Source organism: Mauremys mutica, chromosome 16 (assembly GCF_020497125.1).
Source record: "Mauremys mutica isolate MM-2020 ecotype Southern chromosome 16, ASM2049712v1, whole genome shotgun sequence".
Taxonomy (NCBI): domain Eukaryota; kingdom Metazoa; phylum Chordata; order Testudines; family Geoemydidae; genus Mauremys; species Mauremys mutica.
The window spans coordinates 26,025,994-26,294,141 of NC_059087.1; the positions used below are offsets into that span (position 1 = coordinate 26,025,994).

The 268,148-nt window shown below is 45.8% G+C and overlaps 3 long non-coding RNA genes across 3 annotated transcripts; 2 read left to right on the forward strand and 1 right to left on the reverse strand.

Annotated features, from left to right (window-relative positions):
• Positions 1-9,465: 9,465 nt before the first annotated feature.
• LOC123351275 lies at positions 9,466-39,611 on the reverse strand. The gene is made up of 3 exons (XR_006573981.1): positions 39,402-39,611; positions 36,134-36,251; positions 9,466-10,360 (listed from the first exon to the last, which is right to left on the reverse strand). It is a non-coding gene; the product is annotated as an uncharacterized LOC123351275 (long non-coding RNA).
• Positions 39,612-39,725: 114 nt separating this feature from the next.
• On the forward strand, positions 39,726-163,750 carry LOC123351274. The gene is made up of 7 exons (XR_006573980.1): positions 39,726-39,944; positions 97,225-97,308; positions 98,436-98,530; positions 98,847-99,027; positions 99,387-99,538; positions 131,856-132,123; positions 163,669-163,750. It is a non-coding gene; the product is annotated as an uncharacterized LOC123351274 (long non-coding RNA).
• A 1,017-nt stretch (positions 163,751-164,767) lies between these two features.
• LOC123351276 lies at positions 164,768-222,866 on the forward strand. The gene is made up of 3 exons (XR_006573982.1): positions 164,768-165,073; positions 208,585-208,668; positions 218,993-222,866. It is a non-coding gene; the product is annotated as an uncharacterized LOC123351276 (long non-coding RNA).
• Positions 222,867-268,148: the final 45,282 nt, after the last annotated feature.

The window sequence follows — 268,148 nt, forward strand, 5'->3', positions numbered from 1 at the left end:
TTCTTTTCTTATCTGGTTCTGCCAGAGTCTCTTCCCTCACCGCTTGGAAGCTAGTTCTGCTGGGAGGGTTTGAAAGTGGGTTTTCAACTAACGCATCTTCTTGGTTATTCCTTCTCTCGGTCTTACACACAGAATTTCCCCCCCTTCCTGTTAGGGAGATGTTAGACTGCCATGGCTGGCAGGAGCTACAAACCAGATTAGATGTTAAATCAATCTGGACCTCCCAGTGGGAGAGACAGACAGGTTCAAGATGAATAATGATTTGTCTGAAGCAGTAAAATGGATTATTTTATCAAAAAAAAGGGGGGGGGGAAATCATCTTCTTTTTCCTGTATATTTTTGTGTTAAACTGGGGGAGGGGGATCAGGAAGTCAGCCAGGGAGGGCATGCTATTTAAAAAGAAATCCTTCCTTCCCTTGTTGCTAAACACAAGAAGGATTATCAGTCCCCCTTCACTTTGCACTTTGCTCTCACAGTTTAAATCACCCCTTGTCTTATGTGTGCATCATGGACTTGAGACCACAACGCCTCATATTTCCTAATGACACTATTAAGGAATATTGGCTTATTCTTCTTTCTTCCATTTCTTTTTTGTTTGCAAAGGCAAATCCCACCAGTAATTTTTCTGAGTAAGAATTGAATAAAGATCCTCAAGATCTGGCCCACGATTTGTTACTGAAGCCAGTGGACTTTCTCAGAGTACTTTTCCGTCTGTCCCTCAGTCTGAAACTTGACATCGACTGCCAGAGCTAAAAATAGCATTTAGTTTAACAAGGTCCCTGTTGAAATCCAACAGATGGAGATCTCATTTCGGATTCACCTGCTGCTAATCCTGGCGAGTGTGTTAATCTAAGCAGGAATGAGTACTGCGGTGCCAGAGAGAGGGAAGATCCCCTGTCAGACTCTCCATGCCTCTGAATGAAGCTGCATCTGCTGGTGTATATCTTAGCCGAGTGGCTGGTGGAATAAAAGTAGCATTCTTTCCCCCTGCTTCCCTACTTAACAGTTCCCATGTGAAGACAAGCAAACTGGGACTAGGGGGAACGAATGTTGAGTCCCCAGAAGAAGCCTCCATCCTGGCAATAAAGGATGTTCTTGTGGTTTAAGGCACAGCGCTGCCAACTCTCTCCATTTTACCTTGAGTCTCATGATATGTGGTGCTTTTTATTTCTTAAAGCCCCAGCTTCTGGAGTCATGAATGTGATTTATGTGAGAATCTCAGTTTTGGTTTCTTTAAAGTAAGTTTCTAGCTCTACTATTTGCAGTAACAAGCTGAAAACGTGACCTGGTTGCAGCGTTCAATCCAAAATATATTGTTTTAATCTCATGATTTTTGGGGGGCCCAGCTCACTACTTTTGAACATCTGGAGTCAGCAATACTAAAAATGCAGGGGATCTGGCTTAAGTCCTGGCTCTGCTTCAAACTGCCTGTATGAGTTTGGGCCAGTCACTTAACCCGTGCCTCAGTTTCCCCATCTGTAAAATGAGGAGCCTAGTACTGCCTGCTTCATGTATCGCATGCTGAGTAATAACATGAGGACTCCATCCCGATTTAAACTAGCTCTTTATTAAACCAACTATTGACTGACAGCTGCTCCAACTGCAGCTTAGCATTCATTGCCATGTGCACCCTGACTGACTTGCCAATGTCACCTCCAAACTCTTCCCTCCTGCAGCCTATGTCTTTCCTTCCAAGTTCCATGCAGGTTGCTACAGGGGTGCGGTGAGGATAAAATCATTGCTTATGAGATGCTCAGGTAGGAGCCATATAAGTACGGAGTTAGAAATCAGGGCTCGAGGCCTTGTAAGAAGGTGAAAGCATAAGGAACCTGTCTTCTACAAGACGTCAGACCCAAATGCAGTCTTTGTGCTCCCCTGGGTTGCTAGCCAAAGGGTCAGGGAGGCATTTTGACCCTGGGACATGATTGTGCTCACTACTGCTACTCTCCTAATTGGCGTACTGGCTAGTGCATTCCCCCTAGGGGTTATGGACTTCATGCAGCTCCTAATATGAGCCTATTCTTTAATGACACAATCTGGCCCCCAGAGAGCAACTTCCTTATAGAAATGCACTACAGTGTGCTACAAATCAGGGTCCAAAACACCCTGGGTGGAGATAGTGTTGTTACAGGGTGCCGCAGAAGAATGCAGGCTGATGACAGAAGGGCCCCCTTTGTCTCTTGGCCCTTGACTCACACGCAGCCCAGGGGTTAGGGAGACCAAAGAAACCCATACAGAACAAAGGGCAGGTGTTTGTACAGTGTCTGGCCCAATAGGGCCCCATTCTTGGTCAGTCCCTAGGCATTGCTTTAATCACAATACATAATTCTGATGTCACCAAACTGTGGCCTAAGAAAACTGAGAGTAGGTGAAAAACTATGGATCTGATTCTTCCCCTCTTTGTGTCCCTCCCTCCCTGTGCTTGTTTCTCTTTTCCCCTCACCCTGCCCTTCTCTGGACAGATCCTTGAATCCTGGCCATTCCCCCAGCTTCTGGGGTTCCCATTATGCACGCTTGATATTTAACAGCTTTGGCGTCTTCCATCGCTGGGAGTGAAAAGAAGAAAAACAGCTCGGAAACGTAATGGAGCAAAATCTGCATACAGAGCCCTGGTTCCACGTCCCTTTATGCTGTTTACTTGGATCTTAAAAGCTACGAGCTGTGGCATCTACTCAGACTTCATCAGCCCATCCAGCCCTTGATGCCGGCCTCAGACACTGCCAGCTGCAAGCTTCCTTCTTCAGCCACCTCATTAGACCAGGAGGATATTCTGTTTCTTGTGGTCGTCTTATTTTCTCTCCCCCCCCCATTTCTCCCCATAGCTAGGTTTACTGCCAAATCGTCACTAATTTGCATGTGGAAGCAGCAGGAGATAATGCTGCCTCTGTGTGACAAATATATATCGTGGTTTGTTTTTTTTTCCCAGTTGGAAAATCCTGATTATGGCTTAAAGATGGATTTATCCCACCTGGGACTAGCCCTATATTTGATTGGCACCATAAGCGATGCCATGCCATTGATCATCATTAGTATGATTTGTTTATTTGCCTTGTATTAGGACCTAGGAGCCCAGTAATAGATGAGTACCCGGGTCATTGTGTTAGGCACTGTACAAACACATAACAGAGAGGGTCACGGCCCCTCAGGAGCTTGCTGTCTGGCTGCCTGTCTGTGCATCTGTGTGTAGATTTTTATGTGTATTTGTATGTAGAAAAGAAGGATTGTCTTATGAATCGCTGGGACAATGCAGCACATGACTAGAGCTGTACAAATAACTGATCTTCTTCAGTTCCGTAACTGAAGCAAAAAAATTGTGGAAAAAAAAGTAGTTTGGGATCAAACAAAATGTTTCATTTTCTAGGTGTAGGGCTTTTTTTGTTTTTTGTTTTTGATTTTTTTTAAAGTTCATTAAAATTGAGAGAAATTTCAAAACCAAAGCTCTTTCTGAAGTGACAAGTTGAAATGTTGGAACAGTTTAACATTTCCCATCTTTCTTTCATTCTTTTGACCCAAAAAAATTCACTGAAATTGACCCAAATTTACAAATTGAACTGAATCCACATTTTTCAGTCAAAAATGTATTCACACACAAAATGTCACCCAGCTTCGCATATGACCAATCCTACAGGAGGGATACCATAAATGTTCTTTTATTTGTGTCCCTGTGGCTATAACTTCTTGCGGCATGCATGACAAACCTTGAACTACACATCTCATGATCCCCAGGGGACAGGAATGAAGTACTGGTGCAAGGCACAGGAAATTGGAGTGGTAGATGCTACAGAGAATGTGTGCTGCTATTGTGTAAGGAAGCCACTATAAATGTCAATCACTGAATAGACATGATTAGGCAGATGAGAGGTATGCTCTGGAATTCGGGCCGAGTGAATATGTAGTAGTGAAAGACCTATTCTCCCTATTTAACCTGTTTGCTTGCTTACTTACTATTCTCTAGGGGATGTTTCTAGGCAGATTGCAATTTTATCATAGAATCATAGAATCTCAGGGTTGGAAGGGACCTCAGGAGGTATCTAGTCCAACCCCCTGCTCAAAGCAGGACCAAACCCAACTAAATCATCCCAGCCAGGGCTTTGTCAAGCCTGACCTTAAAAACCTCTAAGGAAGGAGATTCCACTACCTCCCTAGGTAACCCATTCCAGTTCTTCACCACCCTACTAGTGAAAAAGTTTTTCCTAATATCCAACCTAAACCTCCCCCTCTGCAACTTGAGACCATTACTCCTTGTTCTGTCTTGTTCTGGTGTTCAGAACTTGAATTTGGCTTATTCTGTGGCATGCTATTCAAACCGTGTTGCCTGGTTGTGACTGGTCACACATCCATTTTTTCATGTTCTCTGGTGTGTGTGTGTGTGTGTGTGTGTGTGTGTGTGTGTGTGTCCCTACCGTATTTTCCACTTCATGCATCCGATGAGGTGGGTTTTAGCCCACAAAAGCTTATGCCCAAATAAATTTTAGTCTCTAAGGTGCCACAAGTACTCCTCGTTCTTTTTACAAGTTACATGGTATAGCTTCTGTTCCCCAGCTGTGTGAGTGTAACTCTTATCAGATTTCTGGTGCATATTTAAAATTTTGCTTGGCACAGATATTTGGTATCTTCATTGTTTGTTGTTTGAAATTCACCTATAGGCCAAAGACCAGCGCAGAGTTTGTTCCGCAGGGAAGTCCCACTTAGACCCTGTTTTGGAGGCTGAAGATGTATATAGGCCTTGGGGTTGGTCTGAGGGTGGTGGTTAGAGGGGGTCTGAATTTCACCATCCACAAGTATTTATGCTTCTGTATTCAATTGCACTAATGCTCTTGGACATTGAGTATGTTTGTGCCCCCTTTTGTACTTAAAGTGAATTCATTAACACATATGAGCAAATAGCTACTGCAAAAGGTTTTCTGCATTAGCCTAGCTGTCTTGGATGTGATGTGGGTGCATATGGTGATGAATGGGGTGGAGGAGGTAACTCAGGCACTCTTGCTTAATGCAAGAGCAAGGCGACTCAATAAAAATGAAGGCAATAAGGAAGTACTTTTTGATACAGGGCATTATTTAGCCAGTGGAAAACTTTGCTATACATTAGTATTGAGGCCAACTGCTTAGTAGGATTGGAATTCTGTATGGGTAATGAGAACATCCACAGTTACGCTAAACAGGATAAACATGTGTAAGGGATATGCATCTTCATGCTTCAAGGCATGACGCACAGTGGAGGCTTGGAAGAAACTTCCCCTGTGGATAGGTTTATCCATAATTGTCCATTACAGTGTTTCTTGCACCATCCTCTAAAATACTGGCCACTGTCAGAGACAGGCTGGACCTGGAGTCTCCTCCAATATGACAATTCCTATATTCTTGTCTGCGCTTCTTCTATTTGAGTTTCGCATCACCTCCAATCCTGTGGCAGATAAATGTTTTATTGCCTCCAATGTAATATTCTCTTATTACAGACTTTTCAGAGAATGTCACAAATGTTTTCCTGTGATTTTTCTTTTCTCTCTGGAACTGTCCCAGACCCCAATAGCCAGAAACAGGGGATTTATTGCCTGAAAGCAAACCATTTCACTCTCCAAAACTGCTGCCCTTGGGCCTCACTGTCTGTAACTGAGTGCTCCAGCCTCATCTCCTTGAATCATAGAATCATAGAATCTCAGGGTTGGAAGGGACCTCAGGAGGTATCTAGTCCAACCCCCTGCTCAAAGCAGGACCAAACCCAACTAAATTATCCCAGCCAGGGCTTTGTCAAGCCTGACCTTAAAAACCTCTAAGGAAGGAGATTCCACTACCTCCCTAGGTAACCCATTCCAGTGCTTCACAACCCTCCTAGAGAAAAAGTTTTTCCTAATGTCCAACCTAAACCTCCCCCTCTGCAACTTGAGACCATTACTCCTTGTTCTGTCATCTTCTACCACTGAGAACAGTCTAGATCCATCCTCTTTGGAACCCCCTTTCAGGTAGTTGAAAGCAGCTATCAAATCCCCTCTCATTCTTCTCTTCTGCAGACTAAACAATCCCAGTTCCCTCAGCCTCTCCTCATAAGTCATGTGTTCCAGCCCCCTAATCATTTTTGTTGCCCTCCGCTGGACTCTCTCCAATTTGTCCACATCCTTCTTGTAGTGTGGGGCCCAAAACTGGACACAGTACTCCAAATGAGGCCTCACCAGTGCTGAGTAGAGGGGAATGATCACATCCCTCGATCTGCTGGAAATGCCCCTACTTATACAACCCAAAATGCCATTAGCCTTCTTGGCAACAAGGGCACACTGTTGACTCATATTCAGCTTTTCGTCCACCGTAACCCCTAGGTCCTTTTCTGCAGAACTGCTGCCCAGCCATTCGGTCCCTAGTCTGTAGCAGTGCATGGGATTCTTCCGTCCTAAGTGCAGGACTCTGCACTTGTCCTTGTTGAACCTCATCATATTTCTTTTGGCCCAATCCTCTAATTTGTCTAGGTCCCTCTGTATCCTATCCCTACCCTCCAGCGTATCAACCACTCCTCCCAGTTTAGTGTCATCTGCAAACTTGCTAAGGGTGCAGTCCACACCATCCTCCAGATTGTTAATGAAGATATTGAATAAAACCGGCCCCAGCACCGACCCTTGGGGCACTCCACTTGATACCGGCTGCCAACTAGACATGGAACCATTGATCACTACCCGTTGAGCCCGACCATCTAGCCAGTTTTCTATCCACCTTACCGTCCATTCATCCAGCCCATACTTCTTTAACTTGCTGGCAAGAATACTGTGGGAGACTGTATCAAAAGCTTTGCTAAAGTCAAGAAATAGCACATCCACTGCTTTCCCCTCATCCACAGAGCCGGTTATCTCATCATAGAAGGCAATTAGGTTAGTCAGGCATGACTTGCCCTTGGTGAATCCATGCTGACTGTTCCTGATCACTTTCCCCTCCTTTAAGTGGTTCATGATTGATTCCTTGAGGACCTGTTCCATGATTTTTCCAGGGACTGAGGTGAGACTGACTGGCCTGTAGTTCCCTGGATCTTCCTTCTTCCCTTTTTTAAAGATGGGAAGAATCCTTGGATTCGGTCCTGCAGTCTGTGCCCTGCAGCCATTGCTCCAAGTTGGAATTGTCTGCATCACCTGGGGGCTCATCTCCCTTGAAATGCTCCGTGAAACTGTTATCCTAGAACAAGTCTGTCTAGGATGGAAGGCCAGCCTCTGAAGCTAACCCTTTCCCCTATCAGAAAGACCCTGTCTGGATAGCAGACCATTACATGACTGAGGACTAATCTCCTTGAATTACAGAGATCAGAACCTCCTGTTTGAAGACCTCACTGGGTAAGGCACAAGAACTATCAGCAGTTGCCTGTCCAAGCTCTTTTCCTCAGATCTAATTTTTTTTTCTATTGATACTGGGGTAACCCCATCAACTGAAGGGGAATTACTACCAATGTACAGTGGTGTGAGATGAGAATCAGGCCCAGTGAGTTAACCCTCTTCACCCTCTTCTGCCTTTCTGTTTGGCCGATGTTCATATATTTATAACAATATATACTCGCTGATCAGCATATTCTTCAAGGGGTGTTATCTCACTGCTCCCTACAGCAGTAGGTACACAGTAAGGAGTTGCATCAAGGAAATGCATTAAGATGAATCAGCAAGAGAGAAGGGTACCTCTGGGCCAGCTCCCTGCTTCTCAATTATTTACATCTCATAATTTCCAGCAAATCACTGGCTGTTTATTGGCGCTCATCTATAATTGAAGCGTTTCCTAGATCACTGGCCAGCTCTTCTCAAGAGGTAGCTGGCTGTGCATTTGAAAGCTTTAAGAAAACCCCACAGGGGAAGGCAGGGTCTCAGGAGTGGCTGGCCATCCACTGAGGATACTACCTTTTAATTTTTGGCTTTTGTGGGCACCCAGGATTGGTAGATTTCCAGCATGCGGTTTACCATCTGTAATTGACCACGCAGCGTCATACAGGGATGGTAGGTTACATTGGCAAGATGACCTCAATCCAGAAATGCTTCAAAGATTTCACATTTTAAAAATGACACATATCTAGTACATTGCTTAAACTGACCAGAAGACAATAATGTTCATATAGGCCTTGAAGAATACATCAGTAAAGCAGCCATTCTTAAAAAAAAAATGAAAAAAAATAAAAATAAAAAGCTACTTTCTGTTAGCAGGTTTGGAGCTGGAATTTCCTATAATATTTTTTAGTATCTGTCTTCCTGTCTCTCTAATATTGCAGTAAAATATCTAGGCTCCTTATACATAATTCAGGATAACTTCAATTTCTCTGAACAAGAAGTCAGTTCTCTACCCTTATGTCATTTTAAGGTCTTGGTGGATGCCTTCCAGGAAAAAGCTGGTGGGCTCTCCTGGGGGAAGGCTTGACATGGCTCTCTCCAATATTGCTCTAGGTGTGTCCACCTGCGGGTCCATTTTGACCTTTCTGATGCATCTAGAAGATAACTCTAGAGAGTCAGAGGACAATATGATCTTCTGTGGCATTAGCAGGATGGATAATTGTATAAAGCTGCTTTTGTTAGTAACAGGTTCAAAGGCAAAGGGAAACAAGATGCACCTTCTAAGCAAATTCCCTGATTCTTTCTTGCAATTTCTACTCCTACCCAGGACTCGTTGCTTCCATTCAAGCTCCTATGGAGTAACACCTTCCTTTGAAAACAGGACCATTCTGAGTAAGATACTACCCAACGTGAACAGGGATGGCAGAAATGGACTCCCTATCCCCAGCACAGAGCAATGTTTAACCATGTTATGCTCAGAAGCCAGTGAATGACCAGTTGAGTCAGTCAGCATATTCTGTCTCAACTTCTGGCTCCTAAAACACAAACAGTCAAGAATTTGGGCCCTGGCTAACAGAAACAGGAGAGAATTGCATGGGAAATGATTTTCCTCGTTCAGGGAGAATTTTGAGTTCTAAAAATTCCCCAGATCAGCATTTTCCTGGGAGGAGGAAAACATTTTGTTGAAAAATTCCTGACCAGCTCCAGCCATAGCTTCCTTTCACTGCTCCCCAATACTGATCTATTGGAGTCAAGTTTGCATAATCATTGTCCTAGCCCCTTCGGACAGGGGTGAGTAGCAACCAGGAAGATGAAGGGGTGATGGTGGAAAGCAAATTAGGCATGAATTAGCAATACAATATGGAAGAAGGAGAAGAAAAGTAATTTGGGATTGCATAAATAGAGGTATCACATCTTATATTTCCTTCCTTTATGGCTTTGGGGGAATTATATCTGCAATACTGCATTCAGTTTTGGGCATGATGTTACCAAAAATTTGAAATTCAGAAAAGAGCAACACGATGACTAGGGAGCAGCACTGATTTATGAGGAAAGATTAAACATTAAATAAATACAGTTTGGATAAGACATGGAGTGTAGTGATGGGTAGTGGGAACATACGGTGGCAGTATTTGAAGGGTGTAAACACAGAGAGAGGGAATGGTAGGAGCAATGGGCTGGGATTAAGAAACGGAAAATTCAATTTGAGTATCATGGAAAAACCTCCCAACAGTCAATTTACTGTGAAATAGTCTCCCAAGGGAAGTAACAGAAGCCTCATCAGCTGTGACTTTTACAATTAGACTGCATAAAGTACCAGACAATGTATTATGCACAGGAACAGGGTCACACAGCTTGGGACCCATCATCTAATGAGTCTTCATCTCTAGCCCTTATGATTTGGTGAAACATTGTGGAGCTTTCAAAGCAGTGTAAAGATCAGACTGTAGGAAATGACACCCCATGTAGTGTTGTTCGTATAGGGTCTGATCTTGTGCACATGGAAGTCAGTGGAATGACACACCCCTTCCCCACCGCTAACACCACCATTGCCTTCAATGAGTCTTGGATCAGGCCTAGAGTCACCAATCCTTTTCCTTTATCACAAGTCAATCTTGTTGCTGGTTGGATACTTAGACCTATATACAGCCACTCAACCAATGAGTCTTGGGGGGTTGTCTATATGGAGATACTCAGGGAAGATGAGATGAATTAACTAAAGATGTGATGTTAAAGCACGTTAATTTCCTGAGTGGATGCCCTCATTCAGAAGTAAAGTGGCCTTAGTTCTCTGTAGCTTAATTCTCCTTCTAGGCCTTATAACTGTAGAATGTTGATCATACTTGGCGTGCAAATGTCACGCACTAAGCAGGATATTTTGTCACAGTTCAGGGCACCTGCATTTCCCGCCCTCCGTGGTCCAGCAAGAGCATCCCCGCTAGGTCCAGGCTCTTCGGCTGTCATGTTGCCATTCCTGAGCCATCCAGTGGCGCTGCCTATGCCAGGGTTGGGGGAGCATTTAACACCACTGTGGGTAGGGGACTGACAACTGACACCTCCTTGATTATTGAAGTGATCTGCAAAAGGAAAGGAAATAAATAAATAAGAACCAAAAATGCACCCTCCCAAGGTAGTTTTTATGTAGCTAGAAAAGCGAGGTGGTTTCCTGCTCTAAATATTTAACATGATGTTTATGATATTTCCTCTGGGGGAGAGATGCTTGAAAGCTAATGTTTATGAAGCAGGTCTGGAGGGATGGAAAGGAGAGGGAGGGCACGCTAACCCAAAAGGGGGGAGAAAAAAGAACCTCGGGAGATGTCCTGATTTATGGCTTTACTTGTAAGAGAAAAATCTCTCCGTTTTGTTAAAAAGGCTGTGACTGATGGAAAGCAACTTCACCTCGGCTCCTTTTGAAACCAGAAACCTGCTCCTTGAATGTAGTGTGCCAGACAGGTTCTGGCTCCGAGCCAGCAGGAGCCTTTTATTGGCTGCTGCCTACATCCTTTTGAACCCCATAGAAGTGGTATATGTATAGGCCTTGTGAGGTCTGGAAGGATGGTTTTGAAGTTAAGGTACTGGTCTGGGATGCTGAAGGGAGAGGTGGGTTCAATTCCTAGCTCTGCCAATGGCTTCTATAGCGATTGTGGGTGTTTAATTTCTGGAAACTAAGGCACAGAATCTGTAAAATGAGCATAATAACGCTTTCCTACAGGGAGATCATGAGAATGAGTCATTGGTGCCTAGGTCTCTGGGTATGGCTCTGGGTAATGAGGTCTCTGGGTATGGCTACACTGCACACTAAGGGTATTCTACACAGCCCCGTGTCTCAGTCTGGCTCAATTGGCTCAGGTTACAGTGTATACATTTTGGGCTTGGGTTGGAGCCTGGGCTCTGAGACCCTCTCCCGTCACTGGGTTTCAGAGCCTGTGCTCAGCCCAAGTCCGAATGTCTACACGGCAATTTTTAGCCCTGCAGCCCAAGTCCTGCAAGACCAAGTCAGCCATGGCCATGCTGTGGGTCTTTTATTTGCAGTGCAGACGTACCTAAAGCCCAGGCCCTGACTCAGGTTTGAGCCCAAGTCTCCCTTCCAGCTATGCACAAATCAGTCTGACTTGGGTCAGCAAGTGCTCAGAACCCAGGTCCTAAAACCCCGCTGAGACTTGGGTCCAAGCCCTGTCACTTTGCAATGTGGACACAGCACAAGGTCTGTGTAGTGCAGTATGGACGTCTTAGCACGGCTGTGAGATCCAGATTTACAATTCAGAGTGGACTCTCAAGCGTGGGCTTGGAAACACTAGGTCCACAGACCTGGGTTTACAATGTAGACATAGCCAATATGTACTGCGAGAGAGAGACTCCTAATCCTCTCTAATCAAGGGGCAGTGTCCAGCGAGAGCATTGAGCGTGTTTGTAGCTTGGAGGAAAGTCCCTAGAAGGGAGAGAGAAATCTCTCTCTATGTTGGGGAGAGAGTGAAAAGGGGATGAGAAAAATCACCCAACTCCCTGGAAAGAGCAAGAGGCCAGACATCAGTAGTCTTAATTGTTTCTCCCTTAGATAGGTGTCTCCAGCAGTTGTATATTTTTATTCAGGCAAGTTCTTGCCACTCTATTTACTGACTGTGCCTGCGAATGTTTTTTGTAAATAAGCAGGCTGCAGTCAGAGGAAGCGGTTTGTTAGTGCAGAGTATTTTATCATTCAGCAGCATCATCCACTGGGTTCCCAATAAATATCTGTCTGGATCTTTGATCCTCCTCAGTGAACTAGTGACTGGGTGATAGAGGGGTTAGAAGATGGGGAGCTTGCTGCAGCTGAAGACAAGCTTGAAGGCCGTGGCCAAACACTTCAAACCCGGGTAAATCCACATTTGGGCACCTAAAGCTGGGAGTTTTGAAAGAGCCAAAGGGAGTTTGGCCCCTAACTCCCTTTGGTTCCTTAGAAACTTCCATTCCTAAACAACTGCCCTGGCTTTCAATGGTGCATTGGGGTCATTGCTGCTGGGTGCTCAGCACCTCTGAGAATCAGGCCACATTTTTAGGTGTCTGGAGATGGATTTAAGGGTTTGAAAATTTGGGCCAGCACCTGGTGCCCTGGCTTTTAGAATTTTTTGTAGTAGGACCAGAGAGCAGTTTAGGGCCCTGGTTGCTCCCTGCACTGGACCATGTTTGGCTGTAGTCAGTTCATATGAGTGGGTATGTGTCCATCTCCACATTGGTGAGCATGCCATTCTCTACTCTTTCCCCTTTACCTTCATGCCCTTGGCCTCCCACAAGGGTGTAACCACCACTCGGTTGCTTTTTTCCCAGGATCCTCTTGTTTTGCACAGAGCAATCCTGTATCCAGCAAGTCTCTTTTGCAGACTATGAATGGGTCCCTAAATAATTTTGGGGGCAAATGAATCATTGCACCATGACAGTGCATCACCATGTAATGATATTTCAGTGCTGCGAGGTAACATCTGGATGGAGCGCTCTCACATCTCCTTGTGATGGGCCAACAAGTGTGCATTTGTCCAGGGCCCCATTCTTGGCTGGTCCTTTGGCACGACCGTAATAAATATGATAAAAATAACTCACATTTGTATAGTATCCCACTCCTAGTAGCTGGACCGTCAGAGGACACCAGCTTGCTTCTGTTACCAGCAAATAATGTTACTTCTTTCAAAAGAGAAGTCTGTTCTGTGATCCTGAGGGGCATTTGTTCAAACCCTGCTGATAACTCATTACCATTTATCATTATAACCAATGATGATACCCGAAGACAGATTTGAACTCTGGTGGACTTCAGATAGTTGGGGTGAACTTTATCTAGGGAACATGTGTAACATGCGGGTACAGTGTGTGTCGTGTCCCCCTCCAGTGTCCTACCCACATAAAAAGAGACGTTTACTACTGTTACTAACTGATGGAGCTGCTCCTCCAGCTCAAGTGGGACAGGCTCATGCTTTCAGTGCCAAAGGTCCCAACTTGAAACCCTGTTGATGTCCCACAGAGGAGGTCATTGCACATATGGGGCAACCTTTTCACCCCCTAAAAAGTTGTGAATTTCTTTAAACTTCAGACGCTGGGAATCATGAAGCATAAAACACACACATACCTGAGTGTCTGGATCAGAGGGTAGAGGGGAAGGCATTTTTGCAATGTTTTTTTAAGCACCCCCCCGCCCCCAACTGACAAACCCCCTGAGACCTGCCCATAGGGAGAAACCCAGCAATAACTATTTACATCACCAACCTGGAGTGATTTGTGGATGCACGGAAGAATTATTTATGGTTTGGTGCAGGAAAAACTTTCAGCTCCTTATTTGCCCTCGTAAGTTATGAGTAGCCTTGAAGGGTCAAAGGTGAGATTTTGGTTTTAATGCCCGCTTCCCTTAAAAAAAAATAATGAAGCAATCTATGTGAAAAGAAGAAGGGCAGCGGCGCGGGGCGGGGAGGGGAGGATAGTCTGAGAAGGCTGCTACTCCTTCCTGCTTTGATGTTTCAGATCTGGAAGGGATCATAAATTTGCTGGTGTGAGATAGAGTGATAATAAATGTTGCTTTTAACTGCCGGATTTTTAGCTCACACAGCATCCATTATCACTGGCAACTGCAAAAGGGAATGTATTTTTTTTTGGCTCTTTAGAAAGATAAATATTCACACCATTATCTGCTGACATCCCAAAAGCTCAAATGCTGCCTCCCTTTGTGATCATCCCCCATTCCCAGTCTAAACAATCCTGTATTATTCCGAGGAGCCTGCAGCCACCAACTCACCATTGCAATGTTCTCCAGTTCAGCTATTTACTTGATGGCCCTTGATGATTATTATTATGTCACTGTGTTTGAGGTGTGGTGGACAGACGAATGGTAAAGGGGGATACTTTGAAGCAGAAAACACCCCATGTGGGATGGAATTAAGGCGTGACATTTTCAGAGGAGCCTAAGGGATTTAGGCATGGAATTGCCATTCGGTTTTAATGGGATTTGGCACCTAATTTCCATAGTAAATCCTCTAGGGTGGGAATTTCAAAGGAGTCTATTTGTTTCTTTCAGAACAAATGGATACTAACAATTGTGCCCATGCACAAAGGCTCCTGTGTGCTCAATCAATATGTTCAGATGCCACTCTCAGGGCAAGGCACTACTTCAAAATTTCTGAAACACTGTCAGATGCTCAATGCCGGTACAGATTGGTGAATCCACCGACAATGCAGCTGGCTCAGTCACATCATCATCATTTTAAATCCACAGTGTTGTTGATAAATGTCTTTAACTACTCAGATGCCTGTTAATGTCTGTCTGCCCAATGCCAGCAATGTCATATGCCAACAATTTCCGTGAGGATTTATTGACCAGAGATATGTTTGGAATGTGTTTTGCCGAATCAGTTATCATCCTCATAAATCTTTCTATCCATTTTTACATTGCAGAGTGGGCATTTCAACTATTGCTTTTATTTTATCTGGATCAGCAATTAAGCCAACTTTACTCAATTTATGTCCATTATAGATTACCTCTGTTAGAAGCAATTTATTTTATTTTTAGTTCAGGTATAGGGCTATTTCTCTTGGCCTCTCAAAACTTTCCTAAGATTTTTTTATATATTTATTTTTAGGTCCCCAGCCCAAATAAGAAAAACCTCCTATTACAAATATCATTTTGTAATCCCTCAAAGCTTTATTCAACTGCTTTTTAAAAATACACTGGGAAGAGAACTAATACCAAAGAGTATTTGCATGAAAGTATAACATCCAAGAAGTGTATTAAAAGACACTAGGTTGCCTTGTCTACTTCTGCTTACCAAATATTCCTCCAAATATTCCTATTTTTGAGAATTTAGTTTCCATTTCAGGTTTTGTTGAAGGTTCCCTTTTATGGCTTTATTTATACCATGTAAATCAGTACAGATCTGTACTTTATCTGGCTTTTCAATTACAGCCATAGAATTAACCCAGTTTCCATAGGTTCACAGAGTTTAAGGCCAAAAGGAGCTATTAAATCATCTCGTCTGACCCCCTGTGTCTCACAGGCTCACTTCTCATTTCACTCAGTTACTTCTGTATTGAGCTCAATGACTCGTGTTTGGCTGACATGTCTTCCAGAAAGGCATCCAGTCTTGATTTGAAAACATCAAGAGATCCACCACTTCCCTTGGTATTTGTTCCATGGTCAATCACCTTTGCTGGTTTTATTTTAATGCCTATTTTCTCATTTGAATATATCTAGCATTAACTTCCAGCCAAACCCACTCTCTAGGTTGTTCTACTTTTTTAATTATACTCAGCCTTTCCAAATGACCAAGTCCTTTTTTTTTCCTTTTTCTGTCTGGGCAGACTGGATTTCTCTTACTGGATGTAATATGTGAGTTACTGATTTGTTTCACTTTAATATTCTTCTGTTGGACCTCAAAGAGATCTGAGAATTCTTCCAGCATGCTGCCTGTGGTCCGCCAGTGTATTCAAGAGTTAAAGGAATAACTCAAAGGTGGAGGATTGAAGTTGGGCCACAGTTTGTGACTCAGTCGGAGATCTTTGAGCTGGCAATGTTTATGTACCTTGACTGTGAAATTGCACGACTTCTACAGCCCCTGGAATTGTCCTAAGGGAAGGGATGGCTCTAATTTCCTCATTTTGGGGGGGAAAGTTCAGCCCTTCAAATAGACCCTTCTTACCAGGGCAATCTAGGCACTTTTGTCTCTATGCATTATTAACTGTCCACTTGGACCAGCCCATCCACATATTTTCCATGGTGAGAAATATTTGATAATGGCATGTAGACTGTCAGACAAAGGAAAGACTCATTCTTTGAATGTCCTTCCAACAAAGAGGGCAACAACCTAAATTGGATTCCAGTTACCATCTGTAATGGACTCTGGGTACAGTCCCTTTGCGAGAGAAAAAAACATCTCTTACCTGGATTGGATCCCATACATGCTCCTTGGAATAGGATAGCTATTTATATGGAAATGACTCTGGAACACAGCTGCTTTCTACCTAATGATCCTAAAGGTATTCATACCCTCTAACTCCTTCACCTCAGAAGTAATTTTTTACTCTTCATGTTGGGACACATTTTGTTTCATGCATACTTTTCTGGTTTTAGGGGGTTTCTGCCCACTCAACATTAGGGGTGAGGGTTCTCTGGAGACTATAGACTTTATGAAAGGTGGACAACACATTACCTACAAAATATATTGCACTGATGCTATTCAATATCTAGCTATAAATTGGTTTTATGCTGCCACCCATTGTCTTAGGATCTGAGCACCTTGCTCGTAAAATGAATAGTAACAACAAAGTCCCTAGTGGACTTCATGGACTCTCTGGCACTCCTCTATTTTCAGAAGGGATTCTTGGGGATAAAAGAGGGTGTTTGTATTATGCACGTCACTTATGGTGGAACAGCTTTTTCAGAGGATGGTTTTGCAACGTTTCTTTAAAGGTGGTCAGACTCTTACATCCTGTGTGTAACGTTCACCCCCAATGGTCAATTTCTAGTGTTATCTATCATGTTGCCAGCTCCATCCCACAGCTGAAGCTGTTAAGTCTGTGTCAGCTCTTACTGAAGCCAATGGGAGTCACTTGGGCTCCTAATATTAGGTATTGGCAGAATGCATATTTTGCATGAAGGAAAGCTCCAAGCCAAGGTATATCTGTATGTGTTATAAGTGAACTTATAAAGTCTGCATGAATGTCCCTTATCAAGAATTCCCAGAGCCTGCTCATTAATTAAGAGGATCAATGTGTTAGCCAATTGTTGAGGCAAACCTCATAGGAAAACCTCACGGTAGGTTTCTGCTGCCCCTTGTCCTCTGGGTCAAGTGGAACAGATAGATGCAGTGGGAAGATAATGTACCAACTGGAACAAATGTTGTGTAGTTACAATCTCCAGACCAGCACAGTAATGAGCTGTACATTATGCCACAAGTCCAGTTATCAGGCCGCCCACGGAGAGCAACCAGCTTAAATATTGTGAGCTGGCAACGGTGAATGGGCTGATGATGGCTGGATGCAACTGAATGGTCTTGACCAAGCAGTAGGCTGCAAAGAGCTGGGAATGGATATCCTGATGTAATGGGCTGGCGGAAAGCTGCATATTGAAGTGCATGGGATTCATAGCAGCTATGTGTTGGAATGCAATCTGCCATGAGCAAATTGCAAATCTAAATGCAGTGTGGTCATTAGCAATCGCATGTTGGAATTGCTGTGGGCTACCCAAAATTGAATGCAGTTGGCTAAGCAGAAGTTGGATGTTGGAATATAGTGGGCTAGCATTGGCTTGCCATTAGAATGCAATGACTTATCTAATGTGCTGTATGCACTATTCCTAGCCTTAATCTGTGACTAATACTTTGCTTTTGTGAACAATAAATTCATCACATTTTTTTAAAGGGGAAAAACAAAATCCCTAAATCAAAAGTAGTCGTAAGTGATTGGCTAGCTGGGTAGCAGGGATGTACTTTATACATGTACGGAGAATTCACCCTAGGGTCTATAGTCTAATCCTCACTGAGATGCTATTTGATCACAGCAACAAGAGAGAAAAAGACAGTTAGCTGGTCAGGATTGCACCCGGCTAATGGACAGGGTTTTCCCCCCCCCCCTTCCCTACCATCCTGGTCGATTCAAATTGATCCTAGTTCTGCTGAGCAAGAGCAGTCCTTCAAAGTTTATTCTGGTGTCAATTTTTATAGTTTCCCTCACCGATCAATAGAGCGCATAATCATTAAGGCAAACTTTGTGAAAGCTAATCCTTCAATATGAGTTTTATGAATGGCTCCGAGCCCTGGCTCTAACCATTTGGATGTAAGTGGAACCTTTAATCAGGTGAGTGACAGGAGACAGGCAATAGGACTTGCTGAGATTGGCGTCCATGTCTCTATGAAATGATGCAGAGCTAGCAGGAGCAGAAGGAAGGGGGGTGGGCAGAGGAATATACAGCCTCTAAAACCAAAGTTTCCCTTCTTTTATTATTTATAAAATGTTTCCATTATTTTCTCATAATACTTTGCACTTGTATATAGCATCTTTCAGCTGAAGCCCTCAAAGCACTTTGCAGACACTCATTAATTAAGCCTCAAAACACCCCTGTCGGGTGAGCAGGTTAATATTAATTACTACCACTTGCACTGCCTTCTGTTCAAGACTCTCCAAACACCTCAGGGTTGTAATTGGCTATGCCCATTGAAAGAAAGGGGGGAAATGAAACCCAGAGGGGGTAAGTGAAATGCCAAAATATCACAGGGCGAATCAGCTGCAGAGTCAAGAAGGGACCCCAGGAGTCCTAACTCTCAGGGCTAGATTCCCAAAGAAACGTAGGCATGGCAATACTTCGCATCGCCATGCTTAACTTCTAGGCCCCTAGAAAATTACTGGGATTCACAAAACCTGAATGTGGTGCCTTAGGGTCCTTATACAATGAGTAGTGGGAGAGAGGTGCCTCAAAATGTGATTCACAAAAGCCAGCATGCTAGGGGGCTCCTTGCCAATGGGAGATACCAAGCCAATGGGTGTGTTAAGCCCCATCTTTGTCTCTGAGATAGGCGCCGAAGTCCAGGCTTCAGGGAGGTGCCTCTCTCTGCCTGGGATTCTTGTCTGCAAAACCTCTCTTGGCATTAAGTGCCTATGCTGTTTTAATGGAGGAGGGGGAACCTGATCATCTGGGCACTCACTTGGAGGTGGGGAGGTTTAGGTTGGATATTAGGAAAAACTTTTTCACTAGGAGGGCGGTGAAGCACTGGAATGGGTTACCTAGGGAGGTGGTGGAATCTCCTTCCTTAGAGGTTTTTAAGGCCTGGCTTGACAAAGCCCTGGCTGGGATGATTTAGTTGGGGATTGGTCCTGCTTTGAGCAGGGGTTGGACTAGATGACCTCCTGAGGTCCCTTCCAACCCTGATATTCTATGATTCTATGGTAAGTCATGAGGGGGAGAAGGGATTGGATCAGGGCTCTGCCACCTCTCAGGCGAGTGCTGTAACCATTGGATGAAGTGAGAGTCTGATGTGGGGCTCCTTCACTCTCTCTCCTATTGAAGCTGCTGCACTGTGGGTAAGTTAAAGTCAGTGGAGCAGGGGGACAGGATTCTGGGTTTTCCACCTCCCAGGTATGAGGGGAACCTGAATGGGGCATCTCCCATTACTCAGGTGAGGCTCCAACCTCTGGGCTAACAGTTCTGAGGGAGGTTCTCCTTCCTTCCTTCCTCTCTCCGTGACTTTTTTGTGTTTACTCACGAAGAGGGGCCTGATCTTACTGGAACAGGTCCCACAGGCAAGTGAGGTGGGAGAAATGCCGGTGTCACCCCAGTTTGTGCTGCACTCTGGCGTGAGCTGCAGCACGCATGCTCTGAGGTGGAAATGGAGGTGCCTAGGGAACATCTGCTGCAAAAATGTAGGTCCCGAACGAGTTTTGGCACCTACAGAGTTTGGCATCAGTTGAGTGGGAGTTTTGTGAATCCCGGTGGGGTGTGATTCTGGGAGTTAGGTGCCTAAGTCCTTTTGTGTCTCTAACCTGTAGTGTCTTGTTTTGACCACTAGACACAGTGTCTTCCTTCTTTTCAGTATATACCTATCTTTTTAAGGGGTGTGTGTGTGGGGGGGGGGGGATCATTCTACCTGCTTACAGTTGAAGGTGGAAAAGTAAGTTTAACTATCCAAAATAGGGGAAATGTGGGAGAGAGAAGGGGGTTCTCATGTTTCTTGATCTATGGGAGATCAACTCCTGAGAGCCAAAAGTCACCTGCATTTTAGAATGGAGGGCAAGCCGATAAGTGACCACCTTGGCAAAGAGTTCTTCAGCACTTGGAGATATTTTTGGCTGGCAGGAGAACTCAGCAGAGGAAGCTGCGGTGTGAAGAAAAAGGCCAGAAGGCTGCCCTGGAGGAATTTTTCCTGAAAATATTGTGCTGGGAAGATTTAGAGGCAGAGCTGAATAGTAATAGAAATGCTTCCATGGCAGCGGAACATTCAGTGAATGGAAACATTCCCTTGCTGTGTTTGCAGCCCAGATCCTTACCCATTTAGGCAAATGCATGAGAACAGGAAAGTGAAACTGATGAAAAGCAAAAGTGAAAGTGGCTCAGCCATCTTTACTCTCCAAGAAACATGAAATAACATAAGTAAACCAGTAACATGAATGGTGAAAAGTAAATTCTTGCCACTGACTCATCTAGAGGGCTTGTGGTAAACTCTGCAAGGGATTTTTTAGAAATTTAAACATAAGGGCCCAGATCTCCTGCTGATGTAAACTTTTACACCTCTCTAATCAGTCGATTTGCACCAGCTGGCCCATAGATAGATATTTATTTCAATTACTAAAAGGGACTTAAGTTAAAAATCTTGGCCAGATCCCCAGCTGCTGCAAAGCAACTGACTGAAGAGCTGTAAAAGCTGACAATGTCCCTTTCTAATAATTGAAAGTAATATCTACGGGCCAGATCCCTAGGTGGTGTAAAGAGCATAGCTCTATTTAATGGAGCCCTGCTGACTTACACCAGTTTAAGATCTGGTCCTAGATCTAGAAATAAATGTAATTGATCCTGATATGGGAAAGCCCATAACAGGCAGGAAGTCAGCGCGAGCAAACACAACTTACCTGTGTTCTCTACTGCTCTATGGCAGGATGTTGGTAAATGTCACTTTTTTCCACACCTGAATTCGTCCTTTCTTTGGCACCCCATAGCTTTCACAGCACCCAGATGTGACAGCCATAGGGGTAGAAAGCAGCAGGAACAGATTGATGCTTAAGGGGAAAGAGAAACCACCTTAATGCCAATGTCTTTAGAAATACAGGAAGAGGGAAGGAAAATGCAGGAAATAGAAGGCTGTGGATGCACAGCTGATTAAGAGATGTTCCTGAAACAGATCATTACTAGCTAAACTCTAGGACTTGGGGTGGCGGGGGGAGATTGAGATCTGGATCCAGTTCTATACATCAGGATGAATAAACCAGTCAGATTTTAGGTTGTTTTACAGCCAGATCTGGAGCTGAACTCTGTGTTTCGGACCCATCACTAGACAGAATGTTGCTCAGAGTTTCCTATGAAGCATCAGCAAACCTATAACCCTGTGTGTCTCAAGGGAGCTGAGCACAGGGACTTGGGGGTGGCTACTAACTTGGAAATGATTAGTTGCTGAGAAGTATTTCAAAAGCCTTTGGTCTGACAAGAGCTGACCTTTAATCTGCTAAATGGGAACTTTACCCTATGGGGGCAAAGGCAGGGCTGGGGGAGAGGCTGTGGGGGAAGGGAAACCGCCTGACTTGGGAAAGATCAACAGGAGCTAAGGGCTGGGTCAGGGTAGAGTGGAGAGTATGTGATCCTTGCCCACCTCCCTGGGCCTCGGGGAAATCTCAGTGGATGAACTTGTGAACTGAGAGTGTTAGCATCTATTTCCTTCTCATTACATGCGCTTCTTCCCTCTGCATGCCTAGTTCCAGGGGGATTCTTGTTCTTGGGGCTCAGGTAGTGGTGAGCGGAGAGTCTAACTTAGTAGCGGTCAATTGAATTCCCAATGGTGCTGCTGAGTGCATCTACTACCTATGGGAAGCCAGGTAGGAAGTTGCTTAACTTCTCAGAGCAGTCGTTGGCTTTGTCATGGGAACTCTGTCTGCCGGGATCCCAGCTGGCCCTGAAATGGCTCTGCTGGAAGGAAGCTCACACCTGACCCTACTGAGGTGGGTGCCAGGCTGCTGGAGCTCCAGATGCTGTTGCGGAGGACGCAGAGCTGAAGAAGGGGACAACAGTGAGTTCAGGTGGTGATGCTCAACCCATGTGTCTAGAGCCATGGGCGGATCCTTCAGAGTCCATGGGCATGATTGGCGTTCCGCTGGCTGTGACGGCTCTCATAGAAGTGCCAGATGAATGGACAGGAGCTGGCGGGCTCCTGTCCTATCACTCTAGGCAGCCGGGAAGTGGGAGATGGAGAAAGAGAAGAGAGAAACCTAGGAGAGACAGAAGACAATTAAGGGGATTTGAGCCCTGTGATCAAAAGGGGCCATGTACAATTCTGGTGTAAGCAGGTGAAATGCCATTGGCTTTAATGGCATTATGCTTGCTTGCCCCTGGGCTGTATTTACCCCGTTGTCCCTGCCTCCAAGGGATAACTATCTAATATCCCCATCCTGCTAACTCCTACACGTGGGCTGAACTTGACACGCTGTGAGTTGTACCGTGGAGCGCAGAACCGCCAGCTAGTGGGACAGCTCTGGGCGTGTAAAGTTAAGCCTGGGTGCAAGTGTTTGCAGGATCGGAGCCTAAGAGTTTGATTCTACAAACCCTAGTTAGCGGGTGCAATGCTTCCACCCTGAGTAGGCGCCGTGAAGTCTCTGGGCCTCCCCATCAGAGTAAGCATGACGCATGCTTGCAAGGCTGGCCCCTAAGTTAAGATGTGACATTGTGATTTCTTAGCTGGTCTGGACTGAACACTGCTGTGAGGGAAGCTCACACTGCCAGATTCCTGTCTAGGGCCAGAATGGCTGAGCTGAGGAAGCTCTTGCCCCTCAGGTTGCCATGGCACCAGCTTCCTTTATGCCCCAGCAATGCCTCTACTCCTGGATCTTGGTACCCAGGGAGAGAGGTCAGGAGAGGATGGGGAGACGGACCAATGATAAACAGGATAGCACTGACATCCCTTCAGCTGTGACTGCCTCTGTTCTGGGTGGGCCCCGTGTATTGAAGCCACCACGTCAGAGCTAAACACCCTTTTTTAACCAAAGCGGTTCACAAGCTCATTTTCCCCACCCTGCACGACTGCATTGCAGAATCCTGCTCCTTTCCCAACACTATCCAGGTCCCAAGGACATTCTTAGCCTCTCCCCAGCCTCAGCAGAAGTGATGATTTGATGATATTCCAGGTCCATTTGGCACCATTCACCCCACTCCCTCCTAAGAATGCTGCAGGGGCATCCCTTGGTCTTCCTCTTCCTTCCCTTTGCTACTTTCCTCCTTCTGAACAACTTCACACTGCTGGGCTTGTTTTTATTCTGCGTGGTTTATTTCCTGATGGCCCCATCCACAACTTGACTGTGTTTATTTAAAAACACCACTCCAGTTCCTCTCCTTGACTGCTTCCCCTTCCCCCGCCTGCCACGGTGGTAAATATTTTAGTACTTGTTGAGATCAATTGAGCCTCATCAATAGGAAATAGAGTGTAAATCTTTGAGACGTCACATTCACCCCAGAAATCAATTTTCACACATTAGGGCTATTAGCTTATTGAGAGGCGCTTGATAGATGGCTGCGGGCAATGGTGTAGCCACACCTGACAACCTACCTTTTGGTAGCTCCTGCATCAATCCCGGACAAGCTGGGAGTGAGGAAGAACCAAGGGAGGGTGGATCATGGGTGGGAGGAGAGGGGTAGGACAGGAGACATGGGGACGGTACAGCCAGGCCGATCAATAATATCTACAAAGCACTAACTCATCCTAGCTGGGACTGAAGGCAGCAAGAGGCTCCAAGCCAACATTGTTAGACAGCTAATTTTTTTTCTATCCTTGAGAAACTAACTTAATTTGGGGGTGGAGGGGACGTAGATTCCGAATGGTTAATAAAACTAATGCAGTAATTTAAAAGAGAGCCTAGGAATGAGCACATGTCTGGCTATACCCTGAGGATTATTGGGAGCAGACAACCGCTACACCAACTCCCCCGTGTGCGCACTGCACCTCTCTGGATCAACAAGATGCCAATTTTTTCCCCACCCGATCAGATAAAGTTGGAGTTTGGCTCTGTCTCCCCCTAATACTCTACTTTCCCCAAATTCGGATGACCACAGCCAGCGCTGTTAGTGCGGAGTCAATGCATGGATGTGGTCTGGCTGGCTGGTAGCTGAAGCATCCAGTGTGGTTGAGTGTTTAAGGACAGGGGGACTTGAATTCTATTCCTGTACTGGTGGTTCTGGCTCTGAGCTGCTATCACAACTGGCAAGCTACCTGCTGCTGCCATAGTCTCCTTATCTGTAGGATGAGGGTAACCCACATTTGCAAATTACTGCTACCTTCCTGCCTAATTGTAACAGATGTCCAGGGACTTGGGGGTTGGTTTCCCCAGTGGAAGAGAAATCAGTGATGCAGAGTCTGAATATATGCTAAGTGTCACTTGTCGTAGTTACACATATGCACAGTCCTGGAATAGAAGTGGTCAAATAGCATGCAGGGCAATCCATCCTTCCAGGAATCTCAGCCCAAGAGCAGTGCTTGGTTCCCAGGGAGAAACTCTGCCTCAAGAATTAACTCCAACCAGAGCCCAAGGCAGAGAGCAAATTCTCCTGCTGCTCTCACACCTCCCTCCATCTTAAACTCTGCATAACAAAACTAACATCAACTGACATCCAGTCTTCCCAAGACTGGACGTTTGCTTACACGCTAAGAAAAAGAACTGAGAATAATAGTATTTTTTAGACCATCAGATAATAATGCAATATAAAGACACAGTGGAAGTATTGCAATGAACTGACTACTGTCTATATGTACCAGAGCCCTCCACTAGACAAAAGTTACGAGGTGGCGTGGTAGACCTTATGTTGCTAAAACTTAAGAGATTCTCCTTCACGTTAAGCAGTATGGGCCTCTGCTTTGGGAACAGCAGCATCTAGTCTCTTTTTTTGTCACCGTGAAGATCTGAGAGCAGCTTGGTACCAGCCATGATATCCCTGGTGGCTACTGAGGTACTATATGTCACTATTACAACTGGTCAAGAAAAGGGACACTTTTGTTTTTTTTTGGAAAAAATAAATGTCATGAAAACATTGTCTCTTTTTTGACCAACATTTGACATTTTCTTTTGTTGGAAATTGGGACCCTGTTTTCTTTTTGAAACTTGAATTTTGAAATTTTTCAATCAGCTCTCGTCATCGTGAAGAGGACAGGAAAGTGAGTGGAGCGTGCTGCAGTAATATGATGTGTCCTTTTTCTGGTTTGAGGAGATGATCACTCTTCTCATGACATTCTGCAGTTAAAGAACTAGAGATTGTTCTTTAGTTAGGGACTCAGGGGTAACTCCAGTGGATATTTGTATTCTAAGAACCTGCATCATTTAATGTGCACAGGCTGAGAAGTGTCAGGAAAATTAGGACGATCCTGCTGAACATGAAATAGCTACGTGCAGTTTTGCTGAGATGGTTTTGATGTTGAATCATGTTCATATCAAATTATGAAGCTAGCTCACATGATCTGAGATGATGTAAGAGATGTTACCTTTCCCAGCAACTAAGACCGAGCCTCATCCATATTTATAGCGGGTGAAATTAATTTACCCCTGTGCAGAGTGTCTGCACAAGGTCTGTGCACCACTTATGGCCCACTGAAGGCCTATTTTGAAAGCTGACGTGGGACTTAAGTAGTGCATAGGCATAGGTGCTGGAACTAGGGGTGCTGCTGCACCCCCTGGCTTGAAGTGGTTTCCATGATATACAATGGTTAGAGTTTGGTTCAATGGCTCTCAGCACCCCTACTATACAAATTGTTCCAGCACCCCTGTGCACTGGTCTTGTGCTGGCACATGGATGAATATCACTGAGTCGCTAGTTCTCTTGGCTGCTTTGAAATAGGAACCACCTTTATTATCGGGAAGAAAATATACATTTATGAAAATTCCTTTTTTAATGAACTGCTATAGTGAACTGAATTCTCCCAAATTATTTTTTTCTTGCATATGAAATAGTATCCTTTAAATTTGCTTGAGAGGGATCTGCTTCTTCCATCCACACCAAGTTCATCAAGGGCTTGTTCATCCTTTTCCATGTGAAATTCTGTTTTACTAACATGCATCCTCCTTCCAAGAAATAGTTCTTTCCATAAGCCTTTATAATGCCAATAACTAATTAAACTGTGCATTCTGATGGCACCTTCTGTGCAAGAAGCTCAAAGCCCTTCATGAACCATGAAGGTGAAATTTTTCTCTGTGCAGAGGGGGACACCCCAAGGCTTATGCTTCACTTAAATCTCTGGTATAGGGACTTGGCCTTTGGTCTGGTCTGCTGCATAGGTGTGAACTGCGCCTACTAATGAAACTGGCCTCCCAGCATCCCTATGGCCTGGAGTAAGGCAGTAGTATTAGCCCTATTTTACAGATGAGGAAATGGAGGCCCAGAGTGGTGAAGTGACTTGCCCAAGGTCATCCAGCGGGTGAGTGGCAAAGCTGGGAATTATCAGTCATGCTGATGACTATTCCTCAGCTTTCACTACATCACTTTCAAAGAAACTTCCCTTGCTTCTGGAGAAACACTTGCTCCCAAAATATTTCCTTTAGGGATCCGGAAGGAAGCTAGTGAGCTTCATACTCTAATCTGGCTAATTTGGCACTGAAATTTGGATACTGCTGTAATGCAGAAAACTTTCCTGCTTCAGCTACCCCAAAGACTTGATCCTGCTCTTGTCAACGTCAATGGGAATTTTCCCAGTGATGTTAGTGGCAGCAGGGTAACCGCCTAGAGATTCCAATTCACCCAGCATGGCAGAGGCAGCAGAGAGACCCAGCACACCCAGAAAACAATGGCAAGCTCCAATCAAGAGCCTGGTTACCACCACACAGCTTTGCAGGTGCCTTTGGCCTGCCACCTTGGGTTCACCAGGTGAAATTGTTGAGAGGTTGGTTATCTATCACTCCCCTTTCCCCACCCCAGTTTGTACAGGTCTCCCTAGTTTATGCCTTCAGCAGGGGGACTGGAAATCATGCCTGCCCAATAGACTTTCTTCTGGCGATACTTTGGGTCCCGTTGTAAACAGGAAGTTCTGGACATTTCACTAGAAAGCCTGTTCCTGGGGTGGTTGTGCAGACCCAGCAGGCTCAGGTAGCTGGGTAAAAAACATCCCAAGTTGTCAGTGCTTGGGCCAGCTGAACGGAACCCTTTGAGGTTGCTCCAGCCACAGTTTTGTCACAGCTCCTTCTTGCCCAGCCTCTCGCCCACGGTTTGTGTTGTGCTCAGTCCTGTTGATTAACTTGCCCCTGATATATGGAGTTACAGATGAGTCTAGTGGTCAGGGCTGGGTTACTTCTCTGACAGTCCTGGGCTGTCACCCGTAGCTAATTACTTTGATCCTTTGCACTTTGTAAAAAGCCTTACAATGCAAACTAAGTCCCCCCTGGTTTTAACCTTGCAAACCTAGTTAGCCCTTGTAAAAGGCTGGGGAAAGCGTGCGCGCACACACACACACACACACACACACACACACACACACACACACACACACACACACACACACACACACACACACACACACACACACACACACACACACACACCCCTGTTCCTTTAATAGTTTCCTCCCAGCACTCCTACAAAAAAACAAATAAAACCTCTTTTACAAGATAGCAGGGCTGCATGTACGATCAGCTTCATCAACAACAAGTTCTTTCTTCAGTTCATTTGTTTTTAATGTACTTTTTCCTCCAGATTTCCCTCCTTTCAACTACCTTCCTCTCTTTTCCCCTTCCCTCTGGAGGCTTCCCTGATTGCCTGTCTCCCCTTCCTGGCTGCCAACAGCTTAATGAATAAAACAAATGACTTCTCCTTTTTGGAACCACAGGTCATGGGCAATTGTGTGTGTGTGTGTCCACCACGTTTGGATGTGAAACTCGGTTTTCATGAGTAAGGAATGTTTCTTCTTGAGACATGGGAGATAGGTAATGGTACCCTTAGGAGAAAAAGGTACCATAGAAAACTTCAGGAGAGACTAGATGTAGCGACGCAGTTTCAGAAGGTTTGGTTTGAATAAGAAACCTCTTTACTCTGGAAGCTGGCCTGGAAATTACATGTGAATGATCTTTCTCATGAGAGATCCAGCACTTTCTGTGCTCAGCCAGACATGAAATAGTATGAGAAGCAATGATAAATCAAGGCTGGTCTCTTGGAATTTAAGCCCGGGGGATGCAGCACACCAGTGAATCAATAAGAGACTATGGGTCTACCCATCAGAGCTGGGCGGGGAAGATCTAGGAAGCCAACAGAAGCAAGCAGTGGGGGATAAGGAGAGACAGGCTATTCAGGGGATAGGAAAATAATAGAGTATGAGGGGGAAAGTGTTTCATGGAACAGTGGGATGGGACTGGTATTTTGGGGGCAGCTGAATGTTCTGGTGAAGGCAGACTTGTTAGTTAGTTCTCCAGTGGGAGAATAATCTATTTTATGGTATTCCTGCTACTGATCTCTGGTGGTGCATGAAATGATGGGGAAAAAAGGAAAACAAAGCTGGCTGACTGCTGTTGAATTTGAAAAAAAAAATCATGGGGTTTAGTTTGGCACAAAAGCGTGGGCATGTACTGATTTTATGCAAACCAGTTCCCCGGTCCCAACTAAGCTGCACAATACATTAAGTGTTACCCTAACTAGGGAAGGAAGAACAAGTTCAGAAGAAAATAAAAAATGTCACCCCAAAACACACACCTAGGACCTTCTCCCATTGCTTGACTTAACCGAAACTAAATTCGTTCAAGGCTCTGAAATATTTGCTTACCTCCGGTCTGCTCCCTATTATTTTCTATTTCTAAATACCTTTATGCACCAGACTTCTTCTTTGAACTAGAACTAGTGGGGGAGTACTAGTGGGACAAAGACTGTTCTTACTCTGTACTTCAAAGAAATTACCATATTTCTACATTGGCAAAATTAGAAGGAAATCTGTATGCTCAGATAACCCTGAAGCTGTTTTTTTCACAATCTTCTCAAATTTTCCCTAAGAGAGGAGGTTAGAAATAGTGCAACATCTGATCAGATCAATAATATCAAAAGATGGATTCTTTTGCAGCATGGGCCTAACAGCCATCCGTGTCAGAGAGGTGCTATCCTGCTCTTCCACTAGAAGGTGTTAACAATCATGGCCAACAATGGACCACTCCAGTTTATTTCGCCGGTGATCACAGTCCAACTCTCAAGTCACTGTGGGAGAAGTTTTCAAACGAGACCTATTAGTTCAGTGAGCATGAGGGGCTGATACTCGGGCAGAGAGGCTGTTGAATTTGTCCCCTGAAGACACAGAATGGGTACTAGGTAGGTGGACATTCTGGTCCAAATTAACTTAAAAACTCTCCTAGGCAGAAGAATTTGACTTTCTGAGCAGCCTGGATTTGCCAAGCTGTTGATATTGTGAAACAGCCCTCTGGCTGGGACCTGGTGGGTCCTCTAGCAGGAGAGAAATGAAATGAAGTCTCTTTGCTTTTCCCACAGCCAAGTCAAAAGACAGTGTGCTGAAATCAATCCGACTTGGAATGATTTTTCCACTATTGACTTGAGCCCCATAGGCTTTATGGTACAGATTCAGAAAGGTATTTAGGCCCTTAATTCCCACTTAAATCAATAGGAGTTAGGCACCTTTTAAAATCAGAGCCTATGCATCACAGGCCACATATGTACCAAAGAGACCAGTGGGGATGAGGTGTTGGGAGAAGATACTGAGGAGGCAAACTATGAATATTTGAGAAGAGGAAGCCTTAATACTCTGAACAGTTACTCACAGAGAAGGCCAAGGACTTTACGGTATACTCCTTTGGCTGAAGGTGAACTCTGGCCAGACCCATCAAGCTTTGTGTGAGGCTCAGTGACTTAGGTTCTCTGCCCTGACAAGAGCAAAGGATGGTTCTGGCCTCTGACTGGAGTGAGGATAATGGTTTTACCATGACAGAGGTGGATCCTTCTTCCTTCAGTCATCACAGAACTGCAGCCTGTGCCATCATGAGTTCCTGAGCCAGCCCACAGGGTTATCCTACTCATGGGCATTGGAGTCACCCACTCAGCCTGAGCAACTCCAGTGCCAAGTGGGATAATGGGGGAGGACGGAGATTCTGAAGTGCAGTATGGTAGCTTCTACGGTCCCATAAGGTGAGCACCCTTTCACCACGTATAAAGCATCACTTAGTCCTGAGGTCCTTGGGCTCCCAGAAAGTGCAGAGTCAACCGCAACACCTGTTGCATGGGCTGCTGCTTTCCTGAATTCCCCGTGGCCAGCACACTCCGCTTGGCAGCCTGGCCTAGGGCTGCTTACCCTTTGGAGTGGTAGTGCCAGCAAAAATAGCCTTGTGCCAAGGAATTTTCCTTGCAGCCACTCTGGCTTTTCACCCACGCAGTGCCAGACACAATCTAGCCATAAGGTCACCTGTGGCTCTAGAGAGACAAAGTGGGTGAGTTAATATCTTTATTGGACTAACTTCTGTTGGTGTGAGAGACAAGTTTTTGAGCTTACTGAGCTCTTCTTCAGGTCTGTGTAAGCTTGAAAACTCATCTCTCTCACCAACAGAGTTTGGTCCAATACAAGATGTTACTTCACCCACCTTGTGTCTCTCTAATATCCTGGGACCAACATGGCTACCCCAACGCTACATACGGAGTTTGGCTCTAGGTAATCAGATCCATCTGTTGACATAACTAGGATTTTCACACGTTTACACCATGACTGGATTTTGGCCATTGCTTGTAAAAATGCTGTGGGCTGCTAACAGGAGTCAGCTATCTCAAAACAATAAAGAATAAAGGGAAAGTCTCTCTGGGACCCGCTTCCTCTTCTCTCACGTACTCCTACCCAACCTAGACTGTGAGCTTTCTAGGGCAGAGGCCATCTTCTGTGTTTCTTGCCTGGCAAGTGCATAGCACAATGGGGTTCTGATCCTTGGCTGGGAGTCCTAGGGGCCAGCATAATTAAAATAATAAATAAGGATGAGCTCCAAAGGTGGGGAGGTGGTATAACCTAGTGGATAGGGCACTGGACTTGGACTCAGAAGACCTGGGCTCTATTTCCAACTCTGCTACTGGCCTGCTACCTGAACTTTGGGCAAGTGACTTCCCGCCCCGTGCCTCAGTTTCCCCATCTATAAAATAGATATTGACTTTGGTTGTAAGCTAGGTAATGTTGTTGTTGTTAACCAACCCTGATGAGAATGCCTTTAAGGCTGATCTCCTTCCCTTCCTTTAAGCTTTTGGAGATTAAGTGCCTCCCATGCCATGTGACACTTGAATTTCCAAGTGCTTCCTATTTTTGTCTGGGTCAACTTACCACATGTGGCAAGTCTGCTTGGAAGAGTTTCAAGGCTCAGTCTCGTAGGACACTGATCATGCCAAGACCCTGATGGAGTCCAACCCCAGCAGCCGGCTCACTGACAACCTCTTTCTCCTAAGCCTCCTGCTTGCACTGAAGTACTGGGACTGCTCTTCAAAATGCTCAAGGAACAAAGCATGCAAGGCAGTAAAATGAGGCAATTAAACCTATAAAACCAGGCTTTACAAGGGAATTTATAGTGTCAGAGCTTTTTTATAGCTTTTTTAGATTAGTTTAAATAAAAATAAATGGAGAGAGAGGACCTAAAACTTGAGCAGACTTAAAAGTTCAGAGAGGGGCTTTTAGGAAGCACAGAGGGGTAATAATTAGAGGCACATTTTTTTCATTTCACTGTCTTTGTGAACAGCATTTTTTAAAAAAATACACCAAACAATCAGCGGGTATATCCCCAGTCCCCACTCTCCTCCCCTGCACCTTTGCACACAGATGAGAAGAAATTGGATTTTGTTTTCTCTCTCATGCTAGTGCTTCCTTGGTGGTAGGGCCTGCCAAGTACTCTGCAACAGTACAGGCTTCTGCTCCAGAGGGGAAATGGCACCAGTGGCTGATTAAGGCAGGAGGGGTCAGATCAGACAATCTGGGCCCCATGTCTCAAAGGGAGAGCCCAACCTCCCACCACTCTCCGCCCAAAAGAAAAAAGCCAGCTCCAGGTCTTCTTGCATTTGGTTGATCCAACCAACCAGACAGGAGGGAGAAAATTAGCCTCAGTCCAGCCCCAGACCGGAGGGGACTCAGTACATTTCAGTCCTTTAAAATCTTTTTTCCTTTTTCATGGGATCATGGGAATGCCTTTGTCACCTTCATCAGAACTCACTCTGCCTATAAAAGGGCATCTCTCTTCCACCCCCTTGTGGCCATCTCGAGTACAGCTTTAGACATACAATGCTCATCCGAATTTCTCTGTCATGTCGATGGGATGTTAATGGAAAGCCTGCAGCACAGAAGTTGTGAGAAAGAGGAGGAGAGGGCTCTAAAAAGGAACATGGTTGGTATAACTCAGAGGTTTGGTAATGCGGTGCAGAGCCTTTCATCTCTAGCTCATTGGTTCGACTCCAACCCATGTCAGTAGTGACTGAAAGCCATTACTATCAGAGGGCTGCTCAGAGGCCTATGGCAAATATATTGGTGGGTGTCACTCTGTTTCCTACTCATTACTGGTCTTAGTCAGGGGAATGCAATGCTGCAGCTGTGAGTGAAAGATCCCTTTTGCACACAGGTTAGGGTACAGTCATAACCACTGTTACAAAGCTTTCCTAATTTTTTTTATTACCACTTCCTAATAAGGTACCTGCAAAATAAATAAATAAATAAAATCTTGTTCTGATATTTTATTTAGTGAGGGTTTCTTTGTCCTGGTCTTTATTTATGGGGAAAGAATGGAAATGTTTAGAGTTTCTAAAAATGACTTCTTTTTTTTTAAAATCTGTATTTCGTTTCTTTAGAAATTGTTTCTCAGCCATGCCTTCTGTAATGGTGTAGACTGTAGACAGTGGTGTGGCTTCATTGATGCTATGGCTTTGTCTCAGCTACAGACTTCATCTCATGATGATCAATGCGCACGGAGAAAAGCTTTCTGACAAATCTGTTTAATCACCACCTTATCTGCCTTCAAAACCCTCCTTAAAACTCAGCTCTCCCATGATGCCTACAAGACAGTGCTAGCTGACAATGGCTAGGGCTAGGGAGGTAGTGAGCCATGACTGTGCCATATATGTCACGTGTCTATTACTTCATTCTCCACCTCTCACTCTGATCCCCCTCCTTTTGTTGGTTCTGTCCACCTCTTGTAGCCGTGATTGTAAATGTTTTGGGGCAGGGATAGTCTTTGGAATCAGTGTATGTACAGTACTTTGAACAGTGGGTCTTAGGTCCCAGATAGGCGCTACCATAGTGCAAATGAATAAATAATAATACCCTAAACTTTCAGCTAGGGCGACCAGACAGCAAGTGTGAAATATCAGGACAGGAGATGGCGAGTTGAGAGTTGCCTATATAAGACAAAACCCCAAATATCAGGACTGTCCGTATAAAATTAGGACATCTGGTCACCTGACTTTCAACACTAGGTCAAGCAATTGAACCATTCTCTGCAACTGGGTAACTTCCTAGTACAAAAATTCTGACATAAACCTGTGCTGTGTTCTAGATCAGAACTTGATAAAGGATCCTACCTGTCAAAAATGGGAAACGTTGACAAACTGTGACCTACCCTTCAGGTCAGATCTAGACTCTTTTTTTCTATGGGTGTTCTAGCCATTCACGTTCCAAACTGTATCATAGTGAGAATAAGAGGTAATCAGCTGCCATTGGGTTCATTATACGGGATGAAAATTAGCCATAGTGTCATCTGGACAATCTCAGTAAACTAATTCACTTTGCTCTGAATATCTGTATACAAAGGCTGGTAGAAATAGTCAAACTATTCATTATCAATAATATTCATTATGAATTCAGTCCCATTTTGGCTATCTATTTGTCTGTGCGCTGATCTTGATTTCCAAAAAATGGATGTGTTATGCATGAGTATTAGTCGAATAGATTGGACAGATAACTTTCACATGATTCTCCAAATGTTATCTTCAGCTATCGACAATTCCTATTGTGTGGTTGGTCATCTAAATCACATGGTACTGTTTCTGCTTCCTGATTGGGTGACTGAAGTGTTTGTAACTGAAGAGTAGAATAGTGGAGAGACCGCTTTCCTGTAGGTACTTTCAGACTGTTTGTGATAAAATAGTGAAATATTGGGGGTTGGTTGACCAGACAGCAAGTGTGAAAAATTGGGACATGGGGTGGAGGGTAATAGACGCCTATATAAGACAAAGCCCCAAATATCGGGACTGTCCCTATAAAATCGGGGTATCTGGTCACCCTAATTGGGGGATTCATAGTATCTTTACAGATACTCAGAGATTGCCTAATGAAGATAGTGGAAAAACAAAAAGGAAAAACGTCTTGTGGAAAACTCTATTGAAAATGTTCATTTTTCATTGAAATGTCAATATTGTTGACATTTTCCAGATAGCTGTGTCTCTAACAATGGGCTTGCAATATTGAGCAGCTACTTACACGATCAGTCTCAATGGGATTACTCAAGTGAGTAATTGCTTACAAATGACAGTAAAGGGTTAACAGTCTGCCCCCACCCCCGTTATGTCAAGAGGACATGGCAGTTTTATTTGTGAAAATATTAGTGAATCGGTTTTATTTTGCTATTCAGCCAGCACTAGTGACTAGTCTAGGTTGTTTATACTGATAAACTATTTCAGACTATAGCTGATAGAGGGATCATTCTGGCATGGGTACTCTCCAGGCTTTTTTATATGTTAATATTTTAAAATTCTCAACGCTTTTGGGTGGGGGGGAGGAACCTTGTTAAATGTCGAGGGAATTCCTTGCCATTCACAAATGAGAGGTGATTTTGGTCTACAAAACATCCTGGTTTATTTCAGTTTGGTGTGTCCAAAGCCTGAATTGTTCTAATGTGATAATTTCTCCCAAATGGCAGAGCCTTCCAAAATGTACTCAGCTTCATAATAGAGACAGATGAAAGCTCCATAAAAAAGAGCCAGGAGTCTAGTAGCTCTTAGGGTACGTCTCCACTGCAATAAAACACCTGTGGCTGGCCTGGGTCAGCTGACATGCGCTCGCCGGGTTCAGGCTGTGAGGGCTATAAAATTGAAATGTAGACGTCCAGGCTTGGGCTGGAGCCTTGGCTCTGGGACCCTGAGTGTAGACATACCCTAAGAGAACATGTGCACTCATTTGCTTTGCTATAACAGGTTTCTACAAAGAGCCTATGTTTTAATTTGGAAATCATGATGAATGCTCTTGGTCTCAGCCCAACCTTCAGTGCAAAGCAAAAGGTGTCTGGGCCTGAGCTCAAAATGAGTAGGCAGAAGAACTGAATTGCTTCTTGGAAGGAGTTACTGACATATGGGGGCAGAGGTCTATTGGGTGGAGCCCAGGGAAGAAATCCATGGTAGAAAGGAAATAGTGGATGAGTTTTGTTCTGTCATTCTAGGTGATGTGGTTTCTTCATTTTAAAATCAGCGAGGACAGGCCTAATATTGAAGGTGTAGATAATATACATAATATTTAGATAATATACATGCCTTTTGGAGAAGACTTAAAACCAAGGCCGTGATCGTTTGTGGTCATTTAAATGTTGCTGCACTTTTTGCCGAGGAAAGGGGATTAACTGTAGTATGTTGGCTAAATTCCAATTTAGGTAATTTAATTCTTCTTACTTAAATTGCCCCAGGAGGTCCAATAAGATAACTTATTCTTCCCTTTCCTTCTTTAAAGGCTTAAGTAACCCTTTCCATGCACAGATCTCAAAGTGCTGCAATGGATTGTCACAACTTTGACTAAATGAACCTGGCGATTGAATCCCCTTTTCACCCCAACTGTCCATCCAGACTGTGGTTGAGATCTGGCAGTGGAAACCTAGTACTGAGTGAATATAGAGATTGAACTGTGCTGAATCCCTATCTAGAACTTGTCCATGATAGCTTCTGAATGAAAAGAAAGAGCCAGGGAATTGTGCCCCGTTGTGAGGCAAGCAGAGAAATCCCATTCTTTTCATGCAATGGAATAAAGAGAGTATCCAACAATGGATGTTGGTGCCCTCTTGGAATGGATTCCATCTAGTGTCCTGATTCTAGTACTCTCTGTGGACCTAATTCTGCTCCTCTGGAAGTCTTTGGCAGTCCTCTCTTACACTTTAAGTGCAGTTGGATCAGGGCTTCTGTCACCCAGGATAAGACTATAAGGAGCAATTAGCTCTCAGAAGGTGGGCTGTTCAGATTCCTGACGTTTCCAGCATACCTGAGATGTCATCTCTCGTTGAGCTGTGAGATGCAAGAACAATCCCGGGGAGGTGAATCTGGAACAACACGACCCCGTTTTCAGCTACCAGACAGAGACACACATGGGATGGGCTGACCTAAGGGAGGAGAGGAAGATGAAGAGTTTAGAAGCAGCGGATCAGTGGCAGGAAGTGTAAATTGCGTTCATGTAACCCAAATATGCATGCAGCTGAAACTAGGTTTCTGCTTAGGGTGACCAGATGTCCCGTTTTTAAAGGGACTGTCCCATTTTTTGGTACTTTTTCTTATAAAGGTGCCTATTGCCCCCCACCCCGTCCCGTTTTTTCACAATTGCTATCTGGTAACCCTATTTCTGCTTGACCATCAGAAATGTGACAAGAGGCGAAAGGACCCCCTGGAAGCACTTTGTATGCCTGGATTGCTGTCCTGGATTCTCTGCCACACAGACCAAAGGGATATTTCCCTTTCTTGATTGCCTCTATTTATTTTTCTTCTTCTTTTCAGGCCATTTTACTTGGGGCATGTGCTCAGCAAGTGAAATCTGATGAGAAATAAAACTTCAAACCTTGCTCCTCATCCTGCCAACCTCTTGTAGAGAGGAAATAGCTTAATTTAATAAGTCTGGATTTGGAAACCTCTTTGCTTTACTCTTCTGTGTGGAAACAGTGACACTAAGAGAGAGGTTTCGGGGTTTGTTGTTTTGTTTTCAGTGTCTTTTATTTATTTGGTTTATTTCAAGTGAAGCTCTAACAGAAGTAAAATGAATCCACAAAAAGTCAGTTTCAGGCTTTTTTCCTCCTTCTTTTTCAGGAGGGGGTGGAGGGACAAAGGGGACTATATCATGCAGGGTTTTCCCAAATCAAGTCAAGTGAATCTCACATGTGAGCTCCTCTCAAATGGAAAGCAGGTACGCTTGTTTTTCCGACCCCTGAGAAAGCGCTGGGCTATGCTTGTGATGGGTGGAACTTTCCCCCGCCGTCACATTAGAGGAGGCAATGTTTTGGGTCGATGGTTAGGAGGGCAAATGAATGTGACAAAGAAGCTGAGTTTTTTTTCCCACCCTCAGTGCACTGGGAATGGAGGAACTGGCAGATTCATTTGAAATGATCGTGAGTCTTTGGGTCATTGGTGAAATGAATTCTGTTGTCCCAGTTATTATTTATATTGCAATACCATCTAGAGGCTCAGATCCGGGCCCCACTGCGCTAGACACTGTACGAACGGTGAGTGAGAGACAGTCCCTGCTCTAAAGAACCTACACTTTGGACAAGACAAAGGGCTCTAAGGGCAACAGAGATCAAATGACTTGCTCAGAGTCATAGAGCAAGTCAGTGCCAGAGCCGCATGTAGACCCCAGACCAGCATCACAATCCTTTCCGCTAAACAACACTGCCTCTTGTTCGTAGCATAGCTGCAGTGGAGTATTGCAAGGATGATTGATTTCCCAGGGCAGATGCAGGAACTGGAATTGCAAAGTGGGTCAGGAGTATTATCTCCCCCACCCAGATAAAGCACCCGATGAAAATTGCAACTGTCTAAGAAATACTAAGACAAACATAAGCCATGATCGTGAAAAGGAGGAGAAATGGTGGAAATCCATACAGCATGGACAACAGTCAAAATATGGTGGGTGGGTAGCGGGAACCCTTATAAGCTGGAAGATAGACACATAGGGACAAATTCAGACCTGATGCAAGCAAATATAGTTCCATTGGGTCAAGGGACTTTTAACAATGCTTAACCCTGCCACTTGTTTTCCAGTTACAAAAGACATGGGCATTTTCTGATTTCTTCATCCATATGACTCCTCTTCCTATCAAGAAGAGGCAAGATAAGGTGAATTGCGAGCAAAAACATAATGTACCATCTCGTTTACACCGGTGCAACTCTGAAGTAACTGACTTCATTCAGGTCATTCCAGATTTACACTGAGGTCAGAATCAAGCTCAATAGTTTGTTGGGGTTTTTTTAGACTCTGAAAAATGTTCTTTATTGTAGTCCTGTGACCCACTGCTCTAAAATCGATATAAAAAGCTATTAAAATGTGGTTTTGTTTCTGTGTCTAATAAAGTGCATTACAATGCACGTCTCGTTATACACTATATCAAAAAATATACGTGTGGGATTTTCAAAAATGCTCAATATTGGTCTAACAGTTCCCCATGGGAGCTTAATCATTTACTTCAATGGGATCAGAGTTAGGCCAATGCTGAATACTTTAAAAAATTACGCCCTGTATGTATATTTCACCTAGAAGAGGGTCAAACTAAGAACCTGGATCCATGAACTCAAGCTGTTACATGAGATATGGTGGCAGGGTGTAAGGGAACGAAAGAGATAAGGTAGGTGTTTACTTCACTTTTGGGAGGTCACCATATTGTTTGTCCAGTTCAAGGACAGTTTGGGCCTCTTTGCTGATTCTTGCAACCAGGGTGTTCATTATGGTGCTGGCTTTTGTGATGAGGACACCTGTCCTGTGGGGAATAAAACTCAGAACTACCAGCTCATTTCTACGGCTCACAGAACAACCACAGGGTGGTTACTCAGATGATCCTAAACCCAGAGAGGGACAGAAACACAGCTTCATTTTTGTTCTCTGCTAATGATACATTCTGGTGAATGTTAGATTTGATCTGGCAACCTTTAGAGGTGAAAGGTTCCATCTCCTATCGCCAGTCTTCTGCGTTACTCAGTCCTCTGATACATCAGCATGTTTAAATAACATTTAATGGGCCAAAATGTACAAAGCAATCAATGACTATCAACCACCATGGTCATTAATGGTAGGAATATATTACCCCAACTCCACAGGCATTGGGCCAGATCCTCAGCTCGTGTAAACTAATGCCACCAATTTACACTAGTAGAGAACCTGGCCCACTATCCCTCTTATGGAAGAGAAAACTTGCAGCCTGCACATATCATATATATAATAGCCTCAGTCTGTGCTATGGACCCCAACGGGACATGAAGTCTAGCATCATAAAGTTGCAACACTGGGTGGAAGGCAGCTTGCTGAACTTTGTGGCTCTAACCTGAACTCATAACTCTTGGGGTTCACCCCTCTCCAAAAAAGATGAATTCACTAAGGAAACAGAGCTCCTAATTCAGCTGCTATGCTTCCCCTGGTGCTTCATGGCTCCTGACACTCCTAGAACCCTTTGCTGGGAATCCAGATTACATGGGCTGGCTGCAAGGCTAAGAGCTCCCTGCAGTCCCACAGGGGAGATCAATCTTAGGTTTCACAACTGACTAAAGACATGTACCTGGCTGAGCCGAATGCCCGGCGGTCTGTCTCCAGTGCTCTGTGGCAGCTGCAGCTGTTACCACTCTCTGGCTGCAGACTCGTGGTGGCCAGGAGAGTGCGTGGTCGGCCTAGAGTCTGGCGGTCTGTCTCTGCCTCTCTTTCTCATTCTGTCAGATTTATATATTATATCAAATATCTTTAAAGAGCACAATTTGAATGCTAGGTCTTATAATTCCATCTCGGGAGTTCTGATGACTCAAGCTTGGTTCTTGTGGTTTATGATGTCACCAGAACCCGTCGATGGAATCGTAGCCCCATAATTCACAGTTACCCTGTTATTTATTCTGCACAATATATGGCTGCAGTTTAATCACCAGGGTAAATTGCTGAAGCATCTTTGTGGAAACTATAATGTTACTGTAGCAGTATCTAACGCAGCACTGATTCAGCTGTGATGGCTAATGCAGACAATACAATCCATAATCCTGTTAGCACTACTGCATCTACTAAGTAGGACAAACCTCAAAAACTTCAACTGTGATGGGCCAAATCCAGACCTAGCGTAAGTAGATGAAAATCCTTTGATTTCAGTGGACTTGTTCCCACTTAAACCGGATTTTAACTTAAGCCCTAGAAATTAGACGGTGGATCTAAACTTTCCAAACCTATGCAAAAATATGATGATAAATTTTGTGCAAACAAGTTTTCTGGTATCAGAGGGGTAGCTGTGTTAGTCTGGATCTGTAAAAGAAGCAAAGAGTCCTGTGGCACCTTATAGACTAACAGACATATTGGAGCATGAGCTTTTCGTGGGTGAATACCCACTTGCATCCGACAAAGTGGGTATTCACCCACGAAAGCTCATGCTCCAATACGTCTGTTAGTCTATAAGGTGCCACAGGACTCTTTGCACGTTTTCTGGTGAGATTCTTGCTACTTCTGGTTAAAATACTATGAGACGAACCTTTCCTTGTGGTATTTTTGTCTCTTCCAGTTCCAGTCCCTGAAATCAGTACTGAAGATTCTCAAACTGAATACTTCAGAACCTCAAATGTTTAAGGCTTGAATTTGTTTTTAAAAATGGGCAAAAATTTCAGGAGATTTCTTATTTTAGCTGAACTGCCTCCACTCTACCTATCTGATACTGCATAATCTCTCCATGCCTGGGGTGTGTTGTAAAATGTGGCATCTGAATGGTGCCATGTCACTGTGTTGCAATGGTTCATTTAAGAAAAAACAAAACAAAAAATGGTGGCAAAATATTTTTTGCTAAGCCTTGTTTTTATGTAATCTCCCAGGCTGAGATTTCCACAGCTGCCTAAGGTTTTTGGACATCCCGTTCCATCCAAATCTAGGGCTGATTGAAAATCTTCTGTCAAAACTGGTTTTTGACAGCCAATTGGGATATTGACTAAATTTTTTTTTGCATGCAAATTGTCTTCTTCCCACAGAAAATTTTAAGTTTATGTTAAAAACACCAGAATTCGAGGGTTTTTTAAATGAAAAGTGAAAATTTTCAATGGAAAAAAATTTCCACGGGAAAAAGAAATTCTGATCAGCTCTATCCAAATCCTTTAATGCAGCTTTGAAAATCTCAGCCCATTTTTTCTCTCTCTCCCCTCTCAACATTTGCAGAGCATTATCACTGTGCTATGCATCACAGTTCACCACGTCCAGCGGCTTATTAGTCTGCTGCTTATGGAGAATGTCATTTTACAATGTAACTTCTTTTTTTAAAGTAGTGGTTTATTATTTTCTACAAGGAATCATTGTTTTAACCTGAGCAACCAACATGTGTTTCATGAGATATCACCTTTTAAACACTTAGCAGTTGAGTTTCAGTCATCAGACTTTGCCGTCCCTGGATTCATACGGTTATACTGTTCTAGTAACTCGATACAGTGCAACAGAGGGAAAAAAGCCTTTAAATTTATGGTGGGGCTCCGCTCTAATCATGTTGTTGCTTAGACTTTGTCTTAGCTATCAATCATTTTTAATGACAGTTTCAGAGGAAAGAGCTGAAAAGCAAATCTTACCCGACTTTCTCATCACTGGTGGCATGTCGTAACTTAAATCAAACCTTTTTATGGCACAGCATTGCATTATGGAAGTTATGCAAACTAAGGGCTAAACCCTGCCCTGTCCTTAATGAGTGCAGGGAACCCCTCCCAGCACAGGAGCAGGGCAAAATATCCCCTAGAATGAAATCCTGGCTCCCCTCGAGTCAGCGACAAAACTCCCATTGACTTCAATGGAGGCAGGATTTCACTCCTTTCTTCCAAAGTGCTGCTTGTGTCTGTGTCCCAGAGGGAGAATGGTCAGCTGGCACAGGGAATTGCAATGGCCCTGTATTATACAGGAGGTCAGACTAGATAATCACAGTGGCTCCTTCTGGCCTTATAATCTACGACTCATAGGCGCTGACTTCATCTGCTCCAGGCCCGCCCCCTCTCCACCTCTTCCTCCAAGCCCCCAGCCCTGCCCCACCTCTTCCTGCTCCTGCTCCGCCCCCTCCCTGCCTCTTCCTGTCCCCTCCCCCAAGCGCACCCCATCCCTACTCCTCCCGCTCCCTCCCAGCACCTCCTGCATGCTGCTGAACAGCTGTTCCGTAGTGTGGGAGGAGTTGATCAACAGGGCCGCCGGCGGGCGGGAAGCACTGGGGGAAGGGGGAAGCTTGGCTGCTGATGGATGCTAAGCATCCGCTGAGCACCCACGGAGTTGGTGCCTATGTTATGAATCTATGAGGTTCTCAGGCCCACGCATCCTCTGTGTACATATGGTCAGCAGCAGGCATTTGGACGGGAAGTGCGGTGCTAGTCGTGCATCTTTCTAATGGCCCCATCCTGCTCCAACTGAAGTCAAAGACTCACGGAAGTCTCACTGAACTGGAGGTTTAGTGGATAGGGCACTGGAGTGGGTGTCACAGAACTAGAGCATCCAGAGTCTGGTCCACTGATCTCCATGGAGGTAAAGTACTGCTCCAAATAAATAGGAGTATCATAATCCGGCCCACTGACTTTGTAGCCCATGTTTACACAGTATTGCTTCGTGTCCCCCTATAGTGCCTGGACCATATAGATGTTTATGAGCCTGCTATGGCCTTTGAGCCATCAGAAGTGGCTCTTTTAGCTCAGACAGTAGAGGCTCATGGTTATCACAGGCCCTGAGTTCATTCCCCAGTGCCAGTGGACCCATCCGGGGGCATCTGGTTACAATGTCAGCGAGACTACTCGCAGAGTAAGGGGTCCAGCCCTAAATTAATACAGCATCTTTATGGATCCAGTCCTGTCCTTTCTTTTTCCAATCCCAAGGTCTGTGTCTATAAACTGAACCTGGACTTTGAGGTTCAAACTACCCTAGATTTGAGAAGGTTGAGCAAAGGGCACTATTTAAACCAATATTCATAAATGTCATTTGTTACTTGAGAACTGGAGTGAGGATTTGATTGGATTTTGAAAGATGTGATTCGTAGTTACACCAAGGGCTTGTCTACACTTGGAAAAGTTAATCTGGAATAAGGTAAATAGAGGGCGAATCTAACTGTTACTGATCAACTCCATACCTGGATGCTCTTATTCTGAAATCAGAGTACCTTGTTCCAAATTAGCCTGATCTACACAAGAAGCCAATCGGGAGTCATTAATCAGGAATAGCTATTCCAAACTAACTCCATGTGTAGATGAGCTCCAAGGGCATGTCTACAGGCAGCGGCAAAACATGCTAGAGTGGTTTGATTTCTAAAGCGCACCAATATGTTGCACGTTAACTGGCCTGTGTAGACCCCGCTGACACAGACTAAAAGTTCCCTAATGCACTTTAATTCAGTACTGTTTGGAACAGCACAATGTTCAAGTGCACTACGGAACTTTTTGTTTTTGCCAGCAGGGGCTACATGGGCCAGTTACAGTTTATGGCACAACATGTTGATGTGCTTTAGAAGTCACACCGCTTTACACTACTAGAGCACTGGAAAGGGCTCTTATTGAAAAGGAGAATCAGACCCTGGTTGGGCAGATTTTTACCCAGCGTTGGTTTCCTGGTGGGAATGAGAGAGAAAGGAACCTTCTGAATAAGTTTCCACCTTTTGGATAATGCAATGCAAGATGTTTGTTTATTGCAAGAAGTTTTAGTGGGGCCGACAGCCTCAGGGTATACACCACTCCACTTCAGGCTTTAGATGCTCCGAGATGCATTAGGAACATTTGCCTTGATCTTTTATTACTCTGGTAAATCATTTATTCTGGTCGCCTACTTATGCATTCCCCCTCATCCGCCTTATCAGATATAATGATCATGGTGTATAGCCCTCTCACCCATGTTCTGCAGATTTGCATACATAGCTCACTGATTATAAACTAACTAATGAACTATAACAGCTCAGCTCCTTTGAAGAACTCCCAGTCTTGTAATGGTAACTTGCCACCACCTTTTTCAGTAACAGACCAGGTTCAGGTCTGGATTTGGATTTGAACTCCCTTGGCATTCAGGGGGGCTTGAATCTGGCATATTGTATTGGATCTGTCTTTACTATGTTACTGAATCTTATTGATTCTAACTGGATCATACAGCATGTACACGGGTGAATGACTGAAAGCTCCTCTCCTCTTCTCTTCCATAGTATGTATTTTTAGTCGTTAGCAACGTGTTTCACGACTTCTTCTACAAAGGGCTATCAAGGTCCCCCCGGTTACTCAAACGTTTGGCTCCATGGCATTTGTACTGCTTTTAATTGGTATGTCCTGGTGCAGGAATTTGGAATGCCGGTGTGTACCATGCCTCTGGGTGTGCCCAGGATTGATGGCAGGTGTGTGGGTGTGGGTGTGTGTGTGTGAGGGCTGAATGGCAGGCTGTGCATGTTAAAAACTATGCAAGCTAGGAATACCATATTTAACATGCATTTGGGCTCAGCACTTTTATACTGTGCCACCTTCTGTTTGGGCCCTGCTCTGATCACCTTTTCCAGTCAGATCAAATCGTGTCTCCCCCAGTGACAATGGGGATTGCCGTGAGGAGGACAGCGATTCAGATTGTTCTAGTTCTACCTCTGAAATCCTTTCAGGGATGCTCGCTCTGTCTCTTCTCACCCCGTCGCTTCCACTGGGGCTGAGTCATTGCATTCAGCGTGCGTGCACGGACGCCTCGGAGAGACTCGGCCCGTTCCCTTGTCTCACTTCCACTCTCTTCCAGGGTGGACGCGCGCCCTGGAGGGATGTGGTTTGTCTCAAGACATAAGACGTCCTCCCTCGACGACTATGTTACTTCCACAAGCTACAAAGGGCTGGCAAGAGGGAGAGAGATGCTCCAGTGGTGCCGCTTCCCACTGAGATACGTGTTAACAAGCCCATGCAGCTGGAACGAGAAACGGGCACCTTTTAATCTCTTCTCAAAAAGGCCCAAGCCACTGGAAATGAACAACGATGCGCACGCACGCACACACACACACACGCACACAAACTAGCTGCAGAGAGGACTCAGCAAGGAGGGGAAGAGGGGAAATTATCCAATTAGGTGTGGGAGGAGAGAGAGCGAGCCAACAGGATGCACCTGTCAATCAGGGCAGACAGCTGCAGCTCCCCCTATTCTCCTGGCTATCGCTGTACTGACAGCAAAAAAGGTAAACAATACAAAAGAAAGCACAAGGCGGTGGCTTTGCTTCCAAGCAGGGTGAGCTGGGACATGATGGGACTCAGGTCTCAGCAAGTTCAGCGCGCTAAGCAGGGGATCAGACTAGATGATCATAATGGTCCCTTCTGCCTTAAAATCTGTGAGACTAGGCACATGTTACCTTCCCATCACTTTGGGGAACTGGCCTTCTGATCTATCCATCTGTCCTATCTCTCCATCTCTCCCCCACCCTTCAGGTTCTCATATTGGTGCCCATCACAACTTTCTCTGACCTCTGCCCTAGGACTTGGGCTCACCCCCAGGGCTGACACTGCAGAAGGATGTTGCTGTGTTATGAGGCCTGCCCTACGGATGAGGCGCTAACCTGTGAGATCCCTTCCACCTGATTGGTGGGTTTGCCCCTAGGAGACATGACTGACTCCATGGTGCTTTTGGGAAGGCGGAAGGGATAACACCAGTGTCCTGGCTATGGTCTCTCAGTAAAACAGCTTCTAATCAACCCTGACTTGACAGTTGCATTGATCTGGTTGCACTGGTTTGAAAGCCTGGTACAATCTGGGTGTGAACAATGCCAAATTCTGTTCTATAGAGGCTCCTACCCCTCTGGTATCTTGCACAAATTTGTAAGGTTTGTGGCTGAATGAGGAAAGGGAATTTTTCTTTCTCCTCCTTTCAGATCCCTGTTAGAAGAAGCCCCATGCTCCCTGCTGATATACTTTTCAACCTCAAGCAAAGAAAGGTCTTGAGAGCTCAAGTCAACTGTGAGATGGGACCAATGCACACGGCATGCCATGGGGCTTCCTTGATGTTTGCCTGTCAGAGTGCAAGATCCACTCATTCATGTGCGTGATAACTGTGATTAATGGCACGCACAGGGCATGTGAGCATTTGAGAGTGTACCTGTGGTTCGGGGGGGCCATGTGAGAGTGCATATGACAATGTGCATATGTGCGCAATGTGCATCTGGCTCTTTAGAGCTGTTTGAGGTTGAGCGTAAAGGGGGTTGGACTCTGGTCTCTATTACACCAGTGTCAATGCAAAATAGAGCTTAATGGAATTGCTTCAGATTTGCATGATGGTAGCTCAGAAGCAGAATTTGCTCCCTTATTCTGTGTGTTTGTGCACATTTGTGTGCAAGTGCTTAGAAACGGTCGTGTGTGCTGGGTCTTCAAATGTGCGTGTCTGCTTGGAAATGCATGAACGGGTATTCTTGTCTACATGTGTGTTCATGTATGTGCCCTAGCAGGTGCACGTGTTTTGAGGTGCATGTGGGCCTATTATAGGTGTGGGTGGGTGAGGTTCCGGGGCCTGCCATGTGCTGGTCAGACGAGACGATCACAATGGTCCCTTCTGGCTTTAAAAGTCTGAGTGACATTCATCTGTGTTCAAAATGGTTTTTTCCCCCCTTTTGTGTGTGCCTCCATGCCAGTTTATCTGGGTGGGAGTTCCTGCTGTATGCATATGTGCATGTATCATCGGTCCCTGTCTGCGTGCCTGATTAGTGGGTTTTGGTGGGTTCCATATATATGTGTTTTGGGGACTGATACGAGCTTATGATTCTATGATTCATAAGGGTTGGTGTGTCGTTGTGCCCACGTGGGCATTAATGTGGGTGTACACAAGCTTGTGTGTCTGGGTCAGCATTTTTGTTTGGGAAATACAGTACAGGAGAGTCATACAACTATAGAGCTGGAAGGGACCTAGAGAAACCATCAAGTCCAGCACTCTGCCCTGAGGCAGGCCCAAGTAAAACTAGACCATCCTTAACAGTTGTTTGTCCAACCTGTTCTTAAAAACCTCCACTGGTGGGGATTCCACACCCACCTTGGAATCTTATTACAGAGCTTAACTACCCTTCCAGTGAGAATGACTTTCCCAATATCTAACCTAAATCCCCATTGCTTCTTGTCCTACCTTCGGTGAACATGGAGAACAATCGATCACTGTCCTCTTCATAGCAGCCCTTAACATATTTGAAAACTGTTATCAGCTCACCGCTCAGTCTTCTTTTCTCAAGACTAAACATGCCCAGTTTTTTTAACCTTTCCTCATAGGTCAGGTTTTCTAAACCTTTGCTTGTCTTTGGTTGCTCTCCTCTGGAGTGTCTCCAATTTGCATCCGACGAAGTGGGTATTCACCCACGAAAGCTCATGCTCCAAAACGTCTGTTAGTCTATAAGGTGTCACAGGACTCTGCTGCTTTTACAGATCCAGACTAACACGGCTACCCCTCTGATACTTGACTCCAATTTGTCCACATCTTTCCTAAAGTGTGGTGTCCAGAATGAGACACAATACGCCAGCTGAGGCCTCACCAGTGCTGAGTATAGCGGAACAATTACCTCCCATGTCTTATATACCACACTCCTGTTAACACACCCCATAATATTAGCTTTCTGCATAGCTGCATCACGCTGTTGATTCATATTCAATTTGTGATCCACTATAACTCCCAGATCCTTTTCAGCAATGCAACCACCTAGCCAGTTATTCTCCATTTTGTAGTTGTGCATCTGATTTTTCCCTTCCTACTTTGCGCTTGTTTTTATTTATTGTTGAATTGTTGAATTCAGACCAGTTTTCAAATGTAAGACCATTTTGAATTCTAATCCTGTCCCCCAAAGTGTTTGCAACCCCTCCCAGCTTGGTGTCATCTGCAAATTGTATAAGCTCACTCTCCACTCTATTATCTGAGTCACTGGACTGACCCCTTTGGGATCCCACTAGTTATGCCCTCCCATTGATAACTACTCTTTTGAGTACAGTCTTTCAACCAGCTGTGCACCCACCTTGGAGTAATTTCATCTAGACCACATTTCCCTAGTTTGTTTATGAGGCTATCATGTGGGACTATGTCCAAAGCCTTATTAAAATCAATATATGTCACATCTGCTGCTCCCCACACATCCAGTAGGCCAGTAACCCTGTTAAAGAAGGAAATTAGGTTGGTTAGGCATGAATTGTGCTTGACAAATCCATGCTGGATATTCCTTATAACCCTATTATCCTCCAGACACTTACAAGCTGGTTGTTGAGAAGTTTGTTCCAGTATCTTTCCAAGTATCGAAGTCAGGCTGACTAGTTTATTATTCCCTGGGTCCTCTTTTTTCCCCTTTTAAAAGATAGGTACTAGGTTTGTGTTTCTCCAGTCTTCTGGGTCCTCACATGTCCTCTAGGAGTTCTCAAAAATAATTAGGGGTTCTGAGATTGCTTCAGTTAGTTTCTTAAGTACCCTCAGATGAATATCATCAGGGCCTGCCAACTTGAAAACATCCAACTTATTTGAATATTCTTTAACCTGATCTTTCCCTATTTTGGCTTGCATCTCTTCCCTCTTGTTGTTAATATTGTGTTGAGTATTTGGTCACCATTCACCTTATTAGTGAAGAGTGAAGCAAAATAAGCATTAAGCATCTCCGCTTTCTTGATGTTCTCAGTTATTAGCTCTCCTTCTCCACTAAGTAGAGGACCTACTCTTTCCTTTCTTTCTCTTGCTCCTAATGTATTTAAAGAACCTCTTCTTCTTACCTTTTATGTGCCTTGCTAGAAGAAGGATGGCACGGTGGCTAGGGGCACCAGCCTATGTTACAGGATACTTGGGTTCAATTTCCTGCTCCCTCAAAAACTTCCTGATGTTGGCGTGACAGAGATGGCAATTTCCTGGAGACTTGGGAAACCTTATTGAATTAAGTTTAAGTATCTTTAGGTTCCATTATATTAGATGAATCGTTTGTGTATTATTGTGGGCTGGGATTGTAAGTAGCCTCTCGAGGGAGGAGATGTGAGACATGGTGGTTGAAAGGGCCATAGTGAAAATGCCAGAGAAGAATGGACTTTGGGGACAATACATGTGAAGTGGCTTGCCTGGGGAGGGGAGAATACAAATTCCTCACCTCCGGTTACGCAAAACCCCAGCCTTTTGATGCTTTGCCCTGAAGAGAGGGTTTTTTGTCTGCTGATCACCAGTTACATGAGGCCAAGAGCAAAGGCCCAAGTTAGATAAGGGAAAGACTGAACTATTCCTGGTGATTCTGGTTCTGAATCTGAGACAGTTATAAACTTGTAATCATGGAGAAAACCCAATTGCGGGATTTGAAGGACTTACACCTACCAGAGCCCGAGGATGGAATTGGGGTAATCTCTGGCAAACTTTTAGCATGCCTGGAGGTTCTTTTATTATTTTAAATACGTTTTCTCTTTAATGCTTTCACCTTAAGAATAAATGTGCTTGCTGGCTGTGTGGTAACCTGTGACTGCTGGCAGCTATAGCTGTTCATAGCCTTCAAAGAGCTGGCTTCCTTAGACTGCCTGGTTTGCTGGGAATATCATGGTGCAGGCAGGGAGCTGAGCAGCTTGGAAAGGAGGGAGAGAGACCCAGGTCTGTACCTGAGAGAGCTGACTGCTGAGGAGCTGGGAGCCTGGAGTGAGTGCCCTTGAGGGGCCATCCACAGGGAATGCAGGTCCAGTTGCCCTGAACTGTGATGACTGGGGCAAGTCATTTAGCCTCCCTGTGCCTCAGTTCCCCTTCTGTAAAATGGGGATAATGGCACTTCCCTATTTCAGAAAAGTGTTGTGAAGGTAAATGCATCAAAGATTGTGAGGTGCTCTGATACTACTGTAATGGGTACCATAGCCGGTCATGCATTTTGAGTGCAGGGGCAAAGCCCTTCTTTTACTGCTGGCAGCTGGGAGGGAGGGGAAGCAACACAGTTCCAGCCTTACATATTGTCCTTGAGCATCTGCCCTGGTGTAGGGCAGGATAGCTCGTTTCAGGCCAGGAGAGATGCTCTGCTGGCCCATGTCACTGCTGCTCTGAAAAAGAGCAGTCTGTGTCCCTGACTAGCATGGGATGCCAACCACAGCATGTTTGAGAGCTGGCTGGAGGCCCAGTCTCTCTCAGCCAGCAGTCCACATGCTCTTGAGGCCGCTAGTTGTCAGTCAGTTTGGTGTAGGCAGGCTTCGCTCTTTGCCAATGTTTGAGCAGTCGGTAGAGAATTCTGCACTGCTGCTGTGTGAGTGAGCAAAAGGGTTAAGGCTCTCGATGCCATCCACCCCACCAATTACATCCATGCTACACAGGGGAGACGGTGGCCATAAGGGGGTCTGCAAATACACGTGTCTTTGTTTCAGCAAGTGTGTGTCGGTATGGTTGTGGTGTGCATGCCTGAGTTTATAATAAGTATGAACCGGTGCTTTCTTGCGAGTTGTGGGTGTGTTTAGGAATGCACACGTATATGTTGACTGTGTGTGCAGGGGTATGTGGGTGATCGTGCTGGAGCAGATGTGTTTGTGTTTATGGTATGGATACGTGGGTTTCTGTGTGTGTGTTGTTCACACATATCTGATAGCAGCAAATAATGTCACCTCCAGACCTGGAAGGTACCACGACGTTCTCCCATCCCTCCCAGGATTAAAAACAACAACAAACAGTGGAGATACAGGAGGAGCTGCTCCTATTCTCCTTTAAAGAGCAGTTAGCAAATTGGCAGCCCCCAGTGCATGCTGGATCCAAGTTCACTTTTGCACTGGGGTGCAGAGAAGAGAGAAGCAACGATTCGTTTGCCACTGCCCTCAAGCCAGGAAACCTAAGCTTGGCGGAGTTCCAAGGCCACGGCACATTCGTATCTAAAGAGAGTGTCAGGCAATCGCTCACACGCACAGACAGACCCACACCCCATCCTACCATTCCCTCTTTGTGTATTTTCGAAGCACCACAGCGGTTAAGATGCAGAGACAATCTCGAGTTTTCAGGCCATGGCTGTCAGGATGCTGTGCTATATTCATCACCCCTCACTCCGTGGTGATAAAAATTTACACAGCCAACGAAACGAAGATTAATTTCATGTGAAAAGCTGACAGAATGGCCCATGTCATTGCTTTATTTATGCCAGCACTCAGTAACTCCGTGCAAGTTCCATTGAGGTGGCAGACACCCCGTCCCCTTGAGCCATCTCTTCTCCTCTCTAATGATGCCACCGTTTTGACAAAACCGAGCAACACAGCCGGTATGTGCGAAGTTGGAATTAATTTTCTTCTGAAAGGTCAAGTATGTTAATGAGCTTTTGGCTGCCTGTGTTTGCTTTCTTGTCTGTATTTTTTTTTTAATAGGGAAGAAAAAAAAGAGGAGTGAAAAAAGGGGGGAAAGGCAGAAAGAAAGAAACTGCAGGCAGTATAAGCACCTGTTTTATTTTTCTCATCTGCTCTTCTCATCCCTGGGCTTGGGCTGTAGCAGGAAAAGGCAGTAAGGGGGCTAATGGTATCGGTGGACTTCTGCGAAGGCTGCTTGGAGGGTTGAGAGCGGCTGGGGAGGACACACGTGGTGGAGGTGGTGTAACCGGGCACCAGGGTTACAGTGCACTTGAGGAATTGGCGCCGGCAACATCTGCCTGCAGCCGGCCTGGCTTTCTCCTGTCACTGTTGCGAAGCAGCTGAGCCTCCCATCGCAGGGTTGTGTGTATGTTGCGGGGGCAGAGAGTGAAGGAAAGGGTAAGATTGTTGGAAAGGAAGAGGGCTGGCCAGCAAGAATGTAATGAGAGAAATGTCATGGGGGGGCCAGGCATACAGACAGGCTGGCATGTGTTGTTGTCAATGTGGGGGGCATAGGCAGATGAAATAGCAGTTGTCCCCACCTCTTATTATTTGCCATGGACTGTTAGACCTGTGTGGGCTGCCCCCCTTTATCCTCCAAATCCCTCCTGTGATTCCTAAGAGTTGATTCTGCCAGGTTCACACATTGGGTAGCACCTTGGGAGTCTTGTTGGTTTCAGTGGGACTTCTTGGTGGATCAGACGGTGATCAGCTGGGCTCTACGGGTATGTCTACCCAGCAAAGAGAAACCCGCAGCTGGTGCCAGCTGACTCGGGGTCACAGGGCTTGGGCTGCAGGGCGGTAGACATGGGACCCTCTCTCTGCAGGGTCCTAGAGTCCAGGCTCCAGCTCAAGCCCGGACGGCTACACAGCAGTGAACCAGCCCTGCAGTCTGAACCCTGCGAGCCTGAGTCGGCTGGGGCGGGCCAGCCATGGGTTTTTCTTTGCTGCGTTGACATACCCTAAATAGCCCACTCAAAGAGGGAGTGTGTTCTAGCAAATTGCAGCAAGCAAATGGGAATCATGAAGCCTCCGTTCTAATCCTGGCTGCTCCACTGACTTTTTGTGCAACCTTGGACTAGATACTTAGGCTCATATTTCCAACACCATGGTTCAGCCACACAGGCATTGGGAATTCACGAGTGCTCACGGACACTGTTTTTGCAAGAAGACCTGCTTTGTTGCTGTATTCTCCCCGCCCACGCCCCGCGTTGCACAGGCTGTTTCCCTGGTTCATCCGTTCCTGGGACTCCGGTTGTGATCTGATCACATCTCATAAGCTCTGCTGGGTTAGGCCTGACCAGCACTTGACTGAAACCTTGGGTGCTGCCCAAAGTGGAATTGTTGACCTTGGAGGTCATATACGTCAATGTGCTTGCGTAAGTGTAAGGATGAATGATGCAGAATGTAGAAACACAAGGGTCATGCAGGGAATATTTAGGATTGTCCTTATCTCAGAATGATCCTTGCTTTAAATTTGAAACAGCTGATTCTTACATACAAGTCCTCATCTATGTATGAACCATCAGTCCCCAACACACACACACATTTGCCCTCTGAGTCAGTACTGCCCAGGTCCTATTGACTTTCAATTGATTTACAGTGACACTTGTGTTCCTAAGTCACTTCGATCTTTTGAAAATCCTGTCTACAAGCCATTGTGCTGTGCTCGATCTCTCTCTCTCAATCTAATCTAAGGTCTCAGCAATTGGATATCTAAGTCTCTCTCTCTTCTGTAGAGTTACTGTGCCCTGTTTAACAGCTACTATGTTCCACTCTAGAGGTGGTTGCATTTAAATGGTGAGTGGGAGTGATTTGGGATAAGCCTCACTCCACAGCAATGGAATTATCTAACACATTTTGGGGACAAATGGTGTTTAGTCGTAGAAATGTAGGGCTGGAAGAGACTTTGAGAGGTCATCTGGTCCAGGCTCCTGCTCTGTGTCATGATCAAGTAAACCTAGACCATCCCTGACAGGTGTTTGTCTAACCTGTTCTTCAAAACCTCCAATGATGGGGATTCCACAGTCTCCCTTGGAAGCCTGCTCCAGAGCTTAAAAAACTTTATTGATCAATTCAAGCAAAGAAAAAAAAAGCTATACAAAGTGTCCAGTATTCAGAACTGTTCCCGCTATTCAGGAGAACTGGAGCAGGGGACAGTTAGTGATCTCTGTGCTGACACTGACTCTGCAAAATCACAAGTGCCAGATGTTCAAGACAGCTCAGGGCTGGATTGTCGAGGGCTCAACGCCCCACAGCTGGGGCCAGGTTTTCAAAGGAATTCAGCTCCCAGCAGCTCACATCATGCCTCTCGTGGCCAGATTTTCAAAGGGACTCAGCTTCCAACATGCTGAGCAATTCTGAAAATCCCACCTCTTATTTCAGGGCCTAAATGGGAGCTGAGCACTTTTGCAAATGTGACCCATACAGTACAGCAAGGCAATGGCTCTTCTTCCTTGTATACTCATGGTACCATTCCTCTCTGTTTTAGGGATCATTATCAACCTGCCTTAGCATAATGTCCCATGTGCTGCAGCTGATGGTTTGTTCCACATTCAGTCTGTCTCTTTCTTTCGTTCTGTTTTCTCTCCCGCCATGGGAGAGCAGTGGCTCCTGGAACAGAAAGGTCAGCACAGAGGTTTCCTAAGCCTCTCTAGGTCTTAAGGCTTCCTGCTTTGCTAAGAAGAGCTGCCAACATTTTCTCCACCGCAGAACCCAACATCTCTCTCTCCCAAGGCCTTAGTCTTCTCCTTGGTGGAAATCTGACCATGGCATGAAGCTGCAGAGGGGCTGTTTAGGGGCTTTAGTTAATAAAGCAATTCACTCCTTTGCCGATTAGTGTTTTAAAATTGAAGGTCTAGAAAATTAATCCTCTGAAAGGCAAAGACCCAAAGTAAGGTGGTGTTGGTGGTAAATGATAACGTCATTGTAGAAACAGTGCAGAGGGAGGAGCAGCTAGACAGCAGGAGGAATAGCAGGATCCAAGGGAAAAGGAACTGGATCAAGGGAAGCAACCTGAGAGTGGCAGCTGGATAGGGGAAGATGGCGTGAGAGCAGGATATGGAGAAAGATCTGAACCAGGGCCTGGATTTAGAGAAACAAAGCAAGAGCCAGACAGAGGGAGATGGCTCAGGGGTGAAAGTCAGAAAGGGACAGATGTGATGGGCTTAACTCCTTCTATTCATAGTCTCCCCTTAGAGACTTGCCATGAGACTCGCCTCTTATACAAGATTGGTAGGAACGTTGGGCCAGATCCTCTGCTCTATTTCCCTAGGCTAGATGGAGATTGCAGTAAACCACTGTCTGGGATGTATCTTACAGCACCATACATATTGCTTCGGGATTTGGCCCACTGTTTGCCAGTTATTTGTAGGGCTGCCAGTTCTGGTTGCATGTATTCCTGGAGGTTTCATGACATACTCTTTAATTAAAGATTAATCTTTAATTCCTGGAGACTCCAGGGCAATCCTGGAGGATTGGCAACTGTAGTTATTTGCTCTGGGCCAGAAAGGGAAGCTGAGCACATACCTCTTCTATTGTTGTAGCACCTTGCATGGAACGTGGAGGGAGGAGGAGAGGTTGCAGGAAGGAAGAGTTTGGAGGCAGCACCAGGAAGTCAGTCTGTGTGCACATGGCTGGAATGCTATCTGCAGTTGCCGCACCTCTATAAATAGTTTGCTTGATAAAGAAGACGTTTAGTTTTAGAAATATGAAGTCCTCTCCTGTTATTACCCAGCTTGCAGTACATGAAACAATTGTAGGTTCCATATCAACACTGTTTTTTATGTAGATGTGAGTTTATTTAAAGAAACCCCCAAATCCTCATATTCAAAGTCCAAAGGTCCTTTTTACTTGTGTTTACATGGTTGTTAGTTATGCCCTTGACAGCACTCCTTCAGTGGTGCCACTAGTTGAACAGAGGGCCAGACACTGAAAAGGAAAAGGAAATGAAAAAAGCATTGAGTGTTTCTCCTGGAGCCAGGAGGGTGAGAATTCTTTGTGTGGCTGATGTGCCGTGCTGTGTGGGGCCTGGGGCAGCACTGCTATCCCATGTTACCTGATCTGCCAGACTTCAAGGGCATCAGTTTCAGGGGATATGGCGCTCTAGGTAGGTGGCAAAGTGCATGGAAAGTGGGGCAAAGAGGAGAGGAGAGGGAGGGTGTGGAAGTGAACAAGGGGGAGCCCTAAATCTCTCACAGGTTGAAAATCAGATACGATGGTCTCCCCACTTCTGCTCACTTGCTAGGAGTGCAAAAGTCACAGGGGAGGGGAGGGTTGGGTGGGGCTTCAGCTAGATCGAATGAAATGTTTTGCTAGATGCAGCAAGAGAGCGCTTCCCAGCTATCAGCTGGTGCTTTCACTCACACGCATCTGTGATTGATGGGCAGAGAGTATAAACACCTCATTAGTGCTGTAATTCACTGGTTAGAGCTCAGAAGCTGCTGTGGGAGAGAGGGGGAAAGGGTTCAGAAACTTTAATAAAGAAAAAAATGAAGCCGGAGAAGAACGGATCTAAAGGCCACACAAATCATTGCGGGGAGTTATCCGACGCACTTTGAAAACTTTAATTGCTGATAATGGCCAACCTGTTGGGTGGTATTTTATTAACACTAATAGATTTTTACGGGATATTTCTCACGTTGCTCTCCCAGAGCCTGAGGAATACATTAAATATTTAAAGTTAATGCTCTTGGTTGCTGTTTCAAGGATGCCCTGCTGAAAACGAGCTTTCCCGCAAGTTAGGAGCCGGGAGAAAACATGAGCCACTCTTGCCGTTTACGTCCTCTGCAGTAATAATGAGGGGAATGCTTGGAGCTTAAGTGGCACCTTCCAACTGAGGATCTGAAGGCCATGTCCAAATGTTCATGAATGAAGCATCCAAGGTGTGATCCCTGGTTTACCGATGGATAAGGGAAGCACAAAGGTGCCCAAATCCCAATGAAAATCAAAGGACCTAACTCCCTGAGGCTCCTTGGAGGTTAAGTCACCCAAGCCAATTGCCGAGGCAGGAGCAGAACCTACCCGTTCTGTTTCATAGCCAGGCCCCCATGCACAATGTGAATGTACTGACACGCAGCAGTTGCATTTTGATAAAGATGTTGCATTTGCTCTTGCTGGTGACACATAAATGGCCAGGTATCTGGGGCAGAGGGAAAGGGGCCCAGCAGTAGTGGAAGAGGCCGTATGAAACGTGGGCACCTAGGCAAAGTTTTCAGATGTGCCATGTGCACCAGAGCACCTTCGGAAGGAAACTATCAGGCTATCCAGGCAGCTAAGGGAAAGGCATCCAGGCAGCAGCCAAAGAAGGGAAAGAAAACACTGGGAGCCCTGTGGGTAGGGTAGCTGGAGATAGAGTTTGGGTTCCTATGGGTAGAGCTCCCCACCCTAGGGTTAGGGTTCCTGTGGGGAGGGTACTTGGTGCTAGGGTTAGGGTTCCTATGGGGAGGGTACTTGGCGCTAGGGTTTGGGTTCCCATGGGTAGGGTACTTGGCGTTAGGGTTCCTATGGTTAGGGCTCCCTGCCCTAGGGTTTGGGTTCCTATGGGTAGGGTACTTGGCGCTAGGGTTAGGGTTCCCATGGGTAGGGTACTTGGCGCTAGGGTTAGGGTTCCCATGGGTAGGGTACTTGGCGCTAGGGTTAGGGTTCCCATGGGTAGGGTACTTGGCGCTAGGGTTAGGGTTCCCATGGATAGGGCTGCCTGTCCTAGGTTTGGGTTCCCTGGGGTACTGTATTTGCAGCTGGGATTAGGATTCCTGTTGGTAGGGGGTTTTGGAGCCAAACAGGCTGGAAGGTGGCTAAACTGAAGCAAGCAAGGCTAAATGGGTTGCCCACACCCACCGGGTGAGATAGTGGAAAAGCCAGGAATAGAACCCAGGAGTCCTTATTCGTTAACCTCATCAAAAATGGAACCTATAAATCATCTTTGGTGCCTGCTACTGCAGTTGTGGCAATGATGTGTTGGGATTTTGTGGTTCCCAATGAGTCTGATGCTGGATAGAATCAAGGGATTTTGATTCGATGCGATTCAATTCAACAAGGCTTTACTTAATATGTACAAAAGAAGAGCACCTGGTACAAAAAATCAGGCAGAGTCCCTCCAGCAAGGAGCCCCTCCCCGTGCTATTCTATAGCACATGGCACTTACATAACATGAACCTCTAACCAATCAGATGTAACCTTTCCATAAATGGGTTTGTTTATCACATGGTCATAGTTCTCCATTCCACATGCTGAGCTCCCCCCGCCCCCGGCCTTCTCTAGAATGTTCCTAGGCTGGTGAGCCACAGCATGCTTCCCTGTGCCTAAGCACCCTGCAAACCACATTTTATCCAAAATGAACATAAGCATCCCCTTCAGATGGAAGTAGTACTGTAGACAGGGCTCAGGCCTTTAAACCAAGACCCCTGCCTCAGCCCACCTGTCAATACTACATCTTCCACCAGTTATGCCACTGGTGCTGAACGATGGGTCCGAGTGGTTTTGCAGCCAGGTTCTTGTGCCATGATGACCTGAAATGAGCAGCAGCACCAATCCCCTCTTGACTAGAGACAGCACAGAGCGTTCAGCAATCATCCAGCCTTCCAGGCCCATCAGGCTGAAGGAGCAGCTTCTTCATGCCTGTTGGACAGGCTGCAGGCTGGATCTTAAATAGAGCTTGTCAAACTGGTAGCAACAAACAGCCCATTTTCCTGTTCATGAATGGGGTCTAAACAGTTTGATTTGTGATTGTTCTAGGAACGCTTTGGGCCTGGTCTGCCATTTCTTGGCACCTCTTGTCACCATTGATACCTGTGCACCGGGAGTGCAGAGCACTTCTCACTCTACTTGGGCAACATTTTCCACCCACTTTTGCGTTGGTTTGCTCCAGCGGCTTTGCACGGCTCTAGCTTAACCCAGCCAGTTAAGTTAGGTTCCCAACTGCTTTGGAGTGGTGCAAAGCAGCCAGAGACTAGCAGTGAATCTGTCCCCTGGAATCTGGATCTGAGAGCCCAGGGCCATCGTGAGCAGTGTGACTCTGTGGAGCAGCTGTCATCGCGTAAGAAAGCAGGGGCTGCCCGCAAAGACCAAAAGTTGTCCTCTGTTGTGGAAGGTGGATCTCGGGACTGCAGATGACAGAATGGAGTGCTGCAGGCTGCAGCTGCCAGCAGGCTCCGATTGCTGGTCAGATATAATGGAAGCATTAAACACGAGCTCTCCGTGCCTTAATGAAACGTACAGCACAGTGACACTGGGGTGGAGACAGGCAAAACTGGGCATGGTTTTGATTCTGAATAGCTTGTTGCTCGGGTCGGGGAGAGGTGGGGGGTTTGGAATGGGATCCCATGTTAGCCAGGGTTCCAGGGAGTATTTAGATAAATGGTTCTGAGCCCAGTTCTATCCAGGAGAAACTCCATCGCTTCACCCCCATGAACAGGGCTACATTAAGGCACAGGTACTCCAGGCCTTTTCCTAGGACCCCAGCTCCTGGAGTCATGAGAATTTCAGCTTTCACTTTAAAAAATGTAAGTTTCTAACCTTCACAGTTACAAAGAAAAACTTGAAAATGGGGCTTGAGTGGAACTAATGCAGTGACATCTGCTCCCAAGCGGTAGAGAGGGACCCTACGGCCAATCCTGGTGAGGGGCAGAAGATGGCCCCAGTGTGGGTTCCTGCCTCTCTGGAAGGGCAGGAGAAGAGGAGTCTCACTGGCACTCAAGACTGTGGCATGATGCCACGGAGCAGTGTGAGCCACAGGGCCGGAGCCCTGGGGGCAGGCACATCTAGGGCCCTGGATTGCCTTAATCTGCCCCAGACCAGGAGGCTTAGTGATGACCTGAGCTGTGGGTCTTCTCTCTGCTCTGAAGGAAGAAAGGCTCTGAGTCTGAGACGGTGCTTAGAGAATGAGGGGGAGCGAGTGAGAGGTGGTTTTGCAGACTCTTCCTTTCCAAAGGGTAGATCTATCGGCTCCGAAGTTCCGGGACTTGCCTTGGTGCTAGACTGCAGTTTAGCAATAAAACAGCCTTATTTACTTAACAGGAATCGACTGCTGTATTCACCCCCCGCCCCAGCCCTCAGCTTCTCCCAACCCTCCCTCCCATGCAATAACTACAGCTTTTCCTGATTGACCCCAGAGGCTTTTGAAAAACCTTTTTACTTAAACATATATTGACCTCAGCCTTGCTGCCTGGTGAATTATGTCACAGCTGGCAATCTAGAAATCATAAATTAGCCCTCAAACCTGTGGAACTGTCTGCTAATGACACAGATTCGAGCCTTTGTCGATGGGAGCTGTACCAGGTGCCTCCAAAGCTCTGCCGACCTAGACAGGTGCCCTTTTTATTCCTTCTCTACAAATCACTCGCTGGGACCTGTAATTTTTTTATTCTCTTCCCCCAGTCCCTTTTCTTCCTTAGCACTGTGCACAAAATGTTATGACCTGGTTTAGCCCACCCTCCAAAGGGAAAGGAAAGAGAGACATGGTTGTCTTGGGGACTGTTACTTTTACAGGGGGCTTCTTTCTTGCTTTTCTTTCTTGCTATGTTCTATTCTTTCTAGTGTTACTTCTTTATTTGTTTTTGTTTTTTTTTGTTTTTTCCCCTCCTGACTTGATTCTTGTGATCACTATGCTGGACAAATGAGAAATGTAATGACATCAGAAGCCTTCCTCCCTCACTTTTGTAATGACAGCATAATTCCTATGGAGTTCTGTTTGCGTTTGTCATTTCTTTCCTTGAACGAAGACCCGGGATATATTTGTTCATTGGCACTCTTGTTGATAAGGGATGGGGAAGATGTGGTGAAAGGTTAAGTAGCACCATAAGCTAAATCAGCCATAATGTCCCTGCTTCGCTTTCTAAATCACTGGCACTCTGTACTTAGGAGAAGTCTTGCTGTGCTTGCCCTAAGCACAGGCAATGCAAGTGCTTGTCTGAGGCTCCTCCTAAGGGGTGCATAAAAACTCAGATCTCTTGAGCTAGCTGGATCTTCACCTTCCATCGTATAGACAGGAGTGAGAGTCCACTTGCTGTCCAATCTCCCATGCTGGCAGCAGGGCCGGAATAGGAGATACTCATTCTCTTTCAATGGGACCAAGTGGGGATGCAGCTTTTTACCCTTTCCTGACCCACAGGACTGGAAAGGGAGGGCGCTGGCTGTCCAATCCGTCTGGCAGCATGGAACACCCTTCTTGCTGGCAGGCCCTGTCCTTGCATTCGAGCTTGCAAATGTTGGCTCTGGGACCACGGCACCTTTCATGATCAGGGAAGTCTGGAAAGCAGGATACCCTGGCGGTTGCTCTCTATGCCGGTTAGCCCCGGATCTTGACTTATTTTGGAAAATGCAAACGTTTGACAGTTAAGGGCAGTGTAATGTATGTTGCACATGCTGGGGCCTGATCTTGCAAACCCCTACTTGTCCAGTTAGTCTCATTGACTTCCATGATCTTGGCTACTCATTAACACCCTCCGCTCCCACTGAAAAGCTGAGGACCTTTCAGAAAGAGCTCAGTACCTTGCAGGATCAGGCCTTAAGATAACAAGGTGATAAGCCTTTCAGAAATATCACAGATAGAGAGATACTTGAGTGCATAAGGATTTGCTCCAGGCTGGGGCAGGGATGTGGGGAGCAGGGTGGGGTGGGGTGAGGGTTCTGGCTGTGGGTGCAGGCTATGGAGTGGGGCTGTGGATGAGGGGCTGGGGGGCCAGAAGGGTGCTCCAGGCTGGGATCGAGGGGTTTGGAGGGCAGGAGGGGGATCAGGGCTGGGGCAGGGGGTTAGGGTGCAGGGCTGGGGTGGCTCAGGGCTGCAGGTGGCACTTACCCGAAGAGGCTCCCAGAAGCAGTGGCATGTCCCTTCTCCAGCTCCTATCCTGAGGCACGGCCAGGTGGCTCTGCACGCTGCCCCATCCGCAGGCACTGCCCAATCTGCAGGCACCACCCCTTCAGCTCCCATTGGCTGCGGTTGACACCCAATGGGAGCTGCGGTTGACGCCCAATGGGAGCTGCGGGGGTGGCACTTGGGGCGGGGGCAGTGTGCAGAGTGGAGCCCCCGGCTGCTCCCATGCGTAGGAGCCAGAGCGGGGCCATGCCGCTGCTTCTGGGAGCTTCATGGAGCATCTCCCGACCCTGCTCTGTGGCTGGAGTGCTGGAGTGGGGCTAGCCCCAGACCCCACACCCCAGTGGGAGCTCGAGGGCCGGATTACAACAACTGGTGGGCCAGATCCAGCCCGCAGGCCGTAGTTTGCCCACCCCTGACCTATGGAGTACCTTGAATAATCATTATCAGCTGGCTTAGGCCCTGCATTTTTTTAAACAGCATTACAAAAAAACAGTAGTAAAATAAATGTTGGCAATTAAAAATAATCAAGCATCTTTTTGGTTGGATATAAACATTCCCCTGCAATGCAAAAGATTGCAAGGCCTCTGAGACCTGGAAAAATGAAACTGACTAGAAACAAGTAGGAAACTGACTAATCAGTTTTCATTATCAGACCGGCAATAGAGGCAAAGGACTTGAAAAGCATGTAAAAAAAAGTTATTAGTTTTTAAAATTCTTTCTCTTTTAATAATCTAAAAGGCAGATGCGGGTAATGACATTTGTGTTTTTAATACTCGATTTTTAAGCAGATAGCGTCCCTTTAAAGAAAATATGAGGTCATAAATACCGTGAGATTAGATGTCCCAAAGACCGGATATAGCAATGGTTCTGGGTTTATGGCATTCCTCAAGGCATTACAGTATAAGACATTCTGTGACTGGTTTTTATGAAGATCAAAGGGCTCAAAGCCCTTCAGAATAAGATTTCCAAATCATCCAGAGGGTGACACCAAATTGTCCAGGGGGAAGGGGGATCTTTAAAGTGTCAAGATAAGGACCTTTCTAATGCTCTGTCCTGTGCAACAGTTATTTCTGCCCAGGCCAGAGGAGCATGTGGTTTAATCAAAGTTCCTCTGCTGGGATTAGGTGGAGAGATGGACACGTTGAGTTGGGAGAGGTAAAGGGCTGGCTGGACTCTTCACCCAAAATGGGAACAGAACTTGACCCAAGTTTTTTGAAAGCTTTGGACAAGTTTTAAAAAATTAGCTATCTAGGGCTAGATTGTGAGTCAGACTCGGTGCCCATGCAGAGAGGTAACAATCTCAGTCAGACCCCTATGGGCACTATCCCGACATTGTCTCTGAGCAAATAGGAATTGGTGGGAGTGCTCGTTAAGGTCATGTGGGTGGGGAAAGGATGAAGAAAGGCCAAGTTATGGCTCTGGAACTCTGTTTTCTACTCAGAGCAGCTGAGCAACATGGGAGCAGGAGGAGCTAGTAATTTGCTGCTGGTATAGGCCAGGAATAAATGACTACCAGCTAGGAGCCAGGCGGTAACAGGGGGAGGATTGTGCCTCAGAGGGGTATTGCTGGGGCAGTACAACTCCCACACCACCCATTACACAGGCTGTATTTAAATTCCATCTAGCCCATGCACGGTTAGTTTGTTTTGACCCTCAGTTTCCTGCCTTCAGCCAGCACTAGGAGCAGGAATATAAAAATGTCCTGGACAAACACATCCGCAGTCTCTCTGGTGCGGCCGAAAGCAAGAAGCCCCAAAAATCTCCCCAGAAAGTTTGTTCCCGTACAGTGGTCAGAGCAATTTGTAGACTCAGAGAGGTTTAAATGGTTCAAATATGGGCCGGGTAAGCACCAATCTGTTACGTTGTCCTGGCACAGGTGTCAACTACTGATATGTTTTCTGTCCATAAAGAGCAACCGTTTATTTTCAGTCTGAATGACTTTTTTTAAGGAAAAACAGCAAGCCAAGAATGAACAAAATGCTCCATGACCGAGAGCTTTGCATGTGTGTCTCCTCTATAACCGGGTACATCTGAGCTGAGGATAAAAGACCATTGCTGCCAGCAGCCTTCAGGAAATTTCAAGATGAAAACAAAACAGTAAGAGTCACACACTCTGTGCCATGTCCAATCACAGTGCTCCTTCCCAATATTATAATATGGTACATTGGTTGTCCTAAAGATTACACAGTGACCCTAATATTTTCTAGGCATGGTCTTATTTAATACTAATATTAATAATACCCGGCTGTTATATAGCACTCCTCATTAGTAGACCTCAAAGCTCTTAACAACTGATACCAATGATCAGTATCCCCATTTTAAAGGTGGGGGAAACCAAGGCACAGAGAGGGGAAGTAACTTGCTCAGCATCACCCTGAAGGCCAGTAGCAGATCTAGGAATAGAACCCAGGATTTCAGAGGGAAAAAGGGGGGATAGAAATGATTCCCCCTTGTCAGAATAAAACACTTAGAGTTTCCTTTCAAAATGACATTTTATTTTGAATATTTATAATGTTTATATTATTTTACATTTTATAGAGTGTGTGTGTGTGTGTGTGTGTGTGTGTGTGTGTGTGTGTGTGTGTGTATATATATATATATATATATATAAATGCAATGTAGAATTTTTTAAAAAATTCAAATTTGAAATATTTTGATCAATTGAAACAAAAGTTTCTTTCAAGGAGAATGTCCAGATATTCAGATTTCATGCCAAATCGGAACAAAAAAGAAATTTTGAAATCTTCCGCAAACCAGAATTTCCCATCTCCTCCCAGTCCAGTCATGTTATTGTATGTGGAACGCAACCTGGTTAACAAGTGTCTTGCACCCTGTTTTAGTGACCCAGACAAAGCATTTAAGCAGCAGCTTCCAAGTTCTCCTTTTAGTAGGCCCTCCTTCTTGTTTACTCTTCACCAGCCAGGTCTCCTCCTTCCATCCCTCTTAAAGCAACAGTATCCCAAGCATCAGAACAGAGAGATCTATGTTGTCACTGTTACACTTGCCAGGGTACTGAATAATGTACTGGGCTAAATGGATGAGAGGTCGGCTCAAGCGTGGAAATTACTATGTTCCTATGCTCCTGTGTCCCTTTAACTGTTGGCTTTAAAATCAAAGTAGAGAGAGAGACACACAAATTATTACATTGTCATTCCATCTGGATTCAGTCCAGTGCGAACCCTGAAAATCTGGAACTGATCCAGTGGAAAGGCAGGAACAAGGCTGAGACTCCTAGTAAACACCATGTGATTTCTGGTATTTGCAGGGCATCTGTTTTCTCTGCCCTTGCAGTACCTTTGTCTGGCTCTATGGAGGATCCTGGGTGACTGGTCATTTTATTATGGCCTGGCACATCTGAGATCAAGCCACTCAGCTTGTCAACATGCTCCCAGCAGAAAAACTTCAGTTGAAACCCTTGCTCTGGGCTTTGAAATCTGAACGGTGTCCAACTCTGACAGAAGGGTGTGATGAGAGCCTCTCTCTGTGATGTTGCCGTCTGAACAATGGTACATTTGTGCGGTCTGAAAAGACGACAGGCAGCAAGCAGGACAAGTGTCTATCACAGACTGAACTGGAGCAGGGTGGGTATTAACAGAAAAGAAACCTCAGGTCTCAGCTTTTCTCTAGGTGCAGCAGTCTAACACCTACATTTAATAACCACAAAAAATGACACATGCACACTCCAACTTCCCCTTCTAAAGAGGAGTTGTATTTTGCAAACTCCCTTTTGCTGGAACATCTGGTCAGACTTGGCTCCTTCAAAAGCTGCACCTTATTAAATGTACCAGGAAACTCAAGAGGAAAACTCTCCAGAGGGGGGAAGAGAGGAGGATTTTGAAGAGATGTACTTTCCCTTAATACATTAATTGCTTAAAAAGCAGCCACGGCTTGAAACAACAACTGAGATTCTGTTGTTCATATTTTCTATGTCTCTATTTCTCAAGGGCCAGATTTTGCAACCCTGAGCGGTGCTGAACAGTGCTGACATTGTGCCATCTCGTTAAAATCAAAGGAACAATGGTGTAAGAGTTGCAGCATGTGGCCCTTAATTTTTATAGCCTTGGGGCAAACAGATTCCACATTATGATTTATTGTTTGTAGCTCCTAGAGAATCCCAGCTGAGATCAAGGGCCAACTATAGGCACTGAATGGACGGACACATGGCAAGAGACAGTCCCTTTCTGTGAAGAGCTTGCAATTTCAATAGATAGGGTAGACAAAGAGGAGGAGAAAGGGAGTATTATTATCCCCTTTTACAGATGGGGAACTGAGGCACGAAGACAGAACGATTTGCCCACAGTACAGCAGGGAGCTTGTGGCCAGGAACTGAACATAGATCTTCTGCTTTAAGCACAAGACTCCTCTTCCTTGTGCAGGTCTGTAGTTCCATTGTGAGAAATCCAACTGCTGGACCGCATGTGAGCTGGAAAGAGATCCTCCTAAGGATCAGCCCTAGTTGTAAAAGAAATATTTTGTGCCGTCTGTGCAACTTGCTGCCACAAGATGTAACGCTGAGTGTGAGAACGCAGTAGGGTTCAAAGAGAAGTGTAGACTTTTAGGCCAATGATTTCATGGACTCTGGAGGACTCAGTGTTTGGGAGCCCAGCTTAGTGCAAATGGATGCCCAGCTTAGCGAACCATCCGCTTAGCAAAAATGTAAGTCTACGGCCCCAGTTCTCCATTGCCATGTCACTTGCGCAGCCATTTACTGATGTGCAAAATCAGGAGCGTTTCAGGCTCTGAGAGGTGGGAGTTTCCAAAGCACTCTGTGTTGGCCTAACTCTGCTCTCAGTAAAATCAATGGTAAAATGCCCATTGACTTCAGTGGGAGCAGAGTCTAATCCTTTTTAGAACCCTACCCGTCTCTTGCCCTTATATGCTCACATTTGTTTCTTTATAAGGGTTATAAACCCTCAGGATTCAGGGTGTGATGAGGAATAGGAAGAAACTTGCTTTATGTTGTGATTATTCCACAATTGTCCACGAGGGATTGCTTCACAAGGAAGTGAAGCATCTGGAGAGAGAGAATATTGAACTAGATCCCCTGCTGCTCTGATTTGGTTAGGGTGACCAGATCTCCCGATTTTATAGGGACAGTCCCTATATTTGGGGCTGTGTCTTATATAGGCGCCTATTACCCCCCCCCCCCACACACACACCCTCTGTCACGATTTTTCACACTTCCTGTCTGGTCACCCTAGGTTTGGTTTGGCAATTGGGTGTAGCAGGGAACTGACTAGAAGATGGAAACAGGGAAAAATGCCCTCTTCCCCAAGATGGAATGTGTCCAAGTGGCTAGATCACAAGACTATGCACCAGGACACCTGGGTTCTCTTCCTCATTCCATTCTTTGACCTTTGGCACCACTTCACTTTACTAAGCCCCAATTCCCCTGCCAGTAGCATGGTGATATTAATACGATCTGTCCTGACTGGGCTGAATTAGTTAATATCTGTACAGCGCTTTGGTGCAGTAAAGAGCTATATAAGTGCTATTTACTATTAGAAGGTTGTATAAAAGAGCCAGTGATGCAAGTCTTGGCAATCTTACCACTGCCATACATCTTTCCAGGAGGCTATCCACACCCATGTCCCATGGGTTAGAAGTATTCTACCGTAAATCTCCATTTACTCGGTGAGATGGCTTTTTATTTCGCATACAAGCTACAGAAATCGTAGCATCTTCCTTTCCCTTCGTCCGGACCCAGAGCAGATGTTGGGAAAGGATCCAAATTGGTATATTGTTCCTATAAGAGATCACTTGCATAAATCACCCTTCTTTCTACTGCTGTATTATTAAGCCCCTTCGTTTTCAGTTTAAACCAATTTTTACTGAAAATGTCCCCAGTTTTACTAAAAGTATTATTCAGTTTTTTGTGTCTGATGTTCAACCTACTTTTGTATCCTTCCTATATAAAATATATAAAATAACTTGTTTTATTAGGAAAATACAATACATTGAAAGAGCCATATGTATTGCAATAATACATTAGTCTGTGTTGTGTGCAAAGCTGCCTGTTGAAGTAAGGCTAAACATTAGTCTAGAAGTTACACATCATAAACAGAGGCCTGCGTGCAGGTTCTGAAGTGTGTGCGCATCTGAACATTCTGATGAATCTCACACCCACCATGCAGACGTGTCAAGCCGTTAGCAGAGAACAGTTTAAAGATTTGATGCACTAAAATGGGAAACAAACCAAACAATTGTACCAGAATATGTTTCAGAACTCAAGGAAGTATTTGAAAGTTTTAAAAAACAAAAACAGGAGAAAAGGATTCATATGATTGTATGTGCTGCAAATGGTGTGGCCCAGTATTAAATGTAAATATGAGGTCATAGTTCCAAGTTGACAACAGTAAACTGTTTATTCAAATGCAAAGTTTTATTTGGGGGTTAGAGATGTGTTGTTAAACTCAGAGGTGGCGGCGTGTTTTGAGTTCTCTTTTAGTTCTGCAGCAACCCACACTGATGAACGGAATTCAAAGCATTAACCCACGGAAGACTTTTTTCCACCATCTTTCGGTCCACCAAAATAAACCCCAATATTTACCCAGAAAAATTATTAATAGTTTTTGCACTGATTTTTCACCTGTTTTTGTTGTTGTGGTAAGAAACACGGATACATTCCTGGGAAAAATTAAATAAAATAAAAATTAAAAGCAAAGGGCCCTATGTATTTTATATATAGTGTGCAGCTCTGGTTGCTGTATTATAGGAGAAAGATGCAGAGCACAGGGCAAAGCAGAGAGCAAACAGAATGAGGCAGGTGTTGTATCCTTGGGGCAGCCGGTGTAGGAAGCAATCACTTGAGGCCAGAGAGCAGGCAGCTAACCAAAACCTCCATTTTATTTACAGATATACAGAGAGCACACTCAGCTGGTTGAAACCGGCTGAGCTAACCCATAATAATCTAACTCAGTTGCCATGGCAACAAAAACCATGACAAGCAAATACACAACAGCAGGGTCTTCTGGGATTTCAAATTATTCAAAAAAGGCTGAAAGAATTACACGTGCAAAGCAAAATGGGGGGGCGGAGAGAAAACTACTTTAAGGTGTAACACTATTTGAAGGGGCTAGAGAAGTGAGAGGTTATACGGTTATTTGAGTTAGTGTCACGTGCAAGGATAAGAGATCCCTGATTTAGGCAAGGGAGGAGACAGCATGCAAGGAATTTAGGCAAGATTGCATCAGACAGCCTGTCGTTCATACGCGTAACAAGTTACCCAAGGTAGCAATTGTGTCAATAGGTTTTCAGAGGCTCTTTATAGGGATCTGGAAAAAAGAAAAGAGACAAATAATGTGGGCGATGGAAGGAGGAAGGGAGAGTTCAGTGGTTACCGAAAGAGGTTGAGTGTGATGGAAATTCTGGCCTCTCTCCAGTGCAAGATTTCCTATCAGATGGGTTATATTGCAACGGGTGCCGAGGCTTTCTGTGAGATGTACTTCGTGGATCAAAGATGCTACCCAAAAATAAATGGCAAACGTAAGAAGGCAGCGTGGGCTTTACGGGTTGTCCCCAAGACCTGCTGATGCCACACAGCTGTTTTGATAGCCCTGAGAGCCCTGCTCTTGTGCCTATCTGCTGCTCCCATGTGCAAATGGGCAGAAAGCAGATGGATTTGCCTTGTTGAGGATTGGCACACTGTCCTCTGGTGTGGGGCAGCCCCCCGATGGTGTACCACTGACATAGCTGGCTTCTATGCCACCCCACTTCTGCAGCCTCTGAGGTAGAGGGCATACCAAGGACATTCCTGAGGGTTGGAGCTATGCTATGCTCTAATGTGGCTTGGCTAGCGGATGGCTTTGGGTCATGGGGAGCATTCCTGAGAGGAAGATATGTGACCGGAGCATGTTGCTAGACATCTTACGAGAAAGGGCTTTCTTACAAGATTTCTACTGCCTGCTGTTTCTAACAATGCTAGAGATATGACGAGAATGCCCTTGCGTCTTAACTATATTAAGTGATTTATTTGAAACCTCCAATCTGTTTTACACAGTGCTCAAGCTTTGGGTGAAAGGTTCAAGGTGCTTTGCCTAAGAGATGGGCAAATCCAATCATAACCCTATGGCTTTGGGTCTGCATCAGATCCACGGTCCAAAAGAGCCTGTTTTCCAGAAGTGGTTTAGATACGGCCCAAGATTAAAGTGACCGTATGTCCTGGTTTTTCTGTCATGGTTCCAGTTTTTTATTTGATGTCCCTGAATCCTAGGAACTTCTTTCAGGACGCCTGAATTGTTCTGATTTCTCGTTACATCTGTCAAAACATTTATTATCTTGTAATGGCAAACTGCTTGTTGCTACAGCAAACAGAACTTGCTTGGTGTTTTCCAGGGACAAACAGGGCAGTAGCACAGGCGTTCAGTGCGATGAGGCGTGTTTGGAGTCAGGAGAACAATCAAATGAGTGCCGACCCCAACTGAATCTGTACATTTGCTCAGAGTCCATATTAATGACAAGTGCTCAGTGTTTCGGGATGAACTCATTCAGAACAGCTGATATACTGAGGAAAATATCATCCTGTCTGAGAAATGCACACGGGTTGTTGGGCTATCAAATGCTGGCAGTTGCAACTCTAGCACGCTGTGGTTAAAATAAAGTGTGGTCTGGGTGGCTCTTTAGTGACCCTAAAAGCATCCCAGTTTTTGGCTTAAAAGCATCCCAGTTTTTGGTTTGAGAATACAGTGACTGTACCCGAAATGGCAGAAATCTCGTGCGATCAGAAGTCCTCATGGGATTTCCACATTCAGAACGGCAGAAATCTCATGCTGTCGGGTTATTTTGTGGGATTTTAGTAGATGAAGCTGTCAGATGTCTTGGACAGCAGCTGGCATCACAAGAGTCCTGCCATCTGGGGCCAAAATCCATGAGAATGTTGTGCAAGATTTCAACAGACCTCAGACTCAAACCTTAGTCCTGGATTAGCATCAAACCCCAAACTCTAACCTAGACCTAATCCAGACCCAGATCTGAACCTTGCCTCCTAAATTTGTCAGGATCTTAACCACTAGGCCAAGTGGGGAATCTCTTTCCAGGCAGTATCTGCAGGGCTGTCTGCTCTGGCAGACCGTCATTCTAGTGCTCTTTATTGTATACCCCTCTTGAGTGGTGCCACTGTAGCAGGGTGATGCTGACCTGTCACTTCTCCAGGAGCTGCTGTAATGCCCCATGTGTTTCGCTTTTGCCTTTCCGGTGGGCAGCTCGCTAACAGCCGCTCTCAGCGGGAAGGTGACTGGAGTTAAGCGCTTCCCATTTTGACTGCTCCCTCAAAGGATAAAAGTGGTTTAACCATCTGCCTGCTGCCTGGCAAAGGCATGGGCCGCCGGGGAAGGCGACTCGCCAGCTTGGTAAGAGAGCGCCCTGGCAGGGAGGGGCAGCGACGGAGCTGTCGCAGTGCTGAATGGGAGTGAAGTAAAAGAGAAACCAAAGACTACAACCGGGAAAAAAAAGAGAGGTGCTGCCTAGGGATGGTCTCGTAGCTGAGGCTGGGCATCTGGAGTGCTGCATTCTAGCCTTGGCGCTGCCACAGATTCCTTCTATGACCCGGGACAAATCACTCCGCCTTTTTTGCCTCAGTTTCCCTCTCTGAAAAATGGGGGAAATACCAGTGTCTTACGTGACAGGGGGACCATGAGGCTTCGTTCCTTAATGGGTGAAATCCATCCCCATGCTAAGGGCCAGCCCAATTCCTGGGAAGCACTGACGCCCTCAAAATAGGGCTTATTTGGCACATAGGGCTTGTGCGGTCTCTCCTCATGAGGTGGCCTTGACTCTCTTTGACTCCAGTGCTTGGCTCCCCTTGGATGGAAAGTGCTATAGTGCAGTGTATTATTACATGAGCCAGTAAAACAATGTAAACAACCTGGGCCTGATTCTCAGTTACTCAGTTTCTCTGCTAGGAGTGGGAAGTCAGTGGGGTGGGGAGGAGAGAAAGATGGTTTTAAGACACCTTTTATCACCTTATTTTGGCGGGGTGGAGGTTTGCCCAGCCCCTGGTGCAAAATCCCTACCTACCCAGCACCTGGTGTAAGGTAGAGCAGCCTCAGGGCTGCTCTAACTTATACTCTGCTTACCATGCCCCCACCCATGGGCCCCGGGAAGCAGAAAAGAGGTGGAGAGAAGTATGCCCCCAGTCCGCCTCCTATGCCGGGGCATAGAGAAAATTAGCATATTGTCCTTACACTAGCTTCTGCCAGCTAATAGGGTCCTCTGTGCAGGAGGCGTTTGGAGGGGGAGCATTTTCAGCCTCTTTACACTGTCAGAGCAGCATCAAACAGCCTTAGTGTAACTGAGAATCAGGCCCCCTGCGATTTCCCTCCCACGCTCCCCAGGCCTGCGGTGTGTCGTGCAAACCACGGATCCCTTCTCCAATGTAGCCAATGCAGTGTTAAGCCCCCAAAAAGTGCATTGTGGGATTCTCTTGTCTTCCTCCCCCCCCCAGCCCTCTCCCCCCCTCTCTCTGGAGCTGGGTGTTTGAAATGATATCTATTTCTCTTTGTGACAGCGCACCCTGACTGCTGCCTTGACGTTCTCCCGAGCTGACATCCCGACCGGTATGACACTGATGCCGTTGGGCAGAAATCAGAGCCGGTTTGCTACATGCCTATGTGCAGCCACGGCGCCTGTAGCGCCGACGAGAGCCCCCAGTGCCCTGTTGGGGAAATGGAGCGAGCACGTGGGCCCGGGATGAACTCCGGGAGAGAGCAGGCAGCAGCCAGCACGATCTCGCGCTACCTATTTTCGGTTTTAAATGTTCCTATCGGTGTCTTTTTTCCTCCCCTTGCCCGTCCGAGGGTTTATTTCCTGTTTCTCCCCCTTGTCGCGGCGTCCTTGGGGAGCTGTGCTTTTGTGAGCTGGAAAAGGAGCGTGCGGGCATGTGATCAGCCCTTATTAGTGTCGGGAGAGAACCAATTGTTCCTGGCTTCTGGGACCATTACCTGTCATTTGCCTTTATTAAGTCCATGATGAGAAAGTTTAAAATTAAAGGCTTCGTAAATTGGATTCTGGCTCGAAAGGGAGGCAAGGACTTGGAGGTTAGCGCCGAGCCGGTGAAGGGGGCTTTGGAAACGGCACCAGATTTGGGTGTTTATCTTAGCATAGGAGGATCCTTTGCCAAAGGGTAGGGGCTGGAATGGCCTTGGGGTGGAGAGACCTCTCTGGCTGTGTTAACGCTGCAGTAGATTCGCTGCAGAGTGTTTGCAAGGCTAGAAGAATACCGTGCCATCGCAAGCCAGGTGATGGCCTGCTTGGAGAGGAAGAGTGATCTTGCGGTTGAGGGCGGCTGAAGATCTGTGTTTCAGATCCTGTCTGTGCTGCAGAGGGCTTGAGTGACGTCAGGAAATCAGCTAGCTCGCTGTGGTTCATTTCCCTAGCTACAGAAAGGGGACGTTGCTTTATTTTCTCTCACCCTTGTCAGTTTAGATTGCAAGCGTCTGGGCACTGCCTCTTTTCATGTTTGTACAGCTCCGAACACAATGAGATCCCTCTCTGCTAGGCCCGCTAAGCATGACTGCAAGATAAGTAATTCTAATAATCCCATGCCATAAAACAAGCAGGTCAAATCAGGTGAGCCGGCTGGCCGATGAGCAGGGCTTCTCTTCAAGGGTCTGCAGCATTAATTCACTGATTCTGAGGTTTGTCCCTGAATTCACTTGATAAACACGCTTTAGGATGAACTGTCTCAAGGGCGGGTAGCTCATTAGGGAAATATCTGGGGCCAGTCGAGACAAAGGGCTGCAGTCACGCTCGTTTCCTCAGCCGAATAAAAAGCTCACGTTGACATTACTCTGATTGGAAGCAGCATGGTCTAGTGGTTAGAGCACAGGACTGGGAGGCAGGACTCCTGGGTTTCATGCCCAGATCTGCCACTGATTTGCTGTGACATTGGGCAAGTCTCGCGGGGGGGGGGGGGGAGGCCGAATTTCAAAGCCCCCTTTTGTAATTGGTGCAAATTGTGCCCTTGCTTTTTTATAACCCAGATTCAATGCTGGCACCACGCTTGGTATTTAGATGGCTAAATACTTAACTGGAGGTGAAAGCAAAGTGCAGAGCTCCCAAATGGCAAGATTTGCCCCTGCAATTAATTGTGGTTACAAAAATGAGGGGGAGGCTTCTGCAGGCAAAATTTGCAATGCCCATACGGAGACCGCTGTATAAAAACCAGGCCCTGGACTGCTCTGTGCCTCAGTTTCCCCCTTGAAATTATTTGCTTTTCCTCTGCTCTGCCTTGTGCCTCTCACCCAACTCAACCTGGGACAGGTTCAGCAGTGAGCTACCCTTTTCCCTAGGGGAACCCAGGACTAGCGGTAGCGCAATGGAAAAGGCAAAGCAGGCTGAGCGTTCCCCTCAGGCCACTCCTTTCTCTAGTGGGCGGTGGTAGCAATCGATGGGGTAGGAGAATGCGCCCCCTTCCCTGCAAGAATCAGGCTCCTGCCTTGCTATGAATTTACAAGGCTGATTGTTGCTTTTTCAGTGGGGTGTCTTGGATTTTTCCATGGGAAAATCCATAGGAAAGGGATGGGAGGAAATGAGGAATTCTCATGGGAGAACCCACAGGAAGGAGTCAAGGTTGGTGGGAAACCTCATGGAATTCCCTCCAAGTTCTTCCATCCGTTGGGTGCAGGCAGGGTGGGGAAGCAGAGGGGACTGACCCCAAATACACAGCTCCCCTACGACTCCACACTGGCTGTGGGTTATCCTGTAGTGACATCAGCAGCACCCTGCCGTAAATAGCCCATTCAAGGGGGTTTGGTGGCAGAGATGAGAGATTGCAGGAGAGTTAATGCACCCTCTGGCTTCGTTACCAGATGGATCCCTCACTGTTTGCTAGGAGAGCACACCCCTCTGCTGTCCAGCCTTGACTTGCCTGCACGGCACCCTGGGCCCACAGGACACTCTCTGCAGGTCCAGGGGTGGGAATTGGGAGGCTGCTGAACCCCGTCACTCTTTATCAGTGGGGTGGGGAGATCAATGCCTGGAGGAAGGGTCCCCTCTACATGTGGATCCTGGTTGAGTGCCTCCTGGAAGGGTCTGAGGGTCCTCAGCTCTCACTGACTTCACTGAGAGTTCTGGGTGCTCAGTACTTCTCGGGAGCCCCTTTGCGGGATCAAGTCATTAGCAAAAGGGAAATGCTGCTGCTGCTGCTGCTCTCACTGCGCAGAGGTCTGTGCTTTAGGAGGTGGGGGGCGTTAGCTTTTCTCCCTGACGCTGTGTTCTGAGGTTAGCTGGCAGCCGGGGTGCCTGCATTATGTGGGTGCAGATCATTCATGTCTGCTTGTGTTAATACCTAACAAACCAGGAATTAATGAATATGCTTTAATTCCTGTCTTGCCGTGTCCGGGAGCTTAACTATAAGGAGATTTGTCACAGATACGTCGGAATTGCCAAACTACAACAAACCAGTGGTCCGTCTAGTTTCCGACCTGTGGACGTTTCAAAGGAAGTAATGGAAAATCCCTTATAGCGTACAAAGTTGTATGTTATTACTGCTTCTGTTACCGTAGCGATTGGGAAACCCGAACTGAGATAGGGGTCCCCCTGTGCTAGGTGCTGTCCGAACACAGAGCGAGAGGCAATCCCTGCCCCAAAGAACTTCCAATCTAAACAGACAAGAGGTGGGAAACTGAGGCACAGAGAGATGAAACAACTTGTCCAAAGTCACACACTGAGTCTGCAGCAGCACATTGAAGCCAAAGCCCTGGGGAAGATCGTGTCTTAACCCCAAGACTATCCTCCCTCTCTGCCACTCGGCATATGTTTTCCTACCCTCAGCTAGGGACTGTTAAGCATGGGGAGCAATACCTCTGACACTACTCTATCCTAGCCTTGTGACGTAGGCCATCTATCAGCTACTTAGAGCAACGCCCCTCTGCCATGTACATTGGCCAAACCGGACAGTCTCTGCACAAAAGAATAAATGGACACAAATCAGCCGTCAAGAATCATAACATTCAAAAACCAGTCGGAGACCACTTCAGCCTCCCTGAACACTCACTTACAGACCTAAAAGTGGCAATTCTTCAACAACAAAACTTCAGAAACAGACTCCAACAAGAAACTGCAGAACTGGAATTAATTTGCAAACTGGACACCATTGAATTAGGCTTGAATAAGGACTGGGAGTGGTTGCCTCATTACACAAACTAAAAACTATTTCCCCATGCTAATTTTCCCCCTACTGTTACCCTTCTTGTCGGCTGCTTGAAATGGGCCATCCTGATTATCACTACAAAAGTTTTTTTCCTTCTGCTGATAATAGCCCACCTTAATTGATTAGTCTCGTTATAGTTGGTATGGCAACACCCATTTTTTCATGTTCTCTGTGTGTGTATATAGCTTCCTACTGTATTTTCCACTCCATGCATCTGATGAAGTGGGCTTTAGCCCATGAAAGTTTATGCCCAAATAAATGTATTAGTCTCTAAGGTGCCACAAGTACTCCTCGTTCTTTTTCCTTAGAGATGACTCACATCATTCTCACATTTGCGACCATGGGAGCTGACCTCAGGTCTTTCAGAAAATAAGCCTGGGAGACTTCATCAGAAGTAAAAACCTTCCAGCAGGTACTGGAGGAGCAAATACACTAAGGCACAATTTTAAAATTCCTCTTTGTTGGCATGGTGGCCACACACCAGTCGCAAAGCAGCAGCAGCAGGGCTAGATCCTGTGTTGTGGGCAGCTGCTCTGTTCTGATCTGCCGGCTAAAAGGGGTCTCAAGCCTGGGGTCTGGCACAGGAAGATCACCGGGGAGTGTCATCTCACAGAGGTGGTGGGACAGCAGCCTTCCTCCACCAACCACCCTCCCCGCTGCTGTTCAAGGAGATGTGGCCAGGGGAAAGGGTGCATGTTCACAGCTTCCTTGTGCCTTGCTGTCTACCAGTCCCCTGGAGTCTTTGGTAACTGGTTTAACTGAAACTGCTTTCACTTCTGCGGGGGCACTGGCCCAGGACACAGCCAGGCCGGGATCAGAGGAGCACAAAGATGATCCTTAGAACCCCTGATGCTCCACCCCTCCACTGTGCATTCCTCAGCCTGTCTTGTGATATCTGGACACCCCATAAAAACCCCTTTGAGGTGTTCAGCAAATCCTGAGTCACATGGCTTCTTGGCATATTTATATCTATTCCAGGCTGGGATGAGACAATAACCATGCTTTCATGCCTGGAATTTCACAACACATTGGAATCCCCAAACAAATAGCGCTATTAATTATAAGACATTGCTTTGATGAATGACGCCCCAGAGACAACATCTCGTTTTCCCCAAGGGAGACAACTGGGGTGGTGGGGTTGTCTTGAGTGTTGTGTGATGCAGGGGAAGTCCTGGGTGTTGCATGATCAAGAGGGTGTTGTTCCTCTTTTCTAGTGTGCTGGACAGTTAATGTCAAGTCAAAGCCGCATCTGGGTTACGTCATCTGGTGATGGGGCTGTCTCGTTGCAGGTCAGTTTGTCTTACCAGAAACAAATTCAGCTCTTGATTTCCAAGGCTCTTTGACTATGTTATACTCATGTTATAGGTCATATGCTGTAAAGCCTTCAATGGCGAGGGATCTGCCTACCTTAGAGACCCCCTCTCCTCATGCCATACTGCCCCAGCTGCAGGCAGCGGAGGCACTTGAGCTGGGGGGAACCCCCTCATTATAAGAGAGAGGTGGGCTGCCAACAGGACATTCACAGGGAAGGCTTTGGGTCTCTAGAATCTCAGTTCAAAATAGGCCGAACATGATCATCTGCTGAAAAAGCCATTGACTTGTCTTCCCCCCCCCAACCCTGTCGTGTTCCTGGGATGGCTAAAATGGCTCTTTTCCAGCCTTGATTTCATTGGCTGATTTGTAGATAGCATGTCTTGCTGCTGGGTGATCACCGGTTGTGACTGTAAGTCTAAATACTAGAGCTTTTTGTACAGGTGTCATTTATTGCTATGCCAAGCTAATTAATTTAATCAGTTTGGGAAGATCTCCCCTTTCACGGAGGGGCTTTTGGATTATGGTAGACTCATAACGCTGCCCTAGAAAACAGCTTTCGTTTGTGACGTATGTGTCTAAGTGGAGGGGACAGTATGCAAGGAAGGTACATAGTTGGGAGGACAAAGGGGTCAGGAGCACAGGAGGAGAGGCTAGACACAGACAGAAGACAACATGCTTTCAGGATCAGTCACTAGGGAGGGGGAGAGGACAGGGCTGGGGATCAAGGAGGAGAGGTAGGATGTGGAAGGTCACGCTGGATTTTGTCAATTTCGCGTGTATGTGTGCACGCATGCGCGCATGGTGGGGGTTCTATGTGTTTGTACAAGATGTCTCCATGCATGTGACACGGACAGCGTGTCTGTGACTTGTCAGAATGTGACGTGTATGTGTCTCCATGTGTGCACAGCATGCTGGCAAGCATAAGACATGTGGACAGCATGTGGTTGGCATGTGCATGTGGCAGGTGTGATTCTGGATGTACAGTATTTCTACACACATGCAGCATTGGTGAAGTATATTTGCACATGTTGCAGGCCTGCTTTCGCAGGCTTGCCGTGGGCTTGTTCAGACAGCATCGCTCACTTTTGCTAATGCCTCCCAAACCCGAGGGAGCACTTCCCGCTGAAACATACAAAGCAGAACATGAACTGAAAAATGCATTTTCCAAACTGACTAGGAAGCAGAGAAAAACCCAAGGCTGACCCCACTCCCCCACCTCATTGTCTTTGCTGAGCTTGTTCATTCCTTATGTCAGCATAGACCCATTGAGACATCTGGATGGGTTCATGTGAGTCCATGGGTTTCAGATCACTTTGCGTGGAAAAGCCTACCGTGCTCTGCTCATCTCAGTGACAGGCAGCTCCTGCCTGCACATGGCAAAACGGGGGGATGTTCTGGTTCTGATCCAATAAGCAACATTCTTGCACCGAGTTTGATTGACTTAGCCCTCCAGCTCAGACGGCTTTTTGCTTTTGGTGCAAAAGAAAACAATATAGGCCCCTGAGGGTCAGTTATTCACTAGCACAAGACAAGACTTACATAAAATGAGTGTAGATGAGGGTAAGTTTCATTCCAGTGGGCCAGATCCTCAGGTAGTGTAAAATGACACAGCTGCATCGAAGCCAATTTACACCAGATGATATGTCCCAAAGTCTTCACCTGAGTTACTCCTATTTTACGCCAGTGCACAGGAGAAGACAGTCAGCCCCTAAATCCCTATTTTAGCAAAGAACTTCAGCACATATTTAGCTGAATCTGGGCCTCAGGGCTTGCCCATACTTAAAACACTGCAATGCAGCTGTAGTGCTTCAGTGAAGCCACCACCTGTGCCAGTGGGAAGGGTTCTCCATCCACATGGGTACTCCACCTCCCTGAGAGATGGCAGCTAGGTGGACATGAGAATTCTCCCATGGATAATGATGATCAAGCAAAGGTTATAAATAGACCTGGGCAAATAATTCATCACAAACGCTTTATTCAGTGCATTTCGCTTTCACTTTTTGTGTGAATTCCCTGTGAGCTGATCGCTATGTCTTAGTTTATTTATAATTATTCCTCGGGTGTTGCCAGCGATTAGTTGTTGCTCTGTAGAAAGTCAGTAGCTTTATCCAGAAATGAATTACAGGAATCCTCACCCCCTGTATGGATCAGCACTGTGCCCAAATCTCTCAGAAAGGTGAACAAAGGAAAAACTTAAAGGATTTTCCGGAGGGATTCATTTAGGGAGTTCATGCTCATATTCAGATTGCATGATCCTGGCTGCATTATAGGATATGTGCAGTACATTCTTCATACCATGAGAGTCTCTCATTTTATGCTGTACAGTGCCTGTCACAATGTGGCCCCGGTTCTAGGTTGGGGCCTCTAAAGACTACGTTAATGCAAATAAATAAATAAGTAAATACAGCTCTAGTCCCTGTGTAGTCTGTAGTTCTATGGCTGCAGAATTTGCTACAGAATCTAAGCTTTTAAAAAAGTATCTATATCTATCTATCTATCATCTGTGTAAACCAGTACAATGTTATCATCTTAGTCTGCTTAAACGATAACACTGAGAGGTGGGAATTGCCCTGTTCATCATAATGGGGATGTTAACTCTGAAACCTAAAGATGGCCATTTAGATTTAGGCATTAATTCTCACTTCTGATCATTTTAGCAGAAATGCCCAACTAACGTGCTTATCCCAAACTTCAAACCACCTCTCTCCAGTTTGTGCCAGGAAGTCATGCATTGCCAATGTAAAAACCTGCCTCAGATTGAAAAGTGAAAATGTGGGAGTGGCTTACAATAAGTGGAATTTAATGTCACTTGAAGTAACACAGAGGCTACTGCTCTGAGTATATTATTAACTTCCCTAGTTAATTCATTGTGAACTTCCACATTTTAATGTAAATGAAGCCACACCGAATTTCCAATCTGCCTCACCCGAGTGCCACACAATCCAGGAAATCTTGCCGCAGAATTTAAATCCTATTTGCTGTGAAGTACAAAAGGCTATCCACTAGCTGTACACCAGAGGAATCCATTGTAGGTGTCCGAGAGGAATATGATACACTGCCTGGTGAGAGAATAAATCAATTAAAAGAACAATCTTCCAGGGCACCACAGGGAGAAAAAAATGTCATGGAAAGTTAAGCTGTTCAAAAAAGTAATGGAGCTGTCAGATTAATACATTTGCTATGCACGTTTCTAAGAACAATGGAGCCCTCCTGAAGGAAGAGCTGGTAAAGGAGGCGTTTGTTTTTGTTTAATGGAGTATGGTGGTTTCTATGAGATTTGTATTTGTGAATTTCCACTGTACCTAAAAAAAAAAAAAAATTGCTGTCTCAAAAAGCTTATGAAAAATATCTAGCTAGCTAGCTATAGAAATAAATGCAAATATTTTGCAAATAGGCTTTGAAGTTGTGAATCTTAAGTGAATCTTAAGTTGCTGGGATGTAAATATATGTGTCTGAGTAATACCAGCGGATTCCATTAAAACTTCTTGAAAACTTAGATTAGCCCTTCCATTGACCTGTCCAATTAATGAAAATAACTTGGATACTGAAGTATGGACTTAGCCATTGAGTTCACCGACAAACTCAGATCTGGGCTGCGGCTCGATCTGGGCTGCATTCCTGCCAACAGCCGGCGTCTTTGTTTGACGAGCGGAGACCCTCCTCTTTCTCCCCACTCTCGTCATTTTCCCTTATGGCTTGGCAAAGAGAAAAGAAAAAGCTAAAAAGGAGGATTGCTGCTTTGATTTCTTTGCAGCGACATGCAGACCGAAGCAGCTCAGGGGAATCCTGCCACGCAGAGGTTAATGTGACCCACATATAATTGTGTGAAAAGATGCCACTCTGCGCCTTTGTCAAAGAGGCTGCTTGTTCCAGCCCTAGTTATCCAGTCCCCTAACCCCTTCAGCAAAGCACAGTTTTCTTGCATTAAATCACCACTGCCCTCTTGCCAGCTGCTTAGTGTTTGCACATTATACGGAGGAGCTGGATGATATATATTAATATATTTTGAAAAAGTGACAGATTGTCTCGCAACATATGTGGGATCGCCTTGAAATGAACTACACGCATGTGATGGCCAAACTAACAAACCTCCTGTGTGAGGGTGGTTTGTATTTTTCCTCCCTTCCGTTAGAAATTGGAGACACTGGGACGCTTGGGCTGCTCATGTCACTTCTCTCTGAAATATTCATGACGAGTCGACGGCCTTGTTTCTTTGATACCTGCCATTTGTTTATGTGCTGCTGACGATAACTGTGGCTAAGTACATATGTCAGTGACATGGCTGATAAGGAAATAGAGGGCAAGGGCAGGAGCTGGGGTGAAGGCGGAGATTATGGAATAAGATGAGTTTATAAACTCTGAGGGCATTTTAGGAGACTGCCATGCCTTCTCACTCACCCACTTGGTTTTTGTGAATAAAGTCTGTATTTGCAGATTCCCTTCCTGACTTGGAAATATGCTTGTTTGCTGCTGCTTTTCTTAAGGATAATCACTGGCTCACAATCTAATTAACTAATAATGAATTAGTCAGTAACCTTTGCATTTAGAAAAGAAGGAGCTGTGAACATAGGACGATCCACAAGGTTCCTCTTGGGTCAGGAACAGATGAGGAACCATCTGTTACCCGTCCTTGAAAGAGATTTAGACAAGTCAATTAGATGATGAGTGGGTTGCAGGTGGGCTGGGTTGGGGGTGGAATGAGGTGGTGATGATGATGAAGACAGAGCAGGAGGAAGATGTACCCTAGAGCAGGTGGGCAGGAAAGTGGGGGTGGTGTACTACACATTCAAAGCACACTGGAAAGTTAAGCACGCAAGTGTCGGTGATCTCAGGTGATTTCATTACTTGGAGAGACTCTAACTTGTGTAGTTCTAGGCACATTGTCACCCTAGGGTGGCGCACCATTACCTAGTAGCAGTTCAGAGATGGGTAGGGAAATCACAAAATATATGGGGGGAAATGTATCCCTAGTCTAAGCCCATTGAAGTTCATTGCAAACCTATTGTCACAGGGAAGCATGTGGCACACGAAATTAAATAGATACGCACAGAAATAGATAGAGAGATGCCAGTAGAGTAACACCAGGGGCCAGTTTGGTCCCTCTTGACTGTGAATCTCTCCATTGGCTTCCATGAGGTTTGGACCAGGTGCTATTTTAGTGGCATACAGAGAACACTTCCTATGTGTGATAGAGAGTGGTTTTGAAGGTTAAATGGTGATAATAGATTCCCCTCCCCCTTGTTTGGGATCCAGAGCAAGGAGTTTTGAGGGTTTAGTTTGTTGACGGAACCACCCGTCCCACCCTGTGTGGAAGGGAGGAAGGACTGAAGGTTTGGGGTATGGAAAACAACATCCCCTGTGGATTCTCCATCACTTGAAATCTTTTTAAGGGAGTTAAAGTTTAGTGTGGCCTTCCCTTCAGAGTGTGGTTTTTAGATAAAATTGCATCTTTCTGTCTGTCTGTCGTTCTGTCTGTGGTTCTGTCTTTCTGTCCTCCTTTCTATGGCTATTAGCCAGGATGGGCAGGGATGGTGTCCCTAGCCTCTGTTTGCCAGAAGCTGGGAATGAGCAACAGGGAAATGATCACTTAATGATTACCTGTTCATTCCCTCTGGGGCACCTGGCATTGGCCACTGTCGGAAGACAGGATACTGGGCTAGATGGAGCTTTGGTCTGACCCAGTATGGCCATTCTTATGTTCTTACGTAGCTTTGGTAGCTTTCCTTTGTGAAATCACACCTGAATCCCACGTGAGTAGCTGCATATGTTTCTCTGAAGATGGGCATTTCTCCCTGTAAGAAAAATGGGGAAAGAAAGAGGACAGGCTTAATATTGGAAAGGAGTAAGAGGCCTCTGCATGTGTTTCTTGAACTGCAGCCGTTCTGGAGAGATGGGAGCTAAGGTGGCTAGGAGAAGGGAGCTGAGTCCAGAGAGGAAGTTGTTTGAGATGAATATCAAACCTTGGGATTGTGAGTGGGAGTTTATTTTAAGGGAAGAACAGGATGTTGCCAAGAGGGAGGGCGACTGGCCAGCATGATTTACTGGAAGAGGTCACTTGCAGGAAGTCAGTGGAGATATGGGACATTATAAAACAGAGGCCAAGATCCCAGGGTGAAGGCAAAGGCTCATGCTCCTGGAGGTTCTGGTTCCTCAGAACAGGGCCAAATAAGGAGCTGGGTGGTCTAATTTTAAGGCCATCTTTGGTGGTCCCATGTGCTTGTACTCTGGTTTGTGTGTCACTTTCCTTTCGTAAGAACTCATCATTCTCTTGGTTCTGTTACATAGATTCACACCACAGGAAGACATACAAATTCTGCTGTGGGTCAACAGATTTGTCAAGGCAGTAATTTGGTGATTACACGCAGAATGGTGCACCTGAATGCTATCGACAGTGTAATTCTCCAGTGGTCCCGTTTCCCTTCTCCCATGATGGGAGATACTCCTGGAGAGGTTAGAAACTAGAAGATGGACAATATAAGAGGAGTCAAGGTCATGGATAACCTTTCAGGCCATAAACTAGATTTGAAAGTCCACAGGAATGTAAAGCTTTAACTAGCAATCAGCATAAAACTTACACTTCTCATGGAGGGGTAACGTAATGGTCCATACAGCTTGAGGAAGACGCCACATCGCAGGTGCCTGTGTCCCTGGATGCAGAAAGTGTATTGAACATTAGCCCCAGGAATTGCCTGTTTTGTTCACTTGTTCGTCTCCTGTTCACTTGTTTTACAGGCACTGCAGTCAGAGTGGGGCCCGATTGCGCTAGGCATTGTGCAGACACATGGTAAGGGGCAGCCCTACCACAAAGAACTTACCAGGTGAATAGACCAGACAGAAGGTGGGAGAGAGGAAGGATTATCATGCTCATTTTGCAGGTGGGAAACCGAGGCACAGGGAGATGAACGGCCTGATGCAAAGCCCTTTCCAGTCAATGAAAAGACTCCCATTGACTTCAGTAGGCTTTGGATCAGGCCTTAAATGACTTGTCCAAAAACTCTGTGGCATGGCTGCGGATGAAGCCCATGTCTCCTTAATACTGGGCCAGTGCCTGAATCATTAGCCCACCCTTCCCCTCTTTTCACTTCACTTCTTGACTCCTTTTCCCATTTACACAGGGTTGGAGGTGCCCACGATTGTTCACCACTTCTTCCGGTCCATGGCACCTCCCTGTTCAATTACAGCTTATTCCAAACCGAACTGCAGAATCTCTTCTTACTCCTTTGCTTAGGGAGTTGCTCTGGCTATCCCTTCCCATAACAGATGAGAATAGACTGACATAAGGCGAACATCTGAACTTTCAATATGAACTTTTAATTTAAAGTGCTCCACCCTGCAAGCCCCTCATCCCTATGTAATGCGGTATGTTCCCTCTTATGCTTTACACTTGGTATATGATTTATCACTTGCTATATCAGCAGTGTTCTGGGCAACATCCAGGGACAAGGCTTTCTCCCATCTGGTCCCAAGCTGGTGGGACACCTTTCCATACGCTCTTCACACCTGTGGTTCTCTTAGCACTTTCAAGGTCAGACTTCCTTTCCTTTCGTCCTTTTGGATTCATCACTGTGTGCGTTGCATTCAGCAGGGCGCTTTGATACACGGGACGGATGCTTTATAAATCAGTCAGATGAATGGATTAAAGCCTCAACAAGTGTGGAATGTGCTTGAGGGATATGTCTCAAATGGCAGAAGAAACCCTTACAATTGGGCCATCTCTGCCCTTGAGGAAGCAATCTCCAAATCCACAACACAAGGTGAATTCCCAGCGGCAGCGTTTGCAACCCTTCCGCTGTTCATGAGACAGCCCGTTCAACCATGCCCATGGGGCTCTGCCTCGCTCTGGAAGGCCCACAACGTGGAGTGAGTGCGAAAATCAGGCTTTCTGCCCATTCTGTCCTGGACTGTCTGATGCAAGTCCCATTTGTGACTGTGGGTTCACGATACGGGCAACTTTCCACTCACAGGAAACCTGGCCAAGGCCACAAACTCATCGTTTTAGATAGGTCGCCGGACGACCTTAATTTTTGGTCACTATGGACATGACACGGGGGCGATCAAGAGGGGAAGAGCTCTGTGTACTATTACCAGTCTCCTGAGATGACCAGTCCCCCCAACTCTCCTTTAAAAGAGCTCTTCTGATGGACTAGGCTGCCTCTGGATTCAATGATCTTTTGGGATTTCTTTTCTCGGTTGCCTGTGTTGATTTTATACCATTTGGCATGGTGACTCTCTTTTTATCTTATCGGCCCTTTTCTCCTCTTCTTTGCTCTCCATGCTGTTTGTTATTCCAGGGTAAACTTTCAGAGTGGCTGCATGTCCCCGAAGGCCAGTGCACCGTGTGTTACCTCCAGCGATTGTTCAAATATTTGTGCCTCACCAACCTCTGTCTCACTGGACGTGAGCAACACCACAAGGAGGTGCAGGTGAGGGTGGGCTCGAGAAGCAGAGGGTGTGAAGTGAGCACACAGCCATTGCTGCAATTGGCTTGACGGTCATAACAAGAGAGAGCTTCACTGAAGGGATTGTGGGGCATGGGGAGAAATGGGAATTCTCAATACTGAGCGGGGGAATGTGGGAGAGGTGTTTGAAGGTGTATGTGTACAGGTGTGATTATGTGTTGTCAAGCTTATGCATATGTATTTGTGTGATTATGCACCTATAAGATGTACGTCAGGGTCAACATATGTGCTTGTGTGATTATGTACGCATGCCTGTTTCTGTGTGCATGTGTGATCAACGTTGTTGGGTTTTTGTTTGTTTGTTTTTGCGGAGGAACAGCCCCATACAGCAAAATACCAGAAACTTCTAACCAGCCCCAAGGATGGTCCCCCAGTCCAAACATCATACTACACTCTAGCACCATCTTCAATTTAGTATGTATGTCTTGTGTACGTTTACGTGTGGGTGTACCCCTGTGTGGTTGTGCATGTATGTGATGAGCATCAGCACGTCTGTATGATGGTGTATGTGCAGTCTATAGGACTGTGTGTGCAACGTAGACATTCCCTCCTGAATTCTCTACATCAGGATCCTGGAACATACCTAGCCCTTCCCATAGGCTATGCCATGCTGGAGCTAGGAGAACCCAAATCTTATGGCGTTTCAGAATGAGTAGGGTAAGGGCTCCCGGCTAAGCTTACCCCAGTGGTTTGTCATTGGAGGCTTCGACTTTCCTCCATGGTATAAGAGGGCTAAGTTCGTTATGTGTCTCTTTCCTGTTGCTCCTGGAAAGCCCTTGTGTTCTAGCAGTTGTTTCCTCCTTAGGTTTTGTACATGGATACATGCTAGATCAATAGGCTTAGTTGTTTATCCCATTAAGGACACCTCCCCATAGTCTCACTTGTTGACTCCCTGTGGTGTGCACCAATCTCACCTTTGCTTAGTTTGTTTGATCTGGAGTGACAGTTACTTTTTTTTTTCCTGTTTGCTCACTGTAGCCTCTTCCCAGTTTGAAGTTTGCCGTCCCTTGGCTGCAGCACCAATGACCCTTCCACGAGCCGCCGGCCCTTGCACCCCACACTGGGCTTTTATCAGCCGGGCTGTTTCATTTGCATCTGATGCGTTTAGCCTGGAATGGATCCCATTGCTCTGGCAAGGCTGATTGATGGTCTTATTGACAATCGGGTTGACCCTTGTTCGAGGGGCTGACATGCTCTGTATTTCACAGGCAGGCGTTTGATGTGTATCAGAGAGGCGGTCAGGTCATCAGACCAGCCAATTAAAACAATAAAGGGGGGGGGAGAAGCAGGATTTTAACTCTTTACAGCCCATCACAAATATCATCGCTGGTCAGGGCCGGCTCCAGACCCCAGCGCGCCAAGCGCGCACTTGGGGCGGCATTTTGCCGGCAGGGCGGCAGGCGGCTCCGGCGGACCTTCTGCAGTCATGCCTGCGGGAGGTCCTCCGGAGCCGCGGGACCAGCGCACCCTCCGCAGGTACGTCTGAAAGAGGTCCCCCGGAGCTGCGGGACCGGCGACCGGCAGCAGCATGCTGCCGTGCTTGGGGCGGCCAAATTCCTAGAGCCGCCCCTGTCGCTGGTCATTGCAATTCTTCTGCTAGACATGGGAGTGTGTGGTTGAAGGGAGATAAAAATGAAGTCCCATTTCTGTTGAGTATGTCTGGGGTCCTCTAGAAAAATTAAAGATGTGAGGATCTGGAAGGAACCTCTTTTGGACCCCTACATCTTTTGGGATGTAGATGCTCAGGAATAATTTCTGAGAAATTTGCTGGCATCTCTATCTTCTGGATATTATAGCAGAAAGGAGGCTGTGGATATGTGTGTGTGTGTATACATGTATGTCACACTCAAAGACCTGTTTAGGGCACTGCAGTCTTGCTTCATCCTCACTAAGACTGTTGTTATCTGTGAGGTCTGAGGACTCCATCTTTCAAACGCCCATGAAGGCCCATGTCAGTTGAGGGCCTTTGGCACCTTGCAGGAGGTACTCAGCACCTCATGGGCTTAGCAGCTAATTTAATAGCAGCCTCTAAGTAATGATGTTTGACGACTACTCACTGTTCAAGGGATGGCAGAGCCTTACGTGCAGAAGTCCAACAGACGAATAGAACCATTGGAATTAGAGACCTGAAAAGGTCTATAGTCTATTAACTGATGGGGCATTTCTACACAGCACACTAAGCCTGGGTCTCTGTGAGCCTTGTCTGCAGACTTTTTGGGCTTCTGAGCCTGCCTTTGAGTGTCCACACTGCATTGGAAACCCTGGCTTCACAACCATACTGCTCTACACATGCCCAAGTCAGAACTTCAGCTTCTGTAGACCGCATGCTATCATATCCCAGGGTTTCTAGCGCCCTTGCCAGCTGCAGCTGCTCTGGGGCTTTTTTCTTAGTGGGTCATGGGAGAACTTGTCTGTCCATCCCATGGGAGTTGACCAGAAGTGTTTTGGGTGGTTTTAGCCTGCAAACACATGAAGACCATGCTAATGCAGGATTGTTCCTTAACACGTTTGCTCCGGTGCTGTCATACAAGATGCCACCATTTTTCTTGTGGTGTAAGCAATAAGGTCAGGTTCTAGAATGAGACTGTCAAACTTTTCACTTGCTTTGTCCTAAATCAGGCTTGAATACTAAGTCTCCAGAAGTCAAATTCAAAAGTGATTAGCCACTGGAACAGCTTCCCAGGGGCTGCGGTGGATTCTCCATCACTAGCAATTTTTAAATCAAAGTCGGATCTTTTACTAAAAGATATCTTCTGTTTCAAACAGGAAGCAATTCAGGAAAGTCCTATGGCCTGTTATACAGGAGGTCAGACTAGATTATCACAATGGTCCCTTCTGGCTTTATAATCTATGAATCTATGGCCTTGGGCAAGTCATTTACTCTACTCTGTGCCTCAGTTTCTCTTCTGTAAAATGGGAATAATAATTCCCTTCCTCTTAGGGGTGTTCTGAGGATCATGAAGGGCTAACATGTTGGGGGCCATATAGGTAGATGAGACTAAGGGTAGAAAAATCTACCCCTAAAATGGTACAGTATTTTAACACGGGGCAAGTATATAATCTTAATAGATCTCCTTTCACTTGCTTATGTTCCCTCCAGCTTTTTCTTTAATATCATAATCTCACTAATGCAAAGACCCAGAATGCATTTTCTGGCTGGTGGGGAAACTGGTGGTGAAGTGTCATGAGATTTATTTAATTGTCCAGCTATTTAAAAGGGGGGAAAGGCGAGATGGTCTGTTGAGTGAAAGCTTTTATGCTTTGAAATGAGGTGTTGCTGAGATTGAGTGCTGATTAGAGTTAAAACAGCAATAATTTCCTCAAAAATGCATTGGAAATAATAATGGCCTTGTTTGAATGCCCAAGTAACTGTACCATTCTCATTGCCAAGAAACTCATCTGAACCACTGATGATGATAAAAGCTATTTTTCCCCATTAAATACACTGCAGCTATAATATTCAGGGACAGAAACATCTTTATTAGACAGCATGGAAAATGAATGCATTGTTCACAGATCAGCCTCAAGAACAATGGACCAAAGAGACTTCAGGGGGTTTTAACAATGCTGTGTGTACCGTATATGAAAATGATTTCAACAGTTCCTTTGAAAATCCCAGAGTAAAGGTTGGGAAGCCTCAAATGACCTACCTTATTGCTTGGTCTACCTCAGTGGTAAGTTCACTATTTTATTCTTTAGTGAAAGTACCAGGATGACATACAAGGGCTAGCTCTGATCAGGCTAGTGCGATAAAAATAGTAGCATGGGTGATGGGCCAGGCAATCCATCCCAAGTACAATCCCACCGGAGACCCTAGATATGTTCTCAGAGCCCCTAGCCAGTGCCATTCTGCATGCAGCCAGGGGTACGCGACTATTTTTAGCACACTAGCTCGATCGGTGCTAGCTTGGAAATTACACCATGTCTCCAGTGCAGACATTCCCTAGGGCGGTAGCTTCACTCCTAGGATAACAGAGCGATAGTACAAGCCTAAGTTCTCGAGTTCAGACACATCCCACTCACCCTTTACTTCGACGTCTCAGATATTGACGAAACGCCCCAAAAATCCATGACAAAAAAAAATAATTTCTTCAAAAATGTTCATGGGACATGGAACCAATCCCCTGACCAGGTGTAGTTCCATAAACTCGTTCATATCAAGCAGGGCAGCGCTGAGTTACTCTGTGCAAACTGCACTTTATGGTACCATTCTTCCATAGGAGCGATAACGATGCTTATCCTGAGCCGAGCACGGGGACATTACACTTCTGGTTTCTCTGCACTGCCTTCTGCCTAGAAAATCTATGGCAAGAAGACTGGGAAGAGCCAGTCAGTCCCTTTGTCAACAAGAGAGCAAGTGAGAGCAGCAACATTTGAACAGGACTAAACCCCTTCTTCCCTCCCCCCCGCCCCCATCTGCCCCCCAGCAGGCCTAAGTGCCACTTAACATCCACCGTCCACTTGTCTCGGCTGGACACCGATTGCTCTGTCAGGGGAAAGCCATCCATCTTGGTTGGGAAGTGATGTCACCCAGCAGGGGGGCACCTCTGTCCAGCCAAAGCTATGGGAAGACACTGACAGGCTTGATGTATTTATCACCCTCTGGGTGGATAAACACCCACAGCGGAGACAATTGGGGAAGGGGTGGGGGCGTGCTACCATCCCTTTGGAATGGAGGATGGGGATGAGGGCTGATGGGGGCAGCAGGCAGCTGGTGACAATAAGGAGTGAGAGGAAGGAAGGGACAGAGGAAAGGGGGACTGTGACAGGGTATCCACCACACACCAGGCCTGGAGGGGTTAAGGTGGCCTGGTGGGCCAGTTAACCACCTGGGCTGCACTTGGAGGAGCCAGGGAGCAAGGACTAATTAGAGATGAGGCTCTGCTGGACAGGAACAGGAGAGGCCTGTATAAAGCCCAGAAGCTCAGGGCAGCTGGGGGCTGCAGAGAGAGGCTGCAGTCACTCTCAGGGCGAGCGAAGGCAAGGAAGGAAGTAGCCCAGGGATACAGCTGTAATGCTCAGGACTGTACTGCTTCTTGTAGGGTCCCTGGGCTGGAACCCAGTGTAGAGGGCAGGCCTGGGTTCCCCTTCCAGCCACCGGGGAAGTGGAACCGTTAAGGGGCAATGAATGGGAAGGCTGCCTGGGACAGTGGGAGACTTTGCTACCCCAGAAGGGGAGGACTATGGTGACCTGGCCAGATGGCCAAGCCACGAAGCGAGAGCAATTGTGTCCCCAGAGAACGAGACGCAGAGAAAGTGACAGCGTGCCACTGCAGGAAGGGGCGTCCGCGTGGCAGAACTAAACCCCCGATGTGGCCAGAAGGAGGCGCTCCAGTGGTGAGTAGAGCACCCTGTGACAGAGACACAGTGGAGGAAGAGAATAATGTAAATGGCTATTCCCGGTGCCCAAGGGAGTTTAGAGCTTAACTCGTGTCTTTAAGTGCTTGGGAGTCAAGAATGCTGGGGACTAAGAAATAACAAAAGCAAATGCAAACAGCAGGTGAAGAGAGAGAGAATGGAGGGGAATGTCCTGCTGCAGCCAGAGCAAGCAGATATCACCCCTGCCATGTGATTGCAGTGGGGGTTGGGGGCTCTCGGCACCATGAAATGGCCTATTGTCAAGTTCAAGGAAGAAACTGCAGGGAAGCCCAGAAAGAGGGCAGAACACTAGTGAGCTCATCTCGGTCCTTCAGTAGGTGACTGGAAGGGATCCTAACTGCTCTGCATCCCAATGTATTCCTAAGCAAGGGGTCGCTTTTTGTCTCTCTTGTCCTATGTCCATGAGTGTGTTTCACTGACTGCGGGACCCCACAGGATGATCACCCCATTTCACAAGTGTCCATAGGTGCTGGGGATGTAACCGCACCCTGGTTTCCATCATATACAGGGTTTTGTTCGATGGCTTTCAGTACGCGCCCCGACCCCTCCCACACACACTATACAAATTGTGCCAGCACGTATGCAAGTGTCTCTTCTGAAGCTGTCATTAAGGTCCCAGTTAAGGTCAGTTGTGTCTGTTAGACACAGGCCCACATTGGGGAAAATGGCCACTACCACACAACGCGAGAGGGTGCAGTGTGGTCTGCTCTCTGCACTGCTCCTCTGGCTGGTGTGAAGGAGGGAAGGTCTACAGGTTCATAGATTTCATAGACATTCAGGCTGAGAGGGCCACTACAATCACCTAGTCTGGCCTCCTGAATAGCAGAGGCCACAACTTTTTCATCCAATGATTCTTACATCAAGCTCAATAACTGTGGTTGAATGGCAGCAGATCTTTTAGGAAGATATCCAATCTTGACTGAAGTCTTTAAGTGATGGCCAGTCCACCACATCCCTCGGTGAGTTGTTCCAGTGGTTAAGTACCCTCACTATTAAAAAGATACACCTTATTTTCGCTTTGAGATTGGCTTCAACTTTCAGTCTTTGGATCTTATGCTTTTGTCTGCTAAACTGGAGAGCCATCTAAAATCAGAGCTCTTCTCCATATGCATGAACTTAGGCACCATGATAGTCTCCCCTTTCCCTCCTTTTCAATAAGCTGAATAGATTGACATCCTTAAATCTGCTATAGTACGGCATGTTTTCCAAAACTCAGATCAGTCTTTCACCTCTTCTGTAACCCTCTCCAGCATGGTTCTCTAGTAATGGTCTCAACAGTGCCATAAACAGAGATAAAACTCAAGTTCAGTTTATCAGCAACGACCCATGAGTCCTTTTCAAAGACCCCCATCCTGTAAATGCAGCTTACAGTCTTTGTTTCTAGATGCACCATCTTGTACTTGTAGGGTTGCTGTGGGGGTGGGGGGGGTGGGAAATACTTGTGATTTACTAAAGTTAGGAAACTTTGTTGTACTGAGCACACTCAGTGTGGTTTTATAAGCCAGGATATGCACAGCTAAAGGCTGGTTATGTCCCCACTGTAGTCAGTAGCAAACTAGCTCTTGTTGGACCTTTGAAGATGAACACCATGGGCCAAAAGCTGCTCTCATTTCCATCATTGTAAATCTTGAGTAATTCCATTAAAGTCAAAGTGATGACCTGTTTTATAATTGTGATCTCCTTTTACATTCATATTATAGCTGACCTACAGAGCACTTATAGATATGAATATGCATGTCTTTCTGTATGTATGTATGAAATACAATTTTCTATGTTATATTTGCACATAGTAAGTAAGCTGATGAAAAAGGCTGAATAACAATAGAATTATTATTATTATTATTATTATTATTATTATTATATAGTGATATTCTGTCTGCAGGTGTTAATCAAACAAATTAGCCAAACCTTCCCTTTGTTCTAGCTCCTCTTCCCTCAACCAAGAAGGGGTTTGCTATTGCAGTTCTGGAATCACCGCGGAATGCAGCCCAGTGCTTTCAGTGTCGTTTTCAGGAGGGAAGCCAAAATGTAACCAGCTAAGGGCTGTTGAGTGTATATTTGTTTGCCAAGGGGCATCACCTCCCTCCTTGATTATGTCTGAGGCACATTGCATGGCAGAATTGGGAAATTTGCCCCACCCTCCTCTTCAACCTGCTGTGTCGATAAATAAATCTTCATTCCCCAAAGCTATCAGCCCGGTACTTTTCACCAGCATTAAACTGAATAAGAGACAAGGGCCCTATCCTGCTTCCTGAGGTGAATAATTCTCCGTCTGATTTCACTGTGTGCTAGGATGCAGTTCCTCATGTCCCCCTTCCCCCACCTCCCTCACACCATGGTGTCCTTGGCAGCTGCTGCTTTCTCTGTTTAATAGGTTGTCCATCCCTGCCCTTGTGTGACTGTGTGTGGAGTGAATGCAGGTCCTTTCCATCCTTTTCCTGTTGTATTTCATGGCTCTCGATGGCAGCTCGGCTGAGGAACTACAGATTTCATATCCTCTCGGACTGGAGGAAAATGGCAAGTGAAAGATTTAGTATCCCACAGGGGTGGGATAGGAAGCTGGACTGCGGAGGAGATGGGGGAGGAAGAGGGAGACTGCTTAGAGCTACAGGAGTTTTACAAGATCTGTACAAGTCAAAGCTTCTGGGAGTTGGAAAATGGTGAATTACACAAGCTGAATTCCAAGTGCAGCTCCGAGCAGGGTCCTTCCTCCTCAATTTCCAAGCTAATGCGGGATCTGAGCATCAGAGATGGCAGCTCCCATTTGACTTAGTGGTGGATTGCAATGATTCACATGACAAAGCACTTCCTGATGGAAAATAAAATTCCTCAATCAAATCAGCATCTTGGAAGCCGCCGCCTTGCAGGGGCCATTTTGCTCATAAGCCAAGGCCATGCTCCCACTGGAAGCAATGGCCAACTTCTCCTCTTGGGCAGTGGAGAGCAAGACTGGACTCTTAGTCCTGATGGGCCAGAGCATGATTTGGTCTGTGTATGGGCACAAGGGAGTAAAAGGGGCATAAGGAAGCATGTGGCTTTCTGCACTCAGGCAGAGTCCCTACCTCCACCCACTCATGGCCGCCCATTGTCGTAGTTATGCCAACTCATTGGGAAGATTATACTGCAACAAGACCTGTCACCGTTTATTTCCCTCCCTGAACCGGGGAGACTGTGAGGGTGACTATGACTCCCTGAGTCAACAGTCTCCCTGCCAGACTGCTCCAGGGTCAGCCCAACGTTGCACTGCCCCTTGCTATGGGATAGATCTCAATGTGATGCCCTAGCCCCATACGTGGCACCAGCCCTCGGGAGCCCAGTATCTGAGATCAGAAGAGGAGACCAGTTTCCTCTGACTCCTTGATGGTTGTTTTTTTTCCCTAACAATCAAAAGACCACGGTCGTCATTAGAGCCAATGACAAGATGAAATGGGCAGGATGGTGGAGATATGAGAATGATTTTGATTTTTTTTCCAATTTACAAATTTCATCTCCCGGCTAAAATAATAATAATAAATGCTGTCACCTGTAGTTATTTGGGAACCCACAGACATGAAAAAGGAATGAGGAGAGATGGGGCGGACCCTGACATTTTGCAAAGGTGAAGATGGGGGGATTTCATGCAGTGAATGAAAACAATTTGGCGCAATTCAGAAAGAAAAACAAAGAGGCTGCAAGTCTTTTGTACAAATGGGCACATTTCAATCCTAAACCTTACAAATTTCTGCCTGGCCCTTAAGAATCTCTCCCCCTCCCCCATCCCCCACTGATGGGTATGATGTGGAGCTCTAGGGTTAGGGTTAGTTACCAGACGGTTCCCGCTGAAGCTGTTTTGGTTTTGCCATTTAGTCCTTTTTCATCTGACGTGCGACATCAGACGCTAGAGCAGAAGTTATTCAATCATAGGGACAGACACACTCTTCTGGATTTTGAAATGTTCCATTGGTTAAATATAGGTGATCCCCATGTAATCACGATTGAACAGATACGTGGATAGTTCATGTTTGTCTCTACTCTGGCACAAAGCAAATATGGTAAAATACGCCAGGAAAGGCTGTTCTCGGGAGCTTCCTGGTTCAGTTCTGTACACTCAGGAGAGAAGGATTCACCTTTTGGGGTGTTTCTCTAATCAGGCATGACAGAGCACCCGCCACTCCTATTGACTTCAACCCTCATACTGTTTCGTCACTGGACTCATTCCATCCTCTCCTGTGCTGTCCAGGGTTAGGAGGGCTCTCGTTCCTCTCCCCTTCCCAGGTTTAGGGGATCTCGCAGCAGCCGTCTTTCAAGGGCCATATATTTCAAGAGCGCTTACTGTATCATGGCTGCTGCTGTTTCTGTGCTGCGCAGGCCAGTCCTCTCTGCTTGCTGACAACAGTAACTTCTACAAGGAGGGGGGAGAAATTCAACTGGCATGTCAGGCCCCTGTGAGGAGAGGGCTCCTAACTGCTCCCGCAGAGCTTGAAGAAAGAGTTTTGATGGATTTACACAAGAAAATGGTTGTGAAGGGATTGATAAACACACAGAGAGATCTAACTAGTGGGTCCCATCACTCTGAATAGCCTATCATAGCGAAAGTGCTGCAGGGCAGTGTCGGGAACAATTTGTTGACGTGAGCTCATGTCTCCAGGAGAGACGTGTGCTGTTTCGGGGAAGGGACCATCCAGAAAAGGTTGCCGTGAAGGAGAATACAGCAGCGTTGGCATCGGGGGTGTCAGCCAGTTGATCACCACCGCTTTCCAAGGGCTGAGCTGGGAGGATCCCGGGGGGACTCCAGCAGTGATGTCCAAGTCAGCTTTGCCCCATTGGTGTGAGCATCTGCAAAGCAGAGCTACATTAACGCTAGTTGGAACCCCAGTCCTTGGAGATTCCACGCAGCAGAGCTTGTAGTTTCCTAGCTCAGGCCAGAAAATTCGGAGCAGGGATTTAAACCTGGGCCTATAGATCATTCTCTCTATATAGGAAACGTTCCACTTTATAGAACTAATTCAATATTCATTGGGCCCAAGAGTGTGTGAGACTGATGCTAGACTGAGAGTTGAGACATTTGCCTGGGATGGGGAAGACCTAGGTGCAAGCTCTGGCCTGAATTAGGCAAAGCAGGGACTTAAATGTGGTCTCCCAGGTAAGTGCCAGGCTAGATATCTGGGGGAGTGGGGAGGGGGATCTCTCTCTCTCTAGTTTTGTCTAGAAATTCCATCTTGGACTAGATAAACCTTCCCGGCAAAAAAATTCATTGAGAGCGACACATTTCTGTGAAACTTTTTGGTTTTGACAGAAAAAAGGTTGGTTGAAAATTTTTGCAACCAGTCCAGTCACAACACTAGTTGGGGTGCTAATGGGGCGAGCTTCCATGCAGCGGTGCCCTGGTCTGTGCCAGCTGGGAGCAGCATGTGATGTAAGCGCAGCTGATCATTGCGCAACTGAACCTTTGTCAATGCCCCGTTTTTGCCCCAACCTCAAGGTAATGTCCGTCACTAACTAACTGTGAAGGGATTCATGAAAGAAACAAACATCACAAAATTATGGATCGATGGGGGAAATAAATAAATATAGACCCAAACCTGAAGCAATACTCAGTCCTTTCTCAAGACAGACTCTGTATTAAGGTAAAAAACGGACGGTTGTATTTGCGTGTGTCTTGCCTGGTGCATATGCAGAACTAATTAGATGATGCATAAGTGTCCTGTCCTGACTTGCATTGGGTTTCATGTAAAATGTGGTATGGATTATTTGGAAGACTGTCACGGTATTTGTTCCAAACTATGGGTATGGAACCAGGAGGAGATCTTCCCTGGACAATACTCCTCTGGCTATAAAATGTGCCCTTTCATGATGGAACCCACTGTTGGGAGGAACGTATCGTTTTCTGAATTTGGTTCGGTTTCATTTTGTTTGGGGTGTTGCTGTGTCAAAGGATTGGCAAGGGTGAAAAGGTGCCAGTTCCAACTGTGTTAATTTCAATTTGCAATTAATTAGCGCTGCCTAATAGCACACTAGGCAAGTGTGTCTTAGGGGTAGATGATTTGGCTTGGATCCAATGAGAACTGACATGACTCTTAGACTGACCTTTGAACAGAACCTGAAACCTCAACGGAAGCTTTTCTGAAGTTCAAAAATGTTTAATTTCAAAATAAGGTCAAGTGTGGCCGCAATTCCTGGTTTGTTGTGGAAATGAAAAAACACCATTAAAAAGGCTGTTTTCCCAGTATTCCCAACATGATCCAAATGCAGCGGAAAGCCTGTCCTTGTGAAATCTCAAATTTGGCGTCCAAAGAAGTTCAGATAGGCTCTAGATAAACACACAAATTGTAGAATTGTTCCAAACATTGAAATTAGAGTTAAAGCATGAGACGCTTGAGTGATGCATCCTCAAATCAGGTTTTTCTTGTTTTTTAAGGCTGCATAACAATCTCCACTCCCAAATTGGACAAAAGTGTCCAGGCTGGGATGAAGCTGGGGTAAATTTAAGCCAAACTGAAGCCAAATTTTGGATGAACATGGGCTAAATTTCAGCCAAATCTGGGCCAAACCTGATTCACTTTTGAGGTGAGGCTGAGCAGGGTTTTGGAGGAACATTGGCCAGCATATGGTTTTGGTGAGAACCATGAAAAACTCATTGGTTGAGGATGGTATATCTGCAAACCAAATTCAGACTGGCCAAGGGATTCCCAGAATATCCTCAGGGCATTTTCTTCCTTGCCCATCACAAAGCTAAGGGGGATAGCACCTCCTTGGTGTTGAGGGGAGAAGTTTCTCTAAAAATACAGCACAGTTCCTCTTTACTCACATGCTAACCTTGATGCTTCCCAGTTGCTCCTGAAGCTGAGGCTCCTGGCATATTACAGTCTCAGAAAGAACTGGGATCATAGCCATGGCTTCTAAAATCTGCCTTTCATTTTGTTTTCTCAAAAGATTGTACAGAGTATATTCAAATAATAAACATGGAAAGGAAAAGTCTAGTTTCCAGACTGTTCTAGTACCCTGATCTTAGTATCTCTTCTCTGTGCCTTCCCCAGGCAGGTTGACCACACGTTATTCCTGAGAGCAGAATCTATATGAAAGATTATCGGGGTTGAGGGACGATCAACTAATATTTCCTGGTAAGTCTCAGTATAAAAACCAAAACATATTTGGAAAAGGAGAGTCTGTGAGCACCTTCAGCTGAGTACTGATAGTCAGGGTGACTGGGTTTCCTCCCTGGCTCTGCCACTATTTCACTCTGTGTCCTTGGGCAAGTCAGTTAACAGCCTTGTGCCTCAGTTTACCCATCTGTAGGGATACATGAATTCCATCGCGATTAACAAATGTTTGTGTTGTGCTTTGATGCTCTCAGATGGAAGATGTTATATAAGTATAAAAGAAAACAATAGACATCCAGGCCAAGATTTTCACAGCTACCTAAGAGAGTTGGACATCCATTCCCCATTTGTTTTCATGGGAAGTGGGTGTCCAGATCTTTGAAAATCTTAACCTAAAATACATATATATAAGGTGAAACAAACACAAGATGGGGAAGGATATCTGTGCACCAGAGAAGTATTCTTACCCTCCAGCAGTATCCACCAATAGGATGGCAGGGCTCTTTGTCACTAGATCTATTAGTCTTATAAGGCTGGAGTGACTCATTCCCCAGTGACAACATTTTCTGATGTCTTGGTAAAGATGTGTGTGTGTCTATTACATTTCAGATAACAAGACTAACAAATTGAGATTAGCCATGCAGGCCTGGCACGCATACACCAGGGCCTGAGTTGATTTATCTTGATGTTTGGTTGAATTCCATGCATTTTGGGTCCCTTCTGTAACCTTTTCACCTCGTTCTTTTTTAAGGTGGCTGACTGGCTGTTATAATTTATCATGAATGCATCTCACTTCAGTCCTGGCTCCTCTGACGGAAGGAACAGCCGGTCTCCGGGAGGTCAAAGACATTATTCTCCCTTCGTCTTTCTCAATTTCCAGCACAGATTTGTCACTTTGAAAAAGCATGAATTCTGGATTTGATGCACTTTAATTGATTTCACCCTCAACAAGTCCGACTGTCCATCAACCTTCCCTTTTTCTTTTCTTTCTCTCCCCCCCCCCTCATTTCTTTCCTCCATCCTTCAATTTATGGTTAAGGTTTTCAGCCACTTGTGTGCAGAAGCTACCCTGAAAACCGTGACTCTTCCATGCCTAATGTCGATAGCCATTTCACTCTTGTTTCTTTGACCTTCCTGTTGACCTTTAGGTGTTGAGAGAGAAAGAAAAGTCTTATGGGACACTTCCACAGTTCCACCCATGGAGTCCTGCTCCTACCCTCTTCAGTGAAAGCATCTCCTAGAGGTCAGTGAAGGTTGGCTGATGGGCTGTTTGAATGGTGTAGGTGGGAGCAGTATAATAAAAGTTGCCCAGAGATGGACAGGTAGAGAAAAACAATAGTATCAACCCTTGATAAATGAACAAAAGCTACTTATCACAGTTTGCTGCAGAACCCTGGCTGGGACTGAACATAGTAAGTGCCCTTCCTTCCTCCTACAAAAAGGAGTGTAGTGATCTCCTGATGGGAAGAAAGTTCTCCTTTCCATCGTGTTATGTCGCTGTAGAAAATCCAGCTGCATGGGACAGCCTTTGTCAGACTCTTCTGGATATTTTGTTTCAGCCCAGGAAACGGAAAGTGGGACCCGCTAGACTGACACCTTTCAATACTGCTTTCCAGTGAAGAGCCCTGAAAGCCAGGGACTGAGATGGGCAGAATGTGAGGGAGCCCACCTCTTTGGCCTAGGCTACTCCACGCAATCTTGGAACAAGGAACTGCTGTCCATGGTCCTGTGTAAATGTAGGTGTGTTTTATAAAGCAAGCGCTCTACTTTGGGGGGCTCTTGGAAGGCTGAGAGACCTGCCCTCATCAATGGGCACGTACACTGAAAGTCACTGCTGCAGACGTTCATGAGACACACCAATTCTCTGCTGTTCTGCACTCTAGATCCATAGAGTTCTCAGTACAGATTCGTATATGGGGCATCCATTAAAATCAGTGGACCAGATGCTAGGCTTCTTATGCAGGCATAACTTTCACTGAACTCACTGGGAACTTTGTCTGAGTTAGGAGTCCAGGACTAAGACATTCCCTGCACATAAAAAATGGAGTTTGGTTTATCAATCTGGATTATTTTCTGAACATCATCTATATTTTTGACAGGTGAAGAAGCAATCAGTGCACTGGACCATCACTGTTGGGATGTGGATTAAATTCCTCCCTGGAAGACATACTTGAAATGAGTTCTTCTGGGCATCAGCCTTTTCTTGGTGCATTAGATCCCTGCTTGGAGCCCTAGTGTGAAATATGTATGGGTGAGTCTCAATCGATTTCCTTGTGGTTGTACGCCTTCCTGCAGCCACCTTATGTGAAATAAACTCAGCTGAATATCAGCTTGTCTGCTGGTCAAGGAAGATTTCCTTACCCCTTCCACTTCTGGTCTGTCACCATGGCCAGAAGCTGTGAAATGAGGGACTGGCCGAAACGAACAGCTTTGTTCTACCCTTACATTCATGCACCTCAGTAGCCGCATGTAGTCTTGGTGGAGCCATGTCTATAAAGTCTTAGATTAAAAGGTGTTTTGCAGGTGTGTGGAATCTCAGACTCAGGCGTGCTTTCCATATATAGCATCCATAACCTTTCAGACGAGACCTCTCTCACCCCCAGAATTCATTGCCTTATGTGAAAGAGCTATGTCTTCTCTAAGGAAAGAGCATAGACACAAATCCCCGGCCTTGCTGGCCCAGTGTATGTTTATACAAAGTGAGAGAGCTCCAATAGGAGAGATTCACTCTCTAGCCTGGTGGTTAGGACTCTTTCTTAGGAGAATAAGGCAGAGCAGAGACTTGAACCTGGATCTGCAATATCCCACATGAGTGCCCTACCAGCTGAGCCAGTGGCTATTCTGGTATAAGGCTGTCTTTCATATATACACTCTTCTGTGTAAGCTCAAAAGCTTGTCTCTCTCACCAAGAGAAGTTGGTCCAATAAAAGATATTACCTCACCCACCTTGTCTCTCTAATATCCTGGGACCGACATGGCTACTACAACATTGGAAGATATCCTTAGAGTGCTGTCAGCCGTCCCTCCCTGATTCCAGGCCAGGATTTAAAGAGGCACAGGCCAAGTTAGTCAGCCTGGAATGTAAAGCACAGAGATACCACTTGGTTTTTCTCTGGTATCTGGCAGCCTCAACACAAAATCTCCTTTGTGTCTTCCTATGAAATCGTCCTCCTGCCAGAGAGTCGCACAGAGTGAACCTCCATCTAAATTGTTCTTTTCAATGAAATTAGAAGAGAAATAAAGTAGACACCCATCAGATCATGTGACCCCAGAGTTTTCTACACCCCTACCCACGTCACTCCAATAGAACTTACATTCCGGCTGTGATTGGTGGGTGTAGCAGACTGGAAAACTGAGTGAGAACTATATCTAAAAGCACACTCAGGTCCCCCCTTTGGGTTTCCTCTGGTGTGCAGTTGTGGCCAGCCAGGCAGCAATAAGTGGAGCATATTAGATGACAGTCAGATGCTCAGTCTGTACACAGTGCGAGGATTCATGAACATTTCATGCCCAAATCAGATCCATGTTGCCATCACACCTAGATGCACATGATATTGGCTGGCTGCAGAGCTGGGCTCTGAGATGACTGGGAGAGCCGACACGGTGGCAGGTTTTTCACACTCCGCTTGTGGCTACATCAAAAAGATTTTAACAGGTTTTTAATGCCGGGACAAGGGTAGGTCCCTTGTGGGACTGGGAGAAGGAATGGAGGTTACGGTTGGGTCCTGAAGCGGTGCTAATGTAGGTCTTTTTATTGCACTGGCTATGGCATCCTTAACTCTGATAGGCTGTCCGTGATTTATCCCGCCCCTTGTCTCTTTCCCCCTGCCCAATCCATGGCAAGGTTCACAAATGTTTTTTTGCATCCCCCATTTTCTACTTCAGGATCCCATCGGGACCAAGCACTGTTAAGAGTCTTAAACTTCAGATATCAGGCTAGCTTTCCAAACAAAGGTTATTAAAAATATATGAATAAATAATACATTGAAAACATTTCTTCGGAGGCTCCATTATTTCCTGTTCCAATGGACTCTCTGGTGTAATCCTTCTGATTCTCTCTATCCCCTGGCTCCGACGTGCAGAGTAGCTCTGTTTTATAAAGCAGTGTTTGCAAAGCTGCCAGGATGTGGTGTGATGTTCAAAATCACTCTGCCTGCTGTTGCTGTATCTGTGCAACCATCTAGGCCTGTCAGTCGGTCTCTGTTTTGGCTTTGTGCTGGTCAGGGGATTGGGGATCAGGCCTCCAGGGGTCGAGGCTCTGCCAATGACTTGCAGCAGGCCCTGGGCAAATCACTTAGCTTCATGTAAAATGCAGGTATTAACACTTCTCTACCTCACAAAGTGTTCTGAGAGTTACTGAATCCATGTCTGCAAAGTGCTTTGAGATCCCTCAGGTGAAAATTGCTCTGTAATTCTACAGTATTATTAAATATTAACATCTTGCCTACTGAAGGCCCAAAGTATCAATTCCCTAATCAAGCACATGTCTCATTTTGCCCCATGCACTGTGGATCTCATTTATTAACAATGAAAATATACAATTATATATAATCCCAGCAGGAGATAGGATTGTTGACTCCCTTTCTGCATTAATTTCGCTTCAGAAATAACCAATGTGATATAATCATACTTAAAATGTATCCATAGATTGTAATACCAGAAGGGACAATTAGATCATCTAATCTGACCTCCTGTATAGCACAAGCCATTAAATTTCACCCAGTTACTCCTGTATTGACCCCTGTAACTTGTGTTTGACTAAAGCAGACCTTAATGAAGTAGTAATGATTAATTGGCAGGCACCGGATTGGTTTCAAATCTGATTGTTGTCCCAAATGTCACAGCCAGAATCCTTCCAGCATTTAACAAAGTCCTGCAAAAATCATCTGGAAGTTTTAGTAGCCCAGGCACAAAATCAACAAAATCAACTGAACCAGTTGTATTTCTGGGGTCCACTTCCCTTGTTCCAGGGCTCCAATTGGGATTAGTTGTGTCCTACAGGGGAAAAAAATCCTTTCTAGCTACAACAAATACTTCAAGGGATCATTTCCAGTGCCCCTTTTCTCGCTTCCTCCTCAGCCCTTAGAAAGCTGCCTTCTTCCCAGCTGTTCAGCACGCCATTAGCATACAGTGCCATCGGTAGAAAATTAATGATATTTTACTCATCTGAAAAAATAATTGCCCCAGGTGAATTAGCTGAGTGGAATTTTCTACTTCAGGAAAGGAAGAAAAAAAGTGGAAGAACCCGATAAACGGCAATTATTCAAATTCTTGGGATACATATGAAATATATGGATAATTGAAATGTTGGCTAAATGATATTAATGTCTATATCTATTTTTGGATTCTGACGCTAACAACGTTAATTATAATTAATGGGCCAAAGCAGGAGATCAGTGGTCAGGCCCCAATCCTGCAGCCGACTCTGTTCAAGCAGACTCCTGCTCCCAGGTGGGAACCCCCGGCTGTCCAAGGGATTCCACAGTAATTCTGTCAGCCCACACAGAGCCAGTCATAGGACTGGGAACTCCATTTATACTTGGTCCTTCCTCAGGCCAAATGCTCATTGGTTTAAATGGAGTAAAGGCTTCAGGCTTTGGACCAATGGGCTTTCCGTAGTGTGGAAATGTTCCAGGGTTGGGGTTAGGCCAGTCATAGAACAAGGGGTCGGATGGGAAGTTTGGATTTGGATCTAGTTTCGAGCTTCCCTATAGTTCTGACCCTTCATACCTAGCACAGAGCACTTCTCATCTCTAAGGCACTAGCCCAGTATGTTCAACCCATTGTCAAGACTTACGCACCTCGATGAGGCCTGGACCTCATTGACTAGCAGTAACTTGTGACCGGGGACATTCCTTCCCGCAAGGCTGCCCAAATCCAGCGGGTTCAAAAGTAATGTCAAGTCATCTCTGCTTCTTCTCCACCTGAGCCTTTATCTCCCAGGGTGTCGCCCCAAGCATAGGTGCTGGAACTAGGGGGGATGCTACACCCCTGGGCTTGAAGTGCTTTCCATCATACACAGGGTTTATAGTTTGATTCGATGGCTCTCAGCACCCCCACTATACACACTGTTACAGCCCCCCGACCCCAAGCACCCCCAGTCAGTCCCTCTCAGTGGAGCTGCCCTGGCTTGCATAGCAGTAACTACGCCCTATCGGATGTGATGGAAACTGAAAGGGCTCAGCGCCTTGCACAAGGTGCTCAGCGCTTCAGAGGGCGGGATCTGTGAGACTGTTAGGGGAAAACAAAAGGTTGTCCCCAAAAACATGTCCCTTGTTGCTCTATCTCCAAAGTTCAGTTCTCTGCCAATCTTCCCCTCCCCCCGCCAACATCTTGTGAAAAGAAATGTACAGGCCAAGTGCCCCAAGCTGAGTGGAGAAGTGCAGCAGCCAGCAGGACTCTGACCTTCCTGTTGTAGGTAACAAATTGGATGGCATGTAAGCTACAGATGCCTGAGGAGAGAGGAAGAGCGGGGGCGGGGGAAAGCGAATGAATGGGGTTAGAGTTACAAAGCCAGCATCTGTTACTTAGGGTATCAGCCACACAGCCGTATCCATCCCGCCGCAGGAAACGGGGCTGGCTCAGGGGCAGATGGAGAAGAATGGTTTCGGGTCAGCAGAGGACAGAGGTAAGAACGTGTGTGTTTCTGAGTGTGACTCTCAAAGCAGATGTAAACAGATAAATATGAGAGAAAGTTGTGGGGAGAAAAATTGAAAGAGAAGACCATTTCCTATGTATTTGGCTTCTAATACTGTAAGTATTTGCTAAGGACCAGACTGAGATAACTCTTACTCCCACTGCCTAGTAATTTGCACCATGAATAGTCCCCTTGAGTTCCCTAGACACTTTTGAAAATCCCATTAGGCAACTATCTGCATCTTCAGGTATCTAAATCCCTTAAGAAATACCATAGGGCCAGATTTTTAATGTGTGAGTAAGAGGATCACACTATGGTCCACAATTATTAGTGCAAAGTTAAATGTGAGAATTTTGGCTGGAAGCTGTTCAGTAACTATTCAAAGCATAGTCCTAACAGCTTGACTGATAGTAATAAAGTACGAGTATATCATGGTTCTCGAAGGTTACACCTCTCTGTTACTTGACAGTGCTTTTTGCTCTCAGAAGGGGTGGAGTAAGGAGAGCTTAGGGGGACCCGAGAAGTAAAAGTGAAGCCAAACCCCAAGAAATCCTACCTTTCCGAGTGCACAGGTCAAGTTTCAGATCAATGAAGCCCTAATTAGGTTACGGTGACCTTCCAAAACTACCTTTCAAGGAGGCATTGTGGGTAGTGAGATGTTGATTACAGAACAAGCAAGGAATTTCAGGATAGGCTAAAATAGAACCTTGCACGTCTTCCTGTCACCCACAAATGTCTCCTGCCCCTGATTCCCAGAGGCTGTAGGGATCGATTTTTCAAAGGTGCAAATGGCAATCAGGATCCCTTAGTTCTTGCCCCATCAACTCGCCATTTCCTACTCCATGTCTTTATTTTGCCTCTGATAGGAGCTATAGACAAGGATCTTACAGTTGCTCCCATTGTAAATGTCTCTCTCTCTCTCTCTCTCTTTCCTTGTCCTTTGGACTACTCCCTGTTTTCTAGCCAGCCCTCCTGATCCTTGAATATTTCATAAATCTCCTTGAAATATCCCTGGTTACAAATGGCCTGTGTCCGTGGTTGATATGCAGCAGTAATGCAAGGTTAATACCTAATTAGTTCATGGGGCCATTTAGCATTTCATGGATATTCAGTAACAAAAGCAACAATAAACAAGTTGAATTCCTAGGTCTTAATCTGGGGGTGGAGTGAAAGGGAATGACAAGAACCTGAAAATGCAGGAATTATTCAGTGCAACATGAAAGTTTAGTCCCTTTTCTCATGTCAGCTGCTGTAGCATCCTCGGAGCTTCCAGGGAAATATAACCTCCCTCCCTTCCTTTCTTTGGTGTTGTTTTTCCTCCCAGCCCTGACGTTTGTACAGGAAAATTCTCATTTCTGTGACACACTTTAAATAGCTCCTCTCTATTGTTCCCCTCCTCCAGCCCCTACTCACCCCGACCCCATTTTCTGACATCCAGCCATACCTGATCAATTGTATCCTGAGCAGCTGGATGTGATCAGAGCTGGCCTTCCACCTCTTGGGATGGCTAGCATATGGGCCCGCGGGCCCCAGCCATTATGCGCGTGATCACTGAGCCTGCCTGCCTGTGGCGATGGCGTTTTCCCCTCTCTCAAGCAATCGCGGATAAACCCTCCTGATGAGTAACAGGAAAGCAAACAGGCCCTTTGGCTTTGTAGGCAGCGAGAAGGAAAAAGAAAAAAACCAAACCCAACAACAAAATCCTCGCTGTGTTTAGGCAGCACATGCAGTGCTTGGCGGATGCCTTCGGGAAGAGGGATGGCTTCTGTGCCTTCAGTCAGCGACTGGGCTATCGAAAAGCAGAAATGGTGCGTTTCAGAATGACTGGCCCCCAGACACTGGCATAGGACCAGGGAAGGGGTTTGAAGGAAAATAACCCTAGATCCCACACAGACCAGCATTTGGATGGAGGTCTGAAGGAGGCTCGGTCACAGCTGCAGACCATCCAACACTGGGATGGAGGCTGGCTTCAGGCCCCGTGCCAGTCAGACGGCAGCAGCACAGGGGACTGAAGGAGAGCTGACTGGGAACGTTTTCCCATCCTGTAAGAATTTTTCAGAGCTGGAATTTTTTTCCCCAATCCCAAATCAAGACAAAAAGACAAAATCATGAAAGTTTCACACACCAAAAATCTGAAGGAAAAAAAATTGGATTGGCTCAATTGAACTGTTTAGCTTTGATTGAGACTTTTTTTTTAAACTATAAATTAACTTAAATCTCTAAGTGAACATTTGTTTTGACCCCAAAACCAGAACTTTTTCATTTTGGAGAGTGGGTCTGGCTGTAGGAAAGGAACACCCTGCTTTCCTCATGCGCTCCTGGTGGTCCTTTCGTGTGCACCCAGGAAGCAAGGCTTTGAACCTGTCCCAGTCATACTCCCTCAGGGGTGGGCAAACCTTTTGGCCTAAGAGCCACATCCGAGTGGGGAAATTGCATGCAGGGCCATGAATGTAGGGCTGGGGCAGGGGTTTGGGGTACGGGAGGGAGTGCGAGGTATAGGAGGGGGTGCAGTGTGCAGGAAGGGGCTCAGGGCAAGGGCTTGGGGTGGAGGAGGGGTGCGGGGTGTACGAGGGGGCTCGGGAAAGGGGGTTGGGGTGCAGGGTGCAGGAGGGGTTTGGGGTGTGGTCTCGGGCCTGGCGCTGCTTAACTTGAGCAGCTCCGGGGTTGGCAGTGGCGCTCAGTGGGGCTAAGGCAGGCTCCCTGCCTGTCCTGGCCCCACTCCGCTCCCGGAAGTGGCCTGCACCACATCCCGGCAGCCCCTGGGGGAGGGGCGGGGCAGAGGGCTCCACGCACTACCCTCGCCTGCAGGTACCTCCCCCGAAGCTACCATTGGCCGCAGTTCCTATAGTTTGCCCACCCCTGCCCTACAGGGCCCACCCCCATACCCTAGTGTTCCCTAGAACTAGTTCCCAAATTATAGCTACATCCTGCATCAGGGCACTAGGGATTGAAGTGCTCCCATCGCTGCCTCTGAGCCGTGCCAGTGCAGTGTACCAACCAGAATTTGGCCCATGGACATCTGCTCTATCTCAATGCATCTGCGGAGAGGACAAAGGAAAAACCTTTGATCCTGAGTCTGGAGCAAAGTTCATTCACTCACGAGTGACTCAACTATGACAGTGTGAAAGCTGAGGGCTCCAGCTATTGCCACAGACTTGGGAGTTGGGAACATTTGCCACCCAACAGAGGATCCTGCTATTCGCTGTGCTTCTCCTGACACTACAGTTCTGTCCAATGCACTGAAGAACGGTCCGGTGAAGTAATGCCTCATTAAGAGCCAGGGAGACGGCAGCAGCACAAGGGAGTGAAGGAGCGCTGTGCTGAATTAGACTCCATCAGGATCGCACAGGGATAAGTCAGCACAGAAGTTGACCTCCCAGAGGGGGGTCAGTGTCCTTCCAGCAGGTGGCAAGACTTCTCCCAAAGTCAACAGCTGATGAACTTTTCCAACTTCAGAGTCAACCGCAGAGCGGAGCTGTTGAAACCTTGCCTCTACAGATAACAGCCAAGGTTAGCATGTTGGCACATCTACAGTGCACTTAGGCATCGCCTCGAAACAGTGCCAGAGTCTGTAGTGTTACTGGACCTCGTGTCCCTGACACCTAATTCTCTTCCAACTAAAGAGGAGTCACAGAACTAAAGGCAACAGGAAATTGCAGCAGATGGTACCAGTTGTGCCATTTGAATCCCCGCCAATGCCATCTCTTCCCCAGAGCTTTCAGTGGGAATTGCTCTTGTGCAGTGGTGTAAAATCGAGGTCCCCAGGGTCATTAGTTGCGGAGAAGGGGAGAGAATCCATTAGAGAAACTGAAAGTCAAGGAGAGACAGCGAGAGCTTTAGTGCTGGCATATGCACCAACTGGGCCAAGTTTTGCTGCCAGTTACGTTGGAGTAAATCCCATTGAAGCCAACGGAGTTAACTGTGGATTTACGCTGGCATGGCTAAGCTGAAGCTGGCTCTGAGCCGGTTGCGGTGGGGGATGAATGTCACTGGAATACTTATGCTCATTCGCTTGCTCACTCGCTCTGTGACACGCACACAAATGTTGGTGACACTCCAGAACCCAGTGAGCTCACATGGAAATGAAAGACGTGAAACCCTAGCTTGCCCGTTGTGCACAGCTGTCCATCTGCTACAGCCGATTCACAGGCAGGATGTGCCACCTGCCAGTTGTTTTGCTCAGGGAGGGTTCAGAGAGAGCGAATGTCCCTAAGACACATAGGAAACAACAGGCTGAATCCCGCTAGAAGGACTGGGCCTTTGGAATGCCCACTGACTCCAGTGCCAGTGCTCAGCACCTCCCAGGATTTGGCCCTGTCATTTTTTCCTAGTTGCTCTTTGTTAGCCCTTGATTTTTTTTTAAAAAGAAAAATATTTTCTTTAAAAGTGAATCCACTGCTAGTGAAGGGTGAGGGACGGAGAGCTCCAAAGATCGAAGGCCTCTCTTTAGGGTACGCCTACACTACCCGGATCGGCGGGTAGTGATCGATCTATTGGGGATCGATTTATCACGTCAAGTGTAGACGCGATAAAATCGATCCCCGATCGCTCTGCCATTGACTCCGGAACTCCACTGCGCAAGAGAGGCAGAAGTGGAGTCAACAGGGGAGCGGCAGCGGTCGACTCGCCGCCGTTCTCACAGCCAGGTAAATCACCCTAAGATACGCCGACTTCAGCTACGCTATTCGCATAGCCGAAGTTGCATCTCTTATGTCGACTCCCCCACCCAGTGTAGACCAAGGCTTAGTAGCCTCAGAAGAGGTACAGCCCTGGGCAGCTGCCATTCAAGCTGTCTCTATACTCTCCTGCCAAAGGAGTCTCACCCATGTCTGTACTGTTAGGCCAATATAAAGGATCATCTCTGGCTCTGCACTTTGTCGTCTTCGTCTTCTCCATCTAACTCATTCTGCCTCCTGGTGCCCTAAGAAAAGGCCAATCCAAAACATGGTTCCCTAGTGCCCCTCTCTAGGGCAGGAGAGGGTAGTGCAGAGGTCTAAAGAACCGGGTTTGTGATGCCAAGCCTTGGGGATAACAGGCTCCAGTCCAAGCAGTCAGTTCAGCCTTCCAGCCAGCTGAGGACAACAAAGTGAACATCATGCAGCTTACTGTCTGCAGACAAGTTTCCAGAGAGAACTTAAAGACTGAGGGCTGGATCCTGAGCTGCTGTAAATCAGTGTGACTTCATTGTAGCTATGCCAAATGACACCAGCTCAGGGTCTGGCCCTGAGTGTTTGTGTTCACACTGTGCTGTGGCTCATATTTCAAGAATACAAGGTTGGCCATCTGTTCTAGCCAAAGCAAACCCTTCCTCTTTCGAGTGCCGTGTATTGGCTGCCATTTCACTCCCCAGAAGTAGCTGCATTTCATTGGTGCTCTGTGCATATAACTTGCAAGGTGCTTTGAGATCCTTTGGAATGGCCCAACAGTAATTGGTGAAGAGGAACAGAAGAAAGCCTTGCCTTGCCTTGCGGCATGTTCATTTGTCTTGGCCTATGGAATTCTGCATCACACTTCTCCCTCTTGCCAATACATATTGCAGAAGTATTGCTAGGGTCAGGGTGGGTAGTAATTTGCATTCTGCCTCCATTATAGGGTTCTTCATTATAACAACCTGTCCCAGCTCCATTAACCCTTAATTACAGCAACATCTCCCTGGAGTATGTGCTATTCTGCCCGTGTGGGCAACAAAACAAGTTGAAAAATGATGCCCTCAAATCTTTCCCTTTCTAGGGAATACAGACAGCTGTGCCCAGCTATGGGGCTAGACTTGGATTCAGTCTTTCCCTCGGCCCTTCCACGCTCATTTCCCGCAGCAGCTGGTTTCATCTGCCACAGCCCCAGCAACTCTTCTGCTCTCTGCTGAAACGCTCAGCGCAGTGTATTCAAAGGAACACTCTAGGCTGAGACATCTGTTGTAAAGAGTTTATTCATATTTATGACGACAAGACGCTCAATAGCTTCTGCTTTATTTCTGTAGCCTGGTGATACGGGGAGGGCCGCGTACAGACCAAATCATGCAACACGCGGGAAATTCCAAAGCATAACATAAAGGAGACAGGGCTCTGATCCCTGGACAGAACGGCCGGGCCAGATCCCCCAGTGTGCCACATGGAATATGGTTGCCCTAAACCTGGCCACTCACCCCCTTGTCGGGGTAGGAGAGCCAGCTCTGGTAGTGTGGAGATGATGTGGCTACTTGCTTGCCCACGGCCTCTCCCACAGTCAGCACAGAGACTTTCCTGCTCTTCAGCGGTTCCTGATTGCCGCCTTGGCCCCCTGGGGACACTGTAATCTAAAGCATCCTACAGGCTGCTCTAATTTATGCCAAAGGGCTGGTTTGCCACACAGCCACCATGAACCGGGAGAAGGAGGGCGGGACCTGTGCTAGTGGATGTTGTGGGCATTGCCTGTGGGTGGGATTGGGCTCAGATCTGCGACCCAGTCAGCCTCAGAGGGAGGGGGGATTATGGCTCCAGAAGCGGGGTGCTTGGGTAGGATAGGGGCTCACATCTGCTCCATTGTATACCCATGCCGACCTGTCTCTTTAGTCCCATGGGGTCCAAGTTCCCTCCAGGGCTAGGCAGTGCTTGCGGCAGGAGGTCGTGGCTGAAGGCAGCTGACTTCTGCTCAGGGAGACGGCTCCTATGTGGACATTCCTTTCTATGCAAACACACATTCGGATTCAATACAAACAAACTCAGAGGCTTCATCTACATGCTGCATGGAAAGCTGGCCAGAGGGCACGCCATGTGTCTTCGGCCTCAAAACGGGGATGGAAGGGAATATGAACAGACGGGAATGCTCCATCTGCCAGCTACGGAACTGAAAACCGGGACCCATGAGGACCTGCATTTCTGATAGGCCCTCCATTAATGCTCTCTGGGACAGTGTGGAGCACCCGTGGGAAAAGAATATACAGTATTTCACATGAGCTGTGAGCACTACCAGCTTCCAGAAGGCACACACCCAGCACACTCAGTTGTAGAATACTGTTTCCTCAGGGTGATGTTCCCTCTGCCTGGGCCCTTGGTGGTCCCCTGCTGATTGGACATGGGCGTCCATCTCTGGTCTCTGCCGCCTTCTCCACCTCATCGTGGAGAGTTGTACACCAGTGGTTCTCAACCTTTTTTCATGGGCAGACCCCTTTGGAAATTTCAAATGGAGGTGCAGTCCCCTTTGGAAATCTATTGCCTGTATATATATAGTTGAATTCTGTTCAGTCAGTTTGCAGTCTAAGGTTTTCATGGACCCCTTAGACATAGTGGTCCATGGACCACCACAGATTGAGAACACTTCTGAATATCCTGCATCCCTTCCCCATGGCATCTCGCAGCACCCACTGCACCAAGCACTTCCATCCACACCCCCACTTCACCACAGCTGTCCCAGACAAGTAGGGCATAGTGCTGCTTGGTCATTGGGCTCTAAATTCCGCTCTCCGGTTGGGAATAATTTGCCTTCCTCTTTCAGCCAGGCATATTGCAAAATGGTTTATTATATTTATATTGTAATCAGAAGTGCACCATCCTTTTGGACCCAACCATAAGTATGTGGATATTTGCAGTATTCTATTTGACTATATTTACTATTTAACCTATTGCAATATTGATATGAATTCAGCTACTATGTTGATGGACATAGCGCAATAGAGAGATGCTATTGCAAAAGAAATTCAAGCAAGCACCAGAAAGCAAGCTAAATCTCTTTCTACTAATTAAATAGCTGATATATTTTAAGAATAGCTCATACATGAGGAATATTTTGTCCTATTTTTTTGGAGAGCCTGAAAGACACTTCTGTTTGCCCTTATTCTCCACTCCCAGCAGCAACCTTGAGATGTCAGACATGGAAATGTGGCCACAGCTGTTTATGCACTTAGAGTATTTCCAAGGCCACGTCTTCCTATTCGCCTTCAGATTACGCAAGTAGATGCAGTAGTGACTCCAAAGACCCAAGGTCCGTGTGCCACGCACCAGCATTGCCAGGAGATTTTACATTCTCGACATTTGAAAATTATCATTTAAGTGGGGGGTGAGGGGGAGGCGAGTTTGTTTTTTTCCAACTTCAACTCTATTTTGAAAGCCGCTCGCTACAGAAATGTGTGCGTTAGCAGACAGCCGTTACCCAGAGCACTCACAGTAAGAGGTAATGGGCCCTACTTAGGCTTAGGCAGGTACCTTGTATTCTGCCCTAAGTGAGGGGTACTGCATAGTAGTGCTGCCCAAGGAGCAGAGCATGGACCAGATTGTCACTCGGCGTCACGGTTCAGTCCCCGCTCTCCTTTGCTCTATGGGGAAACTAAGCTGTGCCGGCCCTTTTTCTGGTGCAGCTTACGTAACCCGCCACGTTGGCTCAGCTGTGCTGGCTCGTGTGCTGAGGAGGAGGAGCCATGCCTCATTTCCCCCTCCACGCCACCCCCACCTCTGTGGGATGGGACGGAGTGAACCAGCAGTGGCTGCTTTACTCCCATATTACCAGGGGCGGCTCTAGGCATTTCGCCGCCCCAAGCACGGCAGGCAGGCTGCGTTCGGCGGCTTGCCTGGGAGGGTCCGCTGGTCCCGCAGCTTCGGCGGACCTCCCGCAGCCGTGCCTGTGGGAGGTCCAGAAGCCGCGGGACCAGCGGACCTCCCGCAGGCAAGCCGCCGAAGGCAGCCTGCCTGCCGCCCCCGCGGCGACCGGCAGAGCGCCCCCCGCGGCTTGCCGCCCCAAGCACGCGCTTGGCGTGCTGGGGCCTGGAGCCGCCCCTGCATATTACGGCCTGTGATGCAGGTCGTCAGAGTAGGGGAATAAGAAGCTGCCTTCCTGATTCTCCTGCATGGGCATGTAGGCCAACTCATGAATAATCCCTTCCAGCTCTCAGCACATGTAAAAAGGGCTTTAAAACCCATCTACTCCAATATACCAACTGAAGGTGGCCCAGTTTGTGCTTCTTTTTGATATTTGTCTGATGTCTAAAGGAAGCCTGAAAGGAGTTGCACACCCCAAAATGTAGGATCCTCTTCTTGCTTGGGTTTTTTTTTTTTTTACATTCAATATTTTGGTCTTGTCTCCCCTGCTTTCCTGGAAGATTCTATGGATGATTGGAGACCGAGCAGGACTATGTCCTCAGAAGAACCAGGGAAGAGAGATCTGAAATGAGAAGGTATTCTAGTCAGCTTGTTTTTGTTAACCCACCTGTGCAACTCAAACGTCTGACTGCCCAGAAAAACGTCCTTGTTAGAGATTCAACAGTCCCACCTCTTCAGTCAGGGGCTGAGAAATATCCCACTCCAGGTCTAGGGTCCTCCATACAGGGCTCCCCCAAAAACAGGAAAGAAAAGCTTTGAGATCCCGGATAAGGTGTGTATAAACAAACAAACAACAAACACATACAGCCTTCTTCTCCCCACGCATTTATTACTGAGGAGGGTTGGGAATATCACAGAACATGTCACGCTATGGACGGAAGGGGGACGGTTTTAACTCCAAATCAATTCTCTTCCCTTTATCCCATCCAAGGTGTCATATTTTCTAGTATGCTTGAGAAGCAAGTATCTGAATCAGCCCCATGGCCCATTTGAAATGTCCTTTTGCATCATACATTGATGATGGAGCCTCCCGTGACGTGTGATGGATGAGCTACAGTCTAGGTGGCTCTTCTCTTGTGCTAACAGCTCCCAGGTGTTGAGATCATTGTAAGATTGGAGATTGGCCTTAAGATTGGCTCTGTAATGTTTTTTTGGTCTGCCTCTAAAACGAGTTCCAGTCTGCAGTTCTCTGTAAACGACGGCCTTCGGCATTCTGCTGTCAGACGTGGAGCCCAGGACTGCACCGTCCCAGCTGCACTCGCCCTATAAAAACTTCAAGCCTGTGATAGTGTAGCATGCAAGAACCTCAGTGTTTGCAACCAGATCTTGCCATTTAATTCCCATCATCTGCCATAGCCATTGTAGAGGGAATTGGTCCAAGTGTTTTATGTGGTGTTGATAAGTAGTTCACATATCACACACATAGAGGAGTGGGGTGATGACGATAGCCACTAAACATAAATTTTTGTTTGCGGTCTGACATCATGTTCAGTCCAGGGATGACCCGAAAGTTTTCCAAAGGCATCACTGGCTGCTCCAATTTGCTTCATAATGAATCTTATTAGACATTCAGAATGAATCTTACATGACACTGCTTTCATCTGATGTGGTGTGAAAAGACCCCCAAAATGGCACATAGTTACCATTGTGATAGGCCGCTTCAAAAATTTGGATAAATAGAACACAGGGGACATTTTGTGGGGCTGGTGGGGCAAATCATAAAACACTCGGCACCGATCTATTGTAGACAATGGAAATTAGACCCACGCTGAACACTTTCGAAATTCCATTCTGGAAGATATAATGGGTACGTCGACACTGCAGTTAAACACCTGTGGCTGGCCCGTGTCAGCTGATTTGGGCTTACAGGGATCAGGCTTTGGGGCTGTTTAATTGCGATGTAGATATTCGGGCTCGGGCTGGAGACTGGGACCCTCCCTGCTGCAGATCCCACCCGGAAAGGAGAATTGTATCTGTCAATACATGTTCACTGCCTCCATTACAAACCCTTTGCAGCAGCTCTTTGATGAAGCAAGTCAGACACACTTGGGGGGCGGGGGCCTACATAAAATAGTCATTAGAAAATCGTAAGTGAATCGACTCTTTAGGAAGCAGGCAGGCAGAGAGAGGGGAGGCGGGAAGGGACAAAAATACAATTGTTGGCCGATATGAAAAAAAAAAGTCATGAATAAACCACAGATTTAAAAGAGAGAAAGAAAGTGACAAGTCCATGGAGGACGGAGGCTTGGAACTGCTCAGCCTAATGCATGCCAGATTCCTTCTCTCTCTCTGTCTCGCTCTCTCTCTTCCCCCCCCCGCTCTCTTTATCCTTCACCAAATGCTGTCTGCTAAACTTCTGAAACACCCTTTGCCTTTTTGACCCTTCAACTTGTCTTGAACTTAGGAAAAACTGGGGTGGAGGGAGGAAGAATCGACTATGTACTGTATGTACGTGTGTGTGAGAGTGGGCTGAGGGGGTGGCTGTAACAGCAATCAAGGGGTGACTGAAATGAATCTGTGCGGTGGATGCTACACTGCAAACGATTTGTATCTTGTTAATATAATTAGTAGATACGTGTTGCTCCCTTTGCAGTCAGTGCCCCTAGGGGAGATCTGGCAAAATCAAAAAAATAAAAAATTAAAGAGACAAACTACTTATTTAGGCCTTATTCCCCCATCTTTTTTTCTCCCCCTGTATGAAGACACTAAGCAGACAAGTCGTAGGCTGAAAATGAGGCCTTGTATGGCTGCTGCTTGCAGGAAGTTACGGGGTGGTGCGTTGGGGGTGGGGGTGTTTAAGAAGCAGGCCTGATATCTGGTAATGCAAAATCCATTCACAGTTAATGAAATGATTCTAAGCCAAGTTCCTGAGTTACTGAGAGGCCTGGACTGAAGCAGAGCCCCAGCCATTGGCTGGCTTCCTTGAATGAAAATACACTCGACCAGGGCACTGGCCTGACGTTCAATGCAGTATGTGGGCTTGAGAGAGAGAGGGCGAGAGCGAGAGGTGGCTTCCACTTGGGGATTTGGATTCACATAGCTGCCTTCCAGGGTCTTTCATGCTGTAGGGTGACCATACGTCTTGTTTTGGCTCACTGCCCTCACATGTGTATTGTAATGAGAAGCAGGAAAGGGCAGAAGAGAAATTAACTGACCTGCAGGAGATTACTGGAAAATTGAGACATGGGCAAAATCTCAGGACTAATACTTTTTTTTTTTAAATTTATTTCCTATCTTCTTATTTTATCTTATTATTTACAGAGGACTTTAGCTGCCTCAAGTGAGATCAGTTCTCCTTTCCTCTAAGCACTGTACACACTCACACCAAAGGGTTTACAGTTGAAATACTCAAGTCAGACAAGAGGAGGGAGAAAAGACATCCAGAAGAAAGATAGCGTTTGGAAGGGCTGAAATTCCAACATTCATTGAATGCTCTCAGTTGCTAGCAGGTCTTATCTGAACAGGAGAAGACTCTATGTAAACTGTGCTACTTCAAAGCAGTGGAAGATTCTACATGAAGTAATTTGAGTGTGTCAAATTACCACTTCTGCCCAACTTCTTGAATTCCAACTTTTGGTTCTTGCAGAAATCCTAGGGGAAAAACTAATTCGCTGTGGGTGAACGGGTTTATAGAAAATAAGACTGACCCAAACTTTTGCCATAAACATAAATCAAATTGAAAAAATCATTTGGCAGTTTGAAAAATATAGATAACTTTCCTCTCCATTAGGTTTTTTGTGTGTCCTCCATACTCCCCAAGTGCAGATGAGGTCTGAAGTGGACTTGCTGGCCTCATGATGTATGCAGCCCAGTGCTTCAGACTCAATAGGCTCTGATAGCTTCAAAACGATTCTTTGTTTCAAAATGTCTTTTAATTCTATTTTTTTAAAAAAAATCAGAAGCATGAAGAAATGGTCACATTCAAAATGAAACCTTTTGATTTGGTTGAAATAAAATGTTTTGTTTGACCCAAAATGAAACCTTTTTTGACTTTTCAACTTGCCAACATTTTCACAATCTTTTGGTTTTGGCCCAACTTGAAATCATTTTTTTTCTATTTTTTGAAATTGCCAGCAAGCCCTCAAAATCTGTTATTTATACAGCTCTTTTCCTGAGCATTGCATGAGTGGAGTTCCACCTGGCTGTTGTACAGGATATGGCGAGATCAGGTCCCAACACCCTCTTTCTTCCTTTGAGCCTCCATACAGGAGAGGAGTTTTATCCCTGGAATCTTTTCAATAGTTACTTCAGTGAGGCAGTGATTTTCAAAGCTTGTTAGGATCTTGAGATTCCCACTTGCCAGTCCCTTTAATGGGAGGCGTCAGATCTGAGCACCTGAGCCAGAGGACTAGCCAGCTCTGCCTCCTGGCAGATTAATGAGTGCAGCTGGGTGATGGTAGGACTGCCTGATTGGGCAGCCCACTGGATTTGCTATGGGGAGCAAGCAGGCCTGCTTTTAAGGTCAGCAGCAGTAGGAGGTCATTGTCTACCCAATGTTTTAGTCCACAGCTGTGATTGTTCTTGCTCCTGTCCTGCATCAACTCCAGGCTTGCTCCTGCATTGTGGTTGTCCTGCTCCAGCCCTGTTCCTGCCTGGTTCCTGACTCTGGCTTCAGCCCTTGGCTCTGGTTTCTGGCCCACTCAGCCTGGTTCTAACCAATGACCAGCACCCAGGCCTGACAGTAGGTAGGCAACCAAAATCCCATGGTGGCTTGGAAAATGTTAGCCTAAATAGTTCCCTTTTTTAGGAGGGTAGGGAGGAAACAGTTTCCTCTGTCTTGCTCATAACTAGAGCCAGTTGAAATTTTTCATTCTAAACTTTGTTTTGTTGGTAGATGGGGGGGAGGCATCATTTAGGGGGAAAAAAACAAAACTTCATAATGAAAGAAGTGAACAATCAACAGTCTGTATCTGAAAATTAAAAGCCAAAATACTTTGGCTTTCAGGTTGTTGTTGTTGTTGTTGTTGTTGGGCTTTTTTTGGGGGGAGGGGAGTTTCCCCTTTTCTCTCTCTCCTTTTTTTTCTTTCCCTTACCACTGAAAAAGGAGGAAAAAATAAAGGGAGAGGAAATGGGGTCCCTAAACAGGTGCAGCTCTAGGATTTGCGCCGCCCCAAGCAGGGCAGCACGCCGCGGGGGGCGCTCTGGCGGTCGCTGGTCCCGCGGCTCTGGGGGACCTCCTGCAGACGTGCCTGCGGATGCTCCACCGAAGCCGCGGGACCAGCAGACCCTCCGCAGGCACGTCTGCGGGAGGTCTACCGGAGCTGCCTGCCACCCTCCCGCGGGATGCCGCCCCAAGTGCGCGCTTGGCGCGCTGGGGTCTGGAGCCGGTCCTGTCCCTAAATATACCCCCCCCAAAACCCCTCCAACATTTGGGCGTGTTTTTGCAAAACAAGCCATTTTTCAACTAGTTCTGTTTGTGCTGATACTAGTGAAATCTAGACCAGGAACAGGACCATCCTATATGCATCCTTGGGGTCTTCTGCTCTGTGTCCTCCTCTGGAACCCTGCTTGTAAACCTATGACCCTCACTCTCCATTCCTGTGTTTTCATTTGTTGTCCCCTGGAATTAGTGGATCCCCATGTTGTTGGGGGGGTTTTCCTGGTCCTTCCCGTCTGAAGCAGGGGGAGGCCTTTCTGGTTTACATCATGTACGTGGGGGCTAAATAGGCCTAGCTACATCCTCTTAGCAATAGATAGCACAAAGAAGTGTTTCGGTTTACAGCTGCAATAGAATTCCATGCAATTATATGGACTGTTTTGGGGTTGGAAGTCAGAGTATGTGAGTGTCCAATCCATTGACAATGTGCTGGGACCAAAGAGGAAGTTGAGTCCATTAAAAGGTATAGGAAAACGAGGAGTCGAGTTATAAATGACGGACCAAGCCAGCAAGGTGCTGAACATCCTCAGCTCCCATTGATGGCAGAAGACATTCAACATCTTGCAGGACTGAACCCCAGATCATGTGAGTGAGGGCCTCTTTTGCAGTTCTGTATTCCTGACAAAACTTTCCCAGACATGCAACTAAGTTTTTATTAAGCATACGGATTGCCATGATCCTTTTGTTCCTCAGCAACTTATCCTCCAGCTCCTGTTCCCACCCAGAGCTGAGACCTGTTAGAAGGTAATGATGTGTTAAATGGAAGGTGAGGTACAGGAAAATCTCCTGAGGAAAAGGTTGATGAGGAGGCAGGAGAACCGACCACAAAAGTTGGGCCAACTTAGCATCTACACTTTTATTCTCCCCCATAGCCTCGTTTTCCATGTGCAGAGCCTTTTACCTACCGAGGTCTCCAGTCTGGAGAATAGGTAGCTTTTAGAGCTGCATGAAATTCAGCAGGCTCGGTTTGCAGGGTTTCACATGCATCTCTTTTCACTGTTGGTGAAAGAGAAACCTGAAAGCTTACACAGAGCTCTTCTTCAGATTTCAGTCTTCAGGTTGAAAGCTCGTTTCTTGCACCAACTTCTGTTGGTGAAAATAAAAGATACTACCTCACCCACCTTCCCTCTCTAATTCCTGGGGCCAACACGGCTGCAACAGCACTGGGAACAATTTGTGAGTGGTGTTTTACAAAACTCACTTTAAACCACTGATTTTGCCTGGCTTTGGGTCAAAAACATGAAAAGCTCAATTGTTTATGGTTTGACCCAAACCTTGAATTGGCTCAGGTCCTCTCAAAGTTGTCCCAGACCTCTGAAAACTCAGCCCAAGTTCACTTCAAACTCAGTCCAAGTTTCAAACAGCCTAGCCCCAGACAAGGTAAAACTCAGCTGTTGTTTTGGTTTGGTTTTTTTGTTCCATCATGAAACATTTGCAGCACTCTAGTGAATGGTTTCTCATTTTATATGTTTAATAAATGAGATCTGAATTGTAGCTATTTGTATAGGGCCTAATTTTTATTTACACTAAGGCCCTTTTACATCATTCTGCGTAAGGGGGCCTGAGACTGGACATAAATTATTTAAATCAATTACGATACTGAGTATCGGGTGTAGGGAAAACTATTCCGAGAACCCTCTGTAAGACTCAGTGGCTCCATAATGTCAACGACTTTATTTTATATGGTAAATATAAGTTTCAGTTAGAGCTGGTGAAAAATTGGGAAACAGTTGTGGAAAACATTGACATTTCAAAGGTTTGAAGTGGACCTATTTTCTGAGACTCTTTCTGTGATATTTTTAATAGATATTTTTGTCAAAATTGTTTAAGAAAGGATTATCCAAATTGTTTGTTTAACAAGAAATCACATTTTTCTTTTTTGGTAAATAAAATAATTCAATACCAACTTTGAAAACAATCATGATTAAAAACATCAATACAAATATTAAATGTGAAACATTTCACAAAAATCAGAATTTAGATAAAGTTGGAACGTTTTGGTGAAAAGTTTCAGGTTTTTGTAAGAAGACTTTGTTTTACACAACTTTGCATGCAAAAAATGTCAACCAGCTCTAGTTTTAATATGTACCCGTGAATAAAGGCTGTTGGTCTTTTTAACAGAAATAACTAAAATTAAAGTTATAATAAGCAAGGACAACAGGCATGTAACACACTGGCCAACCAGCAGTAAGGGCCTTTTGGGCTGCTTCTGGATCGGGTTCTCTGAAGTGCTTACAACATCCTGGGAGTTGCTGAGTGTCCTTTACTTCCTTTGATTTCAATGGGAATGCATGGGATCTAAGTCTCTCTTACTGAGCAAAATCAATAGGAAAATCAGTCTGGGAATTATCTTCACCAGTACTTAGATACTTCAGTAACAGGAATTCTAGAAAGAGAGAAGGGAAGATGATGGAGGAAACCAGGGAGCCAGGAGTTTTTCCGCACCTAACCAGAAGAAAGCACACTGATCTATATTCCACTAGCTATATAAGAGATAAACAGCCTACTGGAACACCAGTCAATACGCAGAGTGAGCAGGAGATTACACACTAAATCTGCGGCTGACCACAAACAGACAGCCCTATGGAATAGATCCCCTCCCTGGGCCATGGGTCTTTCAGGTCCTAAAAGCTATCTCTACTTGATATGTAATATACCTGGACACTAGGCAGGTGCCAAATCCTCATTTTGTTCTTTCTAAGCCCAGAATCCAGGCAAATGTGGAAATCCTCATTTCAGGTTCTCCTCTTCTTAAGAGCTGCACCCAGAGTGCATTCTGCATGGATGTAGATATCTGTGTCATGTTGTTTTCCTCTTTATTGTCAAAAAATTAAGAGATTTCAGGGATCACCTACAGGCTGCTGTCACTCTTACAAAGAATCTCAGATAAAACTGGATGATGATGATTGATTGAGGCCAGTTCAGGTTCACATCCAAAATTATGAAGTTTATCTGAAGTTTATTCCAGCTACCTGACACTCTTGTGTATCTAAATCTGGGCTGAAAATCAAGGAGAATATGCTTCCTTGGGAGATTTCTCTGGGATTCCCTACACCCATTTGTGCTAGACATTATGTGACGGTGAGCATCTTTTTGGTAAAAAGAACAGGAGGACTTGTGGCACCTTAGAGACTAACAAATGTATTTGATCATAAGCTTTAGTGGGCTACAGCCCACTTCATCAGATGCATAGAATGCATACAGACTAACACGGCTGCTACTCTGAAACCCATCTTTTTGGTACTTTCACTTCTGGTCCCGGTTACAGCCTGGAAGTACAGAAAAGGATGGAGATACAAAATGCATTTTTTAAACGTCAATGATTTCTGACTATATCCTTTACAGTAGAACCTCAGCGCTCCAAACACCTGGAATGGAGGTTGTTCATAGCGCTGAAATGTTTGTAACTCCGAACATAATGTTATGGTTCTTTCAAAAGTTTACAACTGAACATTGACTTGATACAGCTTTGAAACTTTACTATGCAGACGAAAAATTCTTTTTTCCCTTTGTTTATTTTTTTAAGTAGTTTATGTTTAACACAGCACTGCGCTGTTTATGTTTAACACAGCACTGCACCGTATTTGTGTGTGCGTTTGGGGGCATGGGGGAGTTTGTGTGTACTCCCGGTTCCACATGAGGTGTGTGGTTGATTGGTCGGTTCATAACTCTGGTGTTAGTACCTCTGAGGTTCTGCTATAGTTAATTTCACAGTGTAGATGAAAGTTGAAGAGGAGAGGTGGTTACCAGACTGCTCATCTCCACAAAATATTTAGTCTGACCATTACCAAGCAGGGCCGCCCAGAGGATTCAGGGAGCCTGGGGTCTTCGACAGTGGGGGGCCCCCGCTTCGGCTGTAATTCGGTGGTGGGGGTCCTTCCGCTCTGGGACCCACCACCGAAGAGCCCCAAAGACCCCGCAGTGGGGGCCCCCCACTGCCGAATTACCGTCGAAGCGGGACCTGGCACTTCGGCGGTGGGTCCCGCTTTGGCGGTCATTCGGCAGCGAGGGGTCCTTCCGCCCTGGAGCGGAAGGATCCCCCGCCGCCGAAGACCCGGAGCGGAAGAAGCTCCAGGGGCCTGGGCCCTGTGAGAGTTTTCCGGGGCCCCCGGAGCGAGTGAAGGACCCCTCTCCAGGGCCCCCGAAAAACTCTCATGGGGGCCCCTGTGGGGCCCGGGGCCTGGGGCAAATTGCCCCACTTCCCCCCCAACCCGGGCGGCCCTGTTACCAAGGCATCTATTTCTGTCTCTCTTGCTCTCATTTTGTCTCTTGTGTCTCTCTCTCAAGTATTTCATTGTAGAAAAGCCATTTTTTGTACACAGGGATATTTTTCTCTGATTCCAGTAAAGCCTAGAAAATCATTGACATTTAAATTCTTCCTATAGTGGAGTCAAACTTGTAAACCAAGCTGGTCTCTTGTAGATCATAAGTGTCTTTCAGCTGTCTGCAATGGAAATTAAACTCTACTTTGGGACCAAACGTGAGACCTCTAGGAGCTGAAGATAGTAGCACCTCACAGAAGGCACTCAGTACACGAGAGATCTGGATAGATGAACAAGGGGGATATTCAAGTGGCCTTTAACCTACACAGGGCCGGCTCCAGGCACCAGCTCAGGAAGCAGGTGCTTGGGGCAGCCAATGGAGAGGGGCGGCACATCCGGGCCTTTGTTGGCAATTTGGCGGCGGGTCCCTCAGTCCCTCTCAGAGGGAAGGATCGGCCGCCGAATTGCCGCCAAGGAATGAAGCAGCACGGGAGAGCTGCCGCCATTCACGGCTTTATCTCTTTTTTTTTTCCCCCCTTCGCCACTTGGGGCGGCGCAAAAGCTGGAGCCGGCCGTGAACCTACAGTAGAATGAAGGTGCATATTATGTATGTGTGCCCATTTGGTTGCTGTGCTTGTATTTCATCATTTGATCCATGTGGGCTATTGGTCTGCCGTGTTCATGACTGAGATTGGATACTTGGCCTTTGTTTCTTTGAGAGGGACAGTGCTAAGATTTGCACCCTAATTTTTGAGTTAAGAAGGAAAGGTGGGTAGATTGTGGGATGCAATAAGGGATCTCCCCATGTTACTTCGTTCAGCTGCTTTGCTCCAGCTTTCAACTTTGTTTTGCTAAAAGTGGCCTGCCCTGCAAAACCCAGGTCTCAATTAAGACTATTATCCTGGGATGACATTTCCTCAGTCTGTCGTCGGTTATTTTTTAATTCTCTAATTCGTTCTAATATGCGCAGTGCCTGCATATCCAGTCAGCCATGAAGACTCTGCATTTCCAGGTTCCTTCCTCTCCATCCTCCCGAAGAAATTAAAGCAAGGAGGCTGTGGGACCACAAGTGCAGGAAATAGAATTAGGAGACATATTAATTGGGGCATCAAGTAGGATTTCGTTCCAGGCGGTTTCCTTCCGCGAGCCACTTTGATGCTTCCCCTTTGCAGCTCTGTTTCTCATTAAAAGTATCCCTTAATGGCAAATGCTGTTTATACATGTTGCAATTATGTCATGCTGTAACCCCTATGCTGGCAGGCTTTGCTGGCTAGCGAGGAGGGCAGGCGGAGGAGGTCAGTTCTGGGAAAGAGGGGGAAACATTGGTGTGGAGAAAGGGGGAGAAAACTGAGAAGGACCTGCGGCTTCTCTGTGCAATATGACAGTTGCTCTGTTATTCTAAACTTCCCTTGTGCATTCAGTTCAGCTGTACGTACCCTTGTTAGATCCCTGTGTTGGTTTTTATTCTTTCTGCAGCTCACTGGCTCTGCCAGTCAGTGCTTAAGTGGCTGGATCAAACCTGAAGAGTCCTGCTTTTCTGAAACCAAGCACATATCCCCTTTCACTTTAACGATTTTATTTTGAGAATTTTTTTCTTTTTTCCTCCTTCATGCTCCCTCCCATTTTTTTCATTTGTCTTCTCACAGCAACCAGGTCAACCCTTCGATGAATCACACGAGATCTTCTTCAAGGCCTGAGATTTACCCTGGTCTTTTCAGAAATGCTACCTTGAGCAATGCAAGTGTTTCTGCCAGCACTAATTCGAGGCTGTGAGAACGGCTCATTTGTGGGAGGGTGTATGTTTTTCCATCAAGGCAGCCAAAAAAACCTCCAGCTTTCCCTCTCCCTCTGGAGGAGATGGGGAGTTCTCTGGATTCATTTTGTCCCTTAATCTCCAAGCTCCTACAACCAGCTGAGGACAACCCTGTCAATGAACTTTTGTTCTTGGTGGTTTTGGTTGTTGTTGCTGTTCCCATTGTAAAATGGGTTTGCCCCGCATACGGATCACAGAGGCAAACAATAACGATAATGATAAAAGAAAACAGCTAATGCATGTGGAACTCCAAGCCAAGCCACGTTAATACCTAAGCAAGTCCATAAGCCAATACAAATACCACAGCTGTGCTCTGGAAACTGTACTGGCCTCTCTAGCTACCAGGAGTCAACATTAAGCAACTGAAACTGACACCGAAAGCAGCAAGCGAAAACCTCAAAGTTATAAAAATCTGAGTGTAAAACAAATCAAACAGCAAAGAAACCACCCCAGCCTCTGCCCAATATCTGATGTAAAATGACCAGAGTCTAAATAGTCAAACCAGCCTAGAAAACCAAAGGAGCTGGAGATGACAAGGACTGACCAGAGGAATAAGAGGAAGCAGACAAGTGTAGGAGTCACAGAGGAGAAGTCTCTCTCTCTCTGTGCCTAGAGCCAGAGCTGCTGTGAAATGACTCATTTCCACTTTGTTGGATGATATTTGCATGCAAATATCATCCATTCTTCATGAGCAGTTACGGGGGTATTCAATTCATGTGTTTTGATCCTCCCAGGCCTAAAATTGTGACGTTTCATGGATTTATCCCTCCAGAGGGTCATTCATCATTTTCAGAACATAGAGCTCCATCCTACTGTCCCTTTGTAGTGAAATCAATGGGAGTGTTGCCATGGACTTCAAAGTGAGCATGGGAATGGGCCCAAAGATAGGACCTGACCATGCGGCCTCTTATGCACTGGAACTGTCCCACAGAAGTTGATGGTCAAGTCCTGAAACTTTTAGGTAGTTTTTACTCAGCTCTTACTCAGGCAAAAATCTCAGTTGAAACTGAGTCAAGACTTCAGGATTAGACCCACTGACTTGAGTGGAATTATAGGCCCTGCTGAGCACCTAGCAAGAGTAGCCAGGCTTCAGAGAAGTAGAGCTGTGGGCCTGCTCCCTAAAACCCTGGGAAAATCTAGGAGCCATTGTGCCTCTCCCCTGGAGCTACCAGCCAGCATGGTGCCCCCAGCGCAGGGCTATGTGTGACTGGCACAATCTTGCCCATTATGTAGCTTCAGAACAATGACCGAACAATTCTCATCCACTGTTAAATAGCGTTTGGTCGCCTCTCTGGTGAGAAATGCTGTCTCTGAGAATGCTTCATTCCTAGGCAGACCTATCACTATAGGTCTTCTCAGTCTATTCTGAAATAAAGCCTCCTTTGTCAAGATCAACATGCTGGACTCTTTAAGTGGTTTCTACTACTGACCTTGTGTCCATTGGGGCGTGAGAGCCCACTGGTGATTGCTCCAGCAAGACGAACACAAGATAAGAGTTGGTTTCAGTTCACTGGGTTCCATGGCCTATTCAGAACGTGTTACACTTGCCCCTCTGTGCCTGCTCCACAGAAGATATGAGTCTGCTCTCTTCGCATAAGCTGTAGAGCCTCGTGCTCTTAGCTCTACAAATCAGGGCTTCTCATCCCCAGTGATGACCAAATGCAAATTGTTACACAGATGGGTTAAACAGGTCCAGGAACATTCTACCCCACCTCACCCCTGAGAATCTCAACTCTCGTGGAGACTTTGGGGTTCAAGCAGGCCTCAAATGCAATAGAATAACAAAGCTTTCCCAGGGGGTCTGCTCTGTCAGACTCCCTATTGTCTGCACATCACTTCCTTCTCGCTCCCCATTAGATGGTGTTACACAAGGAACAGGCCTCCTTAATGGGGAAGCACCTTAGCATCCTTAGTTTATTTTTTATGGTTAGAGGCAGATTATTCTGTATCCACCTCTTTCCACACACCCACCCTCCCCTTCTAAAGCATTACATCCCTATGCCCCTCAGGCAGAGATGGGAAAGCTAAAGGGAGTTCCTGCTGAAGTTTGTCAGGGCTGTGCCATGTGGCCGTCAGCAGAATTTGGGAGTAATTGACACAGGCCTGTGAGCTAAGGACTGCGCTCACGATCCAAACCCAGATGCTGCTCATAGCAGAATGATACTTCCCCTAAACCTCTGGCATCAGCCACACCCACAATACCTTTCAACTTTGTTTAGTGTCTTCAGATAGGTGAAGTACTTCCTTAAAGGTAATGCTGCTATGGGCCCTATGTACGTGTGCTAGGCATCCTGCCGTTCTTGGCATGGTACATATACAGAGCAGACGTGCCAAACCCGCCCAAAAAACGCAGACATTGGGCTTGTTTTTGGCTTAATTGGCTTGTGAGTTGCTTGTTGTTTAGTTTTTTTGGCTTGATGCTTCTTTCTTTTTGATTGGCTCCTGGCAAGCAGGGGCAAGAGGCGGGGAGAGAGTCGGGGGGCACAGCGGGCCCACCACAGTCCCAGACCGCACGCTGGGGGGATCTAGTCACCTAGAGTGTTGGGCTTCTTAGGGATTGGCTTGTTTTGAAATGGGGTTAGCTTGATTTCTGGTTTATTGTGAAAGTCGGGGAGCTTATTTACTGCATGAAAGATGGCAACTGTGATACAGAGATATGGTGTGAATGCAGGTTTCAGAGTGGCAGCCGTGTTAGTGTGTATCAGCAAAAACAATGAGGAGTCCTTGTGTCACCTTAGAGACTAACAAATTTATTTGGGCACAAGCTTTCGTGGGCTAAAACCCTCTTCATGAATGCAGGCAGCATGCCACAGTTGAGGCTGGGTTGCTTAACACCTGCCTGTGCTATTAGCACTCTCCCTTTTGAGTGGGTAACTCCAGGCGGCTGCTACTCTACAGGGAGATTTAGGACACGCAGGGGGGAAATTAATGTTGAAAGTAGAACTGGGTAAAATTTTTCAGGAAAACTTTTTTTTTGGAGGTGGGGAGGAACCAGATTCAGGTTAACTGAAACAATTTTCAAATTTGTGTCAAATTCACCTAATTAGATTTCAGAGGAGTGAGAAAGTTGGCTGAAAGAAAAAAATTTCATTTAGAATTTAATTTCAAGTTTTTTTTTTTAATTTAAAAAGTTTTTGAGGCTGCCACGGTTCCCCCCCCCCCCCCCCAAAAATTGTTTCGGTTTGCATGAAAGAGCTTGGATTTTGTGCAACCCAAAATGTTTTGGTTCCCAAACTCTTTCAGTTTCCCCAAAACTTCAAAACATTTTGGGTAAACCCACAATCAGTTTCGCTCCTGAACTAAAAGCTTGGTGACTTACACAGTTCTGAAACACCCCATGTTTCGCGAGGGTGTCACATCTCCCTGGAGGAATGCAATTCAATAAAGAGGTTGATAACAGTGTGGACATTTGGACAGACAGATGGTTATGGAATTCAGAAACCTTGTGGCCTGCAAGACACTGTTTAGCAATGAGCAAGAATGGGCTCCACAGATAAAGGTCTTGCCCACACACAAACTTGCATAGGTTTAATTGGTGCAAACACCTATGTTCTTTGTTCAGTACAGGATGGAAAAGGCCTCTGAACAGGTCTATTTTGGTACAGTTGCAAAGCTGCAACATAGAGGGAAGAAATACAGGCACAAGTAACTCTCCTAGACAGAGCTAGGACAACTGCCTCTAGCACCTTTTTATGGATAGAAAAACAGTGATGTGCTGCCAGTATTTTTACAAGGGCTCCTATCATTTCTCTCCTCCCCTTAAACCATATTCAATCCTAAGTAACCAGGGGGTGGGGGGGGGTACATGTGCTCTTAGACAAAGGAGTGAGGTACCGGCAAATCGGTTCCTATGTCCTTGCATTTAAACACAACCATTTTCTCATAACCATAAGCCTGGAGAGTGTGTGTGCCACTTAGCAAGCAAACTAAATCATTAAGGGCACTTTGCTGGAAATATTTATACTTTGTTCCTGAAAAAATACACAGAGTGCATTGATAGCATTGTGCAGAGTTCAACTTGTGCAATCAGAAAGGGTGTGTGTGTGTGTGTGTGTGTGTGTGTGTGTGTAGCTTGAAGAGGTATCCAATAATCTTCTTCCTTTGGAAAAGTTTTTGAAAACACCTGGCTCCTGGTGAATTCCTAAGTAAATAAAAAAAAATTGCACTCCAGACATTTTCTGATCCTCTGCATTAAGACACCTCTAACAGGAATGGTTAAGCATAAGCCAAGGAGGGATGAATTCTAGTAGGGAGAGAGGAATCCCCTTAACCCTAGCTCTGGTTTGATGTTGGAGCCCATCACTGGGTCTGACTCTCATTTCTGAAACCAGATGCCAGAAATGATGCGGGTGTGTCCTCCTCCTTGTGCCTTCTACTAATTCCAGTCAGAGAGCGTGGTATGCTCCGGATGGGCTTGTGCCATGTTAATGAAATCCCCACCATGGGCCACAATACTTTTCAAGAAACCATACAGAGAGCACACTGTTTTCCCCAGAGCTCTGCCCGTTCGCTGAGCTTTCCTGTAAAACAAATAAGGAACAAAGAAATTGGAAAAGTAAATTGGTATCAAATGAGCAAGGTCCTGATCTGACTGTTCCCAACCAGAGCCAGGCAATTTTCTGCCTTTTATAAGCATTGCCCATGTGCTGCTTTTCTCCCTTTGTGCTCCCTTCTCATATACTTATGTGCACACCCCCACTGCCAATAAACACTGATTTACACTAGCCCTGTGGTATCGGAAACCTCCTCAAATGAAAGATATTTTTTTTTCATATTTAGCTTGGGTGGTCAAACATAATGAGTAACTGGAGGTGCAACTGTGAAATCAATGCCCCCTTAATTACAGAGACATTTGGAAAGGAGTAGCGGCAGAGTCTGTCTGTCTTTCTCTTACGTTATTGACAAGAAAAGTATCTTTTCCCCAAGGCTGAGTACAATAGTTGTAGTCATAACATTAGACCCTCTCCTTATTTTCCTACCTACAATTTTACCTTTAATGTAATTAGTTTGTTTTGAAAGGAATATAGGGCTGAGAGAGAGACTGTTGACTCTCCTGTCCCAGTACTAGTAATGCCAAATTGTACCAACTTGGTGAATTTTGTGTGATTACTGATGGGTATATATCAAGAAAGACCTCCTTGATTGTGCCATTCCATCAGTTCCTTGGCAGAATGCTCACCTGGAACTCAAGTTTTTAGCCATCCCAAGATCCTAAACTAACTTCGTCATTAGATTATTTTTTTCTTTGAAGTGGCCCGTGCACCTGTTGGTTCAGTGAAGGCATCCAAGTGGACAGTCCTAGTCTGTGTCTTCTCTCATCCTAGTGTTAATCAGAAGTACCTCTGCTGAGCTCAGTGGAATCAGACAAGTGCAAAACTGGAGTGAGAGAAGAACCAGGCCCTTTGTTTCAGGACCAGAGACCAGCAAGCTTACTCCATTGCTTAATTTAGTGACAACAGATTCTGGGTGTCCTACTACCAGAATGAGTACAACAAAGTTGGGTTAAATAGATACAAAATGCTGGCTAGTGTAGCATTTTGCATCCTACAGTGCAGCAGTGCTAGTGAGGCAATGTAGCAGTGGGTATTGTATCCAAAGCTTGCACCCTATTAAGCACACTGGGCCAAGTTCATCCTGGTGAAACTCTAGTGAACTCAATAGAAAAGGGAGCTAATTCTGCAGAAGATGCAGAATGGGATTTTCTTTCTGAAGGAGGTCCAAGCTCAAATTAAAAGGCCTTCTCATGCAGAAGAATGGAGTTCTCAGTAAAGAAACTGTAGTATTAATAGATTCAATTTTAATATAGGTTTTAGCACCATGGAAAGGTTTGGAATGGCCTCTTTCAGATGGCCAAACTCTATAAAAACCCCAGACCAAGTTAAGGGACTTTCATAATTGTTGGGAATAATGAAAGTTCATTTTACATTTCTAACTTTTTTAAATGTGAGTGAACAGTTGGGTTTTTTTGATCTGTATATACACATGTAAAATTTCTTAAACTTTTTTTAACTGGTGGGACCCAACATTTTCCTAACAAACATGGAAGGGAGTCAATCCTCAGAAGACGTCTCATGAAAGACCTGCCCAATGGAGTTGTTAGGAGAGCACTTTTCCCCTCCATTCTCTGCAAATAGCTCATAACGTAGCCAATCCTTGACCACTACCGCAGGCCAAAAAATACAAGTTTGTGGATTTCCCAATATTTGTAACTTCGTCAATCAGGGCTTATCTCCCTGATAAATAAAAGGGGAACATGCACACACACATTCCCTATCTCAAAATAAACAGAGCACTCGCCTGACCTCACACAAGGTGAAGACATGGGAAGTGTGCTGTCAACAATTTAAACAATGCGATTAAAATATATATGAATATCTCTCACTTGCACTGGTTTAAACCAGTATATGTTCACCGAAGCTACTTCTGATTTACACCTGCTTTAAGTGAGAGGAGAATCAGACCTGCTGTCTGAAAAGAAAATTAATTGCTGTCTTCTTGCATTGTGCGTTAATCAAACCAGAGGCAGGATACAGCCTAAATGGATCAGCCGTCTATTTAATAGAGCTATGCCTGTTTATACTAGCTGCAGAACTGGTAGCACTGGACAGCTTTGGGCAAGGACAGCAGGTTTGATGTGGCTTCTCATTCAGACAAATGGGCTCCAGCACCTTTCTCCCCCCCACTTTTTTTTCCCTCACTCCTATGCAAATAGCTGCATCTCCATCCCTTTAAGAAAATGTCAGGGCACTCTTGTCCCTTTGAGATGGGCTTTTTAATTGGTCTAATTTGATGCTGTAACTTAGTGTCCTAGTGGCCATTGATTGATTTCAATTAACATTCCCAGGCTCCAGGCACTATAAATAACCCCTGTCTGGCCCGGCTGCTCCTCCACTGGCAGCTCAACCTTTCTCCTTTAGCTGCTGCTGAACTTGCTTCTTGGCTTGGCCTCAGGCTCAGTCTATAATTCTTTCCAAACTTCCCTGTATAAAATAATCATGTACATGAAGTAAAACAGGAGTCTCATATACACACTTAATAACTCTTGTGTACTGTACGAGTGGGAATTCCACTTTAGAACCCCCAGAGCTTTCAAATGGTTCTCATTTCCAGCAGGATTCCTCCTGTGAGATCTAAAACTTCATATTTTGTCCCAAGCTGCTGCTTCTCCTTTCTACCTCTCTTATTCCCCTCTAGATTCCCGGGGACAGACAGCTTCTTCGTCGTCGTCTGTGGTTTCAGCTATAAGGCGTCTTGGAGCTGACAGCCCCGCTGTTTAGCTCTTGAGCCAAATGTCAGGGTTCTTTTCCACAATCCCACATTTTCCAAATTAAATATGCAACTACTTCGCAATTTAGAATGAAAGGCCGTGAGTCAAGATTTAAATTAAACTTATAAGATAAAGTTACAATAACTACATTCAATATTCTACATATCCGGCTGCCTAGATATTTGTCTTTCAGTGAAGGAAAAAGAGAGGATTACATGTTGCTGGACTCGTATATATGTGCGTGACAGATATAACATCTGTACATAGCACATGCATAATGATGCTACCCTGACAGAAAATACATAGATATAGATTCATAGTGCGGGGGGGGGTTGGTTGGTTGTTTTTTGAGGCCAGAAGGGACCATTAGATCATAGGTAGATAGGGCTAGAACTGGTTGGTGGGTTTTGAATTTTAAAATTTTGTCAACATTTTGAAATTCAGTGAAAAACAGGCTTTTTGACAATATTTTCATAAATTCGCTCCCCCCACCCATTTTTCAACCAACTGCAGAGCTGGGTTTAATTTTTCAAATTTTGACAATTGTGAATTTTAAACATTTTTTTGATTTACGTACCAAAAAAATAAAAACATAAGCAGGAAAAATGTTCATGATTCCCACCCCCTTTTTATTTTCTCACACAGCTCAAGATATGATTATGGAGATCTTCAAAGCCCCACGGTCCAGAGCCAATGTCCGTTTAAGTTAATGGGGAGACTCTCATTGACTTTTGATCAGGCTGCAAATGTAGGAGAGAGACAATTTCGCCTCCAGCAATCAAGAGAGTCACACTTCAAGATTCACCCTGATTTCCTTATGAAAGGTAAAAGATCGTCCTTTTAGAGACACAGTGTGAAAACAAGGGGAAAAGTGCGTCTGAGGCCAGATTGACACTAGGACCACTTTATCAGGGTAAGTATACCAGCTACTTGTGTGGACATAGAATATACCAGCAAAGCGGCACTTTTGCCAGCATAGTTTTGCACACACATGAAAAAAAAAAATCAAGCCAGACCAATAAAAGTGTAGTTTGACCAGCATAACTCAGTTTACATTAGGGGTTTTTGCTGGCACAGCTCTGTCAGTCAGGGATCACGCCTCTTCATACCCCTGACCAATGTAGCTGTGCCAGCAGAAGTCAGTAGCACAGACCTGGCTTAACGCAAAGTAGTCAGCAAAGAAGGAAAAGTGATGAATTTTTTTACTTTGTTTTGTTGCCATAGGGCATAATTAGGTGTGGAGAGGTGAGCATGGCAGCTGGAAATGCAAGTGGTGTATGTTTGAGAAGTGAGTATAGAAAGTGGAAGAGAAAGCATGGTCAAAGGACAGAGCCCAGCGTGGCATGTTCGTCCTCCAAACACATGGGTTCTACAAGTCTTTCTAGAAGCTCTACAAGTAGTTCTAGAAGTTCTACACTTGCTAGAAGTAGTGATACAGCAATGAGAGGCTATAATAATGCAACCTATAGCTGCCAAACAATGCAGAAAGGCATGCACAGCTGTGATGTGTAGCACGGCCAGCTCACTGCATGGACAGCTCATAGGCACTTCTGCTGGCACTCCATGCTGACCTTCAAGTCTGCATGAAAGTCCATGGGAGATGGGCTTATTGTCTCCCTTTCTACGACTTGGTGGGGTGGCGCTGCTGTGCAGTTGACTGGTGTGTTAGACTGCTGTACTTGTTATGACTTCTGTCCTCCATCACTGTGATGTGCTCCATGTTGCGTGCACAGGCCCATGTCTTCTGTAAGAGTTGTCATGGAGCTGTTCATCGTCAGTACTGACAAAAACATCCTTCCTGGCAATGCCTGGCTTTTCACATCCCACGGTTGGACTCTGGCCTTGGAGGGCATCCTTCCATTGTGCCCGTTGTTCTTCTCACTGTGACCCATGTCAGAGTGCTGGGCCTCCATTTCTGATGGGTGCTTGGCCATTCCCTCTTCTTGGATATATATGCTGGTCTTTGGCTGTCACCAACTTACACCCCCAATACTATTAGTTACCTCTTACTGCTCCCTGCTGGGTTTTCCCCCTTGAGCCATAGAACTAACTAGCTGGGTTTGCTTAGGCTGGAGGGACAGAGTAGTTGTTGGCTGCAACCATATACAAGGAGCTTATCCCAGCAATGCCATCAGTGTTTCCTTCACTTTACACTCCCCAATAGTGGCCTCATTCCTCTGTGAGCTGTGCATCTGCACAGACATCATCGTTTGAGGGAAAGGCCTGACTAATTATTGCCCTACATCTTGTGTAGTCATTTATACCAATACAAAGCAGCTGTAAAGGCAACCACTCTGATCTGCATTGGTGCAAATGACTAGCGGGTACAGGGTGAATCAGGCCTCTCATCTGCAGTTCAGTCAATATTTCCCTTCCTAGGGTGACCAGACGTGCCGATTCAGGACTGTCCCGATTTTGAGGAGTTTGTCCCGCGTCCCAACCAGAGTACGGTCGGGACGCCATTTGTCCCGATATTTTGTTTCCTGGTCTTCGGCGGCAATTCGACGGAGAGTCCTTCAGTTGTGAACGGTCTTCAGCCGTATTTCGGCAGCGGGTGCTTCTGTCTTTGGCGGCAAGGTTCATTACCCACCGCCGAAATACCACCAAAGACTGTCCACGACTGAAGGGCTCTCTGCTGAATTGCCGCTGAACTCACGGACGGGTGAGTGTAAAAAAGTGTATATATTTTCCCCTTAACATCTGGTCACCCTATCCCTTCCCTTTGCTGAACGTACTGAGGGTATCATCATCAAGACATCCAATTTCACTGTTGCAAGCCCTCCTGTCCCAACAACCTCTGCACGTGTACAAACAAGAGACACAGTGAACAGGATAGCCTGAGACCAAAGGGTGAAATAAATGGATCCTGGAATTAATAGTGCAAGAGGGGATGTGGAAGATATGTGAGAACTTTAAAGCTGTGTTTTTCTTTTAATTATTTTTATTTTAATGCTACAGGATGTAATTTATTTAGTTTGAAAAAAAAACCCATGTTTTTACTACATTCTGCGCCTTTCAGAGTTCTCAGGCTTTCAGAGCCAACGCTGACTTCTGTGTGAATGAGCACTTTGGGACTTGGGGCCCTGAATTAGTGGACTGTCAAATGCTGGTCCTGAGTCACTGGGAACCACCTTTTTCTTACAAAATTAACTTGTTTTACTCCAAGATATTCAGAGCAATCAGCTGCGAGTGGCAGGAAAAATTCTAATAATAGCACATTCTAGGAGCTCAGAGAAAGGCATTGGAAAGGGATGTTTTTCCCGTATTCATATTCTGCATTGTCACTGCCTGTCCTTCGAAGATACCTGGGGGGTTTGGTTCAATGTGTTGTGCAGCTATACAGTATTACTAGTAAGTTACCAGTTTGAATCCAGCCTTTGTCAATGTCAAACAAAAGTCATTGGGCCATATCCTGAGAGGTGCTGAGCACCTTTCTTGTTAGGCCAAAGCCTGAGGCCCCTCTCAGACAAACTCCCATTAAATAGGAATTGGACTTCAGCTTTTGGTCTGTTGGAAAATGAGAATGCTCAGCAGCCGTAGTCTTGTGCCTCAGTCACTTTGGGGCTCGGCGGCTGTATGAAGATGACTCTACTTGCTTTGATTCACAGGGGTTTTCACTCCTTGAGTTTTGATTTGAATGTTTTGGGTTTGAATGAGATCGAAGCTTAAAGTGAAACTCAGCCTGAGCCTCTGAGCTCTGCTGGGTTTCCACCAAGCTCCCTCCCTGCCACCTGATAAACTTGGCCCAGGTTCCCTCGAAACTGCTAGGAATTCATCTCAGGTTTGCTAAGAAGTGCAGGAATCCCATCCACCTTGACCCAGCTGTGGGGCTTGTAATGACGTTTTCCTGTCATTGAGGTTTCACTACACCACTTTATGCATCTGGCAACTGTTGCATGGCCTCTCTGAAATGAGCTGGTGGGCCTTGTCAGGTCAATGCTTTGTGGACAGATGCCACAGATCACAAAAGCCATGCAGACAGTTGGTACTCCTCTTGAAACCCCAGCAAGATCAAGGTTTTAAACATGCCATGAAGATGGAGAATGGATTTCTCCCTCACCATTGGAGCTTGTCCCATTTGGTACTCTGACAAGGGCTGGTACACAATAAGAGACGTTTCAGTTGTCCCTGCCATTTGGATAGAGGTCTTGTTCTCCAAAGCTTCTGGTCCCACTGCTTTCATCAACACTGAATTCTTCTTTTAAATAAAAGGAAAGTGATCAAACTGTTTTCCTCACCACTACATTTGGTAAAACATTTTCTCTGGAGCTGAGACCCTCTGTGCAGATTTTCACCTGCCTGGGAGTTAAATTCCAGAATGGAGTTAATTATTTATTATTATAATTATTGCTGTTATAATAGTGCCTACAGACCCAATAAAGGTTGGGCCCCATTGCGCTAGGTGCTGTACAAACACACACCAAGAGACAGTCTTCTGCCCTAACAGTCTAAATAGACCAGAAGTATTATTGTCCTCACTTTACAGATGGGAAAGTGAGACATGGAGGGATTAGTTGACTTATCCACACAAGGGAAATTGATGCCAAAGTAAGGCATTGGATGTAAAAGCTTGTCTACGTTACTGGCTGGATTGACGGGCAGTGATCGATACAGCAGGGGTCGATTTATCATATCTAGTCTAGACCCGATAAATCGACCGCCGAGCACTCTCCCATCAACTCTGGTACTCCACCAGGGCGAGAGGTGGAGTTGATGGGGGGAGAGTCAGCCATGAACTTACCACAGTGAAGACACTGTGGTAAGTAGATCTAAGTATGTTGACTTCAGCTATGTTATTCAAGTAGCTGAACTTGCGTAACATAGATCAATTTCTCTGCCTCCCGCCAGGCCTAAGTCTCATGAGTTTGTTTAGTGCCTTAACCACATACCCATCCTTCCTCTCTGAAATGCAAGCTCCATTGTTGTTTCTTAGCTCTTTATATGTGTTGTTGATGTTAATACATAGGCTCAGTATTTTCAACAGGTGTCACTGGTATAGTCCATCCCTAAAAACAGAGTTCCTAAAAGAAATATTAACTAATGTTCAGCTATACTAGTAAGGCCTAGCAGGTCCCATTATAAAACTGTTCTCACATTAGTTCAGTTCTAGGCCTCTAGACTGCTTTAAATGTCATGCGACAAAGATAATTCCGTGAGTTGAGCTACTGTCCACTAGCAGCTGAGACGAGAACTTTCCTGGCTCCTCTCCTGAACGGATGCACAACTTCCAAGTACAGCCCCGAAGTGCTGAAGGTGCCAGCTCCTTTCCCTTAGCTGGGAAATAGCTTCTGCTGCAGAGGACGATGGAGCTGAGTTGCTATTGCTAACCTTGGGCTTAAGAGACCTTGATGTCAAAGGAAAAGTACCTCTCTCAAGTGCCTTAAATGATTCAGCAGAGAGGGAGACCCTGGTCTCAGGGTCAGTCTCTGCCTTCACCCAGGGGCGTGACCTGTATGAAGCACTGAAAATCTTAATGAAATAATCCTTCATTAAGTTCCCTCTCCCACCCACACAGTTCCAGTTCCTCACTCCATAATGAGGATGGAGCAGAGGGCAAGAAAGAAAGCAACGTGGGAGTGAATAAGACAGGGGTACAAGTAACAGTGTGCCAGAGAAATGTGGAGAGTGAGACGAGGTAGCCAATTCCTGGCTTCCTAAACACAACCCAAACCTTGCAATATTTTGGCACAAGCCAGCCCAGTGACGTCCTGACAGTGCAGTGTGTGGGATCAGAATCTGAGCTCAGCACTGTCTTTTGCAGAGTTGTGGGGAGCCACTGCAGAATAGTCAAGTTAAGGCCCAAAGCGGGAACTACAGGGATCTACAACCCATCCTGGACAATGATCCCACACTTTCACAGGCCTTGGGTGTCGAAGTGGGTATTCACCCACGAAAGCTCCTGCAAAACGTCTGTTAGTCTATAAGGTGCCACAGGATTCTTTGCTGCTAACTACTGAGGTGAACACTGTCTCTCTCATCCCGGTTTTGAGTGGAAGTTTCATCCTGGACCCAAGAAACCCATTTCAGTTTCTGACAAACAGGCATTTTCCAACAAAAAAATAGTTTCGCTGAAAAATTCCCAACTTGCTTGCATCCTTTGTTCCTGAAGCTGCTGGGGGTTGGCTTAGAGAGGGCTGCATGGGTTCTAACATAAATAGCTTTCCTTTTAGCGCTTGTACTTGGAACCCTTGGGAAAGGTTTGCATGGGATACTGGCACATTCTTACCTTTTGGCAGCTTTATGAAAAGCCCAGGGGAAGGATTCATTGTTGTGGGTGGGGCCAGAGTTTGCATCAGGGTGGGGGCTGGGAGTTCTTGGCAAAAGTCATAATAATAATAGAAAGCTTGACTAGTTAATTTTCACAGTCCCCTGTGACACAGATAGGTGTCATTAGCTATTCTCAGGGTACGCATGGGGGAGCACGGACAGATATGACTTGCCCAGTTCTACCCAATGAATCAGTGGCAAAACTAGGATTAGAACTCAAGAGGCTGGTACCTAGACCCATGCTCATGCTACAGTGTCCAATTTCCTCTGCCCCAGCTAAAAATGGGGCAACATTGTGAAACTGTATTAAAATTGTTTGCACAGTGATGGCCAGTTGGACAACTGGGTGCAGCCACACAGAGTTGTGGCACCAGAAAACCATTTGTTAGTTCCCTCACAAGCGGTGGCAAAACGCCAACCAGAAAACCTCCCCTCCTCTGACATATTGGCCCTCTTCCTGTCCGAGTCCAGCCCTCCTTAAGGCACTTACAGCACCAATGGATTGTCTCCTCCTGGCAGAGGGCAAATGGCTTTGCCAATTTTGTTGGGCCTTTTGGTAGGCCTCTGATGCCTTGGATCATGCAGTTGTGTTCTCTCATCTACAGGACCTGGAAGGTGTGAAGAGAACTGGTTTAAGCCGGCTCCATTTGTTCTTTTTTTAGACAGGCCACTGAGGATGGTAAGGGGCAGCTACAGCTTTCTTCTCTCCTGAGGATTTTTGCCTGCTGAGCCTTGTTGGAGTCTATCTTGACACCTCTTTTGCAGCCTGGCTCTGCGAGGTGCTGAGCACCCTCACTTCACATTGACTTTACTGGGAGTTGAAGGCACTTTACTTATAGCCCATTCCAGCTCCTGCTGTAGTCAAGGAAAATGCCCATTCACTACAGTGGTCGCTGGCCACGAGAAGAAACCATGCAACAGGCCTCCATCTCATTGGTATATAGATGCTGCATGGGGTTTCTTCAGCTGATAGGCATTCATGGGTATGGTGTTCTCAGTGGCGAGTCCATGACTGAGGACAGTTTTCACTGAACAATAGACTTAGGCCTGCTCTCCCCAACTTTAGATACTGCTCTGTAATCAGGAGTTTCCCTAAATAACCATGTTGTACAGCTCTCCTAGACATGAGGGGGAAGAGAATTCTTCTATCCAGAGGATGTCTGTTTTGTCTTTAATTTTGCAGGTATTATGACAATGGGCACTTTAGAAAGACACATGGTCGCACATAGTTTCACACCACTCTGGTTACACAGTTTGTTATAGTCACTTGTGTCGGGGTTTCCCCCCATGGGAAGGCTAGTGGCTATCAATATCTTGGGTTTTCTTTTTTGGTTTCGACAGGGTTATTGCTTGGATGGCCATTTCCTAGAGCGGTTGGGACTTACTGAAGGCTTGTCCTGGGAATGCATTGTAGTTATAGCTGGCAGTTGCTTGGTGTGGTTGTAACTGATGTAGATATTTGCTGGCTGTAGTAGTTTCAGCATGTGGTGTGTGTTGATGGCTTGTTTCCTGTGCTTCTTGCGTCTTCAGCTCCTTTGTTGTCATGGTCATTGTGTGTCTTTTGGGTTCTGATTTTTGGTTATCATGTAACCTTGGACTGTTGCTGCTCCTTGTCTCCTATTGTTGTAGTTTCTTGTTCAGCGTTATTTGTTGCAATTAATAATATGTGGTGGTGTTTTTTCAGCCTGATCCTTTGCTCTGAGTGTTTGATGTTTGTACTATAGCAGCAGATTTCCTGGGTAAACCGTTAGAGCTTGGAAAAAGAACAGTCAAGTTTTCCCCCTTAGTCATTTGTGAAACTCAAACAAGGTCTTGTTCAGCTCAACCACTAAAACTTGGAGATCAAACTGAAACTGAAATGCTCCCACAATACAGAAACTCACTCCTTCCTCCATTCCACTTCCGACCCTCCGCAATCCGCTTCTTCAGGCCAACTACAAATAGAAGGAAAATGTGCCCACCATTAACCGGGCTGCACATAGTTCCATTGAATGGAATTTGTTTGGGTGATGAGCCATCATTAATGATGCTATTGGCTCTGTAGCCACTCAAGAACTTTTTATCCTTTAAAATGAAATCACAGAAATGTAGGACTGGAAGGGACCTCAAGAGGTGATCTAGTCCAGTCCCCTGCACTCAAGGTAGGACTATGAACATAAGAATGGCCCTACTGGGTCAGACCAAAGGTCCATCTAGCCCAATATCCTGTCTTCCAACAGTGGCCAGTGCCAGGTGCCCCAGAGGGAATGAACAGAACAGGTAATCATCAAGTGATCCATCCCCTGTTGCTCATTCCCAGCTTCTGGCAAACAGAATGTAATAACTAGACTGTGCCTGACACATGTTTATCTATCCTGTTCTTAAAAACCTCCAATGATGGAGATTCCACAACCTCCCTAGGCAATTTGTTTCAGTGCATAACTATCCTGATAGGAAGTTTTTTCTAATGTCCTTGCTACCGTTTAAGTCCATTGCTTCTTGTCCTATCCTCAGAGGTTAAGAAGAACAATTTTTCACTCTTCTCTTTGTAACAACCTTTTGTTTACTTGAAAATTGTTATCATGCCCCTCCCCCAAGTCTTTTCTTCGCCAGACTAAACAAACCCAATTTTTTCAAACCTAATTTTACTTGGAGAATTCTTATTTTTCTTTGCTTTCTGTTCGCTTTGCTTCTTGAGTATAATTCTCACAAGTGAAGAAAGGTTCTGGTCATACCTGAGAGGAGAAAGGGGAAAAGGAGGGGCACCTCAGTGCCCCACCTTTTCCCATGTTAAGTGAAATTGGCCTATTTTGGTATATGGCTACAAGCCCCAAGAAATGTAACTCTTCTCTTCTCTGCCTGTGGTGGGAGAGTGTTGCATGTTTTATTAAAACTGTGGGATTTTTTCATTGTGGTGTTTTTTAAATAGCAAAAGTCATGAGGTGATCATGATGAAAAGCCTGGAATGAGAGTAACTAGAGTCACAGAGGTTTTGTGGAAATTCTACCCCCGCCCCTCTCTTTATTTTGAAATTTTGCCAGAAAAAGTTTATAGAAAAATTGAAATTCAAAAAAAATGTAGAGCTGCTCTAATAGTAATTGAAAAGTCAAATGTCAGGACGCTGCTGTGTCTCACTGTAGTGCCAATAACTGGAACCTTGCTTGTGCTATGTTAACAGTAAACAGATGTGTGGATACTAGCTGCAATACTGAATCTAACCGATTTACCAGTCGGTTTGCTTTCAAAGGCCCTGTTCTGTCACCCTTACGTATACGGAGTAGCACCTTACTCCATAAGAGGCAACACTAAAACCAATGGTAGATACTACCCAATGTGGGTAATAATAGCAGAATCTGGACTGAAATGTCTGTTACTAGACTGGAGAAAGGAAGAAACTTCATCACCACTGGAGGAATTCAACTTCACCTTAAGGGCTGGATTCTGATTTCCGCAACAAAACAACCTCAGAAATTCAACATTTATAAGTGCAAAGTAATGCATATTGGAAAAATAATCCCAATCATACATATATAATGATGGGTTCTAAATTGGCAGTAACCACTTAAAGAAATCTTGGAGTGGATAGTTCTCTGAAAACTTCAGTTCAATGTGCAGCAGCAGTAAAACAAAGCTAACAATGTTAGGAACTGTTAGGAAAGGGATATATAATAAAACAGAAAATACCATAATGGTACTACATAAATCCATGGTACATCCACACCTTGAATCCTGTGTCCAGTTCTGGTTTCCCCATCTCGAAAATGATATAGCGGAAATAGAAAAAGTTCAGAGAAGGGCAACAAAGATGATCAAGGGAATGGAGAGACTATAAAGATTAAAGATGTTCAACTTAAAAAGAGATGACTAAAGGGAGATATGATAGCGATCCATAAGATCATGAATGGTGTGGAAAAAATGAATCAAGAAGTCTTATTTATCTGTTCCCACAATACAAAAACCAGGGGTCACCCAATGAAGTTAGTAGGCAACAGGTTTAGTACAAACAAGAGGAAGTACTTCTTCATACAATGCACAATTAACCTGTGGGACTCGTTGTCATGGGATGTTGTGATGGCCAAAAGTATGACTGGGTTCAAAAAAGAACTAGCTAAGTTAATGGAGGATCGATCCCTCAATGGCTATTAGCCAAGATGGCCAAGGATGCTACTCCATGTTTGGAGTGACTCTACACCTCTGACTGCCAGAAGCTGGGAGTAGAGGACAAGGGCGGATCACTCCAAAATTTTACTGTTCTGTACCCTCTCCCTGATGGTCTAATACTGGCCACTGTCAGAGAGAGGATACTGGGCTAGATAGACCATTGGTCTAACCCAGTATGTCAGCTCTTATATTTTTATTGCTCACAGTGAGTCATATTTTAGGCCCTGATCCTGCAAAGACATGCACTGTGAGTAGTGCTATTGACGTTCATTGGGCAGTACTCCCATTTAACTCAGTTGGATTATTCACAGAATCTGATCCAAGCCCATTGAACTCAATGGCAAGAACTGCCACTGACTTCAATGGAGCCGGGTCAGGCCTACTGTGTAAAAAGTTATGCCTGTGCATAAGTCTTTGCAGAATGAGGGCTTTACTCGGTAAGCAGTCCCATTGATTTAAAAAGGTCTGTTCATAGAGCAATGTAAGTGACAGCTCTTTAGGAGGCTCCTTCTATCACTTCTACCACGTGCCTTCTTGTGGTAGAGGTGTTCTTAACCAAAAGGAGGGGTGTGAAAGGCAAGTGTCTGGCACCTTATAACCAGATTGCTCCGGGTAGAGGGGGCTTGTTCACCATAGTAAGCAGTCCACCTAGGAAAAGGGACTCCAATTTCAAACCAAGAATATGAGGCCCGGCCAGCCAGTTTGTAAAAGTTCTGCCCATCACACATACTCTATGGGTCTTTATCTTTAGGCAGTATATGAGTACAATGCTAGGACATCCCCTGTATGTAATGCATGAATGCTTTTCCTAATGACTGTGGAAAACAGGAAAAGGCTTTTGCATTTTGGGTGCATGCAGCTAAAGAAACAAGCCCTCAACAACTACATTCGGCTTCCCTGAATGCGGGAACATGACTGGCAAATCTAGAGAAGTAGCCAAGATGCTGAAAAGGAGAGTGCATATTGTGTGTAGGTAAGAGACAAAATGGAAGAGGTCAAAATCCATGAACTTTGGGGAGAATTACAAGCTAATGTATTATGGCTCATTAGCCAGGAGGAATGGAGCAACAGAAATATTACAGGCTAAGATAGTGTACATCCAAAGGAAGAGTGACCAACTGATGCAGATGAGCATAGCACTGAGCAGAGAACAAATATTTGATGTTATGTGCTGAAACATGCTGCAAGTTATTTGTATAGCTGAGGAGAAGGAGAAATTGCAGATAGCTCTGGAACAAGTGATTATATGGAATACCTCAAGCTGAGTACTTGATTATCAGAGCAGCTCTCAATGGACATGGGAGAACACAGTGAGGGCTACGAAGATTGTCACAGACAACAAGGCTTTGGATCCAGTAATGAAGTTGATGAGGATATCTTAGAGTTAGCCAGAGCCCATGGCCTGATTGTTGTCAATACATACTTTGTAAAAAGGGAAGAGCACTTAATTATATGCAAGAGCTGTGCCAACAGGTCCCAGATCAATTACTTCCTGACAAGAGGAAGAGATCTAAAAAACATGAGATTGTAAAGACCCTGGGAAAGCAGATTGTGGAGCAACATAGATTGTTTGTAATGGACTTCTGGGTGAAAAGGCTAGTGGAGGACAATAGATGAGTTGTGGAACAAACTTTTAAGTGGTGGATGCTCACAGATAGGGAAATTAGTCTCAAATTTAAGGATGAAGTTCTACAGAGGTTGGACAATGACCAAACTGACCAAGATGATACCAGTGAGGTTTGGGGGAAATATCCAAAGATATTGCAAAAAGTGCATGCACTGTCTGTGGTCAAACAAAAGGAGGGAAATTTCATGGCAAGAAGACCTTGTGATGGTCCAACAATGTGCAGGAGGCAGTGAAGAAGACGATGACGAAGGAAAGGTTTAAGCAACGGCAGAAAGTAAGAACAGTTAGAAGGAATACAAGCTGGTAACGAGAATGGTGAAAAGAGCAGTTGCGGAAGAGAAAGGGGAGGACTACTCACAGATTAGTCAAGATTAGGCAAAGAAGCACAGAGGACTTGAGAGCTGTGAAGTGTGTCAAAGATGAAAACAGAAGAGTACTGGTCCAAGATGGTGAAATCATTAGGAGGTGGCAGCATTTTAAGAGAAACTGCTCAATGAAGAAAATGTGAAGAAACTGCTCAGGAAAATATGCACAAGCAACAACCTTCCAAGACCTATCACCATGGTGAAGACTCAGACAGTGTTAAAGATGGAGAAATGTAGGAAGGCAGTGGAACTGAATGGTGTACCAACTGAGACATTTAAAGGGGTGTGGTGATGAGGATGAACTTTTTCAATTTAACTCTTCATACTGGAAAAATGCACAACAAATGGAGGAAGAGCGCATTGGTCCCTATCGTCAAGCATAAAGTAGATGTGTAAGAATGTAGTAATTACCAACCCATCAAGTTAATGAGTCACGCAGTGAAATGGCTGGAGAGAAATAGTGAGAAAAGACTTCGAGAGGAGCTAGAATATCAAGTAATTTGGGTTTGTGCTGGGAAGGTCAACAATGGATGCAGTGTTTGCAGTCCGAATATTGCAGGAAATGTATAGAGAGAAACTCAAGGAATTGCACTTAGTGTCTGTGGGTTTAGAAAAGTCTTATGACAAAGTTCCCAGGGAATTGTGGTGATGGTCCCTGTGGTCACGCAGTCTGCCGTAGGCATATGTTCAGACTATCCTGGACATGTGCGAGGGTAGAACCACAGTAATGAGAAGGAGCTGCAACTGCAGTGAGTCATTCACTGTGAGGGTAGAGCTGCACTAAGGATCAGCCTTAAACCCATTCTTGTTTTTGGCTGAAATGGACCCCTGGATGGAGGAGATTAGGGAAGAGGCTCCACAGAGCATGCTTTTGCTGATGGCATGATACTCTTCTGAGAAGAGCAATATGAAATGGAAAGCTATCTAAAACTATGGAAGGCTGCAGTGGAAGAAGATGGCTTGGCTTATGAATCAGCTGATAAAAGAATAATACATGTGATGCTTCATTGAAAGGGACAACGAGAACCCAGTAAAACTAGATGGTACAGAGTTAAAATCTGGGAACAATTTAAATACCTCTGTTCAGTGTTGAGGCATGATGGGAATGTGGATGCAGCTGTTAGAGGCCTTATGAAGATCACTTGGTGTAAAGGGAGGAAGTTGATGCAATTTTTCTGCGGTAAGAATATGTCAAGTAAACTAAAAAGCAAAATGTATTAAAATCATGACTGGGCAAGCCAGGACATATGGGTCAGACTGCTGTCCAGGGAGGAAGAGAGAAGAACTACTACTTCACTCCACCAACATGAGAATGCTCAGGTAGATTCTGGGTAAGATGAGAGCTGATAGGCTATGCAATGCAATGCTACAACCCATGGTACAGGTAGCCCCCATCACAGAAAATATGAGGGAGTATTGACAGACATGGCTGGGCCACATGGGACGACAAGAAGGGAGATATGTTGGCCAGGAGTACAAGAGCTAGTAGTCATGGGACAAAGACCCCAAAGTAAACCTAGAAAGAGGTGGTTCTAGATGCTAAAGGACGAGCTGAAGAAGGTTGGTGTCAGCTTGGAGGATGCACTTGACACAAACTCTTGGAGGTAAATAATAAGAGACAGGACAAAGTGAAGAAAAAAAGTCATAGCGTAAGGTACTACTCAGTGTCATTAAGGGAGGCAGGATTTGTCCTTAAGCTGCTACTTTTCTCTCTCTCTCTCTCTCTCTCAGGCCCAGAGGTTAACTTGGCAGCACTCAAGGTTCTCGGTAAATTTAGCACAACATTACCATCACATCCACCCACTCGCATGCCATAATCCCCAAATGTCAAAAAGTCATGGATATCATTATTATTATTTTAACCATTACTCCCATGAAAACTGTGAGACGAATGTAGCCTTAAGCAGTTTAAGGTTTTTATTTTTTTTTAAAAAGGGAATTTTGTTTTATGCGAACATCAAGTTTTTCATTAATGTGGGGAAGCTTTCACTCAAATGACCGCAGATGTGCAAAATGAGGCTGAACTTGAGAAGTGTGTGCGTGCTGGAATAAAATGACCCACTGCTAAAGCATATGGAAAAGACCACAACATGACCACAACATTTTGCCAAGCAAAAATCTGGACATTTCTCCAGGTCTTAAGGGAGGATGCCAAATTGCCAAATAAGATGCTAGTCTCACATAGTGATGTCCATTTTGTCCTGTTACTATTGCTGCTGCTGCTGTGGGTGTTTAAAGCCCTTTACTTTGCCTGAATGATGTAAAGGAGCTATAGTGTAAATGAGAATCAATCCCTTTGCTTCTAGCTTGAGTTCATCCATGAAGGGTTTCCCTGCTGCTAATGGTCACTGTGTTTCTTTTCCTCTTTGCTGGCAGAATAGGCGAGATGAATAAAAGGCCATCTAGAGGGAGTGGAACGCATCTGTAAAGAACAAGCTTTGTGTCTGTTACGCAGCTCTCAGCCTGCTGCCAAAGTCCAGCTGTGGGACGCAGGCCTTTACAATGTGAGACAGAGCTCCCAAAATGAGGAACACCCACAAGGCGAACAGGCAGCTCCAGAGCAGAAGGGGGTGGCTGGAAATGAGCTGTGGGGATAAATAGAGTTCGTTGAATTAGAGTTAACTGATCTCAACAGACGGGGAAGGATGGCGTTGGGGTTAAGCATGGGCTAGGGTGTCTAGAGACTTGTGGAGGGATCTGATCCCACAGACCTGGGGCTAAATCCTGGTCCCATGAACGTTGAGAATTGTAGAGAGACACGGTGAGGGAGGTCATATCTTTTATTGGACCAACCTGCTGTCGGTGGAAGGCGTAAGCTGTCGAGCTGCACGATGCTCTTCTTCCAGTCTCAGGATGGGGATTTTGACATTCATGTGACCCTTAGACCCTTGCTGGATTGCACAGGAGCAGATTGTGCCTCAGCCTAGTGGAAGTGCATGTAGAGCCAGGAGGGCACCAGGAGCTCACTCCTCTTATGTTTCCTTTACAAAGGCCAAGCACAGTAGTGCAGAGACTTCTCCTGACATCCACGGGGTGCAAATTTCCCAAAGACCATTCCTAGAGGTGGGGAGGAGACTGAGCCATAGCCTTCCTCCCTCCAAATCTGCCTGCAAAGCTGCCTGGTCACCAGAGGAGGGTGTTACACTAGATAACCCCCGCCCCGTGCACTGGGGAGCAGAGAGAAGGAATGGATCACCTCAGGTCCAATCCATCCCGGAGCTCTCGATGGGGCTGATGTGACTCCACCCTCTCCCATACAAGCCAGTACATAAGAATGTGTCCACATAGCAAAAAAAAAAAAAGACCCATGGCAGCGAGCCTCAGAGCCCACGTCATCTGACTTGGCCTCAAACTATGGGGCTAAAAATAGCAGTGTAGACATTAAGTGCTAGGGCTGGAGAGGGGGCTCTGAGACCCACTCCTCTCGCAGGGTTTGAGTCTGGGCTCCAGCCCAAGCCCCGGTGTCTATACTGCTATAACCCTTCCAGTGTGAACCCCATGAGCCCAGGTCAGCTGACCTGAGCTCTCAGACTTGCAGCTGTGGGTGTGGGGTTTTTTTGCAGTGTAGACATACTATGAAGGGCCCTGAATCCCTCTCAGACATCTCCAGGCCAAATTCAATCCAGGCATAAGTGAACTCAATTCCACTGGCTCCGCAGCAGGACTGAACGTGGCCTTTTTGCGTCTCTGTCTGTAAAAGGGAGACATTCTTCAGTGGTTAGTGGGAGACTTCAGCCCAGATCCTCAGAGCTACTAGGCACCGGACTCCCATTAATCAGGCACCTCCATATCTTTGGGGATCGGGGCGTCCCCGGGCTGGGAAAATAAAGACCTGAGCTGTTGGGTCGAGGGTCCCTGGATTGAAACTCAGTGTAGAGGGCAGGTCTGGGTTCCCCTGCAACCCACTGTAGGAGGGGCTTGCTGGGGCAGCCTATGTGGGAACTGCTGGGGACAATTTGGAAGGAGACTTTGATAATATCCCAGAAGGGGGGAGGGGGATTTCAGTGTGGCTGGTGAAGCTTAATCGAGGATGAAGCTCACCTGGACAGAAGCAGGTAGGGCTGGAGGCCTAAGCCCTGAACTGGAAATCACTGCAGCTGTGGGGACATGAGAGAGTCCATGGAGTGAGTGAGTGAGTGAGTGAATGGGACAACTGATTGAACACTTGCAGGAAGGGGCCTCAGACCATGTGGCGAGCTAATCCCCTGATGGGCCCCGAGGAGGCGACAGAGTGGTAAGAAAGTGCACCTTGTTACATGCCTCTAGATAGGGCCTTCATAGGTTAGGACCCTGGTAAGTATAATGTGTGAGGTGTTTGCAATGTAGAAAAGAGTTTGGGTCCAGGTTAGATCAGTTTGATGTGAAGCAGTTCTCCCATCCCTGCCAAAGAGGGACACCCCCCACCCTCTGTTGTGATGCCTCTCTTTTGTGTTCTTTGTCAGGGACATAAAAAGGAAGAGAGCATGTATGACTTTCTCTTTGCAAGCACAACACTAAATGTTGGAAGTTAAAATAAGCCATACGCAGTTTGCAGATTTTGTTCAACATTTGTTTCCTCTGAAGTTCTAAATTGCATCCATAAAGCACTTTACAAGCTTTAATCAATGAGTCCTTGTAGCACTTCTCTAACCCAGGGGAGTATTATCCCCATTTTACAGATGGGAAACTGAGGTACAGAAGGGCTAACACCCAGATTATGAAAGATAGTTAGGTGGTGCTGTACTCCTCATTGCAATGCCTAACTGATTTAGTAGCCTAAATCTCACTTTCAAAAGGGATTTAGGCACTTAGGAGCTAAAATCCCATTAACAGTCAATGGGAATTAAGTGCCTAAATTCACCTTTGAAACTGAGATTTAGGCTCCTAAATCTGGGCCTAAATGGTTTCCCCAAGGCTCCAGAAGGAGTCAGTGTCCCTGAATTAAAACTCAGGTACTCCGGGTTCCTATCCTTCTGATGAGACCAGTGTTAGACCAGACCACATTTTGGCATCAACTCTTTGTCTCTTCAGGACATCTGTCCAAATTTCTTCCTTGGTGAATCTGAGCAAGATTGGTCAAACTGGTAATATTTAGCACTAGAAATTCCACTTATTGCTCCAGGTTCTACCATTTGGCTATGAATTCTCTAAGGCCTGGTCTACACTAAGAAGGGGGTTCGAATTAGGGTACGCAAATTCAGCTACGTGAATAGCGTAGCTGAATTCGAAGTACCCTAATTCGAACAACTCACCCGTCCACACGCGGCGGGGTCGAACTCCGCGGCTCCCCCGTCGACTCCGCCAACTCCTTCTGCCGAGGTGGAGTACCGGAGTCGACCGCGGCGCTTCCGGAGTTCGAACTATCGCGTCTAGATCAGACGCGATAGTTCGAACTCCAAAAAGTCGAACTCTCTGCGTCAAACCGGCAGGTAAGTGTAGACGTACCCTAAGTGGCAGGGAGGTTTTGTGATTAGAACATAAGACTGGGAGGCAAGGGATCGAGGTTCTGTTTCTGGTTCTGCCTTGGACTTGCTGTGTGACCTTGAACAGGTTCCTCACAGCTAGATTTTTGCCTGGCCTTTGCATAGTGGTGATGGTAGTAGGCAGATTCAGGGTCAGTCCCAAAATGGAGAGCACATTGCATTGGGTATGTTCCCTGGAGTTGACAATTCACAGAGGCATGATGTCTTCTGGAATGCCCCCTGCAGCAGAGAATCATAGAATGTCAGGGACCTCAGGTGGTCATCTAGTCCAACCCCCTGCTCAAAGACAGATTTTTGCCCCAGATCCCTAAATGGCCCCCTCAAGTATTGAACTCACAACCCTAGGTTTAGCAAGCCAGTACTCAAACCACTGAGCTATCCCTCCCCCTACCACCACACCCCAGTGCAGAACTGTGCACATCTGGCCCTTAACCTCCTCCTTCCAAAACCCAAACAGTGATGGCTGTGCCCAGGGGCTCTGCCCCACTCAGAAACTAACATCGCAATAAAATAAACATCTCTTCATCCCAGTTTAACAGAGTTTCTCTTCCCCGTGAAGGGTGCGTGCCAGGCAGCCTCTCCAGCACCCCGGACTGTACGGTCCACGTAGCCACGTTCTGGGAAGGGGTTCCAAGCAGCAGAAGCTGAACTTCAGTGGAGAGCCCCACCAGAGGAGAAGGCGTTCTGGGGATTTGGGTGAAACTGGTGAACAGCTGACAGGAGCAGGTTCTGCTTTGGCTGGTTTCCCTCACACAGCTGTCGCAATGGGATGGCTATGGAAGCTTTCAGAAGTGGCCCCACCAGGGCAGAATTTGCACGGGGACACGGAAGGGAGAGGAGAAGGAAATGTAGCTGTGATTAAAGATTCTGGGGTAATAGTAAGATACTGTTCTTGCCTTTGCCCTTGATAGCAAAGCTTTGCTAGTCCCCATTGAAGGCTAAACTGCTGCCTGGGAGAACATGCCCTTTGATCTCCCCCCAGTCATGGAGGGGGGTAAAGCCAGCACTTGCTTTGTCCCCCATTGGGATTTCTAACCCTGTCGCAAACCATGGAGACCCAGGTCCTCGTTCGCAGGGAGGGCAGACCCCTGTGTGGCACCAGAGACCTACACAAGGGCCAAAGCAGTGATGGAGCAGGACCCCTTTCAGCCCACAGGCCTTTCCACCGTTATGCAGAGCCAGGCACAATTGGCTCTTAGTAAGCAAATGATGTCAGCTTCCACTGGTGTTATTTTAAGCTGCTTGTATACATTACTTCTCTGTATGAATCTCTGGCCTGTTCTCCCCGCTCCTCTCAATCACACACACTGACTTTTTTTTTTTTTTTTTTGGTTAAAGCCAACATCTGTAGGTTTGTTCTTAACAAAAATAAAGCCATCCATCTCCTCTGGGATGCGGTTATGTCATGTGAGCTCAGGAAAGCTGGCTCAGGCAAGGTTTACAGTAGCCGTCGCAGCCCGCAGTGGGAAAGGCAGTTATCTGTATGGGACGGTTTGCAGTTCTCAAGAATGCATCCTTCCCTCAGACTGAGGGGGTGGCTTTTGTTTATCCTTTGGCACACAATGAAATGATGGGAAAACATGCTTGGATGCACTGCTATAGTAAGGTGGGGCAGGGCAGCAGTTAAAAATGGAACAGCTCCTTTGATCCCTGGCCAATGCAGATGACTCCCAGGGTTTGGGATTTAGAGTGGACGTCATGTTCTCTCTCTCCATCTCCATGTACAGATCTAACAGTTCCCTCCTACCTAGCAAACAGAACAAAGCCTCAAAGACAATCGGCTTCCAGGAAAGAGTGGGTAGGCAACCGACATCAGAAAAGAGAAACCGTTTGAAAGGGCTGGGGGGTGCGATCAATTATACCATCCACGGTGTTCGCTGCTGAGCGACCTTGTTCAAGCTGAAATTGGAATTGGTGGCTGGCAATCCCCAGGCAAACCAAGGCATTCCTCCCATCTGGCCAAGTGCAAGGATGAGCAAATCAATACTGCATGCCCCCTAGGATCTCAAAGTGCTTTAGAAAACATAGCCCACAGCTGACCTGCTGTGTTGTTGCCTCAGGGGTAGAATGTGGTAGCCATTTTGTGCCAGGTGTCTCATCGTGCAACAGCTTCTAATTATTCTGACTTTTTTCTTATTAGTCTTTTTCTCCCCCCCCCCCCCGGAAAACAAATAAAATGGAAACTCCACAAACTAGGGCATAGGCTGGGACCTACCACAATGTATGGGGTATTAGGACCCCAAGGAGAGACACTGACTCCCACTCTGATTTCCCACAGTTACCCTAGGTGGAAATCAAGACAAGTCTGGAGGGGAAAGGAGTGGGCGGTAAGTTTTACAGGCCTGCTCCTTCACCCTGCTCCACCTCCGCTCTGGAGTGGGATGTTCACAGCGAGACTCTGGAGCAGCTCCATACAGCTGGCGTGTGAGTCTCATCTGCTCAGTTGCTGGCGATACTGACTTGTTTAGCGGGAACAGATGAAAGGTCATCTCTAAAAATCTGGCTAATGCCACCTGTCTTATAGACAGAGAGAGAAACATACGTCGATTAGATCAATCGATTTGTGGCACCTTTCAGAATGAGGTTCAAGACAAGGATGCTTCCTGTTCCCTTAGGGTTAGATTCATAAAATGACTTATGTGCCTAAATCCTAGAGTCAGGCCCCACTGGGTTTCATAAAACCCCCGCTCAGCTGCCGTCAAACTCTATAACTTGCTCAGTGTCTAAATTTTTGCAGTACATTTTCCTAGCTGCCTCTATTTCTGCTTCTGAGCATCCAGACACCTAAGCCTCAGAACGAGGCAGAAAGCAGGGAAAGACAGACATTCCTTTGCCTAACTCGCCTGCTGGGCCTGATCCAGGAAGTATGTTCAGAGCGGAATGACCTTCCTTGTAACTTTCAGCCCAGCAGTTATGAGGTACTCACCCAGGATGTGAGACCTCCCCACTCCAGTTCACCTGCCACCTCTCAGGTGGGTGGCCTAGTCACTGTGCTGTGTGATATTCTAATGTGGGGCTTCCTCCATCTCTCCCATTTATGTTGTTCCACACAGAATAAATAAGGAAGTGTCACTTGGCCAGAGAGGGAGAAAGCACAAGCATGAGAATGACGCTAGCCTCGAGGTTAGAGCACTCCCCTAGGAGGTGAAGACCCAGGAACTAATCCCCCTGCTGCAATGAATATTTTATTTATTTAGCCACAGTGGAGCATCTTCAATGGGAGAGTCTGAGGGAGCATCCCATTAGAACGTCCCATAGCCTAAAGGCTAGAGATCCCTCCCCCCCCTGGATCTCCTTGGCATCTCCCTACCTTAGGTGGCTCCCTACCTAGCCTGCTGGCTTTGGTGCATCCCATTCTGAGGCGCTAGTCTCTCCCCATTCATTGTATAGGGAACCTAGGCTCCCAACTCAGGCTTTGTGCATTTCAGGGCTGGTCTACACAAAAAACTCACATCAACATAGCTACATCTCTCAGGAGTGTGAAAAATCCACAGCCATGAGAGCTGCAATGACGCCGACCTAACCCCCAGTGTAGACAGCGCTAGGTCAATGGAAGAATTTATCCATCGACCTAGCTACTGCCTCTCTGGAAAATGGAGTAAATACACAGAGATGGAAGAACCTCTCCTAGGACTGTAGTGAGCATCTACACTGAAGTGCTACAGGGGTGTAGCTGCAGCTTTGCCACTGTAGCATTTTAAGTGTGGACATAAGCCAGGTCTACACTACAGAACTATATCGGTATAACTACATCATTCAGGGATGTAGCTACATAGTTATACTGATCTAACTCCCCTGTGTAGACAGCGCTAAGTCAAAGGAAGGGCTTCTCCCGCTGACAGAGCTATCGCCTTTCAGAAAGGTGGATTAACTACACTGATGGGAGACGCTCTCCCGTCGGCATAGGAGCACACTTCGCTATGCCATTGTAGTGCCGTGTGTGAAGATGAGCTCATAGCCTCAGTGATTTTCTAGGCACCTAAAAGTTAGGCGTGGTGATGCTCACAGGTGCCACACCTAAATGCCTCTGTGAATCTAGTCCTTTGTCTCTGTGGTCTAGGTATATTGTTTTCTGTTATTTATACTGTGTGTGGGAGGGATGTTGTGCATCTCAATTTATTTGCATTGCTTTGTAGTTTATTTGGAAGAAGTCCTACTGCAAATGTGATTTATTTTTTTTAGTTGCTTTTTGTTACAAATCCCAGCATTATGCTGAAAAATGCAAAATGGCATCATTTAACCATTTGCTTTCTAATGAATTAGAAAAGTAGATGCTTCACCAGCATCTTTCCAATGAGGATCTCAAAGCACTTCACGTGTATTCATTACCTAAACTTCACAGCACATCTATGAGGTACAGCAGGGGCACTGTGTGGCCTCAATTTAATGAAACACTTGCTTAAGTCCCATTGATTTCAGTGGGATTTAAGCGCACACTTCAAGTTAAGCATGTGTGTAAGAGCTTTGATGGATCATAGCCTGCGCAAGAAACACTTCACCCACCACTGAGACGCAGCTACTACCAAGATGGAACACAGCAGCTGTTTAGTAGCACACAGCAACATCAGCCAGCACTATGCAGTAAGCCAGGAAATGAAGAAGAATCCCTTGAAATGCAAGTTAGTTTCAAATTTGGTTCAGTGGTTGAATGTTAATGATTCATACTGCTGCTTAGATAGCTGAGGACGCTCTGAGAAGAGTGAACGGTGCTGAGGAACATCTCAAGGGCCAAATTTGAGCCAAAGTGCTTTAGCAACTAGAAGACAGCCTCAAAATGATTACGCAGGCTTCTTTCTTTCTTGAACAGAACTCAGCTAGCCTGGGTTCATTTCATCATTGTCCTGAGCACCTCTGCACCACCTTGGCTGCCCAAAATTGGCCATGATGCACTTGCAAGAAATGCCTGGGGAATATCTGCAGTGGCTGGGGTTCTCCTAAGCACAGAGCAAGGTCTGCTAGCTCTGTGCCACTTCTACAGCAGCCCCAGGTAAGGTGGCATTCTGGGATGGGTCACAGATGTGGAGAAGAGCAGGCCAGAAGAGAGCGGGTGTGTGTGGCCAATGTGGACATAAGTCCTGATGCTGATTCTGTGCACCAGCAGAACCCCACTGGGCCCACTGCAACAGGGCTGCAAGTTTGTGTAGCCCCTGAATGTCTCCTACGTCTCCCAGTGTGGGAGCTGCCATCTTGGTCAGCACACCAATGATTTAACCAGGAACCTACAGAGCTAAATGCCTGCGTCTTGACAGTTGGAGCTAAGAAGTCAGGCTCTGTAACAGACTCGCATCCTCTGCAGATCAGACACAGAGGGACACAACACACGCTAGCCCCTGAGTTACACACACCTTCTGGACAGAAGAAGCTCAACCCAAGCAGTTCAAATCCTGGGTAAATTCCCATTTCCATGATTACTGCCATCTTGGCCCACACCCCAGGGATTTACTAGAGGTAAAGGCATCTCTCTCTCTAGCTATGTCGGTGCAGCATTTTGGAGCCTGACAGGGCAAGCCTCCCAGCCCACGCCAACAGACTCAGGCTAGCGCGCTAAAAAGAGCTAGGTAGACAGTGCTTTGACGCTGCAACTTGTGCTCGGAGCTGCAACTCCAAAGCACTGCTGCACTGCTATCTTTAGTGTGCAAGCATGAGCCCTGCTGGCCAGAGTCTGTTGCCCTGGGCTGGAAGGTTCGCTTCCCCAGGCTCCAAAATGCTGTGTGGACGTCCTCTACAGTTCAAGCTAGCAAGGCGAGTTCTATAGCTGGAGCCTGTTACGGACACACATTCGCTGAGGCTCAGGCACACAGAGGGATGCGTATTACACAACTGATATAGGGATGTATCTGGCCCATTAATTTTTTTTAAGTGGTTTAAACATAGCATCTAGGCTGAGAATTCAAGCACTCCGCCTGGAAGTTTGGCAATGTGAATAGATTGAGGCAGCATGAACTTGGCTATGTTGAACACATGGTATTAACTCCATGCTTTCCTTGTTACATATAAACCTTAACACTTTCCACTTTCTGGCATTTACATTGTACCAAAAAAGGGGCCAGTTGACTGAGTTAACAGTGCAGTAAAAACCTTTATTTGCAGACCTGCCTGGCCTTTGAACACTTGATTTCTCAACCTTACCTTTATATTAACCATAGTTTTTGCATTCAAATACACTGCTACCTCGATATAACGCCACCTGATATAACACAAATTCAGATATAACACGGTAAAGCAGTGCTCCGGGGGAATGGGGCTGCACACTCTGGTGGATCAAAGCAAGTTCAATATAACATGGTTTCACCTATAATGCAGTACGATTTTTTGGCTCCCAAGGACAGCATTATATCGAGGTAGAGGTGTATCATTATTATCCAAACAAGAGACATTTATGCCCTCCCTAGTTCCCAACATATCAATTGTTGCCTCACGTCCAGGACATTGGAAAGGGACACATTAGAAGTAATGGATAGACACTTTATTTAAAAAAATCACATGAAGTGCTACCCTCCCTAGCTAGCGTCAGGGAGTGTTACTGTCTGTTGACATCAAAGTACATCCAAGCTTTATGGCCCCTACCCTGGCCCCATTGATGTCAGTAACAAAGCTCCCATTGATTTCCATGGTGCAATATGAGCCCTTGTGCCAATGCTACCAATGTTCCAGCTTAGCAAGAATTAGCAGGTAAGATGACGACAGAGGGGTAAATCTGACATAGGAATTCATAACTAATAGCCGACAGCCCGACTCACTGCTGAGCTGGTATAGATGTGCCCAACATTGCGAGTTGAAATTTTTTTTTGATGGAACAGTACATTGAAAAATGTACTTTTATCAAAATGGTTCACGAGAATGTGTTGATTTCAATGAAAATGCCGAGTGTGGGGAAACTAAATGAATCTTTTTTTTTTTAATTTCTTGCTTTGTTTTAATGTCCAAGTGTTGCATTTTGGTAAGATAAAAACATTTCATTTCAACTTTCTCATTTTGGTTCACCCTGTATATTGTATTTAATGTTATCCCATATATATTATAGTTCCTATTTGGTTAGTATATGATGTTTCCAAACAAAACATTTCCACATTATCTAAATGAAATGATTAAACATTCTTTCCAAATTGAAATGTCTCCAAATGACAAGGTATCAGTTTTTTCATTCCAGTTCAGAGTGAAAACCAATTTCAAAATTATTAGAATTTCCCACAGAACAGAAATTCCAGTTTTTGACCATCTCTCGTAACCCAGAATAGACCGAGCGTTTAAAATCTTGGAAATGAGCTTGGAAAAAGCCTGCTATTGTTTAAGCAGGGGGGAGGGATAGCTCAGTGGTTTGAGCATTGGTCTGCTAAACCCAGGGCTATAAATTCAATCCTTGAGGGGCCATTTAGGTATCTGGGGCAAAAATCTGTCAGGGGGTTGGACTAGATGACCTCTTGAGGTCCCTTCCAACCCTGAGATTCTATGATTCTAAGGCAAAGGGAATTTTAAAAATAATTTTCTGCTGATTTTTGAAGAGAGATACCATCACTCTGTAAAGAAGCCCAACTTGCTTCATCTCTCTGGGATAGAATCATAGAATCTCAGGGTTGGAAGGGACCTCAGGAGGTCATCTAGTCCAACCCCCTGCTCAAAGCAGGACCAAACCCAACTAAATCATCCCAGCCAGGGCTTTGTCAAGCCTGACCTTAAAAACCTCTAAGGAAGGAGATTCCACCACCTCCCTAGGTAACCCATTCCAGTGCTTCACCACCCTACTAGTGAAAAAGTTTTTCCTAATGTCCAACCTAAACCTCCCCCTCTGCAACTTGAGACCATTACTCCTTGTTCTGTCATCTTCTACCACTGAGAACAGTCTAGATCCATCCTCTTTGGAACCCCTTTTCAGGTAGTTGAAAGCAGCTATCAAATCCCCCCTCATTCTTCTCTTCTGCAGGCTAAACAATCTCAGTTCCCTCAGCCTCTCCTCGTAAGTCATGTGTTCTAGCCCCCTAATCATTTTTGTGGCCCTCCGCTGGACTCTCTCCAATTTAGCCACATCCTTCTTGTAGTGTGGGGCCCAAAACTGGACACAGTACTCCAAATGAGGCCTCACCAGTGCTGAATAGAGGGGAATGATCACATCCCTCGATCTGCTGGAAATGCCCCTACCTATACAACCCAAAATGCCATTAGCCTTCTTGGCAACAAGGGCACACTGTTGACTCATATTCAGCTTTTCGTCCACCATAACCCCTAGGTCCCTTTCTGCAGAACTGCTGCCCAGCCATTCGGTCCCTAGTCTATAGCAGTGCATGGGATTCGTCCATCCTAAATGCAGGACTCTGCACTTGTCCTTGTTGAACCTCATCATATTTCTTTTGGCCCAATCCTCTAATTTGTCTAGCCCATTCTCTGCTTGGTAGATTTCCATCCGGGATAGTGTTGCCTTTTCTTTGATTAGATCTGCTACAAGAACCTATTGCTACAGGCCTATCTGCAATGATGTTCCTTCTATACCTAAGAAGTTTTGCCCGAGGGAGAAAAAAATTAAAAATCCTCTTTCTCACTAATGAGAGGGACAAAGATAGACTCAAGGATCTAAAATGGAGGTATGTGGGCATTAAAAAGGTAGGGTCTGTTGTTCCAGGATGAATTGTCTTTGCTGTTTCCAGAGCCTTTGGAGAGTCCATAAACAATCCTCAAAGGGTGATTTTTCTCTCATGCGTTCTGAGTTGCTTGTAGATTTCTAGAAGAAAGTGAGAAAACCCACTCAGATTTTCTCTTTTGTTTGATTAGATTTCATGGCAATGACGGTATCATTCCCTAGGAATCCAGGCTTGGCTTTCCCAGGCATCGGTCCAGTTTTCCTTGCTGCATTTGGGTTTGTGATTTCACCATGTTTTTTCTTTGTGCTCACCTTTCGTGGGACAGCATGGAGCTCACCTACCACCTGACATATAGCCTCTTCTAACGCCCCTTTTAGTGCGTTTACAGCATTGCTTAGAATAGAGGGTCTCGCAACAATTTTTTTTGGTGTCCTCAGAATGCAGCCACCATCTCTTGCTGGTGGCAGCACTGACAATTTTTCCTAAAATACTTAATTAACTGTAGGAAAAACAAATAAATATGACCATATACACGTCCAAATCATTGCAATTTGTTTACGTAGGATTTTTTCCCCCAGACTCAATAATGCACATAATGTACAGTTGTTCCTATTCTTTACTGGACCCAAGCAGAATAGAAACACAAATAAGGTGCTTTATATGTTCTTGTCTTTGGCTTTCTTCTGGTTGTTTTTTTTTTTTTTCAAGATGCGCTAGTTACTCAGTCTGCTGTGAAAAGTGATATTAACAATCATACAAATATATCACTTTTCACAGCAGACTTTCTCAGCCCCAGCAAGCCCTGGATATGGAAGCAGCAGGTACCTGGAAGTGGGGGTAACCTTGGGGCCAGAACCTACCACTGTATGGCCAGGGAAGGGAGCCTGAAGCCCCAGGATGGAGCCTGCCACCCAAGGGCTGGAGCCTGACCCCACAAGCCCTGGGAAGGTGGGGAACAAACTGGCTGCCTGCTCCTCCAGCTTTTGTGTCTCCAGAGGTGGGCAGGGCCCAACCACTGCTGGTGGCCCTGCAGGAGGGGGGGCGCTGCTTTGCGCCTCCCCATCACCGCCCAGGAGGTTGTGGCCACAAGAAAAGTCCCTGGTGGCCACATTTGAGAAACGCTGGCTTAGAAAGTGCCTCTAATAAAGTCACAGGCCTTTGAATCTGAGCACATAGTTTGCCTCTCCAGCAAGTCTTATTTCTGTCTCCCCATTGTGGTGTTGACAAAGGACAGCTGGGATTAATCTGCTTTCTTCTCTATGTTGTTTAGAGTTGCATCTGATGGCTGAGGGCTATGTGGGGGCTGTAGTCTCTGGGTAGGCAGGGTGGGTTTTGCCTATCCTGTTCTGACTCCGATGAAGTATTACTGCACTTTTAGCAGCAGAAACCCATTTTGTCAGTTTCCTGAAAAGCAAAAGAAAATATGTTGATTTTACCCTGAGAATGTCAGGTTTTGTCAAACTCCTGTGTCGTCTGATCACAAGAACTGGTTTTCACTTCACAAAAGAAAGCTAAGTGGATTCACCTGAGGGATCCATCAGCTGCCTGTGGGTGTCTGGGCTGGGCAGTGCCAACTCTGGTGCATCTGGTTGAGGTGCTGGACTAAAAGCTGCCCCAGGAGCAAGCCAGGAAGCAAATTGTGATGGAGAGTCATAATTCTCTCTGTTTTCCACATTTGCTCCCAGGAAGAAGTAATCTGCTCCTTGTCTATACCAAGATCCAATTGCTTCCCACTAGCCTAGCGCTGTGGGGTAGGGATAGCTCAGTGGTTTAAGCATTGCTCTGCTTAAACCCAGGGTTGTGAGTTCAATCTTTGAGAGAGCTATTTAGGGATCTGAGGCAAAAATCTGTCTGGGGATTGGTCCTGCTTTGAGGAGGGGGTGGGAGAAGATGACCTCCTGAGGTCCCTTGCTAACCCTGGGATTCCATGATGGGGACAGAGTCAAGGCTCCATCTACTCTCTTCCTCTCCCCACCAACTAGAGAAGGAGGGAGATCAGCAACTCCATCCTCTTACGTTGCAACTCATGACGTGGGTAGCCCCCCAAGAGGAATGCAGAGGTGTTTTGCAGCCCATAAATCCCAAGCATGGACATACAGAACAAGAGACCATCCTTCCCACACATCCTCACCCTTTGCTCATTTTGAGTATTGCTAACTCTGTCACAACAGACTGTGTGCCCCAGTGCACAGGTCTGAGACCATTGTAGATTCCTCTCTTCTAGGAATTCTATCAATGACTCCCTGACATTTAAGGCCATATTCTGATGTCACATCAAATCCTAGTACCTGACTGCACAAGTAATGCCATTGAATGACAAAGAGATTGCTAAGGGGGGATATGATAAAGGTCTATAAAATCATGAATATGGAGAAAATGAACAGGGCTGTTATTTCTCTCTTCACGTGTCACAAGAACCAGGGGTCACCCAATGAAATTAAGAGGCAGCAGGTTTAAAACAGGCCTAAGGAAGTACTTCTTCATGCAGTACAGGCAAACCATGAAACTTGTTGCAAGGGGATGTTGTGAAGTCCAAAAGTATAATTGGGTTCAAAAAGATTTAGATAGATTCATAGATGATAGGTCCATCAATGGCTATTAGCCAAGATGGTCAGGAATGCCACCGCATGTGCTGGGGGTCCCCTAGGTTAAATTTGGCCCCAAACCCCAACTAACATAGCTCATACATGGGTTTGCCAGCGGCTGAAGGTGCTCAGTGATTCCCTGCTCGTGTGTTCCCACATCTGCCAAAAGTCCCAGAAGCAATCAGGGCAGCAGGGAACAGGAGAGAAGATTGTGCCCAGGTCACTGTCTGTGGAGCGGTATTGGAGAAAAGAAGGATGGCATTCAGCTTGTCTGTCTACAGCAGTCCCTCTGCCTGGTATGGGAATAAGACTGCTTAGTTTCTGGTTATCCGCCAGCTCTACACTGTCCAGGGGAAGTAAGGGAGATCTGTTCCCCTCCCACATGTTGCAGGCTGCAGCCAGAGAAGGCTCCTCTGCTCTCCCATCACCATGAGAGTTGGTAGAGGAGGAGAGGATCCAGAGCAGCAGTCAGTCAAAAAGCCTCCCCTCTCTTCCCTCATTAAAATCCTGCACAAATTTGAATTCAGCCAAATGTTAGGCACCGCCTCCCACTCACAGTAGTGCTGATAAAGAAGGGAACTGATGCTCTTCCACATGTGATGCCTTTGCAGCCATAATACACCTCATTACATCGAGTGGGGCAGCTGGGACCAGTTCTCCTTCTCGGTCCTCAGACACAGCCCCACCCAGAGATTCACTGCTATTCTTCTGGATGTGATCAGAGAAAAGAAACACCAGGAAATTGCAGCGAGCCCCTGCTGCATCTGTATGAAATTACACTGTAGAGGGGGGCTGGGGGAATGAACAACAGCCACATATCCTCCTTTGGACAGGACACAATTTATGCTAATCTAGTTAGTTTTTACTAGATTGGTCCTTGGCAATCTGGTCTGTATAAAATAATGTGACTGAACCCAGCCAGCTTGCAGTGACACCACAAAACATCTCTCTGTCTCACCAAGAGACAGCCCATGCATTCTCTGAGTCAGGAGTTTACAGCTAAGCCAGATTTTCTGCAAAGGGCTAAATGGGTCAGATTGAACTTTGTGGCTCATAGAATTTCTGTTCTGCTTGCGTGATCTCCCACAAAGACTCCAAAAGGAAGCCCTGAAGTCGCTTTCTCTCCTCAGTCTCTGCCTCTCTCTCTCCCGAGGTGCTTTTACTCCCTACCGTTAAAGTGAAATTAAGATAATGAGTCAAAGAGGAGAGAGGGGTGGGGAGGGGAAGGAGAGGGGAAAATAAAAGAAAATACAAAGAAGAGATATTCTTCTGACAGATAATTAGGGAGATTGGTTTACCAGCCAGGGACTAAATGCTGGCTTCCCGGCTGAAAGAGTCCCCAGTGACCCATTGTGTGACTTTAATTTCTCAGGGGGTCCCTTAAGCAGGTGCCCTCTGACAGGTAGTCAATAGAGGACTTCTGGCTAAGCACCAGCAGCTCATTGAAGAGGTCAAAGCTGGAGGTCAAAGACCAAGGCTTGAGAGGTTGTTGGGTCAGGAGCCATCATGGTGACAGATGAACCTAAACATGTTCCCGTCTCTGTCGCTCTCCCTTGTAAAGAAGCGAAGCCGGCGTCTCTGGAGATCGCCCCCCCACCTTTTACAATGAAAGGTTCCTGTTCGTGTCCTGCCTGCACCTCTCAACTGGTCTTCATTAGCTGAAGTATACCGCTTGGTCACCGCCCGCCGTCTCACACTGAGAGGGTGCTGTCTCCATACCTCTCAACTGTTCCTCATTAGGTAGAACAGGCCCCTATTGTCCTGTATGAAGACTCCTTTGTTTCTCACATACAGCCGGGCTGGAAAAGCAGAAACTGATACAAAACAATGCAGCACTATTTATAGGGAGCCTGACGTCGAAGAGGGAGCAATGTTTCTCACAGCTCTCACTACTCGAGTGCGAGAGAGTGTGTGTGTGAAAGAGAGGGAGCATACATATATACAGATGTTATAGATCTTTTTATTTCCCCACATACAGACACTGTTTTATCTAGTTCTCTCTCTAGCTAGCCCAATATGCGCTCCTCCAGCTATCTGACAGGCTCTATCTAGCCTGCTTACATATCGCTCTCTCTCCCCCTCCCAGTTCCCATATACACCCCCGTCTCTTTATCTCCCTATACATCCCTTTATCTAGCTGTCTATATCAATCTATTTGCCTATCTCTGTTTATCTGTCAAGCTCATCATGCAGAGATGGATTCACTCTCGCTGGCCTAGGAAGGTGAAATTTGCACTGCCTACCTACCACACCCTCTGGCAGACATACCTGAAGGGAGGTCTGGTGGTGTTGGTGCCACTGGCCCCTCCCTTGGATTATCCACTGGGAGCAAGCAGTTTTCATTCTTCCTTCCTAGGTCTGGGAGGCTTCAGACCACCCTCAGCTGCCTTTGCTCTGCCTCCTGCAAAGCCAGCACTGTCCATGTTTTGGGCAGAGCTAGCTTCACTGGTGGATGGGGGCGTTGTGGCCACTTAAGTAATTGGCTTCCACCCATCCCCAGTTGACTTTCTGCCTTGGCAGAAGTTACGCTGACCAACGCTTGTGTGGACTCTTGTCTGAGTTGAACCTGGGGTCTTGGTGGGTGGGCAGGTGCAGTGCTGCTGCAAACTGGCATCATGACAGATGTGTCTATTGGGTTGTAAATCATACACAAATAAATAAATAAGTCTACATGAACGGCTGGCTCCTCTGCCAGGTAACGTTTCCTTCCTGTCCAGGAACATCCATCTGTACCACAGCCAAGTAGCAGCTGTGAGATCACGGGATTCAGTAGAAAGCTTTGGAGGTTGGACTGAAACCCAGGATTCTGATCCTTCTAGTCCAAAAGAATCAGATTTGGTTTAAATAGTGCTTCGAACCCCAAGAGAGTGGCAGCTGTAAAGCCTGGTTTTCAGAAATTCTGGACACCAAAACGTCACTTGAAATCAGTCAATACATCAATGAAGTGATGCCCACATGGAGCTAGGGATATAGGAATAGGCACTATTGTAACCTCCTGGCCTACAGTGGTTTTGGTGCATCCATAAACAGGCACTCCTATTTCACATATGCACTAAGCAACCCTCACACGATGTAACCTTCTGGGTGGCTGTGTCGAGCCCTAAAATTGTACCCATATGGTCCTATGGAAGTGCAAAATGCAGCATACATAATGCCCTTTGGGGTGTGGACTTTCTCACTCTGATGTAATTTCTAAGCCTACTCGAGTTATAGAAAGAAACTGACATCAACGCATAATGCCAATGGAAGACTAATGATACATATAGAGCTGGCTGTGTCTGGCACACAGATGTTTTAGCAGGCAGCCAGACACGTTGAGGGAAGCCCTGACAATTCTTTTGCAGAAAGATGGGAACATTCATTGATTGGCTGTAGTGACAATATTGTGTCCACTCTCATCATAGACTCAGTCCTGGGACCTGGTCTGTTACATTCACAGCTTACCCTCATGTGCAGCTTTGCTGAAAAGATGTTTCTACGCTTTGTTGCAGCTCGTGTGGCAGGCTAGTTTCACTATCATCACGTGAGTATGACTAGCACCATTAGTCCTTTAGGCCTCCTTTAGCTATGACAACTGCTTTGTAGCATGATTTTGAGCACTTTAATGGAGTGGAAGGGGAGTAATTGGGTCTTTGGTGTTATCCCCTCTCTGCTGCTCAGCCTGGTAGGTGGCATCTCATTGGTTTGGATGGGTGCCCTTTGTCTGTAGCTGGGGCTCTTTGAATATAAAAATAATATGCTAGTGTGGAATTTCTAGACTTGCACCAGGCTACATTTTTATTGCACATTTAACTGAAAGCCCTGAATGGATCTGTCCTGAAGAGTAAGTCAGAAAGTTTGGGGATATTTTTGAGGGCTTAGCACAGGGACAGGGGGATTAAATTTAATCTTTTTTTTTCCTCATTGATTTTTAAAAAGGGTATGTTTTCATAGCCAGCCTTTGTAGCCATCTGATCTTATTGCTGATATCCTTATTCTGTCTTCACCCTTCCCTCTTGTTTGCTACTCTCGCTCATTGCATCTTGTCTTCAGTTAGATGTTACAGTCTTCAAGGCAAGAAGGGTGTCTTTGTGCAGCACCAAGCCTGAGATGCTGATCCTGAAACACCAGAGGCCAGATTCTCATTGCGTGTAAACTGGAGAAGCTGCTTTCAAGTCAATGATGTACATCAGCTGAGTATCTGGACCCAGGTGTGTCAAATTAGGCACACAAAACCTGAAGCACCCAAATTCAATGGCCACTGTTGACCTTTATCATTTCGCTATGTTTAAACTTTTGTGCTCTGGTAGTTTTATTAGTCTTTGGTGTGTTTGAGGTCTTGAACCCAGGCCTATGAATGCCTAGGTAGCTATTGTATCTCTGCCTCCACCCTACATCTAGGGAACCTTATTGTGCTGAGAAGCCAGTAGAATTAGAGTTTAAGAAAAAGCCCCCACACACGGACACTCTGATTGGAGGATGGCCTGTCTCTACTGATTGGTCTAACCACACTATTTAAGCCACAAGGCGGGCCAGGAACTTGTCTGAGTAGTGAGGTGATTTCTTGTGGCTGCAGGTAAGCCTGTTCCTGCTGTGCACCTACTCTGTGGTTCCTGCCCTTGCACCTCACTTCCAACCATCGTTTACCAGTCCTGGCTTCTGACTTGGGCCTCTGACTATGGCTTGACCTTGACTCTGCCCCTCAGCTTTAATTACTGACTCTAGTTTGACCCCTGGCTCTCATAATTGGCAGTTGACTCGAGGGCTGATCCTTGGCTTTGTTCCCCAACCTGGATGCCTGCTCTGACCACTAGGCCAGCCTGCATATATTATGGGCTATAAGTCTTCCCCTTGTTGAAAAGCAGGTGAGTGGATTAAAAATCAGAAGAACAATTCTGCTTTTTAAATGTTGTTTAATCTTCCATTGCTCCAGCTGGCAGGAGAGCGGTGGGCCTGAACCAAGCATGCTGTTATTTTTAGAGCATTAACTCAGTCAGGGCTACCCCAAGTATGTCTACCTGGGCTGGAAGCTATCCCTTCCAGTGCCAGTGGAGCCACAGCTTTAGAAACAAACAAATTCAAATGGGCCCAAAACAGATCTTTTCTTTTGCTTGTCCCATCTCTGAATTTTGGTGGCTCAGATAAAATAGTTACCTCTGGGCTTGGGATTGAGTTTGCAAGACTGAAACCCAGCTATATGGAGAACTGTTTGGATGCAAGGGGAAAATGTGGTATCAAAACTGCTTCTAGGTAGAACAGCTGCATTAGTTTGCTAACTACGCTTTTTTAATACCCAGCACTTTATATTTTCAAAGCGCTGTAAACATATTTAGTATTAATACTAATGTTGTAGTACTAACTAGTACTTGTTATAATATTAACCACACCCATTAGAGTAGGTTGTTTTCTTCATTTTACAAATCAGTGCAGTGAGGCACAGAGACACTTACTGATTTGCCAAAGACCATACAGTGAATCAGTAGCTGTGAACATAAGAATGGCTGTACGAGGTCAGACCAATGGTCCATCTGCCCAGTATCCTGTCTTCTGACAGTGGCCAGTGCTAGATGCTTCAATGGGAATGAACAGAACAGGGCAATTTATCGAGTGATCCATCTACTGCCATCCAGTTCCAGGTTCTGGCAGTTGGAAAACACCAGGCTTCTGGTAAACAAAAATGTTGATAACCATGTCAGTAATGTTTCTATAGTATATTAACTAAAATGTTGTCATTCCAGTGCAAACAACTTTGTTAAAATAATTTTAATTTTTCATGACAAATTTTTTTCAAAGAGACATTTTTTGTGAGAGGAACATTTTTTGTCTAGGGTGATACTCTCTCCTTGAAGAATGTCTAGAACCCATTTGGAGTCAATGGGAGACTTTGGATGAGTGGTCTGAGCTAATCTCCTGATGTTTAGGAAGCCTAGTGAATTTTTTTTTTCCTTTTTTTGGAGAAAGGTCAGAGATTTTGGCATCCTTAGCTCTCACTAGACAGAAGTGGGGTTTTTGGTTTCAATTCACAGCTTCAAGTGAGTGGTAACCTTGGCACACCTAGAACTTGCCTATCATTTGACTGTCCCACCAGTGCCATTCTGGCATCAGAAATTTGACCGATGAAGGAAGCACGAGCAACACTGTGTGTTATGCTGGAAACATGGGAGGGGATTGATTGTTACCCATGACCAGCACACAGTGCAAAGTGGAGGAGGGAACTGAGCTGCCATAATCTTTCAGGCCTATTGGATGATGTAGGAAATGGATGTCAACACGCGGTTTAATTTTAGATCGAGCCCATCTTTTTTTTTTTTGGAACATTGGATTTATTTTTACAGAGGAGGCAAAGATGCATAGATAGCAAACAAGATGGTGCCTAGCCCTGCCATATGGGGTTCCCATAGTCCGTCTTCCGCTGCTCCCTCCCTTCCCTGTGCTGATTGGGTGCTGGCTCCAAGGGTTCTATTTTAATGCTGTTTGATGATAATAATCGCTCTTGCAGGATGAATGGCTGAACAAAGACAGGAAGCGTCCCCCTGATTAGATAGACAGGGCAGCCATCAGAGAGAAAAAACAAATGACAAAAATGACAAATGAGGGTCCCGTGAATTTTGCCATCCTTTGGGGGGGAGGGAAAAAATAAATGGAAAGGATAATAATTCATGGATTTAGCAAACCAAGATTTGGAAGTCTTGAAGCATCATCTCAACCCCAAAACAAAGGCAGGCAGGAGAAGAAAGTCACTCAGAACCAGCAAAGGACAAAGCCACCAACACTATCAGTTTCATCAAGTGTAGCTCATACCAGTCACGTAGAAATTCATTGTGGCCTTTCCTACTGTTATAATATATTAATGCAATTACGATACATAAAATGAGCCCCAGCCATAACGTTTGGATCTGGGTTCAAATGCTGATTAATATAAGTGCTTTCACCAAGTTTCAAGGCTTGGATTGGGTTTTGGGTCAACCCACCGTTTGGAAAAGAGGCCAGTCACAATGGTTTGGTTTGGTTTTATTTATAAACAGACCCATTCTTTTATCACCACTCTTATAAAACTTGTTTTAGAACTTAAATAGAGATAATCGCGTGTATGCTAAGTTTATCAATTGGCTTATAGAAATCCCTGAAGCCATACTGAGGAGACCTGTTACTACTCATTTTCTTCAGCTTTGTGGTTTTGTTCACATACTGTGGTTGATGCTCTCCTACCCATCTTTTCTGTTTTGTCTGTCGGCCGTGCTGATTGAAGTCTTTCATCTCATGTTTAGCTCCAAAGTTCTGTTTTATTTACATTTACTGGATGCCAGATCAGAATGACTTCTAAATATAGAAGTGCTGGGTAAAGCTGATGTGTTGTTTTTTTGTGAAAAATTTCAAAGAAACCAAAAATCTTTCCTTTGTCACTGATTTCCGCCCCCAGAATTTGTAGGGATTGCATCAAAACCCAAAAAACCTTAGTGTCTGGTTTTAGAAAAACAAATTTTGGAGGAAGGTTTCAGATTTTTTTTAACAACACAATTTCAGTGACAGCCATATTGTCTTGGGGGAAAAAAATTCCATCTAAATTGTTTCAAACCACTCTGAGGCTGAGATCCAGAGTATTGAATTTGAGGGTTACTGTGCATTGAGGAGCACAGCTTTCCTGACTCCTCCTCACTGGATTTAAACCATGCCTGTAGGCCAAATGGAATCAGATGTTGGTTTTAATCTAGAGAGCGAAATAAGCCTGTTAGAGATCCCCTAACATTCATAGACAAGGGGGCACCCAATCCATTGCTCTAGGCTATTATTTTAATAGATATATAATAGCTGGTCAAAAAATTTTGAACTTCAAAATGTCAGCAGAATTTCAAATTTTGAAATTAAAAAAGAAAATGGGTACAGGTGTGTGGAAACATTTCCAGCAATGTCCCTGGATGTTTTTTCCCCTACCTATCTCTAATATATATGTAAAATAAATGACCTTATTTCTGGGGTCAGACAATCCCCAGGGATCCCTGGTCAACTTCCCAGGTCATCCCCTTTTATGCCCATATCCAAGTGCTACCACATCCTCTGTAGGGTCTTCTCTTGCTTCATCTTCAGCTCCATCTTCTGCGTGCCCCAGATGAGCTACTGCTGAAGTAACATGCTGCTTTTGTTTTTCTTTTTTTAAAAAGGATAATTTGGCCTAAACAGATACAGCTTTGGGGCCTAGATCACTCTTCCAGAGCACAGCTAATAATGTTGGCCTTAAATAGGTTCTGTAACAGTGTGTGTGTAAAACTGTTTCCATGTTTTTGACAGATGGCTTGGTGTGCCCCACAGCCAAGCCAACATCCTGTTGAACAAACAACGATGGAAGGGCGAAGAAGGGAGAATGGGGTGTGGGAGAGAATGCAGGGTGCCATTTATGCTTTTCTTTATGCAAGTGTTGTCTTTTGTGTGTGTGCATATACCCCTCATCTTGGAGCTAGGTGAAAATCTTCTTTGTACAGGATTTCTGTTCTTCAGATAGGATACCTTATGCCACTCTATAGACTCCAGGCCTGCTTCTCTTCTTTCTTCTGATATCATTTGGGAGTAATTCTGCTGAAGTCAATGGAGTTACTGGGGGAGAAACTTGTATACCTTCAGGCTCCAGCCAAGGTTTGAGCCTATTGTGCTAGCATTGTCATGGCAAATCCCAAAGGAACATAACTTCCTTGCAGATCGAGCCCCACCTGAATCCACCTCTAACTAGGTCCTTAAGGTGGTCTGGCTGGATATTCAGTTTGTCTATCATTGGTGACCTTATTGCACCTCCAAAGCATTTGGGGACCATGTGATTGCCAGCCACGTAGCAGCATTCCTTGGTAAACATGCTTTGTAATTCATTGGTCTTCTGTTTTATAATCCCTGCCCCAACATGCAATCTAAATAGACTGCTGGCGGGGAAAACAGAAGTGAAGTGACTTGCCCAAGATTACACAGCAAATCAGTGGCAGAGCTGGGATTCATTTGTATTGTAAGCTCTTTGGGCCAGGGATTGTCTTTTTGTTCTATGTGCAGCACCTAGCACTCTGGGGTCCTGGTCCATGGCTAGGTATCTTAGAGGGGGGAGGGATAGCTCAGTGGATTGAGCATTGGCCTGCTAAACCCAGGGTTGTGAGTTCAATCCTTGAGGGGGCCACTTAGGGATCTGAGGCAAAAATCAGTACTTGGTCCTGCTAGTGAAGGCAGGGGGCTGGACTTGATGACCTTTCAAGGTCCCTTCCAGTTCTAGGAGATTGGTATATCTCCTATTATTACATTACATTAGATGCTAGCACAGTACAAATAAGAAAAGTCAGCACAAGCCAAATCTCCTGACTTTGCCCTAGTCACAAGCTCACACTTATCGCTCACCATGTCTATACTGTGAAATAACTCTGGGGTGATCTCTTGATGTTAGAGCCTCACCCCTCGTATTTCCCAGATGTGACTGCTTTTCAGTGTGTCTTAAAATGCTGCTGAAGAGCAGACTCTTCTTTCAGGGAGCGCAGACAGCTCCGCTTCTGTAGGGACAGTCTCCCTAGCAGGTCCAAGAGATTTAGAGACGCTTCCAAACTTGCTTTTAGCCGCATGGAATCATGGAATCGTAGGACTGGAAGGGACCTGGAGAGGTGATCTAGTGCAGTCCCCTACTGATTGTAGCAAAGAACACAGTAGAGTCACAGGCACCGGGAACATCTACCCAGACTCCAGAACTAACAAGGGTTGCCTGCTCTACAAGAAGATAAGATGCAGCATGGTCTAATGGATAGAGCACTGCATGGAGACTCAGGAGCTCTGGCTTCTACTTCCAACTCTGCCAGTAGTCTGCTGGGTGACCTTGGGCAAGTCACTTCACCTCTTTGTGCTTCAGTGTCCCCATCTGTAAAATGGGGATAATGACACTGACCTCCTTTGGGAAAGGACTTCAAGAGAGACACATGAAAAGTGCTGCATAATACCTAGCTCTTACCCTTATTATAAGGAAACAGTGCTGCCTAACATCCGCATAAGCTTGTCAGCTGTTTGGATGCTCCCAAGATGACTGCTACCCCAACGTAGTCTCAGCCATCAGAGACCCTCAGTGGCATATAAAAATCTATGGGTATTGTTACGCCTCCTTTAGGATGGGGTCCTCTTCTAGCTCAGCCAGTATGTTGGGAGCGAGTGAGGAAAAGAGACAGTGGGTCCAAAAGAAAGAAAATATGGATAATTAATTAGTGTGACTATCCCCATTGTGATATCTAGTGCCCCTCTAGAACACAGAACATTGTGATGCGTGCTAAGAACAGTCACACAGGTGAGCGGAGTTTCTGGAACACCTTCATGCCTATTCCTGCAGAGCACCAGTGCGATTTCTAACAGTGCTTCACATGGGCCTAACTCTGCGCCCACTGAACTCAACTGGATCGACTTAGGGTAGGTCTTACACTGCAAGCCGGCGTGTGACTGCAGCTCAGGGAGACGGCTGCGCTAGTGGGCTAAAAGTAGCAGTGGAGATGTGGTGGCATGAGCTCCTACAACAAGGTCCTCAGGATCCCCAGCGTGCTTGTCTAGCCCGCACAGCCACAGCTACACGGTGGTCGCACAACCTCCGATTGCAGTGTAGCTCTACTGTTAGATGGAAGCAGAGTCAGGAGTACACGGAGTTCTTACAAAAAATCCCACGCTGTGTCTCTAGACCTTCTTTCTCTCATTTTTTTGTTAATCCATCTGTGTATGTATTGATCTATCTGCTAGCCCGTAGTTATTCTATTAGCCTCTGTATCTGCCTCTCTCTTCCCCTTTATAGTCCCCTGTCTATAACTACCATATGCAAATTTACACACCTCTTTCTATTTTGCTGCTTTTTTTTTTCTCTTGATATTTTAGCTCTGTCTGGTCAGATATAGATAAGACCGTGGCTGATCTGAATAGATTCACCCTGTTCAGGATTTGTCTGATGTAGAAAGGAACAGATTATGCTCCTGTGTCATCTGGAGGAGGTCAGGTCTACACTACAGACCTATATAGGTGTAACATCATCATTCAGGGGTCGTGAAAAATTCACACCTTTGAGCAACATAATTATACATAAAAAGAACAGGAGTACAAGATGCATCCGAAGAAGTGAGCTGTAGCTCACGAAACCTCATGCTGAAATAAATTTGTTAGTCTCTAAGGTGCCACAAGGACTCCTGTTCTTTTTGCGGATACAGACTAACACGGCTGCTACTCTGAAACCTATAATTATACATAGACGGTGTTATGTTGGCAGGAAAGCTTCTCCCATTGACATAACTACTGCTTCTTGGGGAGGTGGATTATCTGTGCTGATTGGAGAGCTCCTGTCAGCCTGGAGCATCGTCATTCAAGCGCTGCATTGTTTTAAGTGTAGACTTGCCCTCAGTCTCTCACCAAGCTGCTCCAGGGCACAGTCAAATTGGGTGCGGCAATAGCTGAGACTGGAGCTGCTAATTTCAATAACGCTCTCCTCTTGCACTTGCCTCCTATTAAATTCACCATCACGGTCCCCCCTGTGATGTGGCAAGGGAGCTGTCGACACTGGTAGCTTCTGCCACTGGAAAGTCTGGATTTAGCGATCCAGGAACAAAGGTTCCAAGTGTACACTGGACCTCTTTTTTTTTTTAAAGGTGTGATAAGAATGGAAATCCCCAAAAGTTGTAGCATGAACCGTTTGCCCTGAAACTTTCCTAAGTCGGCAGCTGGTCCTTGATTGTTAATGTCAGTTTCTGGTTTTAAGTTGGAGTGATTCATGCGCTATTGCTATTTAATCAGGCTTGGATCAGAGGGGCAGAGGCGAGCATGCAATGGGGAGGAAAAATTCACCCTGTCTTGGACTGGCAGATCTGAGGTCATCCATAGAGCTACCATATTAACAAATAGATGTTTGGCTTCCAGAGTTTTCTTCCAGGGAGACAGCTAATAAAGCTAGTTGCCTGTATGGTTATTCATGCCAAGATACATTCCAGTATCTGATTATTTTACTACTTTTATTTATTGTGGAAAGAGTGGGAGAGGCATTGATTTCCCCCCGCCCCCCACCCATGGGGATTGACCTGGTTGGAGGGGTCATGGTTTATGGAGGGTGAACAGGTTTGGATAGGATTTAAAGCTGACCCAAATTATTACTTAACTTCAAACTCTACAGGAAGAATTTTCCTGAGCCTGGGTTTAAAATTCTGCATTTTTGTTCATGTTTGGGCACTTCTGCACTCCCAGCTTCTGGGTAGGAAAAGAAACAAAATATAACTGGAATTATTGCAACATATCTGGCCTGATCAGAAGCAGGAAGTACCAGAAAACCAACCTGCCAACCATTTGTCACATGCAGTGTTGTAGCTGTGTCAGTCCCAGGATATTAGAGACACAATATACCTTACCCGCATTGTGTCTCAAACCATTTGTTACAACATTCTCAGAGCAGGTCAGGAATTTAAAATTCTGCTTCAGGTGAAATTCTGACATCTTGAAAATATAATTCCAAATTGGAACTAAAAGTCAACACTTGAAATTCCCACAAACTACAAATTCAATCTGGGACCATCAAAACACTTCATTTCAACTTTACCATCTATTAAATATTTATATAGCATCATATTATATGGCTATCGTATGATATTAAAACAGAAGTCAAAACAAAATTAATCAGAATGAGGAGGTTGAAATGAAATGGCTTGACTTTCCCATTGAATTTTCAATCAAAATCAACACATTCCTCAAATATTTTGACATTTGACAAACCTACTTTTTTGCAGAAAACTGTTTTGGTTTTTTTTGGTCAAACTTTTCAACCAGCTTCGTTCCCAGCCTGAGGTCTGTTTCTTATTCACGTGAAATGTTTTCGCTCACATGAACAGTGCTATCAAATTCCGTGGAACCACACACATGAGGAAGGGGGGGGGTAGCTCAGTGGTTTGAGCATTGGCCTGCTAAACCCAGGGATTGTAAGTTCAATCCTTGAGGGGGCCATTCAGGGATTGGGGCAAAAATCAGTACTTGGTCCTGTTAGTGAAAGCAGGGGGCTGGACTCAATGATGTTTCAGGGTCCCTTCCAGTTCTATGAGATGGGTATATCTCAAATTATTATTAAATCAGAAAAAGTTGCAGGTTAGGATTTTTTCCACTCTGTTTTTTCCACTATGTAATGCTGATTTCATTGGTGTCTCCTAACTTACACCAGCGATATCTGGCTCTGTTTCCATAGTCAAAGGTCCTAATTCCAGTCTTTCACTGTTTTGTACACATTAATTTCTTCTTGATTTATACTGGTGTAAGTGAGAAGAGAAACAGGATCAAAGGGTTTTGGGTAGCTATGGTGGCTTACTGGACACAAATGTTAATGGAAAATTAGAAGAGCTCTTTGTCCAGCTTTTTGTTATCCTCATCACAGTTCCAGATTCTATACAAATCACAAAATATATTTGAAAGTAAAGTGCCTTATTACCACGGAGGTTGCCAATCCTTCTCCCCAGTAAGGACTGTCTTGCTGAAGAGATACAATTTGTGACTTGTGGAGATCAGTGTTAGTCGGGATATTCAGACCCTAACGTTTGGTTTGGCCTATTATAAAAAGAGACAACTGTCAAAATTTGGATCTGCAATTCGGTCCAGATTTTATAAATCTATCAAGTTTGGGGGCTCTATAATGGTGGCTTTAAGTCTCGGTACTTCTCTAATCCATCCACTTTAAATGTTCTTTGAGCTGAGTTTGTGAATGTTCCCTGTTAAAGAATGATCAGAGCAAGGAAAAGTTCCAAGGATTGTATGAAGGCAAAAAATCTAAAAGTATCTGAAAGGCAAAAGGAATCCATCAGGCTTCTTATCTCATTTAACTGCTGGAGTTTGAACAAGGATTTGCTCCTACAGCCCTGTTTCTCTTTCTGATGGTTCTTGCAGGGGAAAAAATATTAATGCTGGATCATAGTTCACAATGTCAAGATTCACCCAGGACAAGAAAAACATGACCGTGATCTCAATCTCGGACTGACTCCAGAAGGTTGGATATTGGCAAACTCTGTGGCGTTGCTTGTTTTTGTTGGTCTGTCATGCAAAATCTCAAGTCTACAAAAGGCAAATGCATTCAATGTACAAGAGACTGACTGAGCATGCGATCCAAACCGTAACCATTCTAACAAACGGCCCAAATGGACACAATAACATTGAGTGGACCAGAAAACCACAAATGACCTGCAATAATTTCTCAGCCAGGCAGCAGAGGCAGTTGATCAAGGTGCAGAATTCACAGGGACACAGAACACATCAGTCTTGACACTCTGGAACTCTGTCAAAAGCTTTGTGGTCGGACACACCTCCAGACCTTTGTAAAATGATTGGAAAGGGGATCTCTGTGTGTGCACTAGAAGAATGGAAGGACTCTTCAGGGTTAATCAATTGTCCTTAATTTCTTAAGGGTGGGGGCCCCGAACCAAAAATGGAAACAAATATTTAATAAAAACATTTGTGAAAAAAATCAAAGAAATTTGTTCCTTCCTGGAAACTATGGAACAAAAATTGTCATGAAAATGTGTTCCCCGTTGTTTGGGACCAAGTCTAATGTGCGCAGCTGCCATTGACCTTCGTTTAGAACTGGATGCTCGCACCAGAGAGCAAAAACTCGGCCAAAAAGGTGACCTTTGCAGTGGACCATCTTAATTACACCCGTAAAAGCGGGCGTATCTATTCTGATCATACACATGCAGAAGTAGGAGAATAATGGAGGTTGGGGGGGAATGTTATGCATTGAATGATTTATTCAAAACATCACTAAATTAATTGAACAAATTATTCCACAAATTATACACGCATCCGACGAAGTGGGTATTCACTCACGAAAGCTCATGCTCCAATACGTTTGTTAGTCTATAACAGGGGTCGGCAACCTTTCAGAAGTGGTGTGCCGAGTCTTCATTTAGTCACTCTAATTTAAAGTTTTACGTGCCAGTAATACATTTTAATGTTTTTAGAAGGTCTCTTTCTTTAAGTCTATAATATATAACTAAACTATTGTTGTATGTAAAGTAAATAAGGCTTTAAAAATGTTTAAGAAGCTTCATTTAAAATTAAATTAAAATGCAGAGTCCCCCAGACTGGTGGCCAGGACCTGGGCAGTGTGAGTGCCACTGAAAATCAGCTTGCATACTGCCTTCGGCACTCATGCCATAGGTTACCTACCCCTGGTCTAAAAGGTGCCACAGGACTCTTTGCTGCTTTTACAGATCCAGACTAGCACGGCTCCCCCTCTGATACTCCACAAATTATGTAAGTATCGCTACACAACCTGGGCGCTTGCAAAATTGCATGTGCAAGGTGGTGGTTGCATGCACCATACCCATTTAGCATGCACAACTGCATGTGGACTGGATGTAAAGGCAACTACAGACGTACTATGAAAATGACATAATGGTGCTTTGTGGTTTGTTTTTTAATGTTGACCATGGATTCAGAGCAGGTGCCTTCCCAGACTCCAGAAGCATCACAGATGGAGCTGGGCAGAGGATTTTGTTCCGATTCAGAATGAAAAACCAAAACCTTCAATTCTCTGCAAAAGAGAACTCCCCAAAGTGTTTCAGTTTGGAAACCAATGATATTTTGTTTTGACATTTTTTTTAAATGTTTGAGGGTCCCCAAGCAGCTCCCCCAGGAGGGAGTGGGGAGCCCCTGAGGCTGCTGAAGAGACAGGATCCTGAAAACCCTGGGAGCCCAAGCTGCTGAGAAGCTGCAGCTCCAAATCCCAGGCATCTGGTCGACTGAGGATCCAGGCGCTGGGAGGCTGGTAGTCTGGCCTCCCCTGTTAGGGTGACCAGATATCCTGATTTTTATAGGGACAGTCCCGATTTTTGGGTCTTTTTCTTATATTGGCTCCTATTACCCCCACCCCCCTCCCACACACCCATCTCAATTTTTCACACTTGCTGTCTGGTCACCCTATCCCCAGTAGCCCACCAGGAAGGCTGCGAACGAGCTAAACAGGTGAGCTTTCAGACGGGGGTCTGTCAGAAACCTCCCTCACACCGCCTCCCGTCCCCAGTTTCTATTGAAATTTAGTTGAAATTGACAAGTGTGGAACGCTTTGATTTTTGATGAATCAGCAAATTCTGACCAAAACAATTCAAAATTTTCCCAGCCACCTCGAATCACAAATAGACACACATCTTTACACCATAGCATTGATGTCAACTGCACCTTTAACACAGAGATCCTGCGAACGTAGCGGGTCAGGTTCCCAGGTGGCATAAATCAAATAAGCCATCTAGTTACACAAGCCCACTAGAATATCCACTCTCTTACCATTTCAGAAGTTATTTTTCCTCCCTTGGTGTCCTGCTCTTAATTGATTCATCTCGTTAGACTGACCTCACACTTGGTAAAGCAACCCCCATCCTTTCATGTATTTATACCTGCTCCTGTATTTTTCACTTCATGTATCCAGTGAAGTGGGTTCTAGCCCATGAAAGCTTTTATGCCCAAATCAATTTGTTAGTCTTTAAGGTGCCACAAGGACTCTCTGACAGTCCAAAGGGAACTTTAGACGTAATTGGGGCTGCCCCACAAAAGGGGAAGACTGAGCTATGAATGCAAGTCCTATGCACTGACCCCGTTCTCCACCCTTGTCGTCCATCACTTTGCACTGGTCTTTTATTCTACCAGTATGTCAATCACCATTTCAATTAGCAAGTGGGAGGAGAGAGTGAGGATGATAGCACCTGATAATCCATTTGATTGAGGATGAATTTCCCTGAAGAGGGCATCTGGGGTTAAAGAACTCAAGATTCTGGGTACACGCATAAATCAGCAGACTCGAGGTTTTCATTATGCACCTTCTAGTGCATGAAGTGATATGACTCACTGGATCATAAACAAGATCAAATAGCTTTGTTGCCAATAATTCTTTCCTTGACCCATTCTCTGGCACAATAGGTTTGTAAACAGAGTTTTAATGGCATCCCTTGCACATAACATCATGCCTTTATAGCCCCTTGGCTGCCTATATGCGCTTGGCTTTAAGTGTGCTGAGGCATGAGCCTGAGAAGTTTGTGGGAACTAATGTACTTCCACATCTATGTAATTTTTTAGTTGTTGCCTTTTTAAGACAGTGACCCTCTCCAGTTATTCTGCCTCCCCCGCTCTCCTGGTCTCACATGTATGGCATTTGAACTATACCGAAAGAATTGCATGGGGCTGGTCTCCGGTTTCCTAATCCATCTCTCCCTGGATGATAAATTGTCCTGTAATATTCTGCTGGGGTCATGTGCTTGATCTTCAATGTGTCGTTAATGCCTAATGAGCTCATGGCGCCATTTATTGTTTTATGGCTAAGTCATGATTATTCATTAACTAAAGCAGCAACACATGACTGTTCTGGGTTTTGATTCAGGAAACGTTGCGGGGGGGGAGGAGGACATGGCAAGGACCCACAAACTCAGCAGTTGTTGAAGGTAATAGGAATAGAGTGTGTGGTGGTGAGGGAGGCCGTGACAGGCTCTGTACTGGCTTCTGATCCAGTGCTGAGGTTGTCTTGCTGGGGAGAACTCTTGAGTGGGGAGGGAGAGGGCGCTTTTGCAGCTAAGGACATGAGAGATGTTGTTCAATTCCTAGCTCAACCACAGACTCCTTGTGTGAGTTTCAATGAATTGTTTCATCTACCCTGTACTTCGGTGGCAAAGTTATTGCAAGGGCATTGGCTGAAATCCAGTAATGATTGTATGGTGCCCAGCCACTGTGGTGATGAGGACCCTGGGCAGAGATCCCATCCTACAGCAGTCGGGGGGTGACGGAGATGCAGGTCTTGCATTCTGCATGGCCATTGTTACTGGTATGGGGCTCACCGGTGCTCAGTTACACCTAAGGGGAAAAGGCTCCATGTTCTAAGTGAGAGGCAAACAGAACTGGCCATAAAGAAGAAGGAATGGATGAGTAAGATTTGAGGGGCACGGATGGCAAACAGGAAAGGCATTTCAACCAGATGAAATATGCACAGAGGAAAAATAAATTCCTACTTTCTACCTACCCACACCTTCTTGGAATGGGCTGGAGCAGAAAATAGAGATGGAACTGGCAGGTTGGGAAGGGAGGAAGGGCTGTAAATGCTGAACTACATTAACAGGTTTCAAAGTAGCAGTCGTGTTAGTCTGTATCTGCAAAAAGAACAGGAGTTCTTGTGGCACCTTAGAGACTAACACATTTATTTGAGCATAAGCTTTTGTGGGCTACAGCCCACTTCATCGGATGCATAGAATGGAACATATAGTAAGGAGATATATACAGAGAACATGAAAAGGTGGGAGTTGCCCTACCAACTCTAAGAGGCTAATTAATTAAGATAGCCCATTTCAGACAGTCTGACAAGGAGGTGTGAGGATATTTAACATGGGGAAATAGATTCAATGTGTGTAATGGCTCAGCCATTCCCACTGTCTATTCGAACCTAAATTCATGGTACCTAGTTTGCATGTTAATTCAAGTTCAGCCGTTTCTCGTTGGAATCTATTTTTGAAGCTTTTCCGCTGCAAAATTGTCACCTTTAAGTCTGTTACTGAGTGACCAGAGAGGTTGATGTGTTCTCCTACTGGTTTTTTAATGTTATGATTCCTGATGTCAGATTTGGGTCCATTTATTCTTTTGCATAGAGACTGTCCAGTTTGGCCAATGTACATGGCAGGGGGTATTGCTGGCACATGATGGCATGTATCACATTGGTAGATATGCAGGTGAATGAGCCCCTGATGGCGTGGCTGATGCAATTAGGTCCTATGATGGTGTCACTTGAATATCTATGTGGACAGAGTTGGCAATGAGCTTTGTTGCAAGGATAGGTTCCTGGGTTAGTGTTTTTGTTGTGTGGTCTGTGCTTGCTGGTGAGTATTTGCTTCAGGTTGGGGGGCTGTCTGTAAGCAAGGACAGGTCTGTCTCCCAAGATCTGTGAGAGTGAGGGATCGTCCTTCAGGATAGGTTGTAGATCTTTGATGCGCTGGAGAGGTTTTAGTTGGGGGCTGAAGGTGACTGCTAGTGGCGTTCTGTTATTTTCTTTGTTGGGCCTGTCCTGTAGTAGGTGACGGTACTCTTCTGGCTCTATCAATCTGTTTTTTCACTTCAGCAGGTGGGTATTGTAGTTTTAAGAACGCTTGATAGAGATCTTGTAGGTGCTTGTCTCTGTCTGAGGGATTGGAGCAAATGCGGTTCTATCTTAGAGCTTGGATGCTATTGTAGACAACATGCTGGAGGATTCATCAAAGAGAGAGTACCAAAACCCTGGGGGACTGATGCTTCTAGGAGGTGTTAGTGAGCCAGAGGCAAGTGTTAAGACAAAGCAATGGAATCTGTAACCATGAATATATCGAAAAAGGGCCCTGTCTGCATTAGCACTGAAACCTCATTATGGCTTGCTGTTTGATCTGTAATGCAGATATGGCCAATGAGCTAGACAGGGATGTACAGGAAGGAAATTCTGCAAATGACAAACATGAGATCAATATCTGGATGTATGACGATGACTTCACTCCAAAAATGTGACTGTCTATACCTGAATCTGGGGTTCTTTCTGATCTTTCCCCAGCTAATGTACAGGATCTAACAGAAGGCTACTGGAGGTTTGTCTAAACAGTTTTTGTAGTGCTATAATTATATTGGTTTAGAAAATCTACCAGTATAGGCCTGTTTGTATTGTTATAACTGCATCCATTTGAGGGATTGTACTGCTGTAGCTGTATCAGCTTCTAAACAAATATAATTACAGGCATATAAAATGTGGTGATTCCCATCACTTGCAGTCTTTAAATCAAGATGGGATGTCTTTCTCTGAGATGCTTATAACTCCACCAGAAGTTATGGGCCTGATGTACCAGTTACTAGATGAGATTCTATGGCCTGTCTTAGATTATCAGAATGGTCCCTTCTGGCCTTAAATTATATGAATCTAAAGAGTGTATAGACCCATGTTTAGTCACCATCTGGTGTCCGAGGCAGGGGTTTTTGAAGGTGTGAAAGGGAGTTAGCTGCCCCAAATACCAGTAAAATTCAATTGGAACTGGGTACCTAACTCCCTTCAACACATTTGAAAATCCCAACTTCACTTATAAACGCTATCTTTTAACTCAGCTCTGATCTTGTCCGCTACCGCCCAGAAACTGATTTGGCTCAGAAGGCAAAATTCTCTAGCGTATAGTCTGCACTTGTTGCTGAATATCAAATTCCTACTGTTTCCTAACAGTCAACAGAGATCTATAGGGCAGAGGATCAGAATTTTGTACAACTCTTTGAAGTGCTCCCTTTATGAAAAAGGGATTAGGCCTGGATATAGATAATGAGAACATCCACAGTAACTGTAGATAGGAAAAAATGCATCTCGGATATAAAACTTCATGCTCCGGGGCAGAAACCATGAGGAAGAAATTCCCCGGTTGGACATTTATTTCACATTTGTACATTCTAGGGATTCTTACTGATATTTAGCTCTTTTCATCCACTGAACTCAAAGCACATGACCAAGGAGGTAGGTACTATTATCCCAATTTTTTCAGATGGGGAAACCGAGGCACAGAGAGGACATGTGACTTGCCCACGGTCACCCAGCCAGTGGCATAACCAGGGACAGAGCCCAGGTTTCCCGAGTCTTAATTTGGTGCATCTACCTCTGACGCTGGCCACTTTCAGAGGCAGGATACTGGGCTCCACAGACCTCTGGTCTGTTACGGCACTCCTAGGCCGCCCATTCATATGGGTGTTCCTGAGCAAAACGGATTTCCTATGTTACAATGGCACCACTCCTTTTATTCCTGCCAGGAATATATCAGCCCCATTTTATCCCATTCCAATATTATTTCTACACCACCAGCAGCACTCAGCTCTCCCCTTCCCTCACCCTGCTCCCTTTGCCCGGGATAGGAAAGCAGACTCCACAGACAGAGAGGAGGGGAGGGAGGAAGAAGCCCATTACGAAGTTATTAGCCTCGTCTCGCGTATCCTGCGGAGTGAGAGTGACTGCCAAGCCCACTTTGCCTTAAAATGTTTAACAGATTTGCCCCCGTCTAATTTCTGCCGTTGTGTTTACAGAAGGCAGACGGGCGGGGGGAAGGTTCGGAGAAGAGGGGCAAGCAGTTGCCAACACTCCCTCAAAGAGCTGCATTCCTCCGTGTGGGATGCTTCCTCTTTCCCCAGCCGTCCTGTAATCACTCTCCAGCGTTCACCAGAGCAATGTTTACATCCAGCGCCATTACCGGCAGGGGAGATGGGAGAAATTAAGGCCTCCCGGGCTCCATTAGCTCCCTTCCTTCGCCCCCTTTCATCAAACACCTCCGATGGCTGAAGGAGTAAAAGCCTTTAATGGGATTCTGAAGATCTTTAAAATCCAGGTGGCTTGTTTACGAAAGGGAAAAATACCCCTGGTGCGGCCCTTCCCTTTTCCTGCATGTCCTCAGCCTCTTTCCCTTAACCCTGCCTGCCAAGCAGAGCTGTAGCACTGAAATTTGACTTGGATGGCTAGCGAGACCACACAACTCTCACAGGCTGGAATTAATTTCCTACATACAGCTGAAGAATCCCATTCACACATAAACACACCAAGTCCTTTCGTTTCCGTTTGATTTCCTTTGCATTTCCTTCCCCAGATAAAGTTGATCAGCAGCAGAAATAGCTGTAACGTTGCTCCAGATACTGCCAAGGCAGGAGGCATTAAATCGTCATGCGAATGAAAATGGGTGGTGGCGGTTAGAGGAGGCAGCCAGATAAAAATGTGTAACATGGCAAATGTTTTTTTCCAGTGGAACAGTTTTCTCATTGGAAAAATGCCGATTCAGCAAAATTGAAATGCTTCATGGGTAATGTATTGATTTCGTCACAATTTTAGGGAGGAAATTTTACCTAATGTTTCATTTTCATAAGGTCAAAATAGTGTCATTTTGACTTAAAATGTATAGTCAAAATAATAAAGTTGAAACAATATTTTGATGTCTTCAAAATGAAACCTTTCAAGAAGGATGAAACAATATTTTTTGGAATTTTTTTTCTGAAAAACTCAGTTTCTTTTTGTCCCAGTTAAGGATGAAAACGAATTTTGAAAATTCAGAAATTCCTATTTCAAGCCAGCTTTTATTATTATGATAACTTTAATCTAGGTTTAGAATGATTACGCTAATACGAGTACCAGGGCATAAAGCACCTGACTCTAAATAACTTTTTCTAAGTTTCCCCTTTCAACTATTATTATAACTTAATTAAGGAAACATTTGCTGAAAGCCAAGAGCATTCCTTGATGCAAGATTAATAAGTGCAAAAAGCTTCCATTGCAGATATACCTGTCCCCGTCACACCCCAGTAGTTTTACTCTTGGTTTGGCAGCTCTTTAGGTAAATTTATAGGGGAGGGGAAGGATTTGGAAAAGAACAGTCATATCTGGTCTAGATTAACAAAACGAATCTATGCAAGGACCATATCTCCTTTATTTGCTGTTGGAAATTTCGATGAACGGTACTGTAACTGGAATGTCAGAATAGCCATGGCTATTGTTAGCACTGGGCAATTCACCTCAGATGTCGTAATAACTAAAACCCATGGGAGGGAAAGGGGCTCAGCGCTTCTGAAAATCATTCTCTGAAGTTAGGTACCCAAATATGGACTTATGGGACAAACGTCAGGAACTCATGTTAGGAAAAGTCTGTCTCAGCGCCATGCACGTGGTGACTTCTAGAACTAGCTCTCATGTAGCTCTTAAGCTCTTCAGAATGCTTTGCAAACATTAATCAGTCCTCACGACAGTCTTGTGAGGTACATGCATATTTCCATTTGACAGGTGAGGAGACAGAGTGAGAAGGTCAATGACTTGGCCAGGCCACACAATGAATCAGTGGCAGAGCCAAGATCAAAACTCCTGTCTCGCAGGCCTATGCTCAAGCTATTACTCAGGCCAGAAGGCCTCAAAAAGTATCTGGGCTCCATGAATGAAGCCCAAGCCCTTGGTTCTGTCTATAAGGCAGTGAATTTGAAGAACGCATTCTAGCTGGTGCTTCATGAATGGAACAAAATGTGTTCCTGGTCTTGCAGTAATATGGAGCTTAGAATCATAGAATATTAGGGTTGGAAGAGACCTCAGGAGGTATCTAGTCCAACCCCCAGCTCAAAGCAGGACCAACACCAACTAAATCATCCCAGCCAGGGCTTTGTCAAGCTGGGCCTTAAAAACCTCTAAGGAAGGAGATTCCACCACCTCCCTAGGTAACTCTTTCCAGTGCTTCATCACCCTCCTAGTGAAATATGCTGCCATTCACTGTCTGTTATTTCCTATGGGATCAATGAGTTCCAGTTCCGATTGGCTGCTTACAGCTAAGGATTTAAAACCACATGCTGTATGTGTCAACGGTGCAATGCCATACCTGGCATACACAGGAAAATGCCAATGCATGAAGTCTGATAGACAGTCCCCAAGCCCTGGAGGTATATTCTCTCTTCTGCCATATTCTCACGGATGGACAAAGGCAAACCAGCTCTATTTGCCATACCCAAGGGAGGTAGAGGAGTTGAGTGCCATCAACTGATGTGCCTCATTCCATTGCAACATCCCAACTTCGGCACCCTCTGATCTGTGGTATCTTATGAGTTTGCACATGATTAAGGGCCCCCAGTGTATTGGAAATCAAGCCCATGGGTCTGCAGTGTCAAGTGAATCATAATGTATTAGATCCAAGCGCTGCCCCCTCGGGTGTTTAGTCTCAACAAACCCAACTAATTCAGATTTAACTTAGCTCTTAATATGCTACATTGCTGAGTCTTCTAATTAATGCCACATGTTGCAGTCAGCTGTCACACTGCATAAATGTTTACAAAGCTATTAACGTACTGTATTTGTAAACCAGCCCAGCTCCTCTCTGGAAATCATGTGGTCTGCATTTTCCCCTCAAAGATGGAAAAGTTTGAGCAATAAAGAATCCATTCTTTTGCTGCTACAGGAGGGAAGCACTTCCCAAGTATTCAATGCAAGCTGTCTTGGACCGCAGCTGAAACTGATTGATTGATCTCTGGGCTTGATTGGAAATGCCACCTCCTGAAAGGGAACTGGTGTCATTGGAACACAAATGGAAATCCAGACACCTCCTGACCAGCAGTGAAGTTTATAGCAAGATGGCCAGAGGCAGTGCAGGAGGAAGGGGTTGATGGTACTGTTAGGATGGCAGGTTGACTGCATGGGATACTGATCCAGAGGGACCGTGGGTGAAGAGCAGGGCCAGGAGTTTGGGAAAGAAGCCCGCAACACAGGCAGAAGCGTGTGTGTTGGGGGAAGAGGCTGTCCCTGAGGAAACAGTGGGAGTACAGGATCAGAGACTATGGTCCTAAAGCTCTAATGGCATAAAGGTGGGGGGAGAGGTGATAGGGGAGCCATATGGGCTGAGAGACCGTCTTGTCTAGGGGATAGTGCACTGGGCTGGATGTCAAGAGACCTGGGTGCTATTCCTGTCTCTACCACTGAAATGTTGTGACTTTGTGCAAGTCACTTCAAAACTCCGTGCCTCAATTTCCCCTCCCACCTTTTGTCTGTCTCGTTTAACCAGATTTTAAGCTGTCAGGGGCAGGGACCGGCTTTTACTATGTGTGTTCAGCACCAAACACAGTAGGTACCCTGATCTCTGTTAGGGCATCTAGGCACTTCTGGGATAGCAGTAAATAAAAATGTTACCTCTCTGAGTGGCTGCACATTGTCTTGTACATTAGTTTCCCATTAGAGGTAAAAATCAGCGAAGCGGAGCCTGGGTATTTTCCTAGTATAATTTGTTTTATTTGCACAATATACACCAGTCCTTGGACAGAGGAGGTCACAAATGGCATGCAGGCAATCAATCCCCTCTTTCAAGAATCTCATCCCAAACATGCATGACCAGTTTCTAAGAAGCAACTCTGTTCCAAGAAATAACTAGTGAGAAACAAGACTGAGAGCAAGCTCACTGTTTGCAGCAGCCCCACCTCCCCCCAAAAAAATCTCCATTGCAAAATTAACTATAGTAGGACATTTCTTCAGACTGTGCACGGCTCTCACGCTGTGAAAAAGAACTTGTTAGAATATGGGTAACAGTGCTGTCTAGGACCTCCCATACTAACAATTATAGATGAGGTAGAGAGGAATAGCAGCAGAGGAATGGACTGGTGAAAGACCGAATGAACTCCAAAAACAGAATTAAGGCGCCAATCCTAAAGCATGTCACTAAGGAGTCCAGCCATGGCAGATCCCCCACTGAAGAGGCTATAAAAACAGACCTTTGTATTTCTTAGGCCCAATGGGCCTCTAGCCCAGCATCCTGGCTCTGACAGTGGCCAATACCACAGCTTCAGGGGCAGTGTACGGAACAGGGCAGTTGGAGTGATCCACCCTGTCTTCAGTTTCTGGCAGTCCCCATCTAAGTTGAACAGCCTTATCTTATTAGTCTCTTCTTGTATGGACGCTGTTCCACCTCCTGATCATCTTTGTCCTTCTCTGAACCTTTTCCAGTTCCACTGTGTCCTTTTTACGATGGGCAACCAGAACTGGAGACAGTATTCAAGGTGCGGGCATGCCATGGATAGTGGTAATATGAATAGAAAAGACAGAAAAGATTCTATCTCTTTCCTAACAGTTCCCAATAGTCTGTTAGCCTTTGTGACCACTGCTGAACATTGAGCGGAAATTTTCAGACAACTATCCGCAGTCACTCCACGATCTTTCTTGTGGTAACAGCTCATTTAGAACCCATTATATGTGTGGTGTTTGGGATTATTTTTTTCCAATGTGCATTACTTAGCACTTACTGTTGAATTTCATCTGCCATGTTGCTGCCCAGTCACCCAGTTCCGTGAGATTCCGTCTGTAACTCTTCACAGTCAGCTTTGGACTTACCTATCTTGAATAATTTTGTATCTCCTACAAATTTAATTGTTCTCCAGATGGTTAATGAATACGTTGCCTCAGTTCCCCATTGTAAAATGGGAATGAAATCACTCCCCTACCTTGCAATGGGATTCAGAATAAATGCATTATGGAGTGTGAGGGGTTCAGAGACTGTGGTCATGGGGGGCATATACAGTAGTAGCTAAGACCGATGGAACCTGGCCCCAGCAGTAGGAAAGATGTGTGATATTGGGACTGTGCCTTCAAAGGCTGAGCAGTGGGGTGCTCTGTAGCTCTTGTTCCTGTTATGCGCAGCAAGTGGGAACCAGACACAGAATAGAACAGAGCTCTTGGAAGTGCCTTACGCACATCGTGATCACTGAATACCACCTTCACCACCCGATCCTTCACTGGAGGCACTTACCAGCCTCCTCCCATAGAGGGGGTATGGGTACTAGGCCTTTCTAGTGGACAGAAGACTCATATCTTCCAATATTTCCAGTGCTAGAGCAGAAAGGGTGCTGCTGCTGGGGATGGGAGGCCCAGGTAGGGGTCAGGTGCTTCGCTGGGGAGAGGGGAGGCCTGGGTGGGTGAGTTGCAGAGGAAGCCTGGCCTGTAGTGGTGGCTCCTGTCTTGTGGGGCTGGCTGTGGGGGACGGGAACAAATTTGAATGAACGGTGCTGGAACCCTGTGCACCAGAGGGCAGATCGCAACGCCCGTCAAGAGAAGTAGAGCCCCGCCAGCCCTGTGGGACAAGAATTGCCTCAACCAGGACAGAGGGTTTGGGGGAATCAAAGTGGGAAAGTCTGGCAAAATCCAGGCCTGGTGAGAGGTATGGAAGCTAGCTGTGTTGAAGCCTGACAGACGGGTGGTTCTGTGATGCAGACTTTCTGTCAACTCAGGGAATGAACATAAAATGACAGCTGGGATTTGGACTAGCCAAAAAGCTGAAATTCCACTTAAGCGTACCAGGAGAGAACACGGTTTCCCTCTTAGCTCTAGTCACCGTAATAATAATAAACATTTCTATGGGGCTATGTTCAAGGAGCTTTGCAAATAACTAATTTATCCCCACGATGCTCCCGTGAAGCCGGTAAGGGTTAGTTATAAAGCTAGTCAAATTTTCTAACACTTCAGCAACATTTCAAAATGAAAGAAAAAGCTGACGTTTTCTCTGTGACCAGCTATTGAGCGGGTTAACGTCTTTCAAGTGTTGACATTTTTAGATATTGTCTTCATTTTACACACTGGTAAACAGAGACAAAGCAGTACTTGCCCAGTGTCATACAGAGAATGAGATGGGATTAGAACTCAAACTCCTAGTACCCAGGGTTGAGCTCAGCAATCTGTCCCACACAGATCAAGAATGCCACCTCACACAGCCTTATTGTGTTTGTCGTATTCAACACACATCACCCCTAAAACTTGGAGATTTTGATTTATGAACAGATATTGCAAGGCAAAATAATGGCATCCCAGTTACATATGTCTTTCTCCAGCTGTTCCCTTCTCATCCATGGTTGGAATTACATAGATCCCTCATTTATTTCTCCAAAACCTAGGGCCAACCCTGCTTTGGGGGAATCAGCTAGGTAATAGAGTCTTCCCTTGCGACATTCTCTTCTGCTTTCCTCACAACGGTTAGAGGAACTGTCTATTGCAATGTCTGGCATTTGCTGCACTGTTCCCATTAGTAATGTGCTCCACAGGGCATGGGTTATCTTGGTGTCTTGTGAAGCCCCAATGCATTGTCAACACTTAAATCATCATGATCAAGTAATAGTAGCTTAACAAATAACCATCATGAATAATTGCATTAATGGAAGCTAATTACATTAAATGAGAGGCTGTGTGAGGTCAGGCAATTCCAGGTGTGTACAGATGGCTGTCTTCTTACACAGAAGAAGACAGAGTTCTCTTCTCTTGTCCCACAGTGGAGAAGGTTTGAACCCATACTTCTAGCCTCCCCCACTCCCCTGTGTTTCTCTGAGTCCCACCTGCCCCATCAGACACGTATGCAAATGCTGGGTCTGGGTGGTCTCTCTTCCACTGTGCTCCCAGAGTTCTCTCTTGCTCAGACAGCGAGGGTTGTCTCCTTATCTCTTACCCCAATCCCCTCTGTTTTACAAAGGGACTAAGGTACCTACCAAGGTACCTGCATGCTTCCAAACTTCTCTTCCGTTCATCCAGAGTCCTCCTCCACTATGTCTCTCTAATCCCGCAGGCTAGTTTGCCTCGCACACTGGCTGGGGAAGTGTGCCCATAATGTTAAAGTTCCCTCATTCGGTGGAACATTCCTCTTTTTAACCTCTTTAACCTACAGCATTCCCATTGGGAGGGTCCTGTCTCCATGCTTCTCAACTGGCCTTAATTAGATTGGGCATTCCTTCCTCCGCTGTATATTTACAATTTAGGAAAAGGAAAAAACATAACTCCCATGTAAGGGTTTTCCTTCCTCTAGTTTGTTTGCTCAGTGGGAGGTGGAAACTTACAAAGCCCAGCGGAACTAAACGTGGCCTCAGATTGCTTGGGAAGGGCATATGAGGGAGTGTGTATAATTCCTTAGGAGGCACTCATTTCATATCTTGATGAATTTTTGCAACAGCCCTGTCTTTCTCTCCTCTGGTGTGTGCGCACGCAGGCTGTTCTGCCTCTTGCTCTTATTCTGCCATCAGCCTCTTAATAATATTATTGTTGATGGCTTTTCATTCCCGATGCCAAACCTGATTTGGCGATCACAGGACTGAGGGCTTCAGTTTGAGCGTTGCAGACAGCAAACTGGAGTCCTAAGTGACTGGAGCCCCCAGACAATCTAATTGTTATTGACATTTGTGTCTGATTGTTCATCAAGGGAGATTTGACTTGCAGGCCAAATCATTCTATTACTGGGGTTCCTTTCAGCCTCTCCTCTAACAAAAAAATGCACTCAGCAGCAGAAGAATCAATTGCAATATCTATATACATCTATCTATCTATCAATCGTGTGTGTGTGTGTGTGTGTGTGTGTGAGTGATGGGCAGGGAGGAAATCGGACACATTCCATTTGCAATGGAAGTGTGAGCAAAAGAACACTGTTCTGCAGTATTGCATTACAGAAAAAGACCTAATTAAAAATGTACCTTTTTTATGTTGGTGGAAGGAGGAGGCTAATGGTATTAAGGTCGTTTCACCTGTCAAATCTTTCCCCTTAGTAGTGTCCTCAAGGCCCTGGGATAACATCCAGATTTGTCCTGAATGGCCCTTTTGTTCCTGCTCAGGAGCATTGACTGGTGGATCATGAGGAGTTGCATAAGAGAGAGCCTTGTTACATCCCTTTTTCCCCCCCTACAATCGGTTTGGATTTCCCTCCCCTTTCTTTAATGCCTCATTCATTGCCCCCATTCGATTTGCATTGTCACCTTGTGCAAAGCAGCCGGGTTTGGTACGTTTCTCTTTTGTTGACTGCTCTAGGTAGCTGATGATTTCATCCCTCTTGGAAGCTCTCTTGTCAGCAGGATCAGGAAGGGATTGAACAGGACTATGTAATGGGACTGCCTGTGAGAGCAGGCGACCTGATTTGAGGACCTACGAGATCTCTTCCAGTCCTGTGTTCTTCTCGGCTAGCCTGAGTGTGCTGCTGGTGGAGGAAGGAGGCTGATTCTATTGAGGTCATGGATCAGATGCTGCTGCTGCTGCTGGGGTGATGGCAAACAGAGGTACCAAAAGAGAGAAGGGGAATATTCTGTAATGAATTTGAAATTGATGGAGCTGAGGAGCTGGCTGAGAGGCTCAGGTGTCTGGCAGATGAACCTGAGAATTATCTGGCTGCTTTCAGAGGGTATTCAGAGGGGTTAGCCCATTACGTTTTCCAACAGCAGCCGGGTTAATCTTCTCCTGCACGCTTCTCTTTGAAGGTAGTCAAAGGCTGGGGTAGAAGGCCTAGCCTTGCCGAAATTAACAGGTACCGGTAACTTGGGGAAGAAGGGGGTAGAAGTTACACAACAGGGCTCATTCATGATCGCACAGGTTATAGTTGTTGCTATGGAAACAGCAGGAACGTCAGTGCTCAGAAGCTTCTCACCAAAAGTTGCTATCCCAGTGCACTGGACAGAACTAGACTGGAGGGGAGCTGAAGGAAGAGAGCACCAAACACGTGCTGTATAAAAGATTCTGATGGCTAGTCTCAGTGGGCCATGCACATCTTGGGGTAACACCATAGGTTCCAAGGCCAAAAGGACTGTTGTGATCATCTACTCTGATGTCCGTATAACACCAGAGAACTTCCCCAAAATGATCCCTGGAACAGATCTCTTAGAAAGAGATCTGATCTTAATATAAAATCGCCAATGATGGAAAATCCACCATTACCCTTGGTAAATTGTTCCAGTGGTTAATTACTCTCACTGTTAAGTAAATCGGATGGGAAATAAGGGATACATTTTTATTTCCAGTCAAGTCAAGGGATGAATCTGTCCTCGAATGTCCTGCATTAGATCATTAATAGGCATGGGAGTGCTATATACTTCTGAAATCAAATGCAAATCTGAACTCCCCCACTGCTGATGAGTGTTTGGATCCTGTGATTGGGCATACAGAGATTAGAGACAAATAGTAGGGTTTTTTTACTCCATTCTAGAGACAAGCTCAGGTTTTTACCTCTGGAATCCAGATCTATTTAAACTTCCCTACAGTTCAGTGGAACTGCTCAGAAATTGAACTCTGGACTTCAATATGGAGCCTTGTTAAATGATGGCCTTAGTCCAGCACTAATGTAGTGCATTATCCCTAAGGAAAGAGGCAGGACTTGCCAGCTGAAGGGCGAAAGGAAAGGTCTGAGAGTGCCAAAACTGGGTGGAGGCGTACACACAAACAAGTGCCAGTCCCTCTAACCAGTGTCTGCTGCAAGAGCCTCCTCTTCTGAAGCCTCTACCGTGTGAACCAGAGCTGCTTTCCGCAGTCCAGTTCTTCATCTCTTTTGAGTTGTAAACTGAAAACACACCTTTGCACCCACACCTGTATTGGGCCAAATTCAAGATTTGCCAGGGAACACATCTGTCCTCTAATTTTCTCGTTTAACTTTGTAACCTGTATTTAGTTTTGTGACGCATTTTGGGGTCTAGCTTGCATGAAAGAGACCATAAATAAAGGTCACTGTTCTGTATGGATTGGATTGGTGGCTATCCATCTTAAAACAGTCTTTTGGAACCAGACAAATATTGGCTATAATGGCAATGCCTGTGCATGCTTTTGCCTGGGTTAGCACTCAGGGCCTGACCCTCAGCACCAGTCATAGTTCCATTAAAGTCAATGAAGCTGCGTTCATTTATACCAGTTGAAGATCTGGTCCGTCCTGATAGAGTTTCTCACAAACCTAAGTGCCCAGCCAGTCTCTGCCTTTTGGAAGAAGCCCTGCCAAGGTTTTGATAAGATCTGGGACAATGGAAGGCGAAGGAATGTGATGGGACAGCATGTGATTATCAGTGTCTCACTTTTGACAGGTGCGCACACTGTCCAAGCGAAGCAGTGATGGAGACAAGCCTAAAAGGTTTCCAGTGTGCTAACCTTAATCATTTAAACAGCAGAGAATAGGAGACAAAACATGGCATTGTAGGCAGTGGCATTGGAATAAGAAGACGCTTGGGAGCCCTGCCACTTCTCTCTAATCTGATCAGAGATCAACATTCTTGCAATTCCTTCCAGGTCACTCTGAATTCCTAGGCTTTCTCAGCCAGGTAGAGACCTTCCCATTTGATATTAAAACCCCACAGACTATGTCTAGCCGCCTGGAATACAATGTAATAAAACTAAATGATGCAAAACTTACCCAACCTAATATACATAAGGAAATGTTTGCATGTCGCTTCTCCTCCCACCTCTAATACTACTGTTAATATAATTCATGAATAATACTTTGCATTCATATGGCTTTATACCTTCACATCACTTGGCACAGTAATGATGCACAAGTATACTGTTATTTTTCAAAACATGATATACACTGTCAGAACATCACACCCATTCACCATCATCAGCTATTATTACACCCATCCACCCGGATCTATACGGTCTGCCAGTTTGTTCCAGGTGCTATTTAAAGTGTTCGTTTTCACCTTTCAATCCTAAGGGGCTAGATTGTGATTTTTCCCACTGGACCCGAGTAAGGGACAGGATAGCACAAAGCAGAAGCAGCTCCGAAAGTTTTTTTCCCCTTCCCCCATTTGCTGTAGGAAGAAAGAAATCTGCTACTGGCCCATATCAGTAGTAAATGACTACTCCATCCTATGCTGGCTCAGCTGTGTTGTTCAGTGCAGGGGCGGCTCCAGGCCCCAGCATGCCAAGCACGTGCTTGGGGTGGCATGCTGCGGGGGGCACTCTGCCGGGAGGGCAGCAGGCAGGGCGCCTTCGGCGGCATGCCTGCAGAGGGTTCACTGGTCCCGCGGCTCCGGTGGACCTCCCGCAGGCGTGCCTGCGGAGGGTCCGCTGGTCCCGCGACTCCAGCGAAGCCGCAGGACCAGCGGACCCTCCACAGGCACGCCTGCGGGAGGTCCACCGGAGCCGTGGGACCGGCGAGTGGCAGAGCGCCCCCCGCAGCATAATGCCATGCTTGGGGCGGCGAAATGTCTAGAGCCGCCCCTGGTCCAGTGTCACATGAGAGCTCCTAATAATGGACTGGACCAAGTCCTTGAATTCAAACACCCCTGAATTTCGCTGTCTGAAATCTAACCAGCTCGGGATCCGTATGTTGCAGTTGGCTGGAGCCATCTCTAGTATTGCCTTTAACAACCTGTCTCAATCATCATTTTCTGAGAGTCTGTCACATTGACCTGAATAGCATGCAAGACAGAAGAGGTTCAGCACTATGCATGCAGGCAGAGGGCTGCCAGTATCCTGTGGGATTATGTAGGAGTCCCAAAATGTAGGGTCATACGTGTTCCCAGTCAGTATACCTTTCTCAGTGTAGCCTTCCAGCATCAGTCTTTTGATTCCTTCTAAAGAAAATTGCAGAGCCATTGCTTGCTTTAGAAAGAGCGATTTTGAATTACCTTCTGACGTGGGGTGGCCAAATGCACCCTAATCTCTCTTTGCTCTCTAGTTTCCAACTGCATTTGGTTTTCTTTTTCACTTCTTAAACATTCCTATCACAGTCCTGTGCACTAATAAATAGCTGCCACATTCCACCCCAGAACTCACTGCATCCCAGCTATTTCACCCTGTCCCAGACATCCTCCATCTGCAGCAACCTATTCAAAGCCAGCCCCAAATTCCCATATGGTGCAGGTACACAGGGTGTGTGGAGATCCCGCACCTGTCCGCTCTGTTGGCCTGATCCAGAACCCATTGAAAACTGTAGGAGTTTTTTTCCACTGATGACAACTACGTTTGGGGAATATGTGATGATGGACTTGTCAGCCTAGCAAAGAAAGGCAGAACACCATCGAATGGCCGGAAGTTGAAGCTAAACAAATTCAGATTGGAAATAAGGTATAAATTTTTAACAGTGAGAGTCATTAACCATTGGAGCCATTTACCAAGGGTTGTGCTGGATTCTCCATCATGGGCCATTTTGAAATCCAGACTGGATAATTTTCTAAAAGATCTGCTCTAGGAATTAGAGCTGATTGTACAGCCTGGATTGTACAGAGGTCAGACTAGATGGTCACAATGGTCCTTTCAGGCCTTGGAATCTATGAACTCAAACTCAGGCCTCATATGGGCCTCCCCTTTCCACAGAGCTTAAGTGGTATGCAGGGCACTTTGGCCCAGATCCTCAAAGACATTTAGGTGCCCAACTCCCATTGATTTCAATGGGAATTAGGTGCCTAAGTATCTTTGGAGATCTGGGCTTTCATGCTTGGGTGAATTTGCCTTTTAAGTAAGGGTCTCACTATATGAAGAACCACAGTTTCTATCTTATTATGCCTCAAAACAACTGGCAATTTCCATTCTGCTTTGCTATAGATGTTTACTCTGAGCTCATTATAGGTGAGCTCCAAAATGGAAATTGATGGCTTTGCACGGCTCCTCTATACCACTGAGCGCTTAACTGAGAAATAAGACAGCTGGGGAGAGGAGGGGAGAGAGTTTCAGGAGGGCTGATTACAATGATTGCAATATTGCTTATGAGGAGGCCCCAAAATAGGATTTTTTTTCAAGGTGTTTAATGTATTCTGATTATTGCCAATTGTGTTGATTCTGAATTGTTCTTGATCCCCTAAATTAATCCAGATTTTGGTGGTCCTGGCCCAGATGCACAAATGTGATTAGGCTCCTGACTTCTAATGGGTGGTTTGTGGATCTAGGCCTCTCTGTCCCTTTTCCATTTTTCTTCTTTCTCTTTCTGTGGCTTTGCATACACATTTTCTCTCCTTGCTTAGATAATGGTTTGCCTCTCGAGGGGTGGTTGTTTCGAGGAGGTCTAGTTCAGAGACTGCTGCGACCGAAAGCGGAGTTGACTTATTCGGGTCTTTATTGCATTGCAGGAGTGTAATTAGGCTTGCATGTCCATAAATACACATGATGTTGTGAAAAATACAAATTCCAGTGACCCAATAGGGATCCTGATTGTTGGGCTCTAGATTTTAGTTTAAATCTAGACTCCATCTCAAGATAGCAGACACCATCTGAGCAGCTACTTGGATTACTTTTTAATAAAGCTGGCTGAAATTTTTCAGATGTTGAAATTAAGCAAAAAGGAAAATAATTGCACATTTTTGTCTGTTGTCCCCCCACTTTCCTTGAACATCTACAGAACTGAGGGAAATCCTTCTAATTTTGACAATTTCAAATTTTTAAAGAAATTGGGGGATTATTTTTAAAGTCGGGACTCTTTCCCTCTTTTTTTGACCAGCTGTGTTTCAGACTAGCTCACCTGCAGGCAAACAGACCAGCAAGACTTCTGAGGGCCTGAATGTTTCAAAGATCTGTAATGGGATACATCGCTTTCACCTCTAAATCACTGATTCTTAGCTCTGCCCTCATATTAATGACTGAATTTTCTTACCATCTGTTTGATGGTCTCAGGCACATTCTTCATACTGAGCAGTATGATGGGAAGTCCCAGGGGAGATTAGGCATTGAGGCTAAAGTCTTGCTCTGACCTCCTAGAACTAGGTTATTTCATTTTTTGGATTGATGCATAGTAGCAGCCTGCTACGGGGACGTTTTGAACTGTCACTATACCTGCTCTGTGGCTCAACAGGGACCCTCGAGCACTCAGTGGGTACTTCATAGCATTTCCAACAATAAACCAGTATTTAAGCACTTAATCCTAAGTATCTCCCTTAAATCTCTACTCCCCCAAGTCTGTCAGCTGTATTCATGCCAGGCGTACTGGACACTAAAATATTCCTCAGTGTGTTGGGATGCCCAGATGCTTCCTCCAGTTACTTTTATGTTTTAACTCCTGCTGGGATGGCACCTAATGGTGTTGCTAGCTGAGCTGTGTGAATCACTTCCATATATTTCTCCTCTGTGACTGATCTCTCCATCTCTACTCCTCTGCCGATTTTGTGTGTATGTGTGTGTTGTAGATATAGATATGAGAGGGTCTGAGATCCAAAAGCTACATTTCACTTAGTAATGAATTAGTGATTCTTGACCCCAGGCCATTTCAGCCCCCTGACAATAACAAGATTGCTGCCTTGTGTATAAACTGGACCCCTTGCCCTTATTACTCTCGTGCTGAAGTCCTTTACAATAGACACAAGCAGCCTGGCGGTGGGTTTGTGGGGCTGATGAGTTATAACCTTTCTCACACGTTGGTCTTGTCTTCATGGCAGATTTAACTTTAAACTCTTACTCAGGTGTTGCCCTTAACCCTTCTCCTGTCCACACACAACCCCTCACCCAAGTGTGGTGGTGCTTTCAGCCAAGGCTAGCAGGACATGCCAGCTAAAACCTTAGTGAGAGTTTCACTTGGGCTGGTGATCCACACACAATGTAGTGAGGACACAGGCTAAATCATACTAGTGCGGATAGTCCTCCAGTGCCTTCCCAGAATGCCCCGTGTGTGCTCGGAAGGACAGACAGAATCTCCCACAATTCCTTAAGAAGGAATCCTAAAGCAGTTCCTAGTGACACGCATGGGAGCACAGCACCAGCGAGGACACTGTAAACCAGGTGGGACTTTGCAGTTGACTGGTCAGACCTAGGCGAGGCTAACCTAGTGCTTAGACCTGGGTGCCGATCACCCAAATTAGCTCTTCAGTGAAGATGTAACTTGTAAGGCCACTGCTAGTGATTTATATAGTCAGAGACTTGCTTTTACACCTGAAATATCTTTGATCATTTGAAGCCTTGGAAAATAAACTAATCTGGTAATGGAGGCACTTCAGTTGGACTGGCTCATCCAAAGACACTCACAGAGGTGTGATCGGCCATGGCCAAGGGTTGTGTCAAGAAGGAACTCAATTACCAGGCACTCAGATAAGATTCTAAAGCCAGAAGGGACCATTGTGATCGTCTAGTCTGACATCCTGTATGAAACAGGCCAGAGAACTGCCCCAGTTCCTAGAGCAGATCTGTTAGAAAAACATTCAGTCTTGATCTAAAAGTTGTCAGTGATGGAGAATCCACCATGACCCTTGATAAAGTGTTCCAATGGTTAACTGCTCTCAGTTAAAAATGTACACTTTATTTCCAACCTGAATTTGTCTAGCTCCAACTTCCAGCCATTGGATCATGTTAGACCTTTCTCTGAAGAGCCCATAACTAAATATTTGTTCCCCATGTAGTTGCTTATAGATTGTAGTCAAGTTACCCCTTAACTTTCTCTTTGTTAAGCTAAATAGACTCAAGGAGCTCAATCTATCACTGTAAGACATGTTTCCTTATACTTTAATCATTCTTGTGGCTCTTCTCTGAACTCTTTCCAATTTGTCAACATCCTTCTTGGATTGTGGGCACCAGAACTGGACACAGCATTCCAACAGCGATTGCACCAGAGCCAAACATAGAACTAAAACAACCTCTCTACTCCTACCTGAGACTCTTCTGTTTATGCATCCCAGGATCTCAATAATTCTTTTGGCCACACAGAACTCATGCTCAGCTGATTATCCACTATGACCCGTAACTTTTTTCAGAGTCACGTCTTCCCAGGATAGAGTCCCTGGTCCTGTAATATGGCCTATATTCTTTGTTCCCAGATTTGTATAGTTATTTAGTTGTATTCAAATATATATTGTTTGCTTGTGCCCAGTTCACCAAACAATCTAGATCACTCTGAATGATGGTGGGGGAGGGATGGCTCAGTGATTTGAGCATTGGCCTGCTAAATCCAGGGTTGTGAGTTCAATCCTTGAGGGGGCCATTCAGGGAACTGAGGTAAAAATCTGTCTGGGGATTGGTCCTGCTTTGAGCAGGGGGTTGGACTAGCTACCTCCTGAGGTCCCTTCCAACCTTGATATTCTATGATTCTGTGGTGAGGGGCTTCAGTGCAAGAACGTGGCTCTAAACACTAATGATCCTGGAGTTGCTGAGGTCTTGTGCCTCAGGAGAAGAAAGGTGGTGGTGGTAAGGCATTAGAATGGGATTTAGGGAACCTGGATTAATTTCCCAGATCAACGCCAGACTTCCTGTGTGATCTGGGACAAATCACATACAGCCTAGTCCAAAGCCTATTTGAAGTCAATGCAAAGTTGCCTTTAATGGGCTTAGGATCAGGCCCTTAAATAGAAATAACCCCAAGAATAGAAGTGGGACTGAGTGTACATTGCTGCTGGAATCTTCATTGTTGCATTTCCTGACTTCTTGCGATTTTTCACGGGGCAAACATAATGTTCCACTAATGCAGCTTTTTGCAACAGTGAAGAGACATATGTTAATGCAGGGCCAAGACTGCATAGCCACACATATTAAGTCGGGAAACCTAAAAGAAAGGCTAGATGCTCATATCTGGCCCCTGCCGACATGCATCATGTAATTTCCAGCAATACGATCATACACTCTTTCCACACCAGTGCAATCCAATATTACTGAAAGTAAAGTACAATACACTGCAATACAACACTATACACTGCAATACAACGTTACTAGATAGTAAGGTACAATGCATGCCATATAGTACAACACCGTGCACTGAGTGCAGTGCCATGCGATACAATACTATATAAAGGCATGTGACATGACCTGATATGATATGATGCAAATTCTTAACAAATGTAATACATTTCTTTTGTTTTAAGCTGCCCACACTGCATAGCTTTCAGGGAACATGTATTCTCTTTCCGTGGTTTTTCCTTTGTCATGGTTAGGAAGTTTTTTGCATGTCATAATGTTTTGTCTGTTTTGCTGAACTCTTTCTATATAAAATGAGTATCAGAGGGGTAGCCGTGTTTGCTGCTTTTACAGATCCAGACTAAGAATCCTGTGGCACCTTATAGATTAACAGACGTTTTGGAGCATGAGCTTTCGTGGGTGAATACCCACTTTGTCGGATGCATATAAAATGAGTTTCGGCACAGACTGACATGTTGATACAGGTTAGCAACGGAATTAAAATGTTAACACATTTGCATACAGTTTATGATGTGGCCCAATTCTGAGAAGCAGAGGAAATTGGGAGGTCTGAATCTGACTTTATCTTCCATTTCCGCTTCTCTCCCTCATTCTTAACTTCTATGCCCTGAATGCTATGGGAGAGTTGTCTGGATTTTTCCATTCAGGTTTGAAACAACAGGTCCTTCTTGTAGATTTTCATGCAATGTTTTCACAGTCTGTGCTTTTTCCCTTTCTTTCCCCCATCCTATCTGGTTATTTTTCTTAGCCTTCTCTTTTTCTCCTTGTTTTACATTTTAAAAAGCTGCTGATGGAGCATTTTTAAAAACTGAAAAATGCTCCATCTAGCTGTTGTGACAGTAATCCCATGGAAGCTCAATGTTTTGTCAGTGCAATAATATAATAATAATACCCCCTAGCTCTTGTGTAGCACTTTCCATCAGTAGATCTCAAAGTGATTTACAAAGGAGGCGAGTGCCATTATTCCTGTTTTACAGATGGGGAAACTGAGGCACAGATTGGTCACCCAGCAGAGCAATGGAAGAGTCAGGAATAGGAACCTGGTCTCCTGACATTCAGTCCAGTGCTGTATCCATTGTCCCAGGATACTGTAGGGCTTTTACTAGTGCTGGACTGTTGGCAGAGAGATAGCAGTTTGAGCTGTGCAAACCGCTTCACTATTGAAGCAGCAAAGTGGGTGAATACCCACTTCGTCAGATGCGTGTGCATGTATTCACCCACGAAAGCTCATGCTCCAATACGTCTGTTAGTCTATAAGGTGCCACAGGACTCTTTGCTGCTTTTACAGATCCTGACTAACACGGCTACCCCTCTGATACTTGTCACTATTGAAGCACATGGTTCCTCATGAGCACCAAGCGACGCATACTGCTTCACGGTTGAAGGGTTGCTCATGGGTACTGTGCCTTCCAAGAGTACTACAGTATTCACTGGCTAAGAAACAAATATTACAGAGTAAGTTCTGAGCCTCCTTTCAATGTCAGCTATCCTGCCAGAAATCTACGGTGGGATGGTTGAAGTCCTGATGTGAAAAAGCCAAGATGGAGCTGGATGAAAGGAATACATGAACAGAGCAGAGCAAAGAATAGAAATAAACCCAAGCCACAAAATTCAGATTACAAATCCTCCTAAAATTGAGAACTGCCCAGATACAAGGTTTAGGCTTGGTGCCTATCTTTAATAAGGACACTTCTCTTTTTCTGATGTACCTCCTCTGTCATTCTTAATACTACAGGGAGACAAGCACGGCCACTTCAGATCTTGGATTTCCTACATCTAAATGTTGGCAGGAGTTTGCTAAACTTGACACAGGGGTGTCATCTGAGCTGGGAGATTCAGGAATTCCAATGACTTGCTATGTGCATGTCATGAAAGGACTTTTCAGACGTGACCTCCAAAGACACTAATAAGCAATCCCAGAGCCAGGCTTTCTAATATCCTCAAACTTGTTGGCTTCCTGCTTGTACCCATGTTTGAACGGGAAATGGGTGTTGATGCTAAATTACCAGACTCCCCTTCTCTCTACGTGTTCCAAGTGAGCCGTTCTGTTGGGCTAAGAGGAATGGTAAAGTTGTCAGCTGTGGTTTTCAAGGGATCCAAAAGAAGTTAGGTACACAGGTCCCTTAGAGTCCTGCGGGGAGAGGTGGGGATAAACCTTTGCTGTTCTTTCTAGCTTAACGAATGGGATGTGTGGGGAAAGCACACTCGAAGCCATGCAGTCTAGTAGTTAAAGCATAAGATAGAAAGTCAACAGTGCTGAGTTCTGTTCCATGTTTTAGCCACGAACCACTGGGCCAAATTGTGATCGCCTTGCCTTGAGTAGTATCTTACTATATGAGTACTGAAATCAATAGCAGTGCGACTACCTCGGAGTAAGATACGACTCAGTCTGAGTAAGGATATCCGAATCTGGCCCTATTGATTTAGATAAAGTTACTGTGACCCAGATCCTCAAAGCTATTTAGGTGCCCAACTCCCATTTGAAATGGGGGGGAGGGGGTTAGGTACCTAAATAACCTTTGACAATCTGAGCCTTTATTTCTTTGCCTCAGTTTCCCTCTTTTGTAAAATCTGTCCCATGGTGGTTTTGTGAGGCTCCGCTCACTAATGCTTCAAAATCGTAGGATGGAGGGTGATAGATGTGCCAACTGTTACGGTGCTTATGCTTGAAATGTGGTGAAAATCTAACAAGGGACCATTTTCATTCTGGCCACCCTCTTTCTGGAACAGAACAAAACTCCTCCGGTTTTGTAGCATTTTGAACGTTCTTCAGATAGTCACACATCAAGTAGTTTACCCATGCTATGTGGCTTTCTGAAATGTACAACTACTTAATAACTGCAGTCTGATGAAAACAATAGAGCTACAAGGAAGCCTAAAACACCAGCAGCCTTCCTAGGTCCCATGCGAGCTCTACAACTCGCTTGCCCAATCAGCATCTGGAGCTGGAGGGTGGGGGAGAAGGCTGTTCTCACTGCCAGACCTTGCCCTCCTCCTCTGGCTTTGGGAATGTGGCAGGATGGAGCTCGGAGCTTCTGAGCCCCACAGATTGCTAGGCCAACCGTGGCTCTAAGAAACCTGAGAGACAGACGCACTCGTACATCAGGGTCTCTGTTGACAACGTGCCAAGCAGGAGAGGGGAGCTGGAGTGGTTTGTCATGTCAACATAACCCCGAGATAGCTTTGCGTAGCCTTATTTACAGTTTCCCTGTGCTGTCTCACATGCTGGTAGGACTCTAACGAGAAAAACATGTTTGTGGAAATCCTGCACAAAATGTCCGTCCCCGTCCCGCCCCCTCCCCGGCCAGAGTGTTTGTTTTGTCGGGTTTGGGGGGGGGGGGGAGTGCTACAGCGAGCGCGCACAACCCTGCAAAACCATCGACCTTTTTTTAGAAAAATGTACAGTTTGACTTCAAAGTGGGTGTTGAACAACAGCCGAGAGGGTGAGGGTGTGGGGCAAGGGTGGCAGGGTTCTGACCTCAAGCGGAATTCACCCAGGACATTCTTTCCCCTACAGTTAGCATTAGATCACTTTTGTGTTGCATTCCTTGTGGCTGCTATGCTAGAAAGGGGTCTGCGGTGCTGAGGGAGGTGCCCAAGGCAGTTTGCTCTGGTTTTGCTCATCCTATGGATGGTGTGGCAGGGGCAAGAGTTCAGGTTGTTTGTCCGATGTTATAACCGAGTCTTCCCATTGCTTTCTAACATCTGTTAATTTGGCCCAAAGCAGGAATTCCACTTTGGGTTTCTAGGTTTTGTGGCCCTGACTCCGAGGAAGGATGGCCTTGTGGTGCTCAGCGCATCTGGATAGTCCATGCCTGGCGCTACCTTAATAACTTAATCGCTCTTTGCCTCCGTTTCTCCATCTGTAAAATTGGAATAATTAGACGTCTTTTGTCTGTTGGGTCTATTGAGATTGTAAATTGTGACTTTCTTTCGTCAATGGGAACTGGGATTTAAACTGTGTTGTCAGACCATGTATCAAGATAGCGGTTTTGAAAGCGTCCCCATTTGCTATTTTTTTCCAGATAATAGAATAGATACAACTGTGATGAGCACTAAACAGGCAGGCAGGCAAATAGATTAGATGTTTTATTTCCAACAGCGCTAGATGCACAGACATGGCCTACACACCACAGAGTTGCACCAACGTAACTAAAGGGGTGGTTTGTTTTTTTAAACCAATTTAGTTACTGGTGTAAACCCCTATGTGGACAAACTTGAACCGATTTAAACCTGGCTTATCCAAATGCAGTTTGGGCCAGGAAAGAAGGAATCCCATCGAAACCATGGAGTGGCTGCACAGTCGTGCTGTCTGAGCCCTTTTTTCATGGGGGAATGTCTGGCCGATCCACTTAGGCAGTTGCACAGCCCGAGCCCTCACTCACCTTCCATCTCAAGCCCTGCCCCACTGTGCATCATGAAACCCTGTGCCTCTCACTTCCTGCATGTCTTCCCCACGTCCAGCCCCTCTGCCCATGCAGTAGAACTGCCCTCCATACACATCACGGCAAGGGCAAGATTTGCCCCTGACAAAGAGCCCAATTCTGCTCTCAGTGACGCCAGCCGAAAGGCAGTGTCCCACCACCGCTTTCGACGGGTTTGCTCCGGCTTTACCCTCGTGCAGCCGAGAGCAGGATCTGGCTCTGAAGCTCCGGTCCCTCCTCCTGTTCCAATCGCAGCCACCATCAAGGAAGCGAGTGGCCGAATTCTGAAATCATTTACAGGCCAGTTCGAACAGGAGCCCCAAACTGCTGGCAGGGCTGTTGGATTTTTTTTATCATAATTATTATTATTATTATTTTTAAACCGTCATTGTAAAGAGGGGAAGTTGAGACTGGGCTGGTAAGACTGAAGGAGCAGGGAGTGAATTGGCTGTCAGAGGTCAGCCTCCCTATAGCCCTGTGATCAAAGGCTGCTCTCAGCAGCCTGACTTTATAGGCAGCCAAGACAAACAATGAACAACTTTATCTCTCTGCAGGGGAAAAAAAAAAAGAAACCTACGTTCCAGGAAACTATTTCTGGACTAGACAAATTTTAGTTGATCTCTCTCTCTCTCTCTCTCTGTCTCTCATAATGAAGTGCTATTTCTAGATTAACGATAACGGTAAGACAGCAAAGGGAAAGACAACAAACACAATGCACCATGTCCTCAGCTGGTCTAAATTGGCGTCGCTCCATTAAAGTCCAAGGAGCACCACCGATTTACACCCGCTGAGCATCTGGCCCCGACAGTCCTCATCGTAAAAGCAACAGGGGAGCTGGGAATTGGATCGCGGCCAGTCTGATGCATTTTCCTAAGGTGCTGCCTGCTTTGTTTGCAGCTGGAAAGTTGCCTCTTCTCTCGTCCCAGCTGTGGCCTCGCGCGTCAGCTGGTCAGAGCACAGCTGGCCAGTTTCAAACATGCTGATTCCAGTGCTTTTTTTCCACTGACTAGAGTGTGCACAGTGAGGAAAAGAGGGAAAATATTCTCCCAGTCTGGATCCCAGAAACGACTTACACAGTTCAGAACTTTTTCCTTCCTAGCTGTTGGATGAATGACCAACCATCTTTAGGGTTCTGGGCTCTAATGGACAATGTGGTCATTTAGCTGGGAGAAAAGTCAAGTCACAAGATTCCAATCTTTCTCCTCCAACCCCCATAATGGATATGGGCCTGGCTGCAAAATTCGTAGCCAAATTTGGGTCTGGGTTTGGAAGGGAGGGAGATTCTATCAAAATCTGGAGGGTGACGGGCTGTGCACTGGGTATCTCCACACAGGGCAAGGAGGGAAATATTCTCATCTCTGGCAATGGGGCAGTGTAGCCTATAGGATTAACCTGCTTGCTTGCATATATATCTATATATCTTTTCTTAGAGTTTAAGTATTTGGTTTATTGTAATAGGTTTATTGATTTATATTCAAGTAAGTTTTGCATTAGAGCCAAGGGACCTACAGGCCATATCCTGTATGTTAAGCTAAGGCAAAGTTAACATATCTATATTAAGACTTTTTACCCAGAAAGTAAAGTTTACTTATATCTTGTTACCTAATAGATAAATACCCACATCTATGTCTAAGACCTTTTATCTAGACCAATGGAGAATGGCATAGGGGGATTTCAGGGTTGTACCGACAGACATAACAGGTACACCACAAGGAAAGTTATGTGCATAAGTACATGTCATCAATACGCACAAACTTACTAGCCTATGGGGTAAGCGTACCCTAACATTTTGTGGGTGATGAATGAAATTTGGGCATAGGAGGAAGGATTTCCGGCACTTGTGCCCTATAAGGGAGGTGACCCACCTCGCTAGAGTATTTTTCTCACTCCATTCTATTTCTATTTCTCTCTCTCTCTCTATTCTATCTATGATGACTGATGCTATTGGTAGGCAATTCCTGTTCTTAAACTTGAAGTTTCAAGGGAACTAGGCTGAGCTGGGTTTCCCTAAGCTTTTAGTCATAGTTTATTAGGTTTTGATTTTCAGTTTGTTCGTCAAGTAAACCCTCATTTAGTTTTGATAGCTCTTAGCATTAGATTTTTCTAAGCACGGCATCCCTCACTCAAGAACTGAGAAATCTGAACTGCAAGGCAGGTCCTGTGTCTCTTACCACCAGGTTATCAAGGAAGGGTGTGAGTATGTTAACCAAAGCTTTGTTGCATACAATACTATATTATCATATGTGTCTTTTGAATAGCAGTAATGCAATTGAAACTTAGTAACTCTATTTTACCATTTACTTACTATTTCATTGATTTTAATAAGAAGTCTTTAAGGCTACATCTGTCTCAGTGTGAGCTTCCGGTCACACCCCCGAGGGGCCTTTGTAAATTCTGTGGAGCCTGATTTGGGACACGAACTTTTATCTTCTGATCAAACAGATTATTGAGCTGAAGACCCCATGCTAATTAATATTAATTATTATTATTATTAGTGTTATTAATTAAATTAAAAATTAAATGGATCAGTTAAATTAATATTAGTACACCCTAAATCAGGCTACAGCAGCTGCTCTCTGCAGGGTACTTCATCCCCCCTAGCGTAACCACGCCAGTGGGATCTGCACAGCTGTGGAGGAAGGAGCTCCATTTCCCCCTATATGAACAGCTGCCCCCCACCAGAGTTGTGCCCTGAAGTGCAAACACCTTCCTCTGACAACGTGAATCCTTCCCTGCAGATACGTGTCAATGAGCTTCGCCGCTTTTCAGTGCATGCTGGAGAAAAGGCTTCATCCTGTATCCCATTCCTGCGGCAGGTGTTTGTTCCCATGCGGGCCACTGGGGAGAGCAAATCAATCCCACCTGGTGCACCCCTCACAACGGGTCTGGTTCTCCTCCCAGTTAACAACTCCATTGGAGCTAGTGCAAAACCAGGAGCTGCTTTCAGTGGCACTAGGGCCCAAGGAGCCTCCCGGCATGACATGGAATTAGAGCCACAAAGATGGCTATGGAGTAGCAGGGCCACAATCCCCAGTTTATCCCTTATCAGCATTGACCAGTCGTCCATAGTTTAAATCACAGTGGCTCAGAAATAAGCTACAAAAAATGGGGAAGGCTCTTTTCCAACACTGGAGTGGCTGTTTATTTGTGTGGCCTTAGCACTTGGGGTGTCACTCATGGACAGGGCGCCCTTGTGCTAGGCGCCGTACAGACCCCCCCCCCAAAAAAAGTCCTTGCCTGCAACAGTTTGCAATCTGAGACAGCAAGTGGATCCAAACATATGGAGGATCACAAGGAAACAATGAAGCAATGTCTATACTAAAGACCACTGGCCGTGACAAGTAGGGTATGTGGAGCTGCTGGAGACTTTCCCCGCCCGCAGTCTCCCCTCTGCCAGAACCTTTCCCTGTGACAGGGAGGTATCGGGACCCTCCATTGCTAAAAATAGCAGCGGAGAGACAGGGGAGGCACTGTTTGAGTGTGTAAAGAGCAGTGTCGGTTACATACCCTAAGGGTTTGTATGTCTTTACACGCCTAGGCAGCGCTTCACCTTCCACACTGTTTCTATCTGTGCTAGGCAGGCTTGCAGTGTCACACCGCTGTAAGGTGTATGAGTGAAGACGTACCTTGTGTGGGTCAACATGATGGGCCATGGTCCCAACACACCAGCTGCCTAACCATTGAGTTTCTTGTCAGCATCACGGAGGAAGAGCATTTGAAGGGGGGATTCAAAGGAGGACAATGTCTGATGGTGCCTACCTCTTATATAAGGCTTTGCGTCGGTAGATCTCAAACAGCTTTACAAAGGAGGTCAGTATCTTTATCCCCATTTTACAGGGATTTGGAAACTGAGGCACGGAGAGGGGGAGTGACTTGCCCACAGTCACCCAACAGGCTGGTAGCAGAGTCAGAGCTAGTCCCTTGACTCGCCGTTCAGCGTTCTGGTCACTGGACCGCGCTGTCTCTGCAATGAAGGGTTTTAATAGTCAGGAATCTATTCCAAAACCCCAGGGGTCATGCAGCCAAGTCAACAGAAGCTATGCCAATTTACAGCAGGTGAGGATCTGGTGCTGGTGCTTTAATCCCGTCTGCAAAGAGAGAGAGGCTGATTCATTTACGAATGTCGCTTTCTGTGCAAAAGCGTGAGTGGTGAGCACCAAGGAAAAGCAGAGGGGCTTGCTGTGTATTTTTCACCCGCTGGCAGACAGTGGCAGCAGCTGGTGAAGGAGACACAACTAAATAGCAGGAGCTAGACTTTCTGCTCTGTTACTCTTCGGTTTCTATCTTCCCTCTTCTTCCCCGATCTCTATCCTTCCACTGACCCGCATGGTGAGCTCTACGGTGCACAGTGAGCGTCGGGACAAGAGAGTGCTGCTTTTTATTTTTATTTTTTGAATTTGACCTAATGGTTTGGCTGGGTTGACCTAGACCTGTTAAACAAGCAAACATGGGGCTGATGCGTCCAGGACTTTATTTTAAACCCACAAGCCACGCATCCCAGTGCTTTCCCATATGTACTGTTAGCTTTTAGGCTCCATGCTTTTCAGGTGTAGAATCCATTATTAATTTCAAAGGAACCTAAGGAAGGTAGGTGCCCACTTCCTATTATATTTCAATGTGATTTATGTGCCTGATTCCCATAGGTGCCTTTGAAAATCCCAGCCAAAATGCATCTCACTTACATAGCACCTTTAGTACGAAGGTCTGAGTGCTCTGGAGATGTCAAGGGTTAGATTCTGATCGCACTTACTTTGTCTGAATCTAAAGAAACTCCAGTCAAGTCAATAGGCCTGATTCTCCAGTACTAAGCACCTTGTGGAGTCTTTTATCCTGCTTAAAACTGGCCAGATTCTAGCTCATACTCTGGATGCTTTGCACAGCTCTGGGGTCATCAAGTCCAGCCCCCTGCCCTGAGGCAGGACCAAGTAAACCTAGATCATCCCTGCCAGGTGTTTGTCCAACTTATTCTTAAAATCCTCCAATGGTGGGAATTCCACACCCTTTGGGCTCTTATTACAGGGCTTAACTACTCTTATCGTTAGAATGGCTTTCCGGATAGCTAACCTAAATCCCCGTTGCTGAAGATTGAGCACATTTCTTGGCCTACCTTCAGTGGCCATGGAGAAAAATAAGGGGAATCCCTGAATAGTATACCTTTCCAGTCCGCAGCATAAGGTATTTGGCTAGGAAAAGGGGACATAACAGGGTTGTTTGTGCCTCCTGATAGGATACTGGGTAGATGGACCATTGGTCTGACACTGTATGGCCATTCTTGCATTCTTAAATATTGTGCACACAATAGGCTAATGCCTGGGGACGTGTGTTGTGCTGGGTGTGAACGTTGCTTTACCATATGCTTTCCTTGCTTTACAGTGCTCATGTTTCACGAGAAAATAAACTTGATAACCCTTAATTCTAACTTAATACAGATTTTTGTGTCGGGTAAACATATTGCCCATTTGCAAAATGTGGATGTACAGTAGGGTTCGGATGTTCATCAGCCCCAAAGTTCATTAGTGTTTTTGTCCAGATTGGAATTAGTCAAAAAATTAATTTTCTTTAAAAAAAATTTTTTGAAGAAAATATAGTATTTTCATTTTCATCTAAAAATTTTCAGCCTTTGTTCATAAAAAAAAAAAAACCAGGGTTTTTTTAGTTTTCTGCAGACAAAAAAATACTACTTGTTTGGGAGTTTTTTAGTTGTTGAAAATCAAAAAAGGGGGTTGATTTTTTTTTAAAAAAGAAAACCTGGAAAATAAAATGAAAATACATTTTCTCCAAATTTTCTTTTTAAAAAACAAACTGAAAAGTTTTGGACTGACTCCACTTCCAACCCATCTCGGTGAGTAAATGCACAACAACACGCCCAACAAAACAATGCTCAGCCTCCGGTTTTGCTGGATTTATTCAAATGTCATAAACTATCCCACTGCAATTTCTTTTGTCACAAATGTGTTTTCATTTCATGTGTTTTGCTGTTTAGGATCTCATAAATTCCTCGCTTGATAAGAGACACTTCTGTGCTTTCTCCTTAGGTGCACTCAGCTTCTGTCACTGCCTTTGCGCTCTATTTAGGCATTTATTATTTTGCTCATTGGATTTTTTTTATTTACAAAAGGTTTAAAAACACCCAGCCCCCGCACTCCTTCACAGTCAAGAACCACGAGAGAGAGAGAGAGAAATATGTAGAGCTCATTTATTTGTAAGTAACTGTAACTAACGGCTTGATCAGCTAATGTAGTGGAAAATATGCAAACTGCTTGGAGGAGAGTGGATGTTAAAAATGTAATTTACCCATTATTGAGACATCTCTTTCAACTCTAATGACAGGATGCATAACAAACATGTCAAAAACTTTGTTGCTTCTCCAAGCGAAACCAAATAATTGAGTTTCTACTCAGTGACAGTTCTGCCCTTCCTGCACTCAGTTCCTTGTCTGTTTTACTGCATCTCTTTTCACGCATTTTTGTTGTAAACAAGGTTGGTTTTTTCCCCTGAAGGGCTGGGGCGGGGGGGGGTCTGGGTAGTTGAGTCTCATTTACTTCATTCCCTGATTGGGACAGACAATAAGCCACCTTTGTGCTCTCCAGAGGGTGTACATTGGCATTACTCCATCGACTTCAATAGAGCTATGTCGTCTTCCACCACCAGAGGATCTGTCCCCCATATTCTGAAGGGGCCCACCCAGCCCTTGGTCTAGGTTAGGGCATCCCCAGGGCTGCTCTAATTTATGTATGTGGCCTGGGAAGCAGACTATCCATAGTGCCAGTCATCCCCCCAATCGCCACCCCTCCCCCCAGCAATTGACCCATAATGCCAAGGGCTGGAAGTAGAGCCAGCGTAGTGCCCTTATACCAACTCAACTACACAAGGGTATTAACGGGCCATAGGTCCTTCATAATCTATCTCCTAGCTGGTTATCTGGCCCCTGTTCTTGTAGTATCTGTGTGCCTCACAATACCCCTGTGAGGTAGGGCAGTGCTGTTATCCCCATTGTACAGATGGGGAAACAGAGGCACAGAGAAACTAAGTAATTTGCCTTAGCGAGTCTGTGGTGAAGCAGAGAATTGGACCAAGGTTTCCAAAGTCCCAGGTTAGCATCTCTAGCCATTGGATCATCCTTCCTTTCTGTTTACATCCAGTTTATGGCCTGAGCAGCAGAGAGTCCCTTAGTGTAAATGGGAATCAGGCCCCTTATGCTGAGCCAATACCTGACAAGGAAGGCAATGCACAGCTCTGTGTGACTTCATTTAGTGCCTCGTCTGATCAGTCAACAGGGGGCACTCTAGAGCACTAGGAGACGCTTCCCAGTCCCAGGTGCGTCCAAAGAACCCCCTGCTCTTGCTGGCCCAAGGATCAAGAAACCACAGTCAGGGCCTGAATTCAGATTCTCCTCTTGCTGGAGTGTGTTCAAACCACGAAGCCAGCCTGCAGCTCTTCTTTCTGTCGGAGTTGGGAATTAGATTGTTTTATTTAGTGCAACACTACAACAAAGAGATCGCTGGAAACTAGCTGCCCAAAGCTCAGAAGCTTGCAGCCTTCCACACTAACGCACAGGCCCAGCTGGCTTGAGATTAAAGAGAAACTCTAAAACCGAAAAAGCATTTGAAATCTCCCCACAGAGCTGGCAGAAAACTCCAGCCTTTGTTGACGTAGGGAGTCTTGGAGCTGCTGAGAACCATAAGGTAATATTCAGAACTGAATCCTGTCAGCAGCGTTTCGTTCGGAGAATAACACCCCGCCCCCAAAATATTCAGCTCTAGATGGGTAGGGTGAGAGAATTACAGGTCCCAGCCAATTGACTGATAGAAAGGTGAACGGCAAAACTGTCCTTTCTGACTGGCATTTCAGTTCTCTTATATACTGAAACCACCTCCTCTTTTCAGTTTGAATCCCAATGCCGTATTCCCCACTTGCTCCATCTGGGGAACTGCCAACTGATGTCAGTTCTGCATGCAAAGTAAGCTCAGAATATGCCAGGGCTCAGCAGCACAGATTGAAGAGGAGGTGTGTATGTCAAGAGAAGATTCACAGATCCATAGATTTTTAAGATGGCCCCAGAGGATTAAGAGTGGGGTACTGTGTGGATTGATGACCAAGAAACGTCGTCTGAAAGGAACAATGGAGATGGGAGACCCTGAAAAACTGCATTTCATTCTTAGTGTTTCTTCCTCAAGTGTCTAAGAACCTGAGGGGGGGAGCTTCCAGATCTGAGCTGGGCTGGAAAATGATTTTCCCATCCTGTGAAAAGTTTGAAAAGTTTTCCCATGAAAAGTCAATATCTCAAACACTTCCATGAACTGAAATATCTGGGAAAATTTCAGTTTGCATCAACTGAAACATTTTGTTTCGATCATTTCTAAACATTTAGTTTGGAGAGAATGTGGGGGAAAAACTAGGAGTGCCCATGGGCCATTTGTTTGACAATGCATAGAGAGGGGGAATTGAGAATGGATTCTATTCCCGTATCACCTGTGTGACTCACATGCAAAGGTAATGCTGTTGTGGTTTTGGTTGCTTAAAGCATATTAATAACTAACTTATCTTCCCTAAATGGAAAATGTTGGGATGGGAAAGGGAAAGACCTGTAGGCTAGATTCTCAGTTGATGTATGTTGGCTTAGCTCCATGGCAGTCGATGAAGCTAGCATGATTTATGCCTGCTGAAGATGATGTCCTACATTCAGAATGGACCACTTGTGCATTACTGAGATCTTTGAGATCTTCATCTGAAGATCTCAAAGGACTTTAAAAATCTTAATTAAGATCTGCAGCAGCCTAACGAGGCTTCATTAGATTTATCTATTATTTTGCAGATAGAAAAACTGAGTCACAGAGAATATGCAAATTGCTCAGCATCATAAAACAAATTACTGGCAGGGCCAGGACGAGTAGCACAATCACCTGACCGCCAGCCCTATGCACTAACCACTTTGCCATGTTGCTTTTCTCCCCTTCACAACCCAGTGAGCCCCTTCAAAAGGACATGCAGAGGGGAAGGTACAAGATTGTCACAGAGCTGATGCTTTCCCCCACTTTCCACATCTCAGTCAGATCTGTAGGCACAATTTCTGCATTGCTCATGGAAATGGAGGAGAGAATGGAAGCTTAAGATAATCAAAGACCACCTGAGACCCACAGGAAAATAATCAGAAATATTTTTTTTAGAAACCATTCTGCTTAGATGGATTTTCTTTCTTTCCTTTTTACGGGGAAAGAGAAACTTTTTTTTTTAAATTTCCTAATTATTTATTTCTTTGCTGTATATGCCCCAACGGAGAGCCTAGTCTTTGGTGATGTCGCAGATCATTATGATCATGTCACAGTGGTTATAATCTCAGCTCTAGAAGGTAGGGATGACCTGAGGCAAACAAAGTTCCTGGGCCTGATTCTCATGTACATTAAGCTCCTTTCTACCACCCTGGCAGCATAAAGGGGCATTAAAGTAGGTAAAAATGTACATTACACCCACTTGCTAGAGGGGTGCAAAAAGGCCTTAGTATAAATGGGAATCAGTGCCTCAGTGTTCATGCAAACGTTCCTTGGTGGAAGAAAAATATATACAATATTTGTACTTGCAGAGTTGCTTTTCAGTGGCATCGTATCTTTAATCCACTGGAATCTGTTCCTATCAATGCCTCATCCTGAAAACAAAAGTAGAAAGAGGAGAATTAAGAACTGGCAGACTTGGCTTTAAAAGGCTTTATATATATATATATATATATATATATATATATAAGCAAGAGGTGAAGAGAACAAAAGGGATAGCGTGAGCCTGACAAACAGTTTGCATGCCATTAAACCTGCCTTTCAACCCCCCCACCTCCCCACACACAAACGGTAATTATTGTTTAAGGGTGGGGGGGAAGTGTTTTGATTGTGAACATGTGTGAATGGCAGTTTCAGCCACATAAAACTGATGCCCACAATAAGTATATTTGTGTAGCAATTAATGGGAGATCACAGGCTTGGCTTTTGCTGAACAGTAATGTCAGCATGGGGTATATTATGTGTGCGTCAAATATCCAGTTCCCAAATGTGGAATACATTGGGATTGTTGTAATTAAGCGTTTTGTCATTGAAAGGCAAAGCTGCTCCTTCACCTCAGCTGAGGATTGCATCTAAAACACAGTTTCCAAAAATTTCTTTTCCTTGGCAGCTCTTTAAGGAAACTTTATGCAACAGGAATTTCAAGACACTTGTAATTAGATGATTAAAAAAAAATGCATTTTTATTTTGTGTCTCAAGTAAGAGACAGCTGATTTAAATCTCTTTATTGTAGCAGGGCTTATCTCTCAGGTTTGCTCGGTTGATATATCTTTTCCATTAGGTTTCTGTTAGGGGGTTGTAGTAATACTTCTGTGAATCCAATACTTTTTGGGGAAGTTTATTACAGCAGCTGTTAAGGCAGAGCTGAGGCATCCAAAAAGTGCAGGAACATGCATTTACCACACTTACAACGCCAACAGATTTAGTTACCAAGTACTGCTGCATTTTTTTTTCATATTCCTTGTGGTCTTATTAAGTATGTGGACTCGAGTAAAACTGTGGTCCCCAATACTACATTTCTGAATGTATTTTTCAGTAAAGCTGAAGTGTAGTGAGGCAAGGTTTTTGGCAAGCCTGGAGAGTGAGTGTGTGTGTGTGTGTGTGTGTGAGAGAGAGAGAGAGAGAGAGAGATTCATTCATTTATGCTCTCCCTCCACACACACAGCTATCTACAGACCTATCAGGCTTTCATCACCCAAATGTGATCCAACGGTGTTCAAAAGTGAAACACATCATAAATCTGTAGGTCTGGCCAGAACCTGGAAAGTTTTAAAAAGAAGGGTAGGGGTAGGGGTTAGGAGAGAGAGAGAGGGAAGGGTTGATCAACACACTGTAGCTTGCAGATGAAGCACCTTTCTATGGCTTCATGTATCAGTCATATTTTATCTCCGTATTAGGTGGGACAATTCCCAACTCCCCCCCCCCCATCCAAGGGAGTTAAGAACAGATGTGTCCCATGTTATAAATGTTGACCAGCTGAGAAGAATGCCTGGATAGTTGTGGGGTTTTTTTAGTGATTTTCTTTAATGGTTTCCCCAGTGGTGACGTGAATATCACGGCGTTCACAAGTCAATCTTTGTTTCGCTTTCCATGTTGTTGCTCACTTCAAGTTGTTTTTCACTGATTCTTAGCCAAGCTTGTTTGAATTGGGAGAACATTGTGAAAGACAAATAAATAATAATCCTGCTTTTTTTCCCCCTGTTTTGGATCAAATGAAACACAGACACACTAACACATTTATTTTGATTTAAAATAAATAGGGACAGATTCTGTTACCTTGACTCGTGCTGAACAGCACCTTGTTCCATAAGCAATCTTACTGGAGTCAAGGGATTAGAGTCTCAGTTGATGTAAATTAGCAGCCCTTTATTTGCTTCAATAGAGCTATGCTAATTTACACCAGCGAGGGTCAGGCCCAGAGAGATTATTGCACAGTGAGGAACAACTCCTCCTGAGCAGGAAGGCCAGCAACATCTGGCCTACCGTCATGTTCATATTAGACCTTCTCTTTGCCATTTGTGGGTCTGCTTCTCCTCCCTAGTGTAAATCGGGAGTAACCCCATAAAAACTGTTGCATGTTAGAGGACAATCAGGCAGCCTGTAGGTGCAGTGTGGGGCAGATTTTTGTTTTAGGCACAGCCGTGAATAAGGAGTGCCATCTCTGGGAAGCATTGTGCCTCAGACACCTCTGAATCTATTTTTCCCTTGCTTCCTCCAAAGAGGTAATAATTTGCTGCTGACTTGTATCGGGAGCAAACTATAATGCCCATTCCCTCCTCCCTGCTAGCTCTGCTTGATTGACCAGAGAATAGAAGCATTGGGCAAAGGTTCCATCCATTCCCTACACCTCCTCTCCCGTTTACTGCAGGTAAAAGGAGGGCAGACATGCCGCATCCACCTATTCCTGCATTCCTAGAGCCATGTAGAGGTTAAAGGAGGGGTCCTTACTCCCTTAAGCAATCCATGTCAGTCTAGCCCTGAGTGATTATCCTGGATCACTGCATAATGCAGCATGCGCCACTTGTTTGGATTTAATGTAGCGAGTGAATGAACCAGATTGTTTCTGTCTCATAAGGGCTGTAAATTTCAAATTTCAACCAAAAAGCTGGGGGTGGGGGCATGACAACTTTTTTTTTCTCTTCTACGGACTCTACATTTTATCTCTTTTACTCTTTGTGAAATGTGCTCAAGAAGACCATGACATTCCCTCATGTATTTGTTATTGAGGATTGTTTGCAGCTTTCTCCATTGCTTTAATTCCATGCTTGAATCGATTGTGATGCGTTTGCTGTGAAGAGTTAGTAGCTGACGTTAGACTTTCATGTTATGTTGCTTGGTCACCTAGATCATGCGGCGTTGTTCCTGATCTCTGATTGGATGGCAACTGACCAATACTGCACAAAATGCAAATTTTGAATATTTCAACCTACTGTACCATGTGAAATTCTCTCTTGGGGAATATTCTTGCTGGTAAAATTCAAGTTCCCACGTGTTTGTGGAGAGGAAACATGAAAGCTCACAAATGGCCTGTGAACCTGAATGAATACTCATGGAAAATGTCCTCCTCTTCTCTTTGATCTGTGCATAGTAGGCCAAATCCTGACGTCCTTATGCAGGCCAAGATGATGCCTTGCAGCTCCATGGCTCCACAAGGTGATAAGGATACTGCGGTTGAGTCCCATCTTTTCCCAGGTGCAGCAGAGCACAATCGTAGCTCTTGTTCTCCAACGAATGCAAGGACTGTGGCTTCCATGCACCCTTAAGGAGGCAGTGGTTAGAGGAGATTGAAACAAGAGGGGAGCTCCCATTACGCCAATTCAGGAGGCAGGGGAACTGTGCAGAGCACTGCTTACCAAAGCCAAGGAGTGGAGAAGGAGCTACCCTCCGCTTTTTAGCTTAGGAGGGGGACCTGCACATCTGCCCTTCTGCCCCTTTCCTTTAACTTCTCTTCCGAAGAGCGAAATGCCGCAAAGGCGGACACAGCCAAGGCCCTGCCCAGGTCCCATGCACTAGGCTAGAGTAAGTATAGATGCATGTATTTTCAGGCCAGAAAGGAGTATTACAGTCATCTAGTCTGAGCTCCGGCCTACCACAGGCCAGCAAACCTCACCCAGGAATGTCTGCTCCCCTTCATTGTATCGTCGGTGCAGCTGCCTGCCACGAATGTAGCAATCGATACACTCACCCCGCAGAGGGATGGGGCTGGGTTCTGTCCACCCTGAACTGCCCGGGTGTGGTCGAACTCTGCACTGCACCCAACACAGGGCTGCCCTGACAGCACGTTTGTGCCGCCTTAATCCTCGCCAAGACAAAACACCCAGGCCCGATCCCCAAAGGTATTTGGACACCTAAACCTCATTGCAATCAATAGGAATTAGGCACCTAGTACCTTTGAGGACCTGGTACCCACTGAATAAAGTTTTGCTTTAGACGAGAGTGAGAGAGAACCGAGTCATGGCCTAAAGATTTGGTGCTGTAACTTATTGCTGGATTGCGCGCACACACATGCATATTCAGCAACAATCCCTAACGAATTTTCCTGGAAATGAATGAGGCTTTCTTTCCCGCATGCAAACCAGGCTGATCTTCCCCCAGAAGCAGCAGCTCTGCACCCCAAGTGAACTTTTGAACTTTACCCTTAAGCTCCAGCAAATTCGTTATTTTTGACACGCCGTACATGAATTGTTGCCCATGTGAAAAACAGATAGACGTCTCCACTCCCTCCTTTGCAATGTCTCTAGGCAGAGCTCTCTGTCCTCCTGCACCAAGCAAAGTGCTCAGGGCCTCCTTTCAAGGGAGCTCACGAAGGCAGAGAAAGTCCTTTGACAGTCCAGTGGACGAGTGCCATCCACAGTGAAACCAGCCTGCCATCTGCTACACTCCTTGATCGAGTTACAGGAATGTATTTTTCTTGAGCCTGATTCTTCCTTGTTTCCTAGACTATTTCTCTACATGAACATCAGGCTTCCCTTTGCTCAGCTTGAATTCAGTCAGGCAGCGGTATTAATGAGTGGCCATTGTGTATATTTTCACCTTTCTATTTGTGGTCAGACCAACTTAGGGGGTTTTTTGGGGGTTTTTTTTTTTTTTGGATGGGCCATGTTCTGATCCAGCATTCCAAGTTGTTCCAAGCAATTACAAAGTAGTTACTGAGTCCACCTTCCCAGCAGGCGCCATAAAACTCTGAACTGGATCCTACAGCCAAACTTTCCCCAAGTTCAGAGGCATTCAGATACTGTCTTTTGATCCAGCCCAATATAGAGACAGGGCTTTGTTCGGCTCACACCTGCACTGCTGTAACTCAGACAAACTCTGCTACAGTTCACAGATCTGCACCTTTTTAAAAGCAGCATGAGAAGAGAATCAAGCTCACGGGCTTACCATGAAGTTCAGATCCAAACTTCTGGCTCAATTGGAGCCATGGCTTTCGCTCAGGACAATAGCTAATAATTTTCTCCCATTTGTGGGTAGTTTTGTTTTTTTTTTCCTCCCCTCTGAACCTTACCCCATATGAGATTTATTGTGAAATCTTCATTCTTTGACTGCCACAGTCCTTGTCTACACACACATTTATACTGGTTTAACTGAACCAGTTTAGATTAGCCAGTGTAAATTCCTCTGTGGAAATGCTTATTTCAGTTTAGCTTAAATCAGTTCGGAATCTAAAAACCTGAAATAAGGCACTCTGGGAACAAAACGAAGTGTCCATACAAGGGCAGGCACCAGTTTAACTAAATCCGTTTTAAACCAGCACAACTTTCTTGTGTAGACAAGTCTTAGCCTTTGTTTAAACCAAAACAAGAGGGTCCATGCAGCCTTTTGCATCAGCAGAACTGAAGCTGTTTAAAATCACACCTTAAATAAACTCTGAGGATAGACAAGCCCTGAGGTAGACCATTTCCCATTGTAAATGTTGGCAGGGGATGGGTATATCTGTTATATTTATACTTTCTCCGCACAACCCGCTCCCCTGTGTGAAGTTGGTTTACATTAGGTCTGAAGAAAGGTGTCAGATGGACAGATTAAGGGACTGACACTCGATCGTATAGGCAGAACCAGTGCAAGCAAGGAATGTTCCCTTGCCCGCACACCTCGGCGTTGATCTGGATGGAGACCAAACGCCCTTGGAGGTGACCCTCCACCTGTTGGCTCTCTGCAGAGACTGCTGACAAGGGTATCAGCTAGTGCTGATGGTGGGGGCGGTAGGTTTCATTATGGGCCTGTCTGAAGATGTTCACTGAGACCTAACTCATTTGCGCCCCACTCCTGCATCACACAGAGTGCTGCCCAATGTGGTGGTAGCGATTCGGTAGATTGGCCTTTTTCAATATCCCGTCCTCATATTGTATTGAGGAAACTTGGTGAGCAAGATCCAGCCAAGGAACCAGTCTATCTAGGATCTAAGATCTAAGCCTATGGGATTGATTCTTTGGGTGTTATTTTAGCTTAGTTTCCTATTCCTTTTCTTTGTCATATGTTGCATGTTCTCTCTATCCCTCAACTTCCTTAACTATTTGGGGGGGAGTGTGTGTGAATAATTCCAGGTCTTGTAATTGGTGGTGATGCTGGAGAGGGAGGTGTAGGGGGGCACCTATGCAGCTCAGTTAGGGGTCCAAGTGTCCTCTCATTCCTCCCTGTAATTATACCAATTGTCTATCATCCCCATACGCTGCACATTTATCCACAGAGGCTAGAAACCTCTTCCCCCACCCACCTGCCATCTCCGGCCATGAGTGAGGCGAGCACCCACAGCAGACTCCCCCAAGGCAGCCGGATGTAGGGAAACGAAAGAAGATGTGCTGAATTAGACTGGGGATTTGAACTTTTAAGTCTTCATTGGCTAAGCGTAACATTTCACTTTGGATTTTGCTGGGTTTGCCCGTGTGTCTTTATGCAGAGGTTCTGGGAACTTCAAGCCAATTTTCTTCTGAGCCTCGATTCATTTAGCATTTGCAGCGTGAACTATTCCAAGAATGTGCAAGAATCCATCCCTAAAAAGGCAGATGGAGAAGAGAGGATGGATGGGGGAGGAAGAGGGAGCTTTACAGTAAAACAGCATATCCTCTTGCCGTTTACAGCAGCCGTCCCCCTCCCTCCAATCCAAATACCCCTGCATGACCTGAGACGTTTTCTCATAAAATATAGATGTAACTTTATCTAAAGTAAGTGCTGCAAATGTACACTGGATAACATGTAATTAATAACAGAAAATAAAATTTCCCCTGTTATTAAAGCAAGGCCCCTCTTGGCCTTTCACCCTCATATAAATGTCTCTGGTTTTATGATAGCAATGGACAAAATTAGAGAGAGAGCGTGTGTGTGTGGCAGGCGAAAGGCTCACCTAACCCTTGCTGGAATTGGTTTAGATGGAGTTAAGCCCCCAGATGAACTTAATCAGTGTATGAAACTGATCTGGTTCCTTTGAGTAAAGGCTCTGTCTATATATCTTAATGTAACTATATCTATTTATACGGACAGACCGGGAGAAAGGGAGCGAGCATTTCTGTTTGGAGTCCCTAATGCATTGCCGAGCTCGGAGAGATGCTGGAGGAATGGATCAATAGTTCGGTGGACATGCAGCACGCAAGCGGGAAACGAAAGAGCTGCACTGGAAGGGGTCAGCGTTTGTGTTGCAATGATGGTTCCTCTTTGGAAAGCGATTTCCTGCTTCAGCATTTGCAGACCGTTTCGCTTCCCACCAGTGTGCTATGATTGCTGCCAAAAATACAGCAAGAGAAGAAAAGAGAGCAGGTTTGGGACCTCGTGTGTTATCAGCGAGGACTTTTTTTTTTTCCAGCCCATACTGTTTGTAACTCTTTCCCCTCCCCCCCCCCAATATGCTCATTATAAGTAATGCTATCTCGCTCTAAAGGTCACCGAGTTCTGTCTGATGAATAGGCTTCTCTTCTGATTCATTATGTTTGATGCACAGCTTTTCCTGGAGTCAACTCAGCCAAACCTTTGGGTTAATGGGAGCCACACCGTCTCCTTAATCCAGGAGTTTTGAATTCTTGTGTTTGTGTTGGACGTAGAGGCTGAGGCGCTGTGGAAAAGCCTGGTCTTTTAGGGTCAGAGAAGTTCCTTTTGATCATCATCAGCAGTGATGTGAACCAGAGGTCACACATTTTCCACCAATCCTCCAGATCTACCAGACGGCCGCAACTGTGTCTGCTTGTTCCCCCCGCTGAAGTCAGGCAATGCTTCCCGTTCCATCTCCCACGGTCCGAGGGAACCTGATGTTCCCCTTCTGCCACTGGCTTTCCAAGGACTCTGGACCATGAGGGGCCGTGTCCTGTCATCACATTAAATCATCTGAATACAATCCCCCTTCCAGCCACACACACCCCCACCCTCCCACTGAAAGGCACCATATTCCCCACTCATCTCAGCCATTAGTATCTTCCCATCAGCATGATTTTTTCCCCCCTGTGGGTGATTTCCTGAAGGCACTAAAAGAAGCAGAAATATTAGAATCCTTTAGGATTTAGAGCAAACCTCTTCCTTTCCTTTAAGGATAGTGGGACAAGATTCACATAGATACTGAAGCCAGGCAATTCCAGTCCATCATCATGCATCCCACCACTACCTTTTCTTCCCCCCGTCCCCTCTTTTTCACATACCTTTTTTTTCTATAATATGCATATGTCTGACCCATTTCTCTAACTAGTACCTATGAAGGGATAAATAAGTGGCACAATGGACATGCGTTATGATGGAATGAGAATGTTGTGTCCTTCTAGATTCCTCCTCATTTTGGCATTCAGCCTTGTTCGTCCTCATCACATGACATGTACTAAATAGCACGTAATACACAAGAATGCCACACCCCACAGTTTGATGATGACTGCCGCAAAAATGCAAATTCAGGGCATATCCCTTTCTGGTTTAATAACCCAAAGCTCTAATAGCTGGGAACCTGCTCTCTGTATGGGCCTAAGTGCCAGTGAAAATATTCATCTTGTGATAAGGGCGTTTGTGAATGTTGCTGTTAGAAACAAATCTGCTCCGATAGGGTCAGAATGGGGCGGGCTGGCACGTGACACAAACGTGTGCAATGGAGGGAGAATGGAAAGGAACTTTTCCTCCTTTGTGGCCATCCCTCAGGGCTGGGCCACTCTGAGCTACTACCTCCATAGGTGTCTGACTTGGCAAAGGGGGGTCAAAAGGGTGTGGCTTTGCCCGTCCCTCTAATTCCTAGAGAGGAAGATGGTCCAGTGGTTAGAGCACTAGCCTGGACGATGCGAGACCTTTGCTCAATTTCTGATCTGCCGCAAAGCTCGTGTGTCACCCTGGGCAAAACATTTCGTTTCTGGGCCTCAGTTCCTCACTGCAGACTGGAGATAGCAGCACTGCCCTGCCTCACAAGGGCATGCCAATTTACACCAACTGAGGATCTGCCCCCTTAGAGAGAATCTAGAGAACATTACCTCCGGGATGACATTTGGAGGGCTCTTCAACATCTACTAGTCAAGAAGGATTGAGGACCTAAAATTCATACAGTCAGAGAGGAAGATCCTTAGCCGGTGTAAACTTGGCATAACTCCATGAATGGATCTGGAGCCGAGGATCTTTCCCAAAATGTCTATAGTGCTTACATGGGGTCTAATCCTCTTCCTATTTACAATGATTCTGCCATAACTCCACGGACTTCACATGAGTTCGTTACTCCTGGTTTACACTGGTTCAAGTGAGAAGAGAATTAGGCTCCATGATGTTTTGTTACATTTCTGTGTTCTCACTAGCTTGCAGCCCGAAAGGTCTAAATTGAGTCCTAGTATCGATCCACTGACATCCTAGGATTGTTTCCATTTACACCCGGGTTGACTTTACCCTGAGATTGTGTGTGTTTTAAGCGTTCATCTGCTGCTTTTAGGGCGAGTGCACAGTGTGTGGCAGTGAATCTCAGAGCCTGGGTCTACAGAGTCAGGATTGCAGTACGGTGCTAAAAATAGCTGTGTAGAGGTTGCTGCTTGGGCTCCAAAAGCCAACTCCCCTTCCTACTGTCCTGCCATTTATCTGCCCCCTGAAACCATCACAACTGGCCACTGTAGAAATGTTTATGGCATCAGACTGGATGATGATTTCAAGTGGAAAAAATCAGCAGGAGTAGATCTCTTAAGAAACAAGAATGTTATGATTATGTGCATGTTAGGAAATTAAGAACGAAGGAAGAAATATGCACAAACTCTATGAAATAGATGCAGAAATGTTTCAGCATCTATGTTTCCATGAAGCATCAACACATTCAGAAGGCCCTGATCCAGCAAAAATGTATATACATGCTTAACGTTAAGCATGGGAGTAATGCCACTGAAGTCAGTAAGCCTACTCATGTGCTTAATGTTAAGGATGTGGGCGTTTGCAGGATCAGGGCTGAAGTTTGTACAATAGACAGTCCTTGTACAAGCACAGCTTCTCAAGTAATAGGAACTTTAACTGGCATGAAAATTAATATACAAAAGTTATTAAAATAATTTATCATTGCATCAAGTAAGAGGATAAAAATAGAGTTGACAGAAATATAGACATTTCTGTTTGTCTAGTTTTGCTATGAAATTACTTCATTTTTTATCAAAACTGCATGAATTGTATTTTTGCAAAATGACTTTTGAGTGTGATCCAACTGTGAAATTCTGCAAAATTCAGGGGAACCACCCTCAAATGACCTGGTAAAAGTAACTGCTTCATAGTTTTCTAAGTTAACTTTTGGGTGTGGAAAGAAGTTGTTTCGGAGATGAAACTTGGGAGGGCCCATGACCTGCTGTCAGAGCGTGTTTACTCCCACCTTCCATTGCCAAAACAGCTTCCTTCCATGCCCAAAATGTAATGAATGAACATACCAAAATGTAATGAAACAGAAAAGAGAAATTAAAGCAAAGTCGGTCCACCTTACAGTTCCAATGACGTCAAGCAATCTGGTTAAGAACACGGTCACCCTGTTTGACTGATTTCTATAATAAAGAAGATGCATGTGTTAATAAGCAAAGTTTCTGTTACAGCTGATATTTGTTTGCTTATTTGGTGGTGCTAATAAGTATCAGTGAAAGGAATTGTTGTTGTTACTCCTGGGTCCATTTCAAGTTGCACAGTGAGGGGTGAGGGTGTGTTAAGTCGGCCATATTTATAGTTATCCAAACTGGAATTTAGCCAGGTCACTAGGGCGAACATTGCTGTTCTTGGGGAAAGTGCCATAGACTCTTTCATGATCATATGTGGTCATGACCTCAGTTTACATCTCATCCAAAAGGCATCACCTCCCATAGCACAGTGACCTCAATGCAATATGGTAACTGGTTATTGAAAAGGGCCCATCTACTGAATCATTTGGGGTTAGTTTAAACTGATTCCTAATTGCTTTAAACTAACCCAAATGAAGCCATGTCGAAAATAAAATAAGAGTGTCCACATAGTCCTTTGTACTGTTCTAATTAAATCAATTTAATAGCACACCTTTAGTCACAGTGGTTCAACTTTCTTGTGCAGGCAAAGTTTTAATACCACATTCTCTTGTACAGTTTTCCTAAAAGTGTGATCTTGGAATTTCTCTGTTAAAATAATTGTGCTAATATTAATTTTTAGCAGCGGATTTAGAGGGCTAACTCGCATAACTATCTCAGTGCACATCTTCGTTGCACCCTGTTAGCCTCTGTAATTACAGGCTAATATTAAGGACTTAATATTTAATAATACTTAGCCCTGCCATGAGTGCAGGGGATGGGACAAGATGACCTCTCAAGATCCTTTCCAGTCTTACAATTCTCTGACTAAAGCCTGGTCTACACTAGGCGTTTAAATCGGTTTTAGGAGCGTAAAACCGATTTAACGCCCAACCCGTCCACACCAAGAGGCCCTTAATATCGATATAAAGGGCTCTTTAAACCGGTTTCTGTACTCCTCCCTAACGAGAGGAGTAGCGCCAATATCGGTATTAACATATCGGATTAGGGTTAGTGTGGCCGCTGATCGACGGTATTGGCCTCCGGGAGCTATCCCACAGTGCACCACTGACCGCTCTGGACTGCAATCTGAACTCGGATGCAGTGGTCAGGTAGACAGGAAAAGCCCCGCGAACTTTTGAATATTTCCTGTTTGCCTAGCGTGGAGCTCCGATCAGCACGGGTGGCGATGCAGTCCGAAATCAAAATAAAAAAAGAGCTCCAGCATGGACCATGCGGACGTGATCGCTGTAAGGGCAGGCAAATCCGTTCTATCAGCGCTCCGTTATAGAAGATGAAATTCAGAATCATTTTTAAAAATTCTCCAGACAGAACCCGGAAGTTCCAAGGGGCGGGGGAGGCTGCGGGAACTATGGGATAGCTAGGGAATAGCTACCCACAGTGCAACGCTCCAGAAACCGACGCTAGCCTCGGACCGCGGACGCACACCACCGAATTAATGTGCTTAGTGTGGCCGCGCGCACTCGATTTTATAAAATCTGTTTTACAAAACCGGTTTATGCAAATTCGGAATAGTCCCGTAGTGTAGACGTACCCTAAGGAAGAAAGGGAGAATGCTGTCAGGATTGGATCTGGGATTTTTGTACTTTCCATTTACTTAAATTCCTGTAGGTTAACCAGGGCAAAACCTGCAATTGATTTATGTTTAGGTATAGAACCAAAAACAATAGACACAACAGTGAAGTACTTCATAAGGTTTCGTCTTGCAAAATAGCAATCAGAAATGCTACTCATTGATTTCACAGGCCTGTGATTCTGATGGGTTACTCCTTGATCCCTGGTGAATGTAGATGGTTTGTATGCCCATGTTCACAACATAACAGGGCATGCATGCTTTTCTTTAATTATTATTTCAGTTACAACCAGGCTGAGTGATCCCAGCTGGTAGATAAGAATCAAACATGTACAAATATGGCTCATCTTTCTCAACATATGGAAGCCTGAATCTTAGAAGTAGTGTGTGTGTCTCTTTCTCCCCCTCCATATGTCTAGACTAGATTTGTGGCCTGTTTTGACTCTACTTAATTGATGATTGCCTAGTGTGTGCTAGCTGAACCTGACCTAACCTCAACTTCTTTCCTAGTGTGGATGCAGGGTAGCACCTTGTGGCTTCATTTATCTGGCCTTGACACCTTCAGTTAAGAAATAGCTGGCCCCTTCTGCCTGTTAAGGTTCTTGTACAATCAAATACTGGTCTGGATGTAAACACTCTGGTTCATTTTGGAAATAGCTGTTCTTTTCTGAACTCAGATTTCAAGAAAAGCCTGCTCTTCAGACCTATGGGCAGGTCAATTTCACATTGCATAAGGCTTCATGCAGAGTTGCTTTGAAGAGGTGTTTCACTCTTGGAGCTAAACTCTGTTTGCTCTATTCCATGCTCAGCAGCCTTTCCTAAAAGGCAACTACCAGGATATGTCAAAACACCACACAGGGGGAAAACGCCTCTGAGGAGGGGGAAGGAATAAGAGTGTGAAATCACCCCAGAACCAGCTGGAGCAAATTGAGTTTGTCTAAAATGCCTTCTGCCTGTAAGGTTTAATAGAAGATGAAAGTCTTAATGCATCACATGCGCTGGAGTAAATGGATACTCTCCCTGTAAAAGGCCCCGTTAATGTTATGTGATGGGGAACAACAGTTGTTATGATTCTGAAACTCCGATTGAACCCCATTCATCAATGCTGAGCTGACTGGAGTCCTCGGCTGTGCTTGGTCACTATCCTTACCCCTGTGTAAACTGAGGCCTGATGGATGGCAGCGATACACCCCATGGTTAGGGGAAGGCAGAGCCGAGGCAGTAGGCCAGAGAAACAAATTAAATCAGAAGTGTGGGGTGTGGGGGGGGGAGATCGGTTTTAGAAAAGAAGTTGGGAGTGGGGGGAGCTATAGCTTGGATCTGGGCCCGGGTCTGAGCGATGGATCCCGGGTGTGGGGAAGGGAGAAGGAGGAGCGAGTTTCAGACGGAAAGTTTAGCGGGAGATGCCTGAGTCGAAGCCCGCAGTGCAAACTCTATCCCGCGGCACGTCCGCAGCCTGGAGTCGCTAATGTCAAAATAATCTCCCCGCCGCTTACAGCCAGGCGTGGGTCGCGTCCGCCTTTCCCCGGAGAACAGGCTCCGGAGGGGGGAGAAGCCCCGCCACGTCCAGGGACTGCTGCAAGGGCTATTTCAGACGCGAGCTAACCTTCCACACGCGCGTTATCTGCCCGACTCTTGTTTCGCAATGGGTCGGGCATCGGGGTCTTGCTTTCTCCGCGCTGCCAGGCGCTGGACAAGGGTTAGCAGTTCTGATCTCGCCTTGTGTTTCCTCCGCACTCCCTCTGGCTTTCACCAAGGGAGGGGGGTTGGCCTGAGTGTTTCGGGACAGACACGGCCCTGGAAAGCAGGATCGCCTCCCATCTGAGACAGGACTTGTACCCCCCCCCCCGGGCCCCAGATATTCCATAGATTTGAATGGGGAGGGGGGGTTAACTGCCAGTCAACGCGTGTGACGTTTGGCTCTCATAGAGTTGAGATCCGCGCTTTGGGATCCCATTCGGCTCTCCCCCAGACACACGCATTAGAAGGACACCCCGCCATTGCATTCCCCGCTCCTCTAGGGAGAGAGTTGTTTAAGACAGATTGGTACTGAAAAGTTTTCCCGGCAGGTTTCTGGGATACTTGCTAGCTCATGAGCCTGTCAGTGGCTCTGACTTCATTAGGGGACGGATTGGGCCCTTCATTTCCCCCCCTATCAACTGGTGGTTAAGAGGAGGGGGGCGCGGCGGGGGAATAGACCCTTGAACAAAACTTCCCAGGGTCTAGCCCTGCATTCGCTCCCCATTGCGCTACACCCGGATCCGCTCCTTTCCCTACGCGCACCCCGGCGCGCTCATAAGAACATGTGGTCGAAAGCCCGTGAAACCCGCGGCTTCGCATCTGGTTCTAATGCTTGACTCGGTAGTTTTATTTCTGCTCCGCTGTATCCTATAAACTGCACTGTTACATGACACGCAGCGGAGTCCGGGTCGCCTCTGAGCTCCCCTGGCAGGCTCACAAAACTTGCTGTGTGAATGAAACTTGCCCGGTCTCAGCAGAGGGGCTCCGCTTTTCGCAGCGCGCTGCCCCGGGCGTGCACCGTTTTGACGCTCCAGAGGGGCGAGGGGCCGCCAGGGTCCTCCAAGATGCGGCGGGATCTGCTGCTCTTTGCAATTTCACACGGCCGCGGAGGGAGGGTAGATTTCTTCCCTACACGGGGCTCCAGCCAGCTGCCATTCATCTGACGCCGTTTGCTGCGGAGGTCGCCAGCCCTGAACGGAGGCGGTGGTGGCGGCGGCATGGGAGCTGGGGAGACTCATTTACCAGGAGATGCGTTGGGAGCAGGGCTGGGTTGCCTCGCACTCGGGACAACAGCCTGCGAAGGGGCCAGCGGGCGAGAGGTTTGCCTCGCATTAGCCCCGCAACTAACAAACCCGCAAACCGACCCTTTCCTTTGCAGACCTCAAAATCGGTGTCCAGCTGCTCCGCGTGGGCGAGACGTTGGGGCTTTGGGTTGGTAACGATGCAGTGTTAGGGACCCGATCCGTTCGCAAAAGAGCGTTCCCGGGTTTGGGGGGCTGGGGGCAGGAGACAGTGAGAATATGTTTTATTTAACCTAATTGTGTTACCACTGAATACAGCATCGCTTCATCTCCGCAACAGCTTCCAGCGCGGCTGCGGGGGGTGGGGGAAGCCTTTCGGAAGTTGCATTCTGTCAAGATGATTTTTCATTACTGTAATTTTTTTTACAGTGAAAAAGAAATAAATAGTGTTAATCCGGTTCAGCGAGGGGGCACAAAGCCTTTAACTAGAGAGAGTTTGTACTCATTAAATTTCCTTTGCGGGGGAAAACTCGTGTAATATCATTAATTGCATGTTTCTAATGTACCTTTGATCGCTTTCTTCTTTTTTTCTCCCCAAGCACAGAAAGTCACTGCTGCTGACTATTCACTAGCTGTCTTGACAATTTTTTTTTTCCAGTGGGAATGATCTGGGAGCTTAAACCCCGTAACTAGAAAAGGCTGAAGGAGGATCTATTGGGATCTCTCAAATCGATGTGTCCACTTTCCGGAAGAGTCCGGGGCTCGGGGAAGAGATTTGCTCGTGAACAAAAGAGAGATGTAGATGTTGCCTGCCAGGTTTGCAGACACTGAATCGCATCAGATTTGAATGTCCTGTTTCCGTCCCTTCCCCACTCCCCCAAATAAAACCAGGGAGGTGTCAGCACGTCTTAGCTATAACTTGGAGACTTTGCAGTCTGCCTCGATCCTTACCACAATAACCCCCCTGTTAACAGCATTAACTCTTCCTATGCCGAGTTCAGGGGAAACCTGTAGCGGCTCAGCTTTGATCTCAGCCCGGTGTGACGGGGGTTTTCGGTAGAGAAGGTCTCCAGGAGGTCGCGCTGTGCTGAGCGTGTGTGGAAGCGGGGGGCACTCGGGGTCCCCCAGGGCAGTTCTGCCAGGCGTGGGGAACAAGCCCGTGGGGTCTGATCGCGGCTTTCAACTGACATTGCTGGGGTTGGGGGCTGCGGGGGGTGGGGGGGAACTCTCCAGAACAAAATACAAAATAGCAACTCCCTGCCCGGGTCTGTGCAGTCCCAGGGTTTGGCTCCGGGCTGCTGCCTGTGTGGCTGCAGAGCGAGCGGGGCTACTTCCCTCTGTCTTGGAGGTGTCATTACATCGTCTGGGATGGTTCAGGGCGCCTGAAATGGACCAGCGGGTCCGTGTATGGCCCAGTGGCCCAATGGACTCTACGTGCGCGCGCGGGGTCCCCCCTCTGCCCCCAGGGGGTTAGGATGCCCCAGGCAGGCGTGGGGGTGTTGCATGGCTCCGGACCCCTTCGGGATCACTCCGGACACTGCCTCCCGCAGGCTGGAGGGAGGAAAATAACCAGCTCCACCCCCACCCACCCCCCGCCGAAATGAATTGACATCGATTTTGTTGCCTGCCCAGAGTCTCCTACGAATCACATTTGCCGATTCCCCCCCCCCCTTAACTTCCCCCCCCCTTTCTGCCGCTGCCGCCTTGCACGCCTGCCTATTGTCACTCCGCGGCAGAGCCCCTTCCAGTCTGGGCTCCTTTGTGTTCTTTCAACCCTCTGCCTCATTGTATCCCCCAGTGGCTTTGCTTTGATGGATTTACTCCCTTTTATAATTTCCAAGTTATGTCTCCTGCTCTTGCCTTGCCAACATTCATGTGGGAAAAGTGCCCCCCTTCTCCCCTGCACTGGAGCGGCGGGTTCCCTGGCTTGCCAAGGGTGGCTGCTAGGAAGTTGGCAGTTTTCTTTTTGCCTTGGCCTTGTTGTTTTCCATTCACAGTTCCCTCCCCACCCCCCCAGCCAGCCAGCCAGCCAACCAACCCCCACCCCCGCCTCCGCGCCTTCCAAAAACTGGTTACATGGTCACACGGCCATAAATCACCCTGTGTTCCAAAGGCAGGTACGGTATAAAATACATCGCAGCATTCCAAGCCAAATGAAACACGAGGAACTTGGTGAATTAAAGGGTGGATTTTATCCTCCTTATACACAAACATCCTCTATAAAGAGTCTTTACGGGGCTAAAATCATGATAAAGAATCCTGTATGATATATGCCTGGGGGGAGATTGGGATAAGCAGCAAGGGGGAGGGAGACAACTTGGGAGCTGGGGAAGAAATACAGAGTCTTGAACTGAGGCTGGCAGAACAAGGAGACTGGGAATGGGATGTTCCCTCTCGGTCTCGTTCTACTACATGGCTCCACATTCTACATATGCTTGGTATGGCCAACATACTGCCATCTAAGTTTCACAATGCATGCATCCAGCTCTTTGTATTTCTGGCTATATCTGTCCACCTCTGCCCTGTGCATACGTGTGTGTGCCAGATGCACATAGGGCTTATGGGGATTGGATCAAGATTCTTGGGGACTGAGGCTTGGAGCTGGAGAAGGGAGCAAAGGATTGGGACTCACTGGGCAAGGAGACTGGCAGCTGGGGGAGATATGGGGACGGGGCGGGACTGGAAGTCGGTTGGGGGGAATGAAGTTGGACAAAGAGACCAGGACAAGGAGATGGGGGCGATCGGGATTAGGAGTGGGGAGGGAGGCTGAGATTGGATGATTAGTGGGTGGGGGTTATACGAAACTGGACTTTGTCTGAGCCAGGAGCCTGGAAGAAGAAGCTTCCCAGGGAAACTGGGATGAGGAGTCCAGGGAGGGATACTGAGATTAGGAGCTGGGGTGGGGAGAAAAACTGGATGTCAGATTTGGGAGATTGGGACTCGCTGAGCAAGGAGACTGGGGATGGGGTGAGGAGCCCAGAGGTACGGAAGTATAGCCTGGAACTGGGTAGTCAAGGAGACTGGGACCAGGATGAGGAGCTGGGGATCGGAATAAAGACAGGATGGGGACAGGTTACAGAGAATGGGCCATAAGCTCTATGCCCACTAGAACACACTCTGCTCCAGATCCTGGAAGGGAACTCGGTTCCACCAGTCTTCTGCTGTCACCAAATATCTGTGAAACCCACTGGCAAAGTGAGTGTCTCATGCCCCTCCAGTGCTGGGCCACATAGAGGGTGACAATTTACTGTTGCTATCAGCTAATCAATGAGCTCCAGTGGGAGAAGTATTTGTGGGGGCTCTCAAGGTTCCAACCCCTATGATGCCCCATGTGGGTGTCAATGTGATGCCACATGATGACATTTCAGCTTGGTTGTAAAAAGCCTGTTAAAATCACACCGAAAGAAAGCTAACATTGTGAAATCAAGCACCCAAAAGTTAAGGAATACCAGCATGAGGATTGCCTGAGCAACCATAACTTTGCGCCGCTGTGTGTATGTATTATGAGACCATATTTAATTACAGGATCACATACTGCTTTTTCCATAGGACCCCGGACTCATTCAGTGCACAGAATGGCCCCCATTGTGGAGATGAATCAGAATAGCCTAGGGAAGAAGAGCGTTATCTGTTGGGCCCCTGCCTCCTTCCTTGCAGAAATTGGAAAGTGTGTCGTAAATGAAGTAGGGAATTGCGGGAAGGGAAAGGATGATCTCACGGTTAAGGCAGTTGACTGCTGTCCTGGCGAACTGGATTCTAGCCCTGCCACAAAGTGCCGATATGATGTTAAGCAAGTCACTTAAACCAAACTTTTCATGTGCTGCCGCTAATTGTGGGTTTCTCATGTATAAATACCCAACCTGAGACCTTGGCCACGTCTACACTACCCGCTGGATCGGTGGGTAGTAATCGATCTATCAGAGATTGATTTATCGCATCTCATCTAGATGCGATACATTGATCCCCAAATTGACGCCCGTACTCCACCTCGGCAGGAGGAGGAAGCAGAGTCGACGGGGGAGCCGCGGCGGTTGACTTGCCGCCGTGAGGACAGCCAGGTAAGTCGAACTAAGATACTTCAACTTCAGCTACATGAATAGCGTAGCTGAAGTTGCGTATCTTAGATCAATCCCACCGCCACCCCCCACCCCCCGCCCAGTGTAGACCAGCCCCTTGATTTGCAGAGGTGCTGAGCACTCACAGCAGCAACTTAAGTCAATGGGGAGCTGAGCACTGATGTGCTATATGTGAAGCACTCTGAAAAATTAGGCCCTAGGCATTGTAAATTGGGCACCTCAAATTAGTGGACACTTCTGATCTTAGTGTCTCTGTGCCTCCGTTCCCATCTGTAAAATGGAACAATAGCACCCCCTCATCTCACAATAGATTCATAAAAGTTTATGAAGCAATCAGATATGAGGATTACTATTAATAATAAAAATAATAATGACAGTACATAGGGCCACTCATGGAACAATAAGAAGAAAACAAATTATTGAATAGCTGCTTATTAAGCGAGTACCATCCATCTCCCTGAGGGGGTTGTAGGGAAAAAATAGTATGGGATCATGTAATTAAAGACTGTATTATACTGCATATGCATAGTGGAGGAGGAACAGATTCTGGCATTTCCTAACTTGTGACTTGCTTGACTTTGCAACCTTAATGTTTTTAACTTAGTTGTGTGTGTACATATTAAATATGTATAAAATCACTGTGAGTATACAGAATACATAGCAATTTTTTTTCAATAATAAGTAGTGATTTGGGATGCCTACCTTGAGATATCTGAAAGAGGCCTGATTTTCAGAAAGTGCTGAGCACACACCTCTGAAAATCAGGTGTCATAGGTTGAGCAATCTGAAATTAAGTCATTGGTCACCCCTGAACATTTTGGGGAGAGCGGCAGAGAGAGGCATTCTATACATGTTTGACCAGATAAATGGATACATTATTATTTACTTGTACAGGCACACACTCAGTGTTGTCTCTGTGATGAACTCGCCTGGATTTGCATGAACTGAGAAACAGGATTTGTTTACTGCCATTACTTTGTAAAAAAATGTTGCACAAAGGATGTTTGCAATCCAATGCTCTTTCATGAGACTAAGAAGCATTGTACGCTCAGAGACCTATGCTTGTGGAAGGTGTATATTCACATATATGCCTGAGAGGATCCACAGCCAGATCAGTGTTCGTATTGCATGTACATATGTGTACATGCAATACGAACACTTGTGTGTATCTGTATAATTGTGAGGTTGTGTGTCTTGGAGTTTGCATGTGCGTTTTTGCGTGTCTGGCTGTGTGTGTAGGTTGGAGTTCATCTGTGTCTCTGTGTTTGAGTCCATAATTACCCCCTGTTCGAGTTTTCTATTTCATCAGACTAGGCCAGACTAATCTAGTCCTTTTCCTGTCCAGTTCCTACCATCATTACATTTCACTTTATTCTGACCCACAGTTACATTTCTGAAGGGACAGGAGGGCCAGTATGTGAGCGAGCCAGAGCCAAACACCTAATGCAAATGTACAGTTATAAAGGCGGGGTAGGACTGTAGGTTCATTTTAGGAATTGAGGGGACAAATTCCTCTCCCAATAACACCAGGCTAAATCCAAAGTGACCCAAGCGAATTACATGGATTTACACTCGTGGAAAGAATTGAGCCCCTCAGTTCCAACTGAGCTATTTACCAACTCACTTATGCTTTGCACGGTGGTTTTTGTCCTGGATTTGTACGCTGAGTGGCTATGTTATGAAGGAAAGACAGGCCAGCCGAGAGTTCAATGGTGAGAATCACTTTTCTAGCTTCACCCTGATGCGCTTCCTCATCTTGTACTTGTAATCCCTCCTTTCTTTGCAGAGGATAGAAAGTCCATTTGAAAGCGAGGAGAGTTTTATGGGGATTGGAGCAAGTGTACCGTGGGAGGCGTTCATTGTGCATTGTTACCATTTGAAAGTGCAGGAGCAGAGGAAGGTCTCCTTTGAGTCTTCTATGGACAAAACTGCTGTCTAGGGGATTGAGATTTCCTCACAAAACCAAGGAATTCGTACGCACAGGGCAGACGAATCCTTCATAAATTCCTGGAGCTGTGTTCTGCTTTCACTTATACCTGGGAAATGAATGGGTTTGCGTCAGTATAATATGGCTCCTGGGCTTTTAAATTTGGCCTACTGGTCTGCTCCTGCTCCTGGGGAAAATCAATGGCAAAGCCTCTCTTTTGACTCCACGGTGCTGGATCAAGTCACCAAGGATCCCAGTCCTTCAGCCAATCAAGCCCCTTGTCCTTGGAAGGGTTAATGCCTAGCAAAGCCTTTGGAAACACTTTTTTTGGAGGCCATTGGCTCCTTCTACTGAAAGAGAAGTTATTTTATCTGTATGTGGAGTGGGGGGACGCTGCAGCCTGTGCCCACTTGTTAGCTGTCTCCTCTTATCTGCTTCTTGGAGATAGGCTCCCGTTCAGACCAGCCATGACCTTCTCCATTAGTTAAACTAATAACTTTTGCAGCCTTTCCCCGCCCATGTTGCCTGTATTATATAATGTTCCGCACATCTTCCCTGGCAACTGTCTCTCTGGATTCCCCACCTAGCAAATCTCCAGCAATCCAGGAAATCTGGATTTTTTGGGCGAGACAGGGGGAAGGTTGACTGAAGGGCAAAAGGGGGTACAAATTGGCTCCCCAGAATTGCAGAAGTTTGGTTGTGTGATGCACCAAGCAAGCTGCATTTCTAAAATATTAACTTCATCACAGCAATATGGGGAAAGGCCCAGGACAAAGGCAAAAGCTTCCAACGATTCAATCAGAGTCTGCGTTGGGTTACGGATCCTTGTTTGTGATTTAGGGTCGTGTTCAGTGGCCCACCCCCTATTTCCAGCTTACCTGTAGCATGTTAGAAAGCATGATCCATATTAAATATGTTGAAAGGAGGTACATTTTTAAAAAATATCCTGGAGGCTGAAGCCTTTCAAAGTAAAGAATCGAAGAAAATTGTTCAAGTGAAGGAGAAGATTGGTATTTCCTGGGGGCAGGTATATAGATCAAACTAACTACAACCCAAACCCAAAACTGGCAGAGAACAAATAGTTTGGGGAGGAAATTAAAGGATCGTTGAATGTTTTAAAACGAATGGCGGATGTCCATTTCCCAAGTAGTTCTTCAAATGCATGGGAAGGGTTCTTCTGATGGCATTAGAATTTGAGTTTTAGTTCTGAAAAAGAGGAAAATTGCTACAACTTTAGCTGCTATCAACAAATCTCCTTCCACAATGTGTAGATCCTTAACAATAAAACCTCCCAAGGAGGAATAGTAGCCTAAAGTCTATTCTCAGTAAGAAAGGTAATGAACAGGAAAGGCAGAGAAGCAAAATAAATCTGTTTTTCGTTTTCTATGACTTGCAACAAGTTCCTCTCTACTGTACATCTGAATTTGGCTCTGTCTCGTTAGCACTGTTGAGAGGATGAGGAGCTTCAAAGTGCGGTTGGTAGTAGGACTAATATAGCGGTATGATTAAAACTGCATGCACTAGAAGGGTCGAACTTTGAACTTTGCATGAGACTTGGCTAGCTAGACAAATAATGTAGCCACATATGACACTGATAAAGGGTATATAGGAATCTGGCTCGACAGCCAGGCGGATTTGGAGCTGCGCTTGAAGATTCCAGGGACTGAAAGCAGTTGGCAAATTTGTTTCTGAAAATGGCTTTTTTTTCCCTCCAGCCCCTTAAAAAGTCCATCCGGTTTCCTTATCTGAATAGAAGACAAATGACCATTTTACATAAGGAAAAGGAAAAGCCTTCAGATGACTAACCCTCCCAAACCATCAGAATAGCAACATTTCCTCTTCTTTCTCCTTGGTTATGAGCAAGGCTTCAACAATGGCAAACCCACGAACAATCTTGTGGAAAGAGGTCACTTTAGGGAGAAAAAGGTTATTGAGGCATTAAATAAATCAAAACACTTTGTTCCCCAAACATCTCCCCCGTGCAGCAGCAACAACAGGAGTCGGACCTAACGCTCTTGTCATTTTGAAAACAATCCTGTTAATCAGGGAAGAGGGACTAATCCACAGGACACTTTAAAGAAAAGCTGGGGCATTAACCCTGTGCCCTAGTACAATTCCCCCAAGAAGCATCTGGTACTTATATCACAACATGGGGATTAGCTTTCTCCAGGCAAGTGTAGAGGATCAAAGGGGCTGTTCTGTGATATACATAGATCTCTCAGGATCTTCCACTGTCCAGTCTGTGTGCATATGTTGTGTACACCTACGTACAGCATGTATGTGTGTATATGTATCTATGTGTGTGTATATGTCGGTAAATCTTTGTTTAGGTAGGCCACAGAGACAGGCTCGATAGACTTTATTTAGGTATAGAGATATACAGGAGAGAGAGAGAGATTATATTTAGATAGATATGTACATGATAGGTAGGTAGACGGGGAGAAAAAGACTTTTAGGTAACCGGATTGAGCGGTAGGTTTGAAGGTAGAGAGATGCCACCAGAAAGATACAGTATCCCTAAATATGGAGGAAAAAAGTCTATCGAGTCAACCACATGCAAAGCACAAACTTGATCTCTGGGTGGGAAAATGTGCCGCACTGGAAGCACCACGTTAAAGAAGGCAAAGCAAAGCAGTGGTGACTTTGTTTCTTTGGGGTTCCTTTGCTGTCCCCCATGTGGGTCTCTGAGAACTTCCAGCTGAATGCGGCTCGGCTTTTCCTCCACCCCTGGAACTGTTCAAGGAGAGAAGCCGTGCAGGGCCGGAAGTAAAGTGGCCCCATGTCTTCAAATCCCTCTTTTGAAAAGCGTCTCATTCGGTTTGCTTTTCAAGGACAAACGTCAAACTGTGGCTCTTTGGGATCAATCGCTCTCCCCTCCCGCACTCATTAAAATCCTGCTTTCCAGCCATTTTAACCCCCTGAACACATCAGCTCCTTTGCCTCTGATTACATTCTCCAATAGTTCTTGTGGTTGGGGACGGGGGGTTCAGACGTCTAGTTCCTACGGAGCTCCGGGCATGATGACAGCCCCTCTGGTGGGCAATCGACCCTGCTGGGCTCAGAGGCACAAAATGAATCTTAACCTTAATTCTAAGCTTCAGCTTAACTCCCAGTTAGAAAACTCCCAGGATCCTTGGTGGGACTTTTCAACCACGTGGCTCAGAAAACTTTGCAGAAGGGGAGCCGAGTAGCCTTTCTGATCGCTGATTGTCCCTGCCCCTGCCTTACCCATCCTGGGCTATTTAGACTTTAGGCCTCACAGTGTTTCCTTGGCCAGATCGTAAAAAGATTTACAAGACACAGTTAACCCGGCAGTAAAAACAATTAACTTTAATGGCACCTCGGCTTTTTTTGTTTTTTCTTCACGGAGTTAAGTGCAGTATGCGGGATCTGCCCGCTACCCCGTGGAAATAGCTGTCTCTAGGCTCCAGTTGGGATGGATAATGGCTTTGGGTGAGAAACAGGGGCCGGGCTTTCTTCCATCACCATCACCGCAGCATTCAGCAAGCTCACTTTGCCCCACCCCCACCCCTGAAGACTGTCGCTTGAGGGGTGAAGGGCTCTGTGCTGGAAAGGATTGGGGGGAGAGAATCTAAGCGAGAAGGGGAGAAGTCAAATTGGGATGTGGGGAGAAAGAGACAGAATGAGAGAGAGAGCGCAGGGAGGTGAGGGAAAGAGAAACTGAGTCAGGAAGAGAGAGAACAGGGAGGAGATATGGGGGTGGGTGGGGGGAGAGAGACGGCCCTGGTGTTAGAATCATAGAATATCAGGGGTGGAAGGGGCCTCAGGAGGTCATTTAATTCAACCCCCTGCTCAAAGCAGGACCAATCCCCAACTACATCATCCCACCCAGGGCTTTGTCAAGCCTGGCCTTAAAACCTCTAAGGATGGAGATTTCACCACCTCCCTAGGTAACCCATAGGGTGCTTCACCACCCTCCTAGTGAAAGTGTTAAAAGATGCTTGTCATGAAGCCCCTTCTCTCATCCCTACCTACGCTCCTGTCCAGATCCACTGCCAGTAACCTGCTGGCAGGGCTGGCCTTACCATGAGGTGAACTGAAGCGGCTACCTCAGGTGCCAGACTGTGGGGGGTTGGGGGCACCACTAGGACCCAGAGTTTCAAAGTTTTGGCCCAAGTGAGGGGGGAAGGGGGACGTCATTTGAGCTCCCCGCCTCAGGTGCCAAAATGTTGTGGGCTGGCCCTGCCTGCTGGCGCCAGAACGGTAGCCTGCCTGAACAAACCCCTCTGGCTGGAGGAGCAATAGTAATTACACTGATCAACCGGGACGTTGCTCCTGAGGCGGCAGGACACATGAACCGACTGCTGGCATCTCCGGGGGCTGCTTTTCTTTTCTTTAGTCAGTAATGCAGAGAAATCTTCATCCTTCCCCACCCACAGCAGCATCACCCCCAAATCCCCGGCAGAGCCCACCATTTGGCTCTTCAGCTTTCTAGGCGGGCAGCCCTGTCCCCCCGACCTCCCTCCTCCAAGGAGCCTGCTCTTTTGTGCTCTAGCCCCTCTTGCATTTCTCAGCTACTCACATCGGTGGCCCAATGTTAGCAGCAAACCAAACACAGGCAAATTGCTCTCCAGGTCATTCACTCCTCGCCCCGACACCAACACACACTCCAGTGAGGAGCCGCGTCTAGCCCTCACAAGAGGGATAAGAGCATCTTTAGGTTGAGTAATAACCTGTTTCTGAAAAGCTTAGCCCTGGCTACAAATGACTTGGCTGATTATGGGAGATCTGCCCTGCCCCGTGTTCCACACAAGAGTCCCCAGACCTACTGACTAGTCTTTATCCCCTTTCCCACTTTTCTCTCTTCTCCCTCTTGCTTTTTCTTAGCAGAGGTATTAAGGAACCTCCTTAGCCCGGGGGTTTGTCCAACAGGTGAGGCAGGGGATGGAAGTTTGCTCTCTGCTGTTTCTGTCGTAGGATGGCGATGCTTTCCTCTCTACCACTGAGTGGCCTGCATGATATCGATCCTAAAAATTATAGAGACAAGGTGAGTGAGGTCATATCGTTATTGGGCCAACTTCTGCTGGTGAAGGAGACACGCTTTCAAGCTACACAGAGCTTGTCTCTTTCACCAACAGAAGCTGGTCCAATACAAGAAATGTCTTCACCCACCTTGTATCTGTAATATCTTGGGAACAATAGGGCTACAAGTGCAAACATACACTAGAAATTGTGACGTGCTTTGACAGCTGCTGATGGAAAGTGCTGTGTAAGAGCTAGGTGGTATTATTATTATCTTCACTATCTATGGTGTCCAGGCTCTATTGTAATTGTTTCCTTTCACTAGGATATGGTCATTAGTGTACAAGCAAATTACAGTCATTTCCCAATTGTCATTAAGGCTTCTTTAAAAAAGTGCTTCTTCCTTTTAGTTCTTGTTCACATACAGATCCATTCCACATGATTCCTTGGTTTCTTCTGGGGTATGCTTAACTGCTCCAACTTTTCCTACTTGTCAGTTTCTTGGATCTTTTTCACTACAGCTATTATTTATTAAACAAGCTGCAGGATTAATTTTTATGGCAAGTATACTTTTATATGCAGTGTACATACAAAATAATTGTCTTATGCCCTCTGGTTAAAGAAAAGAAACATGTGCAATGCAACACAGCACAAACTTTCAGTTAAAATGGCTTCGAGCTGGGCCTCTCTAGGTTCTTCTGGTCAAGATTACAGAGAGAAAATGATCTGATCTCTCAGCTGTTGAATGCATTGGGAGGTGGACAAAGGGATCTGTTTGTCAGTCAAGAATGATTTGGGAAGAATCAGCAGACACTGAAAGTTGTGTGTGTAACAGAGAGAGAGAGAGGTCCCCATCGTACTGTGCATGTGTATGCGATCCTGTGTCAAGACACTATTAGTAGCACTCTGGTCACTGATGTCATTGCAGCATGAAGAAGGCAACAGGGTCAGCTATGAGCAATTAACCACTTTCTGTTGGGGGATTGTGAGCACCTGAGTGGTAATCACTGAGTTAAGGATGTAATTGGGAGGATATAAATGGAAGAAACACGCAGTAAGGGAAAGCTTGGGAGGAAAACCCGCAGGGTGAGGGGTGGAGGTGTGAAGGCTACAGGGAAACCACGTCTTGCTCTAAGTCTGCAGTATGCTGTTATACTTTGCAAGAAAGGAATAAATACATTGGTGATGAATAGGGTAACAACCTGGAGTGTGTTTGTGACTGAGGCCAGGCAGTAAAGTACACTGGGTAGTGACAGAGGCACCCTGTGGCATAGTAATGTGTATGTGATCCTTGTGATACTCTGCAAATATGTCTACATGCAAACTAGAATCAAAATTTGCCTAATCCAAACTAAAGGCCTAGTTAAAGTGGTGCAAACCCCTGTGTGGACGTGTTTATTTTAGTTTAAACTAGGTTTATTTCAGTTTAATTTAACTTGATCAGGAACAGGTTTTAGAGAACCAAAAATGAGCCTCTCTTACACCAAAATAAGAGTGTTCATACAGAGAGTTGCTCCAGTTTAACTCAATTGATTTCAAACTCGATTTCAGTTAAGAGGGTACAACTTTCTCTCAGAGGCAAGGCACTGTCAGAACACTAAGGTTGTACAGCTTTAATCATGCTGGTATTGTAGTGTGGATGCAGTTCTATCACTATTAAGGTATTTATAAAAGAATAGCTTATTCGTGTATGAGAGGCAGAATAAACTATGCTGATGTAAGGCATTTTTATAGTGATATAACTGTGGCCACACTAGGAATTGTTCGGGTACAACTTCATCAGTTAAAAAAATCACACCCCTAACTGAGACAATAAGTTCATAGACCAGGCCCTGGTTATTTCCATTACAGTTGGACTGAAGAGAAACGTGCGTGTATGGCTGTCTGTCTGTACTATAGTGACATAACTATAGACACATCCTATGCCAATGGAAGGCTTTTTCTGCTTGTGTAGGAACGCCATCTTCCCCGAGTGACAGTAGCTAGGCACACAGAAGTTTTCTTCCATCATCCTAACTGTGTCTACACTGGGGGCTAGCCAGAAGAGTGTGGACTTTTCACACCCTGCCTGACATAGCTATGTTGGTTTAAATTGTATGTGTAGACCAGGCCCCCATGTAGATCTCCCCAGGGTGCTGTGTGTGTGTGAAATGTGTACTGTACTTTCTCTACCAAGTCATAGGGTACACCATGAAATCTTTGTTTCTCTTTCAATGTCAAAAAGGATTTTTCCCCCTTCAAATAAGGGAATTAATTTCCAAGAAAGTAGAAATGTCAATGGCAGAAATAAATCAAAATTGGACAGAGGATGAGCATTATCCAAAGTGAAGCAATTTAGTAAGATTGTTTCCCTCCCCCCAACCCAATGAAAATTAAATTATTAGCCCAGTAGTATAAATGATAGGGCAGTAGCAGTTGGAATCACTGTTTGGGATGAGTTCATTAGAAAGATGGCTTTAAAAAAATAAAGGAGGATTTTTAAAAAATGATATTCTACTGTACTGATCATTGAATGGACTTTCACATATCAGTGATGGAATAATAAATGCATTTCTACCAATGATAGATATATAAATAGCCAGACTTTTTCTTTCTTGGATTAAAGCTGGAGAAAATCTCTATTAATATTCAAACATCAGGATAGATTGTATGTAAAACATCACCTGGAAACGTAGTATTTATTATCAGTGAGCTCACCAGTTATGAATAGTAAAAGTGTTAGCAAACTTAAATGAATCATAAAGCACATTCCAATTAGATCTGAAATTTACACACCGAAATCTAATTGTTTTGTTTTTTGAGCAGTGAGAGGCTGTAACCAAGAAAAAGTGTTCTGCTTAAAAATCAACAACTCAAGGATTTTGCAAATCGAGATCATATTCTTGGTTAAAAGCTTTACTGAAGGGGGGGAAAAACTGTACATGAAAATAAATCTTTTTTTGCAGAAATCTAGATCATGTCACACTGAGTGTGTAAATACTGTTATAAATGGCATGTGTATTTTGAAAGACTTTATGGCCTTCATTTTACATCTAAGACACAACCCACAGTGCTAGGACTAGAGGCTATGGTGTCTTAGAACTTTTCAATACAGGGAGGTTGGCCAGCAGATATATAGTGGTTTAATTATACCGCTATAACTATGCCAGTATAACTCCCTGTCAAGCTGTCCAGCGGTGGCTCAAGAGCACGAGTACCAACCTCATGGGAGGATTGTTAGGAAACAGGGCACAAACTCCAAATCGGTTGTGAGTGCTATACTTAGATTTCACCCATCAACCATCAAATTTAAACTCCTCATTATAACAGCCAAAACATGGAGTCTCAGACAGTTCCCTTGGGAGCTCTGATCTCTCTCACGGATGGTCCCTTACACCCAAAATCACAGCACTGTTCAGGTTACTCCTAGTCCCAAAGGACCAGTCACTTACCCCAGGTCAATTGCACCTTAGATCTCACACCAAAGACAACACTTGTAGCCAGTCTTGTAATAAGCTAGCTAAAGATCTATTATCCAGGAAATGGAAACAAGAGTTATTTACAAGATTTTAAAAGGTCAGCATAGATACGCACAAATGAGTTCCAATCATAAATGTCAAAGTAAAAGCTTCTATAATAAGCAAGCTCTGTATGTCCTTTAGGGCTAACCCAGACTAAGCACTGGGGATCTTTTGTTTATGCTTGGTAATCCTTGCCTCTCAGAGTCCCAGTACATAAAGGCACACTTCCTCCTTGTTAGGGCTTTTTGTTCCCTTCCCCCACTTGCACTTTGAGCCACAAATTTAGCCAATGGCTAACCTCTACCCGCAAGCTAGTATTCATACCAAAATGATTTAAAATCTCAAGATATCCTCCCCTTGCACTTTGAACTGAAAACTCAGCTGATGGAAGGAATTCACTTGCGCTACTCCTCGTCATGGGGGGAGGGGCAGATTAATCAGCAAAGTCTTTTGTCCTCTTTGATGTTCCACAACAGTTCATCTGGTGTCAGTGTGCCTTGCTTGTGGGGCAGGACTGAACAGCTTCTGTTGGAGATCAGTGCTGTACTCTAATTAATGTCTCCCTCCTGCCTGCTGATTTGCACAGTCACAGAGTCTTAGAATACAAATGTTTAAATAGTACCTTACAATATGGTACACAGATGTTATAGGTGAGATTAACATGTTCAGCAACTTACAAGTATTCAATAAAGTCTCACTGCTAAGCACATTTTTATAATCCTAATGCCTATTTTAGCAATACTAACACACAGGTGCGCTAGCTGGATTCGAGCTCTGTATTTGTCAGTGTTCCACCCCACAGAACCTTTCCACTCCGTGCCACGAGAAACCACACTGATCCCACCATTGAGGACCCTCTGACTCAATGCAGGAGGGGCAAGATTTCCTCCTTGCAAAGGCCCTTTCCTTTGGTACTATTTTTCTGAGATTTTCCAAGTCAAGTCCAATGCAAGACTGAGATTGAGCTGAACCAAGTGACTTTAGGAGCTTTGCCCACATTAGGGTAGTAAGATTTTGCAAACAACAACAAAACACAGGCCTGGAGCTTACAATGTGTGTCAGATATGTCGATTCCATACATGCCGGCTCCTCTTGGTGTTTGAGTGAGCACTTGTACTGGTAGATTGCAACAGCTTGAGTGAGGTGTTTAGCAAAGGGGCAAGTACTGCAGTATTATTACTTATATCTTTGTGTTACCGTAGCGCCTTGGAGCCCTAGTTATGGACACGCACACACTATTGTGCTAGGTGCTGTACAAACAGAAAGACAGTCTCCGCCGCAAGGTAGACAACAGATGGATAAAGACAGAGTGTGGAGTACAAGGAAACAGTGAGACAGTGTTGATCAGCATGCTAGGTTGTGGTCTCAGCACACCAGCCACATAACCTTTATCAGGTTTTATGTAGACCTCTGTCTTCATCTCACGGTGCAATGGCTTTTGACTGGAAATTATCCAAATGCATCTGCTCTCACTAGCAGCTCCCAGCATCATCCGCTTCCTGCTCCAGGAGTCTCACATTATGTTTGGACTGGCCAAGATTATGTGGTCCTTGTGGGTGCGCACGCGCGCACACACACACACACACACACACAAAAGCATGGGAAGCAGTCAATATCTGGGCAGTCAATATCCGTGCAATAGTTTCCTTGACCAGGACTCAGTGCGTTCAAAGGCCAAATGCTTTTGAATCCCACCGAAATCAGTTGAGTTGAGGCAGGGCAGCATCTTGCAGTGTTGTGCCCTCAATGTGTATAGATTCCGTCGATTCCTGTTTGTTTAAGTGTTAGACTGATCATTGGTCTTGACTAGAGGCTGTTTGAAATGTACACTAAAAATTAGGGGTCTGATTTGCCACTACGTTTCTCCAGTTATACACGGCTGTAACTCCTGTGAAATTAACGGATTTACTTTGGTGTAAAACTGGAGTAATGGAGATGTGAATCAGGCCCCAGGTCTCTCAGATAGTAGCACAATACTAGTAATGCAGGCGATCCATCAGGCCCAAGGTAACACATTCAGTTTCAGTTCCTCAAAGGCTTCATCTCTCATCCTTCTGCTGGGTCAGATGCTCTTCTTCAGTGTGAGATGCAAACACAACAGAAAGAACTTAACCCAGGAATTTGTCAGCCTTTAACTCCAATTACATTACACTGACTTCAACCAAAGGAAGAGGAATGGTTTGGAAAGTGGGGAAGCCACAAGAATTAGTACTGCCAACTCCTGGCCTGTCTTCAATGGACTGAAACCATAGCAGCTGTGCATCTGCTTCGGAAACACAAAACCAGGTTAATGTGAAAGGGTCTCTTTGCTGAGTTTGGTGTATGTGTGCAGGGGGAGGCATTCAGCTGAAGGAAAGCCATATCTGGAGATAAAGGGTATTCCTGGCAATGACGGTTTAACAATAAGCGGCGGTGGGGCTGACCACCACCAGAGAAAAGGAAATTTCATCATTACCCCTTCTCTTTGAACACTGCTCCTGCTTTTGTGAAAAATGCCATGAGATCTTTGATGTCCACAAATGGTCAGGATTTGGGGTTTGCCTTATCTTAAATATGGGCTCCTCAGAACCATAGCATCTCCTAGCATGTTGGGGAATTCGGTTAGTACTCACTCAGGGCAGACTGTTACCAGATAAGTTCCCCTCATCACTTCCTCCAGAACATAGCTGTTCTCTGAATGAAGGTCTTCCAGCCAAGTATTTGGCAAGGCCCAACCCTACTTAATATCTGAGGCCTTCATTTGATGTTTTGTCTGCTGCTGCCCATCTTCAATGAAGTGCTGCCTCCTCCTTTTTCTTAAGAAGTTACCATGGCTTTATGATTCATCCAGCTACATTAGGTCTTTAGAAGTCTCCTTCCAGTGTATGCTAACTTGCATTTGTCCATGCCGAATAATTTGATCTGCTAGTAAGTTGCCCCATTGTGTCATTTTCTTAGGTCCCTCTGGAGTTCATCACAATTCTCCCTAGTCTTGACTTACCTAAGTAAGTCATCAGCAAAATATTTCACTTAATTACTCAAACATTTCTTCCAGATCAATGTTTCTCAACCAGTGGGTCGCAACCCCCAGGGTGAGGAAGAGGTCATGAGAGGCAGTCAGAGAAGTGTGAGTCATTGAAAATTTCATCATAGTCTAAAGCAGAGAAAATCACACTCCTCCAGTCTCCACCCACCTTTACCCTTCCAGGTCACGGGTTCCCCATCAATTTCTCAACACAGGCACAGATATAACTCTGCATAATTTATCATCATCATTGATATTGTTTACTCATACTTTCATAGTAAATGTAAGGGGGCCGTAACAATTTTTTATTTTAAATAAGGAGTCTCCCACCTGAAAACTTTGAGAAACACTATACTAGGTCATACTTTCCATCCTTTGTAAATCACCACCCATGCTATATGGACCTGGTCCTACTCACATTGATGTCAATAGCGAACTTATTTCTATTTCAATGGGTGCTGGTTTAGGCATCATCATTATAGTATTCATTATTGTTATAATTTATTATTCCCCAACCCTAATTACAGAAGCATCCCCCTGTTAAGCACTTTCCAAAAACTTGGGGACATGTCTCGCAAATTATTTCCATACTGGCCATTTGCCATTTATTTCCTACACTCTGGTTTCTGTCTCACCAAGTTTTTAATCTATGACAGCACTTTATCTCCCAACCCATGATTGTAAAATTTCCTTCAGAGACTCTAGTGAAGGACTTTATCAAAAGCCCTTTGAACCTCTCCATAAATTATATTCTCTGGTTCTCCTTCTCCTGCCATTTTATTAACTCTTCCAAAGAATTCATACGGATAAGGGAGGCATGATTTACCCACATTCTTTTGTCCCTACTATATTATGCTCAAAACTACATTATTATAAAATTACCTTCTATTTTTTCTGCTAGTGAAGCATGTTTCACCAGTCTGAGATCACCCTTAGCCAGTTTTCTAAGGGGGATACAACAATCCACTGATATTGTACCTGTAGTTAAAGACAAATGTGAGGGACCAGATCCTCAGCTAATGGAAATCAGTATAGCTTTGTTGACTTCCATGCAATTATGCTGATTTATGCAAGTGAGGATCTGGCCCCATTAATTTTTGTGGATAGCAGTTATTTCATTCTTTAAAACCTTTGGATCTCTCAAAAGAAATGCAATATGATCCTGGTGTTTTACTGCAATTGCAGCTTTTACCTTGTTCCATAGCCTCTACGTTTTGTCGTTTTTCACTTTCATTACTCGTAAAGAATAATCCTGGGATAGATATTTAGCCTCATCCTCTAACGTTCTGAGCAGGGGCATCATTTCAGAAAAATTCAAGGGGGAGGCCAAGTTCTGTCAGTATATAGAAAATTATGTGTTTATACTGTATCCTGCAAAGTCGGGGGCAGGAGGGGAGGGGAGGAAGGGAGGCTTAGGGAGTGCAAAAAGTGGAGTATATAGAGTTATGAAAAGTCAAGGGTGGGGGACAACCTTGCTCAATAGCAAACAACACCCCTCATTCTGAATAGAGCTAGTCGGTAATTTTTCAACAGAAAGTATTTCACTGGAACCAAAATTTTCTATGGGAAAGGGCTGGTTTTGTGGCACATCTTCTTTACTCAAAAAAATGTTGGGAAAAAATGTTTCAAAATGGTTCAAACGTTTTGTTAAAGGTTTTCTGGGCAATTTTTTTTTTCAAAATTATTTTTTCATTTTTGAAATCTAAATTATTTTTTGAAAAATTAACAATGGTGAAAATGGAAGCAGAGTTTATTTGAAGTAATCAAAATGGCTGTTTTGATAAACTTCAGCTTTTTTTTTCAGATTTTTCGTTCACAGAAAATTTTGTGTCACAATTTGGGATAGGAAAACTGTTTCCTACCCAGCTCTATTTATGACCAAATCAAAGAAATGGTAGCATGGCCAAGTAGATTGAGCATTGAACTGAGTCTCATGAGAGCTGCGTTCTATTCCTGGCTCAGTCACTGACCTGTTGTGTGCCCTTGGCAAGAAACTTCTGCTCTCCGTGCCTCAGTTTCCCCTACCACAATTTTTGTCTTGTCTATTTAGATTGTAATATCTTTGGGGGCTGGAATTCTCTCTTGCTATCTGTTGGTACAGTGCCTAGCACACTGAGGCCCCATAATAGCAATCATCATATGTCTTCTCTGAAATTTCTTCCTTTTATATTTGATTCTCCCCTTACACCTTTGTGATCTAGTAGATTTTTCCCTGTGGTTCTTGCTTGTAATATAGTTAAATATCTTCTCATTTTTTGTCTAATGCAACAACATTTTCTCAAGGCAAATCCAGATATTGAGCATCCTATAAAATCAACTAGGAATATTTCACTCGGACCCCTAACAGACTGCATACATATCCCCTCTCTGGTAGGTGATATTAGATGATCCATGTTTACTTACTTCCACATTTGTTCCGAGCAATGTTTCTATAGTGAAAAGTTAAAACGTGGCCCACATGAGCACCAGGACTCCGGGGCTCTGTACCCGTCACTGCCACGGGGTCTTCCCATGGTCCTGATTTTCAGTGGTGCTGAGTACTTGCCGATCCCATTGACCTTTGCATGAACTGTGGCTGCTCAGCACCCTGAACGAGGCTCAGGTCGAGCACACAGAAAATGAGGCCCCAAAAGGAGTGGTTATGAGAAAGGGGGATTTGACTTTGTCGTGCCTCAGTTTAGTCACAAGTGTAATGGGCATGACAATCCTTGTCTACCTCACTAGACGCCCTGAGTCAAAATTCCTCTCGGCTTCCAAGCCCCCTCCAAGGCACTCAAATGAAAGGTGCCCTATTCAGTAATTGCTACATGTTAGTTTTGCATAACACCATGTGATAGGAAACAGACAGTTAATTTTATAGTGAAAATCCTTTCTGGGGAAAGCGAAAAATTTACTGCTAAAATGCCAAAATCAGCTGATGCCTTTTACAGCCGTTACAAATGGATTTGAGACAACGCTACGTTGCAGTTAATTCCAACCACCGAGGAACAGTAGAACACTCACAAATCTGTGACTATCAGCACTGTTAGCCTGGTTTGTAATGTAGTAGCTTCTGGGTACATCTACACTGCAATAAAACGCTTGTGGCTAGCCCATGTTAGCCGACCCAGGCTTGCAGGGCTGTAAAATTGCAGTGTGGACATTCAGGCTGGAGCCTGTGCAAGGGTCCCAGACTCCGGCTCCAGTCTGATCCCAAACGACTACAATGGAATTTTACAGCCCGAGCCCTGTGAGCCTAAGTTGGCTGACTTGAGCCAGCCAAGAGCGTGATATTGTAGCGTAGACATACCCGAAAAGGCCAGATCTCCAGTTGGTGGAAATCATGGCTCCACTGACTTCCGTTGAGCTCCAGGGACTTACAGCAGCTGAGGTTCCAGCCCATCTTCTAACATCGAGACAGAAAAGACAGCTCATCTGTGAGACGACCGTTTTCTGGCCTTATTGAGGGCTCCATTGTGGATTTACCACAAGCCCCCAGTAAGGGGCAGCATGTAGTTGCACTGGCCTGTGAGAAGAGCAGGCTCCAAATTGTGGTTGAGTCATAATTGCTGCCCTCGTTCCTCCCTTGTTCTGGAAGGAAATAATCTGTGCCGGCCCTTCATCTAGTGTGGATCACTTCCTCTTCCATGCTCGCTCCGTTATACTGGTTGGCATGCTGGTGGGGGGGGGGGGGCGGCAAAGTCAATGCTCCGCTCACTGCCCTGTCCCCACCCACCTGCACTGGAATGGAAGTAATGGCCTCATGGAGACATCTCTCCTACCCTGTGCTGCAGGTAGCCCACAGAGAGGAATAAGCAGCTTTTTTATGCCACTCACTGCCCTGTGCAGGTACCTAGAATGAGCCATAATTTCACCCATTGCAATGAAAAGCTACAATCCTCCTCCCTTTTTTCTCTCTCTGCCTCACTCCCCATTTAGCAGCATCACTCATGATCCTTTCACATCGAGGAAGATGTCACCGCCGGATGATAGACGACAAGACACATGCATGATTGATAAGGGCCTATTAAAAAATGAGACACCTTTGAATTCACTGAGTAATAATAGGCATGGGGTATGCTTTATTAGTCTCCCTCTCGCTCTCTTTTTTTATGAAGAAGTGATGGATGTTTCTGTGGAAAGATATAACACGCCCTCCTGTATGAGATGCTCTTACATCTCCCATCAAAATTCCTAGGTCAAGGGAAAGGCTTTAATTTCACTGTTAACACTCAGCCAAGTGAAATATGTGCTAGGCGTGAAAGACACCTGTTCTCAGTGCAAAACTGCAGAGAAATTTGAAAAAAGAAGTGAAAGGCTACCCGGCAATTTGGCTGTCACTCGTTTTCTCAGGAAACTTCTGAGTGATGTGTGTGGATGTGCATGTGCGCCTGTGTTTATTTCATACATACATATGCCCCAAGGAAAACTAGCCCTTGTGGTGAAAGATACAAAGAATCAATTTGTTGCATAACTTTTCCTTCTAAAATTGGTAGCCACCACATCATCTAGCATTGCAGATAAGCTGTAATGTACATGGGCTTGTTTTTTCCTCCCTTCCACTTCAAGGTGACCTTGTGAGGACATTTAAAATTTCATCTTCTATTACTTTGCTGAGTGCTAATCTCCAAGCCTTTTGCTAGGTATGTGTTTACGGCTCAACTCAAAGCCTGCTCGACTTGATGGGAGTCTTTCCATTGACCTCAGTAGGTCTCACTGATCTATTCAGATTGGTCCATTGTTCCTATATCACAGGTCCTCAGTAGAATAGCAGATTTTAATACAATATTAAAACAGGATATCCAAACAGGCTTACACCCACACATCATACCAGGAGAAACACACAGACACCGGACAGTATCCTCCCAATCCTAATAACATCTCCCAACCCAGCTTCGTTCCTGCTCTTAAACATCCCACCCCACCTTCAAGATGCATCTTGGAGGACAAATGGGTCTTACAGCATGCCCTGAATGGAACCAAATCTGGGTGTTGGTAAACCAAGGAGAACCGTGAAGTGTTTAGCTAAGGGCCTCTCACTGAGCAAAGGTTGCTGTAGGCACCTACCTCTTTATAGCAGAAAGAAGCTGTCAGCTCAGAAGCTTCAGGTGATCTCAGTGCACAAGAAGAGAATTGACCTCAGAGAGCCAGGACCCAACCCTTGTAGGTCTTTAAAAGTCAAAAGCAAGGCCTTTAATGTAGCCTGGAAAATGACATACAGTGTAGGGCACTGGGATAACGTGTCCTGTGCAAGAAAGGTAATAATCGGAGATATACCAATATCCTAGAAGTGGAAGGGACCTTGAAAGGTCATGGAGTCCAGCCCCCTGCCTTCACTAGGCAGGACCAATTTTTGCCCCAGATCCCTAAGTGGCCTCCTCAAGGATTGAACTCACAACCCTTGGTTTAGCAGGCCAGTGCTCAAACCAATGAGCTATCCCTCCCCCCAACTGTGCTTAATATGCAGGCTGTCTCATTCAGCACCAACTGCAGCTTCCCTCCCTGCATCAGTCTAGTCTCTTATTGTATGGCATGTGTATTCATCCATCTCATTACCAATCGGTGCGCAAGGTATGTCGCCTGGCAAAGGCACATTTTAACAGTATTTCAGAATGCTCTCTTTCCCCGGAGCCTATACAGCTACCTCCCTTGAAATGTGTTTAATTAATAGAGTATTAATTGTATGCAAATTCAGTCCCAACCGCTGATCCAAAGCTTGCATTTTGCTGATTATAAAACAGATGCTTATCTGCTACACTGCAGCTCACTTCCAATAAGTGTGTTAGCGGCAGTTTCTGGGCATTTATCTCATCAAAGGTGTTCACTGTGTCTAACCCAGGCCCTGAGCATGTTGCAAAACTTATATCAAACAAATCTAACAAAATGTGAGAACTGTGTAGGCCCATGGATTGGAAAATAAAAACCACAGGCCTGCTACAGTATATTCCCAATGCAACTAGCAATCCGGGGGAACATCTTCCAAACCATCACTCAAACACCCCAATTCATTCATCCCAAACAACCTGCATCTCCAGGAAAACTGAGAGGTGAAATTAACTTCTGCGTGGATGGCCAGCAAAAAGCCTATACCCAAGGTCTTTACCTCACTTACATCCCTAGGTTAGATAGAGGCCTTTTGCTCACTCTCTGCACAGGCCAATTCCATCCTGGAAGAAGGGCCTACCCCTTAATTAACACACAATAATTGTGTAAATCTAAATTAACCACATAGTTCTTTACTTTTACTGTGCTACAGAAAAATCCTTTTTTAGCCACTCTGGCCTACTCCCAAGGCTAAAGCCTTCAAATATAGGTGCCACATAGAAAGCCCCTATATCTGAATTTTGGTATCTAAATAAGGGCCTGATTTTCAGAGGTGCTGAGCACCCAGAAGCTCCCAGTCATTTCAGTGGGAGCTGCAGCTGTTCAGAACCTCTGACAATCAGGACAATTATTTAGCTGCCTAAATACAGAATTAGGCCCAGATGAGGGTCTAAGCCTTAGTGCCTACATTTAGATACCCAGTTTGGATACTCTGGTCACCCTCCATCGCTAAAAGGTGTCTGGGTGATTTCAGGTCCCTTCCTGCGGGGCTGTTTCCCTCCCTCCCAAGACTTTTTGTGTACGAAGTTGCCAACTGTTGAAACTTGCTTTTTCTCTAGACCTTCATGCGTCTGCTGACCCTCAGCAACCCTCTTCATCTGAATGGCTGGAGAGAGCCTGGGTGTGTTGGAAGCACTGGCTGAGTGGCCCTGGCTCCACACTCAAGGACTGGCCTGAGGTCAGTTTTCAGCAGGCACCAGAAGCTGGCAACAGGTCCTTGGAAGAAGGGAACATGGTCTTCCTCCTTTCCACTGCTGAAGATGGAGCTTCTGCCAGGCTGGATTCCTGAGGCATCTGGACAGCGTCTGTCAGCAAGGTGTGATATTAAAGGGATGGGGAAGCAGAGGCGGTGGCAAACTGGGCTGTAGGGGCCAGCAATCCAGACAGATTCTTCTGGCTGCCTCCGCACAGGTGTGGCTGGGAGGCTGCATGTGCATCAAGGGTGCTGTCTGAGAGCCTGTCATTAGCAAGGGAGCACGGCCCAGGCCCTTGGAGGGGTCAGTGGTGATGTTTGTCTCCCTGTTCGCAGGGCGGGGGTGAGGCTGTGTGGATATCAGTTTAAGTGATCTCTTTCCATTTGGTGTGGTGCTTTTTGAAAAAAAGTTCACCTGCTGGCTTTCCCCAGACTGCCTGGCACCAGTGGTCATTTCTGTAGGCTGCAAGACTTGTCAGTGTGAGCGGTAGGGCCAGGTGTAAATCTGCCCTGGCATTCCACCCTCCCAGCGCCTCCGCGCCTGAGGAGCAGCTCGCCTTTATGACAGAGAGCAAGCAAATAAACCCAACAATCGCTTTGCCCTTCAGACAAACCCCCCACCGCCGGGTATTGGTTTTTACAGCGTGCCTTAAAGTAAACCCCCCTCAGCTGTTTGTTAAAGCAAAGCAAATAAAGGCAATTCCAGCTCACACACAAATCCACTTGTTTGCTGGAGACGGCGGCAGCAGCAGGACAGTGAGGGGACGGAGGAGACGTGCCTGGTGTAGTCGGAACAGGCTCGTTAACGGGGAGGGGAGCCAGACAGGCAGCCCAGCAGCAGAGCCTGTAGGAAAACTCTGTTTTTAAAGTCACTTTTTTCCTCCATGAAACAATTCGACACATTTTTTTGGGGGGAAACAACTGCAAGGGGGTCTTTTTATAGGAGGGGAATCGAAATGGGGGGGGGGAGATGCACTTTGAAAAATGTGAAATACGTTGCTAAAATGCATTTTAAAAAACTGGGGCTTCTGGGTAATAAAATTGCATTTGACTTAATTTTTTTTGCCATGAAGTCAATTTTTTGCAGGGGAAAAAAATGCAATTTTTTTTCCTATCAAAGTGTTGGAAAATCGTTTTGAAATTTCAGAGAATTTTTTTTAAAAGTGCCGCGTTTGACCAGATGTGCCTATCTGCCTGCGATGCTCTTGGTTTGTCTCACTTGCCATTCGACCCCCTAGTAGCCCCAGACTGGACCCTTAAAGAGCTCTTCCTACACTTGAGAGGGTTTTTGTTTGCAGCAGTTCTCTCGAGAAGCTGTTGCTCCTTGATCAATCCAAAGGTCCCCATGGTTTTCATTACGAGACTGGGGAGAGTTTCCTATCAAGAATTGCTTTAATCTTGACTGCGTTCTGAAAGCTACAGGTTTTCAATTCTTCTAGGCCACCTTTTGATTTATTTATTTTTTAACTCAACGTTATGAATCCTACCTACAAGCTGAAATCCTTCCTGGCCAGATCTTCCCCAAAGTAACCATTCTGTGGATGTAGCAACCCCTAATTAATTATAACTTATCTCATAACTTGTCAGCATCAGATGTTTGATCCTGTTTAGAAACCATATTCCCAGGCGACCAAGTACTCTGGGAATAGGTTGCCGCTGCTCAATAGTGATTTAATGGACGCATTAATGCTGAGACAGATAACTATATAGGCATGTTAAGTAATACAACAGGAATACTTCCCGAGAAGCAACTTTACAACTCAAGATCTTATCCCCTTTACTTCGAGCTCCAGAGATGGACGTTGTGAATTTTCCTAGTCTCGCGTCGCTTGATTCTTTTTCTTTCTGTATGTATGTATGCTTGCTTGCTTGTTCGCTCTGTGTTTTGCTTTCTGTCCTGTCTTTTTGGGCCAGCGTAGAGTATCTCCCCACATACCACATGTTCTCCTTTGTGGTCTGCAGAAAATGTGAGGGATCTTGTACGCCTAACTAAAAACGTTTTAAGGGGGGGGGAGGAGAGGGACGTTGCTTATTAACCGGTTGTTTGGGTTTTTTAAGCAAACCGAACTATTGGCTTCCGTTGAGTAACTGGGCTGGCGTAGCGGGAGTCACGGAATAAAATGGGTCAAGAGAAACTCGCCCCGTCTGTACGTTTCTAGGTCTAATCTCTAAAGCGCAGCTGGCAGGTGGGCTGCGTTGGTATTTTGAAGGGCTGCGCCCTATTTCGAACGGGGCTGCGCTGTCTCCCCGCGGTTCCTGCCTCGACGCATGGGGATGTTACAACAAAAGGAATGTGGCGCAGTTCAACAGTCCTGCGCAGCCGTTTCTCCTCTCCGGTCTCCAAGGGCCAGCGGTTCACGTCCAAGCAGCGGGGCTTTGCAGCACCCCTCGGGGGCAGAACCGCCTTGGGGGGGAGAGAGGAGAAGCGGTGCGGAATTTGCTACGTGTCCAAAAGTTTCCTTAGAGCGATCGGCCTGACCTTGCCCCCGGGCATGGGGGGGGCGGCAGACGACATAAGACCCTGCGGTTAAAACGGCTGCGTCCTGCGGCAGTGGGGTGTGTCCCGCCGTTGCGAAGTAGCCCGCACAGAAGTGAGACGACACTTGCGCCTGGTGGTAAAACACGGTCGCGGGTGGGTGGGGTGTTTTGTGTTTTTTTAAACACACCTTTGAGGCTGGACGGATCTTTTGACGTGGGAAACAAAAAAACACCCGCCTTTCACGTGTGCGACAAAAGAGGGCTCGGGGGGATGGGGAGCTACGGGGCAGGGGGGTAAGCCCAGCCCTGCGTGGGCAGAAGCTCGCAGCCAGCTGGCGAACTTGAGGGGTGTCCGCTCAAGGGGGAGTCAGGGCTGCGCCGCAAAGGGATGTTGCTACTCCAAGGCAGCCAGGCGGGTAAAAGACAAATTAATTAGCGCTGCAAATTCCCTCCTTAACCCGCTTCAGCGCGGGCCAGCCCCCGTGCTTTGTGAACACCCGGGGCCAGGGCCGCGCCTCTGGAATGAAAGATCCCGGGAAGCTGCTTGCTTGGGTCTCCTCCAGTCCTACAATCATGGGCTATTCCTGGCTGATGAGAGATTAGGTTTTAGAACAAGTCTCCTTGGAGAACGGGGTCCCCCGTCATACACCAACATCTGATCCTACAATGGGGTTTGGCTGGCAGGACCCCAACCTTACCCTCAAATCCTACCGCTGCACTAATAGCTGAGTGAGAGGATCGCTCCAGCAGAGACCTCAGAAAATATAAACCCCATAAAATCTGCCACTAACTTTTTAGGAAACTCTATTTCATCAGACGCCGCAAAAGCCGCCCCCGCCCCCCAAGCTGTCTTCAATGAGCTATGATCCAATCTACGTGAAGATGCAGCCTCCCTGCCATGGTGCCGGTGGCGTCCGGAGCAGCAGACGTGGACTGGCTCCTTTCAGATCGCGTCCACTCCAGTGGCTAATGGCGACCTTGGAAACAATCACTTCCCTGAGAAACGGGTCGGGGGCGGGGGAGCGCCTGGAAATCCGTGGAAATCTAAATACACCATTTCTCTAGCTCCTTCGGCCGGGCCGACAGTGACAGGCAGGTGGGTGCGGACATACCCACGTGCTATGGATCTGTCCCTCCGGATCGACATAGAAATGTGCAGTTCGTGCAATTTCCTTCCAAATAAGACCCATGCGAGGACCTCACCCACAAATTGTTTTTATAGATGGCGAACCCCCCGAAGGGAATTTTGTTTTAATTACAGGCCCGAGAGCGAGGTGAGGTTGGGAACTTTTAATTTGTTTTCCCCCGGTTACCTATTTTTTTCTCCAAACCACTGATCAGCTTAGGTGATTGATTTGATTCTTTCTTTCCCCCATTTGTCAGCTCAAAGCTCCCCACAGCGGAATCACAAACTCTTATTCGGAGGGACAAAATCGGAGGGGTTAGAAAAACTCCGCATGAGAATACCCCCCCCCCCGGGTGGGTTCTCCCCAGCCAGTGAAAGCCAGCTGCCCTGAACCCTGCAGGGCAAACGCTGGGTGCGGTCACTGGGAGGCGAGCGGGAAAAGGGGCTGCAGAATTTGGCCCAGAGAAGTTCAAATGTGAACTCCTGAATTGCTCTTTGGCGTATGAAGCGACTACCCTGGTGCTCGGCACCTGTTGGGTTCCGGAAAGGGGGCGTGCACCTTTCTGTGGCCCGAGTGGAGTTTCAGGGTGGCCTTTTGTCTGGACGATGTAGCCAGAGCGGTGGCACCTTAAAAGCAGGACATGAGCCTGCTCTTCCTTTCTTGGGACTGGAAAGGCGCCAGAGAGAGAGAAACCCTATTTTTGAAAAAGGAGCCTCCCACTTTGCAAATAACGATGAGAGGATCAGGTCATCTGGGAAACTTTAAAAACCCAACCGAGCCTACTTTGAAGGTTGATTTGACTAGGCAGAGGACCTGAAGGGTTGCTGGTTATTAGCCTTTATTACCTGTTTTTACTCAAGGAAAGTTCCTGTTTACCTGGGGGCTTTCCTGAGTAAAACTGCACTTCTAATGGGGGACAGACCCTAAACCCGCTGCAGGCACTGCCACGCCCCCCCTCTACTTCAGCGGGGTTTAGATTCATAGATCCCCAGGCCAGAAGGGACCCCTGTGCCCGCCGGCTTCCTACATGATGCGGGCGGTAGAACTTCCCCGACATAGCTCCTGGAGCAGATAGTTTAGGGGAACAAAACATCTGATGCTGATTTAAAAAGATGAGTTCGTTCCCTGCCTGCCATTGAGTTCGAGAGGTTTCACGCGGCACTTTAACGGAACCTCGCCACCCTGTGCTGGGGTTTGCAGGACACCGCGCTGTTAGCAGCAGGGCCCGGTGCGGATGTCTGCGCCGCGGCGCATTAAGTGGTGTCCCCGGAAAATGGGCTCAGACATGAGATAATGAGGCTCCGTGACAGCGCAGGCTCCGCTTTAAATTTTCCCATGGACTAGAGCCGTCGCCAGTCCACAAAACTAGCGTGTAAGGCAGCCGCACGCTACTCACATCCAATTTGTCCGGCACAAAAGCTGATCCCCAAATCCCCACTAACAACCCGGTACCCGGAGACCGTTCCTAGAATGTTTCGTTTGATTCACTTCGGGACTAATTAACTGGAATCCCACCTCCCTCCTTTCGACAGTGCCCAATTAATCTGCAGTGTCTGGCCAAGGGCTGGAGCCCACTGGAGACTAGTGAACCTTTGTTCGGATGTGTAGCCCCCTCTGTACTGATCTGATTAGCCCCCCCCCCGCACCCACACACTTCTGTTGCTCCGTGTGGGTCGGGGGTTTATGCGCGGAGAGCTTCGCTTTCCAAATTTTAATAGGATTTCTCCAGTTCCCCCTCCCCGCGTCCCCTTCGCAGTTCACGACAAGACATGGCTTTTAGGAGGCTTCAGATGAGCGCAGAAGGGACGCAAGGGAAATGCAGTTCTCTGGGCAGAGGGAGCCAGTCCCTTTGCGCATCTCTGGATTTGCTGTAAAACGTTCCACATTTTAAAAACAATGGGGGGGGGGGTTTACAGGGGGGAAGGAACCCCGAAGCGACATAAAAAGAGAAAAGCTTTGAGCTGGCAGGCTGGTTGATTCTTCCGCTGATAGTGATTTATCAACGTGTAGGTGCATGAACGCGCAGCGACGGGGTATTTTATGAGACTTCTCCACTAAGCGGTGTATCGCTTCATTTCTGTATTAGCTTGGGGTGGGGAGGTAGATTTTAAGCAATCGGCGGGAGGGAATATAGAAGAGGAATTTATTAGCTTTCAGCCCATCCGAAGAATAAGCATTGATTTTATTGACCTAATTATGCACCAAATGACCTCGGCCATCGATCGCATAAAATTAAGGGTTTTTTAAAAATAATAATTAAAAAAAAGAGTTGGGGAAGGAGGTGGCAGATAAAGAGTCTTTTAAATATACTTGCAAAAGCAGGAGGAACAAATAAAACCGATAATGTATTTTTAAAGCCCTTACAATTGAAATGTAATACAATTCTCCCAGGCAGGAGATGGAAAAATTGCACTGGACGGCTTTTGTAAACGAAAGCTTTCATGCTGCCTCCAGATCCGGTCAGTTGGGCTAAAATATCATTAAACAAATGGACACCGGTTCATTTTTACTCCCGTCCGCCCCCCAGCCGCATCGGGTCGCCGGCGAAGGAGGAGTAGCTGAAATGTAACAGGCGAACCACGAGGCAGAGTTTTTGATTGTAGCGATTTTTCTTAATAAGGTTCTAACAGACTCAAGGCTAATCGAGACTCAGACATTCTCTCCCTTCGTTCCCGTTAGTGTCTAGAGGTTTTCTATGGGATCTAATTAGTCTCGGTATTGCGAGGGGAATGATTCTGCTAAGTATACACCTGAAAACACCTGTCCGAGCTAAAAGTCTGTTCGTGTCATCCCTGGATTTCATCTGCTGTTGGAAGTCGCTGGGTTGTTGGGGTTTTTTTTAACTGATCCTGATAACTGGAGAGATTTCATGACCTGGGATTTGACTGAACTGTCTGAAAAAATAAGCACAGGAAGGGACTTCAGTTTTTGTTTGATTATTGTTGTTGGTTGTTCGAGGTCATTGTAATGTTTTTGTTGCTAGCAGGATTACACACACACACACACACACACACACACACACACACACACACGAAATATTCGTGTGTATCTGACAGCACACTTGTCCTCCTTTAAAAGAATAAGCGGGTCTCCTGTCTCCTTGTCCAGTTCGGCCACCAAAGCAGGAAAGAGATCGGTCTTTTTAGATCAATTCTTTTATCAATAATCCTCCGTTTCTTTTCACTCCCAGACACTGCTTTGAGTGGGTCCTCTTATCACCAAAGGCATTACCCCCTAGGCGATGTTAAACCATTCCTGCCCAACTCTGCAGCTAACTTCAAATCTTTGACTCTGCTCTGGCTTCCTGATCGTCCCCCGACACGCCCAGCCCCCCACCCCGCCGGCCCTAACTCTGAAATGCGTCGAATCATTATTTTGCCCGAGGCAGCCAGGGGAGTGGGGGAAGAGCTGCCATCCAGCACCGGTTGCGGTGCATTAACGCCTGTCTGTCACTTCTAATAGACAGTTTATGGCAGTTCCTTAGGATGAGCGGTGCCCCATGACTGGCCTTTGCCCAACTGGAGCAAGCAGCGCGCATACGAATTAGCAATCCCCCCCTCCCCGCAATTCTGCCAAGAGCCGGTTAATTATAAATCTTTTCTCTCCCCAGCCTAACCGTTGTCACCGAGAAGGATCTGTTCAGGTAAGGAAACCACTTTTCCTTCTCGCAGGGAGACATACGGTGAGGGCCATTGGGGCGCCATCAAGTGGCCACAGATGTGCAATCCCAGGGGATCGATTGGCCCCGCAAGCCCTCCGGAGAATAAGCAGAGCTGCTGCAGTCACTGGAGGTGGTGAAGCAAGAGGTTAAACACAGGGAAGCCCCTCGCACAGGGTCTTCTGGCTGCACAGGGCTTCTGCCTGCGCGCTCGGCTCCAGGTTCACCCAGCGTTCATTCCCTCCCCCTCGTTAAGATAGGGCTTTATGCAGAACATCTGTAAGGGAAGGCAAAATAAATGACACCGCTTTTACACCACTTCCTACTTAACTTTTCTTTTATGTGGCTTCTCTGGATTTTCCGTCTCTTTGTACTGTTTTTGGATCTTGTTTAGATGTTTGTGCATGTTCTGCTCTTCCCACTTAAGTTCTGGGGGAGGCTTTTTCCAATCTGTAAACACAATGTTTCTCAATGTACCGTGCTCAGAATAGAGCCTCTCTACTTTGTGTGAATGGTAAAAACACAAGTACACACACTTTATCCACCAGATGCAATACACAACCTGTTACATAGGAAGATGAGAGACGTGCATTTTGCATCGAATGCTGCTACACTCCTTATAATCGCTAAAATCCCAGTTTGTACCTGAAATTAAAAGGATTTTTTTTTGGCCTCAGGATTGACACTTGTCCTAATGGCATTTAAATAAAACACCTATTGATAATTTATTAGCCTCTTTTCAATTATTTATAAATGTAACCTTAATATCAAGCGGTGACCTACCTGTCTGATATGTTACACACATGCCTTGCCTTTGCTATAATGATAATGTCATCCCTGTATGAATGAGATAACTAGATAATCTCTAGGCACATTCTTTACTTTTCAGTACTATGGAAAAAGTATTTTACCTTTCCTTATCTGGAAGGTCACGTCCAAAGCTCCGTTCATTTATTACCCATATGCCTTTGGGAGTCTTTCAAAAAGGCGTGCGAACATCACGAAGTTTCCTTTCCCCAGGTGCTGAACAGAATGGAAAGGGTTCCCAGCTTGCCACAGGTCAGGGAACCCCAGAACACGGAGTGGAGCTGTAATTCCTGGCCAGAGCATAGGCAACCAGGATTATTTCGAGGGGTGGACCAGAGGCAGCGTGTATCGATCATGCTCGCTGATGGGCTGTAATGATGAACTATAGATTTGGAGCCAGATGAACTCCGAAACATTCCGACGTGCTAATGCAGTCAGATGCAAGGAGTATACCAGGAAAGTGTGTGTGTGTGTTCAAAGCGGGGACGACACAATGGAGCATACAAATCTCCAGTGCGATTAGATTTCATCAAGAATTTAGGCAAGGCTATTTGTGTGAGGGTGGCTACAGCATCATGTTTTACTGGCCCAATTTAAAAAAAAAAGCCCTACTTCCTAAATCGGTAACTTTTCCCCCTTCAGATCACTACAGTCACAGGTTTGTACAAAATAGTGAGCACATGCAAGCTTGACTCCTTTAAGAAAACACTATTTACACCTGCAAGGGCAGGATGACTGTATTCTGCGCCAATGGACTTTAATTGTAAACTCCTGACTCATCTGTGTTTAATAAATGTTCACTACACCCCTGCTGCAAAAACTCCATGGCAGGAGCCGACTCTGCTTATTCCACTGACCCTTAACAGAACAGTAATTACCCCAGGCACACTAATGGGCCTGCAACTTGCTGACGGAAGAGAGACACGGGTGGGGTGCTGGGGCGTTTTTAGGCTAACTGGCTTCTTTTAAATAATTTTTATCAGCTGAAAAGCAAGGAGCAAGAGCAGATGTAAAACACGTCCTTTCTGCAGCCAGAAGGGAATTAGAGAGCCGTTTAAAAGGGTGAATTAAAGGTGTTTTTTAACTATATAGATTTTTTACTCTTTCTTCTTCCTCCTCTCCCCTCCCCACGCCCTTCTGTAATCAATATTCCTCTTTCCCCTCCTAATTACCTTGCATTTTCCCACACTTGTAGGCATTTTGGCCAATTCTTTCCAAAATTTGTTCCAAGGCAACACATATTTAACACACACCTGCCCATCAGCCATCTAAAAAGAGGGAGATCCTTTCCAATTCCCAGGATACAAATTTAAACCCCTCTTACTTTGCTTATCCATTGAATGGGTTGTGGTGGAGGTTGCCTCGGTGATGTTTTTTTGTTTTTCAACCACCGCCACCACCAAACCTTAGCTGTGATCAAGTCGAATTGTTCTTTAAGATTTGGGGTTTCGGAATGATTTTAAACTAACCGGGTACCAATATCAAGGAAAGGTTGAACAGACTCCGAGGAGAGACAGAACCAGCCAAGGTCATTTTTCTGTGATGCCGTATAAAACTTATTCCTCTGACAATGAATGGCACACGTCTTGGGCGGCAGCTGCTCTGGCCAGATTATCCAACTGGATGAATTTGTCCCATTCCAGCGGCGAAAGAGCAGGGTTGGAACGGGCAAAGCGCGCAGTAAAAGTGGTGGGAACTGTCTGCGCAAAAATTCAGCTCCCTGAAGTGGCTGTCACGTAGCATGTCGTCGTGATAATGTCCTGACGTAACAAACCCCACAGAAACCCCACTGATTTCTGTAGGGATGGTCTATATTTGTGACACTACCGGTCTGATCCGTGTGTGGCTGGGCTGCGTGAGTTTTACATCGCGGGGAAGTCGGTGCTATCAAAGAAGTTTTTCGTGTTTCCCAGTGATGGGATGGGGAACGATGTGTGTCTCTATCTTAAACCTTCCCCGATGCTGCTACTCCACTGAATGCGAGTAAGGTGGTGGTGGAGAAAAGCTCTTCCCAACCCTGGCACATTGTACCATGCCGCTTTCCATGCACTTTGCCTTTAAAATGCACATTGCTGATGTGCTGTCAAAGGGGAACAGAATTCATCTGACACTAAACTTTCTAAAGTGAAGATTTGATCAATTCTCGGATTCCCTCCCCAAAGAGATTGGTAGGATTTACAAATTAGAAGTCTGGTTTTCCCCCCCATCTCTTGCCAATATATAGTCATATCTTAGGGTTTTTTTTTTCAGGGTTGAGTATAACTGAAAGTAGAATTGTAAATGATACGCTTTCTGTTCACCCCCTGGTTCAAATAACCTAAGAAAGAGTTAAGAGCAGAATAATTCCTATTTACTAACTGTGAGCACTTTACACTGATATAAATATTAGAACAGAGTATGACAAGTATAGCGCATATGTCTCATTTCTTTACTTTTGAGCGGGGGAGCAGCTCAAGTAGTTTAGTGGAAATTGATCAAAGTTTTTTTGTTTTTGTTTTTAATAGTGTTCAGTTTATGTACATCGTATACGGGCAATCTAAATACATTTTTAATGATTTCAGGGGGGGGAAACTCCTTTGATACTGGGGCTCTGGAAGTCATATGCTTAATTAAAGACAGCTCTCCGGCTCTGAATCTATCTGTTCTACACCAGGCTTTCTGGTTTGTGTAGCGATACTGTAAATCTTAGATCTTCAATTACAGGAGTGCTTTGAAAACATATACAGTTTAAAAGGCTGCCTTGAAAAAAAGAACCACCGCTCGGTTTTCTATTAGTAAAGAACCTACAGCTTTTTAAATGCAGAGATACTCTAAGTACCGAGATTCTTTTTTTTTTAAAGTTTAGGGCTTCTGGGGTTTTAACTGCTCCTACCAAACAGATTAAGGAGCATTACAAGGAACGGGAAACAACTAGCCCGTCCCTCTGGTGACTAGTGGGGCAGACCCTTGTTTCTTCTGAATTACTTATTGACATATCTCAGTGCAATCCAACTGTTGATCTAACCCGAGCGAACCATGTGTAGATATGGTGGAATCAAGACAGAAAGAAAGTTGCAATACTTAGGCGCGGGGGTTATGGTTCTCTGGGATTAATGAAGCTGTCTCATTCTCTGGCAATGAAGGCGCCTGCATTTTACCAGGCCTTGCACTGTGGTGTGGTAGCAGCGCCTTCCCCCCCCCCTCCAAGCGCCTTCCAGTCCTCAGGACAGGTTTGCAAACGGGTCCCCCCTTTCCTGGCAGGCAGCCCTGTTGGTTTATTCTGTTTGGGGAAGCAAATCGCTCGTATTTGGTAACAAACCCAGCGAGGAGAAAGGGACTTGCCCGCCGCTTCGTCTTCCCTTTCATTTATCTCCTGGCCTCAGTGCATGGTTTTTGTCTCTTTAATTGAAACCCAGTAAGGAAAATAGTAATGGATACCCGGCTTAAATTGAGAAAACGTGTCCGCTACTCTCTGGCGAGGGTTAGTTCAGCAGATTGGAAGAAGCCAGTTCTTCTTCGGCCTGTCATTTCCCTATTGACTGCAGCCGCTATTAGATTTGCCATGCTCCTCTGCTACAGATGTCCCTCTCCCCCCTCCCCTCCGGGAAAGGGAACAAAAAAAACCCAACCTAGGTAGCAATCGATTGCCTGGTGGCTTCATGGCATCTTGAAGAAAATGCTTAAAAACAAAAGCAAGAGGTATCAGTTCAGCGGCCAAAGGATCAGCTCCCCCTGCTCGGGTTTGCTCTTGCAGGCCGTGCTGCTGCCGAGACAGAGGCTGACTCTCGGGGGTGCATATGACTGTTTGGAAGCGCTGGTTTGTCCGTTTCACTCTGGCGGTCACTAACCATTGCTCCCCTCTGCACCCCCCTTCTGCGGACTGCGGCGGAATGCGCCGCCTCCCAACCCACCGCCATTCTCGAGCGCTCACCTTCAGCTGTACCAGGCCATCCAGGCAGGGGGCGGTGGGACGAGTCTTCGGGGCTGGGGCTGGGCTAAAAAAGAACGCGAGTGATGGTCAAAGCAGATAAAAACCAGCGTCTTTACTGGGTCGTCTCGAGTGCCTTGTTATACAGGGTATACAAGAAAAGTGTGTGTGCAGGGAGGGGGGTTATGTAGCATCTTGCATACTAGCGGATTCCTGTTACAGGAACCCTCCATTCTCTTCATTGTGTGTGTGTGTGTTAAAGTAATTGAATAAAACATTCTCTCTCTCTCACACACACACACACACACACACACACACACACACACACACACACACACACACACACACACACACACACACACACACACGGCATTGAAAAGACAGATCTGCTCGAAAATAGGAACCGACAATTAGCTCAACTTCCTGAGAAGACAACTGTGTGTGTGTGTCTTTTCTTTGTAACCTAATCCACAGCGTTAGCTGCTCCTAGTTTCTACCTCATCGCCGCCGGTGAAAGAAAGATGACCATTAGAAAGGGGTGAGCGCGTTCACTTACACTGTGCCAGCAACATATTGGCAAAAACTGGGGAGTAAAAAACCAACCCCCCCAACGAATCAGTGGGGAGTGCTTGTGTGCCCTATGGAGCGTCTAAACCAACTGGCGCTAAGCGGGTCTGTAGGCTGAACCTCATGCCGTGCAGCCCCTAGCTAGACACGGTTGACTATCTCTGCGTCTGTGCACACCTCACACACGCATCTGACTGTGGCACTAAATTGCCCTGATCAATAATTCAAAGCCCCTGTCAGAGGCCATGTAAATGTACGTTACAGGAAAGCTACGTCGCTTTTTATGGTTTTTACACCGGGCCAAAGGGAAAGCACCTTGAGTCAGTCAAGGCTGCTCACGGCCTGGGATGGTGGCTTGAAGGGTGACACGGGTCCCAGGTCTTGTGAGCCACCAGGGTGAGGGCCTGGGAGGAAGGAGGCTATAAAACAGAGACAGACCATGTCGCTGATTTCTTCTAATACATTTGTGTGAATGAAAGGAGCCTGGTCAGCCCCGGCCCACCCATCGCTCAGAAGTGAAGTGCTCTCCTCGTGCCAGGACCCCTCACACGCCACTAACTGCCCCGGGAAGCTGGTCGAAGGGCTGGCCTGTCCTTCCGTGGGAATGGGAACTAATCGCATCCCCCCCGCGGCCGGAGAAGGGTTTGACAAATCGCTCTATTCAGTGGACATGCTCTAGTCCTCATCTGAGTCACCGAGCAGCCTCCCCTGGTCTTGCGTGTTCCCTTTGGATGTTAGCCGCTGCTGGCTGGGCCTAATCTGACTCCCTTTCAACTCAGGATACGATAAAGTTCAAGCAAACTCTCCGGCACCTCCAGGAACGCAAGGGGTGGTGCATTGAGGGGCTCTTGGTCGGTTTCAAGTGGAAGCCTCCAGCTTGTGCTTTTCTTGCAAGTGTGACATTCTAAGCAGATAAGACAATTCTGCCAACCAAACAGCAACCCCCTAAGAGCCCCAGAGCGCCATTCTGAGACCTGGGGGCTTCCAGACCGGCTCCGAACCCCCATATTTAGGCATCTTCCATCGAAGTGGCTGGGGTTTTAAAGGTGCTGGGTTTGGGGGGGTCTAACTTTAGGGACCCCCGGCCGGAAAGTTTTGGCTTCAATTGAGTGTTGAATTGGGCTGGCCACTAAAACAAGGTCTTGATAGGAGGGAGAGAGCGCGAGCAATTCCCCCGTCCCCGTAAAAGTTTATTTAGTCCGAGCATATTGACTAACCCTCCCCCCCCCGTAAGGAACCTACTTAATTAGGACTGAGCCCTTCAATGAGAAGCGAGGATGCGGTTGTGTCAACACCGCTTCCTATTTAGTGACACCTTCTGCTGGAGTGAAAGGGCCGGCGAATGGGGGTGAAAGTTTAAGTAGGAATGAGCGTGTAATCGTGGCTCGCCAGACCTCACACGTGCGGGGGAGAATATTTTACAGCAAACGTGCCAAAGCAAACTCGCCCACTCCGTTTTATTTCAGATCAACAGCGGTCGGCCACCAAGGCTCTGGCTCCTTCAAAGCGCGTCAGACATGAGCCAGGGCCCCGCGGGGCGAGGAGGAGGTGGGGTGGAACGAAAGGCAGCAGCGCCATGCACATGGGCACACACACAGTTCCACACACAAACACATGCCCAGGTGCACGGACACACACACCCCTCCCGCCCCTCCGATGCACAAACACACAAGCACAGCTTCACGCACACCTACAGGTGCTCGCGCGGTAAACGCATGCAGAGATGCCCCCAAATAAACATCTCAAGAAAAGATGCGCAATGCACAGACAGACTCGCATCCACTTAGAAATACACACATAGCCAAACACAGACTCCACACCCAAAGGGACTTACACAGGCATACGGCGGCATAATACACACGGGGCACATAGTGCACACAGATATCTAAACAGACACACATGCGTGTATACGTCGTGCATCCGCACATATGCAAATACACACGCATGGACACCCTGTACCCATGATGCAAATATACATGGAGGCAGGCAGCCAAACACATACAGATATCCGCATACATAATGCACACTATATGGAGCAGTGATATACACACACATATATACACACACCTACTTAGTACACACATACATAACGCACATGCACAACTATCAGTATATATCGTGCCCCCAGGCGCAGTGCGCGCGCAAACACAATGCGCACACAACTCTACCTCTACCTAGTGCGAGCGGGCGCGCGCGCACAGTGCACGCACACAGGCACAAGTGCACACTCTCCTGCAGAATCTAGGCACACAAATATCCAACCTCGTGCCCGCGGAGCGCGCAGTAACTGGCGCCCACGCGGAGGCGGACTCAGAAGGGGTTATTCGCGCTGAAAGGGGGCGCTGAACAAGGGACCCCAAGGCCAAAGCTAAGGCCTGCGCCGCAGCCTCTTCAGCGCGTATGGCAAGAGCAGGAGAAGCCTGAGGCGAGCGGAGCTAAGGCAAAGTTCTCGTGAATGAAACCGTCGGGGAGCCGAGGGGCTTGTGGACGTTTGAGCGGCTCAGGGTCAGAGGGGACAGGGCAGGTACCGCCGGGCTATTTATTTCTTTTATTGCGGCCTTCGCTATCGCAGCCCTTGTGTTAAAAGATTAGAGGGGGGCCTCCTCCGAGAGACAGAAAACATCTCAGCGCCTCTTTGAAGAGCAAGATAGCGTCTCACAGGCCTCGTTCCCGGGGCTTCCAAGCAGGCCGGGAGAAGCCAGCCTTATCTCGCCACGGTATCTGCTCTGCTTCGGATCAGGCCAGGTTCCCAACCTTCCTGGCCCGGCTCCCCTTCCCTGGCCTGGCGCACCGCCCCTGGCTGGGGTGCGGGAGCTCGCCCGTGTTGCTTGCCTGGCAAGGGAAGGGGCTAACAAGGAGCTGGAGGCGCTGGCCAATATTTAACTAAGATGGCTGGCCACCGGGTCCCTTTTGTTTGCTTGCAAATTAATCATCCAGCGCGCGGTCGGCGCCAGTGTAGATTTATCACACACAGGAGGGGGAATGAGGCGGCCGAGGAGAGACAAAGGGAGTTCGCACCTTCCTGCTTTTGATCCGAGATTAGCGCAGCATCCCTTCATAATAGCAGTCTCCGGGGGGCTTCGTCTGGGAGGTCACTCATCACTGGCGGAAGTTTGTCCCCCATTAGCAAGACGTTGCGATTGGAAATCATAATCCACAAACGTTTTCGGTGCCTAGTAGATGGAGGGGGGGGCGCATTTTGCAGAGGGAGGGTCTGCGTGGAAAAATATAAATGAACTTCTTTCTTTCCGCCGCTGCGTTTGGTTTCCCTAGCTTGGGTGGTGGATTTATAGGCGACGTTACTCCAAGGGGGTTAAGGACGCAGTTCTGCACCGAAACTTTTAAAAACCCAACCCCGAACCCACAATTATCTCCGGTGTGTATGTGCGGATCATTCCTTGGGTGTGTGTAGGATGTGTTTATTTCTCTGCATGCACACACGGAAATGTATATACAAATACACCCCCCCCAGAGATATCTATACACACACAGATAGATGTGTATATATACACCCTTCAGATACACAACCAGACAACGTCGTGCAAACGCCCTTTCGGTCACTGGAGCACTCATGGGGGTTGCTTTTAAAGCGCTCCTGGATTTCTGGAAACTTTTAATGCACCAGTTTTGCAGAACAGGATTTGCTTATTTTGATTGTTCTTATTAGCCTCATCCTCATTGTGATGTTCAGGTTGTGATGGCCGGGAGAGGGGATGAATGGCACGGAATCACGGATTTCTAGCAGGGGCCGGAGGAAGGAGCTGCAATCGCTTTCTCTCTGTCTGCCACAACTAGCTGAGAACTATAACCAAGCTGGCCCATAGAATCACTCGAGGGTCCAAGCATTTGGGTTCGCGGAAAATGCGACTCTCTTCCCTCTCCCTCCCGCCCCCATCGCCTGTGAAGGCCTAGTCCCTGCCCCCCCTCTCCCCCCGCCTGAGACTGAAGGGGAGATATTTTGGTGAATGCAAAGTGATCCTAGACGCTGGTTACTACAGGGATTTCACCAGGCTGGCGCCAAGCGCTCTTAACCATGTGCGTCAAAAATGCAACGTTAGAAGAGCTAATCACTTGAGATGTTCCGCTGCTATCTACATGCATTTAGGCCACAATGCCACTGCCGGCTCGCTCTCGCTCTCCGGTTTGCTCCCAGCATATAGTTCCCTTTCTTTAAGCGGAGAGAGTGTGTGTGTGTGGGGGGGGGAGCCCTCCAAAAAATGTGACATTCTCCACCCCAGCTTGTACATCTGTCTGATTTCTCTGGCTGCTCACTTCCTTCCTCCCGCCCCCGCGAGCTCCATCCCCCCTCCCCACAGACACACTCCAAACACATATTTGCTGCTGTCTCTCTCTCTCACACGAGCCCCATCCGCAAGATATGACTTGCATGTGGGCCTTGTCCTTCCCAAGGGAACAGACACCGCCAGTGCAAAGCCAGCGCAGCTCTGATCTTCCGACAGCAGGGGTGGAAGGACCCGGGAGAGGTATGTTCTCTGGGGCCCGATCCTGCATTCCTTAACAACCCATTGGAGT